This window comes from Rhineura floridana, chromosome 11 (assembly GCF_030035675.1).
Source record: "Rhineura floridana isolate rRhiFlo1 chromosome 11, rRhiFlo1.hap2, whole genome shotgun sequence".
Lineage (NCBI taxonomy): Eukaryota > Metazoa > Chordata > Lepidosauria > Squamata > Rhineuridae > Rhineura > Rhineura floridana.
Window position 1 is genome coordinate 17,941,551 of NC_084490.1, and position 281,759 is coordinate 18,223,309.

Genomic DNA, 281,759 nt, shown 5'->3' on the forward strand with positions numbered 1-281,759 from the left:
GATGGAGGCGCTGTGGGTCGGTGATTCCTGAGTTCAGATAATTGGTCAGTTGCCTGATTTGGATGGGGTCATACTCCTGCTGCAAGAGCAGGTTCATAGTCTGGGATGCTCCTGGATCCATCTTTGTCGCTAGAGGCCCAGGTGACCTTAGTGGCTAGGAATGCCTTTTACCAGCTTTGACTGGTAAGACAGCTGCGGCCATTTCTGAACTGGGATAGCCTGACCACTGTTGTCCATGCAGTGGCAATCTCCAGGCTAGATTACTGTAATGCACTCTGTGTGGGGCTGCCCTTGAAGTTTGTCCGTAAGCTGTAGCTGGTGCAAAATGCAGCAGCATGACTGCTCACGGGGGCAGAGTATCGCCAACATGTCACCCCAGTGCTGAAATAATTGCACTGGTTGCCCATGACCTACCGGGTCAAGTTCAAGGTTCCAGTTTTGGTGTACAAAGCCCTATACAGCTTGGGACCAGGATACCTGAAAGATCATCTTACCCCTTATATACCCAGTCAATCCCTGCACTATACAGGTAAGGGCCTCCTGCAGATACCATCTTATCAGGAGGTCCATTCTGCACAACATAAGAAGTGGACCTTTAGTGTTGTGGTACCTACCCTTTGGAATTCCCTCCCCTTAGATATTAGACAGGCACCATCTCTGTTATCTTTTCGGCGCTTACTAAAGACCTTCCTATTTCAACAAGTCTGTTAAGTAGAGACTATCCCAGTCTGTGTTGGAATTGCTTTTTAAGATGTTTTGAAAGCTTTTTTTAAAAATGCTTTTAAAGATGTTTTGTTTTAATGTATTTTAAAGTCTGTTTTTAAGATGTTTAGAGTGTTTTTAACATTTTGTTTGCCACCCTGGGCTCCTTCTGGGAGGAAGGGCAGGATGAAATGAAATTAATCTTTATTGCTCAAAGCCATAGGCTACCACAATCATCACATGTAAAAGGGGAAAAATATTAAAATACAAGTCATATTTCAACAAACACAGTTCAGCAGTATACAGTAAAGGGACAACAGCACTAAATTTCAATTTTTCCTCTCCTGAGCGAAAGGTACACTGACCCACCCCATGATTTAATGAATATATTACAGCCATAATGGCCCCAGGGCACAACCCACTCACCCCACAAGGTTTTTTTGGTATCTAGCTCTTAGTTTCCCTGCAGCTAAAGCAAATTTTGCCACCTGGGTAGTTATAAATATATTGTTGCCTGCTAGCAGAATGCACATCTGCTCCAGGGAAGATCTATTTGATGAGCAAAGGATGTAGGAAAGAAATTTAAGACTTGGGGACTTGTATAGGGGGCAGCTTAGTAAATGATGTACAATGTCCTCAACTTCACCAGATTCACAGATACAAACTCTTTGACAAGTTGGAATGTTAGAAAATCCCCCATCCAAAAAAGCAGAGGGCATAGTCTAAAGTCATAAAGCTGTGAATGATTTTCTCAAAGGCGCTGCTGTCAGAAGTGTGAAGTATTGCTCCATGCCAAATGTTTCATATAGTGGGTACCAAATAGAAAATGACATTTGAGTAACTGAGTAGAGATCCCACCGTTTAGAATAAAGATGGGTTCTTTCTTTGAATAGCTGTTTAACTCTAATGGAAGAGAAGGTAGGTAAAACGTCCATGTTGATCCCATAAGCGGAAAGAGTAGATTTAACAGAATTTACCCAACAGCTTTGGGTTGGAGTTTGCAGTTGCTCTAGAAAGCATTTATTTGGTAGGCGCAAATCATTCATACAAGCCAACTTCTGCCAATATAAGGCGAGTGCAGCATGAGCAGAGGATTCTATAGAATATAGCCCTGTTTCTACCCTTAAAGGAAATGCAGGTGTGCCTTGAGGGGCAGCTAGCAGGGATCTCATGAAGGAATTCTGTGCTACCTCGAGAGTAGAGATATTTGTATACCCCCAAAGCTCTGGGCCATACAGCAGTTGTGGGACTATCTTCTTCTGAAACACCTCAACTGCTGGTACAGCCAAGCTCCCCACCTTGGAACTTAGAAAAACGCATCCATAATTGTATGGAATGGGAGGATTTCAACTTGACTGAATCCAAATGTGACTTCCATGAAAGGTGGGCATTAAACCCAAGTCCCAAGTATCTGAAATTACATTGTTGTTCAATGGGTTTATCATCCAGCTTCCATGTTGTTGTTATTATGTGCTTCAAGTTGATTACGACTTATGGCAACCCTATGAATCAGTGACCTCCAAGAGCATCTGTCATGAATGACCCTGTTCAGATCTTGTAAGTTCAGGTCTGTGGCTTCCTTGATGGAGTCAATCCATCTCTTGGTTGGCCTTCCTCTTTTTCTACTCCCTTCTGTTTTTCCCAGCATTATTGTCTTTTCTAGTGAATCATGTCTTCTCATTATGTGTCCAAAGTATGATAACCTCAGTTTCATCATTTTAGCTTCTCGTGACAGTTCTGGTTTAATTTGTTCTAACACCCAATTATTTGTCTTTTTCGCAGTCCATGGTATGCAAAGCTCTCCTCCAACACCACATTTCAAATGAGTTGATTTTTCTCTTATCCACTTTTTTCACTGTCCAACCTTCACATCCATACATAGAGATTGGGAATACCATGGTCTGAATGATCCTGACTTTAGTGTTCAGTGATACATCCTTGCATTTGAGGACCTTTTCTAGTTCTCTCATAGCTGCCCTGCCTAGTCCTAGCCTTCTGTTTCCTTGACTCAGCTTCCATACATGGGGTTTTTTCTTCCTCCCAAAAACTACCACTTTTGTTTTGGCATGATTGATAGGTGCTCCTTTGAACCAAAAGTACTCTAACCTCTTAATAACCTTAGCATCCCAATTAATGTGGTGGAAATCATAGCTATGCCATCTGCATACAAGAGAACAGAGAGCTTGGCATCTAGGACTGAAACTGGAAAATATTTCAAACCACTGAATTCACGAACAATGCCATTGATATAAAAATTAAAAAGGAAGTGTGCCAAGAGACATCCCTGGTGTACTCCTCTGTTGGCTGGTATATTTTCTGATAGTAATCCATTTGCCCCAAGCCTTACCCTGAGAGAAGTATTAGAGTGCAACATTTGTATTAAATACAATAACCTTTTGTTTGTATTAGTGGCAGATAACTTTTGCCACAAATGACCTCTGTCAATGAGATCAAAGGCAGAAGTAAAATCCACAAAGGCACCAAAAAGCTCTTTTCTATCATTCTAGGAGTATTTCTGGATCAGGTGATGAAGAATAAAACACTGGTCTATTGTGGACTTTCCCTTTATAAACCCTGCCTGCTCTTCAGCTACGACTGAGTTCTCAGTAGCCAAAGATTCCAATTTGCATAACAAGTATTTAGAATACAATTTAGCAACGACACTGAGCAGGCTAAGTGGTCCAAAAATTTTTGGATCTGCCTTAGAACCTCTTTTATGGATGGGGACAACTATACTTACTCCCCAACCCTGAGGGATTTTCCCATGATGGTTAATATATGTAAACATAGTAGCAAAAACTGGGCACCACCAGGCAGGATTTGATCTAAACAATTCTGCAGGAAGCATATCTTCCCCGGGAGCTTTTTTTGCAGGTGGAGAGTTAATCAAGATATATATTTCATCTGGGGTTGCAGGGTCCCATTAAGGCAAGAGGAGAGCAGTAAAGAATCTATATTATGAGGAGTACCTAAAGGTACCCTGATGATAGAGTGACTAAAAAGGGAGGAAAAATGTATGTACCATTGTGATGAAGTAATTTGGTCGTCAGTGGAGCCTATACCTCCTTTTGTCCCTGTTGTCACCAAGGTCCAAAGTCTAGCTGAATTTTTTTCCTAGGTTGCCAAACCTAACTCCATCCACAACTGGCCTATGTGCTTATCCTTTTTAGCATGCAGCAAATTTGTATACTCTCTGCGTAGTTGTATGTAGGAATTAAAATTTTCTAAGGAATCCACTTTCCTTAATTTCCTTATAGCTCTTGCTAGGATTCATTTGTGGGCAGCGCACTGCTCATCAAACCAACCTTGGTTTGGTTGCCTAACTGAGTGGGCGGCTTTGGAGCTAATCATAAGAGGTCTAATTTCTTTTGCTATTTTATCAAATTTTCTAAGGGCTCTGAAAAGGACAAAAGCTGATCCCTTAAAGTTAATACCCTAGGGGACATTAAAAATAGATTTATTCCTTCTTGTACCTTCCCACTCCAGCAGACCCTTTTGTCACCTTGGACTGTCAGGTTTTCTGGCACTGAAGGGATAAATCTGACTGGAAAGGAAGAAAGAGATTGGATTGGCATATGATCACTCTCGGGCCTTGCAAGAACTTTAAAGGTAAGGAACAAGTGGTTGAGACAGGATCATAAAATCTATAACGCTCTTACCCCTTGGACCACTATATGTGTATAACTCCGATTCTAGGCTTTTTTTTGTCTGTCCCATTACATATATACAGATGAAACTTGAAGACAAGAGCAAGAAGGGATTGGCCTCTGTGTTGATACCTAGGTCTTTTGAATTCCTAATAGGAAAAGAGGTTAAGTCTTCTGGTGTTACACCCACTTTCTCTCCTATTTTAAAATTATTCAATCCTATCCTGGCATTCATGTAGCCTGATATTAAAATTAGAGGATGTAGATTGGACTGGTATAAGGAGGTAAGAACCTGATCTAGATCAGTCCAAACTGAAATACCCTCATACTTTGAATTCTGAGGGGGACAATACACATTTATCAGGAAAAAATTTAAACCTGAGGGCCAGACGATTTGGAGAGTTAAGATATTGCTACTAAGAACCCAGATCAATTTCTGTGATATTCAGATTATAATCGACCAAAATTAATATTGCCAGACCACCTGGAGACCGTCCTCTACTGTCTGATTGCTGATAAGGTATAAACTGCATACCCAGGGAGGGAGGGAAAGGTTGTTGAAGCAGCCCAGGTTTCTTGAATAAGAAGCATTTGAAACTGGGCACAAAAATCTTTGAAATTTTCATCTGCTAGCTTACAGAGCCATCCTGCTATATTCCATGACAGGATCTTAAAAGGTAGAATACCATTGGAACGTGGGACAATGGGTAGTCAACACTGGTCTTTTTTAAGTGAACCACAAATAGATCTGGGAACCAAAGTTCCTTGATAACAAACTCCTTTGCCCTTATTTCTGTCATTCCCATACATTTAAAGGGCCCTGATCGTGTGGATACAGGGGATGTTCACCGGTATGGTCTAGTTCTACCTGAAGTTCCTCCACAACTATAATTTGAGACTGCATGGGATACGATTTGCACCTCTGACTGGGGTATGGCCTTATTCCTCAGGGCTGGTATAGAAGGGGAGGGTAATAAATTGATTTCTACTATGACGTTTTGAACCTTGTTTTGAAAATAGCCCAACTGGATTAAATCCAATTCTTTTACAGAAAAGGAGATTAAGGGATCTGCAGGGTGTAAGGAGGGGGACAGCTCAAGAGATTTCTCCTGAATAGATGATGTAATTACTAGATGTTTGTTGACAAAATTTTCCTTAGAAGGATTAAGAATAGTAGGTCTCAAATAGTCTTTTAGATTTGGGAATAAAACCTTAGTAGACTCTGGGCGAAAGTTCTGGCAAGTATTGTTATCAACTGACTTGGGCTCCTTCTGGGAGGAAGGGTGGGATATAAATTTAACAAACAAATAAATAAAATAAATAAGATAAGCTAGCGAGTGGCAAATGGTCAATACAAGTAAATATAAGTTCTTCCCAGATTCCCAAGTTGTGCCATTCTGAGCGGATAGCTACTTTTAAGAAAACTAAGTATTGAGCCAGAAAAGATTGCAATCTCTTAAAGGGCCTGGCCTGGTAGACTCTCATAGAGAGTCAGGCATGAAGGAACAATTGACACATAACATTCTATCTCCTTGATACAATAGTTTTCCGGCAAATTTCCCGTACACGCCCACAGCCAATAAATCCCTCAATGTGAATCTGTGTTCCAGAAGAGAGAGAGAGAAAACGCATCAAGGACTAAGAGAGCAGTGCAATTAAAAATATAATCATGGTTACAAAGAAAAGCAACTAGGAAAAAAGTCCCCCAAGGTTATGTGTGTGTGCATGCGTGCGCATTTAAGAAACACTGAGATAATTTAAAATGACAGAAAACTGGAAAGCTTGTGTGATGCCACATCATTCTCAGAAACAAAAATCAAATATGGATTTTCCTTTCAGCTTCTTAACAACAGAATATTAATGAAAGATTAATGTTTTGAAAAGGGAAAGGGAACATTAGACTTTGCTGGTGTAGAAGGAGTGAGGTTTAAGCCTTTCCTTCCAGTTAATGGATGTGTGCCATAGGAGCCAAGAGAGGGAGGAAAGAGGTGATAAGCCAAGCTCTTAGTGACATTCGGCAAATCTAATGCTCCCATGCCTTCAGGCTAATTGTAAAGGCTCTGAATTGTGGGATATGGCCCTTATCCTAACCATGAGACTTCACTTTTAACAGAAAAACCTGCTTCCCTGGGAATCCCCTGGTGTGTAGAGAATGTGCCTGGGCCAAATTCCAAAATAAATAAAACTGTCCTGACACTTGGCCAGTTTCCAATGCTACAGGGTGATACAGAAAGTGGGCAAATCCAAGAATGGGATCAGAAGGGATCAGAATCCAGCTCAGAACATGGAGCAGTGTGTGTGAGAACTAAACTGAATTTCTTTCCCATTGCACACCACAAAACAACACATACCTATTGATTACATGCACCCATTCAAAACAACGAGCCCAATAGCACAAATCCATTCCTTTTTCTTGGATTCAAAAGAGCAGAAAAAGAGAGCCTCAATTTTATGAACAGACTCAATGTCTTCTCTTTGTAAGCTTATTATGTAGATGAGCGAGGGCAATTATAGCCAAGGAGAATGCCCAAGTGCCAAAGCCAGAGAAAAAATGCAGCTTCCACAGTTTATCTTACTTCAGTTCAAGACCATTAGGACGGAAGGGAATACAGACATTAAGGTTGCTTCCAGATGAACTGTTTATGGGGCACTCATCCTTATTTGTTTGCAGATAAGGGCTCATCTGCACAGTGGTTTACTGTGTGTTTGATGCTACTCACATCTCCTTTTAATTCACATGGTTCACATGACGTTACCGGCAAACAGAAGATGCCGTGCAGTTTTACCCCTGTAAATCCATACTAACCCAATCCACTGATAATATGAAAAGTGGAAGAAAAACCATCTCCACTGCGCTGCGCTCCTTCTTGCAGATGCTTTGCTCTGATGCTTTTAGGTGAGTATGTCAATCGTTCCCCTCTCCACGCACACTACCTCCTCCTCCCTTTTTTCATTTCATTTCCTGTGGGCTGACAAGCAACTTCTGGCTGCTGGCCTTTTTTATGATGCTGCAAATCATGCCTTTTTCTTTGTCCTCTAACTTGTGCCCAAAAGCATAATACTTCTCAAACAAAGATTTGTATTTCAGCTGTATCATACCAGTGAAAATACAAATAATTGCACTTCCAGGTTGTTGTTTTAATGGAACCTACTGCAGCTGGTAAAACAAACTGAGCATGCTCGGTTGCCAAGTAACCAGAGAGAGTGGAAATGTTAAATTAGAGGATGTGGTCATTAGGAAACTGCATGATTGATCCTTCTTCTCAGTGTGAATAGAATACACATGTTTGCAGCTGGCATTGAGCCCTTACTGTGGATGGTGCAAATAGAAAATGGAGGTAAAAACAGTGTCTTTACCACGAAGTAATGCTCCCACGTGGATAAGTCCTAAGTTAAGATGTAGCTCTTTAATGAGAATTTGTTCTGATTTATTTGTGAGGAGATCCGACAAGGTTGAATCAAGCAAGTGTTCTCCCACACTTTCCATTGCATTTCCTTGTCGCTTTCCTTATCACAAAAATTGAATCTTTTGGGGAAATGGGACCTCCCAATCATCTTTAATTATGCAACCTGAATTTGCTGGAATGTGATTGAATTCGACCAGAAAACAGCAACAGTCTGGAAGTGCCCGAAGAATGCTAAGTTGCTTTGCTGGATCAACTGAGCTGGAATTTGCTGCCTCAAGACAGTGATGCCACCAACTTCGATGGGTTAAAAAGGGATGGGACAAATTTGTGGAGAGACTGGATATGTTTTAATACATTGCCTCCAGTATCAGACACGGTATGCCTCTGAATATCAGTCGCTTGGAAACACGTGGGAAGAGTGCAACTGCGCTCATGTCCTGCTTGAGGGTTTTCTGGTCGGCTACTGTGAAACCGGAAGCACTCTTTGCCTGTCTCTTTTCCCATGTTAAAAAATAACGTAAAATAAAATTCCTAAGCTCAAAAGAAGAAAATAACCGTGGAACGACTGCTGTGAGACCAGCAGGACACAACCCATGCAAGGGTACTGACCCACCAGTTGAAAACCAGTACTTGAAAGAAAACCTCCATTTTGGTCGCTGAAATAAACACATATTCTTCTGCTGTTTATCCCTGCCTCCAACATTTCCCACCTCTGTTGGTTTCTCTGTGCTGAATTACAGATTGCAGGGACCTCTCCTCTTGTACACTATAAAACACCATGTACGCAGAGGCTGTAACAACAACAACGTACCTGCAACAGAAAGTGGCAATATATTCTCTCCTCAAACAGGAGTGCTCCCATTCAAGGGAGCTTCAGGCAGCCATGCCTTCCTTTGAGTCACTATAAGCTTAGGAGATCACAAGCAAGCTAATTCCCACGCATCCGCATTTTCCTGCTTTTCTTCTCCAAATAAAACTCAACGTTTGCTGAGTATACTTGGTCCTTATTACAATGGCTTGAGAAAGTTTTGCCCCCTGTGCTATTTTTTAAAAGATGTTTTTGTCTCTCCGGCTTCCCTGAGCATAGTGAAACCTCTCCCATATTTGTCAGTGGCTCCATTGCTGTTGGCACAATGGGGGGGGGATAGGCAAGAAAAGGGTGGAACAGCAGCCCTCCTCAACTTGAAGCCACCTTGGGCTGTTTTTGCATTTAAAAAAAAAAAAGCCAGGGGAAAAAAACCAAACACAGAAACATTTAAAGCCGGATTTATAAAAGTCACACTTCCCAAAGAAATATGAGAGCCGAAACACAGCCATCCTTCAAAATGTGCACTTCTCTGAATTTTTGTGATGCAGTTTGCCAACCAAGCAACATTTCCAAAAATGTACATATAAGGAGAAAGTGTGGACAAAATGAATATATTGGTGAAAATGACATACAAAAATGCATTATAACGGGATAAACTGCTTGCAGAAATGTGTGCATTAGTTACAACTGCATACAAAAATGTATTTATTAGGAGAAATTTGCATTAAAATGCTGAAGAATTTTCATGAGGATTTTTTTAAAAGCAAATTGCTGCGGAAATGTGGAGAACTGCCATTGACAGATCCTCCCTCCCTCCCTCCCTCTCTCTCTCGTGTGTGTATTTAGCACTGCTTCCCAAACGTTTTCCCCACAGACCACTTGAAAATTGCCAACGGTCTTGGCGGACCACTTAATGATTTTCCTGCCTGTGATAGCAGTTGTAGTGCACTGGGCTAGGTACTGAATGATTTTTAATAAAATACAATATCAGATATAAAAGAAGCAATAAAATTAAACATCAGGATGAATATTTAAGGCAGGCATGCCACAGACCACCTGAATGAAGCTTGTGGACCACTGGTGGTCCATGGACCACAGTTTGGGAACCCCTGGTATACATGGCTGTCCATCAGCGTGAAGACACTCGACCGCAAGAGGCATTCTCTTCTTTATTAATACTTTGTGACTTGGCATTGAAAACACACTCTGGTAAGCGCAAATACACTTTTGCAGACCTTTGATATGTGTATACTGAGCATTTAAAAAAATGTCTATTAAAAAGCAATGTTAAAGTATATGATTTGAATAGTTTGGACACCGAAAGTTGGAAACAGAGCAATTTCTGACCTCAACATGGCCATCCTAAGACTCCAAAGGAAATTCACTTGACAAAACTAATTAACACCCCTAGCAGAGACTTACCTGAAGGCCTGTTAAGTTATTACAGTTGGACAGTGGTAGCTGGTGCCTATTGGAATTGGTAGGGGAGGCAAAGAGACCAGCAATAGGTGAAACCAGAGCCAGTGACAGGCAGAGAGATGCCTTGACTGGTTGTAAATAAGAAGACAGGCAGGGGACTGGCTGAGGCCAGACTGAAGTTAGTGGGGCAGTGCCCCATTTACTTTAATGGACAAGTTCTAATTACAGTTCTTTCCTTGCAGGACTTGGTCTCCAGGCCTCATTGTCGTTATTGTTCTTCTCTGGACGTGTTCCAGTTTGCTGATATCTGAAGCAGGAAAAGGCACCTTAAAGACACATGCGATTTTTTGTGGCATCAACTTTTGTGGACTGGAGTCCACTTTGTATAAATCCACAAGACTCTTGCGTGTTTGGAGCACAAAAGGCTAACATGGTTACCTCTGAAACTTGCCTAAAACTGAATACATTCTTAAAAATTGGGACCACTCAAAATAAGAGGCCCCGTGTAGAGTACTGTACACACACAGTGATAAGACAGTGTGATGTAGTGGTCAGAGTGTTGGGCTGGGACTTAGGAGACCAGGGCTCAAACCCTATCTCAGCTATGAACCTCACTGGGTTACCTTGGGACAGTCATTGTCTCTCAGCATAACCTACCTCACAGGGTTGTTGTGAGGATAAAATGGAGAAGGCAAGATCCTTGAGACCCTTGGAGGAAAGGTGGGATATGTTTTATTATTCTTATTGTTATCATTACAGTTCTTTTCTTTGCCTTTCTGCTTTGAAGCCTTGATTCCATGTGGCTTCAATTTAGTTGGGGGTCTGAGACCCCGGATTTTGCTTTACATGCAACAGGGCCCAGGACAGAGAAATGTCAAGTGGACAGGAAAGGAGAGAGCCTCTCAGAGGTTGTGGAGAGTGCCTTTCCTCCCCCCCCCCCCCAGTTACAAAAGTCCGGCTGTCTCCTCATATATCGAATTAGGAGGATAGGCCCCTGACATCTCTCTTACTTCCCTACCTAATTCATTCATTCAGCACAACAAGGAATTTAATGATTTAATTGATGCACATTATTTGTTTTTATCACATTGTTTTTATTGAATGTTCCTATTTTTAATCTGGAAGTTGGTTTGGGGAACCTTTTGGGGTAGAAAGTTTCTAAAATAAAATAAAATTAAGCACTTCCTACTCTTCCCAACCTGAATGTGTACACTGCCTCTCAAAACCACTAAGCCCTACTCCTTTCCAGAACCCCCAGGGATCTTGGCTGCCAGCCTTCTGATTTAGCACATGTTATTCTTCAGCATTTATTACTTAGAAGTTTTCATCCATTTGAAAAAAAATCCTACGTGCAGAACTCTTTGTTTTTGTCAGCATCTGCCAATATTTCTTTTGCCCCTGAGGTAACCCAACTGTTTAGACAAGCGCCCCTCATCCGAGATCAATATGCTGTTGCTGAGATCGGAGGAAGGGAATCAGAGGTGGATGGATGGATAGATTCTTTATCACCAGGTTTCCAAAGATATCTGCACATTTATTTCCAGCAGCAATTTACCAGAGAATTTATTGATGGAAATAATTCTAGACAAACCTATATTGCTGTAGACGTCACTCATTTGACCAACAGTACTTTGGCATTAAATTACTGCTGGTAGATCCAGCAGTAGCAGTTTACCACTGTTCCCCCTGGGTAGTTGAAAGAGAGGACAGAGGTAGCTCTGGAAGAGAGTATAACTCCATGTATAACTCCTTCAGTCCTCCCTGGCACAGAAATAGGTGGATGAAATAACCTTTTCAAATGCAGCATTCTTCATGGCTGATTCAAGAGATCATGGCCCAGCTCCATTCCATTTCTCCTCCTTTCCAGGTTTTCTGCTCCCACTCCCAACAGTCAACTTCCTGTGGCCACTAAGTATGCTCAGTACTCTCTGGGCTGCTGGGGCAGGGGGGGGGTCCTTCCTCCTCACTTGTTCCCCCCCCCTTAACTTTTCTTGTACTTCTGCTAAACTTGAAATTCCTCCAAGCCTGTGGATGCCTCCTCTTGTGCATGGGTAGTGCTATTTTGGCTACATAAGTATTTTATTGTTGTTATTGTTTATTAATCTCAACAATAACAACTTGTTAGCCTCTTATTACCCAAAGGTCTCCACGTGATTTACAACACTGTTTATATATATATATATATATTATACCATAAAACAGAAACAAAACAGGCCCCCAGACAGCCATGGGAAGCTTTGGCAGCACACTCATAACAAGTAACATCATCTTAGTCTGTCATAAACCACGGGGGAGGCTGAAAATATTACTATGAAAATGCCAGGTGGACGTTGCTGGGGAGTGCATTTGACAGATATGGAAGCTGAACTAAGCTTGAACATCAGAAACAGAAGGAAATGATAGAACCTCCACCTACAGAAGCAGTATTCTTTTAAGTGTCCACTTTAGCCTCTGGCTCACCCACTTTTTGCCTCTGGCCCCCTTCATCACTGCCATGTGTTCCCTCGGAAAGCCACCCGTGAGGGAATGCGGCCCTCAGATTGAACAACGTTCCTCACTCATAGTCTAGGGCAAGTCACAGGGTTTTTAATCTCGGTTTTCTTGTCTGTAAAACTGGGGAAATGGCAGCCTTCTCAAAGGTCTGCTTCCATGATTCATAAATATTAGAAACGATTCTGCAAGTTCAAAAATGCTACAAAATGATAAAACCCCACAGCGATAACACAAGCTTAGTTAAAACCAAGCACACCTGGTTATTGCCTTACACGCACAGATTCCTGCATTCTCAGGGGAGGGGAATCATACTGATGCATAGAAAAATAATTATAATGTTCACAGGCAAGCTATGAAACCATCCTCACAGAAAGAACTATGCTAACATCTCAAAATACATTGTTACTACCATCCACAAGCTCACACACAGACAGAGATGTTGCTCTTGAACAGTCACACTCCCCCAAGCAGAAATTGTCAGCCCCTGCCTTTCCCCTCTTCTCTCACTCACACACAGACCAAAAACCACAAGAACCTCAAAACACTCATGGCTCACAGAAACACATTGACAAATGGTCATCTAGGGTGTCAGCGCAGATATAGATCAAAATCTTTCTATCCAGACAAAAATGTGTAGAAAGGAGGTATGCAAAAGCACAGTTAAGCCTCACACACAAAAAGGGAAAGGAATGATATAAGACATGCAGCAATCACTGCGCATACAGAGATGCACACATCCTCAGATATTGCCATAGGATACATTGAAAGGGAAGGAATCTTACGGAACGCAATAATTATCCCAAAGGATGCATAAACATTCAGAAATAATCACACACAAACTTCACATTCAAGTCCCCTCACAAAAACATACAAACAAGGATCCTCAGAGAAAATGTGTGTATGTGTGTGTAGGGTATATAAGAAATAAAGAGACAAGGGATAGATAGATTAGATAAAATAGATTAGATAGACAGATAGATAAGGTGAGCAAGTAAGTAGGTTGGCTGGATGTGGGGTGTGAAAGCCGCGGGGGAGACACAGAAAGCCAAAGATGACTTATAATTAAAGTCAGAGGATAAAAGGCATCTCAGGTAGAGACTGCGGCAGCCAGACAAAGAGTCGAGAAAGGTTAGAGACGGAGGTGTCTGCAGCTTGGTGCTGACTGAGGGATCCCTTTACAAAGCACCACCTCCGCCCCCATCTGTGGCTGTATTGCAGAAGTGGGTGAGGGATCTCCATTCTTCTATGAACAGTAGCCACACACACACACAAAGTATCACAGCCTTGGGAGGAGAGGGTTGGGGGTCAGGGATCCTCGGTATACAGGGGCAAGCCTACTGTTAGGCAGAGTGAGGCAGCTGGCTCATGCTGCTAATTTTGGGTGTCATGAAAGTGCAGCAAAATGTGAGTTATTTCATTTACTTGTACAGTACTTGTAGTCCCAGGGAAGGGAAGCACTTGTGAGGTTTTCTGCTTCAGGTGCCAAAAGAACTTGGCTGGCCTTGGGTACTATGCATCCTGCCTTGGAGGTGGAGGGACCATTATCTGGTCTGTCTCAGGTGGCAAAATGTATTGGGCTGGCTCCGTATGCCTTTCAGAGGCGTGTCAGCCCCAGAGAGAGCATCCCTATACAAAAAGCCACCCATGTCTAGCTTCCATTATATAGGACTGGTACTGGGCCAACTAGCAGTTTAAGGAGAGAGCAAGCTTTCAGGTATCACAGCACTTTCCATCAGCATGAGTATTCAGAAATATTCCTGCATGCCCTTTTTGTATTTTATTCCATATCTATATCATTATATGGATATGCACACACATATACACACCCAGCCTCCTGAAATGAGGCTGAACGTTTTATCATCAGGTTGGCGAGCATTACAACAAAGAGTTTTGGGAAGCAGAGGTTTAGACCAGAGTGGTCATTGATCGAAGAACAGATTGAGACAGGGAAGGAAACCAAAGGAGAGGGATAGGATGACTAATTGGGCCAGCATGAAGCCAGCAAACGAGACTATGGATTTAAAGGTTAAGAGAATCTCCTCAGCTCTCAATAAAATCCCCCCACTGCCTGTCAAATGGCCGCCCCCATTGGGATATAATTAAGAAATGGGGCCCAGCTGGTGAGGTGAGACAAAAATGACAGGTGTCACTCCAGAGAATGAGGCCTCAGCTGGTAAAGGATGAAGAGATTGAATTAGTTGCTTTAAAAAAAAGTATCAGGGAGTGTGAAGAGAAAGAGACTTTCCTCTCTTTCGGAGGGCTTTGGCGCCAATCCAGAAGAGGTTGGCATTGGACAGGGGGTGGCAGGGGGGACAAAGAGAAATGCGTCAGCCTCCGCGGAGGAGGGGGGGGTTAACAAGGAGATGTTTTAGGATCTCATTAGCACAGTGTGACTTGCTGTCTCACCACGGAACCTGCCACTTAATTACGTCTCTGCTGGGACACAGACAACCAGATGCGTCACTCATTACTTCCATGTCTCTGCTTTATGACAGGACTCCTGGGTTTTGTAGGAGGAGAGTAGGGCCTAATGGGACTCAGTAAAAAAGGCAGAGGAGCAGGAATCCTCTCAAGGGAAAACGGGGTTGCTCATGTTTAGAGGTAGAGGGCACCAGAAGCTAGGCAGATGTTTGAAGAGAGGTTGAAGGCTCTGATGGGCAGAGTGGAAGCCCACCTAAGAGACAGCTATCCCAAACTCATTGGATTGGCTTTGGCAATCAAGCTCTTGTGTCTTGGTCTCAGTCATTCCCATCTGTAAAATGGGTAATGGCCTGTCTCACAAAGTTGTTGTAAGAAGGGAGAAGTAACAAGAAATGGAAAGGAAAAAAACCTTAGGGTGGCCAGGTGAAACAGAGAACAGGTGCTCCTGCACCTTTATCATGCAAGTTACAGCTGTTGAAATTCCCTCTTCTTGACAATTATTAAAGGTGCAGGTGGCCACCCTAAGAAACCTCCAGGTATATGTGAAACATGAGCTATGTGTTTGCCGCCCTGGGCTCCTGCCAGGAGGAAGGGTGGGATATAAATCAAATCATAAATAAATAAATACACATGTTTCAAACTCAGTTCTTCCTCAGAAGCACTCTTATTCAAGCCTAGCCTCTTCACACTATAGCAAAATGACTAAAACGGGACTGCATCTGGTTGCTTAGAAAAAGTACTTGGTTCAAAATGCTCCGGGATCCATAATAACCATAAAAATTCTTTTGCATAAAGATTTCTTTCTTTCCTTTTCCTGTGGTCATTCCTAACCTAATCTAAAACCAATCAGCTGATTTGGAAAGATTTATTTCCTCCCTTGCGGCTATCTTCCAAGCACATTCCCTGTTATCTTCTGAACCCACTTCTAGAACTCTCCAAATGTGTGCTTTTCTAGAGGGCTTTCTAGATCAAGTTTGGAAAAGTGCTTGATTAATTTGCTGGACAATTTATAACCATGTTTGGCTGTGTCTAATGATTTCTTGAATCTACTTTGAGGCATTTTCTCCCAGCTGTTTTGGAGCAATTTCTAGATTGTATCTGAACTCAATCCTAGAGCCCATCCCAAAACAGGTTCTATGTCCTGCCCAAACTCAACTGAGCCTAGATACTTTCCAGACCTCATTTCAGATGTGATCTTCCTGTCATCTCCCAAAAAAGAATCCAGTTTGGCATTAACTACATTCCTGTCTTTTGCAGTTTATATTGACCCCCGGATGACAGACATACTGCAATGCCAGGGATGCCTTTTTTCTCTCTCTAAAGAACAAGAGGGGAAAGGAACCAGCCTTTTCCATTACCAACAGACACATCGACCCGCCTGTTAATAACTTACCCTGACATAAAAGGAGGCCCATGTTGTTATAAATCAACCCCTGAAAGTGAAACTGTCTGTTACAAAAGAGGGTAGAGAATGAGTGGGGCTAGATTAAGGAAGGCCACCTCCATGATCAGCAAACCATATTGGGTATGTGTCCATTTACCTGTGACCCATAAATCATATTTTTATCTTTCTGCCAACATTGACATGATTTGGCAAGCCTAAACAACAGATGCCTCTGCTTTGCTGCAAGGGCTAATGATCCCCTCCATCTCTATGGTCTCTAATAACTGGGGCTGGAATAACCATTATGCTGAAAAAGCTATAGAAGAGAACCATGCAGCCCTCAGTGCAAAGACTGTGTACACACCACACATTTACAGGCAGACAGACATGCACACATGCATACGCACACCTCTCAAGTCATCTCCTGTCTCCGAAATGTTCTGTGTCACCGAGAGATTTCTGCCAAGCAACGAGAGGTTACCATGCACACCTTCTGCATCTGTAGGGAAGTGGTAGCAGGATTACCTGAGGCTCTGGACAGTTACTGCTATCTACTCAAGGTTTTAGCAGGCTCTGGCTAGACAGATCGCTGGCCTGACTCCAAATCAGTCAGCATACTTTACATTTTCCTTCAACTTGGAACGTAGCCATCAAGCACCCAGTGGAGAGGCGAAGAAAACTGCAGAGGAGTGTAAGGAGCTTGGTGGGAAGAAAATCAAGGCCCTTGCTCAGGCAGCAGGGCAGTTTACCAGGATGGCAGGTGACAGGTCACTGTCCCGTAGGGCCAGATCCCATGTTCCTGCAGTTCACATACAGAAGTGACTTTTATACAGGAATGAATGAGGACCACACACATGGATTGGCATGTGTGATGATCCTACTGAGTATTCAACATGTGTTTAATTTTTGTCTTAACTTTTGTATAATTAATTTATTTTAATTGATGATATGTGGTTTTTAATTGTATGTTACTGGTTTTGTCTGTTGTGAACCGCCCAGAGAGCTTCGGCTATGGGGCGGTATATAAATTTAATAAAATAAATAAATAAATAAATAAATAAATATTCACACACAGAGAGAGAAAACAAGCACATAGGCTGCAAAGATGCAATTGGCCAAGTCTTCTGAAGACTGTATACGACCGTACGTTTAGCACGTTATTTCCGGGAAAAAATCCTGGGAACTCTAGTTTACCCTTCACAGAGCTGAAATTCCCAGCACCCTTAACAAACTACAGTTCCCAGGATTCTTTGGGGAAATAATGTGCTTTAAATGTATGATGTGCACACAGTCTTTGCACTGAGGGCTGCATGGTTCTCCTCTGTAGCTTTTTCAGCATAATGGTTTTTCCAGCCCCAGTTATTAGGGACCATAGAGATGGAGGGGACTGTTAGCCCTTGCAGCAAAGGAGAGGCATCCAGTCATCACCAGCCCCACTCACCAATCAATCTACACAACTGATATATTAAGCATCAAAACCCAACAACCACACCCAAAAATGAGAGGAAAGGGTCCAGCATAATAAGAGGGCCAAAAGAACCCCAAGGTTTGGGTCATAGTGGCACCCTGGATTTCTGGAAGGATCAAGTATTGCAGATCAGAGTTGCAGGGTGGGATTTTGGACGAGGTCCTGGCAGAAATTCAAGCTTCATACTCTCGCCTTTGTTCAGTTCCCTCGACGCCTCCAGAGACAGGTGTCATCGCCCAGATCCTCAAACCAAAATATCACACGCACACACATACATACGTGTAAACAGAAGCGTCTGTGCAAGATGCTCCCCACCGCTACCACCACCAGTCCTCCTCCCCCCCAATAAACAAGCCCTGGAGGCGGGTGTGAAAATGCTTCCAGGAATAGCAGCTGAAGACAGAAACGTGCCAAGCAAAATCTGGACAGGCTGTGCTAAGAAGATCAGGGGGCTTGGAAGGAGGGGGAACAGACTTATGGCAGGGGCTGGGAGTGGAATCAGCAGTTTGGAGATGTTCCTCTCCTGCTTCTCACCACCACCACCACCCCCGCCCCATCAACCTCACCACTCTATATTTTCCAAATGCCAGGTATGGCATGTACAGCGGCTGGGACAGGAACAAAATGTCAGCCGCCAGTTCGACTGCCACCGCATTATAATCAGGCAGCCAATTAATAAGAAAGAGATATATCAAACAACACTATTATAATTCCTCTTCCCCCCCCCCTTCCAATTCACAGTGGGATGCCTGGGGCTGAGTTTCAGGTGGTGATGAGAAGTTGGGGTCGAGGGCGATTGGCAAAACGGGTCCATCCCACCCCCTGCTGTTTATCTGCTTAATTAAACTCTCTGTTCTCCCGTCCCTCAGCCCCTCTTGCTTCAGAATGTGACAGATAGCGGAGAAAATTAATGGCTGGAAAGGGAATTAAACTGATCCTTTTTCTCATTCTGGTTCAGAGGAAAATAAACCCATGAAGGCCAGACACTGGTGCCTGTGATGTTAACTGCACTGCAACCACCTCCAAGCAGATTGTCCAGGAATAAGATCCAGTGCCCCCTAGAGGGGAAAGACCCCCCTCCCCAAATCCTAGTTTCTCATGGCATTTTTGCACATCACTTGAACACCTTTTGTGCCAGTCTGTGTGAATGTGGTTAATGCAAGATGGAAAGGGGGGGGACAGATTGCAAATGTACATTCTAGTCATTCAAGTACATTCACATAAAAAGAGGCAGGAAAGAGGCGTTTAGTGTCATGTGAAAACATCACGATGTAGCCACTTTAAAAAAAAAAATAGTCAAAACTGTGAAAATAATATGCTCCTAGCGTAGGGCCAATGAATTTGACTGCAGAATCAATTAAATCTACATACACTTACATACTGCAGCATCACACTAAAGGAACATTCTGGTGAATGAAAATTACAGTTTTTCCAATATGACTATTAAAAAAAGAAAAGAAATGCTTCCGCTCATTTTCAGAGAACAGAAAGCCACATTTATTCTACATGACAGATTTGTGACCGCTCTGACTTTCTTTGAGTTATGAATTTAACTGGTGAGTTCAGAGATAACAAAGCTAACACGGTAGATGTTCTTCCAATAAATCAGAGGTTTGGGGCTCAGATTGTTAAACCCCAGCAGAAGCAAGAAATATGTATAGTTCTTGTCCACAATGGCAGCAATGCCGAACACTTAATCCAAGGCACAAATGTGGCTGCAAAACATACTGATTTTTGTTTAACCCATGTTTCATGGTCCTTTGGCCAATCTAAAGTCATTTATGGAGCACAAAAAAGAATTTTGTTTCCCAAGGTTAGTTTGTTTAGTTAATTGGTGTACTTTTAAAAATCTCTGATTAAAATTCCAATTGATGAATTGCCCTGGTTAATTGATTTCCCGGCTTGCAACCCTCATGTTATAAGGAGGCCAGGTCTGTTAATTAAGGAGTAAGGACATCTACACCTCTCAGACAATCCAGGAGTTCTGGCTCCTATTTTTTTCTGCTCTGCCATTCCAAACCTATGGGGCTTAAAAAAAAAAAAAAAGGCACTCTACGCATGTACATTTTAGGCCACACCAGCCATCCTTTCTATTGCCCATTCACATATGCTGCGGATGCTATTGGGGCAGCAGCAGTCATACATAATCATCCTGTTTTCAATATTATTTGTATGTGCAAACATTTTGCGGCGGTCATATAGCTTTATTTCCAATCAGTGCATATCCTGTGATTTCCTGCTGAAATTGTGTAACTTCTCGTACCGCATATGTTTGTGGGGAGAACTCCCTACTATTGTGGTGCTACAGCCCCTCTGGACAGCAATAATGTGCTGTCACTGAGAAAAGACTGCTGCACAAACTTAAGCAGAATAAATCCACCACTAACGCACTATTATTGTGTCAAGAACACGTTGCAGAATACACCCACAATAAAACATCAGTCTGGAGGGGCCTTTATTCTGTTTCAAATATTCCAGGCAGGCCCTGGGCTGGAAGCCTCACATGCCGTGATTCTGATTAAGCCCCACTTACTAAGGAACTCAAGACTTCTGGCCAGGCTCCCTTGCCTGGTCCAAACCCAGGTTTATCTATTTGGCTAACACTTAATGTCGTTCAACAGCATATGCAGTATCACAAATATTTCCTGGTCTGGAGTAGGTCCAGGACAGGGTTGCCATAGTAACAGAGGGGAGGGAGGGGGGAAGAGTGAAAAACTTCAGTCCCCCAAAACTCAAGGGATATAATCGCCACACAGCTTCAGGAATTTTAACTATCCTCAGGGCCATGTTGGGAACCTCAAGGCGCAACCCACACAAAATGGAGATGGCGTGGCAAGCTGGGTAGAATTTAAGACCGTCTTGTGTTGGGGACCCCCTAGCCTAAGGAAGCGGGGGAATGCCCTGTGGGATGAGATGGCAGGAGCATAGTCCAAAGCAACATGTTCTGTGCTATTTCGTCTTTGGAAAACCCACATACTGTGTGATAAAACATCCTGGGGTCATCTAATTGTTTCCATACACATCCTGCAACGACTTCCTGTCACTACCTTGCCAATGCACCTGTTCCACCTGCTTGTCTCTTGCCCAACTCTTGGCACCCTTTTTTCAATGCCAAGGCTCAAAGCCCCACCACCACTGACTAACTACAGACTGCCCAACACTATTTGAAAGGGCTTCAAGACCTATTGCTGCTCCAGTGACCGCTCTCCTCCCTTAATAAAGTTAAGCCAATGACTTCTCACCCATGTACTTCTGCCCCAAACCCCTTTGCCTATCTTCCCCTAAAATCATCCTCTCCAAGCCTCTCTGAACATTTTTTCTAGCATTTCCACCTCTATACTTTTTCTTTACTTTCCCCTATACAGTCTCTGGTTGGGGGTGGAGGGGTCACGTCCCTTTCCTTTACACCCAACTTGCAAATCCTCTTCTCCTTTTTCCTAGTCTCTAGGAATTGTATTTTGTAAATTGTATTTTCCATGCAGCTTCACAACCATTTTTTCTTCATTAAAAAAAATACACCACCACCCTCCTAAGACTAAGGGATATGGTGAGAATAGTAAAAAACAAACAAAAAACATGCTCAGTTTTGTACTTTGTCATCTCTCCGCTATTCACTATGTCCAGACACAGAGACAGATTAAGATACATATATTGCTTTCTACCTAAATATTGCAGAACAGAATTCCTTTATTATCCACTATACCTATTTTATCATCTCCAATCTTTACATCTGATTATCAGTTGCCAGTATCAAATCACTCTCTTCTCTCTCTGCATGTGCAAATACTTACATAGACACACAGGCACACAAATGATCAGTCCTATCCTTTATCATCTATCTAATCTAATCTATGTATTGCATATCAGAACTCTGCCCCCTCCACCTCCCTTTCCCTTTTCTCTATTGTCTCCACCTCCCTGCCTGCAACCACCCCCCTTCCCTTGCGCTGGCTCTCTCGCTTTCTCTCTCTCTCCAAGTCTGTGGGATCCCCCAATCGACCGTCTCTCATTCGTTGCGCTGTCCCCCTCCCCATCGTTACCTGTTGGCAGCAGCAGCACCCAGGTAGGATGGGGGCAGCGGGTGGTGGGGTCCCATGGGTGTCAGGATAAGGTGGAGGCAGTACTTTGGAGATTTTAGGGAAATAGGAAGGCAGTTGTGGGGAGCACGTTGGAGGAGAGAGAAAAATGTGGGGCCAGGTTCTGGCAGAGTTTCTGAAGAAGAGAGGGATTGTTAGAAGAGTTGCTTTAGAGATCTAATTGTGTATTGCGGGGGGGGGAGGCCAGAGCAATTTGGGGGAGATTGCTGGGGGCGTAGGAGTTTCTGGAGGCAGTTGTGGGAATGTGGGGCTGATAGGAGTAAAGATTAGGGTAATGACAAGGAAAGGGGAAATTCAGTTATCCTTCTTGAAATGAGGGGGGTTCAAGGATGTCTTTGGGGAGTATAGTGTAAATGATGGGGGAAGTGATGGGATAATTTTTTTAGAAGTGGGATAAATGGGGGAGATCAAGTAGATGTTAGGTAATTACAGGAGATTATCTACATTTATTCCTATGTGTGGGGCAGATGCTGGGCGGGAAGAGGGGCAACATTTAAGACTGGAGGGCAATTCTGAGAGTGGGTGAAAGTGATGGAGAGCTGACTAACTGAAGCAACATTTAAAAAAGGGAAAAAAGATCTTCACACAGGTCTAAAAAAAATAAAAAGACAACTCAATTTAGCAAACTCATTCTATTAATATTGGTTAATAATTCAATACCAATTAATTAAGAATAACCCTCTCAGGAATGCTGGTCTCTAAAGAAACTGTCATATCAAAATGTCATTATGCTTTCGACAGTGCAATTTCCTTATTCAATTATAATCAGCTCACTACCACACACACACACAGATACACAAAACTCAGTATAGTAAATGAACTTCGTTATTCAGTTATAATCCTCTCCCTCCCTCCCTCCCTCCCTCCCTCCCTCTCTCTCTCTCTCTCTCTCTCTCTCACACACACACACACACACACACAGCCCAGCATAGTAAATGAATTCTGCATGTTCTGCCTGTCTATCTAGAGTTGTAAATCTTGCTGTGTGGCCCATTGACATTCCATCGATTTGTGAATGCTTCATTTAATGCCGCTTCTGTTCCTAACAATGAACAGATAGTGGTGATGGTGGTTTAAAAAAAACCTGAAGTCACTCAGTGCAATCATATATTGTCTACTCAGGAGTAAGACCCACTAAGTCAATGAGACTTACTCCCAGGTAAGTGCATGTAGGATTGCAGCCTTGGTGCATTAATAAACCTCTGAGTAGCTCAATTCTGATGTTCCAGAGAGAGAAAAGGAGATACCAGTTTTGCCCGGTGCACTTAACTCCAGAACTTTTGACTTGTAAAATGTAAAACTCGTTGTTAAAAAGATGGACAGAAGAGGTCAGATTTCTTGCATAACATGAACAGATGCAATTGAAAGTTATTTCTTGGTGATTTTTAACAGAAGAGTGAGAGATCAGGGGAAATCCACCATTTAGTGGTGGATTCAATTGTAATTTGATTTAGCAGGGAAAGTGTCCCTTCTTCAACAAATGGGGAAACAGAAGAAAATGGGCACCAGCACAAATATTTGTGTGGCTCAAGAGTTGATTCATGCAGATGATCACAAACACCTGTCATGTGTGAAGGTTAGATATGTGCATGTACAAACAAACATTGGACTCAGGAATCAATTGTGGCTGTGCAAGTGATCAAGGGATTGGAACTGCTTCCTGATGGGAAAAAGCTAATACATTTGGGGGCTTTCTTTTAGGAAAATGATCATTTGTGGGGATCACAACAAAGGAGTTTAAATTGACACTCAGTGAGGATAGATATAAATTTTGTTCCTCTCCCATAACACTAGAATCTGGGATTATCCCAGGAAACGGATGCTTAGCAGCAGGTCAGGCCAGAGAAAACAACATATTTCTTAATGCAATGTGTAATTAATTTATGCAGTTTGCTGACACAGTGTCGTGGCGGTGGTCATGAGCTCAGATGGCTTTAAAAGGGGATGAGAAAATTTCATGGAGGATATGTCTATCACTTCCTCTGACAGTTACATCAGAGGATTATAGCCAAAACAGAACACAGAATCAAGGTAGATGCTTGCAGAAGTACAATTTTTTATGTGTGGACAACCCTAAAGGAGGGAGAGGAGGACCCAAAACAGTCCAATAAGGACTGAGGATGCTCAGTAGCCATGGAATTGTATGTGTTAATATGAGAAGAAAATCAGGGCATGGGATGGAGTATCCTGGTGGAAGGAGTACTCTTGCTAGGAGGTGAGCATGCACTGCAACATTTTGTTGCATCTCCTAGTAGTTAATGGCTATTAGCCAAGATGACCTAAATCAGGTGTGGGGAACTTTAGCCCTCCAGATGTAACTATAACTCCTATCCACCCCAGCAAGCATAGCCAATGGCTAGAGATGATCTGAGTACAGTAATTATTTATTATTTACTAAATTTACATCCTGCCCTTCTTCCCAAAGGAGGCCAGGGTGGAAAACAACAAGCAATAAATCATTAAAACATCTCAAAAACCATTCCAATACAGATGTAGACTGGGATAAAGGTCTCTACTTCAAAGGCTTGTTCAAAGTATGCACAGAAAAAACAAGAGAGACGGCACCTGTGTAATATTTAAGAGGAGGGAATTCCAAAGGGTAGGTGCTACAACACTAGTCCCGATTCCTATATTGTGCAGAATGGACCTCCTGATAAGGGAGTATCTGCAGGAGGCCCTCACCTGCAGAGCACAGTGATCAGCTGGGTATACAATGATAAGACAATATTTCAGGTATCCTGTTCCCAAGCTGTATATGGCTTTATACACCAAAACTTGAACTTAGCCCAGTAGCTAATGCGCAGCCAGTGCAATTCTTTCAGAAGTCAGATAACATGTTGGTGACACTGTGCATTTTGGACCAGCAGCATCTTCTGGACCAAAGTCAAGGGCAGTCCCACATAGTGCCGCCCTGGGCTCCTACTGAGAGAAAGGGCAGGATATAAATCAAATCAATAAATAATAGGGCACGTTGTAGTAACCCAGCCTAGAGATTGCCAGTGCGGGCTATCCCAGTCTGGAAATGGCTACAGTTGTCTTAGCAGCTGAAGCAGATAAAAGACACTCCTATCTATTGCAGTTACCTGATTCTCTAGCAATAGAGATGGATCCAGGAATACTGCCAGACTATGAACCGGCTCTTTCAGGGGGAGTACAACCCCATTCAAAGCAGGCATCTAGACTTAGGAACCACTTAGCCACAGTGGCTCCATCTTGTGAGGATTCAGAGTCAGTTTGTTGGCTCTCATCCAACCCACCACCAAGTCCAGGCACCAATCTAGGGCTTCCATGGCCTCTCCTGATTTGGGTGTTAACATAAAAACAGAGCTGGGTATCATCAGCTTACTACTGATACCTTCTAATGACTGCTTCCAATGGTTTCATATAGATGTTAAGCAGCATTGGGGACAAGATGGTACCCTGTGGCACCCCACAACACAACTGCCAGGGGGCCAAAAGACAATAACTCAATGCTATCCTCTGAAACCAACCCCAAAGATAAGATCGGAACCACTGTAAAACAGTGCCTTCAATACCTGTCTCATTCAGTCTGCTCAAAAGGAAACCATGATCAGTGGTGTCAAAAGTCTCTGACAAATCACATAAGAATAACAGGCTTGCACTCCTGTCTTTCTCCCAATAAAGGTCATCCATCAGGATGACCAAGGACGATTCAGTCTCACAGCTAGGCCTGGCCCTGGACCCAGACTGAAATGGGTCAAGATAATCTGTTTCATCTAAGAGTACTTGCAATTGTTGCTCCACAATCCTCTTTATCACCTTCCCTAAAAAGGGGGTAATTGCCACAGGGCAGTAGTTGTCACAAACCAATGGGTCCAGGGTGAGCTTTTTCAGGAGTGACTGGATCACCGCTTCTTTCAGAATGGCCAGGACAACTCCCTTCCACAAGCATGCATTGACCACACCCTGGAATGGATCCACTTGATCCAGGCAAGCTTGATTTAGCAAGCTTTAATAAGCCAAGAGGGGTAAGGGTCAGGGACACATGTTGCTGGCCACATCATCACAAGGCCACATTGACTGAAACTGATCCCAAGAAGTTGCAGTAGACTTTGAACTGAACACCTCACTGGAAATTGCAGTGAGTATGGATGTGGTGTCAAGATTGCTATGATTGCAAGCAACTTTATCCTCGAAGTGTCTTGCAATCAATTCACAGTGGGCTTCCGAAGGGTCTAAAACTCCTTTCCCTAGAGCAGATGTTAATAGACCCTGGACAATATGAGAAAGCTCCACTGGATGGCCATTTGAGGCTGCGATGGAGGCCAAGAAGTGGGCCTTCCTCACCTTCTTGTAGTTGAGCAACATCTGGAGGGCCAAAGGTTCCCCACACCCGGGCTAAATGGAACCTCCATGTTCAGAGGAGGCTATATGCCACTGAGTACTACCTGCTAGGAGCTATGGGGTGGGATGGCTGTTGCCTTCATGGATTGCAAGGGGGCTGCTGTAGGGAACAGAATGCTAGAGTAGATGGGGTGAGCCTGGAACCTATGTATACAAAGTATGTGTTCCACCACTGAAATGTAGCCCTCCCCCCCCCAAGCATGAAAGTAAGGAGTGAACTCTTAAACATACTTTTCCTCATCTGGACGCTTCAGTGACATGTCCTGGCAATTCTATTGTGTGCTTCTGAATTCAAGAGGGTAACCTCAGAAATGGCCACACAACATCCTTATGAAGTGAATAGTCTAAATGGGACAATTCCCCATGCTTTATTCCACAAGTCATTACTCAAGATAGCAGTGGTCAAAGGAAGGACATTTCCCACTAAGAAAATATGAACTTTTCTACCAAAGCAATGACAAACTTCTTCATAAAATCTGGATGAGATTTCCTGCAAAAAATAATGACATTTTCAACCTAGAGATGATATTTCTACACATACGACACTTCAATATATTTTTCTTACCTAATAGAAGTTGTATTTTATCATCTGAAATAGCCTCACTTTCATCATAAAGGAATTGTTATTGTTGTTAAAAGGAAAGGCAATTTCCATTCAAAACTTTTTTTTCTGAGAAGAAGATTTTGCTAGGATCTAGCAAAGAATTCAGCTGAAAAGAACTGCTGGTGTTTCTGTTAAATGTAAATGTACTGCCTACAAGTCGATTCCGGCTTATGGTGACCCTATGAATAGGGTTTTCAGGAGGCTGAGAGGCAGTGACTGGCCCAAGGTCACCCAGTTTATTTAAATTTAAGGGGCAAATTGTCAAAGGTTTAGACAAGCCTGGTGCCAGTGGGCAGCTAAGTCAGGCACTGGCCAAGGGCCCCTGTGGCTCAGAAGGGCCCCCGAAGGGCTCCTCTTTAGACTGGGAGGGTGAAACGCCCACTCCACAATTTCTGCCAGTTTTGGGTCATGGGCCCAGCGACCCGACGCTGTCATGGTTTGCAGAGAAGGCGCTCTACCCTTCCAGGAAACACCCCCCCATGCAGGCAGTGTGGGCTTTAATGGGCCCACCTGCTACCTCCTGTGTTGCTGAGTCAGCGCGCAGGTACACATACCTGCCATCACCCAAGATGGCAGCAGAAGTGCTCCTAAGGGGTTGATGCTCCCGCTGCTATCTTGGGTGATGGTAGGCATGCGCACGCAGTGCACTGATGTGGCGTCACAGGAGGTAGGGGGCAGGTCTGTTTAAGCCTGTGCCGCCTGCATCGGGCAGGGGGTGTTGGGGGGCATGACAACGTGGGCCTGGGGTAGTCTGGTGCCCAAGGGCCCTGTCATGGAATCATAGAATAGTAGAGTTGGAAGGGGCATACAGGGCCATCGAGTCCAACCTCCTTGCTCAGTGCAGGAATCATGCCTGATGCCAGCCCTGGGTTCAGATATGTCATCCCAAACACTGTGCTGCATCAGGGCCAACCAATGATCAGGCAGAGAGTGAAGTGGCCACCTCAGATGGCAGTTGCTGGGGGGACAGTGGCAGCAGCTCCCTGGCAGCTGCTCCTCCTGAACCCCTTGGCCATCGCCTTCTGTTGGAGGGCAGAGCTGCGTGTGGCCTACTCTGTACCCATCTATACGAGCTTACTTCCCTCTGCTGCGGTGGAGGATGCTTTCTCCTCTTCAGTGCTGAAGTATGATTTAGCCAGTCCACTTGACTTCTGTATGTGGGGAAAGGGGCACCATCTTGCCCTTTACCTCAGGTAACAAAATGTCACTCTTGGGCCAGCCCTGGGGTTGCATGCAAAGTGGCGTTTCTCACTAGGGAAGGGCCAGAGCTCAGTGATAAGCATGCAGAAGGCCCCAAGCGGAAGCCCAGAATCTCCAGACAGGGCTGGGAGAGACTCCTGCCTGCAATCTTGGAGAGTTGCTGCCAGTCAGTGTAGACATTACTGAGCTAGATGGACAAATGGTCTGACTCAGTATAAGGCAGCTTCCTCTGTTCCTAACCTTTTTTTAACCCATGCTAACATAAAAATCCCACCCCATCCTCCAAACCTGGCACTCCTGATTATTTAATTTTCAAAAGGATTTAAATATCAGGACTTTTAATTTTAAATAAAATGTTGGCTTGCTAATAAAAACAAATCAAAGTACTTATATATTTAAGGGAGAACTTTTGGATTTACTCTCTGGACACATTGGCACCACATGGCCTGAACCTGGAGGACAGTACCACCACTACTTAGCTTCTGCAAATGAAGCCCCTCTGAGCATTCCATCCTCAAAGCTCTATAACTGCCACTTTGGTAACAGCATTTGTATGTTGGCAGCTGATGAAGGCGGAAGCTGAAACGTTTTGTTAATATAATAAAAACCTCTGTTTGGTTAATCACAATTTCGTTCATATATATATATGGATATATATATATATATATATTCAGATTTTACTTATGTTGTACATATTTATTGGAAACCCTCCCCCAAAATCCTCACAAGCTCCCCTGGATAAATAGATAAATACTAGTCCAATGGTTCCCTTCTTCCCTTGGAGAAGGAGAGGAACCTCTGAATGCAATCCGTTAAGACTGCAGTCCTTCACACACTGACTTGAGAGTAAGGCCCTATGAACTCAGTGGGACTTCTTTCTGAGTAAATATGCATAGGATTGTGTTGCACAGCAGCCTACCGCTGGGGTGGGAGAAATCATGAATCGCAATAACCACCTCTTTTCTTCCACCACAGTTGCCTGCACATCCAATGACCGTCCGGCGTGGAGATCGTGCTGCAGTCCCTATCCGGGAGCACATGGCCATTGATGTGTCCCCAGGACCAATCCGACCCATTGCCCAAATCTCTGCTTATTTTCCACACCCTGGGTTAGAGGGCGTACTGGCAGCACGGGACAGAATGAGCGGGCAAGGGCCAGCAACCATGCCACCTGGAACAGGAGAAGGAGAGTCTGCTGATGGATATGATTCTGATGAGAATAGTGAGTGATTCCAACCTTGCATGCCTTTGGAGGGGAGAGGGTCACGGCTGATCCAGATCAAACCATCTGTTCCTCACAGAGGCGGGGGTGGGGGGAGGAACTTTAGAGGCCTGCACATATTTCATACATGGATGTTCACACATACAGACTCACTCTCTCACTCACTGGCTGTCATCTTACACACCTGTTCTCTTTCCTTTAGCCATTTTTACATGGAGCCAAACCACACAGTCCCTACACACAGAGGCACACGAGAGGGTATCTTTGTCTTACATGCGCATGCACACAGAAGAGCAGGGCATTTTTTTAAGGAATTGTTAGTGGGTGTCAATTTTTTCATTCAAATGGCTTTCAAGTGGAAGCCTCTCTACCATGTACAAGTCCTGATATTTGGATTGAGATGAAAGTGGTTCATACTAAAAAAAAGGGGGGGGAGTGAATACAGCCTTGCAAATGCATTTACACAAATTATTAGCCAAGTACAAATCCTACTAGCCTGCCCACTCACCAGTAAATAATTAAAAAGCAAATTAAAATTAAAAACTGCTGCTTATGATCCATGCCCTGCTGCAGCAGAATTCTTATGGAAAAAAGAATGAAGATACAGAGAACCAGATGTCACAGTTTACAGGGAGAGAGATTCTGTTAAGAATTTTTTTTAGAAAGACTGGTGGTTTGTAATAACCATAATAATTATTGTGTAATGTGCCCCTACGTTCTGCTGTTTCTGTTCAGTTTCACTGCTACGTCATACCTCTAGTCAGTGTTTCAGTGGCTTCTGATCTGAATTTGTGTTCTTGGTTCATTGATAGAATTTTGTCCAAAAATTGTCCAAAAGCTAGGACTGGGTGTCCATTTGAACACACAATGATTACTTAAAAACTGCCTGGCAGAAGATTCTTATAGTTACAAGCTGAAGCAAAACATGCACACACACATCAAGACATTTTCACACATATACATTTCATGTATTGTCATCCAGAGGTCCACTGCGAAAGCTCCACCCCCTCCCCACCCCCTGCTTATACATATCAGCCACGGACACACTTGCAGTTGTACTGGTTTCAGTGCATCTCCACCTCTGTGTTGTGAATCCTGGGACACACGCCTTCAGCCAAATTCTGCCCCTTTTTTCTCAAAATCTGGGATTTTTGAGATTGGATGCATTTTCCATTTAAACCAGCTTCACAACGACTTCAAACTGTTTGGCGGTCATCACCCTGCTCCACCCACTAGGGTGTACACAGAGTCAATACAATAAAAAATGAATCAAACAATAAAGATGTATACAGCTGGGTGCAGATTCATTTCAAACTGTTCCCAGACAAAATGAACTTGCTGCTTTTTAAGGAGCTAGTGTGCAGTGCATGTAGCCATATTCTCTCTCCCCCCCCTTACACGTATACTTCTTTAGGCCCTATCTCTCACCCACATCTGGGCATAGAATACTTACATGTTTTGTCATGTGTTTTATGCAGTAGTTTTCAGAAACCTCAAGTCTTATGGATTATCTGTACTTCCCGCCCCTCTCTTATCGCAAGCACACATTCACCTACTCTTTGCATATACATTCTGAATCAGAAGTGGTGGTCACAAGAGCCCCCTTCACATAGTCAATGCACAGTGTATAGTCAATGCACTGAGAAGTTCTTGTGAACAGATCTATTTTCACCACACACAGACCCAGCAACAGCATCCTTTTTAGAAAAAATTATCTCTCACGATCACACAGACAATCTTACACAGAAACAATCATTCTACCTCCTTTCCTCCCTGTACACAACACATCAAGGCAATCCTACACACACTTATCTGAGAGTAAGCCCCACTGACCTTACTTCTGCACTTATTTCTGAGTAAGTTGGATTGGATTCTGCTGCACATTTCTTACCTCAACAATGCAAGTTGCACACCAAGAATACTCAGTTGGAAGGAAGTACAATAATTGAGGTCAATTGTACTTACTTAAGAGTCAACCTGTTTAGAATCAGGGTTTAAGAACCGTTGATGCCTTTACTCATATAGGGACTCTCAGCCACCCACCTGTGCTCTTTTTTCATATGCAGGTTTTCTCTCTCTCTCTCTCTCTCTCTCTCTCTCTCTCTTATGTACACTGGAGACTGGTGGCTCCAGTGTCAGTGGGGCAGTGAATCTGCTCCAGGTTTTAGTCTGAACTTTCTAGAAAAGCATGTTGGACAGCTCCTTGAAAGTTCAGACTAAAACCTGGAGTGGATTCAATGCCCCACTGATATTGGAGCCACCAGTTTCCATTGCACACACATACACCTGGTTCTCACAGACAATTCTTCTTGGTTCACACACAGGCAAAGACTGTCAAACATTTGCCATAATCCTGTTATAGGGTTAGGAGTCCCTTTCATCTCAATGATTCCATGGTGGTATGGTTGTGTTCTGTGGATGATACAAGGAATGTCACAGGTGGGGAATCTTTTCCAGCCTGAGAGCCATATTCCCTTAAAGGGAACCTTCCAGGGGCCACTTGCCAATGAGTGTTGCCAGAGGCAACAGATGTGATGTATCTTTTGACAGTAGACTACATTCCAGTCACACAACACTACACACATATATTTCCATCCAGGCACATGAGGCATATATCACAGTTCAAGGACACCTTCCGGCCAGGCAAACGCACCTGAGGCGAGTGCAAAGCAGGAGCGGTGAAGGGTGTGGTCCGGGAAGACAGGGCTTAGTCCACAGTGCAGACACAGCAGCCTGGAGGACCACATTTGGCCCCCAAGCCTGAGGTTCCCCACCCCTGGCTTAAGTGTTCAAATCTACCCGACAAGTCTGGCTTTCTTAGATAAAATAGTTGGCCAAGTACAGGTGATCTGTTGCCGTAGGAACTAGTAGCTGGAGAGCCTTCTGAATCTTTGAAAGGACACTTAGTGTGTAACCCTCCTCCTTAGAAATCTGATGGGGGAGCAATCTGGGGTTGTGTTAAATTTATGAATTGTGAGCCATAAACCATAGGGCAAATCTTGGTTACAGGTTAGAGACCTAAACCACGTGGCTGGGTTGAGATGACATGCTAAGCCATGCCACGGCTTAGCTCAGTGCAACGTAGCAGCAGAAGGACCATGGAGACTCTCCCCTCCCAGATCCTGCATGCTCATATGTTTGCACAAAACCATGATTCGGCTTAGCGCGACTGCAAACCAGGCCACTGAGTTACATGTACCACCACAACAGAAGTCATCAAGAAGCACATTAGTGCTGAAAGCACAAGATTTGCACTCACATATGGTGCCAATTCATCAGAGATACGCACAAAGAAGCATAAAGGAACACAGTCACACACTTCTGGGGACAAACTCACACATACAAATGCTCACTCAGCTGCCTCCTCTAACGAAAGCAAACCCACACAAACCCACAGCCTCACTGACACAAAAGCCTGCCACAAGAGAGAAACAATGTCATATTCTCTTCTACACAAACACACACACACATTGTGTAAGCAAGCTTGTGTGTGTGTGTGTGTGTGTGTGCGCGCGTGTGTGTTGAAGGAGAGGGGTGGGTAGATGGATGGGTAGAGAAGACACAGAAGGACAGAAAGGTAAATGTCCACGCAAGAGGATAGATGAATGTGAATGGACAGAAAGCAATTTAGAAACCAATCCAAGTTAACATGTGTCCAGATGGAAGGAGGCAGCGATAGATAGATTAAAGCATCCTGTAGGTGGACTGACACATAAGCCCATTTCACATGGTCTTCCAACCGTGCAAGCAGGCTGCATGCATGGAGGGGGATCGCACTATTCCCCATTCCTGATCTCCGTGTGTTCACCAACTCTGCACACACCGAGCCTACAACTTGTGTACACACAGGCTGTCTCCATGCAGTTGCGGATGCTGCTTTTCTCAGACTGCATGGAGAACACCTGTGTGCATGCAGAGTCATACAGCATGTATGACAGCAACTGATGTGGGCTCTTCTGTGTACCTAAAACTGATGAACGGACAGTGGTTGGGACAGAAACACGGTTCACTTCCCCTTCCACACGCTCGGTCTTCATGGGTAGAGGACAGTGTGTGTGAAAGTGATCAATAGCTATAGACACATGTATATGTAAGTTGCATGTAGTAGGCAGATCTACCAGGGATTATAAAATGTGATGAAGGATTCAGCCCAAGAAGCTTTTTACCACGCTAGGTTTCTTTCTGCCCTAGAATATACGGAGCAATAACAGTGCCTTTGAGCATGTGCAGAGCACAGAATAGCTTCTTCTCTTCCTTGAGTATTCCCCCTACATTACTGAGATTAGGGGGCAGCCCCTCCAAGTTTAGAGGATGTGGTCCTGTGACTTGTAGGCAAGATCTAGCTCTGGGACCTTTGCTTGATTTTATTTATTTATTTATTATTTTATTTATATTTTATATTCATTTATATTTTAATGAATGGAACCCTGAAACAGACAAAAGATACACGTTAATTCAGATGGGAGCGAGTTGGTTGATTAACTGCTGGAAGGTCTGCCCTTTGGGATTTGAGGACCCTCTGAAATCATCTGGTTCTCCAACCATAGGAAGATACAGAAACACACAGAGAGCTATACTGTTTTGCACAAGAGTAGTACTGGGTGCAGGGGACACAGAACTGTGTTTTGAATGCAAAACCCTGCATCCTAAAAACCTTCATTTGCTGTAAAAACAAACCAAACAATAACACACACACGTTTCCTGGACCTTATGGTTGTAAAGACAGAACCATATGAATGATACCTCATAATATCTCCAAACTTGAGGGGGGGAGTTCAGCAGGATTTACAGTGCTCAGGACATGGAGCTGTGGTGCACTGTTCTGCCCATTTGATTTCCCCCCATGAGCAGAAGTAAAATAAAATATGAATACTTAAGCAAATTTGCCTAATTGGCATGATTTATGCAGGCCACAGCATAACATCCCGTTTTTATTAGTGTCTAAATTGGGTTATCTAGTAGAGGAGGGATTTTGATTGTTGTTATTTTTTTAAATCTCAGAGAGAACAGCTATATCTATATGCCAGTTGACTGATAATGTCTACACAGACCCATATCGTGGAAGAGAGGTAGAAGGGTACAGACAGGTAATATAGGTAGATGAATGCAGTTAAATATGAAGGCAGATAGTGAGTATGATGACTAGGAAGAGAGTGGAAAAGAAAATTCAGATAACTGACTGATTGATTCATTTTTTCATTCTGCTTGACATCTGAACCTTTTCTAGCCTCCCTTGGGACCCTTGAATTTGACATTCTTTATGATCCTGAAAGCTGCACCCTCAACTGCACCATCCTACGGGCCAAGGTAATGATGGTAATCTGAAAAGTGCCCAGAAAACATGCTCTCTCCTGCTGTCCCCAGAATAGATTATGCTTTTTGATTCCGACCCGCAGCCTTTTTGCATTGTGGGTCTCTTTTTCACAACAGAGGGACATGATTTAATAAAAGAGGCCATACGAGGAGGGAAAATCTCATTATGGAACCAGCAGTGCTCATTCTCAGTCTGTTTCTTTTTTCTTGTCTGCATTTCAACCCATTTCTTTTCCTCCAAGCCTGTGGAAGGCTGAGAGGCTCACTCAAAGGCCCATCTCTCACGCAAACCCCTATGGACTTCAGCTGGCTGTGTTTGCGTAACCCTTGCCCTCACATACATGCCAACAAACACAAGCCCCCTCTCCCTTGCCAGCTGGTGGTCTTGCAGCATCTTCAAGTAACTTGGCGATGCACCAGGCAACCGGGTATCCGCAGGCATCTGGGGTTGCCATGGCAACAGAGGAGGGATGGGGGAGCTAGGGAAACAATGCGGCAGTTCAGAAGCACAGGAAAAGTAATGCTCGCCCTCCATCATCGTTATCCACAGCCACCACACTTCTATCACCTCAGGTTCCCTTTCCCCACACTGCTGAGGACCGTTAATCCCAACTCAAAGACCTTTCTCTTTGCTCTTTGCTCCCCTAAGCTCCGCGGCTTCTTCACAAACTATTTAGGGTGTGTTTACATGATGTGTTTTTTGGTTTTTTTATATCACTGGAAGTGCCTTTTTCCCCTACGGCAATTCTTCAAGGAAACCAATTTAACTAGATGTTTCAGCAGCGGCTCTGAATGGTGTTTAAGAAATCATAGCACGAACAGTTCCAAGATTCAGAATAATTTATTTTGGCCACAAGTGGCATAAGTCTGTGTTCTCATCAACAAAGGCAAACCAGCACTTTTGTATGGATTATTCAAGAGGGCATCTGCCCAAACACTGACTATGTACAACAAATCCCCACATATTCTGCAATATGTATGAGGCTATTCCCAGAGTACTCCTCTGTTTCTTATGCCCTATATACAACTTCATTCTAATTCTGGCTTAATACACAGAACAACATGGAGCTGCTTTTGAAAAGTGTCTAGAACAGTGGTTCTTAACCTTTTTTGGGTCATGAACCACTTTGAGAATCTGATGAAAGCTATGGACTCCCTCGCCAGAAAGATGCACATAAACACAAAACTGTGCATATAATTTATTTTATTGCATTGAAAATTGTTTTATTTGGCCCTGGTTCACAGACTCTCTGAAGCCCATCCATGGACCTCCTAGGCATTCATGGACCACTGGTTAAGAATTCCTGATCTAGAACCTTTAATTGGTCCAGAATGCAGTGGTTAGGTCATTATCTAGGCTAGGGCAAGGTTTTTGTTGTTGTTATGTGCCTTCAAGTTGATTACGATTTATGGCGACAGAGCGTATTACACCAGCGCTGTATCACTATCGCTAGCTCCCAGGTCACTTCCAGATACCAAGTGCTGGTGTTAGCCTTTAAGCCCCTATACCAGAGGTGAGGAACCTGTGGCCCTCTAGATGTTGTTTGACTCCAATCCCCATCAGCCCTAGCCAGCATGGCCAGTGGTCAGGGACAGCGTCTGGAGGATAGCAGGTCCTCCATCTCTGCCATAAACAGTCTGCAATTGGGGGGCCCTTCTTCCTTTGGAACCTGCTTGTATGTGCTACTCAGCAGCTGAAGCCCTGATCTCTGTCCTCTGTTCTGACATCTAAAATACAGCAGGCAAGAAGGAGCACTAGGCAGAGCTATGTTGTGGGATGCCTATCAGACCACTTCACCGCTTGCTTTTAGTCAAGCAGCAAAGACCTGACTTTTTAAGCATTCATATGGAATGGGATAATCCTTTGCATTACTGATTTGGCTTGTGCTTGAGGGCTTAGCTATTCATTTATTTTTAATATACCTGCAGACTTGCTTTGCTGTTAGCTGTTTTAATTGTTTTGTTATGATTGATTGTATTTCTTCATTAGGTTAACCCACTCAAGGGGCATGAAATTCAAAACAGTTTGTCCCCTTTATAACACACACAGTAAAACACTGTGTGTAAGGTCAAGACATGAGGATTTATTTATGCACAAAGGGTCACACTGTTTTCAATTTCTGTGTAGGAATTTTGTGATGTGCACACAGCAGCCTTCAGACACAGACACGTTAACAAGGAGTGTGGGCCAGGGAACGTGTGAAACATCCCCTTGCGGGAAGTGCATAAGGACAATCTTTTGTTTAAAGGGGAACTGACTGCTGTCTTCCTGTTCTCAGGGACTGAAGCCGATGGATTTCAATGGCCTGGCTGACCCCTATGTCAAACTACATCTCCTGCCAGGGGCCTGCAAGGTAAGCATAACTTCAGATTCGCCTCTCCCTCATCTTCCTGAGCTGAGCACCATCTAATATATGTGTGCAGAACCCCCAACCCCACCCTGCCAAGTGCCATCCAGAGAAAGACTACACATGTACCCAGGTTGGAGAAATCACATCCCCCATAGGACAGGAGCAGGGCAGGGTTTCTGAAGAAGAAGGATTGGGCTTTTCCCATGTGTAATACTTATTAACAATAATAAATAATCTCTGAAGAACTGGATGGTGGTTCAGATTTTGATTGGAGCAGCTTGGGCAGCCGGTGTTTTATCTCTTCCCCTCTGTGTTGTATTCCCAATCTAGATCCTTCCATATATCCCAGAGCTGCTATTAGCCCTACTGAGGGAAAATACAGGGACAATACAGGTGCCTACCATCTTATTCTTTCCTCAATTTGTTTAATAGTAGCTTTGGAATATGTGTGTGATACTTAGAGTGGGGAAAATGGCTTAAGGGAGAGAGTAGGTAGACACTCACCCCTCCCAGTGCCATTGCTCTAACAAAAATCAGAGCCCCCTGAAGCTACTTTAAACGTTAAAGTTTACTCTCAACAACATCAAGGAGATCTAATCAGGATCTCCTGCACCTACTCCACTTTGGCTTTCCAGCTGAGGATGAAATACTATTTATTTATTATTTGATATATATCCCTCCCTTCCTCCCAGCAGGAGGAATATCTCATGGAGGTGTAGGTTTCAAAGGGGTGACAGTAAATGGGGTGAGAAGTGGCAAGCCAGGCCGGTACACTCAGTGACTGCCAGCAGATTCAGGACGCCATTAGGAGAAGAGTTCCCATTCTATTCTGCGCTGCTCAGGCTGCATCGGAAGTAGTGTCCAGTTCTGGGTACCACAATTTATTGACCAGCTGAAGCTTATTCAGAAGAGAGCGACCAGGATGGTCTCTCAAGTCCTATGAGAAATGCAGTGGTGGCTGGTGACTGTTGGGACTGGTGGGGCAGAGGGAAAAGCAACTGCTGGTAGGCAGAGTCGGGGTGGGAACACAGGAAGCTGCTTTATACTGTGTCAGACCATTAGTATTGTCAGCACTGACTGGCAGTGGGTCTCCAGGGTGTCAGGCAGGAGTCTCTCCCAGCCCTACGTGAAGATGCCAAGGATTGAACTCGGGACTGTCTATATGTAAGGCAGAGGCTCTACCAATGATGGAGCCAACTAATTATGGTTCCCCTCCCCATTCCCCTCTATTGCAAAGACACTACAGACTGAGGATAAGGCTGCAATCCTCTGTATGCTCACTTAGGAGTAAGCCTCATTCAATTCAGGGAGACGTACTTTAGTCTAAGTAGACTACTACTGTATAGGATTGTTATCCCCCCCCCAAGATGAATGAAAGGCCACAGTGATGCAGACTCCAAGCAAGGCGACAGAGAGAGCAGAGAGTGAATTATAGTGTGGAAGAATTTGCAAGGATGCATGGGCTCAAGTTCTGGGCTCTGTCGCGATTCTGGAGAACACTGCCCCAATTGCCAATAGCAAAAAGCCTTCCCTGGAGGAATGGTTGAAAGAGCTGCATATGCTTACCCTGGAGAAGATTAAGGGTGATATAATAGTCATCTTCCAATATTGTTCTCTATTGCTCCAGAGGACAGTACGAGAACCAACAGATAGAAACTGCAGCGAAGCAGATTTCGGCTAAACATTAGGAGAAACCTAATGGTACAAGCAGTTCAGTGGTGGAACAGACTGCCTCAGGAGGTAGTTCTTCATTGCTGGACATATTTAAGCAGAGGCTGGATGGCCATCTGTCAGGGATGCTTTAGTTGCTTCCTGCACTGTAGATCCTGCATTGAGCAGGGGGCTGGACTAGATGACACAGGAAGCTGCCTTATACTGTGTCGGGCCATTGATCCATCAAGCTCAGTATTGTCCACATTGGCTGGCAGTGGCCCTTCAAGGTTTCAGGCAGGGCGTCCTTTCCAGACCTACCTGAAGATGCTGGTGATTGAACCTGGGACATTCTGCATGCAAAGCAGATGCTCTGCCCCTGAGCTATGGCCCTCCTCCCCTGCAAAAAAAAAAATCTTCCAACTTTATGATTATATCTATGACATTCACTCCAACAAGATGTGGTGGTGACTCTAGCAAGGATGCCTTTAAGAAAGCATTAGACAAATGTATGGTGGAGGATAGGTCTATCAACACCTACGATATCTGGAGAGAACCCATTTCTTCAGAGGATGCATCCCTTGTGGGTACCAGATGCTGGGGGCAAGCAACAGATGTTGGGTTGCCTGTTGCTTTCACTACATCCTGCTTACGAGCCTCCCAGAGCAATCTGGTTGGCCATCAAAGTAGAGACTGAGCGGAGGACTATGCCTGCCTTCAGTCTGATTCATCAAGGCAATGGTTATCTTCCTGATGTTGTTTCTAGCCTAGGTGTGCACAGAAGATCTGATACACTGAAAGAGATATAAATTCATAAAACATACACATGGATAAGTAAAATAAAAGTAATGTGGCAAGACTGAATTTGCAAATGAGCACTGGAGAGCATTGTCTGTCTAATAATCTCTTTGCATGTGGGGCTTGGGGTAAAGTACTTTTCTCAGGCTTGGAGATGTAAAGGCTCAGAAAAAATAGGGGGGAACTGTTTCCCCCCATTTTTCTAGGGTTTGGGGGGGCTTCACCCCTCTGCTCAGGCTTTCATGCCCTCAGCACTCAGGTCAACACTCAGCAGTGCAAGGGAAGTTAATAAACAGCTTCCCCTACTTGTAGCTAACCAGAGTAGCTTGTGCAGCTTTCTCCTTACTCCAGCATTCAGAGAGAGGGAGATGGAGCAAACCAGAGCATGCACTCCATGGGACTAAACCACAACGGGCAAATAGAAGAGGAGAAACTGGATTCTTCTATTACAGGTCCATTAAGATCACAGTTTGGAAAAGCAGGGACTGGGAGATTATCAGTAATTATCAGGAGAGGGGAAAAAACCAAATACATTGATAATTCCATGCCACTGTTTCCCTGTTCCCAGCCTGGGGGGAAAAGCAAGTTGTAGGGCTGGGTCTTGGCTCAAACCTCTGGTTTTATTAGGATGTTCTGCTCTTCCATTCCAATTCCTCCCCTTCCCCGGCCCCACTGTACCCTATCCTCTCCAGGCAAACAAACTGAAAACACGAACCCAGCACAACACTCTGAACCCTGTGTGGAATGAGGCCCTGACCTACAATGGGATAACGGCTGAGGATATGGCCCGGAAAACTCTGCGGTGAGATGTGACCCCCCCCCACACACACACATTTAAAAACCCAAATTTACAGCACCCCCCAACACACCAATGCTCCCTTTGCCCTAACACACTTCAATCCTTTTTCTGTCTTTCTACTTCCCAGAATCTCTGTCTGTGATGAGGACAAACTGACCCACAACGAGTTCATTGGAGAGACCCGGGTGCCCCTGAGACGACTCCGGCCTGGCCAGAAGAGACACTTCAACCTGTGTTTGGAACGGCAACAACCGGTGAGAATCGAGCATAAGGGAGTCATATACCCCAACATGAGTCAGGATCTGTTGTTTTATTTTAGGAATTAATAAGTATCCTTGGACACATCCTCTAGCTGCCTGGTTGCCCATTCATTTGTCCTTCTATTCTTATCCCCACTAAAAGCTCACAAGCTCTTCGATCCCTGGGCCCTGTATGAGGTTCTCTCCATCTCTGTCAAACCAATATTATGCTGTCATCATGGAGTTTATCATCATCATTCTGCAACTGATGCCTCTTTGTCAGCAGTTAGAATGGTTGTGAACATTCCATGACATAATAGGCCAGCTAATGGGCAAGAGGCTTGCAGGCAGCAACCTATTTGTAACATATTTATGCAAATGATTATTTTGTTCTACTCAACTTCAGTTTATAAGAAAGTGTGCAGGATGTGTTGTCAAATCTCATAATATTGTTGGAGAATAAATTGTAATTTATTGTTAGCTCAGGATTTTAAATGGTGGGAGGAGGTCTCCATGTTCCTCTCCAATGACCATGGGAAGCAAAATATTTATCTATTATTAAATTTATTTATTAAATATATATATTAAATGTATATATTAAAAATATGTCGCTATACTAATGAGTATGTGCTTACTCTATGCTGCTCACAGATTCAGAATAACATAGCTTTGTCTTGTCATTGATTTCTTTTCCCCCACGCACAGAATATATTGTGTTTTGGCTCTATTGGGTTAATCCCTTATGGTATGCCTATCATCATACTTGTGTACCAATCTGTATTTCTCCTCATCCTCTGTTCACTTACTCATTCAATCTGTCCCTTGACTCCTCCAACTTTGCTAGTATTTATGTTCAGAAAAGCAGGGAAAACAGATTTTAATTTCTCACTTCCCTTAACAGCTGGCATCCCCTTCTTCCATGACGGCAGCTCTGCGCGGCATCTCCTGCTATCTGAGAGAGGTAAGGGAGGATTTCCCCCCACATCTGGGATTATAGAACCTGTAGTTCAGGGATGAGGACCCCTTTTCATCCCAAGGGCCACATTCTCTTCTAGGCAACGATCCAGGGGGCCACTTGCCAATAGTTGGCTGGATCTGAGGCAAAAGTGGACAGAGCAACAAATGTGATTGTTACCTATGTACAGTATCGGCACACACTCACACCCGTCCTTCCTTCCTCAATCCAAGCAAGCAGGAACCATTATCAGAGTTCAAGAACTAATCCCAGCAAGGCAAAAACACCTAAGTGGTGGTGCAAAGCAGGGCCAGTGTGGCCTAGAGACAGCCCCTGGGCCCAGATACAAAAGCCTGAAGGGACACATTTGACCTCCGGGCTTGAGGCTCCCCATCCCTGCTCTAGCTTCTCTCACATGCCAAAGGCAGGACTTACCATCGATAGCCAAAGGAAATAATTAATACATCCAGTTAAAAAAGTATGATCAATCAGCACTTACCAGAATAGCCCAAGTATTAGCAGTAATATCCACTAAGGACCAGTTAGATCCCAGCTGTAGCAGTTATCCCTATGGGAAGTATTTCTTGGCACTCTTTATTTAGCTACGGTCCAATCTGGCCATAGAAACCCTTCCCCAAAATATTATTCATTAGCAAAGGAAAACCTCTGTGGTCAGAAAGCCACTATGGTTGGCCTAAGGGTGGGGAGACCCACGTTTGAATCCCAGTTCAGCCATGAAAAAAGTGATCATGAGAAGATTTTGGTCCAGTCACCACCATATGTAACCACTTACCATATGTAAGCCTCTTTGGGTTTCTATGATGAAAAGAAAGGTGGGGTATAAATAATAAAGTGAGAGGAAGGACAGGATAGAATTTTCTTAGCTTATCTTTAACTTAACATTTTGCAGAGTTGAGTCAGAAATAGATTGCAGGGCTGAAATTTCAGTTGGCGAGGTTGATAGGGAGCCTAGCAGTATATAGGACTGAGAAGCGGGATAGTAGACAATATGCCAATGAAAGGCCAGAAGAGAGAACTGTCTGGCAAGGGTGGGTGAAGGAGGCCCCACTGGCTGCTGGCCAGCCACTAGGCCCAAGATGAGGGCTGCGGAGGAGCTGCAAGGCTCAGGAATCTCAGAAGCCTGAAGCTGAGAGGCCTTCTACATATTTCATCTGGGGTGTCAAAAGGTCCCAGGCCAGCCCTGGGAGTTAGGTTGCCAAGGTTTGTTTTGGGAGGCTGCTGGGTGGATGCTTCACACAAAAACACTCCATGTTCTTTCCTTCTCCCCACTCCATAGCTAGAACCCCCAGCTGGCTGGGCCCTGGAAGAAAGGGGCCGCATCCTGCTTGCCCTCACATACATCTCCGAACGGCATGGACTGCTGGTGTCTATTCTTCGCTGCGCCCACTTAGCTGCCATGGACGTGTGTGGCTACTCAGACCCTTACGTAAAAACGTGAGGAATTATGTTTACACTTGACTCTAGAGGCCTACCTTTGTTCTAGCCTGCAGGCATTCAGAAGACAATTTTTTTTAAAGTCCCATTTAGGAAAGCTTTCAAGGATTGTTTTTAATGACCCTGGAATTCATTTCCTTAAGATGTCATATTGTGTAGTCATTTTGTATTGTCTGCATATTGCCAGTGTTTTAAGTTGATGATATATATATATTGTTCAGTTGTATACCATGGTGCTTGAGTACTGGTATGTAGAATTTTAAGAACTGCTAGCTGCCTTTTAAGGAGACAGAAAGGGAGACGGCAAACAGTCTAGACAGACAGGCTCACTCCCTGTTACTGTTGTCTTGGCAGGTACCTGAAGCCAGACGTAGAGAAGAAGTCAAAACATAAAACAACTGTGAAGAAGAAGACACTGAACCCAGAATATAATGAGGTGAAGAAAAGAGAACAAGTGAAGTAACTGCATGTTCTGGGACTTGGGAGGCACAGCCAAGGCTTGAGGGGTAGAGGGTGGGTTGAGGAGCCAACATGCCTGGATTCTAACTTTAGCTCTTCCCTGCCCCACTACAGGACTTTTTCTACGAGATTGAACAGTCAGATCTGGGTCAGAAATCCCTGGAGATAACAGTTTGGGATTACGACATTGGGAAATCTAACGACTTCATTGGTGAGAAGAGACAGGGAGTGGCTGGCCGGGTTACAAAACATGGCTGAGGGACCTACACCACATGACAGATTTAAACTGGTTGAATAGTCATTCCATCTCTCCCAGGGGACTATAGGAACTGTTATTTCCTGTGGGCAGCTAAGAGTCTCTGCCACAGGATTCATGGCTGTTTCACTAAATTACACCTCCCAAGATTCTTTGCTAGGGAAGCCATGATACCCACACTGATATAAAATGGATAGAAATATAGGTATTCCCACTACAGGAAAGATGTCTCACGAGGGGGTCATTGTGCTTCAGGGAGGAAAAGGGAAGCTCATTAGAAGGCACCGTTTGGAAACCTCTTTGCCTTCCCTTTGCAGGTGGGGTGACCCTTGGTCTAGGGGCCCCTGGAGAATGTCGACAGCACTGGCTCTCATGCCTTCAGACCCCTGACTGCCGCCTGGAGCACTGGCACACGCTCACCAACGAGCTCCCAGAATCCTCCACTTTCGGTCCCTGAAGTGCCATCTTGACTGCCTATAGAAATGCATCCTCCCGCCCTGCCTGCCTGCCAAAAAAAAGGGAGGGATACAGCACCAGGGGCCCCTCCTTTGCACGAGGACATTTGCACGTTTTGAAAATTACTTGTTGTTGGTGTCCATTTATATTACGCTCTAGGGAAGGGCTTAAATGGAAGCCACCCCCTCTTCTGGTTTCGTTTGCTAAGGCAATGGGAAGGTGGTGGTGGTGCTGGGGTCACAGCAGAGTAATAGAGCTAAGAAAGAATAGGAGGAACCCATTAAGCAGAATTGTGATTGCCAATTACACAAAAAGAATTTAAATCATCCAAAGTCACAAGAAACTCTCCTCCTTCTCTCCTTGAACATCAGTCTTTCCAAGATGACCAGCATTCTGAAATACCACTACTTTAAATCAAGATTTTGCTAGGATTTTAAAGGACATTTGCTGGCCCACAAAACCTCTTAGCATAGGTTTTTTAAATCGTTTAACGCACATTAAAAATCCACATCCCATTACATAATTTCTTTCAACATTTTTCTTTTCACGCCAGCTCCTTTTCCTGCTCAACTTAACTTTAAAGTGTCATACAGTATACAATCCTGAATCACTGGGGAGAAAAAACATTGTTCATTGTCTCTAAAATGTCCTGCATGGATTAAAGGGGTTTTCATCTGGCGCACTTTTTCCTTCTTCTGTAACTCATTGTTGAGTTCTGCCAGGATAACTGTTCGACCCTTACGGAAAAAAGAAACTCTCCAAGGTCACTTTTGCTACAAGCAATATTTACCCCCACCCGACCCTACGGTTTTTAAAACAGGGTCCCAGGAAAATATTGTGCCGTTAATGAGATGCACATTTTTATCAGAAATGCCAACGTTTTAACTTTTTTTAAAAAACAGACAAGTTTAAAATTTTATGGAATTGTGGTGTTGGAGCTTGCAGGACCATTTAGTCCAAACCTCACTCAGTGCAGAAAATCTAGAGTGAGAGCATCCCTAACAGATTTATGGTTTATTTATTATTTCGTACATTTATATCCTGCCTTTCTTTCATCATAGAACCTAAGGCAGCATGCATGTGGTTCCTATGCAGGCACTGATCAGACCCAGACCTGCTTAGCTTCAGCAAGTTGGTGGCCTCATGTGCCTTCAGACCATAGCCTGGGACTATGACTGCCCAGTCTCTGCTTGAAGACCTCCAGTGAGAGAGAGCGCTCCCTCACATCCCTCCATGCAATTGGTACATTGTTGAACTGCTCTGTCCATTAAGGAGCTTCTCCTAATGTTCAACAAAAATCTGTCCCTGTAACTTAAACCCATTACTTCTAGTCCTGCCAGAGAACAGGTCTTCTTCTGCATGAGAGCTCTTCAGGTATTTGAAGAGTGGTATCATGCCCCTGCCCGAGTCATCTTCTTCTCCAGGCTAAACATACCCAGTTCCTTCAACCTCATAGGACTTGTTTTCCATACTCCTGACCATTTTCACTGCCCTTCTCTGAAGCCATCCCAGTTCATCTATATCCTCCTTAAAGTGCAGCATCCAGAACTAGATGAGGTATGCCAGATGAGATCCAAATAGTGCAGAATGAAGTGGAACTATTACTTCTCATGTCTTGAACGCTATGGCTGTATTAATGCAGCCTAAAAATTGCATTCGTCTTTTTTGCAGCCACATTACACTGTCTCAATGTTCAGCTTGTGATCAATGACAGTCCCAAGATCCTTTCCTTATGTACTGCTGCCAAGCCAGATATCCCCCACCCTAAGCCTGTGCATTCGATTATGACCATAATTATTTTGCCCAGATGCAAAACTTTGCATTTATCTTTGTTGGATTTCATCTTTGTTTCAGCCCAGTTTCCCATTCCATCAAGGCCATTTTTAATTTCCTCCCTGTCTTCTGAGGGATTAGCCATCCCTCCCAGTTTCATGTCATCTGCAAAACTGAAAAGGATTCCCCCTGTCTCTTCATCTAAGTAATTGATAATATTGAAGAGTACCAGGTTCAGGACAGAGCCCCGTGGCTCCCTACTCAAAAACTCCCTCCATGGAACCATTGACAGCACACTGCGAGTATGGTTCTCCACCCAGCTGTGAATCCACCCAATGATATTATCATCTAGCCTGCATTTAATCAGCTTGCTAATCAAAATATTATGGGGGACTTTTGTCAATTGTTTTGCTGAAACCAAGATAAATTACATTCACAGCAGTCCCACAATCCACTAAACTAAATAAACAAACTAGTAACTTGATTAAAAAAGAAAGATAAGATTAGTCTGGCAGGATTTATTCTTTATAATTCCATGATGGCTTCTACTAACCACTGCATTGTTATCAAGATACTTACAAACCGACTCCTTTTAAATCTGTTTTAGCATCTTCCCTGTTATTGAAGTCAGACAGACCAGTCTGTAGTTTCACAGATTCCCCCCTTTCCTCTCTTTTTGAAGATTTGGGATAACATTTGCTTGTGTTCAGTCATGTAGCACTTCACCTTTCTCCAGGATTTCTTCATGATGGTTTTGAGAGTACACCAGCAAGTTCCTCTTTGTATCTCTTAAGATGCAATTCATCTAGCCCCAAAGACTTGACTTAATTTAAGGAAGTTAGGCATTTCTTGATGAATTCCTAACCAATCTTGAACTGCAGTCCTGACCACACTACTCATGTCCTGACTATACTACTAATGCAAGGTTGCACACAATTCTCTTTTTCCTCTTCCTTTCAACACACCTGAGAAAAATACATTTTTATTGTTCTTGGTATCCCTCAACTCACTGAGCTTTAGCTTTCCCAACAAGTCATTTGCAGTACCCCTTGTTGACCTGCCCTTCCTTCTTATACATTTTTTAAAAATCTTCAGCTCATCCCTAAGCTTTTTCTGCAGCTACACTGTTTATTTTTTTAAATGTCTCCCATTTTATTTCTTCATTGGAACGGTGCCTTTAGTATCTCCTCCTTCAGGAGTTTATCCTGGTAAATGCTGCAAATTCTGATGGTTCTGAAGTCATGGTTTAAACACATGAGAACAGGCGGTGAACATAAGCCAGGGAGACTTGTGTGTCCATCACATGTTTACAGATCAGGCCTGGCCTAGCCCGGCCATACTTTTAGACAGGCTGAGGAGGCCTGCCACAGGCAACAGAGTTTCTGGTACTATTAAGGACAGCAAATCGTCCTACATTTAGGGGTGGTTGTTTTCTTTTTACCAATATGTGTGAGTGAGGGAGATGCACCATTTGACCTTTCTGCATCAGCAACAAAACCATATTGGTCCATCTGAGAAACATTCCGTTCCCCTTCAAGCATTATAGTTGCTCACCAGAAGACATACTGTATCCAAGTGACAAACCCATTTGCTGTATAAAATGTGAATCAGCTCTTACAGACGCAGTGTCTTCCATCTACGTTTACAAGCAATTGTTTGCAGCCATGCAAAAAATTGGTTTCTCTTAAAGCTACTTTTACCCAGGCATGAATCATGACATTCTCTTTTTGTCCAGTTTCTAAAGATTTTGTGTGTGTGTGTGTGTGTGTGTGTGCACGCGCGCGCACGAGTGTGTGTGTGCGCTTACATTTGTAACCACAGGATGGTTTTTTGTAGACATCCTACCACCACTTAAAAATATCTGTAGCAAAAATAATAATAAAAACACCGCAGCAAGTAGCAACATTTGGGTGCCTACTAGAAATCATCTAGTAAAAGATATATTTAAAAATACTGGGAATCTTTCCATTTTATATAAAATAAACCTCATGTGGGTTTTGAAGGATAAACTTCTCCACAGAATTTTTTGGAAGCAGATTGACTTCAAATGTTTACATGTGCAGTGAAAAACTCTTTCCTGGTTCTTAAAAAGGTTTTCCCTTCTCTCCCCCCCCCCCGGAGATTTCAAGTACTTTCTCAGAGTTCCCTGCCTTTAAAGGGATTTTTTCTTCTCTAATAATAAAAGATTCATCCCACCTCGTAAAGGGATGTACTTTTTCACATAGATTTTTCTTTATCAATACAATTTGTACATGTGAGCACCTGATCGTAAAGAATTAAGAAACCTCTGGCCTCAGTAGGCAAATTCTTGTAAGGGCTCATGGGGTTTAAGAGAAGAGGAAAGTTTGCAAGTGGGGGTGGGAGAAGGGTATGTGTAGAAACTGCAACTGAATTTTTTTATATATAAAAAATCCCATTTATTGACTGGTTTGCATGTTTTTTGGAGTCTGTAAACAAAAAAATAAAATTTGTGTGGGCACAAACCCCACGCACACCACTGAGAGGCCTGTGTCCTTTGAAGAGGGTGCGCAGCTCGCCAACGTCACTCAGGAATGTCAATTACCAATTCATCGTCTCCATCCAAGGGGTCTTCACCGCTTCCCTCCCCTGTATCACTGAACATCTGATGGGGCACTGTGCTGAGGATGGTAGGCGGCGGCAGCTTGGGGGTCCCACGGGGTGAAGGAAAGGGTAACCCCACTACTACAGATGAACAGTCAGAGTGGGAGGTGGGGGGCAGCGGGAGCTGCAGTGGGGAAAAAACAAAATGTGGGTGGGAAAGTGAGCCGTCTGCCATCCAAGTTCCCCCTCATCCCTGCATTCTTCACATAAAATGAAGTAACACACATTGATAATACCATCTCCCATGTGAAATATCATACTGTGTCGAGATTCCTTCCTTCCACACAGAGTAACACTGCACTTATATCGGCCCACCAAAACCCATAACAATTCAACTGAATTCTTGTCTAGAACTTTCCATGTTTGCAACCAAGAGCCTGGTATATATCCAGGTAGTGTCAGAACTGGATGAGCAAGTCTTCCAGTAACTTACAAGGTGGGCCTGCAACATCATATTACTATGATCACAACATATTACTATGATCACTACGCTCCACTCAAGAGCACCCCATCCTTTTCCCATGCCCCACAACAATTTTTTCTTCCCAAAATGCCCATGTGACTTTTGGTTAAAATGGCACCATATGGATGGGGTCAAACAATTCCCCAGGACAACAAAAGAATTGTTTAGTTCTATGAGGACAGGTGAAATTTCCTAATGCAACAATCATAAAAACAAACACATACATACACACACACACAACTCCCAGGGAGCTGGGCAAACTGGGGAGAAGCCACAATAGCACAGAAGTTCAAAATCAGTTTTAAGTTTGTAGCATTGATGCATCTTCACTGTTCTTCTATGTTGCTGTGCCCTACTGGTTCAACAAAATTAAATCCACATGGGCACAGAAAACATCACCATGTACATAATGTATATTTAATGAAATACATCCAAATTAAATGCTCATCTCCCCCTGCCAATATTGTAGTACAGTATTTGGCCATTTAAATGTGCCCACAAATTTAATTCAGTACCACACATTCAGATTTCAGCATGCCTACAAAGCACACAGCATTTTCTGAAACGAAGACATCTTTCTCCCAACCACCCCACCAACACAATCTTGATGGTACCTTGAGTTTGCGGGGCCTTGGGGGCCGCCTGGCAGAACGGCCAGCGTTGGCATCAGGTTGGGGAGGGCCAGTCTCAGGCCCTAGCGCCAAGTAGTCAGAGGGGAAGGGAGCATAAGGGGGTGAGGCCAGCTGGGTGGGAAAAGGATGGGGGTGGTGGAAATGGAATAAGAAATCAAAGTATGAATGATGAGCAAGGGAGCCCCCAGAAAAGGGTTCCGAGTAAGAAGCCATACACATATAATATGAAATCTATGCCTGTACAGACTTGAACTGGTAACTGTCTGAGCTCAAACACCACCTGCCATCTGAAGAACAAGCACTGCTGGATCAAACCAGAGGGCCACACAATCCATCATGGCAAAGTAGCCTTTGCTAGACCTATCCTCCACAGATTTGTCTAACCCCCTTTTAAAGCCATCTAAGCTACCTGCCATCACATCCTGCGGCTGTGAATTCCATATGTAACTGCATAATCTGTGAAGTAGTATTTTGTCTGTGCTGAATCTTCTACTCCTCAGTTTCACTGGGTGAACCCAAGTTCTAGTATTGAAGCGGTGCTGGTGGGAAATCTCTATCCGCTTCCTCTGCACCTTTCATTGTTTTGTAAATCTCTTATAGCAGCCTTCACTAAACTGACCTCCTCCAAATGTTTTGGATAATAACTCCCATTAGCCCCACTTACTTCTGACAAGACATGTATTAGGTTTACACTGCTAGCCATTTCTACCCCCAGCAAGAAAAACTAAAAAGCCTGAAATTTAAGCCCTTCCCTGGTAGAGAAAGTGTTCCAATTCCTTGATCATTTTGGTTGCCCTTATCAACTAAATATCAAGTCTTTGATGAAATGCTGCCCCCCAAAAAACAGTCTTCTGCTCTTTGAAGAGGCCAACGGGAAATAGAAAACATGACTAACTACCCAAACGTACACATCAGGCCCCAACACTCTGCATGCGTGTGCACTGTTATACTAATGTAGGCAACTAACAATTGCCTCAGGTTTAATGGAATCACTTTTCCCAACCCATTACACTATCTCTGACCAAGAGAGAGAGGGGGGCTCAATCACATGTTTACATAGCATGTTAACAACTACAAATAAATGCTGCAACAGAAAATGATGAAGCAAAATGGAGGTGATATGATAAGGAGGCTAAAAAGGAGAGGGTGGGGAGTAGTCAAGGGCATCATGACATAAATAACCAGTGTCAGTTCTGCTCTTGAAATTAAGGCAGCCATTGCGAGATAAGGGCACAGAAGACTCGTGCCCATAATGGAACATGTTGGCGGGACCAGAATACAGCTACCAACCAAGTTGTGGAGCTTATTTGTCACCCTTTCAAAACTTGGCAGCTCTATCAAAGACACCAGATGACCATTTTGAATGCTGGCAAAGAAACTTAGTCAAAGAAGGCGACTGCATTCCAGCACTCATCAGCACAGCCATATCAAGGAGTATGCAGGATAAGCACTTTTGTTTCACATATGGCATCTTGGCTTAGGAAAGGGAAGGAAACTTATCCATTATGGCAGAGAATATCCACTGCCATTCCAATCCCTGGCAGCATTGCTTCATCTCTTTGGCAAGTTTTGTTAAAGGTCTGGTTAGCTTAACTTACATCTCTGATATTGGAAGTGACGGGCAGCAGGTGGTGTGATGGGGCAGAGGTGCTTAACGGTCCTGACAAGTGAGTCATTACTGTATACTGGGAAGGCGAGGCAGCAGCAAGGCTGGCACAGCGCAAACAGCTGAGCCATTCTGGCACTCCTCCCGGTGCATGTGCACCATGCCACCCTCCCTGCTGCCTGGCCTCCCAGTATACAGCAGCAACTCACTTGCTGGGAGGTCAGTTAGGCATATCCGGCCCATCAAAACATCCACTGCTGGAAGAGACCTATGCAAGTCTTTTCCTGCCTAATAGCACTTAAAGGCACCCAGCCCTATTACCCATACAGAAACGAATTACTCACAGAGGTCAAGTAAGGGGATGGTGCCCCTGAAGCTGGGAGCCCAAAACCAGAGGTTGGCTGGAGGGAAAGGCCTGAAGATGAAGGGGACGAGGCACTGCCAAGCTGGGGACTTTGTTTTCTGTGGACAGAAAGTTGTATGAAAATTTGCCATGACTGCAAGCCACAAAGCCAGGGCAACTATCAGCATGATCTATACAGATTTACCCATGGCGGCAAAAAATTCATATTGAATAGTGGGGAGCAAAGGAGGGGTGATTTGCTCATGCACAGTAAACTGTGGTTTATGGCTTACCATTTATTTATTTAAAATTTAAAATATTTCTATCCCACCCTTCTACCCCACAATAGGGCACTCAGGAAGGCTAGCATGACATGCAATGGACGATAGGCAAAGCAGCCATCTTTGCTTCCGATATAGATTACCCCTTATAGCACATACCTAAAAAAGGTCATGTAGGAAAACAACGTAAGGTCCTTTTTGCTTCCTAAACAAAGAAATCATTTTGAAAGCAGGCTGAAATTGGCCAAACAGAAAGATTCTGGCCGTAGCAGGAGTCAAACAGACAGCACAGACATCTTAGTGGCAGCCATCCTGGACGTTGGTACTTACTTACCCTCCACCTTGGAGCCCAAGGCTCACACACTCACCTCTTTAGCGACTGTGGCTCTGTCCCCTTCGGCATCTCCCCATCACTATTGTCAGAGGAGGCTGTTGCCTCAGAGTCTGAAACAGAAAATTAGTTTTAGTCAGATTTGAATACCAACTTTCCGCTAAGGAGCTTAGCACAGAGCATACGTGGGTGTCATTTCATCCACACAAAATGCCTGAGAGGTAGGTTAGTCTGAGAAACACAATTTGGCCAGCGATCCTCTCCAGTGATCTTCAGGGCTGAGTGGTGATTTGAACTCAAGTCCTCCTGGTCCAAGCTTGCTCCACTTCACCACACTGACTCACATGTCCAACCCTTACGACAACAGTTCTTGCACCATATACTGGTGTTAAGGATGAAGCTATAATGCCCCTTCAAAATGCTTTTAGCTGCTATTCTTTCTACGACCTCATTTATTAAATGATACACTATCATGGCATGCCTGGACTAAACAAGTACTTCAACACATAAATCTTTATTTATTTACAGCCTGCAGCATTCTGAATGGTCAAAGTGGGTTTCAGAAATCACATTTCATCAAGTTTATCTTCATACCCTTTTTCTGCAATTACTGCACTCAAACAAGATACATCATCATAACAAGTTCATTACAAAAATGAGTAAGTCATCAAAACAATTTCTATAATCAATACTAAACTCCTTACACAAAAGCAATTGACAAGACTAACAGCAGTTTTAATAAAAAGTCAACAGTTCATTTACTCATCCTAGCAAAAACCACCAACAGAACTAGGCAACAAATAAAGATGCCCATATCAAACGTGAAAAAATGATGTTAAAATCCACAGCTTAAAACTCACAAAGCAAACTGATATTTTAAAAAGCAACAGTAGCCAAATACAAAACGCGATATAGATGTTAACGTTCTAAGCCAGAGCTAGATGATAAAAAAAAAACTGCAGATATTAACAAATAATCAGCAGCCAGTTCTACAAGAGTGCCAATACAGAAGACAGTGGTCTGTTTTTTTTAATGAGCACCAATACATAAACTGCTAGGTAGTTACCAGAAATAAATCTCTGTTAAGAATAGCAGAACAGCCATAGGCATCAAGTTGAAGCACACAGTAATAGTAACAGATGCTAATGGAGGTCTGTGAGGCATTCTTCCCTGGCTCTCCCTGTCAGGTTCCTACCTGCTCGTGGTTACTGCCTGTCTCTAGGCACCACCAGGGACTCCACCAGTCCGGACCGCTCTCTCTTATGTTTTCTCTCCCCCCTCTAGCACAGATCTCAACAGATCCCCCTGCTAGGCAACCACCAGTAACGTCCCAATACTATTATTTCCAGAGACTCTGAATACTGGTATTGTTATTCTCTTCACCGCTGCCACCATTTGTTACAGTTCCCCTTCAGCCTTGGTCATTACCTTACCCTCCCTTCTGGTCTGTGAAACCCCAGCCAAGGATCAGGCCTTTGGTAAACCAAATTAAGTATTTATTACAGATAACAAAGCTAACAAGATTAACAAGATTTCTTCTTAAGGCACATAAGCATATGGTTTTACTCAATACTAATCCGAACTCCACCTCCCTCCTTCTTCACGCTCTCCTGGCAAAAAACTCTCTCAAACCCCACCAAGCAATCCACTCTTTCTCTTCTCCCCCCAGATTCCACAATTCACCACCTCACATTCACCAGATTTACCTGTCATCCTTTCATTTATACTGTCAGCCATTTTAAACATTCAGCCAATCATCAAGCATTCTATTGCCCATTCACTCCCCCTCCTCTTTCACTACTTACCATGTATACTCTAAACAACCAGCACTTACCATATATACACTAATATATAGGAACATCACAAGGTCACTGATTCATAGGGTCACCATAAGTCATAATCGACTTGAACACACATAACACACATACAATAATAATAATAAGCCAGACAAAGAACTTTTAATCTCTTTCAACATTTTTCCTCATCCACTTTCCTGAGTTAACCCCAACTCCCAAAAGCTAAGATCAAGCAGGCCTTGCGGATAAGCACATAAAAGTTATTGGCCCAAACACATTATATGGTGATATGTTTGTTACCTGTCCAAACAAGTCTGTGCTATTTATAACACACTAAAGAATCAATTCTAATCCAGTTTACCAATATTTCCTTCCCTGATCGCCTGAAAACAATTTTCACTTGTCACAGGCAAACAGGCACGCAGATAGATTCAAGCCTGGTTAATAAGTCACGATATAATAGCCATCGCCACTCTAGATAACAACACAGCAGGAAATCCTTCAGCATCTCTGTTTCCATATACAATCTTCTTCCAGTCAGGAAACTATTGTTCAAAGGGAGAAGCCCCAAAGCAGAACAATCCATTTCCTAGAGAAGAGGTGGAGAACCTGAGGCCTGCAGGCCGAATGAGGCCCTTGAGACCTCTCTGTCTGGCCCTTGGGACTCTCCCCAGGCCATGCCCCTCGCCGGTCCTGCTCCGTTCCCTCCTGAAGTGCTTCTGCTTGAGTAGAATGTCCCTGAATGAGGAAAAGGCCTCTTGCTCATCTAGATATATATGCCTGCACGACACGTTTGATTTTTGCATGGCAGGAATATAGCCTACTGTACAAAGGGAGTCACATGCATTGCCTAACCCACTTCTTGTATTTGGCCCACCCACCAGGGCCGGATTAAGCTGAGGAGGACCCCTAGGCTGATTCTGAGACGCCCGCCGTGCAATCCCATCCCGTCCCATCCCCCCTGCTTCACCTACCTTTCTGCTTTTTTTGTGGCTGCGCACACTGTGCACACAGGTTTGCCATCAATCAAGATGGCGGCCAAGGTTTCCCTAAGCGGCTGAAGCCTCTGCCACCATCTTGGTTGCTGGCAGCAATGCGCACATGCGTGCCATCAACCAAGATGGCGGCAGAGGCTTCAGCTCCTTAGGGAAACCTTGGCCGCCATCTTGATTGATGGCAAACTGCAAAACAGAGAAAAAGGTAAGTGAAGCGGGGGGATGGCGGGCGGTTTGGAAGCTCTTGTCCCACAATCCGCAGCTCCTGTCCTGCTTCTGCAGGTTGCGGGCCCCAAGAGCTCCGGGCCCCCTAGGCTTCAGCCTACTAAGCCTAATGGATAATCCAGCCCTGCCACCCACCACTGGCACGCAAGCCCACTGAAGGCTGCCCACGAGGGAATGGGGGCCTTCGGTTGAACAGGTTCAGAGGAGGGCAACAAGGATGATCAGGGGACTAGAAACTAAGCCCTGTGAGGAGAGACTGAAAGAACTGGGCATGTTTAGTCTTGGGAAGAGAAGACTGAAGGGAGATATGATAGCACTCTTCAAGTACATGAAAGGTTTTCACACAGAGGAGGGCCGGGATCTCTTCTCAATCATCCCAGAGTGCAGGACATGGAATAATGGGCTCAAGTTGCAGGAAGCCAGATTTCGACTGGACATCAGGAAAAACTTCCTAACTGTTAGAGCCATACGACAATGGAACCAATTACCTAGAGAGGTAGTGGGCTCTCCGACACTGGAGGCATTCAAGAGGCAGCTGGACAGACATCTGTCGGGAATGCCTTGATGCATTGAGCAGGGAGTTGGACTTGATGGCCTTATAGGCCCCTGCCAACTCTACTATTCTATGATAAGATTTCCCAGCCCCTGCCCTAGAGATAACAATCTTTTGTACAGGGCAGGAACACTGGTCTAATACGCAAAAAATATTAGCAAGTAAAAAAGTAGATATTTTTCCACTATTCCAGTGGAAGAAGATAACAAAAATGGAGAGATGTGTCTTGGGTGGGCTCCTGACGTACTAAGATGTCATGGAGGTGTGGGGCTGATTCTATACTTTTTGGACCAATGTTCATGTTCTGGTTTTCTTTCAGTTCTTTGGATAATAATTTTGGGCCATGTTGTTACTGCTGCTGCTGACAGAAAACACTGTATTTCTTTTAACTCTTTTTCACATTTCTATATATAAGACTGTGGGGCCATCACTACGCTCTTCCTGAAGCACAGTCAGAAGGAAGCTGTGAGCCTCGAATTACCTGATGATTCTTCATCCACATTCTCATACTGGAGCAGGCGGTCAAGTAGAAAACTGGAAACAGGAAACAGAATGAGAGGAAGTGACAATCTCAAATCTAGCACTTAATTTCTAAAAAAGAGAATGTCTGAGGCGTCAAGCCTTCCCCAGCACTGTGCCATCTGCCTTGAAAGTCCTGCTCTTTACACCTAATTACACAGAAACTGCCCAAATTAACTTAGTGGCAAGAGAAAGGCACTCTGCACTGGTCTTTATTGTTACTTCTCATAGCATTGGATTCTAGCCTGGTATTGATAACAAATTCTGGGTCTGAGCATTTAGTAGCCATGGCACAAATTGAGTCCTGTTGCTCTCTCAGATGCACAGTACCTGCTCCCTCCTCCCTCTCCAGTTATTAAGCTGCCATCTTTTGAGGCCAAAGCTTCTCTATAGTTATTAATTTTTCAGACAGAAACCAAACAGGTGCAGCTTTCCCTAGCATGAGATGCAATGAGGGAAAGCCTGGCCTGTTGAATTTCTCCTTGTCATGTAGTTTTTAAGGACCCAGAAGCCCTGCTAGAAAAAGATGGCAACCCTCTCCTACTACGTATTTGTTTGCTTGTAAAATTTATATCCCACCCTTCACCTTTAAACAATCTCAGCTCTCCCACACCAAGGCCATAAGTATCTCTCAATGTCAGCTTGAAAGCCTCCCTACGGTTTCCCATTTTGTACCCCCTTCTCTGTCTCATCAGCTCACCTTTTATCCCGTGAAACTTTTAAGAGTTTTCTTTGAGCTTTTCTCAGCTCTTCCTGGAAACATTCTTGTTCCTGAGAAATGGCAAGAGAGATCTCATAAGAGTCAGGGAGCCATGCCACTGGGCTACCACTCTTGACTAGTTTTTTCTCTCCTCTCCAGACAACCCTTGAGGTAGATTCCCTCCCTCCCTCAGGTAGCAGATTCTGAGAGCCCTTAAAGGGCAGCAAATTGCCAAGTCAGTTAACCAATTGTTATTTCTTTACTGGGAGGAGGAGTGCCCTTTCGATTTCTGCCTCAAGTGGCAAAACCTCTTGGACCAGCTCTGTTCCCCTATCACAAAAATCATCACCACCTATATAGCAGAAGGTTTTGGACTCTAAGCCTTTTACTCTGCTGTTTCGTGTAGATTCTTTGTTGTTCTGCTGGTCATACAATTATTTTATTGAATGTACTGTAATTGTTTTAACTGTTGCAAACTGATCTTCAGATTGAACAGCAGGATTTTAAATGTCTGTAAGAAAGAAAGCTCTTCCCATGCAATTATCTTATTGTAATGCTTACAACAACCCTGTAAAGTAGGTTAGTATTATAATCCCCCATATTGTCCATACTTAGCTGAGGCTGCCTATCAAGTTCATAGTAGCAATATGATTCAAATCAGGGATTCAGGAATCAAACAACCACTACTCTGCACCCTAGCAGCCAATTCCCTGCCCCCCATTTCCCCAGAAGAATCTCCAAAACCTAGCATGGATTCCCCACATCATACTTCCAGGGAAGAAATCAGTGGCCCTTCAGTCACACGCTCAGCTCCTTTACAGGTCACCAGGCTATCCAGTCTCAGACCAGTCCCTCCCAAAAAAGGTTTTAAGCTCAACTCACAATACCATCCTACCTACAGTCAAAACTGAACGTGCAACATCCTTAACTGAATAAATATTACCAACAATCCTTTCAAAAATCCCTCTGGAAGAACCAGCACCCCTCACCTCCCCACAAAACAAAGCGCGGGTTGATTAAATGTTTCTTAATCCAGACGCCACGCGTGCTCCATTGCATCCCATACCGCCCAGAATGCCCCCAATGTTTTAGGCACGGGAGATCAGAAACATTTTAACCCAGCGTAACCCCTTCCCCCACTCCCATAGTTTTTTGCCCGTGTATAATTCATCCCGGCCACCCCACCCCACCCCACCCCAAAACATAAACATCTCCCCATATCCTTCTAAAACATTACTCGCTCCTCCAGTTGCTCTTCCCTCCAATGCTACCCCTCTCTCCCCACAACTCTGCACCCCTGTTCCCCTCCCCACTCCTCGCCTCCTCACATAGATCAGGAACTTGAGCCTCCTCTTCAAGGCTCTGTAGCGTCTCTTGTAGCCCCCGCTGCCAGGATCAGGCTCTCCTGCCCCGTTCATGCCCAGCTGGGGGAGCAACTTGACACAAGAACTGAGGCACGGGGGAGAAGGGGGAGGGACCTGGAGTGGAAGAACTACGTCTCCCAGCGTACCGCGGAAAGGAGAAGGAAATAGGCAGGAGGTTCAAAACCACAACTCCCAGCATGCCACAGGAAATAAGGGGCTGGTACTTCAGCTGATGGCACTGCCTCTTTCCCATCTAAATCCCTTCTCAAAACTTTGGTTTTCTCGCGTGGCGTTCGGTTAATCTCTTCTAAAATATCCACATTTTAACTATGTGTGAACTTAAGAAGAGTCCTTCTGGATCAGGCCTAAAGCCCATCTTAGCCCAGCGTCCGACTCTCACAGTGGCCAACCCGTCATGGGAAGCCCTCAAACATGACGAAGGGAACGGCAACTCTCCCCACTTGTGATTCCCAGCAACTGGTATTCAGAGGTATACTGCCTCCTAACAGTAGAGGAAGAACGAGTACCCAAAACGAAAAGAGATCGGGAGGGAGGAGGAAGAAAAAGCAAACTCTGGCACTAGTTCTTCGACACAAAGTTCATATAAATGTTGTTTCTGATGCAGTTCTGTGTGGCATTGTCAGCACGCACACTGATGGTGCAATATAGGCAAGTAAGTAATAGTCTGATAGACCAAACCTACACAACGTTTGATCCACCAAGCTGAATTTAGCCCACCATGCATAGCAAACCCATCAAGAGCTTGATAAATCTCCTGATCATAGTGTCTGTCTGAAACTGCAACAGCAAAATCCAGGGAGATTGACATATGAGAGCCAGTGTGGTCACTGTAGTGTAATAGGCAGAGGGTTGGATTAGGGCCTCGGAGACAAGCGTTCAAATCCCCATTCAGTCATGAAGCTCATTTGAAGACCTTGGGCTAGTCACTATCTCTCAGACTATAACCCCAGGGTTGATGTTAGGATACAATGGGGATGGGGAGAGCCATCTAGATCACTTTGCGCTCCATGGAGGAAAAGTGGGGCATAACTATTGCAAGTATTATAAGCAATTATTATAATGAAAGCAGCATTATAAATATTATAAGTAAATTAATGTACCTGGCAAGACAGACCCTGTGGCTAGTGGCCTATGTCTGTCTTTGTAGGACCATATGCAAGCCTGGCATAGCAAAACAAATATTTTTAAAAAATAATAATAAAACCAGTCAGTGAAATGCTCTTTCTTTGGAGCATTTCATATTTTTTTTATTTGTATGTATTGTTCAAATACACCATGCGAGCTTTTGAGTGGCACAGAATTCTTCCTCGGGTTTCAAGGTCAGGAAATTAAACTAATTAACCAGAGATGTTAGGGCGAGTGTGTTAAGAAAGCCTTGTATTTAAGCGCCCACTGGTCCAGGCGGGTGAGCAGGCGGGTGGCACCTGGATGGAGCGCTCCCTTCCTCTTCTTCTGTACGGAAAGCAAGTGAGCTGCACGAGGAATGGAAGAGGAACAGAACTCTTCGTCCCTCCTCTGCCAACTCTCTCTAGAAAAGTTCAGTCTTTAAAATGGAAAAGTTTAAAGGAAAGACAACCAAATCCCAGCAAATGGAAGTATAATACAAGCACAACAGATCCACATTGGATGCACGTGTCTAAAGAATTCCTAGCAGCAGCAATAACTTCATCTTGCTACCCTCATAAGGACTTAGGAGCTCATTTCCTATGAGGTCCGGCGGGCCATGCATTCCTCTTCCATCGGCTCGCTCACCAACTCTAACTGCCTACGGCTTCCGTGAGGCCTCACGGAATGGAACTACATTTCCCATCATGCACTGCGTCGCGCAACGATTCTTCTTTTTTTCTCTTCCCCCCCTTATAGTTTCTTTGGTCTATATTTCCCATGGAGCCTTGCAGAACGCAGGACTACGTTGGCTCGGAGGAGTCAGTTGGCGGGAAACGATGGCCGCGGGTGTTACAGAGCAGCAAGATATGCAAGGGTTTGTCAAGGGTCTTTTCCAAGGAAGCCCTGATCTCAGGTGGGACTGCGGACTGGGTGCAACCGGTAAATGCTAAGAGCCAAAGCATCTGGGCGTTCTGCAAGGCTAATTTGCAGCATGCAGCGGTGTTTCACCACGGTTTGGCCTCCATGTCTTTTTTCAGTACCAGAGCTTATGGGATGCGAGTCGTCAATAAGTTACAAAGACGGGAATGCCCCTGAACATGTGGAGAGTGTGTTTGACTTACCACTGAAAGGCTCCAAACAACAAGGCCCCTCGCATCAAGGATGACGGTGGGGAAATCCTTTCAGATCAAAGGGGTGTGACTTCCAAGGCAAGCTTGAACCTCCTGCCCCTTTTGAAATGAAGAACTAGCTTCCCTGGCAGAGGGGTAACGGTTGACTTGCCTTCCTGAAGGGGGGGGTGGGAGACTCATAGTCTGCCTCCCAAGATGGTATGCAATGGGAAGGATTCCTGAACCCTTTGGACAATGGTTTGTAACCTTTGTGGGGTCACTGACCCCTTTGAAAATCTGATGAAAGCTATGGACCCCCATAAATAAATAAATACAATTTATTTTCTTGTATTGGAAATTGATTTTTCTGCCTCTGGTTCATGGACTCCTTAGGGGTCCATGAACCACAGGTTAAGAACTGTGATTTTCCAGGTGACAGGGCTGGTGGTTCTGTTCAGGTCTTGGTCTCGCTATGGAACAGTCAGATCAACCCAAATGCTCTTGCATGTTCTTTTCAACAGTGTGGAGCTTGGGTAGCTCCCTGGTATACCGAAGAGCTCTAGGTGATGAGGCAAGTCAGATAAAGGCTTACGCCCAGCTGGTGTAAATCTCACAATGGAGACAAACAGGTGTGATGTGCTAGAGGCTACCATGTGGCGATGGTCAGTAAAAAGGGGTGGGTTTTGCCACTTCCACTGCAACCTCGAGTAGTTGTTCAGCTGAGTTGTTCTGTATAGTTTGGGGGTTGTTGTCAGTGTCAGGGATACTGAAACCCCAGGACACTGGCTACAAGCATTTTGCTTAGGTACTTACAGGGATAAAATCACTTGTCTCTGTGCTGAATGGGACAAAGTAGTTGTAAATCCTAGCAAAGTGCCCATTGAACTGTCTGGTCTACTTTTGTGGGATGAATTTCAGTTTTTAAAGTCTGAGGATATGGACAAGACACTTGAAGCTCCTCAACATGCCACCTTGACCCTTGCCCATCTTGTCTGTTTTAAGCAAATTGGATGGGATTAACAGGGTGAGTCCTATGTGTGGTCACTGCATTCTCATGGGAGGCACAGGTGCCTGGTGGCCTTAAGGAGGCAGTTGTGTGCCCGCTTGAATATAGAAGTTTATGATAACTATTGCCCAGTCACAGATATCCCATTCCTGGGGAAAGGTGCTGGAGAGGGTGGTGGCCATTCAGCTTTAGGCACTGTTGGGGGAAATCAAAATGCAGACAGGTTCCAGTCTCACTTCAGGCCTGGTTATGGGATGGAATCAGTTTTGGTTGCCTTTATCAAGAGAGGGACAGTGGGAGTCCAACCCTCTTGATCCTCCTTAATCTTTCTGCAGCTTGTGGTCTCGCTGAGGCCTTCAGGCTGTTTCTAGGAAAATATCATTAGGTGACTAGGCCTTGACCCGATGGGAATTGTGATGTGGAGTGCTGCAGGGTTCTATTCTGTCCCCAGATGCATTTAGCATGTAAAGAAAACCATTAGGGGTGGTCATGAGGTGATTTGGATTAAAGTATTGCCAGCAGATATATTTCTTTTGTTTCATCTGAGTCAGTAAAAGCCATGGGTTCCTTAATCAGTGTCTGGGTGCAATGGTGGGCTGGATGAGGGCTAGTTAACTGACAATCCTGACAAGGTGGCGATACTGTGAGTTGTTAGTTCCCATGTCTATGAATTGGGCAGGTTGCCTCTTCTGCATTCCCTTAGAAGGAAGAGGTGCATACTCTGGAGGTACTCTGAGATCTATCATTGTTGATGCAGGCATAAGCGGCTTCCAGGACAAGGAGTTTCTTCTATCAGCTTTGGCTGATATGTCACCTATGGCAATTCTTGAACATAGATAGTTTGGCCACAGTGATCCATGCACTGGTAACCTCATGTCTGGATTATTGCATTGTGCTCTATGTTGGGCTGCCTTTGGGCATGGTTTGGAAGCTGCAGGTAGCGCAGAATGCTGTGGCTGAGCTGTTAGCCATGACATCCTAACGAAAACATATTACACCAGTTTTGAAGGAGCTGCACTGGCTGTTGGTTTGTTACCAAGCTAAGTTCAGGGTGCTTGTTCTCATGTATAAAGTCCTACATGGCTTGGGGCCTACATACCCTCTGGCAGGTTTGGGGAAACTTTGGCCCTCCAGATGTTGCTGAACTACAATTCCAACAAAAACACGGCCAATGACCAGGAATGATGGGAGTTGTTGTCCAGCAACATCTGGAGGGCCAAAAGTTTCCAGCACCTGCTCTGTGGATTGCCTGCTTCCATATACAATATGTTTATTGTATTGTTGATTGTATTTTAATATTATTTTGTTATTCATTGTATTTTTATACTATTTTATGTTCACCGCCCAGAGAGCTATCGCTAGTCGGGCGGTATATAAATTTAATAAATAAATAAAATAAAATAAATAATAAATACACCTGTCCATTTGTTGCAATCTTGTGGGAACACCCTCTTAACTGTGTTGCGCTTATCCAGCGTTCGTTATATGGCAATACGTGAGAGGGCATTTTCAATACTGGCACCCAATTATGGAGTGCCCTCCTCTCTCACATTCAACTGGTGCCAACCCTGGTGGCTTTTTTGCTCCAGTTAAAACCAAATTTATTCACCCAGGCTTTTGTTCAATCTGTTCATTGATGGTGAAGACGAGCATGTTTGCCCTGCTGAATCCATGTGATCTGGTTGTTGATGTTTTATTATTTTGTCAGCTTTATATAAATCATGGCTGATTATGCTTATTGCGCCCTGCTCTGGGGCTATTTTAACAAACAGCAAGCTAGAAATCTTGGAATAAATAAAGATGATGTGGCAATTAAGTACCTCCTTTCTCACCATTATCACTGTCTCTTGCAGCATCCTCACCCATGCCATAGTCCGGAAGAAATATCTTGCCCGCATTGGGCAGGAGAGTCTGACTAAAGAGGAGAAGGAGCAACTCAAACAGCTGGTGGAGGAAGAGCTGGTCCAGATGCAGGTACAAGCAATACTAAGGGGGAGGGTCAGCTAGAGGAGAGCAAAGGCATGTTTTGCCATTGGGAGCAGCGAGAAGGATCTAAACTGTTAAAGCTGAAAACATTTTTTGTTCATTTTTATATCATCACAGGTTGACTATTCCCCAAGTGGTGTTGAGTTAGTGACAGATGTTCAGGCTTCTATCAAATCTGGGAACAAGAAGAGATCCCGTTGCAGCTCTGACACCTCTGATGATGATGTCAAAATCCAACAGCTCAAGAAGCAACGAACTGGAAAGCAACTGGGTAAGCGACGTAGCTGCAAAATGCAATCTTGTACAAAAATACTCCCTGAGGTAGTTTTAGTCTCTGACTTGGGAAAGGGTCTCTCGTAAGGCTGGTTTTCAGAATTATTTGTAAATGGCAGACAAGCTTCTTCGGAAAGATGACTTCCCCACCTTTGGCAGCCTTGCTTTGCAATATGCAGCTGCAGGAGAGTATCTAGGACTCTGCGTGTATGTCCTTGTCCTGAGGAGTTCCATGATTATGTAAGGCAATTATACAGTATGCAAACAAGTGCCTTTTGTCTGTCCAGTATGTACTGTTATCAGTTCAATTGGATGACCTTGCTTTCTAACTTTGCGCCCAACCATTTCTGTCAAAAGGTAGCAGATGGGTTGCTTTCTGGCAGGAAACTGCTGGAGCCTTCCTCTGAAGGACATGTAGCTTAGAAAAGTGAGGCTTGCTGCAGTTAGCTGAAATCAGAGTATCTCTATTTTTTAAAAAGTTTTTTATATTTTATTTATATCCTACAATGGAGGCCTTCCATCCAGCGTTGATCAGATCCAGACTTGCTTAGCGTCACCAAGATTGCTGCATGTAATAACCTGGGGGCCCTATTCAATCAGATCTCACTCCCAACAGATTCTAGGATTATTGAGACGAAGCCAAGCCACTTGTGTAAAAAAGACAATAATGCAGTGTACTGAATACAATAGTTTGGAATATGGATGTAGGTAAATGTACAGTGGATGGAAAGAAAGCTTATATGTTGCTCAGGTGGTGGACCAGGATTTCCTCAACTGCTCTTGCATGGTTCCACAGGCCTTAAGCTCCAAGCAGATGGGCCCCTCCTTCTCTCAGAATGAGAACAAAGAAGCAACCAGCCTGCCAGGATTATACAGGCTTCTGTCTAAAACAGCCTTTCCCAACCAGTGTGCCTCCAGATGTTGTTGGACCACAATTCCCATCTTTCCTGACCATTGGCAATGCTGGCTGAGGCTGATGGGAGTTGTGGTCCAACAACATCTGGAGGCACACTGGTTGGGAAAGGCTGGTCTAGAAGGTATCATGAGAAATGCAGGCAATGGTCAACTTGCCCCCCCCCAAGGAACGGGGTGAAGGAGGTGCTTGCATACATGGCCAGCTCCCACAGGCGAGTAAAGAACATCTCTATCTAAAGAGTGAGAGTAAGCTCAGAGGAAGAAGCTCTACAGTTGCGAGAATTTTTACATGTTCAAGCGCTACTGTGCCAAGCACCAGTTTAAACTAGGTTGAAAAAGGCTAATCTGCTCCAGGCAGATTCCACCTCTACAATGGAGCCCATACAAGGCTATACATATCATATATTTCTGTGCACTTTAGACTGCCGGGTATGTGGCTGTGAAGGTTCAACTAACTACTAACTCCTCGCCATTTTCCGGTCAATTTCAGTACACTGTCACACCCGGTGTATTTATCTGGGGCTGTCCTTATTCAGATTAACCATCTATAAATAAGAAAAAACTTATTGTTACCTTGTAACAAGTGGGTTTTGCTAGTCATATTGAAAGCTACCTCCATGAGGACACTGAACTTGTCAAGGATTATCAATATCTCAGCACAGTCATTAACCAAAATGGACACAATAGTCAAGAAATCAGAAGAAGGCTAGGACTGGGTAGGGCAGCTCTGAGAGAACTAGAAAAGGTCCTCAAATGCAAAGATGTATCACTGAACACCAAAGTCAGGATCATTCAGACCATGGAATTCCCGATCTCTATGTATGGATGTGAAAGTTGGACAGTGAAAAAAGCAGATAAGAGAAAAATCAACTCATTTGAAATGTGGTGTTGGAGGGGAGCTTTGCACATACCATGGACTGCGAAAAAGACAAATAATTGGGTGCTAGAACAAATTAAACCAGAGCTGTCACTAGAAGCTAAAATGGTGAAACTGAAGTTATCATACTTTGGACACATCGTGAGAAGACATGATTCACTAGAAAAGACAATAATGGTGGGGAAAACAGGAGTAGAAAAAGAGGAAGGCCAAACAAGAGATGGATTGATTCCATCAAGGAAGCCACAGACCTGAACTTACAAGATCTGAGCAGAGTGGTTCATGACAGATGCCTCTTGGAGGTCGCTGATTCATAGGGTCACCATAAGTCGTAATCGACTTGAAGGCACATAACAACAACAACCACCTTCATTTTTATGCATAAAAGGGCTAGTCTAGATTTTCACACTGTACCTTTTGTGAAAGTCTAGACCAGCCTTTCTAGGGTGTCTGCCACTTTTCGAACACATGTTTAAATGTACCATGAAAAACTGTCTGCCCATGGAAAGCTAGTATGTCTTTTCTCTAATAATCTAAATGCAAGGAGGTTTTTGATGCAAGGGGGAGTGTTCATATATGCAGTCCCCTCATTTGCATTCTAAAGTGCCTCTCCCACACATTACACACACTACCATCACTATCCTCCTTTCGTGGGTGGATCCCTGTCCTGGTTTGAGACTAGCAACATGGATGGGAGATGTAGGAGAGGCCACAAAGGAAGTGCCCCATCTTCTGAGTGTAGATGTTGGTGATCTGAGATGGTGGGACACCCTCATCAGGAATATTTGCTCAGAGCCCTCACTGCTGAGTTTTGAAGGTTAGGTCAAAACTATTTAGTTGCCCAAACTTTTAGTAAACACTCATATTTGGCGTTGTTATTACTGCTGCTCTTAATGATATTTTAGGTTTGTAATTTTTTTCTGTTGTGATTTTTATCAGTTTGTTGATGTTTTTGTTGGAAGTTGCCTCAAACATTTATTTATTTATTTATTTTTAAGAAATGGGATAGAAATAATTTGATTAAATAGAAGGGAAAGTCAGACCAGTGCACAACGTTCGTAGTGGGTTGTTCAGTGTTACAGGTCAGCACTATGGATGCTATGTATGTGATTGGATTGGCTATGCCATTCTGACAGTATTAGGAGTGCCTGGTTGTCTCCTGATAACTGTTACTTGCCACAGGTGACCAGACAAATTGCAGACCTGGTAGATCAATAGGTGCCCCCTTCCAATAGCTGTCATGTTTTTCTGTTTTTCTTTTATCTGCCAGAAGTCAGCTCTGATGAAGAGGATTCTGGAATTGATTCTAAGAAGATACCGCTCTGTGGTGGCCCAGAGCATTCTGGGATTGGGAAATTCTCATGCTCCTCTGACCAAGGAGACTCCGGAGCAGAAGGTCACACGGATGGTTCTGAGAGCGATGGGCAAAGTGCAAAGAACAAAAGGAAGACACCAGTCCCCAAGGCAAGCAGAGAGAGGGGGAAAGGCAGAAAATCAACCAAGGGGCAGTGGAGTAGGAGACAGAGACACAGATCACGGAGTGAGTCAGAGGAGACAACAGAAGGGCAACAGAGTGATCTTGAAGAGATCCGAGAACACAGGAAGGCAACAAAAGGCCAAAGAACAGAGTCGGAGAATGACTCTGAGCAGGAGCTGAGCAACTATGAGCTTCAGGAAAAGAAAGGGTTTGGCAAAGAATGGAAACGAACTGATACAGCAGGTAAAGGAAAGACCAGAAAGATGGAAGAGCAGAGGAGAGAAAAGGAGGATGAGTCGGGAGAGGAAACTGAGCTGTGCAAGGTGGGAAAAATACTTGGGAGGGGAGGAGTTGACTGGAGTGAGAGTGAAGAGGAGGAGAAGGGCAGTGGTGGCGGCCACCGCAAAAAGGCTCAAACCAGGCCAAGACAAAGAACTCTGAAGGCTCCAGAGGGAAGTGAGACTGAGGATGAATCAGGGAGTGATTCAGAGGATAAGAAGCCCAGCATGCAAAAAAAGATGACAAATAGGAAAGGTGTGAGTGTAGAGGGACTGGGGAGAAATTCAGACAACACTGGGGGCAAAGGCCAGGTGAAGAAGGAAAGGAACAAAGCAGTTAGAAGGAGGGCAAGCGAAGAGAAGTGGAGCTGTCAGTCGGAGACTAATTTGGAAGACAAGGAGTTTAAACAAGGAAGAATGAAAAAGACACAGAAGGGGAACCTGACCAAGAAGGAACTGGAGGAGAAGAAGCAGGGAACGCACAAGCTCAAGAGAAGACGCATGAGCAGCGAAGAATCGGAAACTGAGACAGAGGAGCATAAGGGACTGAAGCAAAAAGGTAAAAAGAGTAGGAAGCCCAGTAGTAGTGAAGGTGAATCGCAGAGTGAGGCAGAGGGGATGGAAAAGGGTGGACGCAAATCCAGTGCCAGATCGGAGGATGGATCAGAAGAGTGTGACAGTAGGAATCGGGGAAAGAAAAGAGCGCTTAAGAAGAAGAGCAAGGATGTGTCTGAGAGTGGATCTAGCCAAGAGGAAGAGAAGCTGAAAAAGAAAGGGGGAGGGAAGTCCTGGGGAAAGAATGTCAGTGAAATGGAACTGGAGATGGATTCCGAGGGCTCTGGGAGTGAACAGGTGGGAAGGAACAAAAGTGAAGGCCTGCAGAAGACAGGGACACAGAAACCCAGAAGGAAAAGTAAGAGCAAGGAAGAATCGGGGAATGAATCGGTTAAGGGAGAAGAATGTTCAAGCTCCGGTGATGAAGATCACCCCAGTTCTTCCAAACAGCAGCATCAAGGAAAGGTAAGGTAATATTGGCTTGGCAATTCCAAACATTTTTGTTTCAGTACAGTTCACAGCCACAGTTTGCCCTTCACCCCACCCCACCGCCAAAGCGTGTGTCACGATTTCCCCAGGATTTAGATTTACAAAAGTCTTTGCATTTTCAGGTAAGAATTCCAGAACAATAACATGCTAGTATAAATTCAGAATGGCCACAGGGTGTAGTTTGGGATTAGCTTTGTTCATGAAAGTAATCCACATCACCTGAAATGCTGGAGAGCCAGCTGGCCCACAGGGGTTGCGTGAAGATTAAAATCTGGCCCACCGGAGCAAAACTGTTCCCTACCCCTGGTGTAAGTGAATGCTTGTCGGCTACCTGGTCTCCCTGTCTTTGCCAGTCTTCTGTATGCTCCCTATTATTCTGCCCTAGAGGAGCTGAATTGGGGCTGATTCTCATGGTGCAGGGGGAGGGAGACGCTTATTTCTGAACTGATACAGACTTCCTTTTTTCCCATCCCCTCCTAGAACACATGGGCAGCTCTTGGGCTGCATGGGGCCCTTGTCCTCTGCTGGATCAGGCACGAGGTCCATCCAGTCAAGAATCCTTGGCAGGCAGATGCCTCCAGGAAGCCACAGGAGGCAACATCCCTCCCTTGCTGCTGGTCCTCAGCAACTGGTGTTCATTCCCTTTGACCCTGGAGGTGCCATATTGCCATCATAACTAGCAGCCTTTGGATAGAACCCCCTCTGTGAATTTGTCTAATCTTCTTCTAAAGCCACCTAAACATGTGGGGAGCAGCAAAGTCCTCCTAATTAAGTGCACATGCTGTGTGAAGTCCTTCCTTTTGTCTGCCTGGAATCTCCCACCATTCTTTCTGGCCATTTTCTCCACGACAGTGACATGGGAAACAACCCTTGCAGCTGCCCGGTTACTGAGAGACTGCAGGGATTGAACATACCAACATTTGGTTGGCCCCACGCATGGCTTGACCGTGAGTGCTGACCAGCTATGAGTTAGGTAGATGCCAGCAGAGGGGAGAGTGAGAAAGTGATGGGACACCTCAGCTGCTTCTTGTCTCCCCCCTCCTGTGTAACACAGGAATATTGCAAGGCCGCAGCAACCAAATAGCACGAATGATGCAGGGTGTGTCATTGCTTCAGTTTTGTGACACAGTAAGGCATGGTGTGGGGAACCTCAGGCCTAGGGGCCAAATATAGCCCTCTAACTTCTCTCTGTAGCCCTTGGGATTCTCTTCAGACCTCAGTTTCCCTCCCAAGGTCCTCTCACCAGCCTTGCTTCACATCCTCCTTGAGTGTTTTTGCCTGACTGGGATGTGTCCTTGTATTCTTACAATAACTCTTGCTTGCCCAAGCGGAGGATAGAGAGGGATGGGTGAGTGCGTGTAGAAACTACCCTACTGTACAAAGTTAAGTTTACGTTCCTTGCTCTGCTCCATTTACCTCTGGTCCCATCCACCACTGGCATGTGATCCCCAGAAGGGGGGAATGCAGTCCTCTGGCGGCAAAAGGTTCCCCTACCCCTGCAATTAGACATTAATGCTGGAAAAACAGAAGGGAGTAGAAAAAGAGGAAGGCCAAACAAGAGATGCATTGATTCCATAAAGGAAGCCACAGGCCTGAACTTACAAGATCTGAACAGGGTGGTTCACGACAGATGCTCTCGGAGGTCATTGATTCATAGGGTCGCCATAAGTCGTAATCGACTTGTAGGCACATAACAACAAAGATGTGCTGAAAACACACCTCTTCACTCTGGCTTTCAACACTTGAGATATGTATTTTTAGGACCCTCTCTAGCTGTGGATGTAATTTGTTTTAAACACTTTTTTGTAATGTATTTTATTTATATATACTTTATTATTTGATTTATATCCCGCCCTTCCTCCCAGCAGGAGCCCAGGGCGGCAAACAGAAGCGCTAAAAACACTTTAAAAAGGTAAAGGTGTCCCTGCACTTATAGTGCAAGTTGTTTCCGACTCTTAGGGTGACGTCTTGCGATGTTTGCTAGGCAGACCATATATATGGGGTGGGATTGCCAGTTCCTCCCCCGGCCTTTCTTTACCCCCCAGCATATGCCGGGTACTCATTTTATCGACCACGGATGGATGGAAGGCTGAGTGGATCTCGACCCCTTTTACTGGAGATTCGACTTCCTCCTTCCTTTGGAATCGAACTCCGGCCGTGAGCAGAGCTTCGGCTGCATTACCACCGCTTACATTGCCTTTGATGTTGTTGTGACCTGCCCTGGGATCTACTGGTGAAGGACGGATAAGATATTTAATAATAATAATGATATAATAATAATGTAATATTTTAAAAGGCTTTTTGAAAACATGGCATTTTTATGGACATTTGTGTCACATTTTGTGGTCTTTTCCCCATTCCCTGCCTGCTGCAGGACAAAGAGCACCATTCTGGGAAGAACGAGGAGCATCCTTCAATCCGACGCCTGAAGCGCTATATCCGAGAATGTGGCGTGCACAGGAATTACAAGAAACTACTTGTGGGTTGCCGCTCCCGCAAAGCTCAGGTGGAAGTGCTCAAACAAGAGCTGGAAAACCTCGGCCTGAAAGGTAGGCGATGGTTGGAGGAATCGGGCAGAAACCAAGATGGGCAGGGCAAGTCTCTTTCGGCAGGGAGCTGAGAGAGGGAGATTGGGGGTGGGGATGGATCTAGAGGCTAAGAGTTAGCATCAGTGTGTGAACTCAGTGCCTTCCCCTTCCAAACTCCACATTCAGACTCAAGAAGATGTGAATTCCGCAACCAGCCTGTAGGAGTTATGCACACATAGGAAACGTTCTATATTTTTTTTCAAGATCAGTGGCTGATTTTGTGCTAATTCTTGAAAGATTATGAAAAGGGCTACGGAGGGTACTGTGACCATTTTACCACTGGAAATCCTGCTCGGGGTCTCACGATTCAGACATTTTGCCAGTTGTTTCCTGAGCCTATCTTTACAGCCTCAAGGCCTATATGCCTGCTTTTTAAACAATTGGAAAAATCCAGAAATCCCTCAGAAGAGCCTGGGAAGTGGCCTTGCCATTGTTGCTTCTGGCTCAGTATTGTCTATACTGGTTGGCTGCAGTTCTCCAATGTTTCAGACAGGGGATTCGATCCCTAGCTGGAGGTGCCAGGGATTGAACCTGGGACCTTCTGCATGCAAAGCATATGCTCTGCCTCTGAGCTACAGCCCTGCTCCCGTTTCTCCCATTCCTCAGGGTAAGGAACGGGCTTCTTTGGTTTGCAGGGCATGAATGTGGTACAAACTCATGATCTTTGTTTTATGAGACTGAAGAGCTGCTTTTTTCATCACTACATCTCCATGCCAGAGACAAGCTGCCCCTGTTGAATTTCTACCTGCCACACAGCTTTTAAAGGCACTGTACCTCTCAGAGAAAGTTGTGGCAATCCTGTTTCCAGAATGTGGCTGTTTCTGGGTCTTAGAATTCTGGGCATGGGGGGAAACACTTGTCCATGTGCCTCACTTCCTGGCCTGCATTCCTCCCCTCCCTTTCCATAGGGACACCATCTCTAGCCAAGTGCAAAGCCCTGAAGCAGAAGCGTGAAGAAGCAGCTGAGGTGGCTTCACTTGATCTCAGCAACATTATCACCACAGAAGGTAGAGGGGTCATGGTGGGAGGAGCCAAAGAGAAGGGGGTGTGGCTCGTGATGTAAGAGTTCAGGAGGACAAACCTGGAAACTTCCAGAAACAATTTTTCCTTGTTTTCTGCTTTAGTTTTGTGCTTTTGAGCCTACCTCCCTTCTCCCTCACATTGGATAATATTCAGCTAAGAATCACAGTGGAGCAGACCAATTGAAATCAATGGATTTAAATTACTTTAAGCCCTTTGAGTTCCATGGTTCTCCTCCAAGTACAACTAACACTGGTGGGAAAAACTGGAAATCAAAGATATGGTTTGTGGTATCCTTCCAGTCTGAATACATTATTTTCTAACTCCTTGTTATTTATTTTCCATGCTAGTATCTGGGCACGTCTTGTTTTTGCATCTTTTTTTCTGACCAAAGGATGCAAATCAACCATTTCTTTTAATAATAAAATAAATACTATAGACATTCCAGTCTCAAATTTCCCTTTTTTTTTTTTTTACACGGGGATGGGGGGAAAGGACAAAAGGTATGGCTATAAAAAGAATGATGGTAGCCTTTTAGGATTGCATATGTGTGTATGTGTGTGGTCTAGATGGGAGGTGGACTGAATAGTGTGAGAGGAATGGAGTGGGTGTGACGTAAACTGAGCTCTGGGTTTGCTTTGAAGGCATGAGCTTCACACTTTGTGGCTGAGGGCACAAGAAGTGGCTTTGATCCATAGTGCCCACAAAATAGAGCCACGGTTGTTACATGTTCATGAAACTCTCTCTGCGACCTCCCTTTCCCCTCATACAGGCCGCCCAAGGCGTCGAAATGTCTGGAGTCTCTACAGCAAGCCTGAGGAGCCTCCCAGCTCCCCGGAGAAGTCACCCATCCACCGCCCTATTAGAGATTGGTCCCGTCTTCGAGGGGTCATCAGTTCAGATGGGGACAGCAATTGACTCTGGAACTTGAGGGAGGCTAGGCATTTATGAGGTTTCATTTCCCTAGTTTTGAGGGGAAATGCGAGTTGGACTGGTCTGACAACCAGGAAGGGGCGTCAGCCAGTCCTCCCCCTGCAACTCAATATGCAAGAAGATGAAGAAAAGATATATTTAAAAGATATATAATTTTTGTTGCTGTTTCCCCATATCGGAGAGGGGAGAATGCAAACGCTTCTGAGGGCAAAGGTTTGTCCCTTCCTGAAAATATATCTACTCCTCGTGGAGATGGGCAGAAAGGGAGTGTTCCTTCATGTACTCCAATGATGCTTGTATTTTTGTCACCTTCCCCTAGAATACTCTTCTGTCCAAGAGTGAACATTCATTCATAAACAAGAATGCTTGCAAGTATGTATTGGAAGAAGGTACGGGATGTCATTTAACACATATTCTGGTATCCTGACTCTTTCCATATTCTGCGCCATTCCCCCCACCACCACCTTTTTTCCGTTGGCACATCCTAAAGGAGAATGAATCTAATTCTACAATAGATGACACTGAGTTGGAAAGGGACAGCTGTGCCTTTGTAACGTGGACCACATTGAACATTTGTTGTAAATGTTTTGTGTTCTGGATTTGTAATGGCTGAAATGTCAATGTTTTATATTTGTTAATAAAAACATTCTGGACTTTCTAGTGAGACTCAGTACCCCATCTGTGCCACCATGTTTTTTCTGAACACTCATTTCACAAAAGTGTAGGCTGAGTAATTCACCATAATCCGGTGACTGACATGGAATCTGGATCCCTCAAAATGTAATAATTCTTGAAGCTTTTCTTAAAAGGACAAGCTTCTAGATCTTGTGGAACAGTGTACAGGGAATGCTGCATGGCTACAGCTGTTTTCCTGTAGCATGACTGCACTGCAGGGCAGTATATGTACTGTAGGCAGCATGACCATGGGGTTGGACACTCCCCCTACAGTGTGAGATCACACCACAGGGAAATTGCTCCAACTTGTGTTCCCCATGCCAGATGCACTAACTTGCACTAACTTACCCTTACTTACCCAGACTTCCTTGTTCAGTCACTACAGTATACTTTCTACCTACTATCTTTGAGTATATTAAAAAAAAAAGCGGGAGGGACTTCATAATTGGAGAGCAAGGTTGAGATTTCTTGGAACAGCAAGTGGTTAACTTTTGGTGCCTTGTGCAAAGTCAGATGATTGGCCATCTAATCTAGAACTGATTATTTTGACCAGCAGCCCACCAGACTCTCCTTCCTATTTCCTCATCCATGCCTCATAGGAAGCTGCTTTATTAGTACATTTGGCCCAGGATTGGCACTTAGGCAGAGGTCTTGCCTGTCGCCTGCTACTTGATAATTGGCAATTGCCAAGGATTGAACCTGGGACCTTTTGCATGCAAAGCTAGGCTACCACTGAATTGCAGTCCCTCCCCCTACTTTTGTCTTTCACACACACGCAAAAAACATTATTTTAGAAAGCTCTAAAACTAAGAGGCAGTAACACTGCAGGAAACAGCTCATTTACATTTTTATATTTATTAAGATATTTTGTCATTGAACTGAAGCGATAAGAAACCCTAACTTTAATTAATATAGATATTTTTCTTTCAATCCGTATGTACAAAGTATACAGAACTGCAGAGGTTTTATATACATAAACACCATTTGAAAGGAAGACCAGCTTATACTCCAACCTCTGTAACAAGTTCCTCCTTAGATAAAGTTCTGCTTATGAGCCCAACCCAGAGATATTTGGGGAGGGCAGTTTGTTATATGTCTCTTACATTAACCAGGGCAATATTTAGGCTTAAAAGATTTGTCTCTTGTGTGTGTTAATTCGCATATTGACAGCAATTTGGCGAGATTTAAAGGCGCTCTAATTTGGGATGTTCTGTGTCTAATCTGAAGAATGCATATGTATGAGTACCAATTCCTGCTATTTCCAGACATCACTTCCAGCCTCGAATCGTTCCTCTCACTCAATATCCTTAGAGCTTTTCCCTACTTAGACCTATCTTTAAGCTTTGTATATTTTCAAGCATAGGCGTTAGAGTGAGGGACACTTCTGGAGAATTTTGTTCAAAAAGTGCATCGTTTTTCCTCAGCTGCTATTAGTCCCTTCATTAGATTAATGTTCTAATGAAGGAAGTTTTGACATAGGAAATCAATAGGGTTAGTGTACAAGAGCAAGACTAATATATCCTATAAATATTTGTTTTTTGGTCAAGAAATCACATTTCTATATTTTCATAACACTGTCTATAACAGATGACACTTTTGCCCCAAACAAATGTATTACCCACTTCCGTTTATTCATGGCGAGTATGGTATGGGCAGGGGGAAGGTATCTACCTTCAAATATGGGAGATGGACCTGAATTGCTTACAGTTTATTTTACTCTTCAAGAAATCTTAATTCTGGGAGCAAAAAATTTTCTGTGAGAACAAAGGAATTCAAAAACCTGCCTCATACCCATGCAATTTTTAAATTAGCCCTGGAGTATTTGGCCAACAAATGATTATTTTCTCAGAAACCATATTGGGCTACCAACTAATTGTAGCTATAAGCTTCTAGAACTTTCTAGCCAGGTTTGACAAAGGCAAGAGGTTCTCGTAGGAAATTGTTATGAAACCTCCAAATGTGAGGATGCAATGTGTTCTTTGTTCTGGAAAGAAACTGTTGTGGTAGTGCTAGTAAACAACTCCTTTTATAATAATAGAAAGCAGTATTAACAGAAATGGCCATGTTTATAAAATGGGCTTACAAAAAAAAAAGAGAGAGATTGGCAAGTTAATAGTTAAGCCCCTCCAACAGAAATGTCACTACAGAAACTTGTTTACAACAGGGGTCTCTCTTAATTTGAAACTTCCTTAATAGGTGAGGATTTAAAATACCGAAAACCATGCATTTCTGCAATTTCTTCAAATCACTCTGAAAGCTGTGCCCCCAAAGTTTAATTTATCCGCCAAAATATCCCCTCTAGCTTCCAAAACCTGTCCCGTTTGGGATAATTTACTCCCTTTCCCTTCAACTCTTTGGTGCAGCCTGAGTAACTAGGTCTTGAACATCCTGAGCTGTCCACTTTAATTTGAAATACACTGGCTGCATTTTAACTGAAAATTTGCTTGACTCTGTCAGCCTTCCTCTCACACTGTGGTATTGTCAGACAATCTTCAAATGGAAACTAGCTCCCCTTCAAATTGTAAAATTTTGCCCTGCGCTAACATACTTAACTGCAGATCTGTGTCCTCGGACATTACATTCATCCCCAAAACTAATGTTAGTTGATAGTTCTTTTGTTCTTCACTCTGTAGTGTTTCAAGCTTTTAAAAAACAAAATACAGTAAACGGAGTTTTTGTATGGAAAATGTTGCTCTTCTGTAAGGTGATTAGAAAATTGCCTTGCCCTTCCCCACATTTTGCCAAAATCCCACCATAATGTACTTTATTCCTGAGGAAGCGAGATAATGTGACAGGGATTGGTTTTTGATGCTAAACTGTAATTTCCCTGTGTCAGAAATAGATGTACTTGGACTTTGCCCCCTTTCCAGTTAAAAATCTACCTTGCTTTGTGCTATTTGCTCTCCACAGCTTTGAGTTAGCCCCGTACTGAAGTAATATTAAAATTTCTTCTCTGTTCCCCACGAGTTTGGATTTTCTTGGCTTGGAGAGTATACTAAAAAGGTAGTATTCATGACACCCATGGACTGGATTGTCACCTGCTCAGTGAAAATTATTGTATTAAAGGCTCTCTCTGCCTTCTGGAGCCGAAATCTTCCATCTGTCCTTGGAAGTTCTGGCATCTTCTGCTTCTTGATTTCTGTCTCCTTATTGGCAAAGCAGTCTTTAAATAATGTGCCTTTGGAGCAATGTTAACATCAATGCCTGTCACCTTACTGCTTAGATATCACTCCCTGAGGGGGAAATGTATTGTGTTTATTAAAAATAAAGCAAACCCAAGCACTATTGCTGGGAAGTAGTTATGAGGCTCTGTCCTCAAAATATTATTTTTTTCCTTTCCTCCTCACAAAGGGAGGGTCAATTTAATAAGATCTTGAAGCTCTGGATATAAATCTTTACTGCCTATACTCTGTTTTTAACCATATTCTCAGAATACAACCAAAAATTTGAGTTCTTAGCAATGTTTGACATGGTAGAACCAAGCATCAAAGTCTACCATACTGAGTCCAACCAGCTCAAGGCTTTTCCATGATCTAATCATATTGCAAGGTCTCACAAAAAGTCTATCATAACACCATTTTCTTACCGAGGTCCACCATGTCAAAAGGTCTTACAAGAGGTCCTAACATGGTGGAATATTTTGACCCTCAATCCAAGCAGCCCACCACCCACCCATATTCCCAAAGTTGCCCACTGTCTATCTTATGTTCCACAGGGGGACCAGCCCACGGGTCTCCTTTTCATAGACATCTGGGACCAACCCAATGGGCGAGGGCACCATCTTGACGGTGTTCTTTCCAAACAGCTTACGTTCATACTCAATGAGTTGTCTCCAGAAACCTACGTTGGGCCTTACAACAGGTCGCCTGCTCTTCACCCACTCATGGGCATCCAAGAGGCTCAGCCGGTGGTATTTCATTAAATAGGCAATGCAGAGGGAGGCAGATCGACTTACACCTGCCACACAGTGGACAAGGGTTTTTCCATTCTTCTTCCCGGTCTGGTGTATCCTGTCAGCCACGGAGTCAAAATATAAGGACAGTGGAGCGTGGGGGAGGTCTGGAACAGGCACCTTGACATAATCAATATCTGGCCAGTTGGCATTGGGGATTTCCATGGTGGCATTCACTACACAAGTCACTGCCCTGGAGTAGACCATATGTCTGTTGGATGCAGCATTGCCAGAACAGAGGTAGAGGCACGGGGAGATCTGAGCGATGCCTCCTAGGACGGACAGAGTGTTCCCAGCAGTGGGGGATGGTTTGGCCACAGAAGGAGGTGGAGAACGGCGGAAGAAGCCGTGGTTCCGGAAATTCATGGTGGATGGTTCAGCGTACATAACAGCTATGAGGGAAGGAAAGAGATAAAAGTCCTAAGAACTGGTGCACTTAAAAAAAAAGAGTGAAGGGGATATGATTCTAGTCTTTCACTTGAGCAACTGGTACTTAGAATTTGGCTTGTTCCAGAAACCAAACATCTCTGTTCTCTGATTCCATCCCCTTTTCCTCCTATCCTCCTATTCTAACAAATGCAGGATGAAAGTCAAATGAGTAGGGGGCTTGGGGAGATATGGGGTGAGGTAGGGGTGGGAACTGAAAAATAATTTTTAGAGTAGACAGGTGGATAGGTTATTTGTGATACTGTGAAACAGTGGAGACCACGGCAGATGGGTGAGTAGACAGAGCAAAGTGTGGTTATAGATGAATGAGTAAGTAAATGGATGCAAAGATGGATGCAAGTGGATATATCAAGATAGATTAGTTCTGTGCAAAGCCAAATGTCTCCAATATCCTACCTCGGTCATCCCCTTGGAGCTCTGTAGCAGCTGCTCTCATGTGAGGACTCCCTGCTTCTGAGGGTTAGGTTGCCGGAAGGGAGAAAGGGAAGGAGCTGGAAACTGTGATGCTGCAGGAACGATGCAGACGATGGGAAAATGGAGGAAGAGAGGGAGGGAGAGGACAGCTTCTTAAAGGGGCAGCTCACTCTTTACTAGCCTGGGCTTGACCCACCCCACCCTTCCAATGCCCATTCCTACCTTCACACCACCCTCTTTGCCATCATAGCCATGGGCTCAAAATGGGGCAAGGGAAGCTCTGATGCTGATTTGTGACTCATAGTTCATGATTATTGATGCACAGGAAGGGAGACAGTTTTGCATCAGGTTCTCCCTCCTCTGTACGAGGGGGGCCCATGTTTGCATGCGTTTCCTACAGTTTTCATTCAACAATCTGACTACATCTCACCTCCACAACAAACACCATCAAGTTCCACTAAAAGACCCCTTAGTAAAAAGCAGTGCATTGTTGTCCAATCCAGATGTTACTGGTTTGTCCTGAAATTTGAGGTATGCCAGCATCATATAATTGACATCAATGGATCTACCAGGCTGCGCGTATACAAAAAGATTAATTGTACAAAGATTGTGGGTCTAACTGGAATGTGATGCCACTCATTAGGATATACTACATCTTGGAGAACAATGCTGGGTCTTATTGGGGCACTCAAGAATGTATTGCTATTTAGTTTTATTATCTTAGTAACAGGGCTCAATACAGAGTTGGCTGAGATATGCCACCCAGTACAATTATAACTTGTCACCCCAATTTACCTTAAACCCACACTCACGCACCAAGCTTCTAATTCTGTTTCATTTCCTTACCCAAGCAGGGGATCATACAACCCCTCTTGGGGAGTGCTTTCAGATGCAACTACCCTTAAGCACCAGGTGTGGATACAGGGAGAGCATATATTCAAGATCAGCTGACACAGATCAGTTAGCTCCCATGCATGGAACCACTCTTTTGTGGCCACAAGCAAGATAATTCCTGGGTTATTCCACATTCCACCTGTCCCCCATGTACACTTTCATCTTAGGTAGCAGATCTAGCATCTGTGAATGCTGAGGAATAACGGTTAGATGTTCTGAATTAACAGACTGAGTTAAGCGAGAGTGATATGTGGATACATGTCCTAAAAGTCCTCCATTTATCTCAAGTTGTGTGTTCCTCCTCCCACAACATGCTTTGCCCCATGTTCTGAAGTAACAGAAGTATGAATGGCTCTTGAGCAATCCTCACGACTTATACCTCCACCTATGTAATCTTCATCCTACGAGGTCCCACTGACCTCACAATCTTTAATTCTCAAACTCTTTTGGCTTTAGACACGACTGTGATGTTGAACCAGATCCCTTTCAAACTTCAAAATAATAAGCATTCAGCCTTCCCTCTGTGGCATGTCACCTACAAATGCATACTCTTAGCCTTAACCTTCAGCTCTGCACCCCAGAAAGATGAATAATTTCAACATGCATATCTATTCTCTATGCCCTGTGTTTAAGACAGACACAGATGGCTTTACTACTAACAAACCTCCTTTCTCCCCCATCCTTTGTGATATGTACCATCTAAACTGAGTAACTTCTGGAGAATTCGAAAGCTAGCATACTATTTTGTGATTATTTTTTATTTATTTATTTTGCTAGCCTAATAAAGGTATTCCCCTAACATGGATTTTGCAATTAAACATCCCAGTGTCTAACCTCAGTTATGCCCATACCTTCCCCCCAAATGTTAGTCCTTAATGCAGCCCCACCCTCCTGTGTGACTCCCAAATAGAGGCCCTCAAACTCCTCCCTTTAACCTCAACTTTGTGGGCAACCATTCCTCTTCCATAGATCCTCAAATCTGTCCAAAATCAATTCATTTTCTATCACTCATGAATCCTCCAATCACATCTTCATATCCTCCGTCTTCATATTCTAAGCTAAACTGCCTGGAAATAATCCCCTTTGCTCCAAAATTTACATACTCAAAACTTAACCTCTCTCTGTTAGGCATGGTAACAAAACGATGGGAATTGGGCAATTTGCCCTTGTTTGTATTTTTGTGTGTGTGGAGCCATGGCTCTGATAAGGGTGTGGTAGTTAATGTGGATTCTTGAAATAAAGAGAGGTGATCTTGCACTTATCTGCCTCCCATATGGTCACCAAATCTGATCCCATGTGCTCTTCCTCCCAGCACCCCAAATTATTTGCCTCAAAATCCAAACTCACTCCCAACTATTCAAACCATCACACCTCCAAGAGTATGTCCTGCCAACCAACCCCCCAGTTTTTCCCAAGGCCTTCTCTCTCCCCAGTCAAACTCAGGAATCATAACCCTTGCCAGCAAATAAATAACAATGCCAAAATCTGCTATCCACTCTTCTCCAAACCACCCAAACTTTTATTATTATTGTTTGGCTACTTATATACTGTGTATATTTATATTTCTTTGTTGTATTATTTCTCTGTTGTACACCGCCCAGAGAGCTATGCTAGTCGGGCGGTATAGAAATTTAACAAATAAATAAATAAAAATAAGTTTTTAATTACCAGTCAGTGCTGTCTTCTGATGGAGGCTCTGAGAACAGCTCTCAAAACTCCTCTGCAAAGAAACCCCCTTTGGCCCACTTCTTTGAGGAAGAAAAGCTAAAGGTGAAAAGACGGCTGAATATCTCCGTTTCCGATACGGTGCAGTTATCCCTTTCTTCTCTGCTTCCAAACAGAGCTTCCTTTATATGTGCATATATAACCTATAATAATAAATATAATAATAAACATATATTCTTTCTTTCTTTTTCTTTCTGTCCTAGCTTCTCTTTCCTTCTTCCTTCTGGGTGGGGATCTAGAGTTTCCTTCCCTGGCTTCCCCCAACCCCCAGCATTGCCTATATACCACCCTTGCCAGCCCCCTCCCCTAGTGGACCACTCGAGCGTTGGAGGTAACAAAAGGTTGCTATGGCGACGGGATGCGGGGGAGGATGCTGTCGTCAGAGGCAGTGACACAAACCAGGGCTCGCGAAGGAGGCGGCGGCGGCGGGGGAGGGCCTGAAAAACTACGGAGTTCCCCCTCCCGCCTCCGCTTCCGGGGCCCATTCTCCCTCGGCCGCAAGCGTGTGTTTGACCTATCCAGGCGCTGTCTTGGAGACTTCGGTGCTACAAAATTCACCCCACGCAAAAAAAAAAAAAAACTATCAAAAGGACTCCGCTCCAGAAAGTAAGAGGAAGGCAAAATTCTCCCACCACCGCCACCTCTAATTTATGTGCATGGAAAGTATTAAAGTAGGACGGGGCACTGTTTTCTCCTTAACACCGCAACAATCACGTTTCTGTGACCTGCACACATATGCAGAGAGATACCAACTGAGGACTCCTCTTCTGGCCACCGATTTGGGAAAGCTCACGCCACTGCAGAGTCTCCCCCTATTCCCCCCACCAGCTAAATGCGTCACAATCGCAGCCCATCGTCCTCCTCCCCCCACTCTCACGCTTCCTCTGAGCGAGGAAGGTGCGAGGAACACTCGTGAGTCACAAGAAATGAGCCAAGATTCCAGTCCCTGGAGGGTTAGCTATCCCGAAGGTATAAGGAAAAGGGAGAACAGGCGTTTGGAGGTTCATTAAGGGTGCGGATTCCAGAGGTGGGACAGGAAAGCAGGCGGGTGTGTGTGTGTGTAAGAAAAGGCTACAAAATTAGAATCTAGAGAGGCATTTTAGGACGTGGCAGTAAATTAATTAACTGTAGGTGAGGAAAGGGTATGGAAAGACAGCTCCCTAAAATTCATATCTTCCAGTCCCATCCACTTGTTTTCCCTCACCTGGAGGAAAGAGACGGTCTTTTAAATCCATGATGGCTAAATGGAAGCTCCATGTTCAGAGGCAGTGTATCTGCAAATTCCAGTTGCTGGAAGGGGGCAACAGCAATAGAGAGCGTTTGCCTTCATACCTTGCTTGTAGGTTTCCGGGAGACTTCTGACCTGCCACTGTAGGGCAACAGGAGCTGAACTAGATGGACTTTGCTCTGATCCAGCAGGGTTGTTTTGATATTCAGCTGGGTTTCTCTTTTTATGCCCCGCCTCCTCCAGGCACACTGCCATGAAAGGAAGCCAGTTTGTCCCTGCTTAACGATATGCAAGTGGTTGGTTCAGTTGCCTTAACCCCCAAAAGCCAGTGCATTTTAGGCATGTTCACATTCAGACCTCTGTCACTGGATAGGAATTTCTTGTATTTATTTAATAAATTTATAAACTGCCTTTCAAGAGAAAACTCTTCAGAAAGCTGTGCGTATTTATACAAATAAATTTGTACCAAAATATTTGTATTTATAAAAATACAAATTTAAATAATCAAACAGTAGTAAACATATTTAAACTTTTTATTACATTACATTTATATTCCACCTTTCCTCCAAAAAGCTTCAGCTGGCATACATAGTTCTCCCCCTCCCCATTTTATCCTCACAACAACCCTATGAGGTAGGTTAGGTTGAGAGATAGTGACTGGACCAAGGTTACCCAGCCAGATGAGTGGGGACTTGAACGCTGGTCTCCCAGGTCCTAGTCCAACATTCTAACCACTACACCACACTGGTGTACTTTCAGAACTTCTAAAATTCATAATAATCTTAAAATATTAATAGTGGCCCACCTGCAGTTCTGTTATGTGCCCCAAAGTCATGTATAGTAAACCTAAAGTTGCACTGCCAGCTTTAGTGAACACATGGGAAACTGCCCATATGGAGTAAATTAATATGCACTTGTATCTAGCTTAGTACGGTAAGTGTGACTCAGCATATCTCTTTCTTCATCTCACCTCCTATGAGGAAAGAGTTACTGTATTTTGTGGGTTTAAGTTTGTCTCGCCTTAAAACAATAGCGCACATTAGTGTAATTGCTGGGCTGAGTTGTGCCACTTTGTACTCAACCTATAAGATGCTGCCATAGTAAAAGATTTAAAAAATTGCCAGATGCAGTGGAGTAAAGAGATCCCCTGGAGATATGAAAACACTACCATAATTGCTGGTGTGTATAACACCATGTAAAAGGATATTCAATATTTAATGGTGTAATAAAATACATATATAAAACACAGACATTCTAAATGTTTCTCCAGGCTGCTGGTTTTTTGAGGGTGTATTCTGCAACATGTCATTCACACAATAATAGTGCATTAGGAGTGGATTTATACTAGAGCAGCCTTTCCCAACCAGTGTGCCTCCAGATGTTGTTGGACCACAACTCCCATCTTTCCTGACCATTGGCAATGCTGGCTGAGGCTGATGGGAGTTGTGGTCCAACAACATCTGGAGGCACACTGGTTGGGAAAGGCTGTACTAGACTGTCCACACAATATTCTGCTTTATTAGTTGTTCTGTGATGCATCCCCAGTGGCATTGCATTATTGCTATCTGAAGGTTCACTCTTGCGCTATAGTGCAACAAACGTGTGTGTGTTTGGGGAAATAAACTGGAACATTTGTGATATAAAAAGCTGCAGGGTTTCAGCAGGAAGTTATGGGACATATACTAATTGGAAACAAAGCAATATGTCCTCCTGAAACAAACTTTTGCAGGCGCGAACAGTATTGAAATCAGGATCACATATAACCTCAGTGCAGAATAGAATCTGAAGGGGACTTTAGTGAGACAAACAGCATCTTCAGGAAAAGGTATTTAAATACTAAGGACTCACCAGAGTAAAAAAAATGAGATGAAACAGAGGGGGACAGCATCTGTACCTTTTAATAGTTGTGTAGATAGGCTAGCTCGAGGCATTTTGCAGCCTGAGGTGAAGGATAACACCCCTCCCTCCCATTTCATGTATAGAAGCAGTCTAGACTGACAGCTGAATCTTACTTGCTAGCAACTAAATAACTGATACACTTGAGGCCAACAGGCTACCTTAGGGGGCACAGGGCAGGCTGCCTGTCATACACAGCTCTGTTCTCCAACCGAGGACAGTGAAGGAGGGAAAGGAAGAACAGCCAAGGGGTGCCACTTCTGTTTGTATGGCCACACAAGCCCAGCACCCACCCACCTTCCTCTGCCTAGTGGGAGGAACCCCGCCTATGTGTAGACAAGGCTGCTTCAGCAAGTCTGGCTTTTCTCACCTCTGCATGACTAACTGCACCTGCGTGCTAAAATGCCCTTTTACACAACTGCTCAGGATACATCTGCTCTATAACCTTATATTGAGTTTATACCAATAAACTCATGTCCCTGTTTCTCTCTCTCACACACACACACCCTCTCACCCAAGAATTCTGGGAAATGTCGTTTGATTAGAGCAGTGGTTCTCAAACTTTTTTGGTTCATGGCGCACTGTAAAACATATAAAAAATTTCTGGCACACTTTGTGTAGAAATTTAAAAATATATTAATATATTTTAAACTATGAATAAAAATAACTATACAAATGGGTTTCTTCTCATTTTTAAAATATACTTTCATAATATTCACGGCACACCTAGTCACCTCTTGCGGCGCAACAGTGTGCCACTGCACACTGTTTGAGAATCACTGGATTAGAGGACTGCTGGTGATGCCTAAGCTTCCTTGCAGAACTGCAGTTCTCAAAAGTTTCCTGAGCAAAGGGATGGGCGATTCAACTAATTAATGCATGCTATGCATAGGGATAGGAGCCTGGCTGGCTTCTTCTGTAAAACCACAGAGCAAAACCACAGAAATTGTGAATTCCCCATTTCTCAGTGCGGTGGTTGTTTAAAAAATGTCAGTAATGATGAGAAAATAGATTTGACCATGTATAGAAGGCATGTTCCTTCAACACTACCATTACCACAGCCCATTCTCATATATCTCAGATTAGGAGCACAGTTTGAGCCCAAGCATTTGTTTGTTTGGAAATGCAGACTATCATAACTCCAGATCTCCTGGAGCGGACAAGCTTAGTTGTCATAGCAGCAAGAAGCTGCCCTTCCAGTCTAGTTAACCCGCTTGCTGTTTCCCAATAGTGAAGGATTATGGCTGTCAGTGTTTTGTCCGGGACACCAGTGCTTTCAACAGAACCAGCAAAACAAGTGACTCTTTTCCTGGCATAAAGTAAGGGGGGGGGAATCACCCATTAATACTTCCTGCCTATCATGCAGTCAACAACCCAACACCCAAGATGACAAAGGGACAAAACACTGGCTTAAATCCATCCCTCCTCAGTTATAAACACCACCATTGTTTATGCAGCTCTCATATTTCAAATTCTTCCACACACATTGTACAGCATGTGCTTTGGAAATAATGGAATCTAGTTTACTTGAGTTAAATGTGCCTGGAATTAACATGGGTTGTATAAGTCTGAATAAAGGCCTCTGAATGTAAAATAGGACCCCATTTGTTAGCTTAATCATGTAAATACTGGATTTTTAAGATAACACTCAACAAAATATTAATTAGCACACTAGAAACAGTCTTTCCCCTCCCACGAAGGCAGCATTTCTGCAGTATGAGGTGGTGGTAGGGTTGCCAGGTTCATGGCTTGAGACTGATCCTGTATCTTTAGGAGGAAAGTCAGCCAAGTGCAGGTGTTCTTGCAACCCTGTAATGGGAAAATCCACAAGGTGGAATTCTCCCTTCCCCCTGCACAACTTTTAAAGATACAGAAGACCTCTTGGAGGCCGGGCCTGGCAACCAAGAGGTCTTCTGTATCTTTAAAAGGTGTGCAGGGGGGAGAATTCCACCTTGTGGTTTTTCCCATTACAGGGTTGCAAGAACACCTGCACTTGGCTGACTTTCTCTTCTCCTAAAGAGACAGGATCAGTCTCAGGCCATGAACCTGGCAACCCTAGGTGGTGATGGTGAGAGAGTATATCTGTCTTGGTGATGGAGCAGGCCACCAGTGTGATTGCCAATATGTTTTGAGGCAGGGCTCCTGTGCCTTTAACAACTAGCTGACAAACAAATATTTTGCAAGAACTTTCCTTGGCATGGAGATGTAATGGTGAGAAAAGCTTCCCCTGCTAAATCTCTGCTTTTCAGGCCTTTGTTAAAGGTGCAGGAGCTCTGCTGGGAAGTGAGAGGCAAATGGCACCTATAGACGCTGAAGTGTCTGTGAACAATTTTGTAACAAGCTTATAGAACGTCAAGGATTACCAAAGTGTAGGCAGGGATCTCTATGCAATCAATGAATGAGAGGAAGGAGGTTGTAAGGTCATGTGCATTTAATACCTAATATCAGGCTGGATGTTCAGAGATGTGTTGTAGGAGCCAGGGAGAGGCAAGTAGTGCAGAAGCTTGTAAGAACTGGGCAAGTACACCCAATCTGGATTGCTGACATTTGAAGTGTTCCCTATAGCTGCCCCTCTAACAGCATTTTTATCTACATTAATCAGCAGGTGATCCAAGTTTTGAAAAGGCTGACTGGCCTCTGTAAAAGGATCAGGAGTAGGGCAATCAGCTTTGGTTCTGACCAGCTGGCAGCTCTGTACCCAATGCCATTTCGGAGGTGAGTAGGTGGAGCAGAAATCAAGTTATAGGAAGCCAGATTTCAATTGAACATCAGGAAAAACTTCCTGTTACAGCAGTATGACAATGAACCAGTGACCTAGGGAGGTGGTGGGCTCTCCAACACTGGAGGCATTCAAGAGGCAGGTGGACAGCCACCTGTCGGGGATGCTTTAATTTGGATTCCTGCATTGAGCAGGGGGTTGGACTCAATGGCATTATAGGCCCCTGCCAACTCTGTGATTCTATGATACTCTGAGCCCTGCTGAGAATGTCTGAGAAACCCTGCTAGAGGGGCACTCATGCTCAAACAGTGGATACTTCCACACTTAGTACCCTTGTGGGCTACCCAGTCAAGTACTGTTCTGCAGTCAGCTGAAGGTAGAATCCTAAGGGTGGTTCCACAAGGCAGTGGATATTGCACTGTTTTGCCCGTGAACATACTGCAATGCTCATTCACACAAGCAGGAACAACACTATTGGTGGATGTATCCAGTGCAATGCAAGTGACCACTATGTACCTGTGTGCACTTTTTTCGCTGGGTTGGATGGCAAAGCTATATCCAACTCCCAATACACACACACACACACACACATCCCTTCCTTTTGCAGCATAGAAGCACAGACTCCACGGCTTTTACAAATGGTGCATTTTATTTATTGCTCCAAAATAAAAGCAAATGAGGGAGGGGGAATACCTAAGGGCTGAAAAACAGGGGTGTGAGGGGTATGGGGGGTATGGATGCAAAGGAAAGCATTCCCCAGAAATTCCATCTACCTTGGGATGTATCTTCCCTGGCTCTTCCTCCAACATGAATGGAACTATCAGGGGAACCATGTTGTCCACAGACAGGGGGAAACGGGGGTAATTTGTCCCTTTGCCCTTTTCCAAAATGCAAGAGAACGGCCACAGGGTGCAGGGTCAATCTGACAAATTATTTTGATAACACAAGGAATGAGAAATGAACAGATGGGGAGGCAATATACCTATATCCAGCCCCATATTGGAGGTAGGTAGGTGGATGTAGTTCTTAATGGAGGGAACCCACACACACCCTTGGGGCCTTTAGATTTCTTTCCCCCCAGGGTGGGTGATATCGCATTCCATCAGGATTCTTCCATATACTTGTGGAGAATGTCTTAAAGAGGATGAGGTTTTTCAACACTTGCTTTCTTAAATATTATTTTCACATATTGTGGCACTGTGGATCTTGTTTTAAAAATATTATTTTTACTACATTTATATCCCACCTTTCCTCCAAGTGGCACAAGGTGGCATACAAACATGGTTCTCCCTCTCCCGATTTTATCTTCACAACAACCCTGTGAGGTAGGTTAGGCTGAGAGACAGTGACTAGCCCAAGGTCACCCAGTGAGCTTCATGGCTGAGTGGGGATTTGAACCCTGGTCTCCCAGGTCATAGCCCAGCACACAAAATGCCTTCTCAGCATCCATAAAGGGGACATCAAGTGAAAAGTAATGACTTCCTAGTCTCATAATTAAAGGGAAGTTGTCAATAAAAACCTCTCTCCTGCGTTTGTATCCTAAAAGAGTAAGTGCCCTTCTATCCAGAAAGAAGAATGCTACCACCTAGTGCACATGTAATTTTCCTGGTAAACAGATATGGTGCCTTTTAAAAGAAAGCCAGCCTTTAAAAGGATAAATATATTTTTTTCAGAAGTAAATATCCTGTGTTTTATCATTCAAGGGATACTCTGAACAACAGGAGGCTAGAAAGCCTCCATTATTTTTATTATTTTTATAAGCATACTAGAGAAACTGAGAAATATAACTACTTTTTATCTTAAAAGGTGACAAACTAAAATAAATAATACTGGCACAATTGTTTTTAAAACCAGGTATGAAATTATTAATGGCTTTCAATTATATATTATTATTGAAAGAGTAATAAAAATATCTGCCTATATTTTATCCTTAGAAAGTCTTCTGTTCCTTAATCATTATGGCCCAATGTTTTGTAATTAAAGGAACTTGCTCACTAATGAAATGGCCACCCCTCCTGCATTTTAATGCAGGAATGAAGAAAACTAGTAAAATTCCTATGATCTGACATCAAATACTTAGGTGCCAAAAAGCTGGGAAGCTTATGTTAAGGTCATCCAACCCAGTGGGAAGTTCTCCTGTGTGAGCGCCACTGAACCAAAGAGGATCTGCACATGAGTGAGTCAATCAATGGAGCTTATTCAAGACAACCTCCCAGTAGCTCCCTATAATCCAATTTTAAGGGTATCAGCAACTAATGAAGACTCTGGAAAAATTTTTCCAGTGGGATAATTATTCAGAAATGCTAGAGTATGGCCTTTATTTTTATATAGGGGCAGAGACAACCCAAAACATTTTCATACCTCAGACAGAAAATCAAAACGATTTCCTCCCAGGCTGGTAAAAATGTGATGTTAAACAAAATCATTGATAATCTGCTGCCGGGGGCTGGCCACCTCACCATGCCAACGAGAGTGATATTCTCAAGCAAGCATCTTATTGTGAGATCTATATTATGTGGAACCTTTTTGAGGTGTGGGGAGGGACATTTTCTTGCTTTCAGAGAAGGGGGAAGTTAGAGGAAGAATGGCAGAAGTGTAATCAGAAAGCCCTTAGTAGGCAGCGCTCATTGACAGTAAGGCTGCAGTCCGGTGCATGCTTACCTAGAAGTAAGCCGCATGGAACACAGTGGGGTTTCATTCCAAGTAAATATACATAGGGTTGAACTATAAAGCTGCTCTTATAGTGCCTTCTTTTTGCAGGATCTTTCAAGAACCCCACTGTATTTTACCTTATGGTTCATTAAAGGAGGGGTTGGTGTCCATTACATATATTATTGTGATTATTGATTTATATACCACTTAATTGCCAAGGTGACTTCTAAGCAGTACCAGATTATGCTACCATAGCATCTCTACACACTCCTTAAAGTTAGATTTTCTTTCTTGTAGGGCAACTTAGGTTCACTGTGTGGGACCTTTGCAAACCCCAGATTATCTATGGTTATGGTCAAGTGAAAGTACAATGTTCTGTGGCCCTGCTGTTCTCCCTCTCAAATTACAGGTACTGGCTTTCTATAAGAGGATCTAATTTGTTATTCTTAGTGGAAGTATGTGCTGCTGAACTCAACAGGACTTGATCCCATGTAAAGGGTTAAGAATTAGGGGTACACATCTGGTTTCTTTATATAGAAGTGGTGGCTAACCCCTGGCCTAGGAACCTAATGTGGCTCCCCAATAATTTTTTCTTGCCTCCCCCAAGAACCCACTGATTTTGGCAGTGGTGGCGGCAAATTATTTACACATATATACATAAAACACACACACATATATAGTAGATATGGCGCTAGGCTGGGCAGAGAGGTTTCAACCTCTCTGGCCAGCCTAGCATCCTGATGGGAATGCAAACTATCTCCTCCCAGGTCATCAGACTGATCATTCGATGAGTGCAGAGGGGTAGATCTCCCCCTTTCCTCAGCTGTTCTGCACAGATCAGTTAAGGAGGAGGGGTATGTGCATGCATGCATTCTATGTGTGTGTATGTGAGAGTGTGAAGTGGCCACACCCACTACTGGCATGTGGCCCCCAGAGGATGAATGCGGCCCTCGAGCCAAAAAAAAGGTTAGCCACCCCTGATTTATAACATCTACCTGTTTTTATATGTCTCTTCTTATCAGTTGTTTTATCCCTGTAGGTACTTATATGCCATTTATTTTAGGATCAAATGCAGTTTGCTTAAGGCAAGGTTTCCCACAAGCCCCATATGCTGGTTTTTAGTGATGTTATTGTACAATCTACTTTCCAAATATTTTATTTAAATGGCAGCACCTAAAACTGATATCCACCTCCTTAGAAAAGGTGTGGGTGTGTGTGGGGGGGACAAGACAAGGAAGAAAGGGATGAGATATAACCCCTCCTTTCTCAACCACTAAGGAAATAATAAACAATAGGAGGGGAGGAGGAAAGTGAATTAATAAACAAACAGAGAAATAAATTAAACTGAATAAACAGATAAAGCAGAAAAACTGTGTGTTCACACATGTGTGTTTGTGTGTGAGAAACGTGTTTGGCACATTGAAAAGGGTATTTACAAGGAGTGGGGAAGTGGACGGTGTCCAAAGCTGGGAGAGTGGACAGTGAGGCAGCAACAGGGAGAGGAAGGGAGAAAGCTAAATCTGTGGGCAGAGAGGAGAAACTCCCTCTCTTCCCTCCATTTCCCCTAAGCTCTCCCGAAACCACCTTCCACTATTCCCTCCTTAAATAGGAATCATTCTCAGTCGCTTCTCCTCAAACCCGCTCAGGCTGGGGAAAGAATGCAGATCCTCTAACATCTTCTAGATGGAAACTTCGTATTCTCTGGTGTCCTGCCAGTGGAGGGAAGTTGAAAGAAAAGAGGTCATATTATCATCTGAACGGAGGTCTTGCTAACACATCCCCCTCACCTACTTCTCTCCCAAACCACCCCACATGTCAGAGGACTTCAGCAGCTAGAAAGCTAATGCTGTTTTGTTTACAAAATACATCTGTAGAGCCACGTTAGTCTGAGGCATGGCTCAGGACTCAAACACAAGATGTAAAAATGTGTCATTGAATTTAACATGCAGGACTTTAGAAATCACTCACCTGAAAATTGCATATGCATTGGGAAGAACCTCCCCCCAATGGAACTATTGTATTTTAAAAAACATTAAGAGCACAAAAAAAGTCCTGCTGGATCAGGCCAAAGGTCCATCTAGTCCATCTTCCTGTTCTCACAGTGGCCAACCAGATGCCTATGGAAAGCCCACAAGCAGGACCTGAGCTCAGCAGCGACTCTCCCAACTTGTCTTTCTCAGCAACTGCTACTCAGACACATATTGCCTCCAACAGCAGATGGAGAGCATAGCCAGCGTGGCTAGTAGCCACTGATAGCCTTATAATTCATGGATTTCTCTTATCCTCTTTTAAAGCCATCCAAATTGGTGGCCATCACCACATCTTGTGGGAGCAAATTCCATAGTTTAACTATGCGCTGCACAAAGAAGTACTTGCTTTTGTCTGTCCTGAATCTTCCAGCATTCAGCTTCACTGGATGTTGACAAGTTTTAGTATTATGAGAAGTTTTTCTTCCTAACAACTTTCTCCATGCCATGCATAATTGTATACATAATTCTATCATGCCACCATTACTTGTCTGTCTAAAATAAACATTATATGTTTAACATCACATTTAACATATAACATTGTGTGTTTTGCTTTCAGGGCTCAAGTCAGAGGCGCCCAAAGGTGGCCGTTTCTTGGCAACTGTTTGCAGAAGGTTACAGGGTAGTGAGAAATTATTTGGCTGAAGCTGAGGGGACCAGAGGCTGAGTACGGTAGATTTCATAAAGCCACCCCTCCGTCTTTCTCCCTAAAATTCATGCATGGATCCTGTTTGACATCTGAGTGAAACACAAGTTTGAAACTAATTTTAATAGAGCAGTGATGAGGAACCTCAGGTCCTCTCTGTCTGGCCTTTAAGACTCTCCCTAGCTCACACACCTTCCCAAGCCACCCCCTTCATCAACACCCTCCACCTCCCAGTCCTTTGCAATCAACAAGCATACCTTGGCAGACAAACTTGGGTATGGGAAGCTGCATTATGCCAGAACAGACCATTTCTCCACCTAGCCCAGTACTATCTACTCTGACTGGCAACATCTCTCTACGGACTCAGGCAGAGAGGCCCTTCTCATTACCTCCTCCTATGAATGTACAATGAATGGGTGCTATTGCTGTGCTTTTTCTTTACTATGTTGCTTAACTGAAATCCTGGATTAGAGAGAGTGTGTGCTAATGTCTCTTCCTGACTGTGAATGCTTCTGAATGGGCAAGTCACTTGCAAGGGGGATGGGGTCTGAGGCCAATACGTGGCAGATTCGATGAGCAGAAAACAGCAGACAGAGATGGAGACAGCTGAACACAGAGTAGGCTGAAGGTCCTTTAGAAGCACAGGGCCTTTCTCTCTGGGGATATGATGTAGGGTAGCAGATCTGCCTCTACTTATACGCGCATGAAGGAAATACTACAAAAACCAGTTTGCAGGGCTTTTTATCATCCCAAAGGAAACAAAACCCAAGAGCACAGTTCCTGGAACTTCTCACTACTCAACAAGTGCAATAAGATGTATTGGATTCAAATCTCCCTGACATTCTTTTTTTTCTTTTTTTTTTAAACCATAGAGAGCAGGAATAGGGGGATCTCAGGCCTGAGGTCCAAATGTGGCCCTCCAGGCCTCTTTAACTGGCCCTCAGCCTACTGTACAAACTGTCCTACTGTATAAAGGGAAGAGTCACATCCGTTGCTCTGCTCACTTCTGCCTCTGGCCTCGCCCACCACTAGCATGTGCTAGTGCAGCCTTTCCCAACTACTGGGCCACCAGATGTTGTTGGACCACAATTGCCATCTTCCCTGACCATTGGCAATGCTGGCTGAGGCTGATGGGAGTTGTGGTCCAACAACATCTGGTGGCCCAGTAGTTGGGAAAGGCTGTGCTAGTGGGTGCCCACAAGGGAATGTGGCCCTTGGGTTGAAAAATGTCCTTCACCCCAGATGCAGAGCAATGGCTGTCAGGCACTGGGCAGAGGGACAACCAAGTGGTTGGCGTGCAACTCACCCCAGCCTCGTATAGAGGATTGTTAAAGTCAGACTCCACAGTGATGGGGCTGTAGCTGTGGGAGCTGGAGAAGGAGAAGCCAAAAAGGGTCTTTCCTTGGAACCTGTGAGTGGGGAAAAGAAGGGAAAGAGAAGATGGATCTAAACAGCTGGGTGAGCAAACTAGGACTTCCCCTTTAAGATTCTTATAGTATGATCCCATGCATGTCTACTCATGATAACATCTCGACTCCTAAAAAACCATTCTGCCCCTTTGAAACAGATTGCCTTCTCATGATTATCCGTGTCCTCTCCCAACTAAACTCCTATGGGCTCTTTGGATCTTTCCAGCCCCTCCTACTAAACCAGGGGTGAGCAACCTTTGGCCCTTGGGATGTTGTTGGACTACAACATAATCCCTGATCATCAGCTATGCTGGCCGGGGCTGATGGGAGTTGGAATCCAACAACATCTGGGGGCCACAGGTTAGCCACTATTGTACTAAACCAGCATTGTCCTTTTATGGTTCTTTCATTTCCAAGAAAGGCTCTTGTTGCTTCAACAGCTGCATAATAGCCAGAAAAAACACCACCACCATAAACTTCTACCTTCATCCGGCAGCCTAACTTGCTGCATCACCAATGACTGCATCCAGAGACACTCTTTCCACCCATTGGCTGAGGCCCAACTCTCAACCCCACAAATCAATGGAAGCTTTTCTCACTTGGTGTAGTAGACATAGATGCCACCAATCAGGAGGATAACAAGGAGGATGGGGAGGAAGATGGCCAGGGCAATGTTGCCACCTTCCATCTGGTGGGAAGGGTCCGTCGTTTGGGTGACTGCAAAACAAAACAAAACAAAACAATCTGAGTGGGAATGTGTGGGCAGCATCACAGGCACATCCTGAAGCAGAGTCTTTTCTCCACCCTCTGCCCAGTATCTCGTCCCACTTTCCCCATCCCACTCCTACCCACCATCCTCACCTTCTAGTTTCCGGCCGTCCAGTAACTCCTCATAGGCCACTGGTGGGGGGAAAGAGAGCAAGGGGAGGGCGTTTAGAGAATGGCAAAGAGGCAAGTGTGACAGGGGGGTGGGATGGGGAGTGGATGGGCCACACGTAGCGACTGGGGCAAGAACACCATACCTTTGCACAAAGGTGGCTGGCTAGTCCACTGGGATGGATGCCCCGGTATGCAGGTGATCGTCACTTCACCTATGAGCTCAAAGCCCTCATAGCAGAAAAAACGCAGGGACTCTCCCGCCTGGTAGTGATGCTTGTAAAGTGTTTGGTACCCATTCTCCGGGACACCAGGGTTCAGGCAGGGCTCATATTTCACTGCAAGAGAGACCAGGGGCCTTCAGTTCCAACCCAGAATGCCAACTCTGGGACACCACCACAATACAGTTGCTACCTCTTGCCCTGCACACGCTCCCTTAAAAAATAGAAGCAACTATGGCTCCCTTCCTCTGGTTAACCTTTCACTGTTCTGTTTTCTGCCTCCCTCCCTGGCCTGTTGTGTCAAGCCGGTTTCCAGGTGGGCTAGCAGAGCACTAGCACTAGCAGAGTGCGTGTGTGCGTGTGTAAAAGAGAGAGATACAACAAGACAGGGAAGCAAATGGATGTGAGTTTCCATAGCTTCTTTCTCTCCTACTGCACTGACTTGGGAGGTTTACAGAATGGGTCCAGGGTACTATACTGCATCTGAGACTGCAACATCCTCTCCTATCGGTAGTTGTTCTACGGAGAATGTGCTATTGGTCATTGCTTTCTACTAATGGAATATTTATCATTATTTTGCAATCAAATCTACATGATAAAAACTGGCCAGCTAAAAGCCTTTACTGAAATTGGAAAATTCAGCAGAAATTATAGACTGACCCAGAACTTGTAGGAATCAGTTACCAGTTGAATATCCTGACCTGTATTGCCATTTAAGGCTATGATAAAATCTTTTTCATTGTAAAGTGACACTTTCAGGCATCTTTCAAACATACCCATCTTATAGTTTCTAACCAGATACAGAGATTGCAACCCATGGACAACCCTAAATCTGGCTGGATCTACTTACAATTACACAGGTGTCCAGCTTCTATTTTCTGATAGGGCATAAACCAAATTAGTAAATTATTTGTTGTGTAATTGTGTGAATCTTATAGATTATTGGGGGCCTCAGAATCTCAGACTGTCAACATCAGATGGAGAGACCTCAATGTCAGGGGTAGGAGGTATGACACCACATCATCACTTTCAGAAAGTGACGTTTTAACTCTGGTAATTATATTTGCAATATTTTAACAGTTTTAATAAACAAAGCTCTTCTGCTTATCAGTATGTTAACTGTGTCCTGAATGTGCACATGAGCACCGTTTCCGCTGCAAGGGTGACAGTTCCAATTTTTCAGTAGCAGGATAGGGGTGGGAAGGAGGAAGAGAATAACTAGCAGTAAAGTGAAGCAAGAAGCAGTCTTCTCAAGAATGAGTTCTGCAGGAAAGGCAGAGGCAAAGGAGCCATTCAACTCCTCAGCAATCTCCCAGTCCTCTCCACCAATCCTTTCATACCTCAGTGGTTTGACCTCCTCCCAAGACAGGCTTTCAGCTATAAATAAATCTGTATTGTTTGTCTTAAGCAAAATGTGCTAACTGAAGTGAGCCAGCCACACCACGTATTAATAATCAAGAAAGAGTGGCAGGATCATGAGTCAATCCTGCTGGAAGCTTTCTTCGGAGTTCCAAACGCTGCCAAAAGTTACTCCCTTGCATAAGAACACAACAGCCCTGCTGGATCAGGCCTGTGGCCCATCTACTCCAGCATCCTGCTCTCAGTGGCCAACCAGATGCCCAAGGGAAGCCTGAAAGCAGGAACTGAGTGCAAGAGCAAATGTCCTCTCCTGTGTTTTCCAGCAACTGGTATTCAGAGACATATTGTCTCTAACAGTGGAGGTAGAACATAGTCATCAGGGTTATGTTCTACCTCTTCCTACTTTTTCAGCTTTGGGGTTCCCCATAAACATGACTGCCTCCCTTCCACTGGCAGCTGTGGCTCCATGTCAGTGAGGCAGTAGAATCCACTCCAGGTTTTAGTCTGGACTTTCAAGGAGTTGCCCAAGGTGAACTCTTTGAAATTTCAGACTAAAGCCCAGAGCAGATCTGACTGCACCACTGACATGGAGCCACCAGCTGCCACTGCTCCTTCACCACCACCACTACCCACTTTTGACTCACAGACACACTTGGGTACTCGGTCGCTCCACTTGGGGGTGCCTGTGTCCCGGTTGTAGCAAGTCAGCGTGCTGCTCCCTTCCACCACATAGCCCTCGTGGCAGAAATATTGAACATGGGAGCCAATGGAGAAACGCTGATCTGAGACGCTGCGTTTGCCGTTGCTGATCTCCCCGGGATCAGCGCAGTTCACAACTTTGGGAAGAAGAGCAGGGAGAGAAAGAAAAACGGGCTTGAGAAGAGTGCACTGTGTATCCCCATCTTACTCTCTGCTGAGGGTGTCACGCCTCAAACGTGGGAGCTAATATATTCTTTCCGCTACTGTGTGGAAAGTTGACGCATTCGAGTCGTTTGACTTCCAGTCCTTAAGAAGGTGACTTCATAGGTCAATAGTATGGACTTATTCTATGGTCAAGAACGAGTGAAAGTAGGAGCTCAACACCAAATCCACAAGAACTTTCATGGAGAAACTTAACATGTTGAGATAGGACAATGCATTGCTCTTCACATTCTCTTCATATAGTACAAAAATAGGAATGATGACACAAATGGTAGGATTGTATACCAGACAAGGCTAAACAAAAATGACTTCTACTTATTGCATTTATTTTCACGTCATATATGAAATGTGAAAAAAACAAACCTTGATCATTCTCAAGTGACGTTTGTGAAGCTTCTAGCACTTAATGTTGTGGACAAAACCCTGTGCAGGCTTATGTCTGCTTGAAAGCTCAGAAACTAAACAGGATCTTGAGCAAGGTTTTCAGTGCTGAAGGGTGACTTCATGACTCCCAGTGGGTCCCCAGTTCTGTCCCTCAGGATGCAAGTTCTTGGTTTCTGCACTCCAATACCCCCCCTCCCCGGTTTTGCCTACGTTCCTTCTTCACCCTTCTGCTCTCCAAATCCCTGCTGATATATTCTGAATCCAAAAAGGCAGGGCAAGAAGATGGCATTCCTGGAATAAAAACCACACTGGTGTTGTTGGCACTAGGAAGACTTACTCTTCTGGCAAGTGGGAGGGCTGTTGCTCCATGACAAGTCCCACTGGCAGGTGAGGATGTCGGATCCCACTATGTCATAGCCTGGCTCGCACTGGTACGTCACCACTGTGCCACGGATGACTGCCGCATGAGAAGCTGTGCGCCAGCCAAACTCCACCTCGGGCAGCTCGGGGCAAGTGTCATTTCGTGGAACCTCTGCCAGAGTAGGGAGGAGAGGAAGGAGTTAAGGACTGCCTTCCCTCAGGCCCTGTTCCCCACCAGCACAACCTATGCTTTCCTTTCTCCCAATTCCACATTGTGTGTGTGTGTGTGGGGGGGGGGTTCTACAGGCTCATCTGTGCAAGTGGTTATCCTAAGAAAATAGTGAGATGGCAGTGAGCTGAAGTAAAGTCCCAGATCAAGGGACCATGTAAGAAACACTGTAGAGGTTTTCTCTCTGGTGAATGGAGTCCACAGTTCCATAGGCCAATATAGTGACTCATCATCGACAGCAAGGGGTGTGTGTGTGGTGAAAACACTCTAGAATGTCTTGTTCCTGGACTTCCGGGAAGGGTGACTTAGCCTGTGCCTGCTTTTGAGACGGGCTCCTGCCTCAAAAGAAGCTTATTCAGATATATCAGTCAGTTTTTTCTTTTTTTTTTGACTGATTAAACTTCTCCCGGGTAGGGAGAAACGAAGAGATTAACCTCAAAGCCTATTTTTGTTGGGACGACCAGATCTCATTAATTTATGGGACGAGGTCCAGCCGACGAAGGTGGGACGGATTTTCAACAGCAAGCTCTATCTGTTAAAGCGAACGTTCATCTTATCTTCTAAGAGAGAACGCACTAACAGGCAAGCACCCTTCTTTCTATATTTTTCTTTTACTTGACTTAAATTGTTGCTGTTTAAAAGAGATTTGCCAGATTGATCAGTTTTTGACATCTCACTGGGGAGCCATAACTTCTCTCTGCTACGTACTAATTAATAGCTTATCTCTGTTTTTGTTGCAAAAAGCTGTCCTGGATTTGCATTCTAAAGATATACACAGAAGAGGGATTTCTATTCCAGATTTTTATTTTGAAAAATATTATACTGTTTTGAGACTACTCTCTTTTTGGTCTATTTTATTTTGACGAATCTGTTTCTTGACGATTGCCATTAATTGTTTCGATCCTGGGAACTGCATTTTGTTTACTTAACTATTGGAGAGATAAGGCTGTCTGCTCTGTTTATACTGTGATGTCACCAAGTTTGGAGTATTAACCCAATTGTTGCTGAAATAAGAAGTGGTTTTCCTATATTTTTCTTTTAAAATGGCAATTAAGAAAGTGGCTGAAAATCTGGAAATAACTATGTTTCAGAAAATAATGGATGAGATTGAGATAATGAAAATTGAATTGAGTAAAATGAAGCAGGAGATTAAAGATATAAGGGTCCCTGTGAGAGAGGTGACCCTGGAAGGGGTCCCTGTGAGAGAGGAGACCCCGGAGATTGGAACAGGGGTCCCTGTGAGAGAGGAGACCCTGGAGACTGGAATAGGGGTCCCTGTGAGAGAGGAGATCCCGGAGATTGGAACCAACGTGGAACAGGAACAAGATTTGGAGTCTATGGACTTTAGAAATAAAATCTATTGTTTGGAACTCAATGTTATCTCTGAAGAAATGAATGAAGATTCTAGAGATAAAGTTATCAATGGCATGGATAATCTTCTGGACTGGAATGATGTGATGGAGCCCAATATAGAGAAAATCTATGGAATTAACTGCAGCCATGTGACAATGGAAAAACTTTTAAGAGATGACCCAGTGTATTTTGAAAAAAAGAACAGAGATATGATTTTACAGCAGTATTTCAGCAACTTATTCAGAATGGATGGCAAGAAAATATTTGGGATAGAGGTAATTCCCATCAGACTCTTACTATATGACTATGGCTTTGACAGCAAGATTATTATGGAATACTGATAATGGAAGATTGGATATTGAAATTACTGGACTTAACAAGACTACTGAAGATGGAAGATGGAAAATGGAACTAATAGAGATAATAGAACAATGGCTACTGAAATTATTGAACCTAACAGATTCTGATGTGATGGATTAATTGAAATGTTTATTTTGACTATGGTTATGACAATAAGATTATCATAATTAGTAATGAGATGGATTAATCGATATGCTTATCTGGAAAAAAAAATTGATAGATATATTTCTTAAAGAATTGAAACCTCTCTTTGACTTTTTGTGGAAAGAATAAAGTAATGTTTATGAGATTTGATGATTAAGTAAGATAACTACTGGAGGAAAGTGATTTTATAATATGACTTAAGAGACAGGATTGTTATATATTATAGACTTATAACTGATTTGATCTTTGACAAATGGGAAGTCAATATTTTACTCTTTATTTTTTATTTTTGTTTTTTCTTTTCTTTTTTTCTTTTTGTTTAACTATTTTTGATTTTGTTTTTTGTCTTTGAATGTTTTATGATTTTGACTTGTATGTTTTATGAAAATCTGAATAAAAATTATTGAAAAAAAAAAATAGAATGTCTTGTTCCTGTAAATAAGGATTGATATTATGACATTATGGTATTTTATGTAAACAGCTTAGGGATTTTGCATATGAAGCAGTATATAGATATTATTAATGGAAAAAAATGAAGAATGAATCTCCAGGTAAGAACCCATGCAAAAACACTGCTGAAATAACAAACTTTGAATCTACATGGTGTACTTGAAACCTATGTAGTGTTCCAGGCTGGAATGGAAGGAGAACTAGTTCTGTTAGTGGGATAACCATGTTTCTGCAATCTAAAAAAGGTAAAGGTGTCCCCGCATTTGTAGTGCGAGTAGTTTTCGATTCTTAGGGTGACATCTTGCAACGTTTACTAGGCAGACCATATATATGGGGTGGGATTGCCAGTTCCTCCCCCGGCCTTTCTTTACCCCCCAGCATATGCCAGGTACTCATTTTACCGACCACGGATGGATGGAAGGCTGAGTGGACCTCGACCCCTTTTACCAGAGATTCGACTTCCTCCTTCCATTGGAATCGAACTCTGGCCGTGAGCAGAGCTTCGGCTGCGTTACCGCTGCTTACCACTCTGCGCCATGGAGGATCTTTCTGCAATCTACCTCTGGCCAAACCTAAAGACAGGCGCCAACAGTCTGTTGATTCTTCTTCCCTGTGCTCTTCTGCTCCCTCCACTCAGTGTGTTCATTTTGCCCTCCTTTCTTTTTGAGTGGGAAATCTCAGACAATCAGAGCATATGAGACACACACACCCATCCCCTATGATGCCATGCAACTTCCAAATGGCTTCTGTCCCTTTGGCATCCTCCTGCTTTTTTTGGTCAGGCCTCATAGATAACCTTCGCAGAATGTGTCAGCAATGTCAGTTTCCATCCAGTTTTCCTCATTGCCCACTCATCCCTCAGGAGTTCTTTCTCATACCTTTGTACCGCACCAGGAATCCCTGGCTGAGGCCGAAAAGGGGGTCCCCAGGATCCGACTGAAACTGGAGAGTGACCGCTGGGCCTGAAGAGTAAAGGCTGAAGCGGGGGTGGGGCCCCAAGTACTGGCCAAGGATCCGAGCCGTCAAATCCCCCCCATCGAAGATGGTCAGCACATCTGATTTGCGGATGTTGAGGCTAGGAGGAGAATTGGGGGTGGGGAGGGAGAGAAAGACACGCACAAACAGGAACCTCCATTAAAAGGGAAAGAGAAAGAGCCAAGGGGGGAGGATCAGTTCACCTTCCTCTGCTCCAGCACTTCTCTCATCCAGACTAATGGAAGGGTGTACGGACAGATGACTAAATGAATGGATGGATGGAAAGGGGATCACAGGCTTTCTAGAATCAGTAACAAAAGTGAGGTTCTTTAAGGAAAGGTTGCTTTTAGCATGCAGAGAAACAGAGGCATGCTATACAATGTGGAGTTGTTCAATTTGGTAAATGCAGAGAGAGTGCATGGGAGTGCATTTGCAAAATCTGTGGAGCAACCATCAGGCTGGGGGATGGCAGAATCTGGGAATGTAGATGGGTATTCCATTTTTTTGATGAAAGGATTACTTCACTGTGATTTCTACCTGTCCAGAGGGAGTGTTCAAACTATTGTTGAGTTTTGTTTTTTTAGAATGGGTTTACAGAGTTATTTCATTATTATGTGACTGTAGACATATGGGTGTTGTTGGGTTTTTTTCTTTTTTTGTGGAGAGAGGGCGTTGGCTAATTTGCGCAGGCCTCCAGATTTTTTAGGTGGGTTTGGAGAGAAAGATGGGATAAAAGAAAAGAAGGAAGGAAAGAAGAAAGAATGCTCCATCCGTGTTACATTTAAATCAAGCTATTTCCTCTCTCATCATTTTAGTCCCATATATCTTAATTTTGACTGTGATGTCCATGGGGCAGAGATTATGGCTGCAATCCAATACATACTTACCTGGGAGTAAGTCCCATTGAACCCAATGGAGCTTACTTCTGACTAGACATGTACTGGATTGCACTGTGTGTCATTTCAGTGTTCTGTACAAGTCCTAGTACAGTGTCATTAGCAATAAAAACAATAAGTAGTAGCACAATAATTATTGCTTAAACATACTTGTTCCCTGCTAGTGCCAATGATTCAGAATACTCTGTGCCCCCTGAAATTTAAAAACTTTCTCCTAAAGATATCAGGAACTTGCCATACAGGCTGATTTGAGAAGGCATCGCCTGAGTTACAAAAGGTATCCTATTTGTCAGATGAGACTTATATAAGGACCTTACCATATTTAAAGGATGAGATGAATGACTTCAACAGTCAATCTAATGATGGATGGTGGTTTCAGAAGACCATGGGAGGACAAGGTGGGATGTCAATGCCTGATTCATGAGGATCCTCCCCAACCAAAGGGGTGGTGCTGATGGTGGCAGCAGCAGTGTACCTACATCTCAATGTCCAGCAGCACTCGCTTCTCCTCCTGCACCTGGATGCCCCAGACACAGTCCTGGCCTTTCCCGTAGGACTGGGGCCAATCAGGGGAAAGTACAACGCCTGTTGACTCAGAAAGTTCCCCCCCGCATAGTGCTGGAAGGGGGGAAAATACATAGTCAGGAAGAGGGTACATGTTGAACCAGAATGTGCATCTACACTACTGACCTAAGCCAGTTTTAAATCGGATTCTTCTGCAGAATTGTTGGAAAACAAATCCATGCCCTAGTCCTCATTGTCCTGAGGATTCACGCCGCTCCATCAAGGCTTTGCCTGCCCCTGCGATAGCTGTCTTTCATCAGTCCTGCAGCTCACCATTTCCTTCCTTTCCTCCTTGCCACCACCCCCACTTCTGACTCTATGGCCACGTTATAAAGACCCAATGGCAGGCTGCCATACCAACCAGATGTGCAAAAATCAACTGTCTACAGGCTGAAATTACACCTCCCAGCCCCCAGTCCTGAAGATGCTTACTTTCAATGGCACTTACTGACCGATAAGTGCATTTAGGATTAGAACTAAAGATATTGGCCAAGTTACTTTAATTGGAAAATATATTGTGTTCTCCTGGGCCAGGGCAACCACCTGTAGGATAGGAAGGTTCGATGTGGAGATGTTTATGAAATTCTCTCTGTCTAAATATCTGATTGTGGGGTTCCAAATTACTTGGCCTTGCGGCATCAAAACCTGAGGAAGCTGCTTTTCTCCCATTTTAATTGTCATTCTTCATAGAGACCACTGCACATACATAAGCTGTCACAACTTTAATTTCCTTCCTATCATTCTTGCCTTTTCCCCTTCTGCCAAGCCCATGTGCATGAGCCTGATAAAACAATGCAGAAAATGGAAGGAAATGGAAGTTGCACAGCAGAGTCTAGCTGAGAGGGGTGTGGGAGTTGATTACCTTTGCAGGTGGGCTCACTCTCATTCCAGCGGGGGTCTCGTGAATCAATGCACTCAATGGCAGAAGGCCCCTGTTCAAGCATGTATCCAGCACTACAGGCAAATTCAACCACAGTCCCCATACGATACAGTGGATCTGATGTGCTGAAATTTCCATGGGCCAGGAACGGTTCATAACACCGGTCTTCATCGAAAGCTGCCAGGAGGGGGAGCAAGAGAATCAGAAAAGCTTCCCCAGGTGTGGTACCAACTTCTGGCCTCTCCCACAGCAGTATCACTGCTGGCCAGAAGGTGGGAGTAGTGATACACCCATTGCTGACTAAAAATCTGCAAGCAAAGAACCGGTTGGTGGTTAATTCAAATCAGCATGTGACATTCAGCCATGCCAGCAGCACCATGGCTGTTTGGTTCTGGTTGTCTCTCTAGGGTTGCTAGATCACAGTGCTACAATGAGAGTTAAGTCAAGAACAGGAGATATATATCTATATGGTATCTGCTTGGCTCTCTCTTGTGCCTAATTATTTAATACCTGATAACAAAAAACAAATAGGAGTCTTATGGCACCTTAAAGACTAACACATTATTTATTTATTATAACAATGACTAATATATAAATAAAACTTTACTTTGTGCTATCTATCATTTATTGATTGAATCAGCACAATGAATTTTTATCACACATGTGCTGATTGGCTTACTGATGCCAGGATGTCTGTGTCATCCATACATCTGTTAAATAATGTAATTATCACCACCTATACTTTTCTGAATTTTATTTCCTTCTGAACTCACTATTTACAATCCCTCCATTATATTTCTGCAATTCAGGATAACACTTCATGCGTCTGATGAAGTGAACTGTAGTTCACAAACGCTTATGCCACAACAAATTTGTTAGTCTTTAAGATGCCACAAGACTTTATTGTTTTTGCTGCAAGAGACTTACATGACTACCACTCTCAAATTCTTGACAATAGTGTACATTTTCTCCAACTCTGTGGCTCCACCAACCATAACTTCCTCCGGCTGCTGTTTGTCAGTCACCGCCTACTTTTAACAACATTACTGTTTACCCAGGCATTTGATGGCTGAGATATACTGGCCATGGCAGCTGTGAAATTACAAAGGTATGTGAAGGCATGTGGCAGTTTTTAAATGTTTGTACATGTTCTTAATGTTCTAAACTGTTTTTTAAATTATTTTTAAATGTTTTAAATATGTTCTTATTTGATTTTAAATTGTACTGTTTTAGAATTTGCTGTTTGCTGCCCTGGACTCTGTTGGGAGGAAGGGCAGGATACAAATTTAACAAATAAATAAATTATAAATGCTTTGTCCCACTTCTTTTAGCCACCATGTAATCTCTTGATCAGTCTCCCTCGCGCTTCTTTCTCCTCCAAGACAGTCATTTCTAGAGTGTTAATTATGTATCCCAAAATGCCACACATGATCATACTTGCTGGGTTTAATAGGTTACCCAGAATTACAAAGCAGAAACAGCAATGGTTACATTTCCATTTCAGTGCTTCCCAGCCTCTGCCGTTTTTTGAGGGGCAAGATGCTCTCACCTTCATAGCGCAGACTAAGGATGAGGGGCGTGGCAGGGCCCTCGCTGGTGAGCTCCACAATGAGAGACTGAGCATCACTCAGCAGCCCCCGTTCTGGGACATCATCCATATCGGAGTCATAGATGATAGGGGAAAAAGCACTGCTCCCACTGCGGATCATCAGTCTGGGGAGGAGAAAGAACCTGCATGACTGGGTCGGTTCCCTTTCACAGCACGCGCACACACACACACCACATGGTGCTCCTTCCCCACCACAGCTAATGAGAGCTTCAGTCGAACTTCAGAGGGTTACCCCATCCTCTGCCTCCCACCCCTTTTCCCTTTCGAGCCTTAGAGATCAACTGCTTCCATCAACCCCTCTTCCTTTTATTCCTTCCACCGACCTCTTCCATGACTGGCTTACCTTCTCCAGCTTTCCTTTCCTCCCATGTCTTCTTTCCTTGCCAATGTCATCTTATGCCTTCCCTTATGCCATCTTATGCCTGCCCCATTCTTACCTCCAACTACCTCCTTCTTCCCCTCTCCACTGCCTCAACCAGTAGAGACTGGAGGCTCCGAGGTCAGCGGGGCAGTGAATCCGCTCCGGGTTTTACTCTGAACTTTCAGGGAGCTGTCCAAGGTGTGAACCCCACTGGCATCAGAGCCACCAGCCTCCACTGGCCTCAACCCTTCCTTCTGCAGCATTCTTTTCAATATCCCGCTTCCTCCTCACTTGTCGTTATCTTCATCCAGGGCTACTCGCTCAAAGTGCAGGTGCAGCCTCTGGCCTTCGGGTGCCTCCACCAACCAACGGCATGTGAGGTTCCGGCCCTGAGGCCCGCCTGGTGCCTCGGGAGCCACAATGCGCCCACGAGTGGCATTGTGAACTGTCCCTCCACAGGAAGCTAGTGGGGAGCAAGGCCAGATATTATTACTATTAATAGTTTATTTATTTATTTTATTTATTTAAAACATTTCTATGCCGCTCTATCTTCGAAGAAGCTCAGAGCGGCGAACAATTCCGTGATAAAAATACAATGTAAAAACAACAGTAGCAGCTAAGAATACCCATTTAAAACAACGTTAGATAGTAAGCCCTATACAATAAAATGATCCTAATCATCTCATAGGTAAAAGATTTCCTAATCCTTAATCCGGGTTAAAAGCAAGACGAAAAAGATATGTTTTAACCTGGCGACGAAATGCAGGGAGTGAGGAGGTTAACTGTGCCTCTATAGGCAGGGAGTTCCAGAGTCTCAGGGCGATAACTGAGAACGCCCTGTCTCTGGTTCCTACCAGATGAACTTGGGTGGAAGAGGGTATCTTAAGGAGGGAGTTATCGGAGGACCTAAGAAAACGGGGAGGGTTATAAAAAGACAGCCAGTCGGATAGATAGACAGGGCCCAAGCCATAAAGGGCTTTAAATGTCAACATCAGCACCTTGAATTGAGTCCGGAAGCAGATCAGCAACCAATGCAGATGTTGCAACAGAGGAGTTGTGTGAACACGAATATCGGCTCCTGTTAGCATTCTTACAGCTGCATGTTGGACCAGTTTAAGCTTCCGAACTGTCTTCAAAGGCAGCCCCACGTAGAGTGCGTTGCAGTAGTCGAGCCGGGATGTAACTAAGGCATGAGTTACCCTCGTCAAATCAGATAACTCTAAAAACGGGCACAGTTGGCGGACCAGTCTTAGCTGGGCAAAAGCGCTCCTGGACACAGCAGCAACCTGTGCTTCCAGGTTCAAAGCCGAGTCCAGAAGCACACCCAAACTGCGGACTTGGGTCTTCAGGGGGAGTGTAACCCCGTCTAACACAGGTACGTTCCACGTTTCCAGGTTAGCCTTGCGACTGACAAGGAGCATTTCTGTCTTGTCTGGATTTAATTTCAACTTGTTCTTCTTCATCCAATCCGTCACTGAGGACAGACACTGGTTTAGGGGACGAACGGCTTCCTTGGCTTCAGGGGAAAAGGAGAAGTAAAGCTGAGTATCATCAGCGTATTGGTGGTAACGAACTCCAAACCTCCGGATGACCTCACCTAGTGGCTTCATATAAATGTTAAATAACAACGGAGACAGGATAGAACCCTGTGGAACACCACAGGTCAGCGGCCAGGGGGCTGAACAAGAGTCTCCAATTAATACCTTTTGAGATCAACCTTCCAGGAATGAACGGAGCCAGCAAAGCACAGTACCCCCAAGCCCCATCCCCGAGAGGCGATTAATAAGGATACCATGGTCGATGGTGTCAAATGCCGCTGAGAGATCCAGGAGAATCAACAGGGACACACTCCCCCTGTCTAACTCCCTTCGAAGGTCATCCACCAAGGCGACCAAAGCCGTTTCGGTCCCGTGGCCAGGTCTGAACCCAGATTGGAATGGGTCAAGGTAATCCGTTTCCATTAGGAAGCGCTGAAGTTGACTAGACACCACCCGTTCCACGATTTTACTTAGAAAAGGTAAGTTGGATACTGGTCGATAATTGCCCAAGCATGATGGGTCTAAGGAGGATTTCTTCAAGAGCGGTCTCACGATGGCCTCTTTCAGACATCCCGGTAGGGAGCCTTGTTGGAGTAAGGCGTTAACTACTCCACAGACCCATTGAGCCAGACCTCCTTTGGCTTGTTTAATAATCCATGAAGGGCAAGGGTCAAGTGGGCAGGTGGTAGGTCTCATTCCTCCAAGGAGGTTGTCTATATCTTCAGGTTGAACAAGTTGAAAGGAATCCATTTTAATTGGACAGACAGAGGCCGAAGGTACATCCATAGAGACTGCATTGAAATTGGCTTCTAAGTCGGAGCGGATCTGATCGATCTTATTCGCAAAATAAAAGGCAAACTCTTGACAGCGATTTGGGGAAAAATCCCTGTTATCCCCAGGGTCAGCTGGGTTAAGCAAGTTTCTAACCACACAGAATAATTCAGCCGGCTGGTTAATGGCTGATGAGATGGAAGCTGTAAAAAAGGCCTTTTGAGTAGATCGTCTAATAGTTGAATAAATTTTTGAAAATTCTTTAACGACAAGTCGATCAGATTCGCTTTGAGTTTTCCGCCAACGTCGCTCTAGCCCCCGACGAGTGCGTTTCATCACCATCAGTTCATTTGAGAACCATAAGGCTGGTTTTCTTCTGGAACGCATGAGGGGACACTCGGGAGCGATTGTGTCAATCGCCCTGGTCAGAGAACTGTTCCAGAGATTGACCAGAGTATCGACAGAATCGTTTACTTGGGAGACGGGGAATTCCCCAAGGGCTGATAGGAAACCATCAGGATCCATCAGTCTCCTGGGGCGGACCATTTTAATAGGTCTCTTCTCCCCCCGGTGGGTATGAGTCGCAGTTAGCCTAAAACTGACTAGGTGATGGTCTGTCCATGACAACGGAGTTATCAAGGGATCTACCACTCCTAGAACCTTGTCATCCTGTCCCGCATAAAAAACAAGATCGAGGGTGTGACCCGCTGTATGAGTAGGGCCTGTTATTAGTTGAAATAGGCCCATAGTAGACATTGCTGCTATAAAGTCTCGGGCCTCTCCATGAAGTGAAGACTCTGCGTGGATGTTGAAATCACCCAGAATCAACATCCTAGTTCCCACAATAGTGTTGGTATTCCAAATGCTTTTCAGTCTTCTCTCCGAACATCCTCACAATCTTGTGAAAGGGGTCATTCCTATCCCTATTTTAGAGAGGAGGAACTGAGGCTTGTCCAAGACACATCACTGGACCTGTGGCTGAACAGCCCTCCCATGCCCCCACTGAACCCTCTCATCTAGAGTTCAGGGATACTTCACAAAAGAGGGGCAATGTTGATCTAGGCCTTTACATATGTCCTGGAAAACCTTTCAAAACCAGACTACGTTAAACTGTGGGTCTGGCCCCCATTGGAGAATTTACAGCTGCTTAATCATGCCAAAGTCACAGCGAATAGTCAGCCTTGGTGGAAGGTCCATTTTGCCCTGTGCTCTCCTTTGAACAAGGGCTAAGTAGATGCTCCTGGGAAATTCACAAGCAGGGTTCCTTGAAGAGGTATAATGGAGCTTTCATTCTTAAGGCAAAATTAGCCATTGGTGGATGTGTCCCCCATGAGTTTGTCTATTGCTTTTAGGCAGGGATGGGGAGCCATTTTTCATCCTGAAGGACACATTTCCTAATGGAGACGCTTCTGAGGGCCACATGCAAATGATGGGTGAGGCCAGAGGTAAAAGTGGGTGGGGCAACAAATGTAAATTTTACCTTTGTACAGTAGTCTAATTTCTATAGACACTCCTCTCTATCTTCTATCCAGACCAGCAAGAGACATTATCAGAGTTCAAGCACCCATTCCAGCCAGGCAAAAACACTTTTGGTATGAAGCAGGGCCAGAGAGGGATGCGGCCTGGAGAGAGTGCCAAGGGCCAGGTAGAGAGGCCTGGAGGGCCACAATTGACCGCTGCTTTAAGGCCATCTGTTAGTGATCATTTTCAAACCTTATGGCAATGAATTCCCTAAGCTAGTTTTGTATTGTACAAAGAAAAACTTCCATTTGATTTATTCTCAACATATTGACAATCAATTCATTGAACAATCCTGACTTCTGGTGATTTGAGAAAGTGGGAATCTTTTCTATTTATTTCCTCTCTACATCACTCACAATTTTATAAACTCTTATCATTGTGCCTTTGCAGCATTAAACAGTTTTGAGATTCTTCCCCCAGGGTTATGAATTACAAGAAACAGGAAGGAGTGCCTCACTTGAACATGTCCCCCATTTGGCCAAAGGCCTTTAGTCATTATTCTACACCACTTTGGCCTTTTGTTCCACTGCTTTGTCCACTCACTCACCCACACATGCAGGGCTTGTACCACTCCAGCGAGGGCGGCTGACGTTGAGGCAGATGAGCGTCTCTTCGCCTCGCAGATGGAAGCCCGACTCACACTTAAAAGTGGCAGAACCACCTGGGTGGAGGTCAGTAACCATGACATCACCATTCTCGGGTCGACTGGGGAAGCCGCAGCTGAGCAGAAAAGCTAGAATTGGAAAACAGGATGGGGAGGGTAAAGGAAAGACGGCCCAAAAAGCACATGTGTCAGGAGGCCCAAAACAATTAGAACTGGGAAGAACGGGCAACCACAGCATCTCTGCCAGGAAAAAAATGAAGCTACTTTAAGTAGAGCCAATGTGGTGTAGTGGTTAGAGTGTTGGACTAGGACCTGGGAGATCAGGGTTCAAATCCCCACTTAGCCGTGAAGCTCACTGGGTGACCTTGGGCCAGTCACTGTCTCTCAGCATAAACTACCTCAGAGGGTTGTTGTGAGAATCAAATAGAGAGTGAGGGGAGCCATGTATGCCACCTTGAGCTCCTTGGAGGAAAGGTGGGATACAAATGTAATAAATAAATAAATAAAGTATGAGGGACTTTGCTTCAGGGACCTACAGAGACAGCCCAAATAAAAGGCGATATTCACTTTAGGTCCTCTGTGTTGTGACCCAGGTCGCAAAGATCTTTCTGTTTGTGGCTCCTCAAACTCACTCCAAGCTAGGACCATCTACTCTCTCTGGGATCTCTCTCAGATTGTGTAGAGCCTGTCTGACCCTGCTTCTGTTAGTTGTATATTCCAGATGTGTTATCTGCTAACAAGGATCAAACTAGATCCAAATGGCAAAATCACACCCATTTGTTTAAACCCGAGCCTGCCCCAATCCCACATTATTTTATTTAATTAATATTTTACTGTACAGTATATAAAAATAAAAACATCACAATACTAATGCCATAAAACAAATCATGTCACAAACTTATTACATATAAAAGTGTTCTCACAGCATATTAATAAATGAGCTGTATCTGTAGAAAAATTGTTGTCAAATGGTTTCCAAACCCAACATCTTTCTTTCACTCTTACATAATTTTGTCATATTTCTTTCACTGTTACATAATTACAGAGCAATGCATCTCATTGGAGGCTGTCGGGAGCGCAGCCAGCAGAGGCGGAGCTGGCGGAAGGGGCCTCCCCATCCAGAATACCTTCAGGAGCCTCTGGGAGGGGAGGACGCCGGCTGCACTAACACGGCATGGCAGAAGGAAGCGAAATACATGTTTCCTTCCACCATTCCTTTTCCTAGCATACTGGCTGCTGAGACAGAAGGTCACAACAGGGAGCACAATGGGACCAGGATTTAGCGTTAAGTCCCTCCCCTTGGCCCCTCCCTGATACCCACCCCCAGAATGCCCCTCTTTAGGGCCTTCTGCTGGCTTCCAACAGCTCCCCTTATGCCAGGCTGGGCTTCTCCGGAGGATCTATGATTCTATGATCACTAGCTGAGCCGGGATAAGGGACTTATGCCGGTGTAGGCCAGCTGAGCTGGGATCCAGCTGGCTCAGCCAGCTGTAGGCCAGCTGAGCTGGGATCCAGCTGGCTCAGCCAGAGATCCACCATATCCAACTGCACTTGGCCTCCACTCAGCCGTAAATAGCAGCTGGATTGCGTCCTTAGTCAGTTTAGACTTAACAGCATCCTTATATACCTTATTTTCCCATTCATCGTCAGCAGGCACTGATGCTATTCTCCACTTTGCTCCAATTACATATTAAAAAGTGTGCATCAATTTTTAAAGCAAAAAGGGGGCACAGGTGAGGGATGCTGAACTCCAATTGTTTTTGCTGCTTGTAGTCTGTTGTAGCCTCAATCCCCAAGTGCTTTTCTCCCAGCTAACATCACTTCTACTATCAAAACTTGGTGAAGGGGGAAGAAAGAATGTAGATGAAATGTCCAGGACCCCTCAACCACATGCACCTTTTGCTCTAAAAAATCAGACCTGCATCTCACTTTATGTCATTAGGGCAGACCTGACTTTAAACAAACAGGATTTATATGTGATTTGGATAGACCTACATTTAGACAAACAGATCTATCCCAATCACATATAAACCTCATTTGTTGTCATGCCACATATAAATCATCTTCATGATGTAACACCCAATGTGGTCCTGAGGATTTCCAGCTGAGGATCAGTTCCCAACAGGTCTGATTTTATGCCTTACAACTCATAGTCCAGTCCAAACAGATCACTTCAAAACCTCATGACACCACTGACTTTAACACTGAAACTCTCATATTAAAGGACTATCTGTCACTGCTTAATATGTGGGTGGGAAACTGTCACATATTTTAAGGGGTCTGCAAAACATCCATTTCTTACCTTGATAGTGAAATTTGAAGATTCCAGGAGTGGTGGTGTGGTAGCTCTGAAAGTGAATCAATACCTGATTGGTTGGGCTGCGGATCACTTGCCCCTCAACCATCAACGACTCATTGGCCAAGACAACAGGCTTCTCTCCTCCCAGACCCTCCACTGTCAGTGAATCCTCCTTGGAGAGGTTCAGACTCTGCACCTAGTGGCAGAAGACAAAGTCAAGTAGAGAAAGAATGGAGCAGAGAAGGAAGAAATATCTTCTCTCTCTCTCTCTCTCTGACAAAAAATGAGAACAAATTATTTACAAGGACACATGCACCCTTACCCTTATGTACATAGAAGCATGATTTTTTTGTGTAAGAATTAAAAATTAAGAAGACCAATATTTTTCTCTAAGATCTGAAAAGCAATGTTTTGACTGGGGGTCATAACATGTGAAAGTATTCATGAGAAGGACAGTAACACAAAAAGTCAGTATTTCTCTGAAGGGGGCAAAGATGTTTAAATCACAGCCAGCCTTCCTATGTCAAAAGAAGGTATGTTCAAGTTTCAAGCTGATTTTTCTTTTTGTGTTGAAGACATAAAAAATGAGATAAATATGAAGGACAAAAACCAAAGGTAACAGAAAAGGGCTATTATGCTATCTGCCATCTGTTTCTTTTAAACTTCTTTTTTAAAAAAAACCCATTACAATAATGACCAGTAACACTACTTATCTTCAGACTAGCCAGTTCATGTAGCTTACCTGTATTTCTATGCCATAGCCCATGTAAACAGAAATAGTGTAGGTGCAGTCCAGGCCCCCATAGAAAGTAGCACCTGCATAATCTGGAGATTCAACATAGCCTTCCACATCGGTAATATTGTTGTTGCAAAGAACTTGGGGAGGGAGACACAAACAATGAAAATTAAAATCACTTTGTACTGCATAAGGAAGCGCTTTTTAAAGCAAACCCACCAATTCTACAATCTTCCCACACACCACATTTTAATCATTTGAAGGGCCATAGCTCAGTGGTAAACCTCATGCTTTGCGTGCAGGTCCCTGGTCCAATCTCCGGCATCTCCATGTTGAGCTGGGAGAGACCCCTGTCTGAAATCCTGGAGAGCTGCCGCCAGTCAGTGTAGACAGTACTGAGCTAGATGGACCAACAGAATGATTCCACCTAAGGCAGCTTCCTATGTTCAACTTACCAGGTGTGTGGACTGTAGTTATAGTCGTCGTAGTGATAAGTGTGGTAGTGGTTTCCTCATCTCCTTCGGGGATGAAGGCTGTCGTGGTGGCAGAGATGTGTTGGCTTGCAGACCCTGTCTCATCTGGGGGAGGCGGGAGGCGGGGGGGAGCAGCAGCTGTCGAAGGTGGGGGGGTCGTGAGAAGGAAGCCAGTGGGAGGCGCTGCAGTGGTCAAAGGGGAAGGACCAGTGGCTGCAGCTTCTGAGGCCTCAGGGACCATCCCGCCATCCAGGTGCTGGATAGGAGGATGGAATGGGGGCAGCATGGAAGGGCTACCTCCTAGGACAGTATGGTGATGGTGAGAGAGAAGCAAAGAAGAGGGGAAGGGGGATCAGAGAAGAAAACACATATCCATTTGTACCACCCCCACCCCCCAAAAAAGCCACTGTCCCAAATGTATGCTGCTTTTCTGGCTGAAAATCAACAAATACCTATATGAAATATTTATGCAACGGTGGCTGGTGCTCAATGGGACTGGAAGGGTGGGTGGCAGGGAGACCAGTAGTAGGTGGACCCAGAGCCAATGAAAGGCAGAGCCACTCCCTGACTGGTTGTAAGTAAGGAGGCAGGCAGGTAGGGGCTGGCTGAGGTTGGTGGGACTATGCCCCACTCACCCTAATGGACCAACCTCTACTGTATTGATTATCAATATTAACAAAATTAGAAACACTGAATCCCACTAATAACTGGACTTCCCTTACAACAGTACTCCAACCAACCACATCTGCCACTCCATTTTGCTAAAATTGTGCCCACACTGAGAGTAACACTGCCTCATCCTTCCTTTCCCACCCCATCCAACTCAGTCTCTCCCCCCCACACCCGGGTTCCTCTTTCTCTTCTCACCAGGAATAGGCTCCTCCATCAATTCGCCCCCTAGAAACTCCTTCCTCAGCAGTGCCCCCTGCAGAAACTCAGAGAGGCCTTCGGGACTGGGGGGCAAGGAGCCCCTCACCTCAGCTGAGACCCCTAATTCCTCCTCCTTGGGTCCACCCATGGCCTCTGACGACAGGGCCTCCAGCTGCGGGGAGGGGGTACCAGGGATCACGTCGTCATTCTCCCAGAGGGGCAGGCCTGCCGGGAACAAAGGGTTAACCTATCAGTCTTGTTCCACTTTGAGCTTCCTCAGGGGAAGCATAAGCCTGGGCACACGCCATACATTTAAAGCACATTTACAGCACATTCCCCTTCCCCACCCCCAAAGAATCCTGGGAATGGTAGTTTGCCCCACACAGAGCTACAATTCCCAGACCCTTAACAAACTACAGTTCTGAGGATTCTTCAGGAGAGAAATGTGCTTTATATGAATGGTGTATACGCAGGTAAAGTTTGGGGTGTACATGTAACAAATGAAGTCAACAAATGAAGTCAACAGATAATACCTCCCTCCACCCCGTCCACCACAACCCAGATCTTGCATTGCCCTCTTTAAGTCCCTCAGCACAGAACAGAACAAACCTTACCAGGCGAGCAGCCTTCGTCTGACCACTCTAGACACTGGTCCCATCCTGCACCTGCACATGACCCTGCTCTTCACCTTATACTGGCCCCTTCTTCCCTCTCCCTGCCATGACACATTACTATAAGACAGTGCCTCTTAACCTTCTTGGAGTCATAGACCTCTGCGAATCTGATGAAAAATATGGACCCCATAAATAAATAAAATGTATTTTATTGCTTTGGGTGTTTTGTTTTTGCGCCCAGTTCATGGACCCCAGGTGATAAACCCCTGCTATAAGAGAAAAGGGAACTGAATTCTACCCAAAAAGGAGGTGGGATGGCCTGGCTACATACATGCCTTGGCAGCACTTGTGGACTGTTGCTAGGCCTCGACATTTCAGCTAGGTCTGCTGGGTGGAATATACAAATAGTCATAGTAGGCTTCATGGCATCACAGACCGAGGCCCAGCAATCAGCCTCTGTTCAAAATCATGCCTCAGACACAGGTTGTCATCTAGGGAGGAGGAGAAGGTGGATATGAATGGGCACAAGGTAAGCAAAGGGCAAAGGAGTCACCATTGCCACTCATCTGTGGTGATGGAAGCCCAGCTGTATCCCACCCCTAAAGTATGGCCTCAACTAACACAAAACAAAAGCACGTTAACGTCGAACTCTTGTTCTGCAACTTCTGCTAATGTTTGGCCATCTCAGGGCTTGAATTAGAGGGGAAAGAGGTTCCCCTGGTCGTCTTAGCTTTTGTGACTACCCTTTTTGCTACTACTTTTTTTTTTTTTTAAGAAAGCTAAAGGAGGAGGATGCTTTGGCTAAAACTGAGGTGGGGCTTATGGATTGCACAGGGCTCTCACCAGCCACCTCCCCTCCATCCCATAATTGGAGCACTGGGCCATGTGCCTTCTCCCTGCCCCAACAACTGGATATAAATTCCAGCCTTTGGGGGTCCCAGGCATCTATTTTTGATAGAGGTCTTTGTACCCCCTTCCCAATCCTGGAAATATTTTTGAACCCTTTGTTCTGTATGACAGCAGGACCCTAAAAATTTGCTACTGGCCCATAAAAATGTAAAATATTTCTATCAGTCCAGCCTCCCTTGTCTCCCATGGACCATCTTGCTTTCCCAGGTGTTAATTAATCCAAACAAACAAAAAGTGTTGCATGCAGTAATTAACATACAGTTAAATGTGACTTACTCCCTAACTAGAAAATTGATCTAGGATTGCAGAATATTTTTCTTGACAATCACAATTAGGGGTGCTAGAAAAGGATACATTTTTCCCTCAGCGATTCAATATATGTTTTCATAATCCTATGCTGACCTGTGTGTTTAATTCAAGAAGTAACCAGGGCTGTTTTCACAACCATTAAAGAGGACCCAAATCTACTCCCTAAACCTTTAATGGAAAAAACCAACACCTTTCTCTTTTATCCACACTGGCTGGATGAACAAACTGAATGGTGAGAGAATGCGAAGAGGGCATTCATTAGAAGTTAAGTGATCTTGTGAACAAAATGGGTGATTAAAATGTGTTTAAGGTGGAGTAATTAATCCATTTTAAGTGATCTTGTCAGCAAACTGTGAAGCTAAAGTGTGATAAGAGGGAAGTGATTTGTAGTTACATGACCTTGTGGGTAAAATGGGTAGCTAAAATGCACAGTGGGAAGTAACTAATGTGGGTTAAGTGATCTTGTGAACGCCTGCGTGCCTCCTCCCGTTTTACTGCAGAAGGCTGCGTCATTTAGCTCCATATTTTACACATTAAGCTTGGCCTTGGTGCTGGGAAAATAGAAGGGGGTGAGTGGGTTGGAAAAGAGCCTGTGGCTAGGACGCAGGGTACTGATAGAAGGGTGTTGACAGGCACTAAGAGGCAGCTCAGGGATGGGATAGCAGGGGAGTCTGTGGATCACAGACTGAAGGGCCTTGAATGATGAGCCCCACACATCACTCTTGCTGCCTTGATGTGACAAGTTCAGCAGTGACAGTCGTAGCCGCCGCAGGCGTCTGACAGGATGTAAGATCCTGGCAGCTGCTGGCGAGCCATTAATTGCTTTGAACTCGCTCCATTAAGAAGGCCAGCTGCCTGGCAGGCCTTGTGGGCCCAGTGGTTCACCAACCCACTGTAAAGTGGCAGACACCCTACAGAATGGAAAGGCTTGGCTTGCCTATCCCGTTTAGGAATCCACCAACCACCCCCATCCACCCACTCGCTCAACCAGCCATCAAAAATCAAAAGCAGCTGCCTCGGGTGGCACAGAATGGTTGCTAAACAGTAAAAGAGAACAATCTTCTGTGAAAGATTACATTATTATAGTGTCACATCACATACTCAGCATCTCATACTCAGCATGAGTGAGCGTGTGATCATGTATAATCTCCCCCAAATCAACAAGGGTGGATTGCATTTGTAATTTCAGGATAGTATACCGGAGAACACAGTTAACTGGAATCCAGAGAAATCTCTTGTCCTCCCACCCAAATGGAAAAATCTGTTTCCTAAATCTTTAGTTCCCGCAACAATAGTAACCCTCAACCTTCATGGAGCCCTGGGCCTGCATCTTTCATCGTTCTGCCCTACAATACTTCTGCCTTTCCACAACTAGCTTCCTTGCTACCATGGCACTTCATGGCCTTGACAATGAAGCCCCTGTTACCCAGGTGAGCACCCCAAATGTATCCAGCAGCACTGTAGTTCTCCCTTTAACTGCATTGCAAAGCTGCATGAGTGCTGAACCCGTTTAGAAATGCATCACCCAAATAAGCTCCCCCTTTCCATTATTTCTATAGAGTAGCCCCAAATCTCTTCAGTAGTTTAGAACTGTACATGCTATACTCCCCAGAACTATATGACAATGGATAACCACCACAATTCCTACATTCAGGCATCCCTTTTCTGATATTGGAAAAAGCTCCATTTTTATTAAGGGGCACCTAGACATCTGTTTTGCTTCCATGTCGCATGAAAAACTGTGCCTCCTCTTGGCAATGCATGAATCCTGAATTTTTGCAGCATTGCATGTAAGACCCCACTTTTCTGCTTTTTGTATGTGTGGCATAGATCTACCCATCAAAATTTCTTTGTACCCCAATTCTTTGACCTCCATGTTGCAAAATTCAGCTCAGCTCCCAATCCCAAATGTCCTATCTGTACTCAGATTAGTAGCCCCCCTTCAATTAAGGATCAACCCCAAATTTCTGCTTCACTTGCAGTGTTCTGCAATCACCTGATACCCTCTCCTATTATTAATAATCTGTCCCCTTGAAGTCTACCTTCCCCTTTACAAGGTTGCATGGGGGCATACTAAAAATCAAAATCAAAGGCAGCCTCTAGACCTCTCTCTACTGTTTTTGTAGTCTTTTTAAACTGAATATTCCCCCCTCCATTTCCCCAAGAGCACCCCTGATTACCATTACTTCGCTACTGATGCATGCTGCTCGTCAGGTCTCTATATTCCAAACAGGAGCACCCCCTTTTCTGCAGGGAGGCACAGAACCTCTCAGCTCTGTGTACCACATTTCCCATCCTCTCCTTTCATTTGCAATCACTTCTAACCCTGATAGCCTTCTTTTATCCTCCCATCACAATCTAATTTCCAAAGCTGTTTTAATAACCATTGCAAAGAAGAAAAATCTTTTCAGATTTTTTTTTAAAAAGGTGCATTTAGAAATACTGTTCATATGCCTGCAACACCGTGTTCACAACATAGCCACCTGCCATTTGTACCCTGGGGGTGGTCGGGATGATGAGGATGTATTTCCAATCCCCTTCTGTTTAGAACAAAACAGTGTCAAAATGCAACAAGCCCATTCCATGTTGGTATACCCCCCCAACCCCCTCTCCCGGCAAAGTCTGCCCCTTACCTTGTAGAAGTGGCACCGAAGTAAGCAGCAGAAGGAACAGCATTTTGGATGCTGCTTTTTCTGAATAGCCCATTTTGGATTTCTTCAGACCTGCAGAATACCTAGTCTAGCTATTTCCTTCTCCTACCAGGCAAGGGAGCCGTGGAGCCAGGAGCCTGCTTAGCAAATGAAAATGCAGTAGATTCCCTTGCAATGGCTATTCCCGTATTATTTCTCTCTCTCTCTCTCTCTCTCTCTTTCTTCCCCCCGTTCAAAAGCAATCTAGGATATATATTTTAGAAATGTGCATTTGGCTATTTCTGAAGTCTCTTTCCATTCACAATATATTGATTGTTCGGCAAACCTAGAACGCTGATATTTTTTAAAGAGAGAAACGGTATAGATATCTTCCTGTAGATAAAAATGTTTTTAAGATGAAGCGGCAAAACATCTTTTCATGTTCGATCCCAGGCCTCTTTGGCAAATGATGTCTCTCTCTGTCTCTCTTGTTTGCCAAAAGAATACAGCAGCCACCTAAGCTCACTTTAACAGAGAAAATGCAGGAAGTAGAGATGGATTTCTTTGCATATGAAAAGGCATTGGGTCCCTGGTTTTTGGCAAGATGAATAAACTGGATGGTCCTGTTCTTCCACAAAACCATATGATACCTAGAGACTCTTCAGCAAAACCTGTGAACAAGCCCATCTACACACCTATTTGAAAAGTCGCGTATAGATTCCTGTTGTTTCAGGGACTTCACATTTATTGCCGATGGCATGCAGTCCACCCCTCTCCTTCCCAATCTTGCCAAAGCAATTCAGATTCTGTTGCCAAAAAAGAGATCAGATGGATGTAGTTAATTGCCTTTAAAAAAAATAGTAATAATTGTAAAATGTAAAACCTTGGGTACCTATCAGTTTGTTTGGCAAACCAAGTAGCTCTCTCTCCAGTTCTCTCTCTGTCCTTGACAATGAAACGCAATTGATGCCAGCCTCTGCATTTGCAAAAGAAACGCAGCTGGTAGCCACAGATTATTCTGGGTCTCGGGTAGTCTTTTGCAGAATGTAGAATATGGATCCCCCAGCCCAGCCCTAGTGGATGCTATAGGTATATATGGCTTACAAATACAATGAAGTAAAAATAATTACCTGACCTTTAAATAAAAAAACCCTGAAAATACAATGCCTGCTCTCATGCAGAACAGAGGCCTCATATAAAATACAGCCTTTTGATCTGCAAAAGAATAACTACAGATAAATAGACCTCTCTTTCTCTTTGACAGATTCACTCAGGAAGGGGAACTGCAAAAGCAAAACTGTATGGTTCTCTGATATGCAGCCCCATTGGGCTGGAATTTTAGAAGAAAACAAAGACAGTAAATTACCTATCCAAAACATCTGCTAAACACAGAGAACATTCAGATATTTCCTTTTGACATAATTCAGATGGTATCAAACACAGCACAACAAAGTGCCTAGGTAGCTTGGTCCATTTCTCCAAAAGAAGAACAGAAAGGTAGCCTACAGGACTTCATGCAGCTGTTCCTGCAGATTCAACTCAGGTATCCAGGCAAAGGCATTGGATTTGAGCTTATTCAGTGCAAGCTTCTGCATCCTACTTCACTATGGGTTATTGTAAACTGCAGGCCTCAGATTTCTCACAAATATAGGTCTCTTCAAATCCCTATATACCTTATCACGCTGTATTGTGCAATGTTCCCGTAATCTGCTTTCCTTTCTCTTTTTGCAAACAACCAGATTTCTGGGGGTGGGGATATAGTTCCAATATTCCTCTCTGTCCTTTAGTAAGCTATTCCTTCTGTCTCCCTTTCTCCAATAATTAGGTGTCACTTTTTTGCAACTTCCTGCATCCATGTCAGTCCCCCCACCCCAAAAAACCCTCTGCAATCAAATATAACACTCCCATAAGCCTCTTCCTCACTGAGGCAAATCACCACCACCACCCTGTTCCCTTTAATCAGAGACTGCTGGGGAGAGAATCAAGGTGTATGGGGAAGTTCCTGAAAGAAATGGATGGGGGAGAGAATGGCTTGTGCACTGCTGGGGGGGGGGTCAGGTCGGATGGACTGACATAGGGATAGGATGGCTATTTGGGGAAACAGCAGAAACGAGGGGAATCTCCTTTGCTTTGCTTCTTCAACTTAATCTTCCCTCCCAGCGGTTGCTATGGGAGTTGCTGTGGGAAAGGGGTTGCTAAGGGAGGCACTGTGGCTGCCAGGCAGTTGCTAAGATAAGCACCAGAGGCGGGTAGGGAAGTTGCTAAGGGCAATTCACAGGGAGATTGCTATTACCAGGGGTGGTTGGTGTGCAGTTTCAGAGCTTGGTTGCAATGTGAGAGGCATGTGTGTGAGTGTGTGTGATAGCGAAAGGAGGGTGGAAAGAGAGAGAAATCAAGGTGTCTTATTCCACTCATTTTTAGACTGTGTTCTGGAAACCCCTAGGATGCCTCACTGAGAAAATCAGTAATGACAGACAAGCTTCTTTGAAAATCCTGTTGCCCATCAAACCTCCCACTTGCACTATGCAACCAAAAGGGTTGAATTCTAGGCTTCAGAATTGAACCCTAGATATGTATAACTGAACTAAATGCATATTTTTCCTCTTTGGCTGTATATATGCCATACATTTAAAGTACATTTCTCCCCAAAAGAACCATGTGAACTATAGTTTGCTAAGGGTGCTGGGAATTATAGATCTGTGAGGGATAAGCTACAGTTCCCAGAATTCTTTGGGGGAACATTATGTGGTTTTTAATGTGATTTAAATGTATGGCATGTATTGTATGTACCCATAATCTCCATCTTCCTCCCTTCCCTCTCTTGTCTCCCACCCCTGGATGTCAAGTTTAAGACTGTAAGCTCCTCATTGTAGGGACCTGCATTCATGTACTTTGTAAAAGTGCTGTGTGTGTTGAATAATAATAATAATAATAATAATAATAGTTGTTGTATAGGGCAGGTTGTATGTTCATCATGTGGGGCAGTAGTGCACATCCTAGAACACCCCCCACCCCCCAATCCTTTGCAATCTACTAGAGTTCCTTGGCAACCAAATTTAAGTACAGGAAACTGTATTATACCAGAACAGATATTTCCCCCATCTAGCCCAGTACTGCCTACACTGACTGGCAACAGCTGTCCAGAGGCTCAGACAGAAAAGTCCTCCTCATCACCTCCTCCTAGATATTTTTCTACCCTGAGCTCCCTTACAAGGAAGGGTGGAGTAAAAAAAAAGGTAATAAATAAAATAAACATTTACAAGGATTTCAAGGGTGATGATGATTATGAACTACAACAGGGATGGAGAACCTCAGGCTTGGGGACTTAATGTGGCCTTCTAGGCTTTCTGTCCAGCCCCTGGGATTCTCTCCAGGATGCACCCTCTCTCCTCAGCCACATTCCTCACCTGCTGTTTTACACTCTCCTTGAGTGTTTTTATCTGGTGGAAATGTGTCCTCGAACTCTGATAATGCCACTTGCTTCGCTGGATGGAGGACAGAGAAGGGTGTGAGTGTGTAAAAACTCACTGATTGTACAAAGCTAAAATTCACATTTGTTGCTCTTCCAACTTTTGCCTCTGGCCCTGGAAAGTTGCCCAGATGGGAATGTGGCCCTCAGGCTAAAAATAGTTCCCCAACCCTGAAATAGAAGTGAAGGGTTGGGTTGTTGTTGTTTTTTGCTGAAGTTGATTGTGGCAGGGTGTACCAAAGATCTTGGATAAACCATGGGGGGGGGAGTTAAGTATTGCTCTTAAAGATATACATTATGGCAGATACTCAGCACCAGGTACTCCAAGAGGGAGGCCAAATATATTTTTGGGGCAGAGGTTTCTAGCAGTGCTGCCTGGCCCTACATTTAGGCAGCATGAGGTGTCCACCTCAGGCAGCTGATTTTGGGTGTCATGAAAAGGCACAAATTGTTACTGTTGCATTTTATTTTATTCTTTTACTCCCAGGAACAGGCACTTGTGGGATTTTCTGCCTCAGGTGCCAAAATAATTTCTGCCTCAGGTGGATATTCTGCCTCAGGTGCCTTGGGTACTATGCACACTGTCTTTTGGGTGTGTGTGTTGCTTTTACCTTAGGGAGCAGAATAACCCCAGAAATCACATGAACCACCAACTCAGAACAGACCACCACCCTCGAAATCCTTTTTCCAGTTGCAGGTGATGAGAAGGAGCGATCCCTGAGATCCTGGAGAGCCATTGCCAGGAACAGGAGATGCCAGTGGGGCTGTCTTCAGCCAGCTTTGATTTCTAGAGCTGGGTGATTCATTAAATTTCCTTGGGGATTGGTTGCCATGGGAACTGCTAAGGAAGTAGCTGCCAGGGAGGGGCTAAACAAGGTGCCTTCCAATGGAGTGGAGCTGGGATGGAGAACCTGTGGCCTTCCTGATAGCATTGGACTCCATCTCCCATCAGCCCCAGCCAGTGTGGCCAGTGGTCAGGGATGATGGGATCTGGGAGTCCCAACAACATCTGGAGGGCCACAGGTTCCCACCTCTGCTGCAGAAGATTGGTGAGGAGCAGTGACAGCTGGTGTCCATTGGGACTAGTGGAGCAGAAGGCAGGGAGGCCAACAGCAGTGGAGCCAATGACAGGCAGAACCAAGTAATTTTGCCTCCCTCCTCCTGCCTGATGATTTCTGTAAGGGCAGCACTGACAGCCAATGTGGTATAGTGGTTAGCGTGTTGGACTATGGCCTGGGACACCAGGGTTCAAATCCCCGCATGGCCATGAAGCTCACGGGGTGGCCTTGGGCCAGTCACTGGCTCTCAGCCTAACCTACCTCACAGGGTTATTGTGAGGATAAAATTAGGAGGGGGACAACCATGATTGTATGCCACCTTGAGCTCCTTGGAGGAAAGGTGGGATAAAAGTGTAATAGTAAAATAAATAAGGAGTAGGAAGCTGACAAAGCAGTGCCACGCCACCCCCGGCTGGCTGTAAGTAAAGAAGCATCTGTGAAAACAGGATGCTGGACTAGATGGGCAACTGGCCTGATCCAGCAGGCTCTTCTTATGTTCTTAGGGAGGCAAGTGGGGGCTGGCTGAGGGCAGACTGACATTGGTGATTTGCTGTAATGGACAGTAGTGTAGTGGCAAAATCAGACATTCAGAGTCTCTTCAAGATAGTCACAGCCACCCCCACCTTTTATTTGCTCTTGGGTTGAGAATGAGATCTTGTTAATGCCTTCTCTCACAACCACAGTTGTCCCTAGGAGCACTGAGAGTTTTCTCAGTGGCTGACCTGCCTTCTTTTACTCTGATTGGCTCCAAACAGCTGGAAAGGGCAAGGAAGCATGTTAGAAGACTCTTATCAGTGGCTAATGTGCTCCCTTTTCATGCTGACTGGCTCACAGGATGCTGGAGACATAGGGACCCTGCTGGGACCTTACTTCCAAAAAAGGGATCAAAGACCCCTGGGACCCTGGACAACTACACCCCTGCTAATGGACAAGCCTCCAGCGGCTTGGGATGGTTCATTGGTGGGTGGGGAAGGGAGCTAGAGAGAGACAGCGACAGAGAAGGGCCTGAGAAAATGCTGGGATAATCAACGGAGGCAGAAATTTCAAGGTGACTGAGAAGAGCTGTCGGTAGATGCAAGGCTGCTGGTGAGTTGCTAAGAAAGGGGATTGGGGGGATGAGAGGCCGCCGGGAATTAGCTCCTAGACGGGTGGAAGGGGTGGAGCTGCTGGGCGAGCCCCCATGCTGCAGCTGGGGGAGGCGGGGAGCTGGCCCCAGGCAGGCCCCGCTCTCCCCTGACTGCAAACCTGTGGCTAGCCGGACGCATTCTGCAGTCCATGCGCCCACCGTTGAAGTGAAAAGGCAAACCGAAGGCTCCTTGCTCTCTGCCCTTTGCTGACGAGGGCCATCCCTCCAGACTGTAACTGATGCGATCCCTTCTGGGCTGGGGGCAGCTCTTCAGAGAGGGGCTCCTCGCCCAGTGCCGAGACGCAGCAGCCACCCCCTCCAGCGCGGGGGTGGCTCTGTACGTCACGACGTCTGGCCTGGTGCCGATTCGAGGAAGGAGAAAGAGAGAGACGTCAAAGGGAGGGATGCATCCAGCGGAGCGCCCGGGTGTGTTTGCTGGGGCGGGGGAGGCAGGGCGCCCTCATCTTTTCCGGCAGCGTATGTGCGTGACAAGGAATTAGGAAAACGGCATTAGAGGAGCCTTAACGGGGACCAGGATGAGGCAGAGGGATAATCGGTAGTAGTGAACAGAGTGATGGAAAGAAACTAGGGAGGAGACAGGGAAGAGCACAGCAGAAGATGGACTGACTACAACCAGGTAGAGAGAGAAACCAGGGGTCATGTAATGAGAGAGAGAGGGCCGGAGGGAGGGAACGAAAGTCTGGGTGGAAGAAGGTATGGTCTGGGTTGGTGGAGGAAACGGCACAGGTCATGTCTAACGGGGACAGAAGAAGAAGGGATGAGGACGGTGGGTGTGTGGGGGGCGGAATTCACTGATGGAGATAGATGCCTAGAGATATTGAGGGCGCACTGAGGCAGTTTCGTGACAGAGAACACAGCAACATGGAGTGAAGATCCTAATTTTGCGAGGGAGGGGAGGAAATGAGGAGCGTAGCTGGGAAGATGGCTGAGTCCACGGGGCTTGAAGCCAGCCAGCCACCCTCCGAAACAAAGCAAAGTGGCAGAGGTGTGCGTTGGAGCCATCCGTGCGGCGGTGGCCGAGCGAAATACTGACTGAACAGCGCCAAATCCAGAGCAAGGGGTGAAAAGGGCACCAGGCGAATAGGGCAGGGGTCAGGCGAGGCAGAATGGGAGTGCTGGGAAGGCCAGCCTGTGCTCATAGGATGGGCTGATCCCACCTGAAGATGCCCTGTATCATGGCCGATTGGGGACTCCATGGCCTTCTCTCACCACTCCTCCCTGACACCTCCTCTTGGCGCCCTCAGCCAGAGCCCACCATAGCTGTGCTGGGTTTCCTGACCCTGCTCTTCATCTGGTACTGCTACCGTGTGGGGATTGGGCAGGCAGCCCACACGTCTCATCAACAAGGGGTGCCTACAGAGGAGCGATGCCCTCGCCGTGCCCTCGAGAGCGACACGGTAAATCAGCACTTGTATCGCAGCTTGCGAGATTATGCCAAGCGCTATTCGTGGTCAGGCATGAACCGGCTGCACAAAGGCATCCGGGACCAGACCCATTACCAGCTGGGTGAGCGCCTGGTGATTCAGAAGCCCAGGACCTTCTACCTCCCTGACTTGCCTTCCGCCCCGTACTTTCCCCGTGAGTCCCAACGCCACGACGTGGAGATCCTCGAACTCAGCTTCCCAGCCATCTTGCGAGAATTCGAGGGCATTGCATGGGACTTTGTACCTGGAGCACCAGTGCCCCGAGGATGGACAGCCAACACCAACCCTGGCTGCCATAGCTATTACCTCTACCGGCAAGGGGAGTGCATAGGGCAGAACTGTCGGAGCTGCCCATGGACATACCGGGCACTCAGTGCGCTACGCACCTTCATCAGTGCCAACCGCTTTGGAAATGCTTGCTTCAGTGTCTTGCAGCCTGGAACTGTGCTACCCGGGACCTATGGGCCAACCAACACCAGGGTGCGATGCCACTTAGGTGAGCAAATGCTGGAACAGTAGCGAGGCAGGGAAGATGACAGCCAACACCTTGGCAGCGAGGGGGCATCAGTGCGTGGAGGATGTTTGCAATGCCAGAGCCTTACTTCATCCATGTATGTCAGAGGTGAGGAACATTTGGCTCTCCAGATGTTGCTGAACAACAACTTCCATCAGCCCTTGCAAGCATGGTCAATGGCCAGGGATGATGGGAGTTGTAGTTTAGCAACATCTGAAGGGCCAAAGGTTCCCTACACCTCAAGTATGTGTTTACCAGTTGTAGAACTTCTCAGGTCCCTGAAAAGGAGAGGGGACTTCTGTTGTTTACATATAAACAGCAGAAATAGGCACACCGCAGGGATTATTTGTAGGGCAGTAATGTACAGTTGATTAATCAGTCAGCCTAATTCAATAAGGTCTTGACTGACTGAAAAGTGCCCCAGATGAACTAGCCAGCAAACTGGAAACATCTGTTAATTATTCTTTATTCAAGTATTTACCAAAAAACCCCCTGCAGTTTTGGCATTTATTTACCAAAAAACCTGGCAAGTAGCATCTTAGAAGATATAGGCCATGCTATGAGACACACGTCTGAAAAAACAAAGAATGATTTCTTTCCCTTTAGAATGATTGCTTTTATATGTAGATTTAATATGCAGAAATGTACGCTTCCAAATTCCAGTTACTGGAAACCGCAGGAGGGGAGAGTGCTCTTTGTACTCAGTTCCAGCTTGTGGGTTTCCCATGGGCAACTGGTTGGATGAACAGAATGCGAGACTAGATGGGTCATTGGCCTGATCCCCCAGGCTCTTCCTATATTATGGAGATTTAGCCATTGATTATTATAAAGCACGCAGTAGTAGATTGGCTGGATATATGGGAATGGAATATCAGTAGACCTGGTTTTGCCCTCTGCAATTCAAGAAAAGGTCACGCTATCACCCAGAGTGTTCTGTTTTTAAAAAGCAAGTTTCTGGCCCTCAGGTACATTTGCAAACATGTAGTATCTACAAAGGGCTCCTGTATGCACAAGGCACGTTCCTATGCCATGCATTAATACCTGTTCCACCCTTCCTGATCTCTGATAATGGCTTGGTCTGCCCATCATAGGCACAACCATGCTGGCTCCCATAGAGGAGCTCACACCCGCTGTGCTCTTCCCCAGGCCTTTCAGGTCATTCGCGACAACAGGATAGCAAAGCCAACATTTGTGTTAGCATCTCGTCCAAACCTGGGATTGTGGTTAAGGCCTCTTCTCTTTAACTGCGGCCTGTAACCATGAGACAAACTTTGGCTACAGATTGTAGTGGAGGAGGCTAGCTTTTAACCACACTACTGTACTGGGTTCAGATGGCACACTAAGCCAAACCTTGGCTTAGCTGCCATGTCACAGCAGCCTAAAAATCCTAGGAAGGAGCAAAGTGACTGTGATCTTCTCCTCAGGAGCCAGCTATGTTTTGGCTTAGGGTGATGTGTGAACACAGCCTGTGCTTCCCTCCTCCATCATCTTCTATTATGCCTCGCCCACATAAGTTCCGTCTTGCTCTGTCATTTGCAAGTAAAATAAGGCAGACAACACCATCAATTTTCAGCAAAGACACTCACCTTATTGAGCAAGATAATAAAAATTACATACATTAATTGTTTTGGCTCCCATTCTTTCTGTTGAGCAGGGTAGGTTTTCTCTCAAACAGAAATCCACACGCCATGGAATCCTTTCTACAACAAGCTCTGTACACAAGCGTTTAATCCACACCATTCAGGATTGCGTTGGGGTGAGACAGAAGCAGCATTTCCTACTGGGAAGGGAGGCAGGCAGGCAGGCAGAGACATATGAACATAGGAAGCTGCCTTATACTGACTCAGACCATTGGTCCATCTAGCTCAGTATTGTCAATACTGATAGTAGTGGCTCTCCAGGGTTTCAGGCAAGAGCATTTTTTCACAGCTCTACCTGGAGATGCTGGGTATTGAACCTGGGACCTTCTGCACACAAGGCAGATGCTCTACCACCGAGCTACAGCCCCTCTCCAAAGACAACATGAGGGCCTGCTTCAACTGGACCATCCCTTTCCTGACCCCCAGCAACAGCCCTGTGGGAAGGAACATCTGATGCCAGCTTCTGCTCCAATATGTTTTTTTAAAAACATATGGTTATGGGTGTATCTTTTGTCAGTGGAAACTGGTGGCTCAGATGTCACTGGGACAGTGAACCCACTCAGGGTTTTAGTCTGAACTTTCAAGGAGCTGCCCAAGGTGCAAAGCTGGAGTGGATTCACTGCGCTGCTGACATCGGAGCCACTAGTCTCCACTGTCTTTTGTGTTTCTTAAAATTTTGTTCAGCATTTTGAGGACACTAGTCAAAAAGTGGGATATAAATCTACTAAATAAATATGCAAGTCCACAGCCACCTCTTTCTTCCACTTCTAGGACTGAAGATACCTCCTGGTTGCGAGTTGGTGGTGGGTGGTGAGCCTCAGTGCTGGTCTGAAGGATACTGCCTCCTTGTAGATGACTCCTTCCTGCATACCACAGCTCACAATGGTAAGAGGGCAGACAACTGGCTTTGCAGGGTGAGGGTAAGGCCGCCTTTTCATCCTGATGCCTTCTAGCTCTTTTGGACGACAACTCCCGTCAGCTCCAGCTAGCACGGCCAATGATGGGAGTTGCAGTCCAAAATTTCTGGAGACAGCCTGGGCTAGCAGCCAACCGAGTTCAAAAATCCCAATTTTAAAATGATAACAGGATGTGGCCCTAGGCAAATTTAACTCTCAGTTCTCCCATATGTAAAATGGGAAGGAGGCACATTCAGCTGACTGCAGACTTGGCAATCATTTGTCTGGGGGTGGTTGTCTTACCTGTGTGATTTCTCTTAAAGAGATATAGCCTCTTTAAAGCTAGGAGGCTGATCCATTTCCACAGTTGATTTGGCCTTTTTGTTTGACACATTGATGTAGGAGAGGAGAACATTTGGCCCTCCAGATGCTGCTGAACTACAACTCCCATCATCTCTGGCCACCAGCCATGCTTGCGGGGCTGCTAGGAATTGTGGTTGAGCAATAGCTGGAGGGCCAAAGCTGATGGATGGTCAGTAGTGGTCACTACTTGCCATGGTCAACCAGGGGAATGTGAATGTATACAGTTGATCTGTCTACCCAGGATTTTGTGAAGCGATCACAAGATAAAGCATCTCAAATACAACAATGTTTGTTGCAGGTTCCTCCACTGATGGCCCGCGGGTGATTTTTATTGTTGATTTCTGGCATCCCAACGTGGCAGGACCTGAGCGACAGGCACTAGACTATATCTTTGCCCCTGGTCGGTAGGTGCCTACCCAGGATCAGCTCGTGTAGCCAAGAGGGGGGAAAAAACCATAATTACACCATTAGTGTTTGCTGCTCTTCACAATCATCAAAGCCTCCTACAAAATTGCCTTGGAATGGAGATGCTTATTTTTACAATTGTGCAGACTGAGCTGGGGGAAATCCCACCTCCCAACCTTGGAGTGCTCTATCGGATCCAAAAACCTACACAGGGATGTAATCACAGATGGGGTGGTATCTTTTTCCTCAAGGGGATGCTGTGACCTAAAACACTTCTCCTATAGACCTTTGTGACATGGCATATGTTGGTTCCTCTTCTTGGTGTTCTCTTGGTGGTAGACACAGATCTGGGCAGGTCCTTGTGGCCTGTTTTTTTCTCTTGTAGTTCTGGGGTTGTTCAGATGGAGACGCAGCTGTTTACAGTGCAGGGCCGGGTGGCCTTCAAAGTCTACTGAAGTTCAAAAATCTTGATTTTAGTAGTATGGACATCTCCAGGTGGTTTTTTTTTTTAAAGAGGTGGGGTGTGGTGGGGAAAGAGAAACAAGCAATGGGTGAGCACTTTTCCCACCTGTCTGTGATCATTTCTTAATTCCCACCCTGTGTCTGTTACTGCAAAATTTGTGTGATGGGATTTCATCCTACAAATCCTTGCTAATTAACCTGGACCCCAATAAAATCATTAGAATCCTCTGACTCTTGTCTCAATTCTTCTCTACTGGAAAAAAAATCAGAATCCTTTTGGTCAATAGCTAAATGTGAGTTGTTTTACAGGAGCTGAGCCACAGGCCATCATATAAACAAATCACGACCAAAAGGCCTGCTACCAACCCAATGTTTTAAAAAAAATCATCAGACTGAGGCATTGCAACTCAGAAACTGACAAACTACAGTCTGAGGAAAGGCTGCTAATTGGATCAAAAAGTTCAATAGCTTCAGGGACCAATATATCACTAGAGATCTCCATGAGAGTTATTAACATAATTGATACGACTGAATGCATGGGAGGGGCGGAGTCAGAATTATCAGCACAGGCCTGGGCCATGACCAGAATACTGATACACAAAAGCAGACAAGTCCTTCTGCCTGCCTTTTATATCCATGTTTTGCCTGCATCTTTATTTTGCTGGCTGCAAATAGGAATTAGGCTTGACAACTTAAAACCCACTGATTCAGACTCTGAGGCTATAACCTCAAACAGACTTAGGCTGCAATCCTAACCATGCTTACTCAAAATTAAGTCTCTCTGAATTCAGTGGGGCTTATTCCTTGGTAAGTAGGGTTAGGATTGCAACCTTACACATTGAGCAAAGTGAGTCTTGTTTCTGAATAAATATATGTAGGATTGACTGCAAGGCACTTGCGTGCACCTAACAAATTATTATTATTTATTAATTTATATCCTGCCCCTCCTCCCAGAAGGAGCCCAGGGCGACTTGTTAAGAGTTCAACACCAGCTTCTAATTCTTTTTTAAAAAAATCCTTTCTATCCTTCCTAAGACAGGTTTTTAAAATACAATGACAAAAATCTGCTATACGATTAGAAAGAACAGCCATATGGAGACCATCTGTCAAACCTGACATAGCCAGTTTCTTTCCTGCTCCTCCTAAACAAGCTTTTTCTCTGCCTCTCAGAAACATCCAAGGTGGACATTTGCTTCTCAGTACACACAGTTCCAGGAGCTTCACTGTGTCCTTGCGTGCTGTAGGAGGTGGGAAGAAGAACAGTCTGCATGCTCTACCCACACACAGAGACACCCTGCCTGTTCATGCTGCTTTCATGGGTCCACAAATTTTGGCTGGTCTTGATAGCCAGTCATGATTTGCAGTTACAAGGATCACACCCTTCAGGTCTCTGATCTGATACTGCTGTCCATGACCTCACACTCCTAAAGTCAACATAAGGTCAGGGACAATCCCCTTTGAAACGCCAAGCTTGGGGACGGAGAAGAGAGGGGTACAGGATCATTATAGCAGTTGCACTGTACTTGTGGAAGGCCTCCCAAAGCACAGCACAACTGTGGGGAATATTCCCCACACCTTCTCCAACTCCAAGGTCAGAAGACTGGGCTCATCACTCTTACCAGAGGGTGGTGCGACAATTGCCATTAAGAGCGTGGTGAGTGGAATTGTGGTTCCCAATATTGTCCCTCTCTCTCCAACTTCCAACTTCCCCCCATTACCGTAAGAACAAAAACGTGAGAGTTCAGCAAGTAAAAAACAATCTCACAGAGTTTTACTACACTCAAATAACCCAACGCAAGTGCTTCCTGCAGCCAGTGCAAAATGTGAGCCAAAGTACATTGCCTGACCCAATGAGTCAGTCCAGTAATTTCCTTCCCCTTACACTGGGACCTAGCAGCCCGTGGTTCCATTTGGCCTGAAAGAATTCAAAAGGCCTATATTATGCTCTGCAGTCAGTATTTGCGCTGGCGCAAGAAGAGACCCGGTGGCCGTTTTGGAGTGGGCACGTCATCCGAGTCAAGGTCAAAGAGGTCTCGGCCGGTCTTCATAATCTGTTCTTCTAAGACTTTGTGGCGCTTCATGTCTGACAGCACTTTGTCCAGGCGGGCCTCTCTCTTCTGGCTCTTAGCCAAGGTCCCTGAACGTAAAACACTAATTAGGATTTGTACACTCAATGGGAAGAGTAAGCTGACATACAGTCAATGTTTTTTAAATGACAGGCAGGCCTCAAGTGCAAGGTGCTGCTAGAAAACACATGTTCCTCCCTAGCTATATTCAAATCTATGCTGTTTCAGCGGAGGTAAGGGGATCTCTGCCTTCCATCTTGTGCATCCCTACATTTTGAGTAGGTTTGACGTTTCCCAATCCCTTTGAGGAATTGAAAGCATGCCACATAGGCCCACATGGCATACCCTCCTCCCTTTCCCAGGTTTCTGTCTACACTTGATCTTAGCCATAAGGCCAAGAAGTAGTTGGTTTCTGTCTAGAGCAGAGGTAAGGAAAACCCAGCTCCCAGGGCAAACCTGACTTGCTAGGCCTCCCCATTTGTCCACAAGGCCATTTTCCCTAAACCACACCCACCTGCCCGGCACCTGACTTCATATTCCCTACAGACCCTCTCAGGTGTTGAGATCGGCAGAAGGGACCCTCCTGACCATTCTACCACTCTCAGAAGGATGGAGTGGGTGTGGCTCGGGAGAGGGCCTTCTCTGTGGCAGCCCCTAAGTTGTGGAATTGCTACCCCACAGAGATCTGCACTTTCACTGTACAGCTTTAGTTGTACACACCTCTTCACCCTGGCTTTTGACACTTGATATATATTTTAGGACCCTCTCTAGTTATTAATGTAATTGGTTTTAAATTGGTTTTAATAAGTATTTTATATTGTTGTGACCCGTCCTTGGGCCTACTGGTGAATGGTGGGTAACAAGTTTAATAAGAAGGCGAAGCAAAACTAGGTACGGTGCAGGTACAAAGTAACAATCGGAAGCTTAAAGTGAGCTTCCAATTGTTCCTTTCCTGAAGCAAGGCACACTCCCACTACCCATCAGTAGATGGGTAGGGGGAGCATACCTTGCTCCAAGAGCACCAAGTGGTTTCCATTGAAACGACTGCTAAAAGAGAGTTATCTCCCCTCCATTTCAGACATGGTTTCACTGCAAGCTGCTTGGTGCTACAGGAGCAGCAAAGCTCCTCGGGCTGTGGTTCCCAAGCACCGGACAATGAGCTGGCTGTCGGGTGCTTGGGAAGCACCATGTAGCAGACTTTGACAGGTGGATTATCCCACCTACCTTCCAAAGTTGGTCTGCAGGGTGGGGGCCCCACCAAGCCAAAAAGGTTCCCCACTCCTGGGTGAGACAGCTGGAAACTCTGCCAGACACTTTGTTTTAGCAGGGATGTCTCACATGTTAACTTCTATTACAGAGAGGAGGGACGCTCTGCAGCACTCCTGAATCCTGGGATTTAAATAAGTGAGACCAGGGGTGGAAGATCTAAAGCTTTCCCTTATCAGGTGAGATGCTGCCCTCGTGTCTGAGAAGAGGCACTTTTGAAAGCGCAGGTCAGGCCAGCTGACAGCCAGCCCAATCCATAAAGGTGGAAGCCCTGATCAAGTCAGCTGTCCCCCTTTCTAAGTTCTGTAGGCAGGAGTGCTTATACATGTTTGCAGCCCCTAATGTTTTGGAGAGGAAATGGTCCCCAATAGAGAAAAGGTTCCATACCATTGTGTTAGAGAGATGAGTGTTAGTATTGTGGGACAAGTCAGCTAGGACAGAGTGAATTCAAGCATGATCTAAATCCTTAGGTTGGAAATGGGGGCCTGTCGGAAGAGGGCAAGAGCAATCAAGCATGACTCCAGGATCTCGGGAGAGTGTGTGTGTGCATGTGAGAGAGAGAGAGAGAAATCCAATAGTTCCAGTGCAGGGGAGTCAGGCTTTTCAACATACCTGGGGTTCTTCGACGATCAATCAAGGAGCTCTTCGGGGAGGAAGGCTCATCATCAAAGTCAAACTCCGTTGCAATATGGGGCCTGGAGCAGACAGAGAAAATGAGAATCAACACACCACCGCAGCCTGCAGTCCTTTCCTCCTCTTCCCCCACCCCCATTTATTTATTTGTTGCATTTCTTCATAAAAATGAACCCAAAGCAACATACAATAAAAAGATTTAAACCAATAAAAAACTAACACATATAAAAAAGTTAAAAAACACAATACAAGGATAAGATGGTGGAACAACCCAGCCCCTAAAAGAAGCTGCAACATCAAAAGCCCTCCAACCCCCCCCCCAAATTAAGAGCCGAATGCCTGGGAGAAGGGCAATTTTTTTGCCGGCGCCTACTGTTAGATAGAAAAGATAGGCGTGTCTCTCCAGGGACAGCGTTCCATAAGTGGGGGGCCACCACTGAGAAGGCCCATTCTCATGTCATCACCCTCCACACCACCCTCAGAAAAGGCACACAAAGAAGGGCCTCAAATGTTGAACGCAGGGCTTGGGTTGGTTCATATGGTTGGTTCAGACCTTGAATCCTTACCCCAAACTCCTTTCCAATTTGTATTCACAATTTGTATACACCCTCTGCTCCCTGCAAAAAACAAAACCTCATGCACTCTCACTTCTCTTCCTCCTCCTCTTCCTGGTTCTCAGGCTCCCCTTCAAATTTATCTTCATCTTCACTGTCAGGCTCTGGCGTAGGGTTGCGCCTTGGTAGGATATCCGCCTGGATCTCCAGGGTCCCCTGGGCAGCAATGAGCTCATAGAGACGTCGGATCTCCTTGGGGGGAGGCATCCAGCTGTCTGGGGAGTCCAGTTCCTCGTCACTGCAGGGCACACACCAATCTTCCTCAGCAGATTCGTCTCCCTTCCTAGACTGCTCCCCCTCTCTCTCCTCTGGTGCCTCATCTTCTTCCTCAGCACCAGGAGCTAGCTCTGAGGCAGGCCCATCTTCTACTGCCAAGGACTGCATTCCTGAGGTCACTTCCCCTTCCTCCGCAGTGCTGGCCTCCTCCATGGTTGCAGGCGAGACAGAGACCACAGAACTGAAAGAGATAGGGCAAATAGTGAGCCTTCTGGGCCCTAACACAATGAGCCAAGGACTTGCCCAGTCCAAGACAACAGCCATTTTGGAAAACACCTACAGCCCTCTAGATGTTGCTGAACTACAATTCCCATCATCTCTGGCCACTGGCCATGCTTGCTGGGGAGGCTGTGGTTCAGCAACATCAAGAGGCCAAAGAGTTCCCACCTGTGGTGTAGCAGTTAAAGAGTGTTGAACCTCGGGACTGGTTAGATCTGGGTTCAGAATTCCCCATTCAGTCAAGAAACAAGCTGGGATCAGTCACTATCTTCCAAAACCAACCTACTTCACAGGATTGTTGTGAGGATAAAATGGGGCAGCTGGGAAATACCACATGTGCTTCCCAGAGGCATCTGGTTGGCCACTGTGAGAACACAACGCTGGACTAGATGGGCCACTGGCCTCAACCAGCAGGGCTCTTCTTACATTCTTATGTGCCATCCCAAGTTCTTTGGAAAAAGGATAGGATGCAAATGTCATGACTATTTGTTTAGAGCCATGTTGAGATCCTAAAGTAATATGGGGTGGAAAGTAGACCAGGTGTCACAGTGGCAGTCTCATTGTGAGGAGGAAAGTTGGCCACCAGCAGCTGCTTCAACCTGGTAGTCATGATTTGATCTCAACAACTTCCAGCCTAACTTCCAATGCATTTGTCATTTGGATAAATGCCTCATGCTATCCACACCAACCTGGAATTATTATCCCACCTTCCCTTCAAGCAGTTCAAAGTGGCATACAAACATGGTTCTCCCCCTTGTGATTTTATCCTCACAACCACCCTGTGAGGTAGATTAGGCTGAGAGACAGCGATAGGCCCAAGGTCACCCAGTGAGCTTTATGGACAAGCAGGGATATGAACCCTGGTCTCCCAGTTCCCAGCCTGACACTCTAACTACTACAGCATGGTGGCTTTTGGGTACCATCCTTTGTTCTGGCCCAGAGCAGCAGGGTTTTGTATCACATACCAACCTAGTGGCTATTTTTAAACTTCACTTTCATGCCATTGAGGTAAATCCAAGCATGAATCCGGCACCATCCACCCAAACAGCAGAAAAATGGAATGTTCCCTCTCAAACTTGTTACCCCCTGAAAATAGCACCAAAATCCATGCCACCCCCATCTAGTCTTTCACATCCCCATCTTCAAGCCAACTCCCAGTGTATCAAAACCATCTTCTTGCCTATGCTACAGAAAGGTGAGTCACAGCTTTAGCCCAGGCAGGTGTCAGGTTTAGCCAGCACCTAAAACTAGGACCAGGTAAGGCCTCCTCATTAGAGGAGGGCAACTCCCACAGGTCCTACTGCATTCCAAGACCAGAGAAAGTCAGGAAATCATGATGGAGCAACCCTCATCCCTTCAGGGAAGGGGAGACACTCAGAGAGCACTCCATCCAGGGAACCTCAGAATCAGGGGATCTCAGGCTCCCTGACAGGATTCACTCTCAGATCTGGACTCCCTGCCCCCGTGATCTCAACAGCAGAGGCAGCAGCAAGCCCAAGACTAGAAGCTCCAGTGCTCATCTGGCAGCATGAGGCAGTCCAGGTCAGGGCTCTACTGAGAAGGAGGCATCCTTACCCAAAGCACGGTCAGGATCAGGGCCCCAGTAGTCCACCAGGAAGGGCGGGGCAGCTAGAAAATGGAAATGGACTGCATTCAAGTCGATCCCAACTTATGGCGACCCTATGAATAGGATTTTCATGGTAAGTGGTATTGCCTTCCTGAGAGGCAGTGATTGGTCCAAGGTCACCCAGTGAACTTCCTGGCTGTGTGGAGATTTGAGCCCTTGTCTCCCAGGTTGTAGTCCAACACCTTAACCACCACACCACACTGGCAGCTAGGCTGACTGGGGAAAAAAAACCACCTTCAGTTGTTGGATGGAAACTCCTAGTGCAACATCCCTGTGAGTCAGCTGCTAGCTTCTCATCCCAACAAACTCCTGTTTAGCTCTTCTGCTGTTTAGCATCAGTCTTCTGACTTTCGATAACTCTTCATGGCAACACTAGCCAGCTCCCCCCTGCTGTTTAATACACTGGATGTCAAGCCTCCAACTCCCCACAGACCTTGCTAGACTGCTCTTCTGCCAAGCCAAGGAGACCGGGAAGAGGACAGCAGCCCAAGAACAGCTGTCTTGCCAGGAAACTCATTTTTCTTCTTCCCCTCAGTATGCGCATATTCAGGGAGCCTCTCTCACCGCACTTGGACAATCAATATTATCCAGCAAGTTCCACCACTGCAGGAAACCTATTATTCTTCAAAACATTAGATCTTGGGCCTGTTCCTCTAAACTAATGTTCTTAACCCCATCACCTGGTGGCTGAAGTTCTTATGCATAAGGCACTTGTGTACAACCCAAAGCTGCTCATAAGGACCTCCATGTTGTTTGTTGCGATGGCCAAGCAGATCTCAAAATCATATTGGTGGCAAAAATAAACCCTTTTGTTAGAAGCCCAAGCAGTGGCAAAGATCAGCAGGGAGGCCCTGCTGAAAATCTCTCCTACTGAAGAAAGGGAAAGCCATATACAGAGAAGCAAGGCCTTCACAGCTGTGGCTTCCTAAAAAAGGATAGCCTCAGTTGAAACCTACAGCGGTTTAGAAGGGAAAATATTACTTTTCACAAAAGCCCCTGAAGAAAGCTTATAGGGGAAAACGAATCCTTAGTTCAACTGAGATTACACTATCTACATTCAGTTAGTGAAGTTTGATTTTTTTCCACACAGGTATTGCTGGGTTTTAAATGTAACATTTTAAAACCTGGTGAAGCTCCTAAGAGACAAGGAACACAATCCTATACATGTTTAATACAGAAGTTAACACCCACTGAGTTCACTGGGTCTTACTTCCAGGTACGTATGTATACAACTGCAGTCTAAACTACAAATCAGGCAGTCACCAGTTTGAGTCACCAGTCTGTGAGGTCACTAAGTGGTCACCTACTCTTGCAGGAACATAAGTCGCTGCCTTATACCAAGGCAGACCATTGGTCTATCTACCTCAATACTGTCTACACTGACTGGCAGCAGCTCTCCAGGATTTCAGGCAGGGGTCTCTGCTGGCTCTTCCCTGGAGATGCCAGGGACTGAACCTGCAACCTTCGGCATGCAAAGCAGTTGCTCTGCCACAGAGTTATGGCCCTTCCTCTCTCTCAGCCTCAATCCTTCCCCCCTTCAATATGGGCAAAAAATAATCCTGACTTGCCTTACTGAGCTGCAATAAGGATTGCTATTAGAATAAATAGATAATGTATGTGAAGCACTCTGAACTCTTGAAAGTGTTATATCAATGTTTAAAGTATTATTTAAAGCACAGATGGGGAAGCTGTGGCCCTCCAGATATTGCTGGAGTGCAACTCCCATCATTCCTGACCAGTAGCTCTGCTGGCTGTAGCTGATGGAGTCCAACATCATCTAGAGCAGGGGTACCGAAACTGTAGTCCGTGGAACCCCTGCTGTAATATAAACTGAATACGAAACAAAACATAAAGTAAATATTCTTGAAAACACAGCAAGAAAATAAAACTACAAAGAAATTATTCTCAAGTTGGACATTCAAGAAAAGTTACTAATGAGAAGTTCCATGGGCAACTGCTCCCTAGTCCTGTCTTCCTTTTGAAGAAAAGATTGGTGGAGACTGATGCTGTTTTGTAATATTTGGTTTATTTATAAAACTACAAGTAGAGAACAGGAGATGGAGGCAAACTACATCACCATTCCTGCCAAACAACTACTTTAAATCAGTTGCTCAGCAAGAAGCAGCCTTCACACCACAGTTCTCTCTCATTGATCTCAGAAAGCTGCTGTCATGCGGTCTCCCACACCAGCCTCACAAGCCTCCAACTAGAGGCTGCCAAGGCTTCCACAAAGGCTTAAGTTTTCTTATTGGAAGCTATTGAGAGCCAGTGTGGTGTAGAGGGTTGAGTGTCACAGTGGGATCTGGGAAACCAGGGTTCAAATCCCCACTTGATCATAAAGCTCACTGGGTGACCTTGGGCCAGTCACAGCCTCTCAGTCTAACCTACTTCACAGGGTTGTTGTGAGGATAAAATCAGGTGGGGGAGAACCATGTTTGTATGCCATCTTGTGCCCCTTGGAGAACAGGTGATATAAAAGTAATAAAGAAATAAAAGTTGAGAGAAGAGTTCTCCTAACCACCTACTTCCAATAAGAAACCTTTTACCAATCATTCTGGACTACCAACATACCTTTCCAAAAGGTACATCCCTGACAGCCACCATAACATTAGACTATCCTCACTTTCTTTTTTTCAGTCCAGCCAAGAGTAAGCAGGGCCTGGTATGCTAAGAAATAATTCATTTAAAAACCAAAGGTAATTGTCTTGACCATTCACCCTAAAGAAGAGTTGTGCAACCAACTCTTAATTTAGACACTTCTTTTAGTTAACTGTGAGCGTGAGTTAAGCATTTCTTTAAGGTCACCGATTTCACTGGAGGAATAAACCACGAACACTTACCGGTGAGTAAAGCTCTCCGTTGATCACAGGGTCTTATATCCCTTTAGGAGGGGGAAAGGTGTTGGATCAGGTTCTATGTTCATTCTACGAGACTTCTAAAGTGTTTAACTTTGGCTGGATTATGCTCATTGCTTTAGGCTCCCATTTTTTAAAAAGCACTCTACACATGCTCAGGGACACATCACATTACTTGTACCGGGGCTCAGCACTAAGCACAAATAATTATCGTTAACTAAGTCTTGGGGGCTCCATCCCACCAGGTGGCCTGCAAGGGACGGTGCGGGAATCAGCAGCTTATTCACCCATCCGGTGCCGTAACAAAGTCTATCCGGATGTCACAGCTCGCGCGCTCTTCCTCCTATATCTTTTTCATTCCCCACCCCACCCCACCCCACCCCACCCCATAAGCAAAAGTTGAACTCAGCACAATGGATCGCTTCAGCCAACTAACTAGACTGCAATAGTCGAACCTAGCACAATCGATCATATCTTAAAGAGGAGGATCTAAAACGCCCTCAAGCTTCGCAATAGCGCATGCGCCATTTTCAAAAAAAGCCGCAAGCGCACCACCGCATTCCTTTTCTTACATCTCACGGCCAGAGACTTGAGAAACTGTTATACGCGCACGCGCAGTGACCAACCGATGTTTCTCTTCCCTCTCTCCGATTGGTCTGTTTCTCTTTACGGGTGGGCTTAGCGCCAAATACAAACGAAGGCCGGGAGCTGCTTTAACGCGTCTTGGTGTTGTGCGTATTAAGAACCGACTCGGAAGTATAGAAGCGGGGTAAGTGGAATGGGTGGTTATGTTCTACCTCCAGTTTCGGAGAAAGTATGCCTCTGAATGTCAGTTGGTGGGAATCGCAGGTGGGGAGCGTTGCTGTTGTGCTCTGGTCCTGCTTGCGGGCTTCCCATTAGGGCACCTGGTTGGCCACTGTGAGAACCCGATGGTGGACTAGATGGGCCACTAGCGTGGTCCAACAGGCTCTTCCTGTGTTCTGATGACCCGTTAGGACACCTGGTCAGCTACTGTGAGAGCAGGACGCTGGACTAGCTCTAGCTGGGCCTGATGCAGAAGGGCTCTTATGTAGCTGAGGCTGTGATCTTAGGTGCCGGTGGTTGGAAGTTATGGACTGCAATGCAGCCTTCGTTCCTCAGCCATCTTACTTGGAAGCAAGCCTTTGGAATCAGAGGGGCTTACTTCTGAATAAGCACTTTTAAGCAGACCTGGAGCTTGAGGCAGGACTATCCGTTAGGAGATTTAGAATATTTTATTTAACTCAACTAACTTCTGCACCCATACTCTTGGTGGCTGTAGAAAAGTGGCAAGGGGGAATTTACTACCATGCATGTGCTGTTTCAAAATATGCTTATAATTGTGAAGTGATTCCAGTTCTTGTTAGTGATTATGGTACTACGAAACAGTTGCCATTTGGGAATAAAAACATTTATAAAAACAATTTGTATTGTCTCTCAAAGTTGTACAATAACTTATCCTGTAAAATATGTGAACCTATGAATTTGACTTTACCTGAGTGTGATCTTCTCTACATTTTCTTGGTATGATTTTAATGCTGATTTTATTGGGAAGGGATGTAATGTGAACTGCCTTGAGGGCTTTTTGGTGAGAATAGATGGGGTTAAAAAGCAAAAATTGGGAAAGCAGACTATGTGCATATGTTTGTGTATTGATATGAATAGTAAAATATGATGGCTTATTTCTTCAGGTAATAGTATTGGTTACTGTACATATCTCATGTCAGTCTGAGAGGTTGGAATCTCCTGATTAGAAGATCAAGTGACCTGAAAATAGGTTTAGAAATGTACACCATGAATGTATTTTATTTATTTATTTAAAGTATTTTTAAACTGCTCCTCATCTACACAGGTACCAGCATGGTATACAAAAAGCATGCAATAAAATGAATCATGCTGAGAATGCATTACAGTAAAATAAAAAACATCATCCTTGAAAGCAAATAGAAGCAGCATAAAATCAAATGGAGCAAAGTAGGGTTGCAATCCAACTCGCCTTTCTGCCAGGCTGGGGTGAATTGCGGGGCCCAAGCTCCTGGCTGAGCCAAGGAGCTGCTAGTGCTGCTGGGAGTCTGTCAAGGATGGCCAGGACAGAGGGCTGGCGGAAGCCCTGAAAAAGGGGTGTTCCATGGGCATGGTGGGAAAGGAGCTGGGGGGGCTTATGCAAGTTCCTCCTGGCATTCAGACCCCCTCCCCTGGGTCCTGACCCCCCCACAAACTCCACCAGCCAAAAGGCCAGTGTGTAAAATAATTTTAAATATTCCCTATTGCGGCCTATGGGGAACACTTATTCCCCAGAAGGCCTGTTTGTGCGGTCATCTGGGCTAGCGGCCCCTGAGCGGGAGGAAAATCCCACAGAGTTTTCTGCCAGCTCCCTGATATTTGGATTGCTCTGCCCAGGTGTAACCACTTTGAAATGCCTGGGTAAATATGTTAAGTTTTGACCAGGTGCTGAAATGATTGTAACATTAGTGCCAATTGTATTCCTACAGGGAAGGTATTCCATAGATGTGGGGCCACCTCAGAAAAAGCTCTCTGTATGACCCAGTTAACATGAGGCTAGAGCAGTTGTTTATCATCCTAGCATCTCTCTGTGTATTCCTGAATGATAGAGCTACAAAGCTCCAACAGTAACTGGATTAGGGAATGTGTAAGAATGTGAAGGGAATATCCTCTAAAACAGCCTTCCCTAACTTGGTGCTCTCCAGATGTTTGGACAACAGCTCCCACTGGCAGCAGCTCTGTGCCCCAGCAGCTGTGTTGGCTAGGACTGGTGGGGGTTGCCGTCCAAAATATTTGGATGACACCAGGTTGAGGAAGATGGCTCTAAAAGGACTGCAAGGCTGATATGGATAGGCAGTGCCAAAATAACTTCTAGTCTAATAGGAATGTAGAGATCACCACTGAACTCCTGGCAACTGTTTCTCAGTGTATGCAGATATGCTAGCAGTCACCTTGATTTTATTTTAATGCATCCGTATGCCACCTCTCTGTAAATATCCTCAGGACAACTTACATCAACATAGTCTGCATGTGTCTTGGAACTGTTTTTAGATTTTTTTAGAAAAATATCTTTTGTTTTTAATATTTTTAGTGTTTTTGTTTGCTGCCCTGGGCTCCTTCTATGAGGAAGAGTGGGATATAAATTTAATTAACAATAATAATAATAATGATAATAATAATACAGTAAAGCATACAACAAATATCACTGCATTAAAGTGGCAGATGAAACTAGCAGCCTGAACTCCACCCCATGAAAGTTAAAAGCATGGAAAGATAAAAAAAGTCTTCACCTGCCACCAAAAAGACAATAAAGTAGGAATCTGGTTAGCTAACCTGGAGAGAGAGACTTCCCTAGACATCTAAGAAGCCTCTTTCCCTGGTTACCACCTACCTTACTTCTGATGGGGGAAGAACCGCCAGAAGGGCCTTCATTGATCTTTGTTCACAGATAAGCTGATGTAGAGTTAGGTGTTCCTTCAACTACTTGTATCTCACCCATCATTTTTTCTCTTCTTAGATATTGATGACGGCTCATCAACACATAAGCCAGAATGAATTCCGGCGAGCTCGTGCTAATACCCCGGCTCGGGTTCGGGTTTGTGTGCGATTGCGCCCTGGAATGGGAACCGGACAGGGTCAGGATGCCCCTTGTGTACGAGGCGTGGACTCCCACTCTTTGGAGATCCTCAACTGGAGAAATGAGATGGAGACAATGAAGTACAAGTGAGTTGGGCTGAGAACTGGGAAGAGCAAGTCTCCTAAGTTGTAGCCCTATAGTACCCCGGTTGCTCATTTTTAATGGGGACACTAATGAGCCGGATCTGGAGCAACTGCAGCCTCTCTCTTCAGTATTGGAAGCAACAGAGACCTTGCTCTGGGCTCCTCGCTGCTCACTACCATTTGTCTCTGTCTTTGAATGCATAACAGGAAAGAGCATCTGAGAGAGGTAAGGCAGAAATGCTCACAGAGCCCCTGTTTAGGCTACAGGAGTAGGTATAAAAGAGCCCTTGGACTCTGACTCCACTTAGGAAAAAGTGGCTAAGATGCATAATAATCCGTACATAGGGTTTTCTTGAGATCAGCAGATAGATCTATCATGGAGCAAATTTGCACGCTTTTAGCTGGCCTGGACCCATACATAACCCTCCAAGTAGCTAAATTTGCCCTAGCAGCGGGCAAAATCAGAGCGAGAACACAAAAACAATTATCCTAATCTTGATATTGCAAATTTTGTAAATGATTTTAGGCTGAAGGTTTGAATTTTTTTAAGATTAATTAATATTAATTGTTTTTAAGTTTTTAAATTCATGTTTTCTATACATATCATGTTCTTTGTTATATGTTTATTTCGGGTACTTATTTTTATGTATTGTGGCAGCCAATGGCTATGAACAATAAACACTTTTCACTCTCCCCACATCAGATTTGACGCTTTTTATGGTGAGACGGCCACTCAACGTGATGTCTACATGGAGTCTGTTCAGCCTGTCTTGCGCCATCTGCTGGAAGGGCAGAATGCCAGCATCTTGGCTTATGGACCTACTGGAGCAGGTGACGAATAAAACACTACACATGGATGAAACCAGCCTAGAGGAGCTGGGGTCAGTGGGTGGATTGGGGCTTGGAATCGGGCTCATGAGGGGAGATGATGTTGCTTCTCTCTTCATATATGTATTTTTCCCTCTCACCAAAACGATAGGTAAGACACATACCATGCTGGGGAGTCCAGAGCAGCCAGGCGTGATACCACGAGCAGTTCAGAATGTCTTGCAAATGACAAGGGATGCTTCAGGAGATGAGTGGAAGTACTCGGTCTCTATGTCGTACCTTGAAATCTACCAAGAGAAGGTAATGGATGATGGGCAAAACTGCATGAGAGGGAAAACTGAGTCTAGCAAATTCAGTAGTTAAGAATGGTGGGATCTTTGGGGAAGGCAGCTTAGAATGAGATGGGGCTCAGGAGCCAGATGTATTGGGGAGAGATGACCTACTAGACTATAGCAAGGGAATACTGGTGATGGATTTGCACATTGTGTTTAAGACTGCCAGTGCTTTAAGTCCCAGAAAGTTTGTTGATGTGACCAGCTGGTCTCTAGGGGATTAGTTGGTCAGTTCATGTCAGCTGTTGCTGGGCTAGTCCGGAGAGGGTCCTGGCCACAGTGCTTACTGATGATGTCATGTGTGAACCCTGGGTCAGCCTGACATTTGGTGAACAACTGAAGTGTGGCTGGTGGGAAGAGGGAAAGAATGGGAAGCTGGCTCAAAAGCAAGCCAGAACGGCTGCCAAAGGGGAGAGAAAAAAGAAAAGAGCCAAAGGAGGGCAGGCAAGATGGATGTAGCAAGTCAGGCATGGGGAACCTGCAGCTGTCCAGATGTTGCTGGACTACAGCTTGCATCGTCCCTCACTATTGGCCATGCTGGTTCAGACTGATGGGAGTTGAAGTACAACAATATCTGTGGGGCCATAGGTTCCTTATCCTTTGAGTAAGTATATACCCAGTATATCCCTTATCTACCCAGTCGATCACTGTGCTCTGCAGGTGAGGGCCTTCTGCAGACACCACCTTATCAGGAAGTCCATTCTGCATAACATAGGAAACAGACCTTTAGTGTGGCAGCACCTACCCTGTGGAATTCCCTCCCTTTAAATATTAGACAGGCGCCATCTCTTATCTTTTCAGCGCTGTTGCAGGTGCCAAAATATGGCCTATACCTGCCAGGTCCGATCCTGGGAGGCCCTAATCAAATACTCTCAAGATCAAGGATTGGCACTTTAATTAGATTCTTTTATTAATTACAAGCTATTGCTTGGGGAACCACACTCAGATAGTCTCAGTGTAAGCCCCCCGAATGACTCTACACAGGGAGTACATATACCCTTATAATGACGTAAATTGATTTCACAACTGTTACATGGTTAAACAAAGAAAGTATACACCAACAATTTTATATCCAAACATACTCATGTCAAAACAACTTGTTTGTTCCTTTCCCACAAAGTGACCAGTTCCCCAAATACCTATACCCTATTTCCTAACTGCATCTTGGCAAGCACAGCAGTTTCTCCCACTTCCTCTGTAGGCCTTGCAGAAGCAGTTTCAGCAGTCCTATTAATAATTTTGCTACTTGTTAAAACCAGCGGCCTGTTCAGTTCTTGGAGCTCACAGAAGCCTGAACCAAAGATTTCACCAACAGCGCCTATTGAAGACCTTCCTCTTTCAACAAGCCTTCTAAGTTGAGACCTTATCCCTGTCTGTGTCTGTGTTGGAATTGCTTTTTAATAAGTTTTTAAACCTTCTTTTTAAAAAATGTTTTTAATCTTAGACAATGTTTTCAAAGCTTTTTTTGAGAAATATTTTTAAAGAATTATTTTTTTATCATTAATTTTTATTCAAAGTTTCAAAAAGCAAAACAGAACAAAACAAAACAAAAACAAATTAATAACTAATACAATAAAATAAAATGTTGACTTCCGATTTGTCGCAGATCAGTTATAGATCTATAATATATAACAAACCTGTCTCTTAATATATTACAAAATCACTTTCCTCCAGTAGTTATCTTAATTAATCATCAAATCTCATTGACATTACTTTATTCTTTCCGCAAAAAGTCAAAGAGAGGCTTCCACTCCTTGAGAAATATATCCATCGATTTTTCTCCAAATAAACATGTCAATTAATCCACCTCATCAAGTCTGCTAGGTCCAGTAGTTTCAATAGCCATTCTCAGTGTTAATTCCATCTTCCATCTCCATCCTTGCACCCATAATAATCTTGCTGTCATAGTCATATAATAAAAGTCTGATAGGAATTTCTTTCATCACAAATATTTCCTTGCCATCAATTCCGAATGTACCACTAAAATGTTGTTGTAAAGCTGCATCTCTGCTCCTCCTTTCCACAGAATGCACCATCACATCTCCCGAGAGTTTTTCCATTGTCACACATCTGGAATTAATTCTGTAAACTTTCTCCATTTCAAGTTCCATCAAATCCTTCCAATCCAGGAATTTTTTTGAACCGTTGATATCTTTATCTCTAATCTCTTCACCAATTCCTTCAAAGACAGCGCTGAATTCCAAACAGTGATATTTGTCTCCAAGATCCATCACAGCCATAAAATCCAAATCTTTTTCCAAGTCCATATTTGATATATCTATTCCAATCTCCAGGGCTTGAACCTTTCCTTTAATTTTTCTTTCATCTCCTTTTATTTGTCCAGCCATATCTTTGGTCTCATCCACCTCCCCTCTCACAGAATCCTGAATTTCCTTCAGCTCCTGTCTCATTTTGCCAAATTCACTTTTCATCTCTTGTCTGCTCTGTCTCAGCTCCTGTCTCACCAGCTTAATCTCATTCATTATTTTCTGAAACATATCTAGATAGAGAACCCCTTCCTGTACATCCAGGGTCTCAGCCACCTTCTTGATTGTCATTTTTAACTATTCCCAAGCAAAGAACAGTTTATTTTTTTTTCCAGTCACAAAGGAGTTAATCCTCCAAGCCTGCTAACATCACCCTCTAGACAGCACAAACCGCCTTATCTCTTATGTGTCCAAAAATGCAAAACAAATTTAGTTCACAGCATCCAAGAAATTAGTGGCATAAAAAGTAAGCAGATTCGTCAAAAAAAAAAAAAGTAGATCAGAAAAAATAGTCTCAAATGTCATAAAATCAGATTTCCTCTTTAGATTAGTTGCCCCTCATCCGTTTATATCTTTAAAATGCTCAATTCCATGCCAGCTTTTTGCAATAAAAAACAAAGATAGGCTATTTTGCTTTTCTTCCTCCTTAATTCCGTGTATATGAGAGAAAGTTATAACTCACCCAGGGATTCTTCGTTGCCGATCCTTTAACAAATCTCTTTTACTATAACGATAACAAAATGATAAGAGTAGATAGAAGAATGCTTGCCTGTTAGAATAAGTTTTTCTTTAAAGAAAAAAAAAGTCTTGCTTAATCAGTTTGAGCTTGCTTGAAATTCCCTGGCTCCGTCTGACGTTGTTGGCAGGTCCTTCGTTCCTAATGAATTCAAGTCCCCCAACAAACACAACGAAGCTTGTGGATAATCTCTTCGTTTCTCCCTTGCCTGGGAGAAAGTTTTTACCAGTCAAAAAAAACCCTTTTGGCTGGTTTTAAAACTGAAAAAGCTTCCTCTGAGACGAGAGCTCGCCTCAGAGGCAGGCACAAGCTAAGCAATCCTTCCCGGAAGTCAAAGAAGTTTTGTTTTAATGTGTTTTAAAGTTTGTTTTTATGATGTTTTGAAGTTTTTAGTGCTTTTGTTTGCCGCCCTGGACTCCTGCTGAGAGGAAAGGCGGGATATAAATCAAATAATTAATAGATAGATGGACAGAGGGAAAGAAGGAGGGAGAAGAATGGTGGAGAAAGGACAGCGAGGGGAAGGGGGCGATTTGGAGGAGTGGACATTGCAAGGTGTGGCGGTGAGCTGAAGGGGCGACTAAAGATGGTGAGCCAGGAGAAAGGAGGCCTCCCTTGGGGTTGTGGAGGAAGGCAGAGGAAAAAGAGTGCTAGAAAGCTCATCCAGGGGCTGAAACTGGGGAAAGCTGAGAAAGTCTTGAACTGACTCTGGGGCATACAGCACCAGAAGGAAGATCAAGAGGAGTCTGAAACAGACCTGCATAGTGGCATCTAAGCAGCATGCCATGGTGTGTCCCCTTCACTGGCTCTCTGCTTTATCCATTGTCAAGCGGCCTGGGGCAAAATGCTGGACTTGATCAAACTAAGCCATTTGTTCCAGGAAATTATCTCTGGTCTCCATGTGTTATTGAGAAGCAAGGGGGATTGAAGGGGTGGGGTTTGAGGTGCCACTTCCGCCTGGGCCGACAGTAGTTTGTCTGTCTCACAGGTTTTGGACCTCCTAGACCCCTCCCTCCGTGACCTGCCCATCCGGGAAGATCGCCACCACCGCATTCTGGTGCCCGGCCTGACACAGAGAGAGATCACTAGCTTCTTGGACTTTGAAAGCCATTTCTTGCCAGCCAGCAGCAATCGGACAGTGGCATCCACGCAGCTGAATCATCGCTCAAGTCGCAGTCATGCTGTCCTGCTGGTACACGTGAGCCAGACCCAGGGCTGGCCACCATATGCCCGGCGGGCTGCCAAGCTGTGCCTCATCGACTTAGCTGGCTCGGAGGACAACCGGCGGACGGGCAACCAAGGCCTCCGTCTGAAGGAGAGTGGGGCCATCAACACGTCGCTCTTTGTGCTTAGCAAGGTGGTCGATGCCCTCAACCAGGGACTCCCTCGGGTGCCTTACAGAGACAGCAAACTTACCCGTCTACTGCAGGTACTTGGGTTGTCTGGAGAGTCAGCGGGTTTTCGAATTGCTGAGCTCAGCATTTTGCTAAATATCTGTCTCCTTCCCTCAAGGATTCTCTGGGTGGTAGTGCTCACAGCGTGATCATTGCAAATATTGCCCCTGAGAAGAAATGCTACTTTGACACCCTCACAAGCCTCAACTTTGCTGCCAAATCGAAGCAAGTGGTGAACAAACCCTTCACACAGGAAACCCTGCCAGACATCTGTAAGGAAGGGAGCTGGGCTGGAGTTGACATGCAGAAGTGGGGCGTGACCATTTTGCAAGGTGGGGGGGAGAGAAGTGATGGGGAGGGCAGGCCTACCCAGAGGGGTTCAATGTACAGCTCTCAAGTTTCTGTATCATAGCCTCAATCAAAGTGTACACTAGAACCTTTCATGGTACACCCTTTTCATCAGTGACCACCTACTGCTGCTCCTTTATGAACCAGTCTGTGCCTTGAGGTCATCCGGGGAGAAGGCTCTGCTTTGGATTCCCCTGCCTATAGCGGCTAGGAGGGTCTGGGCCTCTTCAGTGGTGGCATCCAGATTTTGGAACACCTTCCCCAGTTCCATGGTTTAGATGCTGTTGAGCCCCAGTTCTCTTGCGAGGGCCTGGAGCAGGGGAGATATGAGTTTCAGGCTTCTCAGCTGTCAGAGGGCAAGGATGGCCCAGAAGTTGAGACTCCGCCAGACCTTGAGTGAGGGAGTAAGGAGGATTTCAGGCCAGTTCCCACAGATGGTGCTGTCCCAGCCAGGGAGAGTGCGCCGCCCCCAGACATGTCAGAGGAGCAGCTGGATGCTGAGCCGGAGCGGGTGTTAACTCCCCCTTTACCCGGTGACTCGCAGGATGAGTCCAACCCTTCGCCCGCCCCCCGCCCTTGAATCTCTGGCTAAGGAGCAGGTTCCTTCAGACAAGGTGTTGGAAGCATGCCCCCCTTCACCACGCTCTCGACACAGGGAGAAACCGACAGGTCAAAGGCAAGAATTGCACAGGCGCCAGAGAGTACGCTCCAAGACCCTGTCTATTTAAGACTGCCGCTTCCGGGTTAGAGCTGCTGAGTCAACTTTCTTTCAACGTTGCAGAGCATGCCTAGAGTGCAGTTAGAGAATTCTAGTGAGATAGCTCAGGGGTTGCTATGAAGCGCACTGCTTTTGATGTATCCATTACTTTAATAAAACACGATTTAATTGCACCCGCATCTCCGTCTCGTGCATCCCGCTCAGAACAGAACAGATGCCAAGTAAAAACATTTTTGCCCTTGCTGTTTTTATCTGGACATATTTATATGACAGTCATGTTTTTAGGGCTGTTTTGTGATTGTTTCATTTTTATTTTCTAGTGGATGGGTGGGTTTTTAAAAACATTTTAATAGCAATTGTGTTTTGATATGTGGCTTGTATGCTGGCTTGAAATGATTTTGATAAGGCAGGATATTTATTTATAATAATTATTGAAACCCCACTGTTCAGGGTACAAATGATTCCAAGGTAGTTTACAAGTGTCCTCAAAATATATTAGGAAGATTGCAGTGAACAATACCGAAATATAATAGGATACTTTTCCACAAGCCACTTGGCGGTAAATGGCCCTTTTGGGGTGGGGGAGGCAGCTCAGCTGGAGCAGGCTCTGAGATCTAATAAATACATCAAATAAAGTAAAATGCCCTCCCCTTCTCCTGGCAGCATCCAAGAGACCCTGCCCAGGTTCCAGTGATGCAGGTCCCGAAGCCAAGAGACTTTGCCCAGAGGAGGAACAGCCAAGCATGGTTGAGCAAAAGCCACTCAGGTGAGGCACCAAATATTTTCTAGTATATATTTTCTAGCTGTGCCTTTGTGGTGCAGTCAAATTAAGAACATAAGAAGAGCGCTGCTGGATCAGACCAAAGGCCCAGCATCCTGTTCTTACAGTGACCAAGCAGATGCTTTTGGGAAGCTGGCAAGCAGGACCTGAGTGAAAGAGCACTCTCCCTTCCTGCGCTTTCCAGCAACTGGTATTCTGAAGCATGCTGCCCCCGACTGCCAAGTTCTTTCACACCACTTCAGGAGGGTGACCACTCCACCCTTGAAACGCTGAACAGGCCCTCTGGCTGGCTTGTCAGAACAGCTTGGTGGAACCTGGTCCATAATTTCTGTCTGTTTCCCTCCAGTTCCTTGTTGCCTCTGGAGAATCTTGAGCCAGCCGTGGCTGAACGGCTGCTGCACTTAGAGTCCTTGGAAAAACAGCAGGCTGGGGCAGGAAGTTGCGTGTTTCCCCTCCTCAACACACCGCGCAGGGAGCGGCTGGGACTTCTGAAGCTGCTGGATGAGACTCGGCGGGAAGTGAAGGTTAAGGGTTTTGTTCATTAGTGTACCCAAACTCTTTATGTCCCATAAGGATCCCTCAAAAACATTGTGCATGTGATATTAATATATATGTATGTTTTAGGTCTGTGATTAGTATATTGACCAGATTAATTTTTAAAACTTTTTTTTAAAAAAGCTGCCGCTGATTTGGCAGGCAATAGACTGGCAAAAATTGGTGAAAAAATAAATTTAAATGTGCAGGTGATCAGTGCCATCTTAGCAGAGACAGTCCTTTTACTTTCACACAGGAGGGTATGCTTCTTTGAAGATGCCTGCCATGGGCCAAAAAGAGTGTGTGCCCCCTTTCAAAGCCAATGTTTGACTCATAGACAGCTGTATTTGACAGAAAGTCATGATCAGTTAATCAACAAAGATTCCTTTATTTTGAGTGACAGCCTCTCTCTTTCTCTCTGCTACATGCAAGGAAAGCAGCGAGCCATGCTATCAGAGGGGAGGAGCCTGAGTGGCTATTGGTCCTAGCAGTCAATGGAAGGCATCCAACTGTCTTGCATGTACTGCATCTTGCTGGCCATAAATGCACTTCTTGGAGAGCAGAGCCCTTTTTGATCTGCGCCCTTTTCTGACTCTAAAGGCACATGGAGAGGTCTTTGAGTGACTGTGCCACAATTGTGAGACTTCTTCCTTGGAAGCCTACCAGAGCTTCCAGAGATGTTTTTGAGGTGGTTGGGTTCTTTTGTGCCTTGGTTTAAATTTGGAAGGACCTATGGTTTTAGCATCTATTCTGATGTTATCAGCTGTGTACATTTTAAATCCTATTTGTTTTCAAGCCCTGTAAAATGACTGCTGAATCTGCATGTAATCACATACAAGGGTGCAAGTTTGTAACATGGCACTATCCATACTCATCACCTGAGAGAAATGTAAGCAAGGAGATGGGTGTTTTAAAATTAAAGTTTTGATAGGGGAGCAGATGGGAAGGACAGAGGAAGAATATGCACAAATATACCCATACATAGCCTGTGTTTCAACTATGGAGGACAGCTGAGTGATTAAGCCAACTGTAGCGCCATAAAGGACAGATCTGAAGGACAATAGAGAGGTACTGTTGGAAGGGGTTCTGCTATAAATTGTACGGTCTTACGCCTTGCACTGGGGACTGCCTCATAACAGTGGGGGCCATATGGCAATGGCATGTTACATAGTGAGCACCTCAGTATGATCCTGGTGGGGCTGGGAACCGAATGGGAGGCCCATACGTTCCTGGAGGCCCCCAAATGCAGCCCTGCCTCCCTCCATTTGAATTGTCCCCTCATTCTGCTCTCCCTTTCTCTGGCTCCCTGCAGAGTCTTAAGGAGAAGCAGCTGGAGATGGAAGCCAAGGTTCTGCAGGACAAAGATCGCCCACGGGTTCCTGCCAGACCCCAGAAACAGGCTGTGGTATTGCCCCTCCAACAAGGTAAGAGGGCTTGAGGTTTGGAAGCCAGGGCTCCCTTCTTGAGCTCCTACCTCCTATGAGATTGCAGCTTCTGCTCTTTTCCTCTCCAGTGCAGAAACCTGGGAACACTCAGGCGCAAGATGGTATTATCATTGTAAAACTGAAGAAGGGAGGCCGAAAGAAGAAGGTGCGTAAGGGCACTTGGGGTCTGCCTTGGTGAACCTGGGGCTGGTGACTGCAAGCAGAGTTATTTTGTTTAGCAGATTTCTATGCCACTTTAGATCTTCGAGGCGGTTTTCAAATATGTTTGAATGAAGTTCTTTATGCTCTTGGCAGGGGCAGGCTTTCCTCTGTAGATCTTCTGTCCTAGAGCAAAGGAACAGATTCCCTCACTTGGTGCCTGATGTCTATTTGTGTTCAGGTTGTCTCGGCCTTAGCGGTGGGACAAAGAGCAAGCCCTCTCCAGAAGCGCATATACACCCACACGTGCGCCCTCCCAGGCCAAATTTGGGAGTGGAGCAGGTAGCAGTATCCAGATCAGGAGAATCTGGGCTTCCTGTCTGGCACTTCCTTTTTCCCACCTTCCCCATTTTAAGCAAGTTTGAATTCTTAAGGGTGAGGTTGGTGGGGAGAATTCCAGAATGGTTTCTTATGGGGTCAGAAAGGAAGTGGCTTTGCAGATGTCTGACCAAGACAGATCAAAGCTCTGGACTTGTCATCTCAGACTAGCAGCCTCTCCTTAGGTTATTGTGACCAGAGAGTGTCCTGCCAAGCTACCTAACTCGAGACTGAACTTGGCGTCTTGTGCATTTGTTGCATGGGCTGAGCTGGTGGTTTTCAAGCTCTCCATGTTGCCATGTCTGCCACGGAACATCTACCTGTGCCAGGATGCTGGAGGATGGGCTAGAGCAGGAATGGGGAATCGGTGACCCTCTAGATGTTGGATTACAACTCCCTAGATATGCTGGCTGGGGTTGTTGGGGAGCTAACAACTGGAGGACTACAGGTTTCTTACCTTTGGTCTGCAGCACAGTCTACTTCATGCAGTGCACTAGCCAGCCCTATAGGGCTTCACCATTTGCCTCTGCAAATACCATGGAACACAGTTTGGCAACATAGTCTGAGCTACAGGTTCTGGACTTGGTGCTGGTAAGAGGTGAGGTAAATGAAAGGATATGGGTTAAATGGCAAAGTGGGTCAGTCAAGAAATGGTCCAAAGAGACTGGCGCAACATCAAACCACTATTTTTTTGGTACGTTATCCAGGCTTCGGCCCTTGACTCTGAAAATGAGGCTCCCCCGGAGTGGGAGGTGGAGGTACGGCCTGATCTGCTGGCCCGCAGCAAGGGGAACATCCTGGCCCTCCTGAACACAGGCTGTGTGAAGGATCTCATGGCCCTGCACCGGATCGGCAAGAAGAAGGCTCAGCTCATTGTGGCCTGGAGACACAAACATGGGTCGTTTGAAAAGGTGAGTGGACTCTCGAAGGCATCATTTGAGATGCACTCAGATGCAGCTACTTCTCTTGCATAGGAAATATTACCTTCAGGTGGAAAGCAATCTGTGCAGAGCTTTAACATGTGCTCTAGGCCTGACTTGTGCCCATAGTGTTGGGGTCTAGTAGGCAAAGGATTAAGTCAGATGAATCCCACTTCAACTGTTAGCTCACTGGGCAGCTTTGAGTTTGGAATGCTGGCTCATCCTCGACTCTGGGTCAGGAAGGGAGGAGCTACCTATTAAGAACATAAGATCCCTGCTGGATCCGGCTAAAGGTCCATCTAATCCAACATCCTATGTTTAATGGTAAGCTAGATGCTTCTGGGAAGCCCACCAGCATGATATTAAAACAATATTGGGGGCATATTCCCTTTGAACAATTTTTGGAATTGTGGGGGCATATTGCCTTTGAACATGGAGGTTTCATTTGGCCACTGTTGCCAATAGATATTGATAGACCCATCCGCCATCTCAGCTAGTGCCCAATGCCACATCTTACGAACAAGCACTGCTTTATTCCAAGTCAGTCCATTAGTCTTTCTAGCTCAGTTTTGTTTACATCCACCTTTCACCTGATGCCCTGCAGGAGTTGTTGGACTGTATCTCCTCTCAGCCCCCCTCAACATGGCCAATGGTCAAGGGTGATGAGTTATAGCCCACCATCATCTGGAGGGCACCAGATGGGGGGGAAGGCTGGTGTAGACCAAACTGAGCTGGATGGACCAATGGCCTGATTTAGGAACAGAGGAAGGGGCTGTATTCCATCACCCTTGATGGGAATTTTAGTCTGGAAGACCCCAGGTTGGGAAGACTGAGCACTGACATGACTGGCAATCAGTCTCTAGGACTTCAAACAAGGCACTTTCCCAACCCTGTCTGGAGAGGCCAGGGATCAAACCTGTAATCTTTTGCCACTGAAATCCATAAATTATGCTTTGTGTGAAGTACTTCATTATTTTTTTACCTGAATCAACAGCCGCTGAATTTTATTGGGTGACCCTGAGTTGTAGTTCTAACACAATGCATAATTTTATTCTTCTCCATTGAGTTAAGAAGTTGTTCAACTGGAAAGCCACCTACTTCTATTAGATCCTAGAAAGGCCACAGCTGCCTGCCAGCCCGCAGTGTTTGTCTCTTGTACATCTGGTCTAGTAATACTGTATCAAGCCCTGTTCATCCAACTGGACTACCTTCTTGGTCTGCATCATTTTTCATGGTTCTTGTCCTTTTTTCCAAAGCTTCCTTGATACAGAGGTATACCACTGGTCCATCTAGGTGAATATTGTCTGCACTGACTGGCAGAGGCTTTTCAGGGATTCAGACGGAACATCCCCAGCTCTGCTTAGAGATGTCAGGGATTGAACCTAGGACACTCTGCATGCAAAGCAAATGAACTATGGCCCTTCCCTCATATCTTTGTGATTGTGCAACTGTGTGGTACTAACACATTGTCTCCTTCCTTCTTTCCCCCAAGGTAGAGGACCTTGGAAAAGTTGATGGCATCTCAGCCAAGCAAGCAGCTTCTTTTCTGAAGGTGTGTATTCAGTTCAGTTTGCATTAGGGGTAATGAAAAGAGACTATAGTTTATTTTTGGAGTGGGTATAACATGAAGATCTGTTCCTCGTACGTTAGAGTTACAGCAGATCCAAACGAGTTCTGTGGTAACTTTTTAAAAAAAACTATCAAAGTTACTGTTGCATAAGGTCATAAGCTGTTCTGGAGTAGAGCTCTTTACATTAGATGGATGAAATGTTATCCTCAATTGGCAGATGTATAGATATAGAGGGAAAAATTGTAAGCAGAAAAGCCAAATGGTCATGAAATACAAGAGGCATGGTAGCCTTGTATCTAGGCTAGGACAGAAGTTACTAGCCTGAAGTTTTTTATTTGCCTTTTGGCAGGCTAGTTAAAAAAAAATCTGCCTCCTAACAAGCTGAGTGGCAGGTGGGGGATCAATCTCTCTCCCTCACAGCTGCCACTTGCTGCATTTCCCTGTTGGCCACAGAGGCATTTCCTTCCCTGAGGGCCAGCCCAGAAATCAAGTGGGCTGGTGGAGGAGAGAGAGCTTACTCTGCCCCTCCCCCTACTTGATTTCCATGCTGGCAGTGGGAGAAGGCAAGCGCATTCCTCTGCCACCAGCATGGAATACTGTAGGCTGGCAGATCTGTCCCTTCTCCACCAGCCCCCTCGGTCGCCTGAATAAAATTCCTCATGAGTTGTTAAAATGCAAGAGAGGCAGTCTGAGATAATTCTGGGTAAAGCTTAAATGTATACAATGTAATCTTGTATGCACTGGATTGGATCCAGAGGATTTTAAAAGTACTAACGGTACAAACAGTGTAATAGCCGTTAATATGCTTGCTCTTCTATCCCTTGCTACTTTCTAGGTGAATATCCTGAGCACACTTGGAACTCCTCAGTAACTGGACCGACTTGGGGAAGCTGCTTCCTCTGTGTGTTTTTATGAACAAAGACTTGGGTTTTTAATATCATTTTAGCTTTAATGCATTTAAATGTATTAAATATATGAAAGAAACGTAGAATCCCTTTACAGCATCTCAAATGATTTATACTGCCTCTATCAAACCTCTTGCTGATTTACCTTGTACCTACACTACTGGCTCTGGCAAAGGCCCATCTAACGCAGCATCCCATTGTCACAGTGGACCAGAAGATGCCTATACGAAGCCTGCAAGCAGGACCTGAGAGCAACAGCAACTCTCCCCCCATGTGATTCCTAGCGACTGGCATTCAGAGGCATATTGCCCCTGACAGTGGAGGGAGGACACAGTCATCATGGCTCGTAGCCACTTGATACTCTTATTCTTCATGAATTAATCCACTTTTTAAACCATCCGAGCTGGTGGCTTTCCCTGCATCCTGGTGGGAGCCAATTCCATAGTTTTAACTACACTGTGTGAAGAAAAACTTCCTGTGTGGAATCACTACAGCACTTACTACAGATGCTATTTTCAACATTAAGTGGGGGGGGAAGCCTACAATGGGGAAATATATTAGGATGAAGGAAAAGAGATGAGGATGGAGGTATTTGCATTTAAGTCTTATTCTCAAGCACCTGCTAGGTGAGGTATATTTTCCCTCTGAATTAAAAGTATAGTAGTAGTACAGTTAATATACCACTTTTGGCCAAAAGGCCCCCAAAGTAGTGAACAAAATATTATAAAGGATATTACAAAAAAAATTACATAAGAAATAACCAGTAAAAATATACAGTAAAAATACAATGCAACAAAAACAATGCCACGAAAGCAAAGGAAAACAAATTTGCAACACAAACAATGTTTTGAAATGATGCACACAATTACAGCAGCAGATGTGGTCTTAGGAGAGGCATTCCTTCTTTTCTTGGAGGCGCATAATGTCATTAGACAAGTCCCTCTCCACCTCCACTCAGCCCTTGTTGGTGAGCTGGTCCACCTGCCCAGGCTGTGGGGAGGATGTCCATCTCAATTTCATCCTGGCTGAAGTGCTCTGAGAGGCAGGCGCCTGAGCCTGGGATCCACAGTTTCCTGGATCCTGGTTCAATGCGATTCACAGCCAACATCCACTTCTTCCTCAGCTCGTGGGCTTTGGGGAAGCTTGCGGCCCAGCCGGAGGATGGAGACATGTCCCTCTCTCGAGTGCTTGACTTTCCGCCGGAAAGGAGAAACCTACCTATTAAGCCTACCCACAATGGTTTGCTTCTATGAAAAGCTCAGCCCACCAAGTCTGAGGCACTGTTTGCAGCATACCATCTCACCGAAAGGAGACAAAGCCATTTAGTGACTGAGGCAGAGATGCAGTCCTGCTTTGTACCAGGAGTGCCTTAACTGATCTTTGCACCAACTGAAGAGAGACAGTACATTGCTTTCTTTGTGCAAAGGCTTATTGCAGGATTTGCTCCTGGCATGTGCCTGGGTGTTTGGGTTCACAGGAGCCTTGAGCAATTTCCTTACTTTTATTGAGAAACTATTTAACCACCTAGTTCCATGTAGAATGCTGTCAACAAGGTCATTTCTCTTTAATTGTCAAAGCACAGAGATATGACCACTGAACATAAGTGTTTTTAAACGATTAGCTGAGAGTGACATTTTAAAGAAATAGATCCAAAAGAACAATGGAAAAGATGAACAGCAGCCATAGTGAGAGACAGACTAATGGGTTGTGGCCAAATGCTAGTCCTACTCAATGTAGACCCATTGAAACTAATGGACATGATTAACAGGTGCATTAATTTCAATGGGTCTACTCTGAGTAGAACTTGTACACTCCCTTGTTCTAGGTTTTTTTATGCAAGTGGTTTTATAAATATTTAAATAAGTAAAATGTGATGGAAGAAGGAGGTGTGTGGAGCTCGATAAAGTCAAACAACTACATATATATAAAATCTGTCTAGTATATATAATGATTTAGAATAATGGAGGGGAAATAACCACTCTGGTGAGCAGATAGACAGATGAAGAGGGGGGAGAAGCACAGCATGCAAGCCAGGCAAGAGTCAATCCCACTGATAAAGAAGACTGGAGGGACAATAATGAATAAGCTTTCTTCAGGTTTGCAAACCTAAACTTTTTAAATATGCAAAAAACTAGGAAATGGCCACCTCAGGCACAAAATACATCCAGTTAAAGCTATTTTATTGCTTGGATTTCAGGACTTTACACTCAAAGTCTTCCCCCCTCAAAATAAAATCCCACCCAAAGTTCCTTCCCCCCACCTTGAAAATAAATCTAGTTCTAGCCAGGACAAGAGAAATCCCAAACGCATCTCTTCTCCTGAAGCAGCTGCTGCCACCTCCTCACATAGAGAGATGATGCCTCGGGGGGGGGGGGGGGGAGGGGCTGGCTAATTGGCAGCATGCCAGGTGCCAGAGCCCAGTGGCTCACGGGATGTTAATTCTGGAGAAGATGCATGTGCAAACAGTTCCAGAAGAACTATGTCCCACCTCAGAAGAGAGGGAGAAAGGGGGGGGGGATTGAGTGTTCCAATTAACAGGCTTGTGCTCCTTCAGCCCAAAGTTATCAATGCCCAAGTGACTATATTGGCATCAACGTTACCAGCAAGATTTCCCCCCCACCAGATCAACACTCCAAATCCACTAGATACTGTGTCTGATAACATTTTTGCATTATTGTGAAACACTGTTATGAGGAATTGCTTAACAAGATGGATAATAGAATTTAAAAAGTTCAAAAATGCTCCGTGTGTTGTGTTTAAGTTTGGAATTGCCAATATAAAAATGTGTGTGTGTCTTTTATATCTGAGAAAAGTATGGAGGTCTTGTATTCCTTTTTTTTTTTAGGTTTAAAAAATGCTCTGTGTATGTGGCTGGCTAATCTGAGAACAGGATGATAGCCTAGATGGGCCTTTGGCCTGATCCAGCAGGCTCTTCCTATGATGACTATTAAGTTGTACTGTTTATACAAAGGGTACCTGTTGTGAAATCACCTTATTTAAACACAAATTGAGGTTCCTCATTGGTGAGACAAGTGTGCTCTGTGCACGCTCATGCCATTTATTTCTGATGCTTATAGTTCCTAATCATATCTTCTCTGCTTAACTCTGGGAGCAGACTGTGGTTTGAGTTGTTGGAACTGAGTCTGCATCACACTTTGGGTAGACTATGGCCTGCACATTTTCCTTCTCAGTAAGCCAACTGGCAAGAACCTCCTTGTCTTTATACCCTTAAAAAACAAGCATACCAGAGGATCTGGAGATTTAACTTAGAAATCCTCCTCTGTTACCAGTGCATTGTGTGGTGTTGGGTACATTACTCTGGTATCCTTTCCATGAAAGAGGTAGCCAACTAGCCATAGCTTACAGCAGAAATGAAACAAGAATCAAGTAGCACTTTAGAGACTATACTGTACATAGGAACTGAAATACAAAGAAAAATACAAGAAAATGTCCTAAAGTACAATTTTTTAAAAAAAGTCTAGATTTTGGCTAACCAGTTTCATGAAATAATGTCATAAGAGGAAAAAAATGATGAAATTGAAGTATTTGTAAAAACCACCAGATTCTCACCAAAAAGTTTGCTATCCACCGGATTTTCCACTAGACAGGAAAATTTGCCACCAGACACGTGCCTAAAAACACTAGATTTAGAGGGGAAAATCGCTAAATTGGCAACAGAGATTGGCATTAAGGAAGGAGCATAATACGCTTTAACCTCCCTTATCCGCCCTGGAGGAACCACGTTTGCGTCAACTGCTGCGCGCGCGTCTAACGACTTCTAATGTCTAACGAGCATTTTTTTAACCGCGCGTGAGCGCAAGATGACGACGCGACTTGTTCTCACCTAACCTCGGTCGGCGCGGTTCAGTGCTGCTTTATGCGCATGCGCTCCCTCAACCGAGCCTTGCGCGCTCTCTCTGCATTCCATCCCTCTCTTGTCTCAGATCCTTGTCTGCAGCATCGACTTCGCCTTCTGCGCAGGCGCAGCTCTATGCTCACCCTGTGACGGAAGCTCTGTCCCGGGTCTGTCTTGCTTCATGTGGGTGGGTACCCGGATGCAGATGCTAACTACTCTCCTGCCAGGCGGAGTGATACAGACGAGAGGGGGTTTGAGGTGCATGCGCGGTTATTGCGTTCCCCTTTCTCTCGAGCTCAGACGTCTTGCCTGGTCGCTGTGCCCTGAGTCCAGGCGGGGCTGAAGGGGAGGGGCCTGGGTTGAGCCCACCCCACTCCCCCTGGGGAGGTGAGTGACTTTGGTGGTGGAAGGGACGGGGGTCACAGGCCAGTCAGAGACAAGCCATGAATGAAGGGAGGCGGGAGATCGTGTTGTGGTAGAGGGCCAAAGCGGGGAAGAGCCAGGTTCAAAGGGAAGGAATGTTGAAGCCTGGCTGGGCGAGGGACTGAGGGGAAGGCCGAAGAGGAGATGAACGTTTCTTTGTGGATTTCATATGTTTAGGTCCTGCTGTTCAATCTCTCAAGGCTTCCCAAAACAAAAATCAAAACCATTTGAGCAACAAAAGATTGGAGGTGGGCAGGGAGGAAGATGGGGAAACATCATTGGCAAATCACTGTTGAGGCACAAGGAAAGTGCTGTGGGTAGTTAGGGTGGAGTGAGCAGCAGAGGGAAATGATAGCCTGCGGGAGGTTTGTTGGGCCAAAGGCCAGCAGGCATAAACCCTGGGTACTATCTTTATTATTTCCTGCTAATGTCACCTATGTGCCGGTGCTGTATAGAACATGGAGCTAATTTTATTTATATATTCATACAAAAGAGAGCCAGTGTGGTGTAGTGGTTAAGGTGCCGGACTACGACCTGGGAGACCAGGGTTCGAATCCCCACACAGCCACGAAGCTCACTGGGTGACCTTGGGCCAGTCACTGCCTCTCAGGCAATGGTAAACCCCCTCTGGATACCTCTTACCATGAAAACCCTATTCGTAGGGTCTCCATAAGTTGAGATCGACTTGAAGGCAGTCCATTTCTATTTTTTTTCCCATTCATACAAAAATTTGCATCCTGCTCTAACAACAAATAGAGCCATCATAAAATATAATAAACTCCCCCTCATATAATAAAAGACAGGTATTGGTTAAAGACTTATCCATCCGATAAAGGAAGTACCTGAGTAAACAATAATGTTTTTGCCATATGGGAAAACAGTATAAGAGAGTGGGCCGACTAAGCCATCCTGGGGCAAACAGTTCCACAATTTAGGTGCTGCCACAGAATAGGCTCTTCCTTTAATACCCATGAGCTGAGCCTCAACTGTGGTTGAGCCATAAAGAATATGCAGTGCCTTGCAAACGTAATCAGACCCCTGACCAATGCTCTCATATTACTGAATTACAAATGGTACATTGTAATTTCATTCTGTCTGAAATTTTATTTTGAAACACTGAAACTCAAAATCAATTACTGTAAGGTGACATTGGTTTTATGTTGGGAAATGTTTGTAAGAATCATAAAAACCGGAAACATATTGCTTGCATAAGAATTGAACCCCCACACATTAATATTTAGTAGAGCCACCTTTCGCTTCAATAACAGCTTTAAGTCTTTTGGGGTAGGTATGTACCAGCTTTCCACACAGTGTTGGAGGGATTTTGGCCCATTTTTCTTGCCAGATTCACTCCAGGTTGTTCAGTTTGGTTGGACGTCGCCTGTAGACCACAATTTTCAAATAGCACCACAGATTCTCAATGGGATTGAGATCAGGACTTTGACTGGGCCACTGTAGGACATTCGCCTTTTTGTTCTTGAGCCACTCCAGTGTGCTTTAGCCTTGTGCTTGGGATCATTGTCTTGCTGAAAAGTGAATTTCCTCCCAAGCCTCAGTTTTTTAGTGGACTGAAACAGGTTCTCTTGCATTATTTCCCTGTATTTTGCTCCATCCATTCTTCCTTCAGTTTTAACAAGATGCCCAGTCCCTGCTGATGAGAAGCATTCCCCACAGCATGATGCTGCCACCATCATACTTCACTGTAGGGATGGTGTGTCTCGAGGCATGGGCAGTGTTAGGTTTGCACCACACATAGTGCTTTGAGTTTTGGCCAAAAAGCTCTATCTTGATCTCATCTGAGCACAAAACCTTTTCCCACATGGCAGCCAGGGGCACTCTCATGCTTTCTGGCAAACTCCAGATGTGCTTTCAGATGGTACTTTTTGAGTCACGGTTTCTTTCTTACCACCCTCCCATACAGGCCAGTGTTATGCAGAGTTCGATATGGTTGACTGATGCACCATTATTCCACTCCCAGCTGCTGAACTCTGTAGTTCCTTCAAAGTGATTGTTGGCCTCTCTGTGGCTTCTCTCACAAGTTTCCTTCTTGTTTGAGCGCTAAGTTTTGAGGGACAGCCTTTTCTTGGCAGTGCCTGGGTAGTGTGATGTAGCTTCCACTTCCTGATTATTGATCCAACTGTGCTCACTGGGATATCCAAACACTTGGATATTATTTTGTACCCTTTTCCTAATCTATGCATTTGTATTACATTAGCTCTCACTTCTGTAGAATGCTCTTTGGTCTTCATTTTCCTTCAGATCCACAGCCTGATCAATGATCCTTCAACAGTGGGGTTTTTATCCTGACAGTGTGACAGCAACTTTAATGGTTCACAGGTGGAGGCCAATAGTAAGGTAATTGTGTCCTCGATAGGGCAATTTCTTTCATCTGTGTAAACTGGGAGCTTCCAGAGCACAGGAGTTGAATACTTATGCAAGCAACATGTTTCAGTTTTTTTATGTTTCTTACACACATTTCCCAACATAAAAGCAATGTCACCTTACAATAATTGATTTTGAGTTTCAGTGTTTCAAAATGACATACAGAATGAAATTACAATGTACCATTTGTAATTCAGTAATATGAGAGCATTGGTCAGGGGTCTGATTACTTTTGCAAGGCACTATAGTTTATTCCCAAAGAGCTGACAAAAAATAGGTAAGACTGGGATGGGGTGAGAAGATAGTGAGTAGTGGAGGGGTGGGGAGAGGTGTGAGTCAAACAGTACCAGTGAGACAGGAGAGTTCAAAACTGCCCTGAAATGTTTTTACAGGATTGTGCAGTGCAGCCTTCACCAACCTGGTGCCCTGCAGATGTTCTGAATCACCACTCCCAACAGTCTCAGCCAGCATGGCCATTGAGAGTTGTAGTTGAGAACATGTGGTGGGTATCAGGTTGGCAAAGGCTAGTGCACTATCTGTGTTCTGCTACAACAATTAGAACTCTGCATGTGTAGGGGTGAGACAAAAGGCTCCAGAGGCCCTCCTCCATCTAATCCAAGCCCCTTTGCAGGAAACCTGGTTTTGGAAGGCCTCCCTGCTCAATTTCCTCTTCCTGCAGGTGGTTATGTCAGCTGAAGCCACGGCAGACCAGGTCCCACCCCTGGAGAATTGTGCCCCACTTGTCCCAACTCAGCAGCGACGGGATGGTGGCGGAGGGGTAGCTGGTGTGACCTTTGATCTTAAACCCCTGAACCCCAGCAGCAAGTATGTCAAGCTGAATGTGGGAGGGTCCCTGCATTACACCACGGTGCAAACCCTCACCAAACAAGACACCATGCTCAAGGCTATGTTCAGTGGTAGAATGGAGGTGCTCACAGACAGCGAAGGTAAGTGCCATTGCATTGCACACTCTGTCTCCCCAATCTCCCAGACCAGGATTTCAGGTTTCTCTGCTTGATGGAGATTAAGTTTATATGGTATAGTTATAGTTTGTTTATATACCTGTTTTTGGCTCAGAACCCCAATATGGCACTAATATATATTACAAAATAAATACAGTAAAAGTGCAGTGCATACAATAGATTAGTTATCAATAGGTGCAGCACATTGGAGGTGACAGAAAGCTGCCATTCCACCTGGCTTTTTTGCAAAAGCAAGAAAGTAATCAGAACCAGAGGTGTGAAGGCTTAGGAAAAAAATGGCAAAATGGGTGGGGAGGATTTTTTCTGTTTTTTTTTAATGGGGAAAAAAAACCACCCAGTTTCCCCCCTGAATTTTCCCATTTTTGTCCAGGCCTTTACATCACTAATCGGAACCACCTCATACCTGCTTCTGATCCAATAAATAGTGGATTTCTGGGGGGGGGGAATCAGGTTCCCATTTTAAAAAGAGATGAACAGTTTTGTAGTTGAAGGCAATGTCTGGTAACTAGGTAGAGGCCAAGGTAAGGAATTTTGTGTTGTAGGTTGATATAAAAAGGCTCTGGACAGCTTTTTGTGGATATTTGCAGTTTTATATTTTAAAATGCTTTTATTAAGGCTTTCACTTTTCAGGTGATGCTCTGTTCTAGATTTCTTCTAACCAAGAAGAGCTATGAAGATACAGAACAGGGCCTTCTATTTATAGTGCCTCAACAGTAGAACTGTGCCTAAGCTGAACACTCCAGGCACTTGGAGGAAGAAGGGGTTGTATCAAATGCTACTCAGAGTAGAACCATTAAAAGCAATGGCCCTAAGTCAGTTATGTTCATTCACTTCAATGGGTCTACTCTGGGTAGGACTAGCATTGAATGCAGCCCTGATGACTTTTTGTTACAGGCAGGAGTTGGGTATTTGGTCCTTAAAGCAGTGATGAGGAACTTCTGGCCCTTCTGGGAGTTGCACCATCCCTGACTGTTAGCTATGATGGCCAGGGCTGATGGGAGTTGGAATCCAACAACATCTGGAGGGCCAGAGGTGTCTTCCTGCTTTAAGAGTTTGACTTGATCACTGATGAAATATTTTAGTGGACAGTATTGTTTTAGTGAAGAGTGAGCTGTTTTTAAGAAGTGCACTATGTAAAGAGGTTTAATATGTCAAGAAAAAAGAGTCAGAAGTAGAATTTTTCTGAAATATTCGCAAATGGCCTCAAAAGAAATAATAGTACCTTTTCAGCAGCAACTCGAAAAACAACTGGCCATTTCAGTGGACTTATTGCTGTGGGTGGGTGGGTGGGTGGGTGGGTGTTCTTGCAATCCTCTGGCCACTGACGGGCAAAGCTGATCTTCCCTTTTCCAGAAGGGAATCGGAAGATGCTCAGTGTCCACTCCCTAGCCTACCCAAGTCTGATGGTGGTTTCTTGTTTGTATATGGTGCATTATTTAAATGATTTTTTTTAATGGGTTGGGTCCTGTCCCAAGGAGTTTACAACCCCACCCTTCTTCAAAATCTGTCTGCATTTTGTGTTTTGATACCTAATATTTTGTCCCTGAATTTTGAAATCTTTTAAAAAAGCAACTGTTTCTCTTACCAGTCAGCCATTCTTTGTCACAGGTTTGGCCTTCTTCTGTAGTATGGATACATACAAAAAAAAGATCTAGGATTGACATAAACTGAGCAAAAAAAAAGGTTATCCATCTTGGTTCATCATGGTTGCTCTACCCTGTGCATTAACCCATTATGGCCACAGTGCTGAGTGTGCAGGGGGACCAGTAGGAACCAAACTAACAGCAGCTAAGTTGCTTCCATTTTATTTGTGAGATAAAATACATAACTTCTCCCAAACTAATTTTTGCAGCTTCATAAGCAAAATAAACTCCATGAGTTGGTGAGGCTTATCTGACATCAACATGAAACTGGAATCCTCTTCCAATAGAGATTTAGCGGGTGTCTTCTATATTAACCTTTACATGTTTGCTGAAAACTTTTCTATACTGCCAGGCTTATGCAGACAATTAAGAAAAACATTTTCTGTAATAGTTCGCTGGTGATTTGTAATTTTTTTTATTGTGTATACATAGTCGTAAACCACTTTGATTTTTAATGAAATTGCAGTACACAAGTATTCTTAAAATATTTTTTATTGATTTATTGATTCACAACATTTGCATCCTTCTCTAAATGTTTTGCAGTCTTCTCCAGAACTGAGCTTTTAAATTTTTTTAAAGTATAATAGACGCTTCCCTTTTGGTAGCTGCTTCCACCCCTGAGAGGTCCTTTTGTTTGGGGACTAAAAAACAGTTCTGTCTTTCCAGGTTGGATCTTGATTGACCGAAGCGGGCGCCATTTTGGGACCATTCTGAACTACTTGCGTGATGGCTCTGTGTCCCTCCCTGAATCCCAGCGGGAGCTAGAGGAGGTGCTGTCCGAGGCTCGGTACTACCTGATCCAAGGCTTGGTTGAAGACTGTCAGCTTGCACTGCAGGTGAGCTGGTCCCTGATGAGAAACTAGGAGACATGCAGGCTCCTCAGAGCCTCAATCTGTTTAAAGGAAGTGGAGTATCTGAGGGAGAGGTGAGATAGCAAGGCCCACTCCATCAGCCTGATTTGGACCAACAGCCGTTTGGCCCTCCCAGAACTTTCCCTTGGTGACTGTTCCACATGGTGGTTGTAACATTCACGCAACGTTATGCGGTATGAATTGGTTTCCCGATTAGCTTATATTTCTCTTTCTTCCCCATCCTTCTGTTTCTTTTTGTATTATACCTGTTAGATCGTATGCCATTTATTTTAATTTGTAAATTCTTACATGTGCACTGGTAGCAAGGCAGAATAGACATAGAATAGGTAAATAAAATATGGCAAGTTCTGGGGTATCTAATAAGGCTGTAGTATATTTGGGTGTGTGTCTCTCTCTTTCTGCCCAGCAAAAGAGCGAAGCCTACGACCCCCTCTGCCACATCCCCATGGTGACATCTCCCAAGGAGGAGCAGCAGATCATCTCAAGCTGTTCCAAGGTAAAGAGATTTGCTTGAGGCTGAGCTTCAAGAAGGTCATTTGGATCAGGCCATTTTAGGTGTCTTGGCTACATGTCCATTTGAATATGTAGGAGCATATTCATGAATGCAGATGGCATAGAAGGCTGTTCCATATACTTTGGGGCCTGGTCTGGAGGCTCCAGTCTGTTGGTGGGGACAGACTATCACCAGCACATCACTCCAGTGCTCAAAAGCTTGCACTGGTTGCCCATATGCTACCAGGCCAGATTCAAGATTCTTGTATTAATTTACTAGGCCTTTAACAACTTGAGCCCAGCATACCTAAGTGAACACCTAATAATCCCTTATATCCCTGCCCAATCACTGGGATCTTGGGGGAGTTACTGTTAATGATCCCCAGGGACTTAGATGCATGGCTTATATCCACCAGGAGTTGTGTGTTCAGTATTGTGAACCCAATTTTATGGATCTCCCAGTTGAGGTCAGACAGGCCTCCTCCCTGTTGAATGTCCAGCGCTTATGGAAGACTTTTTTATTCCAGCAGGCTTTTTAACTGAATTCTGATTTTTATAGTTTTCTCTCATTTTTAGCCATTGAATTGAGTCTTGGGTACCCCTCTTAGAGACAACTATGATTAAGTGCCGTATAAATTGTAAAAAAAATAATTAAAATCAATAAATATACACTTCTATCTGCCACTAATAGTGAAGTCATAGGCTGCTAAGATTCTCCACCTTTTGGCTAAGATCAAGTGTTGACTACTGCAAGATGTGGATTGGAGCTCCAGTCTTGTGATCCAGTCACATCTCAAACATGTAGACTTGAATGTTAGCCGAAAATAAATGTCAAATTAGGAATCTGCACCAATTATCTGTCTGATAATTGTATCTTCGTAGCACACAAAACCCTCAGCACACACTCTTGTTGCTAAACCGGGGAGTCTGTGACCCTCCAGATGATGTAGGAGTCCAACTCCCATCAGCCCCAGTCAGCATGGACACATGAAGACAAGCTGTAGGGTGGCATTTGATGAACATAATAAGCCACTGCATGTGAAGGCTTGCCACATAGTACAGCTGCCACATGGGTTTTTTTAGCATATTCTACATGTGGGCACATACTGCAAAACACTTCTGATCTGTAGTAGTAGTAGTAGTAGTATTTATTAGATTTATATCCTGCCCTTCCTCCCAGTAGGAGCCCAGGGCGGCAATGTATGTGAACATTCACATAGAATGTATGTGAACATTCCATGAGATCACTGCAGCTCAGCCAATGGCAAAGAAAGACAAGTAGTTCCAGGTGACAGCCAGTTTGTCTTGCTCTGGTTAAAAAGATGGCAGTAGTAGGGTGAAGAGAACTAAGTCACCCTCACTTTTTCTGTATCCATCATATTTATCTATGTCTTTCCCTCCTTTTTTAGCCTGTGGTGAAATTGCTGCATAACAGAAGTAATAACAAGTATTCATATACAAGGTAAGAAGCATCACCTCATTGCTGGGGCATAGCTCGGCTTTATTTCTTGACTCCATGCCACTTGGCCAGAGCAAATACTCCCACCTGCTACTCCCACACCACCACTTTTCTCTCTTCCTCCCCTCCCCATCCAGTAACTCTGATGACAACTTACTGAAGAATATTGAACTATTTGACAAATTAGCTTTGCGGTTCAATGGACGGGTACTCTTCATCAAAGATGTCCTCGGGGATGAGATCTGCTGCTGGTCGTTTTATGGACAGGGCCGCAAAATTGCTGAAGTCTGTTGTACCTCCATTGTATATGCCACTGAGAAAAAGCAGACCAAGGTAAGATGTGCAGACCTCTGAGTTTCAGATAGGAGTCTTCCACTTCTTAATATATTGTGTGTACAACTTTGGCCCAGTTGGGATGTACCAAGAACAATCTTGCCTTATCAAGTTGGCACTTCTTATGAGAGTGGGAAACACTCTCCCACTGACACCCTCCCTTTTACGTCACTTGGTACATACCAAACTTCATGTGCACTGTACAGAAGAAAACATATATCTCTGTTGTCTTCTACCATTTTAAAATTGGTTTTAATGAATTTACAGTTTTTTAATACACCCTGTTCTTCAGCCAAAATAGTCTCTCAAAGTGGCTTACAGTGAAAATGTACACCATGAGTGGGCAATTGAATCTAAGTGGCAACCCAAATCCTTATCTCTCCCACCCCACATCCCCTATGGGCACATTTGACACATGGGCAGGGTCACCTCTCTGTCAGTCCCAACATCACAATGTCTGGTTACATGCTTTTGCCTGTGCAGACAATTGACTTATAATTGGGCCTTGCTGTGTGCTGCATGTGGAACTATGTGCATGGGGCTCTGCAGGTGCCTGACTGTCGGTGCCTGCAAACCCCTCATGCTGTGTCTCTACTGCCCCGCACCTGACGACAGGAGTAGGGCAGGTGGCCATGGCTTGGCCAAAATGGCCTCACTAGCTCATTAGGTCCAACCCTGTTGTACACAAAGTTGCAATTATAGTGGGGGAATGTATAGCAGCGTCTTGTGTCCCCTTGCAGCTAATAACATAGTTCAGGTTCCAGGCTCTTCCGTTCAGATGGAGGGGGCAAAAAGGAGACGCAGGTAGGCATAAGGGCTGAATGATACACTCACAACTATTTGGCATTTTGTGGGGCCTGTTGAATTGATCGCTTCCCATTCCTGACATTTGGTACAGTCCACTTTTTTCTTCTTTTCCTGTCTTGCCTCCTTGCAGTATGCGAGTGTGCATGATGATAACTTTTCCACTTTCCAACACAATTAGAATTGTTTGTTTTTTCCTCTTAATAAAGCTCAGGTTAGATGTTTCTTCATTTTTGAAATAAGACCACTATCATTCTCATTTCACTTTTTAAAATGATATTTATATAATGCTTTTCAGGCAAATCTTACATAAAAAAAATAAAACTATGTAAATTGAAACTATGTGATAAAGCAATAAAGACTGAAGCACAGGGAACAAAGCTTTTTGAAAGTGAGATTTCTCTTCCCCTCAAGGCAAGTGGCCCTTAGGTAGCCATGAGGTGGCAGTTGAGGGAGCGAGACAGCACCTTGACTGGAGGCACATGTGGGGAACTGAGCCAGAGAGGAAGAGGTTTTCAGTGTCTGAAAAACTGGATAAGGTGCTACTTAAGCTCAGCTTTCCTAGTTTCAGTTCTTCCCACCTAGCAAAATTAGTGCTCTGCTTACACTTTTATCCTTCAAGAAGAAGTTCAGATGAGCAGTTGAGTTTCATCCTTGCACCACATGAGGGAGGTTAAACTAAGAAAAGATAAGAAGCTCACCAAGCAAGGATTTAAACTTGGGATTCCACATTGAAGCCAAACACTTGCACCACAATGGTGGACAAAATTGGAATTGCTCAATATGACCTTGCTTTCCCCATGTGCACAGGTGGAGTTCCCAGAGGCGCGGATCTTTGAGGAAACCCTGAACATCCTAATCTATGAGACACCACGAGTGCCAGACAAGGCCCTCCTGGAGGCAACAGGTGGGGTGGCAGGTGGGGGTGGAGGTCCTCTCCGTGCAGGTGATGATGAAGATGGTCGTGAGCACCGTGTCCGACGTATTCATGTCCGTAGGCACATCATGCATGATGAACGTCCTCACGGCCACCAAGCTGTTTTCAAAGACTGATCTTGTCCCACTGTCCTTATTATTCCATCTATTTAGTGCCAAAGGAGGACCTGTTTTCTCCTTTTGACCTTTCACCCCAAGGTCTTCTCGTTGGTGTTTGCATCCTTTTTTAAGCTATCTCTCCTTTGGGGCTGCTTTGCTGCCTTCTCACTATTCCTTGACTTCATAAGCCCACGTTTTATTGTGATAATTGACACCTTGGTCCATCCCTTCATTTTACTGGCATGCTGTTTCCAGCTGTTGATTTCCCTTAATGTTTGAGTCTTAATCTTCAAAACCTGACCTTCCACTACCCACCCTTGGTCTCCACCTGCCTCATAATCTTCAAGACACCACTGAAACATAGGTTGTGGTCCTTTCTTTATAACCTCTTGACCCAGAACCTTCCCATCCTGAGACCACCTGATTCTTAACTGTTTTCTAAACTAAGGATCCATGGAACAGCAGCATTAATACCAAGATAGCTGTACGTAAGCAAACTGTATGACTTGGGAGGAGCTTACATTCCCCCTCAACCGAATACTGGGCCTTTGGTGATTTCCATTTTGGAACACTGTTATTGACCTTTTTCAGAGGTCGAGGACAAGGTGCTACCTAGATAGGTGTGTAAAATATAATTACACACACAACTCTAATATCTCTGTTCTGGAGTCTCCTGGATTCTTTGACTTCTGTGTTTTACCTCATAGTAGATCTTGTTTTTAACTCCCACACACACACCTGGCCCTTTCTTTCTGTTCACCTGGTTTTAACTTTGCTGTGTGGAAGAAACTGCCCAGATTTAAGATAAGGCAGAAATTATTCAGACAGAACTGTGGCTACACTGTTTTCATGTTATTGGAATAACAAGGATTGTAAAACGTATTCTATTTGTGATTTTTTTTTCTGGATTATTTTAAACTAGATTTAGTCTCCTGTGAGCAAAGGAGACTAAATCCAGTTTTAATTATCCATAAAGAATTTTCATGCAGACAAACTAGTGCATTTAACCTATGCATTAGAGCAGGGGGTAACATCCCTGAAACTGGGTCCCTTGCCTATTGTCCTGGTGAGGAAGTTGTTGATCAGATAACAGGTGCTATTCCCCCCTCCGCGTCAAAACAATAGTTTGACAGTCTTCTTAAGTGTTGTTGCCTGACTCCATCTGAACTCTTCCATCCCACTTACTCAAAATACAAGGTAGCACTGCTTCAAAATTATGTAATGCTTTAGTCCTGCAATTTCTAGGCATCTACACATTACCTAACAGAACATAGTCAAAGGACTCTTCTCAGACATAATTCAGTGCAAGATTTAGGTACAGAAGTCTAAATTCCCTATTTGTCTCCATCTTCCAACAGACAATTTGAGTACTTTCATCTCATGCCCCCAGAATGTTTTCACTCCCCTTTGCTTTCTATAGGGTAGGGGTAGGAGACCTGTGACCCTCCAGATTACATTGTCCTCCCATCAGCCTCAGCCAGCATAGCAGTGGTCAGGTTTGATGAGACTTGTAGTCCATCAACATCTGGAGGACTACAGCTTCTCTCTCCACCATAGGGAATATGGGACATTCCAGCAGCCCTTTAAGCCAATTGTTTGATGGAACAGGGTTTGGATATCCTTAATGATTGTGGGCAGAGGAGTTGAGATTGCATTCTGTAAAATGCAGACTGGTGAAGGTAGTTTTACTGGGGAGGTGTTCTTTTCCTCCAACCCTCTTTTTCCCCTGTATATCCTCCCCTCCCTGGAGGAGGTAACTTTCTCGAATTAATTATTGTAATTTTTTCTATTTGTATAATTTATTTTAAAAATGTTTTTTTTCTATTAAATTATTGTAATAAAAGTTATTGCTTAAAAAATAAATTTGGGGTAATTTCCTGTTTTTTGTATTCAGTAAGCATCTGTATCGCCATGGTTTTCCCATGCCTAGACAGGCGTCCACCCCATCTCAAGAATATTAGCAGTTTTAGTGAGCTATATCATTGATCCACCTAGCCCAAGGAGTTATGTCTGTGAGACAATTACAAATGCTAGCGAGGAAGTGGTTTTGCTATGGTTGGCAGTGCATGAGTGAAATGTTATCTGCGTTCTGAATTTTTATGATTTTTTTTTTGCTAGTTAGCAAGTTTTCTACGGTTCTCCCCCTCTGGATTACAGCAGCAGAGAGCAATAGAACACTCTGGATGCCTTGGATTTTGTGGGCAGGGCAATTTTATTAGAAGGGTGATCTCTATGTTGAGTGTCTTGGGCAAGAGGAAACTGAGGATTTACTGTCTTGGTAGATGATTAAAACTGGTGTTATCCACACTGTTGGCATTTAATTGTAGAACATTATAGTATGTGTTCCTATAGTAATATGCCTTTCAAAAAGTCTTTGATTCATTAATGGCAGAAAGTAGGTCCTGTGGGTCAAGTATAAGTGGGAGCTTTCTTGTTCTAGACAGAAAGGGGAGTTCACTTGGCAGCTGTTCCTTTAAGTGTGGACTTGGAAAAGAAACAGAAAGGAATTCCTAGAACACAGGTTGGATGATCGAGAGTTGGATGAATGTATGGTTCTTAATTTTACTATCCCTGCTCCCGTGTCTTGGGAGTTTCCAACCCTGTCTTGAACCCAGGGAAGAAAAGTCAGGCTAGAGGCATATTGCTATAGTATAGATTCTCATGCAAAGGTTGGACATAGCCTTCTGCACAGCTGGGGCACAATCCATCCACACTTGCTGTCATTTACAATGTATCTCAATCTGAAATAGGAGTTTTTGCATTTTATTGCATCAGACCTTACTTTGCATCACCCTCATGTGCAAGAGCACCTTTTTACTTAGCCAGCTTTCTTCCTGTGTGGTTGATTCTTCCAAATATAAGCAGTCATGATATACAAATTCTAATTTCATCCTTAATCATGAACTGCACCTTGCAAGGCTTAATCATGAACTGCACCTTAAGGGTTGTGGTAGCAAACCATACTGGCCTTGAGGGAATGAAATTAACAAACCTTAAAGAAAATTAACAAGTTTCCAGTTAGTCTTCCATCAGCAGCAATTAGGCTGTGTTTAGGTTTTTTAACACAAATTGCCTTGCAGGATCAAAACTGAAACTAGGTTTACAAAATGACCTGGTGCTACCTACTAGTGCTGCATAGTATCTGCATGCAGTTATATATAAACACCTAATGCCTAATGTTGCAATAAGTGATGACAAATTTGAAACCTTATGTATACATTATAATTGATTCTATGCATTTTTTTTGCAAAAGTGAGCTCTGTATGAATCATTGCCAAGTAAACATAGTTTTATTTTTTTAAAGTATTTTTACTGTACCATTCTGTTGGCAAAGGCATCCAGCACTGTTCACAATAAATAAAGATGATCCCCTTCCTTCATGCTTACATTTATTTATTTACTTACTTAAATTTATATCCCACCTTTCTTTCAGTGGTTGATCTAAGGGTGACATACATACATACATACATACATTTATATACTGCCCCATACCCGAAGCTCTCTGGGTGGTTTACAGCAATTAAAAACAAATATACAAATTTAAACACATTTTTAAAAAAACAATTTAAAAACACATGCTAAAATGTTTGGGAGAAGAGGCATTCTCTGTGGTTCCCAGGTGGTCTCTCATCCAGACATTGACGAGACCCAGACATGCTTAGTTTCAACAAGACAGTGGCTCCATACCCAATCTAAAACGCCTGACACAAAAGGAAAAAAGACTGGATTAGGAAAAAAGCAAACTACCCCTAAGGCAGCAATCCTGACCTAGGAGTAAGGCCCACTAAATTTAATGGGACTTACTGCTGAGTAGGCACGTTTAGGATTGCAGTGTTAGGGTAGTATCCAATGCTAGTCCTACTAGTATTTTCAATAATTTCAATGGGTCTACTCTGAGTAGAGCTAGCACTGGCTACAACCCTTACTTACAAAGTTCGTTCTAGGACGGAGAGAGAGCGAAGCAAGATCCCTGCAACTACTCCGATGGCCTATGGAAGGGGCCAGGTTCTTCGGCGGAAGCATGGGAAACAACCTATATATGAAAAATTATATAAGAAATTATATAAAATGACACGAGAAATGATTTTTTTCTTAAAAAAATAAAATCACCCCGCGCCTAACGCTGAAACTCAACTACAAGAAGAAAAATGCAATCAAACGAATTCCACGAAGGGGGGGGGAATTCGTCGTATGATCACATGATAGACGAAGCAGTCACAGGATACAGGCTGGGTCTCGTGACACGGCCACCTCCCCGGAAGCTACGGCGCTTCGGAGGTCAGGTGATCAGAGGAGGCCAAAGGGGGAAACCGGTCACGTGGCGGGGGCTGGCTGGGTGAATGTGCCGGGCGGGCTTGGGTGAATCGCCTGGGCCTCGGGAAGGTGAAGGGAGGAGAGAGAGATTGGAGCGCAAGGGGGGGGCGCATTGTAGTTGGGAGGCAGCCGGCCAGAGGCAAAAGGGGCAGTCGGATCTTGGGCAAAAGGTCGGGGGTTCCCCTATTCAAGCCCTTCCTTGGGAGGTTTAAAATATATATTTAACGGGAGGTCTTGGCTGTGATTTTGAGAGCGGAAGGCTGGGCCTAAAGATAGCTGAGCTCTCACAAAAGAAGGGCCCAAATTTACGGAACTGGGAAAGAAGGGCCTAAGGGGCTGAAAAAGACTGAAGAGGAAGTTTGCGACCCCAAAAAGGGGGGGCTAGATCTAGGTTGGTTGGGTTTTTTTAAAAAAACACTCTAGAGGGCAGTAAAGCCGCTAACAAAGGGTGCGGGGTGTAAACAAGGAAGGTGTTCGTGGGAAGCAGCTTTCCGTTGGCGTTTCGTTGTGCGTAAAGAAGGAAAGCTATTACAGTTTTGGAAAGGTGACGAGTTTTGGACAGGGCCTTTGGGCTTTTTAGCAGAGAAGCACTAACTGGGGGGTGGGATATAGCAGGGCACACAGGCAACTAAAACAGAAAATTGGGGTGGGGGCAACTTTTCCAAAAAATCTTTATACAGGAGTTTGTATAAGGTTTCTTATTTGTGGGTTAGCTTAGGTTGTTTAAGTGTAAAATACAACAGGGGATAAGGAAGGGTTGGCATAAATACTAGATATCCCCTTTTACCCTTTAAGCTGTGGTAACACTTCAGAATTTTGGAGAGCGCTGCAGGGTATCTGGCACCTTTAAGTCTCTGCAATTTAGGGTGACTTTTGCTGTTGTGGAGGAGTAAATAGTCTTGTCCCTTTCAGGAACAGGCTACTAATTTGTAGTGCAGAAAAACAGAGGAAGAGTAGCCGCTGGGAAGCCTGTGTTGCTGTGTTTTAAAAGGAGACTTGGAGCAGGACTGTACTCAGAACTGGTGTTTAAGAATATCTTCCACATCCTTGGGGCTCTGTTGTTGTTGTGATCCGAATCCCAGACATCCCAAAGGCCATGCAGAAGGAGGAACTGGGCATGGATGAAAATCGCAACCCAGAGGAGGAGCTGCGTCTCCTTGGGGGCAAGAAGGAAAAATGTCACAATCTCAGCAACCGCATCCGGACAGGTAACTTAAATGGCATCCAGGATTTGATATTCTAATCTAAGTCCTCCAGATGATGTTGGACTCCAGGTCCCATGAGCACTATCCAGCATGCCTATTGGTCAGGGATGATGGGAGTTGAAACCCAGCAACATCTGGAACCACAAGTTCCCTATCCCTACATTACAGCCTGCTTAAGGACTAGTAGAAACCCAGATTCCAGACCCTCCCAAACAGGCTTGCTCTTACCCATCGTCAACCCTCCCCCCCAAAAAACAACAACCTTGCATGTATCCTTTATCCATTTAGTCCAAGAGTCCTGGGACAAGCAAGCTTTGTTCACCACTAGAGTGCACTCATATCTCCGTTTTCCTTGCCTCAGCCACATAGTGTCTACTGGATTTGTGGAGTCTCTCTTGCCCCAAGATGCCTGCTCCCTCTTAATAGAATTGGACAACCCATGTTGGGAAATTTTCCCACAAACTACCAGCTCCCACATCTCTCCATAGAATCATGGAATTCTGTCCCCTCCCTGGTAAATTTCAACCTACTGGATCGCACTCCATCCCCAGAGTTTCAGTTTCTTGTTCCTCAACAGGGCGGGCCCTACTTAGTTCAGTGGCTCTGTTTTGGTAATTGCCTTTTGTAACATGCCTTGAAGTTCAAGCTATTCTTAATGCCTCTAAATGTTGAAAATAAAACCTTCTTTCTGTTATGCAGGGGGTGGAGCAGAGCTGGGCTACAGGCCAAGCCAGGTCTCCAGAGAAGGTGTGTTGTACTGAATTGGGACTGAGTTTTCCCCTTGTCCTTTCTGTCATATTTTCTGCGTATGTTTCTGTTTCAGAGGTGTGTGAACCTCAGTGCTGGGTGAGATACATTCATCCTGAGAACCTAGAGTCCTGAATATTGACATTATATGTGCCCCATCTTCACTTATCTGTTGAAAAGATGTAGAAGATGTGATTATCTGCCACTTTTGCTTCTTTACTAGATACACATTTGACAAAAGAAGCAAGATCTTCATATTTTCCTCTTCCTGTCACACTCCTGGGAAGGATTATGGTAATTTAGGAGAGGAATAGAGCCCTACAACTAGGGAAAAATGTCTCCTGAATTCTTTGCAACAGTTTTTCTTCCTTTGGCTCCTCATTGTAGAGAGAAGCATGGAAACCTGTAGAGAGAAGCATGGAAACCTGAAGTCAGAATATTTTGAATGTTAAATAACCAGAAAAAAAGGAGGGGGTTAAAACAACTTCAGAAGTTGTATTTTCAGATCTTAGATCATATAATTTCTTAATCCATATCAGAGGACACAAGGAATTCTTTATTCCTCCCTGTCTCCAAAGGATCATTGATTTGGAATTTACGGAGTGAGTTAGCAGCGCTGAGAATTTTTTATTAGCTATTAATATGAAGATTTTAACCACCTGCTCACTCCAGCGAAATGACTTCAAGGGTATTACAATCTCATGAGCCTCTACTACTTGCTTATCTATGACATGTTTATCTCTAGTTGGAAAAAAATGTCTGTATTCTGCAGAAACAAAAACCAGAAAGATACTCAAATATGTAGATGCCATGTTTAGGCACCTACTAATTCCCCAACTTTCTTATCAGATCTCCAAATACTGACTGAGCAGTCTGCCATATTTTGTTGTGGTTAGAGAATAAAGTGTGGCATTAAGTGCACCTCCAACAAACACGGTGCCTTAGCAGAGCTAACAAGTCCTCCCTCCCTCAGAAACAAATGGGTCCCTGCTCTGAGCAGCTTAACAGTCTAAATGTCGTTAATGAGAGGATGACAAAGGGAAGTAAGGCAGGCATGGCATTCTTACTTGGGAGGCCTCCTACAAAGTTACTGGAAGATTGCTGTTTGTTCTGCAGTCCATGAGTGATCAGGCATTTCCTTCATCCTTGCTATTTTTCCCTTTCAGGTTCATGGGAGTCCAATGGGTATACTGCTCCCTCTGAGATAGCTGACGAGCCCAGTGTTCCCCTGAGCCCTTCCAACAGCCTTAACATCCGCAATCTCCAGTTGTCTGAGCCGGATCCTCCAGTTACCCACCACCCCCACCGCTACCCTCATCGCTTCTACCATGCTCGGCCCTTCCATGCAAATGCATATCGCAAGACCTACCGAGGCAGCCCCTCAGACCGCAAGGAATGGGGACCTAGCACAAACGGCCACCACTGTGCTCCAGAGAGCGTTTCCAACGGCCGATGGCAGCACCGGCGCCGCGGATATTCTGACCCACCTTCCCCATCATCATCTCCTGAATCGGAACGAGACAGCACTGTCAAAGCCAGTGAGAAGCCTGCTGCTACATCTAATGCCACCAACTCAGCCACCGAGGATTCCGGAAAGGAAACATGGTCACTCTTCCGGCCTCTTCCTGCTTTCCCAGTCGATAGCAGCAGTGCCCGGATCATCCCCAAGATCTCTTATGCCAGCAAGCTGAAAGAGAACTTGGATCAACCAGGGAAAGCCTGCCATGTTCCTGCCTCAGCCGTCCGCACCACCAATAGCCTCCCCAATTGTGTCTTGGCGCCACCCCCAAGCAGCCCCCCACCGTCTGACAGCAGTCGGCGACAGCACCTGGGAGCCATCTTTCAGAATGAGTGGGGCCTTTCCTTTATCAACGAGCCAGGAGCAGGGCATGGAGGGGGTGGTGGGATAGCGCCAGACAAGGATGTACAAGATGCAGACGCTGGAGCATCTTGGGAGGAAATGGAAGCCATTGACTGGCAGTCTGCAAGAAATTACCACCTGGAAGGTAAGATGGTGGGAGGAGCCCAGTGCTTCATTGGACATGAGGGAAGGGGAGGAGAGCTGATGTGTATATGTTGAGGCTTGGGAGCTGTCACATAGATAATTGAACACATTTGAGAGAGAAGGGATGAAGGAAATGAGGAAATGTTTCACCTGTAAATTTAGGGATGTATGTGGAGATGGTGAGTGAGCAGGAAGTCGCAGAGCACAAAGAACATTTGCAGTTCATGGAAGGAGTGAGAGTAGGATAGTATTTGTGGTCTGCGAGAAAATAAAGTATAACCGTTTCACTGCTTACTACATAAAAGGCATGTTGAATTCCACCTTTTCCCTTTGTTTCCCCAGACAAGGGCATGAACTACTCAGGGTAGAAGGAGGTCAAAGGGAGGCTCCCCCCCCCCCAGTTTTCTGGTGGCTCCCTTACCTATTGTTTTTAGAAGGCTAAGGGGGGTCATGATTTGGCTAAAGAGGGAGCATGTGGGTTTCATTTAGCCCCCTCTGCCTTTAGTGAACAGCGATGGGTATGTGACATCTGTTCCCTTGGACCCCAATTTTTCTCAGTGTGGGTGAAATTTAGGGACTTGAGCCGTATTGGAGGGTCTTGAAGCACTGGAACGTGCTTTGGAACAGTGCTTGGCTTCTAATTACCCTTTCCCCCCTCTTCTCCTGATACAGAGTGGAGTCATATATGGGAGCTACACAGTCAAGGTAAGCAAATGGAGATGACTGGGCACTATTCTGTCTTGATAAAAATTTCATGTAGGCCTTGTAATTCAGTGATTGGCTGTATAGCTTCCATTAGAGGTATTCTTAAGATTTGAGTAATGTACAGTTGTGTGACTTGGATGGGTACTGGGGAATCCTAGGACAGGGATTTGACTCTAGGGTTGGGATCTGCTTGATGTTATCTTTCAGTTGCATTCCATTGAAACTGACAGCTTTCTTTCCATATTTATTTATCACGATCTTGTGCTGTTCCTAGTTTGTTTTTTCTCTCTCAAATTATTATTAATATAATATATTATTACATTAAGGAAAGGAAAACAGCTGCCTGCCCACCTACCCCCCCATCTCCTTTGATTGAGAGCACTTGTACAAACACAAATACACATGGATGGAGAGAGATGGGGGGGGAAGAGACTACGTTCTCAGCAAACCTTTGCCAAAGCAGCATCACTTCCTCCCCCCATGCCCCAAACACACACAGAACCCCAAAACCCTCCCTGCCAATAACAACTTGTGGAAAAGGAGAGAGGAGTCTAACCAAGCTGCAATTATGCTCATTTACTTGGGGAAAGGAAGACTTAGGGAGAGGTTGTTATGTGTTTTTTTAAAAAAAGCTTACTGTGGAGATGAGCTTGCTGCTTGGGTAAAAACAACAATATGGGTGATTGTGTGAAGCACTTTTTTGGTCGAGGAGGGGGGAGGAAATGTTTTTATGCTCTTGAAAAAAAAGGAGCTGCATCAAATGTGCATGGAAGCGGGGTAGTGGTGTGAGAGAGGCTGCAGCCTGCTAGTTGCTATTTCTGTTTTTGGAAGTTTTGTGAAGGGGAGCAGTGCAGGGGGAGGGGAGCAAATCCAGTGTCATGGAAAAGCTGCTGCCTGCATTTGCATCAACCATGCTGGCTCCACAGCACAGAGCAAGCATATGAACTATATAAAATTCGGCTAAAAATCCAAAGTGGGTAGAATTCTCACCTATCCATATGTGACTTCAAGAGTTGTGGTTGTGTAATCCATATTTTCCCATTCCTTACCATATAACCAGTTGCATCTCCCTTTTGTTGTGCCCTCCAAGCCAGGAAACACAATTTTATCCGGCTGCTGGTATTTTGAAAAATGTTTTGGCCTTTTTGTGAAGATTGCTTTCAGAAGTTGAAGGGTGCTGATTTGTACATTTTAATGTTACATCTTCTTTTGGCTCTCTTTTTAATGTCATGTCCCAGCTGTGCTTGACTGCATGTGCTCCATAGCTTTGAAGCCCAAATTGCAAGGTGACGCTGGATTTTGACTATTTAATACAAGTTTCAAATTATGCTTTCAAAATACTTCCACTCCCAGATCATTGCCTGGAGAACTCTCAAGGCAGTGAAACTTGCAAGTAGACACAGTCCATAACTAATCTAAGCCCATGAGCCAGGCAGCCCAAGGCTTTCTGTCCATGTAGTAGCAGACATAGGGATTCAGGAGCAGGTAGGTACTGTCTGAGAAACTGGGCTGATTGGTTCTGTGCAGTATGAGGTGGCATATATACTGTACTGTATGAGACAGAGCCCCATGAGATGGGCAGAGGGGTTGGGGAAGAGAAATAGAGCTGCTGAAGGCCACAACTATTTGGTTTTGGATGTGGGGCTGCCTTACACAGTTCAGCCAAAGCACCAGATAACTGTAAATATGGGAGCAGATTGTTAGGGGGCTGTTCTTTGACCAGCAATTTAGTACAGCAGGAGAGTGGAAGGCATTGTTCATTTCACCATCACTTTGTGTTTGCTTTTTCCATTTAGATCCTAGCAGAGTGATGGTCTACACAGACACCTTGGATGGGAAGGGTTAACTTCAAGAATTCCGAGGGGAAGCACCGCTAAGACATGGGGGGTACATGGGGACAGGCGAGGTGCCCACCCCCCCTTGAAGACTGGAGAAGCCCAAGCATCTTGAAAGGGGAAGCATTGCCACCTGCCTCCCTCCCTCCCTTTGCTGTTATAATAGCCCAAATTGTCCAGATGAGGCTAACACCTCACCTTTCTCTCTCTCTTTCTCTCTCTCTGATTTAATGCTCTGGTTTTTAATTTCTTCATATGGTTTTTAATTTCTCTGGATTCCCCTGAAAATAAAGTCAAAAAAAGAATTTATTTAAATTCACTTCTCTTGCCTTGTCAGTGTCTCCTTATTCAGTGCAACACAGGAATGAATGAAAAGTTTGACTACCAGCACAGGGAAAACAGTGGTGAGGGTGGTGGTGTTGGGCCTCAGCTCCTCTGCGGGGGCCAGGAAGGGGGAAGGCATGAGTTTCAGGGTCCCCAGCTGTCAGAAGGAGTGGTAGACCCAGGAGTTGTTGAGTCTCCGCAGGACGGGATGTGGGAGTGAGTTGGAGCCAGGGTCAGTTCCCACGGATGGCGTGCTCTCTGAAGAAGAGTGTGCCCCTCCCCCTCTGCCTAGCGGTTCTTGGGAGGCACCAGGAGAGCAACCTCCTCCTGACATTGAGCCTGTTGCCGAGGCCCTTTTGGACGAGCCATTGGACGCCTGCCCCCCGTCAGCCCGCGCTTGGCGTAGCGAGAAACGGACGGGTCAGAGGCAGGGCTTGAGAAGGAGTCAGAGATTAAGATCAAGGACTTTCCCTACTTAAACCTGCGGCTCCAGGGGAGAAGCTGCTGAGTCAACTTTCTTTATACGTTGCAGAGCATGTCCAGAGTGCAGCTAGGGAATTCTAGTGAGTTAGTTTAGTGCTCTCTATGAAACACTGCTTTTGATGTATCTATTCCTCTAATAAAACAAGAATTAATTACACCTGCGTCTCAGCCTCGTGGATCCCACTGAACGGGATAGGTGGTACTGAAAAGGGTTGGGGGGAAATTATTTTAAGGGTGAAGATGAAAAACTTAAAAGAATTTATGAAAGGACAAGGGAGAATCTTTGGAAGTTTTACCACAAGGAACCAATAACATGGCTGAGAAATTATGCAATTAGAACATCTTGATTAAATAGAAATCAAGAATTTGCTGAGTGTGCCTTGTGCCAGTGCAATGACAGGAGAGTCTGCTTAACACAACTTTCCTTCTGGGCATCTTTTAGGGGAACAGTGTTGGTTTAGTGAAATATTAATGATGAGGCACTTATTTCCATTCTCATTTTTGAAGCATCTGGGCTAGTTATTACTGTTATGAAAGCCCCTCATCTTTAAAAATACAAATTTTCTATTTTAATAAAAGCCAATGAACTGATGTAGCCAATCATTACTATAATGATGGCAGTTAACTGGGACCGTGTCTCAAGTAAGTATCCTTACTATATCCTAAGAGTAGAACCCTTTAGCACAATGGGACTTGCTTCTGAATAACAATGCTTAGGACTGCAGCATTAATGAGCAAGCGTGTGAAAGAAATCCCTGGCTGCTATTACCACAACTGATCATAAAAGCCAGGAGAAAGCAGCCATCTCTGTCCTTTTGGATAAGAGGGTGGTGGCGGCGGCGGCGGCGGCGGCAGCACCCTTCATAGTGGCGGGCTGTTTCTTGGTGGTCTTCATAGAAATGTACAGCTGTGATCCTAAGTATTATTCCAGGGACTGAAATTGTATGTTTCAATGGCATAGGTCCAAATAAATACTGAAATAGTTTTCAGTCTGAATTGTTGCCTTGTTTGTCTGTGGATCTCCATAACACAAACCTGAGCCTTGTTCGTTTTACCATTACTGTACTCGGTCATGTGATGATTTCTGGTTTTAAGCAAACAAATAGTCGCTTAGAGTAGAGAAGACAACCCACATAACCTACGGTTGTTGACCAGTCCAGGGGAAGGAGGGGGAAAGGACAGAAGACTATGTGAGAGCGTGTTCTTTGGAGGCGTACAACTTTAAACTGGTGAACATTGATAACAATCGACCTAAATTGAGCTGAAATCGGTTTTTGACGATACTCTGATATTAAATGATGCATAAATAAGTACTTTTTGCCCTTAAACAAAATGGCTCTCAAAACTTCCAATTGGGGTAAGTCTATACTCCTGGAAGTCTTTCTCTATGGTTCTGAGGAGCCATTAAACAGGAAAGCGGGCAACCTCTTCCTGTCAGCAACGTAAACCTAAGTGGATGACGCGGCTTGTCTGCAAGAAGGGCAGCATTTCTATGGAGAAAAACAGCGTGGGCGCACGCGCATAATTACGTCACTCCAAAGCGCCCCTTCACCTGCGAGTTGCCGCCGGAGCATCTAGTTTGCGCCTGCGCAGGAGTGTAATACCCGATAGGGTTGCTTTGCGAGAGTAAGGAAATGGGTGTGCGCGGCTGCTTCTTAAAGGGATAGAATCCTGGATAGAGGGAGCCTGAGTAAAGGAAGAAGTCGCCTGAACTGCAACCTGGAGGGTAACAGAGGAGAGAATAGGACGGAGGTAAGATAAGTCTGCTCTTTTCTTAACTAGACCATTCCTGGATTCTTTCCCCAAACTGCTCCCAATTCTCACAATCCTCTTCTCGCTATTATGATTCTCATCGAAATTCCTATTTTCGTAATATCCCTTTTGTTCAAATATAGGCTGATTTTTGGAACAAAATACTCAAGGATTTAGGTTTGGAAGAATATAGCCCCCTAGGGTAAAATAATTATTTGATTTGCAGCCTTACGCTAAGTTAGCCGGTTGGTCCATCTCGTATTGTCTACTCTGACTGGTAGCATCTCTAGGGTCTCAGGAGGAGGACTTTCTCAATTTGAGATCCTTTTAGTTGCATGGCCAGAGATTGAATCTGGCTCTTCTGAGTGCAAAGCATGTGCTTTCCAACTGAACAGTGGTCCATCCCAATCAATGAAATATTACAGTTGGCATCTGATGTACACTGCAATCCTTTGCATCAGAAATGAGTCCCACTGTATCGGCGAGGCTTACTCCTTGGTAAGTGTGCATAGACTTACAACCTTGTATGCCCTTATTTAGAGAGATGAAGACACACTCATGTTTCTGGAGCTTAGGAAGGACTATTTAGAAGTGTATGGATTATTTTTTTTAGGGCGCAGCTGACAAAGAGGTGATGTGTATACCTCCATGTGAAATATTGCATCCATCTACCTCCCTTTCTGCCCCCCCAATTATCATTAATTATTCCTAAAGCCCTTATCAGCAAACAATCTGGTTTATAGTTTTCTTCTTGTCACTATGGAAGTCAATTAGCCAAGTCATAATTTCTCACCATACTTGAGATACTTCTGCAACTGAAAATGAGTTTGAACCTGGATCTCCTAAGCCCGACGCATATGGGGGAGCAGGTAATGTGCAGGACTTGGACTGGGGAGACCGAGCTTCAATGTCCCCCCCCCAGCTATGACGTTCACGTGGATGACAGAGCCCCATTCCCTATCTTTCAGTCTAATCTACCCCACAGGGTTGTTGTGAAAATAAAATGCGGGAAGGGATGTCTGTGCATACCTCTTTGAGCTCCTTGGAGGAAAGCTGAGATATCATGTAATAAATGAATAAGGAAACACTCTGCGGTACCACACTAACCATCTGTATCAGGAATGGGAACTCTTGGTCCTCCAGATGAGGCTGAACTACAACTCCCATCAGCCCCGCAAGCATGGCCAGGGATGATAGGAGTTGTAGTTCAGCAACAGCTGGATGGCCAAAGATTCCCCACACTTGATCTACACATATGCTTACCCATATTTCTCTATTCCTAAAGCTTATATTGAGCTGGGAGCTTAACCTGCCAGGAACTTGTTTTGAATGCTAAACCACCCAGAGAGCTTCGGCTATGGGGTGGTATACAAATGTAATTAATAACAACAACAACAACAATAATAATGCTAACAATGAACATGAAATAAACAGTATAGTAAGGAAAGGAGGGTTTCTGAGTCCCTGATTCTGCAAGAAACCATAGCTAGCCTTGTGCATGTCTAGGAGTATCTTGGTGAGAGTGCAGTTTCTGGGTAGATGACATAGCCTTTCAATATTTTAGGGGGCATGTTTGTAAACACCACTGTTCTCATAGCACTGATCAGATCATGTACCACACCCTTCCACTATTATTTGTATTTACTTGTATGTTTATTTATGGGATAGCCAATATGGTGCCCTCCAGATGTTGTTGGACTACAGCCCTTATTAGCCCAAGCGAGCATGGCCAATGGCCAGAGATAATGGAAACAGAAGTCCTATTGCATCTGGAAGGCACCACATTGCCTACCCTGTTTTTATTAGAATATTTATGTACCATTTTTCCAGGAAGTTCAGTGTGGCTTACCAAATTATAGTTTGAAACCAACCATATAATATCATACGACAACACAGAGACAGCCACAGAAAACAATACTGAAAGCAGCGTTGACTATCAAAAGGTTTATGCTCCTTCTGAAAAAAACCAAAAAGCTGCTTGTTTCACTTCCCACAAATATGGAGCAATTGCTGTAAAGATACAGGCCTGATTTCTACCATCCAGATCTGCTGCAAATATGTCACCAACAGTAAGACCTGATAAGTAGTCCTCAGCTGGCAAGTGGGCTCCCTTTGCACATTTCATGCTGCCTTTTAGCATGCCTATATTTATTCTACAATAGCCTACCCTCCACCAATTCAATATCTCAGACGGCAGTTTTGCTAAAGATTAGTTCTTTGAAACTGTAATTGTCCTACAGGCTTTTATCAGGAAGAAGCTGGTGTAGTGTAGTGGCTGAGCTATGAATCAAGAACTCCCTGGTTTGAATCTTACCCCTGCCCTCAACTCACAAGGTGCTTTGGGTAAGTGATTCTCCATCAGCCCCCCCCCCCACACACACACACAGACTGCAAAATGGGGGATAATACTGACTTACAGGTTTGCTGTAAGGAATGCAACTAAATAATGCACACGAACAGTTGTGAACACTTGAAAGCAGTATACAAATGTTAACTGCTGTTTTTACCCACAGTTCAAATTATACCTCTGCAGCTGCTGTATGTGAAGCGCAGGTTGAGCGCTAAATGGGCACCTTGGTGTTCATATGCAGGCATTTGCAGGCATGTGCACTTAAGACAAGATACACCCACCTACAGATTGAACTTCTAGTGACCCCGGTGCCCTCCAGATGTTGCTGGACTAGAGCCTCTATTAGCCCAAGCAAGCATGGCCAATGGTCAGAGATAATGGAAACAGGAGTGTGATGAATCCTGGAGAGCTCTAGCACAGGGGTTCCCAAACTGTGGTCTGCAAACTTTGTTCAGGTGGTCTGTGGCAGGCCCATATTGAATATTCATATTGTTTTTAATTATATTTGTATTGCTTCTTTTTATTGTATTGTAATACAATACGTATTCTGAAATATAAGAAAGCAATAAAAATACAATTAAAAATCATTCAGCAGATAGCACAGGGCATTACAGTGGCTGTAACAGGCAGAAAACTCACTAAATGGTCCGCCAGGATCCTCAGCAATTTTCAAGTGGTCCCTGGGAGCGCAGGGGGAAGCATGGGAACCACTGCTCTAGCAGGTAATACTAACACACTTAATCAGGAATCCCCCAAAGCAGGGACAGATATGCAAAATACAGACAGTGGGAGTGTATGTGGAGATCCCCAGCGTTCCCCTTGTTGGAGTTTAAAGCACTTTCTGTCTCCAGACTTTCTGTCTTTTCCATCCCACTGTCTCAGCCCTTCTAACCGCATTGTGCCCTCTCTCTCTCACTCCCGGGCCTCGCCAAACTCTCTTCCCTTTGATGGTTTTGGTAAGGGAGTAGGGGATGATTGTCAGATTAAATGAGAACAGGGTTCTTGTACCTTTTAAATAAATATTCAGAAGCTACAATGTCTTCTACAGAACTGTGCAAGAACCCCAGGCCTCCACTGAAGTGGTGGGGAGGTCCCAAAGCCCTCAGTCTGTCTATGTGGCTTACATACAGTCCTAACCATGTTATTACTCAAAAGTTAGTACCTCTGAGTTCAGTGGGATTTGCTTCCAAGCAAGGATGCGTAGGGTTGCAGCCCTAATGGATTGAGGACATATGGGAAATTGTGATGTATGGGGAAAAGAAATAGTGACTGTGGAACAGGGAGGGGGGTTGTAGAAGAAAACACGTGGATCGGTTCTAGATGTTTTTAATTGTTTTGATAGTAAGTCAAGGGGTGGTGGAAGAGAAGAGGCATTAAATTATTTCTGGATGTGTAGCTAAGGATGGTGAAAGAGCAATTGAACTGAATTATTTGGGTTAGTAGGTCAACAGAACTGCTCTGATTCTGTGGGCTTTAACTGTTTAAAATACAGTAGCATTTTGCTCATTTCGCAGAATAAAAGGATTTAAAACTTCTCGTTTGGCTGTAGTCATGGTTCACATTGAATGTTTGCAGGGGAATGAAGTACAGAGTCTAGAAATCTTGCTGCGTCCTTACCTCAAACAGGGATGGAGCTTAGGAAAACTGGTAAGATTTTAAATTGAGCCAGGATTTACCTCGGAACATAGGAAACTTGCCTTATTCTGAATCAGGCCACTAGTCCATCAAGCTCAGTATTGTCTGCATTGTCTGAGAGCAGCTCTGTAGGATTTCAGACAAGGTTCTTTCCCAGCCCTACCTAGAGATGCTGGGGATTGAACTGTGGACCTTTTGCATGCAAAGCAGATGCTCTACCACTGAGCTACAGTCCTTACCCTGTTTTTAATGACCAAATTCAGCTGTAAGTGTCTCTGAGCATATGTAGAGTACTTTCCCCACACTACAAAGTAATTTTAGTTGGCCAGGGTACACCGGATATGAGCAAGGATGCTGAACCCCTGAAGCTATTATGTTACAAATCAAGGGTTAGGTGGTTGACCAGTTTTGAGATAATGGGACTTTAAAGTTGTAGCTTCAGAAAATTGATGATTACTGGAGATGGGTGTGGAATGATGCAAGATGAACACTATGGGAATAATAAAGTTATGTGTCTTAAGGGTGGTCAGTTGGAAGAATGTTTATGGGTGTGGGGAGGGAAGCTAGGATGGGGATGACAGAATAGAATCGTATATAACCCTCTGAAAGGTTAAGAATTTAGAAATGGAGAATAGGCAATGGTTGGACATTCCTCTAAGTGTGGTGGAATAATACTCCTTTGCTCAGTCTGGTTTTTGTTGTTGTTTTAAGAAAAGCCTTCACAACTGAAATATAAATATGATTCAGTTACAATATATTGCCCTTCAGTTCAACAGCGCCTTTCCGGTTGAAGCACAAGGACTGGTTATATCTCGTCCCTGCCTGGTGAGATCATCCCTGCTTTGGCTAATGGTGTAGCAAGGGGAAGGGTTTTGTCTCGCAGCACACTAACGTCACCACCTTCACTGAACTTCAAGAGTGGCTGAATAAATGGAGCAGGAGTGCCTGGCTCTTGTTGCTGCCTGTGTTCAAACCTCTCAGTTGCTAGTGCAACAATGGATGCTCAACAGGCGCAGTGTGATTTTTGCAATAGCGAGGATTTTGCAGCGGAGGCGTTTCCGCAGATCAGCTGCAGTGCTGAGACGTATCCTCTCGGCTAGCGTTCGGCGGAAGAGAGCCCTTCTGCGCCTTCACCGAAATGCTATCGTCTCTGTAGTCACTATGGTGTACTCGTCTTCTCCTGCACTCCACTACGAGCACGAGCTGATGGCCTTGTCTGAGCGGTCACACTGGATGCTTCCACGGTGCAGTGAATGGTGGGAGCGGATGATAAATTCCGAGCAGGATGACAAGTGTTGGATTTCCTTGTTCAGAATGTCACGATCTACGCTGATGTACATTGCCGAGGAGCTGCGCCCTGCCCTGCAGCGTCGAGACACTGGCATGCGGTCACACATCCCTGTTGAAAAAAGAGTTGCCATGACCATCTGGAAGCTAGCTCACCACGACAGCTACAAGACCGTCTCGGAGCTCTTTGGGGTGGGAATTTCATCAGCTTGCTCAATATTTGAAGAGGTGTGCGAGGAAATAAACAGCAGGCTGCTGGCCCAAACAATTAAGCTGGGAGACCCGCAGGAGATCATGGAGGGCTTCAAGGAGATGGGTTTCCCCAATTGCCTTGGCGCAATTGATGCAATACACATCTCCATTCTTTGCCCCCCATTCTCTGCCGACTCCTATATTAATTGCAAGGGCTTCTATTCTATGGTGTTGCAGGCACTGGTGGACAGCAAGTCCCGTTTCACTGATATCTATGTTGGCTTTCCTGAGCGATCCCATGACTCCCGCATCTTGCACAACTCTCCTTTTTTCAACAGCATGGACGAGGGTACTTTTGGGCCACAAACTCCAACAGTGCTAGAAGGTGTTTCAATGACCCCTGTCATAATTGGGGATCCTGCGTACCCGCTTCGCCCCTGGCTCATGAAGCCGTATCCAGCGCCCAAAACTGGCGCCCAGGAGAAATTCAATGAGAGACTTGCCAAGTGCCGAGCGTGCGTGGAGAGAGCTTTTGGGGTCCTGAGAGCACGCTGGAGATGTTTGCAGATGAGGCTAGATGTGAGGGAGAAGCTCATTCCTGTGGTCATTGCCACATGCTGCATCCTGCACAATGTCTGTGAGATCAAAGGGGACGAGTTGCTGGAGCCATTGGAAAGTCCTGCAGCTGCTGAAACCCAGAATGCTTCAGCCAGGCCAAGGGTGCCGTTATCAGAAGCTGGACTGACCAAGAGAGCTTGCCAGATTAGAGCTGCTTATTGCTCATATTTTGAAAAGAACCCTCTGTAAAAAAAAAAAAAAAGTGGGGGGGGGCTCATTTGTCGATGTAACTTCAGTGGTATGTTTGTCCTCGTAGTATGGAGACTGTGTTTTATACACGTCAAGTAAAAAGTTGTGATTTTGAATAACCTATTGCTTTATCTTCTGACAAATGGTTTTTTTAAGGTAATGGCTATAGTGGAACTAGAACCACTGATGGTGTAAAATGGAAAGGGTCAGAGAGCAATTTTTCTGAGAGTTGTGGCAATATAAATCCTCTTTGTCTCTAAAATATTAACAAAAAGACACAGCACACTTGCCTAATAGCTCCAGCAAATGAAAGTGTATTGATTCATTCTTTACCCTGTTAGAAAGCACACTATGACTGCAATCCTATGCACACTTACCTGGGAATAAGTCTTACTAAACTCAGTGGGACTTTCTTGCAGCAGCATTCTATCATGTTTACCCAGAAGTATCTCAAAATATTTGGGTTGGCCAGTCCCATATCCAGATTTTGGGGGTGGGGGGGAATCCACAAAGATTCTGAAAATGCAGGCCACTCAAGTCTCTCTAATCATAAATGCAGCTTTTATGCTACTTTGCTACATGAAGTTAGCATCTTCTGGGTGTCATCCAGAAGTTGTTTGAGTGCTGGAGTTCATTTAGTCACCTAGGGTCTTTTGAGGTAAGATGAATGAATTTCATGGGGAATGGCTGGCATATGATTTATTTGAACAGGTAACCAGGAACCCACATAAAGAACCAGTTTGGGCAGTCATATCTTAGCTTATTTAGCCAAGATATAAGCAAGACTTTTGCTCACACCAAAACCAGGAATCCTCTAATTAATCATAATTTCCAAGTTTGGTCAAAACAAGAAACTGTGGTTACTAATAGGCTTAACTAGAGCGTGTACCAAAGGAAGGAGCAAAAGGACTATGTGCAGAGGCAAAGGGCTTCTATCTATTTCAGCCTAATAAACCAAAATACAACTGTCCAAATACAGCTGATAACTCTTACTTCCTATGTCTGGGCAGACATGGTTTTATTCCAGCTTGCAAATCAGAAATGTAGGCAACACTTAAATCGTGGTTTCTCAGTTCGGATGTTGAGCAAAACTGATTTAACAAACCAGGCACATGGGAAGAGATAAGGGAGGAAAGTCCCATCCTCATTGCTTGTTCCTCCTCTTAAAAAAACCAACAACCTTTTTTGGAGTAGCAGTGTTAATGTCTGAAGTGCACCATTTCAAGAAAGGAAACAAGAAAAACACTTTTCCTTGCTTCCGTAATGAAGATTGTTCTAGGACAGCTTATTTTTCAATTGATAGGGAAACCGAACACAGAACGAATGCATTCAAGATGGCTGCTATTGCACTAATGCCCTGCTTGGTATCTAATTGCTAAGGAATGGCCAACTTCGAGGGGAGCATTCTCAAGCTCCAGTGGAAAGCACTAATGGGTGTGACTTGGTGGCACGTGCTCGGCAAATCCTTTCACAAGCCAATGTTGTGCAGACACACAGAATGTGTTGAAAAATAGTTTGACTTTGATACGCTATTTGTCACAACTAGAACATTGGGCAGCTGGTGGGGTCATTTTAACAATGGTTTTAAACAAAATTGTGGCGTGTCCCTCTACTTAATATACTGTATATATTAAATAAATTATAGTGGTGTGTGGGAAATCAACAAGAACCAAATGGCATTCATAGCTTCAGTATTCCTTAGTTGTCTGACATTCTCCTTTTTAAATTGTGTATTTGATTCCTGCTTTTTATTTATATATATACACACACACACAATTTGTTGTATTTGCATCCTTTCTCAGACAGCACCTTTCTTAGTGGCCAGGATTTAAGTTGCAGCAGAGCTCACCTAGGCTTCGCTATAGAGCACAGACGTTCTCTGAGAGAGTCTCTGGATTGTCTCCAATTAAATTCTACTCGAGCAGACCCAATGAAATTAATGAAACTAAGTTAGTTGTGTCTCATTAATTTCAGTAGATCTGCTCTGAGTATGACTAACATTGGATACAACACTCTCTCACAATTGAGGGCTACTTCCAATATTACAAGTGCTGGCTATGCACAACCTACCTTAGAAGATCGTGGGCAATGACCACACATGTAGAATTTTTGCTGCATATACATGTTGTGAAGACCACCCTGTGTGTACTTGTTACATATGATAATCTACATGTGCTTACCACGTTGTTTCCTACAGGGGAGTACCTCCTGCGTGATGTTTGAAACAATCTAGAATTACCACAACTATCCCACCCCCAACACAAATACATACGCATCTGCGATCAGGGCTTCCAGGCAGTCTTAACCTCCTCTCTCCTGATGCATCTTTATTTTAGCAATCAAATGGTGATTTGGGAGAAGGATGCTGGAGGATGGATATGAAACAGGAAAGGTGGCAGGGGGAAGGAGGCAATACATGGATTGTCTTAGCCATTTGAGGATATGGTGGTTGCTGTGTGAGTTAGAGTGGTGTGTGGGAAATCAGTGAGAACCAAATGGCATTCATAATTTCAATATCCTTTAGTTGTCTGATATTCTGTTTGAAATTGTGTATTTGATTCCTGCTTACATACATTCTGCTGTATTACATTAAGAGCATTTAGAAGGGTGTTGAGAAAACTGATTGAGGAGGACCTGGCAAAATGGCATTAGCAGAACTTTCTGTGTTGGAGAAGATGAGAGCAGCCTTGCTGAATCAGGCCAAAGGTCCATCTAGTCCAGTATTGTTTCCCACAGAGGTCAACTAGATGCTTCTGGGAAGCCCATAAACAGGGCATTGAAACAATAGCTATTACCAGCTATTGCTCCCCAGTGACTAGGCTCTGAGGCATGCTACCTTTAAGCCTAGAGGTTGGTTATAGCCATCCCTTACTAATAGCAAAGTTATTCTCCAAGTGGGGATGCTTGTGTAGCCAATACTGTGCCATGAATGCACATGAGAGAGGTACTATCAGGCTTGGGGAAACATAAAGGTTAACAAAAGAGCCAATAAGGGCTGGACATGCTCAGCGGCTATAGAATGTTGGCTCCTCATTGGGGGAAGAACAGGGAGGGAAAACAGAATGTAAAAGGGCTGGCTGGACTTCTGAATAGGAGCCTCCATTCTGCAACATTTTGTTGCAGGTTCCACTTGTCTTGATCAATAGCCATTGGTATTGCCATGAATGTGTGTGTAAATCCATCTAAGCTTGTGGCCATCACCATATCTTGTAGCTGCAAGGAAACACTGGTGGACTTAAAAAGTGCTCATAATGATAGTGGGGACTGAGCAAAGGGCCAGTCTGTATGTTAAGAACATAAGAAGAGTTGGCCATCCAGCTTTCTGCCCTCAGAGTGGCCAGCCAGATGCCTACGGGAAGCCCGCAAGGAGGACCTGAGCACAACAGCACTATACACGTTTGTGATTCCCACCAGCTGGCATTCAGAGGCATCCTGCCTTTGACAGTGGAGATACAGGAAATCGCATGTTGTACAGTGATCTTGCTAGTAGCATGCTGAAGTAATTGTTAGTAAGTTACTTGTGTGACATAAAACACACAAACATGTATGGTATATCTATATCGCAAAACAAGTCTGTGCCATGGAACTGCACACACACGTTATTCTCAAAAAAGACAGGGAGAAATTGCCTCACAGGGCCGGAAGGATCAAAGGAGAGAAGCCTCACATGACAAATGCTGGGAATAAAATATAAGAAATCAAATAAATGTAGTGTTTAATTTCCCACATTATATGCTGTTACTCATTTTGTGAGCCTTCTCGGTTGGTGAATTTTGAGGCCAGACACAAAGATCAGCATTCCTATATTCTTTTTTAAAATAACTGTGTATTTAAACAAATGGGGGGGAGCAATTTTATAAACAGCAGTGCATCATGTGGTACATTATACTTCTGGATGTGACAAAAAATGCATTAAAAATTACATCCATGTAAAGCTTTTTTCTTCCTCACCCCAACAGATCATGGCATAGTGTGCCATATGTGGAGGGTGGTGTTACAGTATCATTTGGTCTTTTCATCCACAGAAAGCATTCCCACATTCTAAGACAGGACTTTGCAGTAATGAGATTGCTATATTGGGTGAAACATAGGAAATAATTCACTGTTGCAAATGCCCAACTCTTACCCATAATTCCAGATGTTCCTTTCCAATTTCATTGTGTTGAGATTTGCCACTTTTATTAGCAACATAGAAAATGCAGGGAACCTGTCAAATATGAAAACCTCACCTGTGTTAGCTTCAGTGGCAAGTTTTCTCTTACAAGCAGAGTCATCCAACCAACTAGGCTGATGAAGAATCTTGCTGTTGCTAACTTCAGACATTCGCAAGTCTAAGTTAGTTTTTCAAAATGGATAGATTTAGAGCTAATTTAGGCATGTAGTACCATCTTTTCTGAGAGCTACACTACCTCAGCATGCACATGGAGGGGTCTAAAAAACCCGACTATCAAAATTTATTTCTTAATTTATGAATTGTCTTTCACATGTGTCTCAAGGCAAATTACCAACATGCAATAAAAACAGTACAAAATAAAAACTAAGAAACCCTTTTATCCAGCAACAGCAACTCCTGTTTTGTTCTTTTGTTTATGTTCCAGAAAGGAGATAAGAGTTAGGGTCCTCCAGATGGATAGGCTTGATTACCTTTACCTGTGATGCTCTGACTGACTTCCTTCCGTTGCTAGACTGATATGTCTTAGGGAAGTTTATCTGCCCCTCCTCCTTCCGCCCGTTCCTTTTCTTCTTCGACTGTCTGAGAAAGAGGAGACCCCTTTGTCTGTCCTCTCTCTCTCCTAGCCATGAGGGCAAAGTCCCAAGCCTGGGTGTTGTGCCTCCAACTTAGTTAGTTAGAACTAGGTATGCCGTTCTATCTACTATGTATTTCTATAAATAAAGTAGCTTTTCTTATTTTACTAAGTCTCAAGTCTCAGTGATCTCAATGCAGGGTAAAGACCTGCTTTCTTAGGTAAATGCACACACTGGCACACACGCATTTCAGACCACTGTCATTCTGTGCTTAACAAATATACAAATTTACACAACAGTTTTTGGAAAGTACAAAAAATGCATGTGAAAAGTGAATGGGTAAACTTTCTATTTACATGGAGATCTTGATGCAGAGTTACTCTCCAGTGAGCAAATTCCCATTAAATGTTCAGGGGGTACAATTATACACCCACATGTCTGAGAAATTATGAGACCAAATGAATATATTTTGGTATTAGTTCCATTCACATTTCTGGGTCTCTTAAACACTTTTTGATTTTTTTTAAAAAAAGAAGCTATCATGCTTGCGGTTGTACCATACAAAGCGCAAAGGAGATTGGGACCCATGGCCAGCCTTTTCCATCGTTTCTGGCTGTTCCAGCAGAAGTTTCAGCTTCTTCTAGTGCTGGGATGACACTACAACCTTCTTACCCTCACTCTTAGGGCTGATCATGGTCATCTGCTCCCTGCTGGGCTCCCTACGTGTCTGCCTGGAGCGACACCCACCTCTGGTCACCTTCTTCTTTTGCCTCCTTTCGTTGGCTGTTGCCTTTGTCGGTTTTGCTGCCTACATCCAGTCACATGATGTTCAGAACCCTGATGTCAAAAAGGTGAGCTAGAGATGAGCACCCTAAGTAGAAAATCATACCAAAGTGCTTGGGATGGAATTGGGTTGTCTGGTCATAAGAATGGGAGACTTCAGGAAGCAGTGGTGGAGATTCCACCTTCCTCCTTGGTCTCTTGCCAAGTGCTCCACCAACGGAGGGATTGAGCTGTCATTCTATTGAAACTTTCAGGCTGATTGGCTGTCTACCAAGATGGAATTTCATTTTCTGAGAGCTACACTAATTAATTCTCTCTCAAGAATAACACTGCCTGTGTTGGCTGTTATTACCATGCCATTGTGTCCCAACTTAAACATTTGTGAATTACAGAAGTGTTGTGGGGTTGTTGCTTTTTTATATATAAAGGTGCTATAGGAAATTGTTCTTGAATGTTCTATCATTTGGAGAAGGGAGGAGCAAAAGGAATATGAACTTCAAAAATACAAACCTTTATATTTGTGGTTGTAACTACTTTCTGTAATATTCAAAGATCCAGATGCTCTGACACTTTTTAATCATAATTTTTAATATAGTGGCCATCTTTCAGTTTTTAAGCTGTTAAGAACAAAAGGGAATTTTAAGAGGCAAGGTCATGTGAAACTGGAAAAGTATTTTAAAAGGCAGGAGCAAAGGAAAAAAAGCAGCAGTAAAAGAGAACTGAATCAACTAAGAGTCAATTCTCATCCCTTTTTCCTTCCTCATCTCTAAGGACTGGAATACTCTGCTAAAGTCTCTGGCACACTTAATGTTCTGTACCCCAAATACGACGCAGGAAAATGCCTTGACATCATCTCCCTCCACAATCACTGCTGCGACCCGTACAACAATCTCTGTCACGGTTGGCCTGACTTTTGTCCTCCACAATGGGACAGATCCTCCCAATGGTACACTCCTAGGACTGACAGTCAGTGGGGAAAAATTGGGTCTCAAAGGTGAGTGGTTCCCCGCACCTGACCAATAGAAACATCCTCTCAAAGATTTTAGGAACTCCTGGTTCTGTGTGTCTCTCCCCTTGACTTTTCCTTCCAACTACAGGTCCAGATGCCCAGGAGTCAATCCATCTTTTGGTCATCATCATGAACTCAATCTCCCATGAGAGCTGCCTTAGCATCACTGCACCATCATCCCTTCTCCCCACAACCAGGTGAGCCAAGAACTTTAGCTGCAAGGACTTCTTAACTCATTAATGCAATACTCCCATCTTGTCCCCAGACAACCACCTACATGTGTGATAGAGGAACAGGACATGCATCAAGAAGAGACACGGATTTGTTATCAGTCACATTACCAGGCTAATCCTGCCCTGTCCAGCATGTTGGATCAGGTAAGACGTGGGCGCTGGCAGTAGCTGGACCTTGGGATTCTGGGTTTCTTCAGGATGCAAGCTGATTATAAGGGGAGGAGCATTTACTGTTGCACTCCTTTTACTCTCAGGCGGATCGTGCCCTCTGCAGCCAGCGTCTCCTGATGACAAGTGCTTTCCTTCTCTGCCTTTGTGTCATGATATGTTGTGCAGCTGGCCTGTGCTATCCTAACCCCAGAGACAAGTGGGGGCAAATCTAAGTGGCTCCAGCAAATGGCACATCTTCATTCTGTACTCCAGAGAACCCAGGTGGCCTGCCCCTTTGCCCTCCTTTCTTTAAGCACCCGGATCCCACAATGCTCACTGTGTTTCAGAACTAAGTTAGCCCATGTACTGTTACAGTGACTGAGGCATGAACAGAATTTGACTTGCTGTCTTGGTTCACTGTGGTGGGGTGACTATATGAACCCCTGTGAAAGCAGATGAAATAATAAATTAGATATAAATGATAGGGGTATTTGGGTGTGTGTTTTTGTATTGTAAAAGACTGTAACACAAATTGAATCATATATTTTTCAACTAGTTACTCGGGGAGTGTGCCATGTGGTAAGGACTACCATAGCATTATTCTAAATGGTATTATCTTTCATTTGTCAGTAAATATTCTATTAAAATTAGGAGCTTTGGTTACAGGTTCTTACCATAATTTCATTAGCTGTTCCCACTTCAAGGGTGAATAATATAAATGGCGTCACAAAATGTGATAAGAAACTCAATGTTATTTTTTTGCTGAAGTGAAGTATTTCATGATTTGCTTGTTTATTGTTTATATTTTATGTATATATCCACATTTTAATCAAAAGATATAAAAAGCACCTTACAACGATTTTAAAATACATAAGACAAGAATCTATAATAAATCTTATCACAACCATAATAAAAGCAGAAAGTTTCAAACCAGCAGGTAGATCAAAAGCAGAAATTAGAATAGAAATTACATATTAAAAACTTGCTGGATTTTTTTTTACAAATGCTTAAGTGTTAAAAGGAGCCTGGCAGATCTCAACAGCAAGGGCATTCTACAATTATGGTTTCACCACTGAGAAGGCTTTGTCTCCAGTACCCACCTACTTGACTTTACCTCAGAGTAAGATCAAGAGCAGAGCTTCTGAAGGTGACAAATAGCCTAACCTATCCCAAGGACTATGGCTATTTGCAAATTATTGTACCCTCTATCCCCATCTCTCGCCACCAAGACGTTTTTAAAAAAACATCTTGCATCACTTCCAGAAAAGCCACAGGAACTTTGGTGAGTCATGGGGTAGGAGAGGATCCTTGTTCATAACCTCACTAATTTAAGGTGGATGAGAGCCTGGACCCTTTAAATGTGTACAAATGTGCATCCTACTTCCTAACTGGTGTTGATTTATTGGCTTGAATGGGATTAACAACCCTTATTCCATTGAGCTGGAAGTATTCATCCTGAACCTGCATTTGGCAGAAAAGGGAATGTGCCTCAGTGATGCTAGCAAAGTGCTGGATACACCTTCCTCTTGAGATGAGTCATTCATTGGAAAGGAATGGGATCTTCCAAAGCATTCCTTTCTCCCAAAACAGTAATCTCTCACTGATCTGAATGGGATCACCAGATGCCACCCTTTTGTATATAAAACCATAATTTTCATGACACTGATTTCAACTTGATAGGTAACCTGACCTAGGTTTCTGCTGAACTGATATTAATGTGCCTAGCAGAATCAGTTAACAAATGCCTGCAACAAAAACTGGCTAGCAATGTCAAATTAATATATGAAATTTAATCATACCACCATCACTGCTAGTTGGTCTTTGGGTCCACCCCACCACCACAGTCTTAATGATGCAGTGACAGCAGAAGCCATAACTGGTAGAGTATCCCCATCTAGACTCTGCAACCCTATACCCTCTTAGCTGCCCACTTCCTTCCTGTGTAATGTACCCAGACTCTCCCATCCTACAAGCCTCCTTTCTCCAACTCCCTATCTCGACCATCCTTTGCTTCCTCAGGTTACTGCCCAGTTTGTTCCACTTCCCTTCTCAATTATGTTTCTAGATTATTCTTCCTAGCTCTCTTCCCATCTGCCACATAATACCCTACTCATCTTCAAAGCTTTAATTTCTCCTTGCTGACCATTCTTGCCTCAATTCCCCCCTCTAACCCTACCTTCAGATTCTGCTTTCTTAGTGCATTTGCCCACTTTATTCCCTTCCTCCAGCTTCTCTCCCTCTCAGGCTGTCAAAGTCCTCAGCCATCCCCCTCTTATGTTTTAATCCCAACCGACCACTGAATCCCACCGATCTCTTTTCCTCACTGAAGGTGGACTGCAAGCTGCTCTCAACAATTCAAGCCATCGCATTAGCTCAGCCAATCAGTGCCAGAGACGTCACCATGATTAACAATGTAATATAGACTGCTGTATTAGCATCAGTGGAGTCAACAAGCGAGGTCAATTCACATGACATTGTGGGGAAGAGGTTGTTTCAAACCAGGTAGATCCTCTCGTCTTTGTCAACATTTTTGGAGAGTTCTTATTTGCTGACTTTTCATTGGCTTGATAGGGATTTGAAACTCACGGTCAAAAGGACGCGCGATTCACCTCCCCACCCCCATTTTGATAGGAGAGGAAAGATGGTTATATCTTACATTAATCTGAATTAGGCAAGTGGTGGTGATATTTCCATTTGAGGCGAGGGAAAGCTCACACACTAGGAAGACCAGACGGCACCTGAACATTTCATTGGGTGATTCTGACTCCGCCCTCCTCAAGAGGGTTCGAGAGAGCGCTCATTCTGCGCCCTTGCCGTGACGGTTTAACGGTCGCCCACAACCCCCTTTATCCAACTCCCCACCCCTCGTCCTCTCCCTCTTCTCCTCAACAGCTGTCTCCCTTTCCCCGCTTTCCATGCGCGCGCGCGCGCCACTTCTTTCGGAATCCTGCCCCGTAACAGCTGAGCGTTGGAAGCTCCACCCGTAACAATGCCAGCCTACCAATCACACTCGGCCTCTAACGTACTGTCCCAATCAAAACCCGCTCGAGGGCATGTGCGGTCCCAATCTGACTCCTTTCATTGGACAGGTCTTTTCTCCCTCAGCCAACCAGGACGCCGACCTCCTTGTTTGCACTCGCCCTTCCGGAAGCCCCTCCTTTAAGCTCAGCCCGACTTCCCTATGCCTGGTCTGATTTCTCTCACGCACAAATATACCCAGCCCTTTTCGTATTGTCAAGTACAACAATCCCGCCCATCGACGCTTACAACAACCCAATGAACTCAGGACTCTCGCGAGCGATTTGGTTCCGTCCCTTTTCTTAGTGCGCGTGCGCTGTGTTTCATTCAGTAGCATCTCCCTGTTTCTACACAACTCATGCGCATTTTAAGGCCCTTCTTGTCTCCCTCTCCAAAACGCCCTAACCCGTGGCGCATGCGTACAATATATCTCTAGGTTGTACGCATGCGGCCGTTCTTTGGCTTCGGGAGAGTCTGCGGCGCGTGTCCAGTCTGCGGCGCATGCGGCTTTCTTCTGCTTCCTCCCCGGTTCATTGCGCGTGCGTTCCCTTCCCCATCGCTCCCCTCCGTCTCTACGCATGCGCCCGGGGTTCTCTCTGCCTTGGTTCCGGTCTGGCTCCTGCCTTGGGCGCCATCTTGGATTTGGGGACAACTGGAGTGAGTGAGTGAGAGAAGGCAGAGGAGCCCGAGGAGGCAAGCGAGGGGAGGGGGGGCCGGATAGAGCCAGGCCCCCCATCCCCACAGTACTCCACATAACCCTCTTCCCTGCTGTAGAGGGGTTCCCTCCCTATTCCTGTTCTTCTCCCCGTCGGGCTCCCTGGATGTTATAGATTTTCTTTGGCTCCTATAGGACCATCCCACCCACCCCACCCAGTTCCCTCCTGCCCCCCATCCCAGTTTCCCGTAAGGACCGTTGTGCATTTTGCTTTAGGGGTACCAGACAGGATCCCCACCCCATCACCATCCATTATCTGTGGGTTCTTTACAGCTTACCCCACTTAAAATTTATAGTAGGGGCTGCAACGTCCCGCTTAGCCCTCGTCTTCTTCCCTTTATAGCTTCCCCCTTGGTTTCTAGTCATCTATCTGTAGGGCTTCTTGGTTGATATAGGTTTTTTTCCCCCGCCCCCAATTTGGGATTCTCCTCTCTTTCCCCGGATAAAGAGCCTCCGTAGAACTGTATCTGCCTGGAGACTCCTCTTTCTCCTTTTTAAAGGGATGCCCCAATCTCCTGTCCCTTCGGTGGAGCCCCCTGCACGTCTTCGCTTCTGCAGATCCTTTCTCTTCTAGCCAAGCAAGAGAGGGAGAGACTCTAGATGCCCTATGTCTCCTACGCAGAGGCCTTCCTCATCCAGGGGAGCTAGTGACAGTTCCCTCTGAACCCTCTTCCTTGATTGGAGTTGGGGAAGAGGAGGAGGTCGGGGGTGTACTCCCCACCCCCAATATCCTGGAGCTGGAGCCGCAAGGGGAACAGTATCAAGGCAGCTGCCGAGACTTACAGGTGAGACCTAAGCATACGGGTAAAGGGGAGAGGGAAATTGATTTTTTTTGATGTTGGTCGGGAGACTGGAGAAGGTAACAGAAGGTGAGTGTTTGCAGAACAAAGAGGCTGTATGCACCAATTTTATGAAAATCTGACTTTTTTTTATCTGCTCCCCTCCCAACCCCCCCTCAACAAGACAGAAATCATGCCTCCTGTGTTGAGAAACACATGCCCTTCCCCCCTGGAACTCATTTTCTTCTGCTTAAGGCTTAATGAAGGAGTAGCGACTTGCAGCTTTCCCCTACTGGGGCCCACTTTGAGAGAACCCAGGAGTTCTGCTCCCCAGAACTTGGGTCTTGGGCCTAATATCCGCTTGCAGAAAGATCATAGATCCTGGGCCTCCATTCTACCATCCCAAATCCTTGTACCCTCTTCCTTAAGAATTAGGAAGGCTTGACATCTGCACTGCCTCCCTCCTGCCCACTCAAAAAAACTGGTTGGCCCCCAGCTCCCTCTCCTTTGCAACATAGGAATTAGATCTCACTTGGTCTGCTAGACTCCATTTCTTCCCTAAGCAACTCAGGGGTCCTGGCTTCTAGACCATGCTTCTTTCCATTAGATCTTCTGCTTCTAAGGAAACCTAGAGTCCTGTATTTATGCCCTTAAATATGTGATAGCAGAGTTTGGGAGGCTAGTGTTAATAAGCAGGCTAGAATGATGGACTACTGTTGGGTTCCTTAGGAATTATCATTCAGGCTGGAACTTTGTTATAAATATTGGCCCTATCACCAGGCGTGCATTTGAGGAAGATGGGATGGGTGCCCCTGGCTTGGAGTCTGGGGTTGGATTTTAGTAACATAGTGTGCTATCAAAAGGTTTGTGTGGTTGCTTTTGGTGGGAGAGAGGAAGTGATGGTGGAACTGTATTTGGTCAGAGGGGAGAATCATACTGATACTGCAGAGTAATGAGATTTGACATGACCGCTTGGAGGGAAAAGAGGATGAATGGCTTGTTTGGAAGGTCTCATAGTGTTGGATTTGACATCCTTTTAGCTTCAAGACCCACTTCCCATTGAGCTTGCCATGGCTAAGGTGGCTCTGATTATAAGCCTCTTCATATTCTGAGGTGCAACAAGGGCAAAATGTAATATCAAAGAAACCTCCATTCCACAGAAGGAAAATCAAGTTTGATATTCAGTATAACATTGTATAGACAATTCAAATTGGTTTACTTTCAGGAGTTTCCATCTTCATGTTTAATTCAGAGTTTTAGTTAAATTGTGCATTATTTGGCACTTCGTGGGGTGAAGGTGCTGTTAAGAGGGAGTATTTATGAGCAGTGATGTGTGAGAGAACCAGTTGTTCCTTGAGCAATAGCAGGTGTCCATTTGTAGACACTTGAGTATTTTCAAATATCTCTCTAGACTAGAACATGATGCTAGTACCTTGAAAGAGGAGATCTTCAACAGACTTCTTGTGTAATTGAATACATATAGTATCTCTGAAGGTGGATTAATGAACAATGGCATTTTTATCAAGACCATTGACACGCAGCACACAGATTTCAGGGCTTCCACGTTCATGGATCTTATTGTTAGATCTGGTTCAAGGGAAGGGACTTGGAATGTTACCACCTCAAAGGTTCACACACTGCTCTGGGACATGCCAGCTCAAGGCAGGAATTGCACAAGAGTCCAATAAAATAGGTTTTCTGTTGTGGTATGCACCTAACAATATTCATCTTAGCTTCAGTGTTATTTGTGAAGGTTTTAGGAAAGGTTTTATGTGTTGTGCCTCTCTGTCAAGGAGGAGTAAAGTCCTTGAGAGCTATGTTGTTTTGGGGGCTCCTCCATCTGTTTGTTGTCCACCTGTGTCATCATACAGGATGGGGCACGCTGTCTACTTGGTTGCTCTTTGACAAAGGACTTTCTGTAATATTTTCAGGAAGGCTCTCCTGAAGTGCTTCGCCACCAAGATAATGGAATAAATTGGTTTTCTTTTGTCAATGAGTGCTTCTCAGACTTTTAGTCCTGTTGACTCTCACTTGTGACCAGTAACTCTTGTCTTTTTTTACTCTGTTTTGTTGTGTGCAGCCTTGCAAGTGAATGCCCCAAAGTTACTAGCCTGCCTGTCTGTATATGATGATTTAGTAATTTCTGTTACATCAACACCCCCAAAGAAGCAAAAGGAACCAACACTTTTCCCAGTTTCACAGACTTACATCATAGTTCTGACCAGTCCTGTACTCTGAGGTATGCCTTATTGAGGTCATGGAGTTTATTCCCATGTAAGTGAGGTTAGGATTGTAGCCTTAGGCTAGGCTGCAATCCAATATACACTTACCTAGAGTAACTCCCATTGAACTCAAAGGAGCTTACTTCTGAGTAGACATGTATTGGATTGCAGCCTAGAGGTGATTCTTAACACAGGCAAGTAGCTATTTACAAGCCTGCTTCTGCCCCTCTTGTTACAATGTGTGTCGCTTCTCAATGAGCATTTCATTTTTTCCTGTGCTGATTTTCTCCCACCTACTTTCTTGTAATAAGCTTCTTTCTCTCTTTCAGTAATGTAAAACAGACGTATAAGGCTCTTTTTAGCTGGACGAATCATCATGAGAGAGGTTTTCTCCTGGAACATCGGGGGGGGGGGAATGAAGATGTAGCAAAAGTGTTCTTTTGAGCCAAAGGGCCGCATACAAGCCAAGAAACAAAGTCATTTTTCCTCTCTTGGTGGTGGTGGGGGGGGGGAGGAGATGTCATTACCACATTTGTGGCTGCTGATTCTGTTAAGACCCTGCCTCTGTTTTGCACATCTCACCACGGTGTGGCATAAGATAGTGGTCGGTAACACTGTTTGGTCAGACAGATTTAACAGCCCAAAGTTTTTTATTTTGATCTTGTCCTTTGTCAGAGCAGACGTTGTCAGCAAGAGCTGACAAGTGAAGGGGTGAGTGAATGACTCACACCAACCATAATGTCTGAAAGGACACTTGTGGAAGCTTGAGATACAGATATAACTTCCCTCTCATTCACACACACACACACAGCGCATAAAGAAGTTGCCTTTTAGACACTGGAGGATTTATGAAAAGTGGAAGTGCTTTCTTATAGCATTCAAAGCCAATTTTGGTTTCTGCTTTTAGTTTTCAGTTGAATCTGGTTTTCGTGAGGTCCTGTCTTATGTCCTTGTCATAAGTGCAGCTCTTCCCATGTTCTTATCACATGTGACAGGGCATGCAAAAACCCAAACTGCTTTGCTAGTATAGGCAAATAGATATTTCTTTTGGTCAGTGAAGGATATTTGTTAAGATAACTGAGATCCTTCCAATTCTTTCTTAAAATAGTTTTCTAATGGTTGCAGCAAAATCTCTGTAAATGACTGCAGTGTGTTCTGAAAGCATTCTTTTTCTCTCATGCTGTTGTGGTAGAATGCAACCCCATGGGGTTGTTTCTGAGTTCCCTACAGGTTACTCAGTAAGCCCTGTATTCTTACAGCCCAGAAGGGCTCAGGGAGTGCGGGGGAGAAGACCCGAGGAAGGAAAGCTTCCTAGAACCTCTGAAATGAAAGAGGCCAGTGCAGAGTACTTCAGAAGAATTGGGAGAGAGATGTTAAGGCTGCAATCCACTTACCTGGGAGTAAGCCCTATTGAAAATTAGTGATGCTTATGTCTGAGTAGACATGTATAGGATTTGCAAATTCTGTATGCTTAGCTTGAGGTAAACCCCACTGAACACTGTGGGAGTTACTTCTGAGTAGGCATACATAGAGTTGTGCTGCACAGGAAGGCAAAAGAAGGAAATGTTAACACAGGATAGAGATATGCTTCTGCAAATCCATGATGCAGTATCAAGCGAAGCAGTTCTGAGTCTGGTTAGTGCCTGGGAACTTAGGGAGATTGTCTTGAGGTCCATGTTGGAAAAAAGCAGGATATAAATCTAATAAATACTTACAGAAATTGCTCTCCTCAAAACATTTTTTTTAAAAAAAAATAAGTTCCTAGCCCTTGTGGTTGCAATGGAAAGTCTGCAGATATGGAAGGTAGCAACTGGTGAAGGCAGAAGACTGGTTAGCTCTTCCGCTGTTTTGTGGCTGGACCTTTAATATCTTGCCCAGCTTTCTATCAAGAGGGTTTTCAAATGGTCCATGTGTGAATATTTTGGAGGCTTAAGGATTGAGAAGAGTCACTTTGTGGAAGTGCAGCTGCCTCCCTTGAGTAAGTTCAACAGAGTAAGTTTGTTCTTTCTGCAATGGTTTTTTATTACTCAGTGGTGTCATTTGGCAAGATGTTGTCTAAAAGAATTTACCAGGCCAGAAAAAAAATCACACAATTTGCTTGTCTGCCAGTACCACAAAGGATGGGGGATAACATTTGGAGATTGGGAGCAGTCCAAACATTTTGATTTCCAGTGTTGTGCTTTTGGCGGCAGACTGGTGGTTTTTAGGCCTCCTGATTTTGCAAGTGTCAAAGAGTCTATATGTGCCACAGCCATAGCACATTTCCACTTTGAACTATCTGGAGCCCAACAGTGGAGATTGGTGACTCTGCCCCTTCCTTTCTAGGTTCAGATGGCTCACTCTTCCTCCATATTTCCACCTCTGAAGTGGTCAGGTGTGAGTTTTGCATTGGGAAGAGCCTGATGGAGATTTTGTGTCCTCTTCTTTTTTTACTAGGACTTCAGGAGCTTAATGCTGCTTTCCCTTAGTGTATCTGTTTTCACATGAGATTTAATGACCTTTTGTTTAGGGAGAGTCTGCCTTATGATTGTACATTTCACTCCTGCCAAGTGTCTACTGTCATAAGCCAGCTAGCTTTACTAGCTAAGTTAGACCTGGGGTCTCATGATCACTTCTCCTAAGACTTTCCTCTAACCTGCTTTTTATGTTATATTGTTTCAGTGACTGAAGAATGAATTTGTCAAAGTGAGGGAAATAGCCCCAGAACAATCAGGGTGCCCTTTTAGTTCTTCTGCCTTCTTTAATTTTAGTGCTAACATGCAGTGTAAACAATTCAACACTCAGTATGTTTCAGATGGTAAAATAGGGTAGAGGCAGCCTCACCGATGTTGACTTGGCAGGAACACAAAACAACCGCAGCACCTTTCATGGGAAACCCATTAGTACATGGGGTTCCGTGGCAATCACCTGGGGAGTACACAAGTATACTATGTAATACATTTTTTCTTCCTTTGCCCTGCACATTTGGGCCTGCCATTGACAATGTATTTGGCATATTGGGGTCCCCAGCTCAATCAATAAGTTTGTTACCACTCTCTGTCAGAAATCCAGCCACCCTCTTTCTCTTTGCCATTCAGGCACTTCTGGTGTACTTGCTTTAGGAGATTCTTGAGTAACTCCCTCAATTTGTGAAAATGGACCAAAGGATTCAAGATCACCATCTGCAGTTCTTAACATTGGTGCAGCTGGAAAGCCACTAATGTCCATGGTCCAACTTTCTGCCTGAGGACAAACCCTTCATTTCTTGCAACCCACCCAGTAAGAATCCCCTTGACCAATAACATTCTGATTGTAGTAGAGGTCCTTTATCAGAACTGCCTGTGTAATTCAAGGCATAGTTTTGACAACTCACCATAGATGTATTAAGGAAGCAAGCCAAAGCATATGCTATAGAAAAAGCAACATCCATGGTTTGTTCTGAAGGGAAAACTCCTTTCCAAATGTGCCCATCAGTTATACTTTGGGGGGGGGGAGCTTTAACCAGGCCTTCTAAAGTGTTCTTGCTCCTGTAGCACAGATATTTTAATTGTTATATATTATATATTTAAAGATTGTATACTTCTTTTGTGTTGGATGCATTTTATGTATTGATCTCACCATCATGAACTCAACATACCGAAGCAGTGTCAAAATATGACTGGTAAATGTTAACTCCAGTTTCCTGTGTCTAATCATAGCTTCCTTAATGCTTCAGCAACAGCAGCAAAACCTTTTATGACTCCTAAGAGCCACAGACAAATAAACTTTCTTCTGGCTCTCCGCTTTTATTCTGCAAATCTTGGCTCAAGTACCAGCCAGCTCTGTTGCCAGCCAGAAAGCAGGTCCACTAGCCCAGGGGCTCCCAAACTGTAGTCTGTGAGCTTCATTCAGGTGGTCTGCGATATGTCTGTGGATTTGTGGCTGAAGATGGGAGACGGCACATCCATCCCATTAAATATTCATATTGATTTTAATTGTATTTTTATTGCTTCTTTTATTTCTTGTATTGTATTTCATTGTATTAAAATCTGAGTTCTGTAGAATTACAATTGCTACAACTGACCAAAAAATCATTAAAAGGTCTGTCAAAACCCTCAGCAATTTTCAAGTGCTCTTGGAGGGGCTGGGGCAAGTTTGGAAATCACTGCACTAGACTATGTCGGGTGAGAGCCTGATCTACTTTTGCACACTGCAGTGTTACAGCTTATGCTACAGAGTTTTTGTTGTCTTTCTGTGTAAGGGATAGTCCTAGGTATCTGTGATTTCATTGAATATCTCTGGCCCCTTGCTTCTAGTCTGGAACATCGAAACCAAACTTGGGCTCTTAAGTTCTGTGCACCTTAGTGAAGTAAGGTTTTATCAACTCACACAGCAGAAGGCTGCCTTCCCCCCAGCTTTACTGCTGCCAGGCTGGCCTTGTGATTTGCCTTTTAGCTTTGGATTGTTCCCTGGGAAGCAACCGAACAATGCAAGGATTTCCTCTTGCTGACACGGCCTGCCTGGAGGCTCTTGATTTTCTTGTTTTTCCGTTCATTGGGTGGAGGAGGGGAGTCAGTTCAGTGGTCACTGGCCATCCCAGAGGGTGACAAGTACCCCAAGTAACTTGTTTCAGCTAATGGGGTTTAGATGTAGTTTGGTGCCCCCTTGAAAGGCAAGGGCCCTGGGTCTTATTTTTCTGATGTTCATCTGAGCACAGTCTGGCCTGACTAGAGCTGCTGACCCATCTCTACAGGGAAAATACTCCAGGGTGTCACATCCAGCTGGCCTTAATTTGAAGGGCTGGGAGTGGATCCACACAATCCAGATATACCGCATGTTTCAGGCTGTCTTAATATCCTCTTGGTTCATTCAGCTGATGGGCATCTGCATAGATTCACTGTGGGGCTTGCAGCCTACAGAGGCAATGTCCTGATGAAAGGTACCTGCCTTCCCATGGGATGTTTCTTGTATGCTCTTGTTTGCATGCTGCAGTGCACAGCCAGGAGTGAAGTAAACTACTCTTTTGGTTAACAATGATTTCTAAGTTCCTCACACTCCAAACTCACGGGTGCCATCTTTGGAGGCCTCTTCCCTGAGTTTTGTGTTGAGCAAAGATGAAGGATGCCCAGCCTGCCTGGGTGTACTAAAGTCAGATTAAGGAGGAAGAAGTAACCCATATCGTGGAGCTTATTATCCTGGGGCATTAAGCCTTTATTTCAAAATTGTGAGGTGGACGTCCCTGGGAAAGCAGGGATGGTCTCCAGGGAACCCGTGTTGAGAGTGTCTTGCTTGGGCCAGAATAGGAGAGAGCATGGCAGCCCACTTCCCTTCCCATTTAATGCAGGGCCCTAGGCTGCAGCTCTAGCCATCAGGAAGCCCATTCTCCTGCTGAAGGATCCTTCCCAAGGACCTTAGGTTGGGGCTTATGAAGTGTCTGAGGTGTTTGCCAGAGGGTGAAGAGCAAGAGTGCAATCTGCCTAGATTTGCCACTGTTTCCTTTTAGAAGCTTCACCCTACTGTTTCCTAGGGCAGGGTTCATTATGATGCTTCATCGAGAAGTGTGGTCATCATCTTGTGTTTGAACAATGTATTTCTGTGTTTTTGACTTTTGTCCCACCCTATCACAAGAGCTCATTTTTACATGTATACCTGGGCCCTTGAACCTTATTTCTTTATTACATTTATATCCCACCCTTCCTCCCAAAGGAGTCCAGGCAGCCTTAAAGGCCTGGATTAAAAATAAATTCCATAGATTTAGGAAGTTTTTGTTGGGCCCAGTGCAGGGAAAACATCTTTAACATATTAAATGTTAAAAACAATTATCTTGTTCATGAAGAATAATCAAATCCTCTGGATGTGAGAAGGAGGACACCTGGTGGGGCAGCTCACACCTGACCTAGGTTGAATGTTTGCATGCTTTTCTCTCCCAGCTCTCTCTGTCACAGTACAGTTGGTGTTACATAGTGATGTACAGCTATTTCCCATGCAGCTTCAGTAGCCTTAACATAAAATTATACAACGGAGGCAACTTGTTTGCAATTGTGAGCCACCTCTTTGTAGACTACAGTATTCAGGAGTAAGCAAATTTTGTACTGTTCATGCTTCCCGCATACAGGAGTACTGGGCCCCAAATATCTGAAACACTGGCTCCATCCTTACCAACCTTCTTAGGTGTTTACATCTGCAGAGGGAACTCTCTTGGTAGTTCTGCCATCTGGGTTTTCTCTGTGGCAGCCCCTAAATTGTAGAAAGGGGCATCTAGCATCTTCATTATACAACTTTTGCCATACTCTGAAGACGCACCTCTTTACCCAATTAAAGTATTTTGTTTTGTGGGACCCTTCTCTTTTGTTGAATGTATATTGTTCCGTTCCATTTGTTCTGTTTTACTTGTTTCGTCATTATAACAGTTTAATAACTGTACATTATATTGTTGCAATCCACCCTGGGACCTTATGGTGAAGGGCAGGTAAGAAATCAAGTAAATAAATGAATTACATGGTCCATGTCTCTTTTACTAAGCCCAGTGAAATCCCAGGCAAGCCTTTCAGAAATCTCCTTTGCTGTGTTTTCCCATGATTCCCTCCAGTCCCTCATAGCCAACCTCCCCAGTTTAGACAAGAACAGAGGTGGGGAACCTGTGGCCCTCCAGATGACGATGGACTACAGCTCCTATCATTTCTGGCCATTAGCTATGCCAGCTGGGGCTAATGAGAGTTGGAGTCTCAAGTTGCAACATCTGGAGGGCCACAGTTTCCCCATCCCAGCTCTAAAATGTGTTGTTAAGGAAAGTGACAGAGGCAACATTGGAAGGGCTGGACTTGATAACTTCTTTTTTTTTAATTGTCAGGAGTAATAATCTTTAAAGAAGCACTTGTTATTTTCTTCTCCCTCTCTAACTCAGTTTTCAACAGGAACAGAAGAGAAACTAAAGCAAGAAAGATTTAGTAAGCTGAAGGAGCTCTTTGTGAGACCATAGCCACTGTGCATATAAGGCTTTGCCCATTACAAGGTGAATGTGGCACTGTGCATGCAAGTACATGAAACTGAAGCATGTTCAGTTGTTCCACATTGAAGGTGGGGGGAACTAGCGAGAATCTTAGTCCTGTAATTGAAGGAGCAAATCATGAAGGGGATTTTAATTGGGAGAGCAGCAGGGACAAGTGTACTGTGAGTCAGAATGCTTTGTGTCTCTGAAAGGGGAGGGAAGCAATGTCTGGACTCCTCAATTTTCTTAGAATTGGAGACTATTTTATTTTTTAAAAAGATATTTGTATTCCTATTGTTACATTTAGCACATGGACGTTGGCAAATAGAAATAAAAGAGTACGGTGCACACAGTTCCCACTTGAATACATTTTCCGTTCCCAGTTGACAGGAGCACATGAAGGGGAGAAGCAGTTCTGTATCTCTATGAAGTCTTGCCTCATTTGCAGACAGGGGTGTCTACCCCACTTCAAATGTCTCCTATTGGTTACCATTCTACACCACTTCTGTTATTTTGGGTGTGTGTGTGTTGGACTCCTAGATTCTCTGTGAAGAAAGCCCTGTCTGAACACTGACAGGGTTGGATGTGGAAAGGTCCCCCATCCTGGCTTTTTGGGGAAAAGAATGGGCCTGTTATAGGGAGTCTAATACATATTTTACATCCTCTCTTTCTTCCCCTAACGAACTCAAGACAACGTACATGAAGTTCTTAATTGGCCTCCCATCCAGGCACTGACCAGGCCTAGATCTGCTTAGCTTCAGCGAGGTGGCTTCATCATGTGTCAGACCATACTTTTCTCAAATTTGTACACTCTGCGAGCTTGCTAACATCTGTTTCCCCTCCTTAGGAGAAGGGCGAAGGTGAGGCCCAGCCCCCTCCACGGCCGCCATGCCGTCTAATGCCCGGGCTGGCAGCTTGAAGGACCCTGAGGTGGCTGAACTCTTCTTCAAGGATGACCCCGAAAAGCTCTTTGTTGACCTGCGGGAGATCGGTCATGGCAGCTTTGGAGCTGTCTACTTTGTGAGTATGGAAGGAGTGGAGGGGATGTCGGAAAGCTCACTTAAAGCATCTCCTCCAGGTTATCCCAGTCCCACTGTCCCTGTGGAGGCTATCTGCACCCTCCAGGTTCAGGGGCTGTATGCCACCAAATGCCAGCTGCTGGGGAACAACAATGGGATTGGGCAGTTGCCTTCCTGTCCTGCTTGTGGACCTCTCGGATGCACCTGGCTGGCCACTGGGAAACAGAATCTGGAGCAAATTGACTCTTGTTCACATCCAGCAGGGCTTTCCTTTTGTTCTCATGGCTGGCATTGGGTTCCTGTCACTCCCATCATATCTCTGACTGGTAGGCATCTCTACTCCATTCTCACTGGCTCTGAGAAGGCCCTGTTAACCACAAACAACATATAATGCTTGATCTGCATTATCTTTTTCCAGGCACAGGAACAAGCCACTACCCAACCTTGGAATCCTGGCCATTGCTTTCTCCTCCCTTGGCTTACTTACACACTGTTCCTTTCACAGGCCCGAGACATACGCAACAATGAAGTGGTGGCCATCAAGAAAATGTCCTACAGTGGGAAACAGTCTAACGAGGTTAGTGCTTCACCCTTCTTCTTATGACACTGGTCATGGCTGGCCTACCAGTGGACCAGGCTGGTCCAGTTCCCCTGGTCTCTAGGCCTACTGAAGGTCCCCTGGGTCCCCTAGACCTGAAGTCTTGTTCTCTCCCTCACTTGGAATTCCGGATTCTCCGTGCTTAGGCTCCCTTTGTGTATCTTCCAGAAATGGCAGGATATTATCAAGGAGGTGAAGTTTCTGCAAAAGCTGCGGCACCCAAACACTATTGAATACAAGGGCTGCTATCTACGGGAACATACAGCATGGGTAAGATGAGAGGGAAGTGGCTTGCACTAATCTTTGGGGACGAAACACTGCAGGCAAATTTTCTGATCTTCAAATGATGGAGGCTTTGAGAAAGTGCAGGTGAACAGGTTTTGGATTGTTGGGGGGGGAGGGGTTGGAATGGTAGCTGAGTTTCCTGCTTAGGTTAAGGAGCGTGTAAACACCACACCAGAGAGAGAACTTTCTTTTGACAAAGTGTAATTCATTTATGGAAGTGTTGTGGTTGTGGCTGCTGCCTTAAGATGGCTTTAGAAAGGGAGAGGGAGGGAGCCAAATTCATGGAGGATAAGACTATCAGTGGTCATTATCCATGAAAGCTGAGTGGAACCTCCTTGTGTAGAGAGAGTATACTTCTGCATGCCAGTTGCTGGGAGGCCAGCAGCATGGGAGGGAAGTTTGCCTTCCGCCCTTCTTATGGGTTTCCTGGAGGCATCTGGTTGGCTTCTGTGGGAAATGGGATGCTGGACTAAATGGACCTTTGGTCTGATTTAGCAGGGGCTCTTCTTATGTTCTTAAGTGAATCAGGAGTACCAGGTAAGGAATGGTTTTTGCGGGGGGACTGGGCTCCAGGGGGCTGTTTGGGACTGGATGGCAGGGGTTCAGAGGGATATTCTGCCCTGTGCTAACTTCCCTCCCTGCCTTCTTACCCCATCAGCTGGTGATGGAATACTGCCTAGGCTCAGCCTCAGACTTGCTGGAAGGTGAGTATCCAAGGCCATGTGAGATGGGTAGATATTCTGCATCTCTTTTTCCTACACTTACATGCAATGCTCTTTCCTTCCTCCCATGTTTCCTAGTGCACAAGAAACCACTGCAGGAAGTAGAGATTGCAGCCATAACACATGGTGCCCTGCAGGGGCTTGCATATCTGCATTCGCACAACATGATCCACAGGTGAGATGAGCTGCCCTGCCTTGTGTGGCCAATCTTCCCATGCTGTCTTTAGGCATAGTCCACAGGAATCTGTTGTCTGTTTGCTGACAGAAACAAAGCTTTATGCATGAACTGAACGCAAATTAAGAGACACCTGCTTAAAACATCATCTAGTATAAAAGCGCAATATGGCCTAGATGTTGCTGCACTATAAAATCTGTATATGTTCACATATAAACGTTAAGCCAAGGTTTGTTTCTCCAAAGCTTGCTTTGTTTTTCAGGTGATCTTGCCTTATGCCTCTGTAGTTTAGCGAACATCTAGGGTGAGGTGGTCAAACAAACCTTGGTTGAGCAAGGCTGTTAAGTTTGAACCATAGTTAAAACTATCCACGGTATGTAAGCCATCAACAAACCGTGGCTTCACATTGTGGTTTGTTGCCAGAAAATAAGCCATAGTTAGTCTGCTGGTCTTGAAGCAAACTACACATTTTGGCTAAACAAACAAAGGCTTAGTGTTGTTTGTGAACCAGGTCTCTGTGACTCACATTTTTCTATCACAAAGCCCCAACTTTGTGGTGTTTCTCCCTGTACTTGCTCTTTGTATGGTCCACAGACAGAATGACAACCCCCCACACAGTATAATTCACAAGACTCTTTACTCAGCTTCAACAGATGTTATGGTCTACATGAATGCAATTGCATATACTAGGAGAGTGGGACCCTGCATGCCCTTCTGTCGCACCTCTGATGCCCCATCCTTGCCACATTTATTTTAATTTTATTTATTTTTATTACATTTATTTCCTATTTTTCATCCAAGGAGCTCAAGGTGACATACGTGGTTTCTCCCCTCCCCATATTATCCCCACAACTTCCTTGTGAGGTAGATTAGGCTGATGACACTGACTGACCAAAGTGAACCCGTGAGCATCATGACTGAGTGGGAATTTGAACCCCGTTCTCCCAAGTCCTAGTTCAACACTCTAACCTCTATAGCTCATAGGCTCTGTGTTAGGGCTGAAGCAGGGAGCCCATTATCAACATGTAGGCTCCCTGTATGATTTAGAACTGTGTACAAGCAGGGTTGTTAATTGTGTAAGAGGCTGGGTACTTAAATAGGGCTAAGCAGCCCACCCTAACCATCTCCCTTAGTCCCTACAGATGTAGTTTCTAAGGGACACAGATGTTTCTGTGACTCCATCCTCCTGCTTTCCTCAGCTTCTCACTCTGTGTTCCTTCTCCACCCATCTTCCAGTCCCCCGTCATCTCTGCTTCTATATGCAGTTCTTAACAGCTGAGTCTCGTCTTTTCCAGAGATGTGAAAGCTGGGAATATCCTGCTGACTGAGCCAGGCCAAGTAAAGCTGGGAGATTTTGGCTCGGCCTCCATCATTGCTCCTGCTAACTCCTTTGTTGGCACCCCTTACTGGTAAGATGGCAAGGCCAAGATGCTTGTGTGGCCTGGGAGGCAAACAGGGAGATCCACAGTAAGGAGCAATTGTGGACCTCATGCCCGAGTCCTAGCCATTAGGAGGAGAACGAGGTTTGGTTTAAAATGTGGCAGAGGGAATGGTGGGGGTTGGGTGGATGTGGGATTTGGGCTCCTTGGTTTCTTGAGCAGCAAAGAGAATTTACTGGGTCTGATAATTAGAGGGGTGGGTCCTAGGTTTTCTGGAGAGAAGAGTTAGGGACGTTCTTGAGGAGCAGAAAAGCAAAGTGACACTGAATGGAAGTGTAGGGTTGCCCTTTTTGCAATGAAAGGATTGGGGGCTGTAGATCAGGGTGGCCATCCTGCAGCTGTGTAGATGTCGCTGGTCTCCAACTCCGTCGTCCCTGACCATTGTCCATGCTGTAGTCCCACAGCATCTAGGGGGCGCCACTTTGAGCTGTAGATTCTTAATAGGTGATGAGTCACAGTCTTAGGCCACTTTGCACTGGGCTCTTTCCAGGATGGCTCCCGAGGTGATCCTAGCCATGGACGAGGGGCAATACGACGGCAAGGTGGATGTCTGGTCACTTGGCATCACATGCATCGAACTTGGTATGGGATGAGCACAGGGACAGAGATGGTGGCATGCTCCAAGAACTTCCTTGCCCTGACAAGCTTGGAGCCACCTGGGGAATGCTGAGGTGGGGCAGAGGGGAGGCAAGAGGGGTTCTCCAAGGGAAAGTAAATGTCGCTGCTAACGCCAGTGTCCCTGTATCCCCAGCGGAGCGCAAACCACCTCTGTTTAATATGAATGCTATGAGTGCCTTATACCACATCGCCCAGAATGATTCTCCGCTGCTCCAGTCCAGTCACTGGTAAGGAAAGCCCCACCTACTGGTGTTTATGAAAATGAGGGGCGTTCTAGGAGCACGGAACTAGGGATTAATGGATTTAAAGCTAGGAGAATGAAGAAGGCAAGCCTCATGGATTTCTCTTCTTTGCTTCCTCCAGGTCTGAATATTTCCGGAACTTTGTGGATTCATGCCTGCAGAAGATCCCCCAGGACCGCCCCACCTCTGACGTGCTGCTCAAGGTACTGCTTGACCCAGCTGCACCCCTGAATAGTGGTGCTCTGTGTCATCCACCCCTAGTCCAGGATGCACCTGACTTTGGAAGTTGTAATTACAGTACAGTCCTCTATGAGACATTGAAAGTGAGGTTAAAGGTAGAAGAAGAAAGCTGTTTTTAATGAGAAAATGTGTTGAGAGGAAAACAGTTGGCAAGAGCGGCTTAAAATTTGAAATGAGTTAGGTAACCAAGACAAAAATGTAAATGGAAAGTTGTGGTGTGGAGTCAGCCCTCATAATCTTCAACATTGTTCTCCAGGTAACAACTATGCATAATAAATCCTCCCTTTGTTTTTCATTGTTAAAAACTTCTGAAAGTTTTATCAAAGCACTTGAGTTTTTATCCTATTTTATTTATTTATTTATTATTTGATTTATACCCCGCCCTTCCTCCCAGCAGGAGCCCAGGGCGGCAAACAAAATCACTAAAAACACTTTAAAGCATCATAAAAACAGAAATTAAAACAAAACAACTTTAAAAACATTTTTTTAAAAAAGCTTTGAAGACATCTTAAAAAAAAAATTAAAAAACATTATTAAAAAAAAAGGTTTAAAAACATATTAAAAAGAAATTCCAACACAGAAGCAGACTGGGATAAGGTCTCAACTTAAAAGGCTTGTTGAAAGAGGAAGGTCTTCAATAGGCACCGAAAAGATAACAGAGATGGTGCCTGTCTAATATTTAAGGGGAAGGAGTTCCACAGGATAGGTGCCACCACACTAAAGGTCTGTTTCCTATGTTGCACGGAACGGACCTCCTGATAAGATGGTATCTGCCCTCACCTCAGGAGGCCCTCACCTGCAGAGCGCAGTGATCAACTGGATATATAAAGGATAAGATGGTCTTTCAGGTATCCTGGTCCCAAGCTGTATAGGGCTTTGCACACCAAAACTAGAACCTTGAATATGGCCCGGTATTTTCCAAAATAGTTGCAGTTCCTCTTGGTTGTAATTCACCTCCCAAATTGTGCACTGTGTGTTTCAGTGAAAGAGAACTAGTCCAATTGTAAATTAAAGGAGAATCTCTGAATAACTTCCTTTGGAGACTGTTTTCAACCAATCTCATGCTTGTGATTCCTCTGGCCCCACAGCATCGCTTCCTCCTGAGGGAGCGGCCCCAGACGGTTATCATGGACCTGATTCAGCGAACCAAGGATGCTGTGAGGGAGCTGGACAACCTGCAGTACCGCAAGATGAAAAAAATCCTCTTCCAGGAGGCACAGAATGGCCCAAATGCAGAGGCGCCAGAAGAGGAGGAGGTTGACATTTCCATCTTCTTTGCCTCTGCCTTTTTCAAGACGGCTTCCTCTCTGTCCCAGAGGCAGCTGCTGTTTCTTACCCTGTCTGTGTTTCTCTAGGAGGTGGAGCAGTTTCTCCACCGGACAGGCACCATCAACAGCATGGAGAGCAGCCATTCGGTCCCCAGCATGTCCATCAGTGCCAGCAGCCAGAGCAGCAGCGTCAACAGCCTGGCAGATGCCTCAGATGATGACGACGGGGCCGAGATTGCCATGATGCAGGAAGGCGAGCACACGGTCACCTCCAACAGCTCCGTCATCCATCGCCTCCCGGTACAGGACTTGTGTGCTTCAGAAATGGGGGTCCGAATGATAATAACAGGAGGGAGCAGGATTGGGTGGGGTTGGTGGTACATGAGGGCATCTGATGAGAGTTGAAGGAAGCTTGAAGCCTCGCACTCTGAGCTGCAGCAAGGGGCTAAATTTAAGGAGTGGAACAGGTGGTGTAGGTAACATCAGCTCCTTGGCCCTTCCCAAAGCTCTCCCATACTTGTGGGTGATGGTAAACAGTGATGAAAATGTGGGAATCCTAAGTTGGTCCTGCCTGGGTGGGTCAATTGTGGGAGGGGCCCACATCTGAACATGGGTTGCACCCACACATAGCAGGGTGGTGGAGGAAAGGGAGTGGTCTTGGGGGGGATGTAGTGGGGGGGAGGGAGAAAACTGTTGATCTGATCAAAGTTGGCATTCTATGGCTACAACATCCTTACCTTTGGAAACCTGCTAGGCCTTTTGCCTCACAGTTAAACTCCTCTTAAGCTTAGATTTTTCTTGCTTGCCCCAGACTGCTAAGAAACAAAAGATTTTAAAGGACACCCAGGGATGTGGGCTTTCTGAAAACCTTTGGATTGGGAAATTTTCCAGAAAATTTTCCTGCACAGATTAAGCTGATTTGCATAGGCTCATTTTCTGTTGGAAATTTTTCCATTTGCATTTGGAAATGATCTGATACTGTAGAGAGTGATGTCATTTAAAAGAGTTTATTTTACTTGTATTTTGTAAACAAAGCCTAAAAACTTTGGAACTGCAAGGCTTGTTTTTATAATTGGCATCCATTCATTGTTGCTAATGAACTTATGAAACAGAGTTTTTCTGCTGAAAAATAAAATGCTGGAAAAATTTCCACTCCTCATCACTGACTATATCAAGGCACATTTAAGCTCAGTGTTACCATTTCTCCCCTCATTGAATTGGCTAATGAAATCCCTCCCCCTTCCTGACAGTGCTGTGAATCTTCTGAAAACTGTCTACTGCTCTTTCCTTCCCCCTTTTGCTCTCCACATTTCTTCGGTTTAGTCTTGTTATCCTGGCAGCTGTCTTCTGGTTCCTGTCCGGCTGCTCACAGCATCTTGCTGTGGTGCCCAAAACCAAAAGTAGTACTCCAGCTGAAGCCTTAACCAATGTGACGCTCTGGGCTCCCTTTGAGAGGAAGGGCAGGATATAAATTTAATAAATAATAATTACCAGTGTAATACTATTTAATTTCCCGAATCTTGGAGACCATGTTCATTTTTAGTATTGCCTAACATTGGACGTGGGCCTTTTTCTGTCAGAAGCTCACACTTGTTGCTGTGTTCTCTCATGGCCTAGTTCACTCGCCCTAAAGAGAAGCGAGGCAAAGAGATGTTGGAAACGAAAATGTTAAATTTCTCGTGGGCCTGTTTTGGTGCTCCCCAGGGCCATGACAACCTGTATGATGACCCGTACCAACCTGAGATGGAACCCCAGAGCTCATCATCAGCTGCTCGACGCCGTGCCTACTGCCGCAACCGAGACCACTTTGCCACCATTCGTACGGCTTCTCTGGTGAGTGGCCGGTGGCACCATGTTTAAACAAAACAGTATTTCAAACCAGGTTCAACCTTTTCAGTGTTTTAGCCCCAGCACCTTCTTCTGCTATGGAGATTTCAGAAACTGCAGGGCTTGAGAGCTACTTTTTGAGTAGTAGGTACTGCTGCCTCCTGAATCCTCCTTTCTCAAGATGATGTGAGATTTCTGCTAGAGTAGAGTGTGAAGATTCTGGGTTGGAATCTGCAGGATTGCAGCTTTATAGCAAAGGAGCATTAATGTCGGGAAGAAATATTACAGGCTCAGAATACAAGATTTTTAGCCTAGAGCAGCTTTCCCCAACCTGGCATCCTCCAGATGTTTTAGGCAACAACTCTCACCCTGCCTCAGCCAGCACTTCTAGAGGGTGCAAAGATGGGAAATGTTGGCCCAGAGTGACCCATGTAGAAAAGGATTGGACAGATTCATAGGGAACAGATTTGTTATTGGCCATTACATCTGTTGTTCTCAGCCTATCATTGCGAGTCTATTCAAGCAGGGTTGGTATAGCTTCCTCTTGTAAAGCCAAAGGAAAGAACAAGGGATAAGTGTGGAGGCCTAGAAGTCTACATTCAAGACTTGTCTTCTAATGCATTGTGGGCATTTTTCTTCATTGTAACCAAGAGAGGCTAGAAGTGTTCTTTTGAAAAATGAAAGCTGTTTTTCTGTGTTAAGCTGCTAAAACTCATGCAGTTAATTGATTCTTTAATCAATTAATAAAACTTCTTATGAATTAAAAAAGGGAGCTCTAGAGAGCAGCACCTTTTTAAATTGATGAATGTACTTCATGCATCCAGCACCATATTTGAAGTGAAAGTCCCAGATTAGAAGAATGCAGCTTTCCCAGGCAAGCTTGCTGAATCTAAATAGGGCCGTCTGTGGTCCCTGACTGGTTAGGAGGCTGGGAGCCTCTGATTATGTTACCTTGAAAGATGGAATATTAATATATAGTAAAAAAATATGGTGTCTGCTGCCTGCAACTTTGTAAATACCTGTAATAATAATAAAAAAGGATCCCAATTTAGTAATGGACACTGTTCCCATTTATAAAAATTAATTGGCTAGCTTTGTGGGCAGGATGTTGAGGATAGCCCAGGAAAGGGGGTTGCCAAGGTTTTTTTCTCTCTTCTTACAGAATACAAATCAAATTCAAATACAAATGCACATGGGCAATGGGATCTGCATATTGTAATTCAGGATGGTTTGAGTTTCCTCTTTCTCTCTTCCTCTACTCCCTCCTTTCCTCTGCCCACCCCCCCAGGTGACTCGCCAGATCCAGGAGCATGAGCAAGATTCAGCGCTGAGGGATCAGATGAGCGGCTACAAGCGGATGCGGCGCCAGCATCAGAAGCAGTTGCTGGCTCTGGAGAACAAGCTCCGGGCAGAGCTGGATGAGCATCAGCTGCGGCTTGACAAGGAGCTTGAGGCCCATCGTAACAACTTCTCCGCTGAAGCTGAGAAACTGGCCAAGAAGCACCAGGCTATTTTTGAGAAGGAGGTGAGAGAGGGAATTGTGCAAAAGGGAGGTCAATTTGCCATAGATAAGGATGGATAAGTTCTTCAAGGGATGAGGGAAGAACTAACCAAAAGTGAACAACAGTCCCCCTCCAAGTTCTGACACAATTGCTCTGTGGGTGGTCCAGGTTTGGTGAGAAGTGTCTGTTCGTTGACTCCTACTATCGCTGTGGTTCCCTTTTTCTTCTGCCAGGGCAGCTTTGACCTTGTCACTTAGTGCTTTGGGAGTAATTGCAGATAGCTGTTGCAGAGGTGCCTGTGGATCATTTTGTCCTCTTGATACAGAGGATGCCCAAGTCTGGCAATAGCCAGGCCTGTGTGTACTCTGTGCTAAACTCTGCTCCTCACCCCCCATCCAATTGCATTAAAAATGCAATCATGTATAAACTACACATTGAGCAAATTTGCATATTTCTGTTAGTCATAGGCAGGGCCAAGTAGTTACACATTAAAGAGTACGGCCTCAATGTGAATCCCATTCAGTTCCCTCGCCTGACTTTGGACATTCTGCCAGGCATTGCCCACATGCCAATCTTCATCCCCATAATGGCAAGAAACATTTTTTTCACTCTTAAATAATTTCCTGTGCTCACAGTGGAGTTTCACTACACGTGGCCAAATTGTCTTGAACAGTTCTTTCCCTCCTGGGGAATTCTTTCTCACCTACCCCTTTACAGGCAAAGGCAGCCCTGGCTGAGGAGAAGAAATTTCAGCAACATATCTTGGGCCAGCAGAAAAAAGAGCTGGGTAACTTGCTGGAGTCACAAAAGCGCCAATATAAGCTACGCAAGGAGCAGCTTAAAGAGGTACCTGCTTCGAAGAAGAGTAAAACATGCAGGGGGAGGGAGGGGCTCCTTTGTTGTCATGCGCCGGGGTGGCAGCCTCCTCTTGAGAAGTTTGTTGCCAGGCACCACAGCCTCCATTCTTTTTCTCTTCCATTCTATTCAAACTCCATCAGCAGCTAGGAATCCTATCGGGGTGGGTGTAGGATGTGCAGCCTCAACCTGGAAGGCTGGCACTGCTAATTTTTGGTCCTCCTTTTTCAGTCTGTTGTGCTACTGTCTGATCATTCCAGTGATTTAAAATAGAGTCCTTGAAGGAGCGTAGCCAGGGGCAGGTCTCCTGCAGTCTTGGGGGATACATAGAAAATACAAATTTAAACATGTCAGGGAGTTCCCTGACACAGGGTGGGGCATACTGAATACTCCAAGAGTGGTCTTACGCTGAGAACTCTCCCCATTCCTCCTTGCAAGCTGTCTTTCTCTTTACAAAGAGGGAGCTAATGCTGTAGAGTTGTCTCCCTGAGGCTGAATGAGCGGCCATTCTTTTTCTTTGGTAGCCAGAGACCCACTATGGGAAATGTATGGCAAGGGCTTGGCTTCCAGCAATGTCTGCACTCGTTATTCAATGAGAACAAGAGGAATAACAGTTAGTAAAAGTGGGTAACAGGCACATTTTGCAGATGTTCCCTTGGGACTCTGTACCTGGCTACTCACCCTCCATCTAGCCACCAGCTGTACCCCTGAGCCTTAGACCTTTTCCCAGTTCTGTGCAGGGGGGTAGGGCAGCAGTGGGGAACCCGCAGCTTGTGGCCTGTACTAAGCCCAGCCGGAGTGCTGGTCCATGAGGCCATTCTCCCCAAACCACAGCCACCTGTCCCACATCAGATGCCAAGTGCGGGGCATGTAAAGATGTTGCTGCAAAGGAACAATTGGGAAAGGAACAATTAAAGTACACTCCCAGCGGTCCCTTGACAAGCGGGGGCTTGCATTTGGTGCTCCTGAGTTCAGTTGATCCTTCCCAAGAGCAAGAGTTGCAATTTCTGAGATTGTTTGCATTCTGGAGTTCCCATTCAGGAGCCACCTAGTGCAGCTGATTCCTGCAGGGAGAGTTGCAGTCGGCACCCATCAGTTGATGGGTATGAATCCTGTTCGGATTGGCTGCAAGGACCTGTCTTTGTAGCCCAGCTTAAGGAACTTTTTTTTTTCCTTTGCAGTGATAGCTTGAATTCACGCTGGCCTACAAAGAAAGGAAAGAATCAGGAGTATGCTTAATGTGATCTTCTAATTCTTTTCTTTGCATTTGGGTTACCTGATGTCATCAGGGGGTTGACAGGTGGGCAGCCCTGTCCAAGGGGCTGGGAGGGGCGGCCTCAGGATCCAGCCAGCCAGCCAGATCTCGTTCCTTACCCCTGGAATGGGGGTAACACACCTTCATACTTTCCATGGTTCCACTTTGCATGACGAACCTTTTGTTTTTGTTCCTCTTGCAGGAGCTGCAGGAGAACCAGAGTACACCCAAGCGCGAGAAGCAGGAATGGCTGCTGAGACAGAAGGAGAACATGCAGCATTACCAAGCGGAGGAAGAGGCCAACCTCCTGCGCCGCCAGCGGCAGTATTTTGAGCTGCAGTGCCGCCAGTACAAGCGCAAGATGCTGCTGGCACGCCACAACTTGGATCAGGACCTCTTGCGGGAGGTGAGGACCTTCTGACCAGAATCTGGTACGGGCAGTGTCCAGCGGGAAAGCGAGTATTAGCTGTGGTTGAACAGCTGAGGCTGCAGGAGGGGTGATCTGGAGGTACGGGATGTTGAGCGGGCAAGAATCATGTTGTCACTTTGGGGTGGCGCTATGGTAGCCCCAGTAGAACAGGCATCGACAACGGTTGTCTGGGTTTTTGCCCCAGGGAGCCAGCAAGGCATGAGGGAGTGCAGTGTGGGACTGGCATGACAGCAGGAGTTGTGGTTAAGGCAGTGGCCTCTGCTGAAATAGGTTGGCAGGAGATTGGTCTCTTCCCTGCATGAAAACATACAATTCTGTATGAAGCAATAGTAATTCTATGTACACACAAATTCGGCAACCTTCGGAAATTATACCCTAATATATAAACTGTTATGAACAATTTATTTCCCTGATTTGCTTATTAACATCTCCTGTTTATGCTAGTAACTGAGTTGGGCTCTAAAGGCCCCACCCTAACCACTGGGAATCCTGTTCATGCCCCTATGTCTTTCCTGATTCTGGCACCAAGCATCATCTGGAAGCGTTCCTAGGAACCAGTGTTTTAAAAAGAAGAAAGCTGATTGTTTCTCAGGATGCCAGCTTTTGCATCCAATCCCAAATTCTGTGCTTGTGAAGACCTGCTGAGAGCGCACACAGCCCTGACAATAGAGCAAGGGGCGCTGCGGACGTTGCCGTTCTCAGGCCCTTGGGGGAAAAAATGTAACCATTGGAAGCATGGACCAAAGAAGGACGCTGCGCCTTTTAAGAACTTTGATGCCAGGAAGAAGCAAGTCTTTATGGAACATGAAGCTCAAATACCTTTCCCTTCTTGCTTCCCCCCCAGGAGCTGAACAAAAAACAGACACAGAAGGATCTGGAGTGCGCCATGCTTCTGCGCCAGCATGAATCTACACAGGAACTGGAGTTCAGACACCTGCACACCGTCCAGCGCACCCGCACCGAGCTCACCCGCCTGCAGCACCAGACAGAGCTCTCGAACCAGCTGGAGTACAACAAGCGCCGTGAGCAGGAGCTGCGCCAGAAACACGCCATGGAGGTCCGGCAGCAGCCTAAGAGCCTCAAAGTAGGTGCTACCTACACCCCGCCTTGCTGCCAGTGGTGCCCTGAAGGGCAGGATGAAAGGGTTCTGGAGCCAGGGCAGGGGCACCCAGGGGTTGTAGAAATGGACACACATGAGGACGGAAGTCTAGAGTCTGTACAGGACCACTCAGGTGGGCCTGGTCCCTGTGACTGTGCAGCTGGGGTCCAGAAATGCCTGGCAGATGCAGAATCTAAATGCGCACACATGGGGCCACTAGACCCAAGAGGACATGAATCGGCTGTTTTGGAGTCAGGCCGTCCTTGTCACAGTGATCTAGGCCGATGCAAACATATCGGAGAGTTTTTGGAGCCAACTGGTGGCGGTGTAGACGCAGGAATAAAATGTCCAAACCTTTTAGGGAAGTGTACCCATGAAATAGGGATTCTGGAGCCAGAGCTAGACTGTCATGGGCACATGGTTCTAGAGCATGGCCATGAGGAGGAGGAGGAAGAGGCTCTAGAGCTGGAAGCAGTGTGTATCGGGGCTCTTATACAGGACTGGTCACAAAAGGGAGTTGGAGATCTTCATGAGTGTTCTGGGGATGTAAAGCCAGATTGGCAATGCCTGGCAAGTGTAATTCCAGACAGACAGGAAGCTACAGCTCTAGAGCAGAGGCTTGGGCTGGATGGGAAGGACAATGAAGTCCTAGATCCAGATAGAAAAGAAGATCAGATTCTAGATTTCAGTGGAGCAAGCTTGAAACAGAAAGAGCTTTATGAAGAGGGAGCTGCTGATCTAGAACTACACCAGAAGTTTCTTGGCTTGCAGGATCACTTTGGAGAGAGTTCTGGGGTTCTGCTACCTGTCCGGGGGCGCTCAGATGTTCCAGAGCCTGATGGGCAAGAGGCTGATAAGCTAGACCCATTTGCATGTGAAGATCATTTGTATCCTCATTCCTTACCCCCTGTCTTAGAGGAGGGAGCCCTGCGAGACCCAGGGGATGGCTGCCCAGCCCCTGAAGACCCGTACAGTCAGCAGGCCAGCAGCAAAACCCGCCCTGTCCCACCTCCAGTGGCAGCCATTTTGCCTCATGCTCTCTGTGTGGTCTTGGCATTGCTAGTCTCTGCCTATCCATGTGCCCCAACTCTCTTGCTGCTCCTTGCAGCACTGTGGGCGCAGGGTGGAGGGTTTCAGGATATCCTCCTGGCCCTTGAAGGGGCACTGGTGGGCCTGGGGGTGACATACACCTTGTTGCACTCTGTCTTCCTCCTCTCTGGAGCATCCTTCCTCCTTCTGGCCAAGATGGCAGGAGTGGTGGGTGTGGTGGGGCTGAGTGCCAGCAGGGGTCGCCTGTATGTTCCAGTCATCCTCCTGGCTTCCTACCTTTTAGCTTCTCCCTGGCTTTTCCTGCCCCTTTACCTCTTGGGGGCCATTGCAAGGCACAACCTGAAGGGACTCCCCCGCCGTGCCCGCCGTTTTTGGCTCCTGGTTCTCCTGCGTCTCCCACGCCCAGCTTTCCGAATCCTCCAGCGCTTGGGGCTGGTTACCGAGCAGGGGCTATTCCACCTCTTCCCCAAAACCAACAAAGGTGGCTTCCGTAGCCGCATCCCAGTGCTGTCACGGCAGCCCCAGCCAGCCCTACCCTGGCACCGCAAGGCTGCAGCCCTTCTCGCTAAGCCAATTTGCAACATCAACAGGCTCCTCACTGAGGTGATTTGTGCTCAGCTGCCTCCTTCAGCCCTGCATTGCCTCAAGGGGCTGCATGTCCTGCGGGAGGAAAGGCCTAGCCGCATCCCCCATCTGACAGCCAGGCCCAGAGGGCATTCCATTGGGTCAGCAAGGCGGAGTAGTAGAAGTCATCGTGGGCAAGGAAGCCAGCCTGTCAGGAAACCCTGGAGATAAACAACCCTGTGTTTGCTCAGAAGGGGGCTGCCCTGATCTGAGTTTTCTGCACCCTATTCTAAAATTGTGAAATAGTCTATTCCAGTGGAATTCTGGCATCCTGGTCCTCTGTCTCAGACACAGAATTCTGCGAGATGACCCAGGCAGAGCCACTTAACAGTATTTACTCTGAAAACCACTTCTCTCCATCTGGCGTGTGTTGTTGGTATAGAGAGTCCAGTGGCATGGGGGGATAATTTGATGTCTTAATGCCAGGGAGCCCTGGGCCTTTGATAAAAGGAGGTTTGAGTTGTGGGAGGTTCAGAAGTTTGTGCCAGCTCCTTATTTGTTTACACATTGGGGGAGGGGCGTTGTTGTGTGTTCATTATCCCAACGAGGAAAGAATCGCCTGACGCCCTTTTGAGCTGGCTGTTTGGGTGGGTTGAATATTTTTTGGTGCCCATACAAACTGGCTGGGAGAAGATGGGGAGATGTTGGGATGCAGGTGAAGCTGAAGGGATCCAAGCCCCTTAAACCTGAGGTGTGAGATGCAGGTGTGCTAGTGTATTTGCAGAGTCAAGGTTGACAAATCCTGATTCAGTGCACCCCAATGAAAAGAGTAGTTTGATAAGGGGGCAGGGGCTGCAGGTTTGCAGACTGCTCCACTCCTACAAACACTTTTTAGTCTCCCCCCCTTTTTTTTTTTAGGTTCAGGCACTGTTTTTCCCATTTTAAACGTACTTTGAACAATGAGGGGACACCTGTGGTCCTCCATTTTCTGCCAACATAGAAGCCCCAAAGAAGTTATAGGGTGTTGGGGCTCAATGCTACACTCATCAAAATAAATGGGGTTCTGTTCATGATCAACTCCTGAAAAGTTCAGGATCCAAATCCCTTGAAATATTACCGTTCTCTCCCACTGAACCTTATTTCAATTGACCTGGAAACTTATGAAACTTAAAGGGGTGTACATATTTCAAGAAATCAGACTCTTCCCAGCTCCTGCGGGCTTAACTAATTTTAGGTGATTCTTTCGCCGTTAATATATATATTTCCACCGTTTTATAAATATATATATTTATCATTTTCCACCCTATTTGTAACATCCCCTTCACTTCATTTTTTTTTGTTTTGACTTGAATGTATATATTTCAAGGTGACTTTTAATTTTATGTTTGTGTATGTTCATGATTTTTTGCTAAGTTTTATATAAAACCAGTCTTTGTGGGGAGGGAGAAAAAGGAGATAATGTGAGATTTTAAAAAATATATAATTTGACTGAAAACGGGAGAAATTTGCAAAGAAAAGAAAAGCCAGCATTTTTCATTTGAAAGCACAATGGGCCAGTCAGTAACCTCTTTTTTTGTGTGCTTTTTTAAAAAAAAAATGTGACTGGAAATGAGAAATGTTCAAACACCACATCCTGGGACTTTGAAATAATGGCTAGGGCTTTAACCAATTTGCTTTAGTGTAGGCAGTTGCTATGTTAGTCAAACAAAACAAAGGAGATAAAACATCATGTACCTTTACTGAATTAATGTCTGTGCAAATATGGGCATATGCAAGCTTTAAAAAATGTATAGAAAAGAAAAGCAAATCCCTAAATATTGGGACTGTTGGGCGTTTTCCAGACAGTGAACCAGCCTTCTATATAAGTGAGAATTTAGACCATCTCCATTCTGTGCAACTTGTTGAATCACAGATGCAGCTGTAGGGATAACAGTGATGCCTAAACCCAGCCTTTCCCAACCAGTGTGCCTCCAGATGTTGTTGGAGCACAACTCCCCATTACCAACGGCTGAGGCTGATGGGAGTTGTGGTCCAACAACATCTGGAGGCACACCGGTTGGGAAAGGCTGCCTTAACCTCTCCCCTTTCCCGGGGAACCAGCTGTGGCACCTTCCCTACCCCAGAATCTGGTAAAGTAAAAGCAACAGAATTCTGGACAACCGAAAAGCTCCTTTAGTCTTACACTGATTATACTCACGGCATTAAAAAGAATTACCTTTCCAGTTTAACTCTCTAACCCAGCCCTTCTCCAACCTTGTGCCCTCCAGATGTTTTGGACTACAACTCCAGACAGTGCTGACTGGGTTGTTGGAAGTTGTAGTTCAAAACATTTGGGGGGCACAAGGTTGGGGAAGGCTACTCTAACCAGGTAGGCTCCAAAACACTGCAAAGTATCAGTAGAGTTCATATGAAGAGCTTTGCTCCTAGATTTTATTTTATTTTTATTTTGTTTTTAGGAAATAAAAGCGGGTCCATATAAAAGCTGATCTATGAACACACTAATAGTCAAATAGGCACAACATTTCCAGTTATTTTTTAACCCAAATTGGGATGGTTGAGCTTGAATATTTTTAATTTTCTTGACCACAAAGAGAGTAATCCCAGACACACCAACTTTGAAAGTAAATCCCATTTATTTCAGTGGTTTTTACGTCAAATAAATTTGATTAGATTCACGGACAGAGCTAGGATTTTTCACATTTCTGTCGTATGCCATGTTTTGTGCTGTTAAATCATTTTGGAACTAATGGCCTACATTTCCGGTTTAGTTGGTGATTAATTTTTAAATTGTTTCCTTTATGCATTTTTATATATATTTTCCCCACCTTGTAGTAATCCGATTATGTTGCTACAACTTTTTTTAGCCAGTCTGAGATTATCTCTAACTTTGTTTTAATTCTCCATTGAACTATCTGATTTTGGTCACGTTTGTGCGTTAATCATTTGCCCTGCATTTCTCCCTTTTTTGGTTCACCTGTCCTCTTTTTATTTATTTCCAGTTTTGCTTAAGCTGTGGATTAATTTTTTTATCATTCCTCAATATATTTTTGGCCAAACTTATTCTCATTCATCCAGATTCTGTTTTGACCATTTTAATAGTGTATTTGTATTTCTTCCCATTTTTGTGTGTGTGTGTTTGAGCTGTGGTTGTTTTTCCTTTTACCCTCCTTGCATATTTTTTTATTTCTGTGTTAAATATTTTTAATTTATTTCTCCTATTTTGTGGGGGAAGGTATTCATCTGTGGTTTATTTATTTCTCCCTTCCCTGTTGTGGATGCATGTGAAACTTTGAAGGAAAATAATAAAAATAATTCTGCACCACACCTCACCATCTCTGTATTGTGAGTTTTGAGTTTGTTTTGATTTCTTTCTCACATTTTTAATAAAATGAGGCACTTTAAGCTTAGGAGCTGGGCTATGAGTCTGTTTTCACACCTCTGTCCCCCCAAAAAAACTACTATATAAGCCTCCCCCTCCTTCAAATCATGCCCCCTATGATTTAAAAAGTCTAGACCAGCCTTTCCAACCTTTGGGTCCCCAAGTGGGTTTTTTTTGGGGGGGGGCTACAGCTCCCATCAGCCCCAGCCAGCATGGCCAATGACCAAGAATGATGGGAATTGTAGTCTAGGCACCCAAGGTTTAGGAAAGGGTGGTTAAGAATATTATTCAGAACCTAAATCAGAGGAGATCTATGCATTTCCCCTCTGTGTTACCCCACTATTGCCTTAATTCTCACTAACTTTGAGAAGCTGCAACTATCCATAACTTTCTACACTCCAGGTGGTGAGAATGTTCTATAAAATTATTTGAAATACTCGAGGAAAAAAATAGAATCCACACAGTTTTAGTAGCTTCCCTGTCTTAGGTTATTTGCTTGCTATATGTTCAGAATTATCTTGGCAACTTTTGAGGGCTAGTGATCCAGCAACCCCTGAAATGAACAGTAGCCCAATTAGCTTGGTAGCTGACCCAGTTGTTTCCAAAGGAGGTTGAGAACATGAAAGCAACACATTTTTGTCATGAAAAGATTCATCTTGCTGAAGCAGCTGCCTCAGGCAAGTGGATTTTGGGTGCCATTTAGGTGTCTGAGTGGAAGACAGCTTTTATACATGCGGCACATTCCACCAGGAATATCTCTGGGAGGATCACCGAAGTCTTTCCTGGTGGATTGTGCCCTGTGTGAATTAATGGGGGGGGGTTGGCTTGTGCCAGCCTTTCATCTCTGCAAAACCGGGCACTGGTTACGAGCAGTATTAACACATGTTATTTCCAAAATAAACACAGACCAACATCAAGTTTTGTGATGGTCATTAAACAGGATTCCTGCCACATATCCTGACAAAAGTACCATCTCCCAGAGGCTTCCCAGGGGCCAGCCATGGTAATGGCAAAGGTGTACATGTTCTGCCTGCCTACTACGCTGGTCTCAGTTCAAAAAAGCGTCCTTCTGTTTAAAGTATTTTCCTCCCTGACCATGAAGAACTATAAACCTTCTGGCAGCCCAGTTGTGGAGCTCAGTTTTCTTCCAGAGGCACAAGAATTGCCTGCCATCTTCCACTATGCCACTGTCTGTCTATTCCTGGTGTCAGTGTGAGGCTTCTGCCCTTGCTTATCCCTTTTGTAACACAAGGGGCTTGGGTCTTAGCTCCGTGTGTTTGATGATGCCCTTTTTCAGACCAGCCTGCAGCCTAGCCAGGAAATGGCACAGAAGGAGAAACTTGGTTTTTTCCCCCAACCCGTGGCTCCAATTTGCAAGTTTTAAATATTTGTGGTGCACCCTATATACTCTCCCTCCTCCTTCCTTCGAGTGCTTCTTACAGAAACCTGAATGCTGTTTAGATCAGGAGAGGGCAGAGAAGAGTGACTTTTTTAAAAGGGGCAGAGGGTTTGGGGTCCTTTTACTCATTTGACTGTGGGTAACCAGATGACCTCCGGAGGAGAATATCAGATAAAAGACAGCTGTGAAAAGTGTTGCCTGGTGTACAGGAAGGAGGAAGTTCAGCAAAACTAAATGCTGGAGACAGCGGGAGTGGGTGGTGATAATGTCACACATGCCCTATTTTTAGCACGGGTTAGCTTAAATTATTTTTTTTTACTGCCTTTCAATTAACCCTTTGCCATTTTATTAATTTATTTTTTAAAATTAATATCCCACCCGTCCTCCAAAAAGAAGCCCAGGGCTTGGTAGCAGGGCCAAACCTTATGCAGGATGCATTTGTGACTTTTTAGTACAGGAATAGGCTACCGGGGTGTGTGTTGATCTGACCCCTGGTGTAGCCACAGTCCTGGGGAACACACACACTGTCCAAGGCACACCTCCACCTTGCCTTGAGTAACAGCAGTGGAGGTGCTGTTTAAACTTCTTTCCCCTTAAGCATCTCAGTTCTTTTGACTCATGGGGATGAGCCCAAGACACACGCAACTAGGAACCAGCACTTGAAGTTCACAAAGGGAGAATTTGAACATCGTCGCTGCTGTTCGTACTTGGGGGGAGAGTTTTTCAAAAGCCCTTCTTCGCCTACAGTCCAAGCTCGTGCTGGAATGGGAGTGAATGGAGTCAAGTTGCTGGGCCCTTCAGCCGGTTGTCAGTTCACAGTATGGTCCTATTTGAAAATGAGTTGCCATTAGGGCTACTGCTTTGTTGTTGTCATTATGATTCCATTTATATTCTGCCTTTCTCCCACAATGAATATACGAAGCTGCCCATTATTAAGGCAAGCCAGCCCAGTCCTGCATGCTCTTCACCGGCAGTAGCTCTCCAGGATCCTCAGGCAGAGAGAGGTCTTTCCTGGCCTTGTTATGTACATAGATCTTTTAACGGGAGATTCCAGAGATTGAACCTGGGACCTTCTGTGCACAAGCTCCCCATCTGAGCTATAGTCCCTTCCCTTGGTGGAACTCAGAAGCAGCACCCTCTGAATATCATGAAGATGCTCTTTTCTGTGTAGGAAATATGTCATATTTAAGTGGCTTTGACTTCAGAGGGAATTGTAGCATGGGTTGCAGGGTCTTCCCACCCAAGCCCTCCTGGTGGGAGTTGTTTGTCTAACACATGCTCCTGTCTCTCTTTCTCCCTCTTCTTTCTGCCCCCCCTTTTTTGCGCTCTTATCCTTTGTTCATTCTCCCCCCCCCCGGTTGCTTGGGCTGTCCTTCTCCCCCCCCCTGCATTTTTCTCCTCTCTTCTCCTACCCCAGTCCAAGGAGCTGCAAATTAAAAAGCAGTTCCAGGACACCTGCAAGATCCAGACAAGGCAATACAAGGCCCTTCGCAACCACCTCTTGGAGACCACCCCGAAGAGTGAGCACAAAGGGATCCTCAAGCGCCTGAAGGATGAGCAGACCCGCAAACTGGCCATCCTAGCTGAGCAGTACGACCACAGCATCAACGAAATGCTCTCCACCCAGGCCGTAGGTACCCCACTATGACCCCACCCCAGGGAGAAGGGAATGGGCTCATTTCTCCACCAGTGGGGGAGAGTGTTTTCTGATTATGTTCTAAAAGTCAAGCAACAAAACTTTTTCCTCAGTTTTGTGCCCTTCGAGTGATAGCAGCCTCCTTTCCTGTTCCCCTCATTACAGTCAGCAGAAGTATTTTTGCAAATTGAGCCATTCTAATTCTGTGGAGGGGACAGGATTTGGGCTGCCTTAGTGCAGAATGTATGTAGCTCTAGTAAGTAGTAGTACAGTAGGGTCCCACTCATACGGCGGGTTACGTTCCGGACCCCCACTGAAAAGCAGAACTCATTGAATAGAATGGCGCGTGATGCCCGAAAACTGTAAAAGCAGAACAAGCGCCGTATGAGTGGGGCTTTAGTCTAATTGTGCCTAATTGAGACCACTGCATTAGAAAAGTGCTGTAAAGCAAAGCGCCGTAAAGCGGGGCCCTACTGTATGTGGGCCCATCTATGCTAAAAGGGTTGTATTGGTTTTATGCCACTAACTGTTATGCCTTCCACCACCACCACCCCAAAGAATTCTGGGAAAGAGTTCAGTGAGGATGCTGAGAGTGCTCTGATGGAGACCTCCAGCTTCCCCCTTGCCAAACTACACTTCCCAGGGTTCCATAGGAAGAGAGATGGCTAGTTCAATCACAGTGTTCATAGAGCAGATGTGACCTGGGTGGCAGAGTGATCCTTAAAGGTGCTTTACTATGTCATATTTCCTCTGCACTCAGAGTGTTCTCCTGTTGATCAAAGTTGTTTTCCTGTTTACTGAGGCTAATGGAGACCCACTTACCCAGAGCTACCTGTGGCCGAGACCGAGATGAGGTTTGATCTCTTGACTCCAAAGGCCAAGTCTCAGTACCACCTATTATGCAATAATAAGGTGAATCCCCTTTTTCTAGGTAGGTCTCATGTAACTTTCACACCTGATGGGCAGAAATTCCACAGGTGTGCTTTTCCTTTAAAAGAGGTGCTTCACCTGTTGATTTTTTCCTGTTCTGTACATCCCAGTGACAGTATCACAAAGCAGAGCTCAGTGGAGAATTTTTTTGAAAAACTGTTCAGGGACGCTCCTGTAACCCTGGGGGACCTTGTGCCTGTGCTGGGTGGACAGTGTCTGCCTTTTCCTGTAGAAATGGCCATCCTCTCCTTAGTCAGCCCTGTGGTTACTGCCCCTCCCAACCTTATCTCTTCCTTTCCCCCCCCCCCTCTCCCAGCTACGGTTGGATGAGACGCAAGAAGCTGAGTACCAGGTCCTGCGGATGCAACTGCAGCAGGAGCTGGAGCTGCTGAATGCCTATCAGAGCAAAATCAAGATCCACACTGAGGCACAGCATGAGCGTGAGATCAAGGAGCTTGAGCAGCGGGTGTCAATCCGCCGGGCACTGCTAGAGCAAAGGGTACGTAAGTCCACAGTTGTGGTTCCTTAATGTTATGGCACTAACCACTTAGACCTACAGCCCTCTCCTATTTATCCTGCCCAGATGTGAGAAGCATTAATTTCCCCCAACCTTTCTGAGAATCCAAGCTCCTAACTTTGTACTAATCTACGATCCCTCTGAGGCTGTGTGTGCACCAAAACTTTATAAAACTTTCATGACTGCCTCTGCCTTCTCTCTCCATTCCCCCCCCCCCAAAAAAAAAACAAAGAGCCGTAGTTTTTGTGTAAACAATGCTGGGCTTTATTCATGGAATTCTCAGGGCCTTCATAAAACTGTGAAGAGAGAGCTTGATGGCTTAAACAGGCTTTCATATTGATTGTAGTGCAGGCCAGCCTTCCTTAAAAGCTTGGGGGAAAGTGTGGCCTTGATGGGTTTGCTGTAAGGTGGATTGGATAACGGGGATGGATTGAGAGCTGCAATCAAAAGCCCATTGCAGGCTCATTAGGAAGAAAGGAGGGATTTTAATTCTAGGTGTCTCATAGGCTCTTCTGCAAGGATGGGGAACCGTAGCCCTCCAGATGCTGTCCGACTCCCAGCTTGCATCAGCCCCAACCAGCACGGTCAAAGGTCAAGGGTTGGAGTTGAAGTCCAGCAACATCTGGAGGGCCACAAGGTCTCCATCCCTGCTCTGCAATATTTCTCATATTGTAAGTGTTGAGAGAGGAAGGGAACCTTCTTTAATCAAGGAGTTGATGGGGTGCAGTGGATAAAAGTGAGAGCTCCATGGCATGGAGACAGTGAACAGGGAGAAGCTTCTCCCCCTCTCGGAATGTGAACCCTTCAGGGTCGCCCAATGGAACTGATGAGCAGGAGAAGCGAAGAAAAGTGTTTCTTCACACAGCACATAGTTAATTGCGGGGATTCGTGGCCAGAGGACGTGGTGATGGCCACTGCCTTTGTTTCAAAGGGGATTAGGTAAATTCGTGGAGAAGCTATATCAGTGTTATTTAGCCGCGATGGCTGTGTTGAGAGCCTACACACACACAATTTGTTGGAGGTGGGGGGGAGGAGGAGAAGGCTGTTGCCTTCATGCCCTTGTTCTGGGCAGCATTTAGTTAGCATCGCTGAGATGCAGGATGCTGGACTTGATGGACCGTTGTTCTGATCCACCAGGGTTGCTCCCACATTCTTAGCTGGGAGTCAGAAGATCTCTTCTCCCAATCTCAGATCACCTGTAAATTTGCTAGGTGGCTTTAGGCATCACTTTTTCTCAGCCATCCCACGAATCGTACAAAGATGGTAATATTAGCTGAACTTACGAGGGTTTTTTCATGATGATTGTCAGTTGAGGTACTCTGAATAAGAAAAGCACTTTAGGACTTCTTATCATAATTATCATCATCATTATTATCATCATCTTTCAGCCACGTCATCATTGCCCAGTTGAGTTAGCCCCATACAGCTTTCCATTCATCAGTTCAGATGCTTCCACAGCCAACACTTATATGAAATTGCCTTTTTTAAAACTGTTTTGAGCAGGGGTGGGGGAACCTTTTTTCAGTCTAAGTGCCATATGTCCTTCTGGGCAAACTTTCAAGGGCCGCATGCCAATGGTGGACAGGGCCAGAGGCAAAAGTGGGTTGGGCCACGAAGGTGAATTTTATCTTTGTCCAGTAGGCTCCTTTCTACACATGCTCAGCATTCCCCTCTATTATTCCATCCAGGCAAAACCTCTCAGGGTGCAAAGGGGGGGCAGTGGGAGGCATGGCCTGGGGAGAGTTCCAGACGCCATATAAAGAGGCCTGAAGGGTTGCATCTGTGTGTCCCGCCGCTCCCCCCCCCAGGCCTGAGATATCCCACCCCTGGTTTTGTGGCACAGTTTGTCCATCCCAGGTTTATGCCTTCTTCCATCTTAGCCAACCCAGGTGCCCTTGCTGTTTCTCCGCTAAGCCTTAGCAGCCAGCCACTGTTTTCTACTAGCCAACTGTGAAGTCCATTACCACTGTCATAACCACAACAATATTTACATGCTTTTTTTTTAAAGGGTGTAATCCAATTATGGCACTTCCTAACTCCCAGTGATTTCTGGCAGAAGATGTGAAGGCCCAGGAAAAAACTGGGATTTTTTTTTCTTAAAAACCACAGGTGGTAGTGGTTGTTGTTTTCAATTTTTGGGGGGAGGGGGGAACAGAGGGGAGTTCCTAATTTTTCCAATTTTTTTCCAGGCCTTCACATCTCTGTTCTTGACCACAAACATAGACTTTCTTGCCAGTCTTCTAAGGGTGTAACCCTGTACATATTTACCTGAGAGAAAACTCTCTTGAACTCAGTGAGACTTAACTTCAGACAAAGTATCGGCTGTGCACATGCTGAACATTTCTTTAACAAAAGCTTTTCTGCCAGCTGTCATGCAACCTTTCCCTTTCTAATGACATCTGTAAAATCTTCCAAAAAGAATTTCCCACAATGCTTGCTCTTTCTTAAGTGGTTAGCATGAGCTAGGCGACCTGTCACAAAAAGGAAGGGTAACATCTCCCTCTCGTGCCTTCCGTGATTGTTTTCCAGTCAGTTCTAAGGCTACAAACTGCTTACCTGAGATGTGAGGAACTGAATACCACACACACACACAGATAGAAGCTCAACCCAACATAGCCCGTCCCTTTTGTTTTTAGTCTAGAATTCCTGCTCACTCTGATAAGCTGCATATAGGAGAGCTGGTGTGTCTTTCTGCCCCCTCCGCACCTTTTACAGTTAGCTCTTCTTGGAAGCCTGTCTGAGCCTGCACTCATGAACTCCTGTCGAGGAGATGCACTTTCCAGAATCTGGAAGGCCATGATGTCCCAGGCTAGTGCAATTGTAGAGACTTCCAGATGTTGTTAAAACTCCAGCTCCCGTCAGCCCCAGCCAGGACCGCCAATGGTCAGGGATAACGGAAGCTGCAGTCCACCAATGCCTAGAGGGCCCACGGTGTGTGCACCTTTGTGCTTCATGCTTTGTCTTTGTCTTTATCTCCAGATCGAGGAGGAGATGTTGGCCTTACAGAATGAGCGGTCTGATCGCATCCGGAGCCTCTTGGAGCGCCAGGCCCGGGAGATCGAGGCCTTCGACTCTGAGAGCATGCGCCTGGGATTCAGCAACATGGCACTCACAGGCATTCCGGCTGAAGCCTTCAACCAAGGCTACACCGCCCCCCCTCAGCCCTGGCCCTCCCGCCCCGTTCCTCGCAGCGGCTCCCATTGGAGCCATGGCGTCCAGAACACAGCTGGTGCCCCCCACGCATGGCGGCAGCCCCCCATGCTAGCCCCACCCCCTTCAGCCTGGCTTCATCCTCCTTCCTCTTCTCCCTCCTCCTCATCTTCCTCCTCGTCATCTGCCCCGGGGGGCCGCTCTAATGTGGTCATGCTGAGGAACAGCCCCCAGCCGCTGCGGCGCACAGCTTCTGGCGGCCAGTCGGACCAGGGCATCAGTCGTTCAGCCAGCGTCACCTCTCATATCCTCAATGGATCGCACTTTTCCTACTCGTGAGGTGATTGGGAGAGAACAGGGAAACTTTGCTGGAGGGAGATGGGGGATTGGCTGGTGGAAAGGGGATTGAAGGCAGGGGCATGTTTGCCAGGGCTCAGCAAGCTAAAAATGGGAGATGCTGTGAAAACTGAACCACAGTGGAAGGCTCCTCAGTCGTCATCTGTGGCCTTTGACTTGCCACCATCTTGCAAGCACAGAGACACAGAGGATTGGACTGTGAAATGGAAGGTTGCATTCATGCCCTCTGGAGCATGGCTGGTGCCTCCTCCTCAGATCGTGGTTTCCTATCCCCCGCCAAATGGAGGGAGACACCGAAGCTGTGGACATGACGTGGGCAATCAGGTTTTGCATCTCTGGTGGTTGTCGGTTGCTCCCGTCAGCATTGCCACAATCTGTAGAGACAGAGAACAGTGGCCCAGCAGTGGAGACTAAATTATGTCTTCAGGATGTGGCTGAATATTCCCAGGATGGGGGGGGGGGGAGAGAGAGAGAGAGAGAAAGGGCCCACATCGCAACAGATCCAGAATTCTTGATTGTGCATCCATAGTTTCCCTGTGTGCTGTGATCCAGAGCTGCTTGTGCTTGGAGAACCTGTTCTGTGTCTCCTGCGTCATGGTTCCTTTAAAATCAGTTCTGGTAGCGGAAGAGAAATTAAATGAATGGGCATGGATTTGGGGAGAATCCTGAATTGCCATTGGTGGTGGCCAATCTGTGCATGCATAGAATTATCAGATTGACAGTGAAGAATTGCATCCTTCCTAAGGTGTGGACAGTAGCTTATGATCCTGCTCAGATTCACAGACTAGAGATAACAATTCAATCGCTTCTGGACCATTCTCCGCTTCCAGAACCTTCCTTACCTTACCACAGTCAGTGGATGGAGAAAGAATTGTAAATTGCAAACTGTGCTGGACTCTTACCTTCTTTGCCCCATTTCTCACAGATGTGGCCTCCTCCAGTTCTTGAGACTGTCTTGGCACCATGCTGGTCCCACTTGCTGGGGGCGGGGGGGAGCGGGAATGGGTCCTAAACCAGTCCTCACATTCCTGTCACTAACCAGAATGTAGATTTTAAACCATACCCTGTGCCCCATATGTCTGTTTTGAGACGTGGATCTAAGCCCATGGCAGCCTAGGGATCTTTTTGTGTTAATGGTCACCACCTACCCAGATGGATTGTCTCTTCCCTGCCCCTCTTATGGAGAGACCACCTCACCTCTCTGGTGACCTAAAGGGGCTTTGAATTGCAGACCTTCCTCTATTACCACCCAGTCCTAAGCATTGAATTTAGTTTTCCGACACAGCCTAAACCTCTGGAAGGTCAGGCGCTCTCTGTGGCCAAGGACAGCGGATTGCCACTTGCTTCTGCCGTTCCTCCCTTAAACCTCCTCCTATAACCTTTTGTCATTCTCATTGTCCTCCAGCCCTTCCTCAGCATCACTCACATGCACCACACCAAATTTAGTCTCCCTGGATCTGCAGCCCGAAGGTCATATTTGCATGCAAGAGATCAGTTGCAGAATCTGAATGCCCAGCAGAGTTAACAGCACTTGTTTCAAAACTCTCATACTGAACATCCTCTTCATCCTATCTCCTTGCTCTGTGCCTCCTTGTTACCTTACATTCACCACCACCATCATCCACACATGCACCCCTGGATAAAGTTATAGAATACCCAGTATGAACAAACCCCAAGGCCAGCTTCCCAGGGTTTGGGATCAGGGTCAGCTTGTCACAATAAACAAATGATATCAACAGCCAGTTGTCCTCTCCTCCTCTTGTCAAAAGTTTTCTCTACTTAAAAATCAAACCTCTTCTCTGATGGAAAAACACTTCCTCCCCTGACCTTGAACTTATGTGGGTCAGACCCACCAGCCACTAGCAAACAGTTCATGAGCCGGCATCCTCTCTGCCCAGCTAAGAGGAGGGGAGTTTCAAAGTGGCCTTTCAGCTCTGGCTGTTCAAAGGAGAATCTTGAAAAACCTTTTCCATGCTCAAAATTTGTTCAGAGTTGTGGCCCAAATGCACAATTGCAGGAAGGGAAAGTACCATCCAGAAAACGTCTGATAGCTCTGTTGTGAGACATCCACTTGGAGAGATTGGCGTCTTGTTCTGCACCATCCCTAAACATTTCCACCACGTAGGGAGGAATGCCAAGTTCACACCATCAGCAGGCGAAGAGGTAAAGCTGTGAGTGAACTAACATTTGAATCCATATTTTTAAAATTTCCTCTTTACAGGAAAACTGGAGGTTGGGGAGATGATCTCTAGACTAGCCTTCTGGTACACTGTAATGTGGAGGGAAATGTGGTGCAATCTTAAGACATTGTGTTTGTTAGATCCCCCCCCCATATTTGGGCAGGGAGCTTTGAAACAATCATTTTTCCATTATAAAGCAGCTAAAGTCTGTTCCCCCACAACCCCATAAATTCCCCTTCCTCACCAAATAACCCCGTCTGCGCCTGTCCTACACACACCCCAACCCAAGGGCACTGGTTTGGCCTCATCCATCACATGTTCTCATTGAAACTTCTTAGACTTCTGATGAAACAAAGTTCTCCCAGAACTCTCTTCAAATTTCTCAAGTTAATTTTCTGATTGAACAAGGCCACTCTTTTAAGCAGGAGGGGTGGGTGGGAAGGGAGAACTGAATGGAATCTTTTGTTACTTCAAGGTGTTCAGTTAGTGATTTCTGCCTGCCTGGGATTGGGAAATGGGGTTATGGGAGGGATGGGGCTGGAGGGGCTTGATGTATTATAATAATCCTTTTGCTTAAAAAAACCTATTTCTGTTTTTGGTGCCATAACTCCCCCCATGTACAGTTTTCCCTCTTCCTGGCTCCCTTTTTTTTTTCTTCCCCTCCCTTTTTCCTCCTCCCATTTTTTTCGTGTCTCCCTCTGTGTGGGTGATTAAAAACTAATGTGAGTGTGTGTATGTATGTGTGTATGTCTTTTTTTATATATGAAGAAAAAATGTTGGGGGGGAAACTTAGACATATGTGTCCTATGGAATGTATTAGAAAATAAAACACTTTTTAAAAACAAACGGATGGGGTGGGGGGACTTGAATCTTACTTGGGAGAGCAAAAAATGGAAAGAGAGCGCAAAGATGGAAGTGGTTGCTGTCTAGAGGGCTACCTGTGGGAGAGATCTTGGGGTGGGGTGAGAAATCTTTTAATAAAAATGTTGAATATTTAAAAACAAAGCATTCTGTCTCTTTGGGTTTGGAGAGGGAATGGGGCCAAGGTAGCGAAATCTGTCCAAGTTCCTATAGGGCAGGATCCTGACGTTCATATGTCAAGATAATAGTTGAACATGTGTCAGTTGCCCCATTTTATACCTATACAATGAGGTTAAAGGATTTCCACTTTCTCTTTCAAGGTGTGTTTTACATGTGGAATGGAGACCCTGAAACATGAAGTAACTGTGTGTACGCAGACAGGAGTATAGCTCTCAATTGATTTAATCTGGAATAACAAATAGTTTTGTCTGTATGCATCCTACCGAATTGAATGTAAGGTGCTCGAATTCCCTCAATTGAGTTCTCAGGACTTAGAAGAAAGGATGCTTGGTCTCAGAAGCAAGTTGAATTCAAGTGACCCCTTGTCTTATCTCTAAATAGGTATTTTCAGTGATTCGATGTTAACACGATGGTGCTGGTTAGACGTTCCATGCCTAAGCTTTCATTCATCGCTGTTTTCCTCTTCCTTCTGAAACACCTCTCTTTTTCCCTACTCGCACCCACAGTTGTATACTGTATGTGCTCCATCTCGGGCTCTGCAGGTCTGCCCTGTTACAGCTCTCAAAACATTCAACTCCCTTGCATTACAAGGAATTCCATCACCTAGCAACTGGGCTCTGGAAGCATTCCCATGGCAACTGCATCCCTGGCAGTTGGCTACCAAGTGAAGAAGCTTCTTGGTTACATCCTACCCCCACAGGGCAGGCCTTGACAGGGAAGGGGGTGACGGTTTGTATCTAAGGAAGCCAGAGGGCCTTGTTTACAACTAAGGTAGGAGGGGTTGGTGTGAGGTCTCCTTAATGGCAGGAGCATGCCCGGAAAGCCACGTATGCATCCTCATTACCCCATTTCCAGACAGTCACTGTTCTGTATTGTCAGGGTCCTGACTTTCCCTTAAGTGTGGGTCAAAGGGGCATTGCTAGAGGGTCCCCTTCCCCATGAATCTGTCCTTCCCCCTTTTTAAAAAACTTTGTATACGGGGCAGCCGAGCATACTGCAAAGTGCAGTCCTGGTAAAACTCCAGCCCTCTTTAATTTATCCATATTAATTTGCATATGCAGATTTGTGTCATGGGACTGTAAGTGGTGGAGCAGCAGTTTTGCATGCAAAAAATCCCAGATTCAATTCATGGCATTTCAAGGTAAAACTGGGAAAGTGTCCATGGCTGAAACTCTGGAGAGAGACTGCCAGTCAGTGTGGACAGTACAGAGCTAGATGGACCAATGGTCTGACTCTGTATAAAGCAGCTCCATAAGTCAGAACCTAGCAACACCCTTGGTGGGTCAAACTCCCCTTTAAGGTTGGATAAGAGGAATTAGCTGACTAACAGCGCTGGTTTATATGTTGGTTAGAATTACCTGGTTTGTGTAAGTCTGTAGTGTGTGGAAGCTATCTTTCCCACTTGAATAGTGGAACCCACTGTTGTTCCACCCCTTGTCTAGCTAACTATATATAATTTGGCTCAGGCATGTGCAGAGTGCCTCCTCTCATCATGTCCCAGGCTCAGCATCTGAATTCATAGGGCTACTTGTGAGCTAGAGTACTGTGTGATTTGAAAACAACAATTGCCCCTAAGAAAGCCAGCATTCTGTAACTTGTAGAAATACGGGGGAATGTGTTGATATTCCCAACCAATACTAACTACGCGAGTTGTGGATACATGTCCTAAGTTTGGAGTCATGTGCTCTGGCAATTCAGTGATGAGAGAAAGACACTCTATGCTCAGGATAATCTTCCATCCAACCCAAAAGAGAAAAATGGCTTCAGTTGATGCTTCATATGGAAGATTCAAGCTCCATGGCCTGACAGCTGCTTCTGAAATACATTCTTTCATCCACCATCTACTCCAGCATTTTTTGAAATTGCCATTGCTCTTTCCATTCTATGTCCAGATCTCTCTCTCTCTCTCTCTCAGATCTAAAATGGAAGAGAGCTCTGAAACTCCCAAGGACAGCCCTTCTCAGGACGATAAGGCTGCCCCGGCAGGCTTTGCACCCAGAATATCAGAAGCTATGGCTGAGTACTTGGTGAACACCATTACTGGCACTGCCAAAATGGTCCAGGCTTCTGTTGAAGCACAAAAGTCTGCTCAGGTATCTCCCTGCAGAACTTGGGGCAAAGTCTAGTGATAAATAATACTGGAGAGACTCAGTTAGATAAATTACTCTCTTGCTCCAAAACCCTGATCATTTTCCAACATATGCACACAGGTGTCGTTATCTGGGGTCTCGGGGGGGGCTTTAGACCCCCCCTTTTTTTGGAGCAGGATACCAGTAGGGTCCCTGTTTCCCCAGCATCCTACAAGCCAATCAGTGGGAAAGGGTAGGGTGTTAACCACTGAAAAGAGTCCTTGTCCATTTGTGACTGGAGCCAATCAGAGTGAAAGGAGGTGAGTCAGCCACTGAGAAGATTCTTCTCAGTAGCTAACACATCTCCCTTTCATGCTGATTGGCTCCTTGGGATATACGTTGTTGTGGGAGAAGGCATTAACAAGGACTTCATTCTCAACCCAGCAGCAAAAGTAGGGGCGATGGCTGTGACTATCTTGAAGGGACCCTGCATTTCTGAATTTGCCACTATAATGCTGTATGCATGGAACATCATACATACTAACAGCGACCTCAATTGTCTGAGTGTCACTCCTTATGTAGTCAAAATGGCACCAAGAGCATGCTCAGAGGAACCTTAAGGTTTGGAACCCAAAAAATAGCCAATGAAGACTGAGCATGCTCAGAGGCCACAGAAAGCTGACCAGCTGTTGGGAGGAAAAACAGAAATCCAGGTAAGAGGGGTGAATGGAATAGTATATCCTGGAGGGAGGGCATAGCTAGCTGGCTGGCTGGCTGGCACACTGAAACAGAAGTACTCCACAAGGCATTATTTTGTCCCACTTGTGAAGAATTCTAAAAGAAATGAAGCTTTCCCCCACCTGACCTAGTTTCTCAATGAATTGGTGAATGTGTGTCTGGACAGTAGCATTTGAGACTGTGGATGGGAGCTTACATGACTGAATGTTCCTCTGTGCAAAATAAATTTTAAACGAAATTTTAAAATTTCTCCGTATCAATACTAAGGAGAAGGCTAAGCTTAGGACGGCGGCTTCTGCATCACCAAAAAAGAAAAATGCCCCATCGAAAAAGCAGGCTTACACCTGCATAAAATTTGCATATGATAATATATATGTATAGAGTCCTGTTACTTCCAAACAGTAATTATTTCCACTGTAATATAAACAGAAATATATCTAACCATAGCAAGGGAGACTGTGACCAGACCTGTGTGTCTGCTCAGTTGTGCTGCCCCTGTGCTCACTGTTGATGGTCAATTTCAAGACCCCCCCCCTTCTTAGGGTTCCTTATCTTTAAATTGGACTAGACTGGTCAGCTTTTCAAACGGAGCACTGTCTTCTGTAAAGCAGGGCACAAGTCTGCCCCAGCTAGGACAGAACCATTCTCAATCATGTTTTCTAATGGGAGGGAATGGTTTTGTACCAAGGAGCAAACCTGCAGTTTTAAATGATACAGCCAGTGGCCAAACCAGATGTAGTGTTAAATGCATGTTTGTGAATGAATGAATGAAACTTTATTTTTACCCCGCCCTCTTTCCAAACTGGAACTCAGGGCAGCTTACAAAATGTTTGTATTTAACATACAGTTTTTAAAAAATGCAAAACAGCATCAGCTGATGGGGGGCTGATGATTATTACAACTGGAGCAGGTGTGGAGGGGGAGATATAACTCTTCTCCACTTCACTCTTAAGGAAAAGCCATCCTCTGAAGCCGATGTTTACCACATCAATATGGCTTTCCAGATCTCCTGAGGCTCAACTCTGACACTCAGGGGATGCAACCTAAGAGATCACAGGTCGTACCTGTCAGAGCAGGAGATGGAGCCTGTTGGCACTTAGCGTTTGTCTCTTAAGCAGGCATCTTAAGCCTTTCGTTCTAGCTGATTTTTTTTCAAGTGCGGAGTGACTGGCTTCTTCCCCAAGTCCTTTCAAAGAGATTTATTGTGCCCTTGTACTAGTGTCCACCTCTCAGTCGCTCTTCCCCAGAGAAAGAGACTGGGCTCCTACTGGGAGGAAGGGTGGGATATAAATCTAATCAATCAATAAATAAATATTGAGGAAACTGTGCTGGGAAAAGAGGATTGTTTAAATGTTAGAATGAGGAGAGGGCCTGGAATAAGAGATGTGGCAAACAATTTCCTCACTTGCTTTTCACCCTAAGAGTTTACTCCTTCCACTGGAGACCACAGAAAACAAGCTAAGCCTGCAATCCAATACATGTCTACTCAGAAGTAAGCTCCATTGGGTTCAATGGGACTAGATCCAAGGCTGCAATCCTATACCCATGTACCTGTAAACAGGGCCAGCCTAAAAGATTTTGCTGCTGGAAGCAAAGCCCAAGGTGGCACTCCCCCCCACCGACCCCCATCCCATGTACAAAAGCTGATCAGACTTGCAGCTGAATTTCACTTCATCACTGGCAATGGGACAGTGTTCTTTACTGCACCTGAGGGCAGTGGGTAAGCTTTAGAGTGCAAAGCAGGTCACACTGCAGCACATGCAGTTTAGTGCTTTATTTATGTACGTATTTATAATAAGAAAGTATCAAGGCGGGATACAACATATAAAAATAAAATAGGTAAAAACTATGAAAACATTGCTTAAAACATCACACATCAATAAATATAGATTGGTGAACAAGAGACAATTCAAACTGCAAAGGCCTGGCTAAACAATATAGGTTTCAAAAGACTATTCTCTGCTGCATAAGGCGGCCACCTCACTCTGACTAATGGGTGGGCCCGGCCCTGACAGTAAATTTTGGGTGAAATTCTGAGACCGGGCAACTGCTATTTATTGCGCTCATATCCCATCTTTCTTCCAAGAAGCTCAGAGCAAGAGTATACCTTTTGCCCTCACAATAACTCTGTGAGGTGGGTTAGGTTGAGAGATAGCGACTGCACCGTTGGCTGCATGGGGATTCGAACCCAAATCTCCCCGGTCTCATACCATGCTTGCTAGGCTTTATTAGTCGCTTTTTTTCAACAGTAGAACTCAAAGTGACTTACAAGAAAAAACACACTAATTTAAATAATAACAAGAGCAAACAATTGCAAAACAATTGCAAACAAAATAATACAACAATAATAATAAAAATAGCAAATATTACAACAATACAAGAATTAATACCACTCTATAAATATAATATAACATATAATAAAAGGCCACGTTACACATCCAGTCAGTACTGCAAAAGTAGAAAAAGAATTAAAGCAGCTTCAACTTAGCCTCCACCAGAATACTGTATTGTGGTTTTGGGTTATATACCTAGAGATTCACTAGGATGGATTTAAGAGAGGATTAGACAAATCCATGGAGGATAAGGCTACCAATGGCTACTAGCCATGATGGCTATGCTTTGCCCCCATGGTCGGAGGCAGTATGATTCTGAGTACCACTTGCTGGAGGAGAGAATGTTCTTGTCCTCAGGTCCTGCTTGTGGGCTTCCCAGAGGCATCTGGCTGGCCACTGTGAGAACAGGATGCTGCACTAGATGGGCCACTGGCCTGATCCAGCAGGGCTCTTAGTTTAATTATCACATGTGCTAAGGGAATACCTGTCCTGGCTCTCAACCAGAGAAGCAGACTCAGGACTCGGAGACTGGGTTTTTTCTGCATAAAGCTTTATTGCAGAAATCAGAACACAGATTTAGCATCTCATGCTAGGCCTAAACCGAGATTCAAACGGGCACCGGCATACTAGGCACTGGAAGCAACAGCAGACAAGTGGTTGCAACAGCAAACACAAGCAGTGCTATTGCTTATAAACAGAAAAAAAGGGCGAGCACTTCACACTATGAATTAATTCAGGCTCTTCCCAGCACGAGCTGCAAGGCGGGGGCTACGAGGGGGTGGGGTGGAGACATGGCAATCTGCACCTCTGGTGAATTGCTTTCAACATTCCAAAGTGTTTGTTAGGGCTTATCTTTTCTACCATTGTGCCTGGCCTTGATGCCAGCAGAAAGTTCCCAGCAGCGAGCCAAGCCGAGGAAAGGCTGGCTGAACCTTTCTCAGCCACTCTAGCAGCTGGCTTTAAGGCTTCTGAAGACCCCCTCTGGAACCCCCTCATTTCCATCATCAGTGCTGGCAATGTTCTCCCCAATGTCTGTACCCCACTTTCCATTCTCCCAACCTTGCCAGGGTTCTCCTTGTGGCCCATGACAATACCTATGGAGAATGTGTAGTTAACTAGCATGCCTGGTTCGTTTCCGAGCAGAACTCAAAAGTGCTGGTTGTCACCTGTAACACCCTACATGGCTTGGGGCCTGGCTGTTTGAAGGACCATCTTCTCCTTATGGGCCTGCCCAAATCCTTTGTTCTTCCTCCATCATTTGAAATTAGGTGGCAGATGACCAGAGAGAGGCCCTTCTCGGTCATCCCTGGGCTCCTTTGGGAAGAAGGACAGAATATAAATTCAATAAATCATCATCATCATCATAGCACCAAAGATATGGAATATCCTCCTTGGAGAACCACACCTGGCATCAACCTTGATATAGCTTTGATTCCAGACAAAGGCCCTATTATTTGCCAAGGCATATTTTAGTTGTTGTTTTGCAGACTTTTACTAGATTTTAGTGGGTTTCACTGCCACTTGTGATTTAAAAAAATGCTTTTAATGTTTATGATTTTATTGTATTAAAATAAAATGTATTTAAAATAATACACTGTCCAGAGAATCATGTTACTGAAAGGCAGCTTATAGATTGACAAAAGTCAGGGTTCCTAGCTGTGGTCCATGGACCACCAAAGTCCGTGAGCTTCATGCAGGTGGTCTGTGGCACATCGGTAGATTTGTGAACAGGAAACAGCGCATCCATGGCATTCAATATTCACATTGATTTTTAATTGTTTAATTGCTTATTTTCTTTTTTATTGTCTTTTAAAGTATTACAACTTGCATTCCATAGAATTCAAACTGTAATGCGATAAAATGCAATGTAAGAAATTAAACAAGCAGTAAAACTACAATTAAAAACCATACAGCATCTAGCACAGCCCATTACAATAGCATGTCAGTATAAACCTTTTTTACAGACAAATACAAACTTTCATTGAATTCAGTTGGCTTACTCCCAAGAAAGTGTGGTAGAGGCCTGCAACCTATGTGTGTTTATTAAGAAGAAAGTCCCATTGAGTTTTGCAGTCATCTGCACACTTACGTGGGAGTAAGTCCCATTGGATTCAATGGCACTTGCTTCCAAGAGTAAGGTGGACTGTCAGTTTGTTACGAGGAGCACTAGGAAAACACACTTGTACTACATTTAAAACTGCTTGTTTGTTTTCAACTGCTGTTGGTTGTGCTTGTTAATTTCTTTTGCAGTTTTTAGGTTTTTTTTAGTTATACTTTTTTTTGTTTTTAGATTCTACTTCGGTCTTATTTTGTACTGTTACTAATTTTGTGTAAGCTGCCTTGTGTACTTTTGTAGAAAGGCAAGGTATGAATTCAATAATAGTAATAGTAATAATTGCAATTGCTGCAAGAGGCAGAAAAGTAATTAAGTAGTCCATCAGTACCCTCGACAATTTACAAGTGGTATGTGTGTGTGTGTGTGTGTGTGTGTGTGTGAACCGCTGGACGACACAGTTTGGGACCAGGTTATCTTTGAGACGGCCTTTTTTGTGTTTTTCACCCAGGTCACTGTGATCTATAGGTAGGGCCCTTCTGCTGAAGCTGGCCAGGATTCAAAAGGGGGGCTTTCCATTGTGGCACCCATTTTGTGGAATGAGCTCCCTATTGAGATCAGGCAAGCACCAGCAATAGGGTGCTTTCACAGACGGCAGTATTCTTATAACTGTCAGCTCTACACTGCAGCAGCAGTGTCGGGGGGGCTGGAAATTCCTGGGTCTCTGGCAGGGAAGGAAAGTCCTTAGCCAGCAGTCGGGTTGTAAATCTGCCAGGCCTATCCAAAGCGTACTTGCCGAGTCCGAAGTCCAGAAGCGAGGTCAGTGGAGGTCCAGGATCAATTGCCAAGGAGGTCAGTCAAAGAGATGCTGCAGGGAAACTAGGTCTACACAAAGCCACGCCTGACGTTGCAGTCAGCAACAAGCTGCAGCCAAGGTGTGCCTTATAAAGAGCAGGATGGACAGCAGGTGTGAGCCCTCAGCGTTTGGGCCTTAAGGAGACAGGCCTGCCTCTCTTCTGCCTGACCTTCTGCTGTCTACGTTCTGCAGGTGAGGGGGGAGTATCCTGTTCACTGTCTGTGTCTGGCTGCAGGGACTCTGCTGTATCTGGGGTGCTCTGCAGCTGAGGGGGAGAAGGAGCTGGATTCTCAGGAGGCTCCTCCGTGTCTCCTTCTGAGTCTGCTGCTCCTGGGTCTGCTGCTGTTACTCCCGAGTCGTCCTCATCTGAGGAGTCCTTTGACGGGGCCATGACAATAACATTCACTCACACCTACTGTGTAGTAGTATTTGCAGAAAATAATTTCTAGGGACTACCTGATCTCAGAAGAAAGATGCATCCTGATTGTTAGGAGGAAAAGGAAGGGAAAACTGTGGAGATTCAAAGGACTAGAAAAAAGGACAGAAGCAGAAAAACTGCATTACAAGGAAAGGGAAAACAGCAGCTTTTTAGGAACCCAGCAATTCCTATTGCCTGGTATCCTAAAATTGACTTATCAATCACAGCTTTGACTTTGCTCATTGACTAAAAACACTGATAGGCGGGAGCAGCCAGACTGGCTCATTTAATAGAAATAACTTAGAAGGGTACCTGCAAGTTTTGCTTCATAACTTTCTTTCTATGAGGGCTAGAAACTTACTTTTTTTAAAAATGAAAGCTCAAAGGCTGGGGCATCTGCTGGGGGCACCACTGAAGGCCTTTGGGGGTGCCATTGCACCCATGGGTGCTAGGTTGATGACCCCTGATATATATTGTGAACTACTTTGAGATTTATAAATAAAATGCAGTATGTATATATATATATTTTTTAATGAAATAAATAAAGTTGGTGTAGTTTATAGAAACCCGATGGGACTGTTATGGGGATAAAAAGGTGTTGTTTTTACAGCAGATTTATACAGTATAGAAATGCTTTATATCTGGGGGTGGCATGATCTGCATGGCCATGACCTCTCCCCCCCCCTTCTCTTCAGCTGGCTTGTTTCCATGCGGAGCAGTCCCTGGCTCAAGCCCGGCTGAGCTATGTGGCGGCACGGGGCTTGTCTGAGCGACTTTTGGGATTCTTGAGCCCTCCTGACTACCAAGGGCTCTTCCAGCTCCTGCCACAGCCCCCCATACCATATTCCGAATTCTGCACCATCATCCGACGTACAGAAAATGGTCAGTACAGATGCCTGTTGCGATGCCCCCTTCTCTGGGATAGGACTTTGGTTTTCTGCCTGGCCGAATCGCCCCAGTCACTGTCCATCTGGGCCCCACCCAGTAGTAGTCCCACCTGTTCTCATGGGGCCATACCCACCCAGAACCTCTCTTCCCAAACTGTGGTTGGTGGTGGCTGGTGACTGGAGAGACAGAGCCTTTTCAGTGGTGGCTGCCCACCTCTGCTCCACAGGAGGGCCTGCCTTGAGCCCTTGATACTACTAGAATCATAGAATAGTTGAGCTGGAAGGGGCCTATAACGCCACTGGGTCTAAACCCCTGCCCAATGCAGGAATCCAAGTTAGTGCTTAGTAGTACTTTGTAGTCACTACTACTACTACTACACTACTGCTACTATTCATGAGATTTCTTACTCACCTTTCAAGCATGAGGTCCCGGGATGGGTTACAACATGAAAAAAAAATAATATTAAAATCAGTTAAAATAAAGCACAGTCAAGAGACTAGGGTGGGTCCTATAGGATAGGTGCAAACCAGGCTATGGTCTGAAGGCACATGAGGCCAACTCCCTGCTGAACCTAAACAGGGCCAGGTCTGGTCAGTGCCTGGATGGGAGACTGCCCGGGAACCATATGTAAACCGCCTTGGGTTTCTGTCATGAAAAGAAAGGTGGGGCATAAATACATAAAGTGTTTCTGCTTTCCCAGACTATTTAAGAACTGGTAATGTTAGTATTTTTAATTTAAAGCAATTTGATTTTCCTCTGTGCTTGAATGGACTGCTGATTTTTTTAGTTGGTCATGACAGTTTGTGCGTTTTCATATTATATTATTATTATTATTATTATTATTAACAATAATAATGTTGATGATTATAACAATAATAATAATTATAACAATGTTGATAATAATAATGATAATAACAATGATGATAATAATAATAATTGGTCTTAACCTTTAAATCCCTATACGGTCTCGGCCCAGTTTACCTGAAGGAGCACCTCCAGTACCACCAACTAAGCCGCCCGACCAGATCAGCCACACAGGGCCTTCTCTCCGTCCCACCAACGAAAACAGCTAGGTTGGTGGGGACTAGAGAGAGGGCATCCTCAGTGGCGGCGGCCCCCACTCTCTGGAACTCCCTCCCGTTCGATCTTCGCCATGCCCCTTCCCTAGATACATTTCGCCGAGCCTTAAAAACATGGCTCTTTGGACAGGCCTTTGGGGTCCCCGGGGTGGGCTAATTTCTTTATATTGTTTTAAAATTGTCTATTGATGGCCCTGTACTGCCGCTTTTTAAAATGGTTATTGTTGACTGCGCTGTATTTTATTATGTATTGTATTATTATGTATTGTTGAATTTAATGTTGTACGTCGCCTAGAGTGGTTTCGGCCAGATAGGCGACTCAAAAATTAAATTTATTATAATTTATTTATTATAATAAATTTTATTTTGGCTTCTTGCTACCTTGATAACTTCCCTGCAAATGTAAATTTATGTTGAAGGTGCAGGATATAAACCCTTAAACAAAGTTCTTCTCCTCTTGCACTGCAGTGCTTCTGCACCCGGTTCTCAAGTGCAAGCCGGGATTTCCAGCCCGAAGGGAACCCAGCCCAGGCTCTGACTTCACCTGTCCGTGAGTGACCTTGTGGGACGGGCAAGTGGGAGGGGCTTTTGGGGCAAATTAATTTCCATACCCTTTACACACGCTCCCATTTTATATACGATCCTTTTTCCAGACCAGACATTGCAGATGATGGCCTTCAAGGGGGGATTCATGATCTCCGGTGCTTTAGATCCTCTTGTGTCAATGAAATGGTAAGTAAAACACTCCCCATGGGCCTTCAACCTAGAGGTTTTGCCCTCTAATATATGAAGTGCAGGGTCTGGTTGTAATTAGCCCTCTGATGAGAGGAAGGCATTATGCCCCTGCTCTCAGTCACTACATTTTCAGAGCTGAGGGTCTCACGCTACGTTAACTGTGTGGCTTGCAGCTACGACAGGAGATTTTTCAAATGTAATCCTAGGAGGGGGTAGGATTTCCATTGGAACAACAGTATATGGGGAAGGCACATTTAACCCTTTGCTCCTCAACTGTGATCCTGATGGAAACTCCCCCGCCCCCCGCACTACAATTCGTGATAGAAAGCAAGCTCCCATTGTTGCCAGTGGGAATTTTTTAAATTGCTAATTGCAGTGTGGAGGGCAATTTCCATCAGGACTGTGGCTCGGGAAAGGACGTTAAAGTTTAGATGTCCCTTCTCTGCATGCTGCAGTCTTAAAGACAATCTGGGGACCCCACGCCTAGGCTTACAGCTTTTAAATCCCCTGATGTGGGGATTGCAAACCACACAGTTAATATAATAAGTAGTTAAGTCTTGGTACAGAAATCTAGTTGAGAGGAAAAGGCATTTTGTGCATGCCTCAGGAGAGGCACTCTGTTGCTTGAGGAGTGATCCCTGCTTCAAACTGAGCTCTGGGTGTAATTGTACCTGGACAAGTGGCCGCAACTTGAATTACACCCAGCACGTGGCAGAAGTTGCCCACATAACTCCTTCACTCCCTTTGAAAGAAATGAGCGCTTGCCTGGCTTCATATTTGTATCCCACCCTTCCTCTAAGGAGCTCAAGGTGGCTTATGTAGTTGGGACTAATGGGGTGTGTGTGGAGTTGGTTCCTACTCTTATGGCTTCTCACCCACTAAAGGTAGCAATAGCTCCATCCTCCATAGCGAGGTTTGCATTATGCATTCAGAACAGTGGGCCAATATGATTGGCAGGGTTAATTCCAGGTTTCCAAAGTGCCCTATGGAGCCGGACCTCTTCTACGTCAGTAGCAGGCAGCAGCAGCACAGCACTGGGTGGACAATAGCCGCCATTTTAATTCCCGCAATGCCCCTGAAGTGTTGTTATCATTCTCATCACCACCACCACTACCACCCCACCTTTTAGGATACAAATCCCTCCAAGGAAGCTTACATTAAAATACATGTTTCAAATCAACTGAACCAATATCTCAGACTAATCTACCTCACAGGGTTGTTGTGAGGATAAATCGGAGAGGTGGGAACCATGTACTCTGCCTTGAGTGGGATACAAATGTAGTAAGTATGTAAGTAGTTAAATGTCCGGCAGCTTCTCTGACTGAGCTGGCGGAGGCCATCTTGGCTGTGGTATTGGAGAAGCCCAGAACAATAGTCCTGGGTGACAATAGTCAATGTCCATGCGGCTGCCTCTAGTGTTCTGGCTCGGGACTTCATAGCCTCCATGACGACCATGGAGCTGTCCCAAGTTGTCACCACCCCGATGCATAGGGCAGGGTACACCCTCGACTTGGGTTTTGCTCCAGATGGAGGAAGGGGTGGTCTGGAGACAGGGGGAGTGGGTGTCACCCTATTGTCATGGTCAGACCACTTCCTGGTGAAGTTTAGACTTATGGCTCTGATCCTCCTCTGCAGGGGTGGTGGACAGATTAAGATGATCCACCCCCAGAGACTAATGGAATCTGTCGGATTCCTGAGTGCCCTGAGGGAGTTCACAGTAGATAGAGCAGGTGACCCTGTTGAAGCCCTTGTCACGCTGTGAAACAGCAAGGTGCATTGGGCTCTTGACATGGTTGCCCCCGAGCACTCTCTCTGACACTGTGGAGCCTGGTTTGCACCTTGGTACACCAGTGAGCTAAGGGCAATGAAACAGGTTGGAGAATGGCTAGAGCGCACGTGGCGAAAGATGTGCTGTGAGGCTGATTGGGCACTAGTAAAACATCATAACCGTGCCTACTGTGTGGCGGTGAGGGCGGCGAAGAAGGCCCACTTCTCTGCCACCATTGCATCCTCAAGTACCAATCCAGTGGAGCTTTTCCGTATTGTCAGGGGTCTGTTGACATCAACTCCAGGAAATGGAGTTTTAGACTCTTCAGAGGCCCATTGTGAATTGTTTGCAAGGCACATTGAGGGTAAAGTTGCTCACCTCCGTAGCAGTCTTGATGCCCTATCAACATCTACTGTAGTCCCTAGTGAGGTGTCCAGTGCAACGTCTGCTGTAACTTCTTGGGAACGGTTTCAGTTGCTGCTGCCTGATGACGTGGACAAGGTGCTTGCAATGATGCAGCCAGCAACATGTCCTATTGATTTTGCCTGTCTTTGCTTACTAAAGCTTTGCTTATTAAAGCAGTCAGAGTGGATCCAGGGTGTGGTCAATGCAATGTTGTGGGAGGGAGTGGTTCCAGCCGCCCTGAAAGAGGCGGTGATCCAACTGCTCCTGAAAAAGCCCACCCTGGACCCGTTGGTCTGTGACAATTACTGATCAGTCGCAAATACCCCCTTTTTAGGGATGGTGATTGAGTGGGTTGTAGTGCAGCAATTGCAAGTATTATTGGATGAAACAGATTATCTTGACCCATTCCAATCTGGGTTCAGGTCTGGTTATGGGACTGAAATGGTCTTGGTCTCCAAGATGGATGACCTTTATCGGGAGAAGGACAGGGGCAGTGTGATCCTGTTACTCTTACTTGATCTCTCAGCAGCTTTTGATACCATTGACCACGGTATCCTTCTGGGCCCACTTGATGAGATGGGTATTGGAGGCACTGTTTTACAATGGTTCCAATCCTATCTCCGAGATCATTTTCAGATAATAGCATTGGGTGATTGCCTTTCGGGGCTCTGGCAGTTGTGCTGTGAGGTGCCACAGGGTACCATCTTGTCCCACATGCTCTTTAACATCTATATGAAGCCCTTGGGAGCGGTCATCCGGAGCTTTGGGGCTAGGTGTCAGCAGTACACTGATTTCTCTGTAACATCTCAATTAGGAGAGGCTGTGAAAGCCCTGGACCACTGCCTGGACTTGGTGGTGGGCTGGATGAGGGCCAATAAACTGAGTCTGAATCCTAGCAAGACAGAGACACTGTGGGTTGGTGGTTCCCAAGTTCAGATAATTGGTCAGTTGCCTGCTTTGGATGGGGTCGCACTCCCTCTGAAAGAGCAGGTGCGTAGTCTGGGGGTGCTCCTGGATCTATCTTTTTCGCTAGAGGCCCAGGTGACCTCAGAGTCTAGGAGTGCCTTTTACCTGCTTCGGCTGGTAAGACAGCTGCTGCCATTTCTGGACTGGGATAGCCTAACCACTGTTGTCCATGTAGTGGTAACCTCCAGCCTGGATTACTGTAATGTGCTCTATGTGGGGCTGCCCTTGAGGTTGGTCTGGAAGCTGCAGCTGGTGCAAAATGCGGCGGCAAGACTGCTCACTGGGGCAGGGTATTGCCAACATGTCACCCCGCTACTGAAAGAATTGCACTGGTTACCTATTAGCTACTGGGCTAAGTTCAAGGTTCTAGTTTTGGTGTACAAAGCCCTATACAGCTTGGGACCAGGATACCTGAAAAACTGTCTTATCCTTTATATACCCCATCGATCACTGTGCTCTGCAGGTGAGGGCCTCCTGCAGATACCATCTTATCAGGAGGTCTGTTCTGCACAACGTAGGAAGCGGACCTTTATTGTAGTGGCACCTACCCTTTGAAATTTCCTCTCCTTAAATATTAGGCAGGCGCCATCTTTGTTATCTTTTTAGTGCCTATTGAAGACCTTCCTCTTTCAACAAGCCTTTTAAGTTGAGACCTTATCCCAGTCTACGTCTGTTGGAAGTGGTTTTTAATATGTTTTTAAACCTTTTTTTAAAGATGTTTTTAAAACTTTTTTAAAGATGTTTTTAAAGCTTTTTTAAAAATGTTTTTAAAGATGTTTTGTTTTAATATATTTTAAAGTCTGTTTTTATGATGCTTTAGAGTGCTTTTAGTGCTTTTGTTTGCCACTCTGGGCTCCTGCTGGGAGGAAAGGCGGGATATAAATAAATAAATAAAATTAGGATCCTTCCCACAGAGCAGCTGTTGTTGTTTTTTTTCAATTAATTTTTATTCAAATTTTCAAAACCAAAACAATACAAAAAGAAAAAACACAAATCAATAACTAATACAATAAAAAAAGAAAAAAAATATTTACTTCCGATTTGTCGTAGTTCAGCTATAAGTCTATAATATATAACAAGCCTGTCTCTTAATAGATTATAAAATCACCTTCCTCCAGCGGTTATCTTAGTTGGTATCAAATCTCATTAACATCATATCATTTTATTCTTCCACAAAAAGTCAAAGAGAAGTTTCCAATCCTTGAGATATATGTCCATCAATTTTTTTCTAGATAAAAATGTCAATTAATCCAACTCATCAAGTCTACTAAGTCCAGTAATTTCAAATCGCTCTTCTTCCATTATCCGCGTTGGTTCCATCTTCCATCTTCCATCTTTACGCACCCAATAATCTTGCTGTCATAATCATATAATAAGAGTCTGATAGGAATTTCCTTTATCACAGATATTTCCTTGCCATCAATTTCGAACGTATCACTGAAGTATTGTTGCAAAGCCGCATCTCTGTTCCTCTTTTTTACAGAATACACTAGCACATCTCTTGAAGGTTTTTCCATTGACACAAAACAGGGATTAATTCTGTTAACTTTCTCCATTTCAAGTTCCATCAAATCCTTCCAGTCCAGGAATTTTTTCGAACCGATAATATCTTTATCTCCAATCTCTTCCTCAATTCCTTCAGGGACAGCGCTGAGTTCCAAACCGTAATATTTGTCTCCAGGATCCATCACAGCCAGGAAATCCAAATCTTTTTCCAAGTCCATATTTAATCCAATCTCCATAGTTTGAACCTTGCCTTTAATTTTTCTTTCATCCTTTTTTGGTTTTCCAGATCTATCTTTATTCTCCTTTCTCATAGAATCCTGAATTTCTTTCAGCTTCTGTCTCATTTCGTCAAATTCAATTCTCAATGCTTGTCTATTATGTCTCAGTTCTTGTTTTATTGACTTAATCCCATTCATTATTTTCTGAAACATATCTAAAGATAAAGTCCCTTCTTGTACATCCATGATCTTCTTAATTGTCATTCTTAAAACCAAAGGAACAAAACTCCTTCAATTTTCAATGTCCCAAGCAAAGAGCAGTTTATTTCTTTATCCAGTTACAAAGGAGTTAATCTTTCAAACCAACTGACGTCACACTCTAGACAGCACGGATTTCCTTATCTCTTATATGCCCAGAAGTGCAAAAACAGCTTTAGTTCACAGCATCCAAATAACTAGTAGCAGAAAGAATGAGCAGATTCGTCAAAAAAAAAAGTAGACTAGAAAAAATAGTCCCAGACATATATTACACAAAAGTCTCTTCCAATCAGTTGTAATCTTTATAATGCTAATTTCCATGCCAGCTTTTTGCAATAAAAAAAAAGATAGGCTATTTTTATTTTCTTCCCCCTTAGTTCCGTGAGTAAAAGAGAAGGTTTTGACTCACCCAGGTTTTCTTAATTGCTGGTTCTTTGACAAATCTCTTTACCTGTATAGATAACAAAATAATGAGCGTAGACAGGAGAATGCTTGCCTGTTAATCCATTTTTCTTTGAAGAAAAAAAAACGGCTCACTTATTCAGCTGAGCTAGCTAGAAATCCTAGCTCCGTCCGAGCTGCTGGAAGACCTTCTTTCACAGACAATTCTAATGAATTCCAGTCTCCAACAAACACAACAAAGCTGTGTGGGAAATCTCACGTTTCTTCCTTATCCGGAAGAAATTATCCCCAGTCAAAAAAAACCCTTCTGACTGGATTTAAAACTGAAAAAGTTTCATCCAAGACGGGAGCCCGTCTCAGAGGCAGCACAGGCGGAGGGATCCTCCTGGGAAGTCCCCCACAGGGCAGCTGTTGGTAGATGGCTCTGTAGGTGGAACAGGAGCAAGCTTATGAGTTGTGTGTGTGAGAGAGACATATGTGTTTGCCTCCCTTACTCTCCTGGAACCTTCCACACAAAGCAGTTGGTGGTGGCATCACTTTGGGGCAGAATTAAAATGTCAGTGTCCAGTTCCAGCTGCCCAGAAAAGTAAAATGAAACAGGGACCCAAGGAAGGTGTCAGCAGTAGACCGTGCGAGGGCACAATGGCCCTGACATCTGCCTGCTGACGTCAGGCCTGAGGGCTGAGTTCAGGCAAGGGAATGAGGCTAAATCAGAAGTAGGAGGGGCTAAATGGAAACAAAAACCAACGGGAAGCACTACTGAGATGCTATGGAATAGTGAGGAGAGGCACAATATGAGGAGAAGATAGGCAGGGGGTTGCCTCTGTGTCACTGGCTCCACCCTTCCCTTGTTCTGTAGCAGGATGAGGACGGGACAGATGAAGAGGAGAGTCGGTCTCTGCAGATTCGAGGACGAAACCCCTCACGCCATAAGCAAGTAGGTGCCCTCAAGCTGTTGTTTAATTTCCAGACAAGAAGCTGCTGGAGTTTTGGCCTGGATGCCCTTTTTCCTAATGCCTCGATGATTTGGCACTTGGGAGGCTGTCTGTGGGTACTCATTTATGTGAGTGAGAGCCTCCGCACATGCTCAGTGGCACTGTTCTTCTGTTGCTACTGCTAAAGGACCGAAGGGTCTGAAGACTAAAGACTGATTGTGGTGTATGCTTTCGTGGGCTAGAAGAACCCACTTGTATATCCTTAGTAGGCAGATAGAGATATACTGGGACAACATGACAGGCTATACCTCTTCCATTGGGTGGTTTTTTGATCCGACTAAATACAGGGCTGTTGTTGTTTTCTCCTCTGTACCTATGTGCATCTATCTAGTCTTTTTTTAAAGATTGACTTTTTTTTTTTGCAAATGTATTAAAGGAAAAACAAAAAAGAGAGAAATATATAAATAAGGGCACCAGCAAAACAAAACAGCAAACAGAACAAATAAGCAAAACCCGTCAGGTCACATTAAGGATATAATAACCATCAATCTGTCCACCTTAGTTTGCACATATACCTCGATATATCCCATCCAAATAGATATCTAAGCGAGATTGGCATTTATAAAACATAGGTCTAATCTGCCAACTGAGGATAGCACTTCCTACATCTGATGAACTCAGCTCTAGTCTTTGAAAACTGATGCCACACTAGGTCCACTAATCTTCAATGTGCTACTGCCATTGTTGCTTTTGCTGCAACCCTAATATGGGTCCTCTCTGGGATTTGTTACTACTAGTACTAGTACATTTGTTGGAAGGATGGGCCTTGGCTCCCGGTAGTAAATAATAGTTTTGGGGGCTGCTTCTTGCACTTTCTCTAAAGTTCCCAAGACTTTTCCTCTGTCCTGTTGTCTTCCTTCCCCTTCCAGGTGGAGACTGTGCTTCTGGAGGATCAGATGGGGGGCACATTTGTGACCCAGCGTCACCGTTCACCCCGGAGGTCCCCCTCAGCTGGCGTGGAGGGACTTTCTCCACTAGTATCTGAGCAGGAGCTCAACAGCATTCAGGTATTGTTGACTCTCTAGGCAGAAGGCATTTCTGCTTTTCCTGGCACTGGCATTGCAATGCACTGATGGGAACCTTGTCACCGGTTGATTTTTGCTTTTCTGAGCAAACTACAAGAGACAGGATAGGAGGCCAAGGTGGAATGAGGAAAGAAGGGAGGAGAACCTACAAGGTCCCATCCAGGACTTGTAACTCCCAACTCCAGACAAGAGGAGCAGGAAGCTCCTAGAGGGATGCGTGAATTCTGCCACAAAACAAGCAAACTGCAACTGGCTGCTCAATTCAGCAAGCTTGTAGTCCTTAAAGCCATGAAGAACTGCTTGAAAGTATGGAGGGCAATGCATAGTGACATCTCGGAAGTCCCGAGAGGAGGGCTAAGCAAGAGGTCCAGTGGTCAATGGATCATTCTGCAAGCTGCAAAATGTTGCATTTCACCATTTTATCCTCACAATGACCTTGCGAAGTAGACTGTGCTGAGAGCGAGTGTTACTGGCCTGTAGGTCACCCAACAAGCTTCATGCCTCTCTGTGGTTTTGGACCCAGGTCACACTTCAGTTACATGAAAGCAAGAATTTTAGCAGATATGCTGTTTGCACACCTGCAAGCCACAGCTGCCACAATCCCTTCTACTGTGAAGCCTCCCCACCTTTTTTTTTGGCTTGTCATCCCACCTGCACAGAATGCATCAAAGTATCAACGGTGACTACTGCCCAGATTTCAGGACAGAGACGGGAAAGGACTTCCCTCATGGGGGATATGGAACACTCTTATTTTCAGAAACTCTGAAAAATTTAGAGTTTCCACTCCAGTCACTGGTGTTCCTACTCCCATGGCCAGGAGGGTGGGGTTTTGCCAGCTTTTGCAGGAATTGTGTTGTCAGGGATGGGGGATGAAGTATGTTGTTATTATTGTTTACGGCATTTATATCCTGCTTAATCGTTAGCATTTCTAAGCATAATAATAAACCTTACAGATAATAATAAAAATTCATCATAAAACTGAACATAAACCCAAACACTACCTTAAAATGCCTGCTGGGAGAAAAAAGTATTTGTCCTGTGCCTGACGTTCACCAAGGACCTGTCTAATCTCAGTTGGAAAGGAGTCCCACAGGCTTGGGCCCGCAACATTGAGTGCACTGAATTTTAAATTTGGATACATTGACATGAACGAACACGTGTAAAAGAGCAAGGGCTATTTCCGTCACCCCACCCCTCTGACTCTGGGAGAGGTGACAACCTGAACACCACCCTTCTGGCAGGGACCTACCTTTGGACTTAATCCAACCCATTATTGACACTCAATGGCATTTCAAACACCATCCTTGGTATACATAGCAACATTCTACGCCAAGCAGGAAACAAGAGTTTTTCAGTGTCTGGGCAGGGTGGGAGTACTTGGAAACTGTGTATTACTTCTCATTTCCTCCCCTCCCTATACTACAGCCTCTGATCTGTTGCCCCTCCCGCCAGGGTGGATCAGGCAAGTTCCTGAGCAAAGTGACCCGACGCAAGGATCAGCCTCAGCGAGAGAATTCGGACAGTGACACTGACCAGTCAGAGACTTCGGCTAAGGATACCTGATCAACCTAGCTCCAGACCCAATGTATTGACAAGAGACAATAATAAACGCACAGCTTGAACACCGCTCCCAATTCCCTCCAGGATCTGGAGGGGAACAGGACTATGCATCGCTCACCCATCTGATCAGAGGTAGCCAACATGGTGCCCTCCAGCTGTTGGTAGACTACAGCTGCCATCATCCCTGGCCATTGGCCATGTTGTCTGGGGCTGTTGGGAGTTGTAATCCAACGACATCTGAAAGGCACCATGTTGGCAACCCCTGCATGTAATGTTCTGACATAATCACAGCAAGTGGGAGAAGGGAGGGCTGTTGCACAGCATATTGGGTTAATTACCAAAAGATGCATCCTGGGTAAAAATTAGGTCCCATCCATCAAGAGATGGAAGAACCACTCAAGCCACTCAGGATGCCACCTCTTCCATAAAATTATCTAAATAAAAATGCAAATGAAAGAAATGAACAAAGAAACAAACCCCCTGGCCGTGGCTCTTTTGCATATATGAGTGCATTCATATACACAGCTAGCATCTTTGTTTACAGCTCAAGTGGCAACCCTTTCGTTGTTATTATGTGCCTTCAAGTTGATTATGACTTATGGCGACTCTATGAATTAGCAACCTCCAATACCATCAGTTATAAATCACCCTGTTCAGATCTTGTAAGTTCAGGTCTGTGGCTTCCTTTATGGAATCAATCCATCTCTTGTTTGGTCTTCCTCTTTTTCTACTCCCTTCTGTTTTTCCCAGCTTTATTGTCTTTTCTAGTGAATCATGTCTTCTCATTTTGTCTCCAAAGTACGATAACCTCAGTTTCATCAGTGCTCGTTTCAAATCATTACTGGTTTCTGCTAGTAGTATGGTATCATCTACATATCTTAAATAATACGGGCTCCTGCTGGGAGGAAGGGCGGGATGTAAATCAAATAATAAATAAATAAATATTGATATTTCTCCCTCTAATTTTCACACCTTCATCTTGGTCCAATCCCACCTTCCTATGATGTGTTTTGCATCTAGATTAAACAAATTGGGTGATAAAATACACCCCTGTCTCACACCCTTTCTGATTGGGAACCAATTGGTTTCTCCATATTCTGTCCTTACAGTAGCCTCTTGTCCAGAGTATAGGTTGCGCATCAAGACAATCAAATGTGGTGGCACCCCCATTTATTTCAAAACATTCCATAGTTTTTCATGATCTACACAATCAAAGGCTTTGCTGTAATCTATAAAGCACAGGGTGATTTTCTTCTGAAATTCCCTGGTCCGTTCCATTATCCAACGTATGTTTGCGATATGTTCTCTGGTACCTCTTTTAAATCCAGCTTGGACATCAGGCATTTCTGCTCCATATATGGTAAGAGCCTTTGTTGTAGAATATTAAGCATTACTCTACTTGCATGGGATATTAAGGCAATAGTTCAATAATTACTGCATTCCTTGGGTACCCCTTTCTTTGGAATTGGGATATATATTAAATGCTTCCAGTCTGTGGGCCATTGTTTAGTTTTCCATATTTGTTGACAAATTGCCAAAATTTGGCAGATTTATTTATTTATTTATTATTCCTCCCAGCAGTCTCAGTAACTTGTAGCAACTCTATTGGCAACCCTATCAGCAACATGAAATGGCAGCAAATTCACTAGCTAGAGGCATACTTGGTAATTACACTGACCCAACAGATTATCTTCCTCCCCCAATTCCATTTGTAATATTTATTTCCTTTGAGGGACTGGATAGAGTTACAGATCCAGAGCCTTCAGAAGGCTATTGTAGAAAATGAAACTCGACCAATTGATCCGAGGAACACTTTCACAAGAAAAGTTACACTTGCTGAAATATTTAGTTCTGTATATAATGTTTGTGTACCCTGTCCCAGCCCATTTCACTTTTGTTTTGTATCCAAAACTGGAAAACATTACAGTGTTGTCTCCAGGTATTATAGACACATTCTAAATCATAATTATTTTTAAATAACATAAAGGAAGTAAGAGATGGTGTGGTACAATGGACTAAGTGCTGGACCTGGCCAAGAAGGCCTGAGTTCAAATCCTAGCTGTACCCATGTTTGTGATTTTAAAAAATATATAGTGCCATCAATGGGCATGGTACCTTATACTATTTTTCTATAAACTACTAAATCTATACACAGCCTAGGTGAAGGGTCAACACACTAATATAAATACAACTATACTGAAGCATGCCATAAGCCAGTATTACTCCATAGAAGGAAAAACTCTGAAATTTTAGAATTAGTTTATTTTGTGATTTTTTTACTCCTACTGCGCCAATGTCAATCACCCAGTTTATAATTAAATCTCTGTCATAAAAAAGAAAAGAATGGTTAGAAAGCCTACCCTGATTCAAATAACATTTTCCACATTTATTTCATACTCCATTAAGAAATATTATTTTGCAAAAACGGGGGGAAAATCAACTCTCAAGCTTATCTTTTTGTATTAAATCTCAGGTAGCCACCTCCTTGCTAAATAAAAGTTGAGTAATAACACATTTATAGACTTTGCATACAGTAGTATCAATGATACACCAAAGACTGAAGATCTGGTACTCCTTTAGCGTGGGAAATATAGTTTTCTTGCCATAGCTTCTGATTGGCTAATAGGATTAATCTGATTGGTTAATAAGAAAATAGGTGGATCCAAAATGGCCGCAACAGCGAAGGTTATCAATTTTTAAAATTCAGCCTCCATGCCGTATACTGTGCAGGGCAAACCTCTTTTGCTAAATAGACTTTTTCTGACCTTAATCTTCCGAGTGCTCTAAGAGAAGGTTAACCATAAATCAGAGGAGGAAAGGGGGGAAGTGTCCTCTCTAGCCTAAGTTATTGTTGGTCGGACTAAACCAAAGCGGAAAACGGGGGTGTACGGGAAGACATTTACTTCCGGACAGGTCTTCTGGGGAGCGGCGGAGTGCAAGAGACAGTTTTAAAGAGACAGGCTGACATTTTACTTTCTGAACCTGAAGACTAGTTGACGGTTGCAGAAACCGGAAAAAGCTGGTGCATTGTGCAAAAGAAAAGAACTGGGAGTCTTCAGTCCCTTGTGAGGACAGCGGGGTTAGTTGAAAAGGGGGACGGGCAGGAGCTGGGCTCCTGCGTTCCTTGGGGAGGGGTGGGTAGGTGGGTGGCTATTGCATGGTCTAAATCTTGTGCTGGATCTTGGGGGGGGCTAAGCAAGATTTGCAGGGAGGCTCCGGTCACCACAGAGGAACAACTCACAACAAGATGACGCAAGAAAACATTTTCCTCTTCGTCCCCAACATCATTGGTATGTCCTGGGGTGCTGGGGGATAGCCTGGGTGAGTTGGTGGGGGAAGGTGTGTTGCAATTGCAAATAATTGAAATGAAGGCTGCAATCGTAAAACACGTTGGTTGTATTCCACTGAGTAATACTCAAGAGTAGACCTATTGAAATCAATGGAGCTGAGCTAGTCACGGCCATTAATTTCAATGGGTCTACTGTGTAGGCTCTGCTGACTTTGGACCCATTACCTTGGGGAAGGGGGCAAGCCCCACTGAACACACCATGCGGCTTGCTTCTGTGTAAACATGCTGAGGATTGTGCTGTAATGATCTTCTGGGGGAAGGGAGGCCTGGCCCTAGATTTGGGGACATTTTCTAGGGCTGGTCCTTTCAAGATGTTCCACATTCACAGGCAGTATAGCTCTGAATACTAGGTGCTGGGAGACAAACATGAGGGTGGAGGCTCCTGCCTTTGTAGACTTTGTTCATAGACTTTGCAAAAGCATCAGAATGGCCACTGTGGAAAACAGGCTGCCAGCCTAAATGGACCTTTGGTCTGATCCAGCAGGGTTGCTCTAATGTCCCTAATAGCTGTGAAGTGTATCATGCTATGGCCTCCTCTCTCCTCCCCCTCTTGCATCTTGCCTTCCAGCCTTCTGCATCAGCACTTACCTCTTTCCAAGTGTTAATGCTGCTGCTAAAGGCAGCAGCCTCTGGAATGTCAGCAGCCTGTGGCAGGCAGACAAGGGACCCACCTGTCTGTTGTGTGCCCAGCTTGGGCATGTGTGTGTGTGGTGGTGGTGTTTTGCAATAGCTTTCTATGCCAAGAATGAAGGGGGAATGGGTGATCCTAAAATTTGGAGTCTGTTCCTCCTCCTCCTCAGCACACATGAAGGAAATGTTACATACTGGAGAGTTTCAGGGCTGTGGGTGACTCTTGCCTAGAAAACTGGGGAGGTGCAGCTGTGAGTAGCAGTCAAGGGGAACCAGCTGAAACTTGGGTGTGTAGGAGACCACAGCCCCATCTCCCTATTTTTCTGTGGGCTGCAGGGCTTGGGGGTAGAAGATTCAAAGATAGTGTCTTATTTTCCTTCCCTTCCCTTTGCAGGTTACGCCCGTATAATATTTGCTTTTATTGCTTTCTATTTTATGCCAACCTACCATGTGGCAGCCTCATTTTTTTACCTGCTTAGTGGTTTCCTTGATGCCTTTGATGGCTATGCAGCTCGGGCCCTAAACCAAGGTAAGGCTCAGCCTGCACTACTTCCGGTTTGTGCCGAAAGGCAGAGGGTTACAGTGTCTGATATAGATGAAATTGTTGTGTTGTAAAGGAATCAGTCTGAAAAGACTTTAAAAAAAAAGCAGAGAGGAAGAGCACATAAAAGAGCAGATAAACCTGCCCTACACAGAGCTAGATCATTGGCTCATCTAGTGTTGTCTGCTCTGAATGGCAGCAGCAGCTCTCCACAGTCCCAGGTGGAGAACTTTTCCATCATTTGCTACCTGATCCTGTTTTCACTGATCCTGCTAGAGTTTGAACCTGGGATCTTCTGTATGTAAAGCATGTGTTTCACCACTGAGCTACATCCCTAGATAGAAGCCTGGGGTGGTGGGTAAGAGAATGAATCACAAAGTCCCTGGCTCAAGTCAGTTCTGAGCTTGCTGGGTGGCAGCAGGCAAGGGACTGTCACTCACCCTTACCCATCTGCATATCTGTAAATTGGTGATGATAATCCTAAACTACTTTATAGGGCTATTTGATCACTTAAGAAAATTACATGTGAGAGCTATTTCTAATACGCTACATGTGAGCAGTATAAATTTCAGTACGTTTGCTCATTTAATTTATTTACATTTTATGCCAGTTTTAACCAACACAGTGCAAACATTAAACCTGGGCATTGGGGGGCGATCCCCAATAGTTCTGCCTAGAATCTGGTACCTAAAGCAAATCTGGATGCTGACATTTCAGAGGTTATATCTTTTTTGTTTGAGTTAAGATTCTAGATCAAACAGTTCTGGAGATGCATTTAAAAGCATGTCACCAAAACACTCTTATTCTGTGGGAGGGGAAAAGTTTTGCACTTGCCTTCCGTGGTCCCTCTCTCCTGTGATCTCCATTAATTTCTCCATCCCAGCCCCTCACTTAATTCATCCTTCCCCTCTTGCCACAATACTGTGCTTTGCCAAACCCTCCCCTCCAAAGAATCAGCAGAAACCCACAGATGTGTGGCTCAGAATAAAACTTGAAAATCTGCAACTTTAAGCAAAAGCATGTCCAAATAGATCGAGCTGCCTAATTTTCTTATCAAAACAGGAAGAGTTTCCAAAGTTTTTATTGCGTTACTTCTTTATAAGATATAGACCAAAATGTTGCTTTTCTCCCAGTGTGTCTGGACTACTGGAAGTCAACAGCAACTCAACAGCCATTTATGCCAACCAACTGTTGGGGACTAAAGGAGTTGCCTACCTGGGACAGCAAAATCTTGCCGATCATGTAGCAAGCCACAATATATGGCTGTTGAATCACATCCAACTTGAAGGATCATGCGGCTGCAATATATACTCTGCTCATAGCTCCCTCCCCACTGTTGTATTCTTCTAGTGCACATACAGTACCCTTCCCTTCCTAACGTATGACGTTCCTCCCAGGCACCCGCTTCGGCGCCATGCTGGACATGTTGACTGACCGCTGTGCCACCATGTGCCTGTTGGTGAACCTGGCTATGCTCTATCCTGAATCTGCCCTCTTGTTCCAACTCAGCATGAGCCTTGATGTTGCCTCCCATTGGCTCCATCTCCACAGGTATCAGCTGGAAAAAGAAGCACGCAACACAATATGGCAACATCACAATCTGCCTTATTGCCACATCAGACTGTGGGTCTGTTTAACCCAGTGATGTCTGCTGTGACTGGCAGTGACTCTTGTGGGACGCAGGCACAGGTCTTTCATATCACCTTCTGCCTGTTTCTTTTAACTGGAGGTGCCAGGGATTGAACCTCTGACCTTCTGCTTACAGCCAGGTGCTCTGATCCTCAGCTATGGTCCTCTGTTGCAACAGAGCAAAGTGTAAGGCATTAAGAAGGGATTGGATAGCCACCTCTCAAAGGTACTGCGTTAATGGATTTCCTGCAGCAGCTGGGGGATGGAATTGATGACCCCTGAGGTCCCTTCCAACTCTTATACTATTCCTCTCACATATCTTTGTTGTCAGGGGTTCTTCCTAAACTGAAACAAATCCCGTAGTCTTATACATGCTTACCAGGGAATATGTCTTGTTGAATTTGGTAGAACTTACTTCTGAGTAGACACAGGTACAATTTGCACTGCACATTTTCATGCTGACCCTTGTTAGCCTTGCAGTGCCCATGACTGCAACTGGAACTGGTTCATGCAGAAGAAAAAACATATGGTAAAGTCCTCTCCAGATTATACCATTTCAGACTGCAAATGGGGGGATTGCATATTTGAATTCTGCCCCACAGACACCTGATACATAGTGACTAAGGCTGCAATCCTGTCCACCAGAGATTGCTAACCTGCGGCCCTCCTGATATTGCTGGACCACATCACTGACCTTGTTGGCTGAGGCTGATGGGAGTTGTGAGACAAACATTATCTGGAGGGCCACCAACTTCCCATTCCTGCAGTATGACTTACAACTTAGTAGTGCATAGGATTGCCCTGTAAGAATCTGGGCTATGAATCAGGAAATCCCTAGTATCTCATCTCTGCCAAGAATTTCCAAGGATCTTAGACGTTGCTTTCTCTTTCAGCCTCAGTTAATTTACCTGGAAAATGGGGATAATAATACTGGGTTTTGTGATGGTTATGATGTGATAATGTACACAAGGTATGGGGAAGCTTTGACCTTCCAGATGTTGTTAGGCTACAACTCCCATCAGCCCCAGCAAGCATGGCCAATTGCCAGCTGTGATGGGAGCTGTAGTTCAATAACTTTTGGAGGGCTAAAGCCTCCCTGCACCTGAAGTAATCTGTAGTACGTGTAGAATGTTCAGAGTGCCAAAATTGTTATTGTTTAGGAAGTTGTTGGGGACAAACATTGCCAAGTTTCGTGTGGGTTTTTTTGGTGAAGAATTTAGTTGTTTTTAACGCACACATTGGCCTGATAGGTGAGGTCTGAAGAGAAGGGCTTACTGTGAAGCAGAGAAGGATTTTCCCAGTAAAACCAAGAAAGGAAAGATCTTGGACAGTATTAGGGGAGGCAGAAGGAACGAGGATTGCTTGAGTTTGGGTATATGATTGGGAAGAAAGGCTGGAGGCTCTTAGTTCCCAATTTAACACTCTTCTCTGCTCCCTCCAGCACAGTGGTGAAAGGTGGAGAGAGCCACAAGAGCATCGATTTATCAGGCAACCGGATCCTGCGGGTCTATTACAGCTCTCGGGTAAGTGGTATTTTTTTAGAACTCTCTCTTTGGAGAGATGTGGTCGGAACAGTTCCATCTCTTCTCCTTTGGCACCCTCCCTTGCTAACCTATTTCTTCAAAAGCAAAATACGGCTCCAATCGTTTCCTCTACCACTAGAGTGTCTAGCAATCTGCATTGCGATATCCCCTTATTCTCTTAGCCCCCCGCTTCAAATACTATATTTAGAAACCATCTTGGAAAGCAGGAACAAGAAGGATTCTGCCATTCCCCCTGCTTTAAGAAATACACTGTAGTGCTCAATTAACCATGGAAGATTTCGTTTCCACTCGCATTGAATTCTGCCTTCTGGAAGTGGGTGGCCTCACCCTTGGCCATTCTGTGATAGAAATTTTCATAGAAGATTCCCGTCAGTTTGGAAGGGGTTGTTTCATATTTTCACTTCTGCAACAGTTTCATTGGCTTCCACTTAGTTTCAAGGCTTGATTTGTAAAGCCCTAAGTGATCTGGGCACAGGGTAACTTCCTTTGTTTGTTAATGGAAATGGACTGCCTTCAAGTCGATCCCAAATACGGTTTTCATGGTAAGTGATATTCAGAGGGGGTTTACCATGGCCTCCCTCTGAGGCTAGTCCTCCCCAGCTGGCTAGGGCCTGCTGAGCTTGCCACAGCTGCACAAGCCAGCCCCTTCCTTGTCCACAACTGCCAGCTGGGGGGCAACTGGGTCCTTGGGACTATGCAGCTTGTCCACGGCTGCACAGGTGGCAGGGCATGTAACCCCTGAGCCACTCCCTGTGGGAGTGGTCTTTAGCTGGCCCTTGACACCCAGGAGACACGAACGGGGATTTGAACTCACAGACTCTGGACTCCCAGCAAGGCTCTCCTCCCCACTGTCCTATACCAGCTGTTGTTTGTTTATAACCTGCCCTATATCAAATGATCTCAGGGCAGGTTACACAAATCATTAAAACAATTTCAGTTACAAATCAAGAGTGGGTGATATATTTTAATTGTTATAAATTTTGTTACATGTTGTAACAGACTGAATTATGTAATTTTTTATGTTGTAAGCTGCCTTGAGCATGAACTAGGGGGTATACAAATAGATGATGATGAATAAAAACACTAAATTAAAAACACAAGTGCCAGTTGCTACAATCTTAAATTGTTAAGGTTAACAATTCCAAAAAGCTTGAGCAAATATCCAGGGCTTAACCTGGTGCCAAAGCAAAAGCAAAATTGTCACGCAGGTGGATTGTGGAGGGGATGGCATTCCATAAGTGGGGGGTGCCACTGCAGAGAAGTTACCACACAATGTGTAACTCTCAAAGATGGGACTCTGAGAAGGGCCTCCTCAGGATATCTTGATACTCAAGGCAAGGCAGGACGGAGAGGTGCTCCTTCAGGTATCTAGGTCCCAAATTATGCAGGGATATGTAACTCATCATGATCACATTGAATTCTAACTGGAAGCACATTGGCAGTCAGTGAAGTCCCTTAAGAACTGGTGTTATGTGTCTAGGTGGCTGTTTCTTTCAACAGCCTAGTAGCTGCAGTATACATCAATTGTGGTTTCTGAATTGTCTTCAAGGGCAGCCCCACCTAGAGTGCATTGTAGTAATCCAATCGCAAGGTTACTAGAGCATGGGTTACTTTAGCCAGGCTATCACTATCCAGGAATGACTGCAGCTGACAAACCACCTGAAGTTAGCCAAGGCTATTTGAATCCCAAAGCCAGGCTCGAAACCAAACTGGAAAGTGTCTAAATAATCTGTTTCATCTAAGAGTGTCTGAAGCTGCCTGCCCACCACTCTCTTGAGCACCTTGCCCAGAAAGGGGATATTTGCCGCTGGGCAGTAGTTGTCATATACCCCCAGATCCAGCTAGGGCTTAAGGACAGCTTCATCACATACAAGCCTACCTTTATCTTAAGATCCTCCTCAGAGGCCCTGTTCTTTGAGCTCCCATTGTCTGAAATGGGGCTCAGGGTCTTCTCCGTGATGGCACAAAAGTTGTTGAACTCCCTTCCTAGAGAAACCACCTCACTACTTTGTTGTTGGCCTTCAGATGGCAGACCAAGGCTGCCCTTCTCCCGAAAGCCCTTGGGAAATCTGACTGCTGGGATAACTTGACTGCTCCTTATATTAACTTTATTGCCCTCTTGGATTGTATTGATATTAATCATCACCATTTTTATTTTTACATGATGTTACGATGCGGTATTGTGTGCTTGGAAGCTGCTTTGTGGAGGGGGATGTATCAAAAGGCAGTCTACACGTGTTTTAATAAACTAACAATCAATTACAATTGATTTTGTTGTTATGTGCAAATAAATAAATAAATACACATGTGGATTCCTAACTCATATAGCTTCTCTTTGCTGTCTTTTCTTGGCTTGCTTTGCCTGATGTAGTTTCTTATCCCTCTGCCTTCAGGCTGTCCTCTTCATTATGTGTGCTGGTAACGAGCTCTTTTACTGTATGCTGTATTTGCTGTGTTTTGGTGAAGGCCCAGAAAGTGAGTATGCAGAGCTGGAGGGATTGTGGGGTGATGGGGAGGGATTGTTAGGGCAGGGCGGAAGACTCCTTCCTTATTTTGCCTCTTCCCCCCCCTTTTTTTCTTTTTACCTTCCAGTCCTACCAGGGCAGGTCGGTCTCTACCACCTTATACTTTGGGTTTCTGCCCCCATCGCCATCACCAAGAGTCTCATCAGCCTAGTCCACTTGGTCTGTGCCTCGTGCAATATGGCAGCTTTGGATGCTGCTGAACGTGTAAAGAGGGAGTAGCGTTTAAAGGCTGTGACGGGGAGGGGCAGGAGCATCACTTCCCCTTCTCGCTTCCAGCGGGGACCAACTACCAGCCCTCACCATGATGGGATTAGCCACTCCCACTTGTGCAGTTCTTGCTTGATGTGATGACTCCACCTTCCCATGAATGTACAGGATGATGGGATTGGTTAAGTCCTGTTCCTCCTGGCTTCCTCCTTCATTCCCATGATTCTTTGCACTTAGGAGAAAATTGGCTGGTAGGGAGGATTTACCTCACACGTAGACTGAAAGGGAGGTGTTGGATTGACTGTTTTGAAGGCAAATAGACGATCATTTGGGGTTTTTATAGTTCTGTGCCTCCTAACTGTTGCTGTATATCTGGTTGCAGGGGAATGACATTCAGCCATGATAAAAGCCCTGTTCTAACTTCTTGTTTTCCAAAACTTCACAGGGGTCTTGCTTTTGATTGGGAGGGTATATCCTTCCCAGAATTCTCAAGTGTATCTGGGCTCTGTGAGGGGGTGAATCAGCCATTTGGAAGCCATTTAGTTTGGACTGTGCTAAAAATATATATATTTGAAAATGAATATCCTGTCTTTAGGAAAGAAGCACTATTAAGGCTTAAGGTCTCATGGTCCATATCCTCCTGTGTGCAGTATTATCCCCCTTGGAATTCTCTGTGGCTCTTCAGTTTAAACTTGTGCTGATGGGCCAGGTTGTCCAGAAAAACTTGACCATAGAGGGCCACTTGGAATAGTGTTCCCAGATTCCTTTCTCGCCACAATGCTTTGCTTTCAGAGCATCTGTATGACTTGTTCTGCCTTCAATCAGCTGTGTTTTCTACATAGCGCTGTCAGATACTGAATACTCTGGGGAAGCCGAGGGGATAGAGGAGCCCTTTTGTAGGAGCCTTCATGGTCATTGCTGCTGAACATGATCTTAATGGGTTGTTTCTTCAACCAGCCTTTCCCATATTTTTTGCACACATTTTCATAATGATGGTATTTGAGATCTGCTGTTCTTTTCCCTTCAATCATGCATTTGCACTTGTGAAAGACTGCAGTAGAACTCTAATGTGAGGTAAATGGTGACCAACTTTAGTATCTGTCTTGCCTTCCTGACTCCTCCATTCTTTCTTCCACTGAGGCCAGAGTGATTATTTGTGCTTTCCTCCTTCTGAGCTCTTGATAGTTCCCTGGGATAATCTGGTTCCTGGTCTTGCACAACTGTAGTCTTCTTCTCCGCTTTCCTCAATCATTTGTGCATTTGTAAAGTTGCCATATTACATCACAGTTCTGTTTTCTCCACATGATTTTTGTTGTTGTTAGTGCTGGCTGGGTTTACAGCAACACGGTGGCCATATTAGACTTGTCTATTCTTCAAAGCTCCCTTCTCTTACCTCCCCACAAAAAGCCAGTACTTCATTTTAGCAAGAGGAGGTAGAGATGGCAGAAGAAGGGGATGTCAGCAGTGGGATTTGGCAGCCATCTTAGAAGAACTACATTTAGGACCTGTAGCACTCGAGACGTGGTAGCTGTATTGGGCGAACTGACTTCATATATTGAGACAAACTAGATACGTTTTGCTGGAATTTTTCCTCATCTAAATGGGCACACATGCACATATTAAAATAATTGCTTGCTTCTGTGGAATGTCCCATGTGGTCTCCTGAGGACAGGGATCAGTGTTATCTTGACAGGCCCTCTCCTGTCTTCACAGTGCCACACCCTTACAACCCCCAATTGCGTGTCATTTGTATGTAGATTTTACAAAAATTAAGATTTGGTGCAAAAAGAGTCTCCTCTCTCAACAGAGTGGGAGTTGCTACAATAAAGACAACTATGTAACCATCTGATTGTGCGTGTTTTAATTTGGCTGGCTTTACATAAGGATCTTGAGGAATAGCCAGGATATGTGTGTGTGGGCTGGGGGGTGCCCAGCTACAGTTCCCAGCTCAGAATTTAACTGCAATCTGAAATTGTCAAGACAGACAATATGGTCAAGTGGGGGCATTCACGGTACTATATAAGTGTAGAGAGATTTGGTCCTGCATGCTAACCCTCATGCATGCCATGGGGAGCCTTGATCAAACAACACACTCTGAGTAATCCATTTGAATACATTGAACATTCTTTGAATATGTTGGCCTCTTCAGTTTAGATGACATAAATGGGGGTGGTGAGGGAGTGGTCCTGGCCTGTACCACTTATAATCTAGGTGGGTGATGGTATTGTTGAGTACATCTCCATATTTTTTCCCTCAACTCCCTTCATAGAAAAACAACAACCTAGAGATCAGGAAGAAGAATTATAGCTTATCATTCTCCCCTGCTGTTTTAGTTTTGTAGATGCAGATACTTTTTTTTTCAGCCAACCATATGTATTTTTCTTCCTCATCTGCCCTTAAGTGGTATAGTCTAGGGATAGTTTCACCATATCTCTGACAATTTGTGCAAACTAGTTTTCTCTGTCCCAAAAGGAGTTGAGTTGGGAGACCAAGTCATCAACCTCTGCTAAGATCAGGATCTCTTTCCTGGCTTTCTCTTTTATTCTCAAATGATTATGAAGGTTCACAAAAGCATAAGTTTGTTAATCTTTGTTATATTACAAGACTCTTTGTTGTGTTTTCCTAAAGGAACCCCGTGAGTTGAGAATAGTCCAAGAGTGTAAGCTAAGGCAACCTGTGGCCTTCCAGATGTTGTTGGACAAGTCATGCCAGCACTGCCAATTGTGAGGGATGATGGGAGCTGAGAGTTTAAGGAACATTTGGAGGGCCACAGGTACCCCATCCTTCCTAGAAACAAAGGGGCAGATGTGATTCTACTGTACAAATGTTACTCTTAAGAGCTGCTGCTGCAGAGACAGATCTGACCCACTGAGTGAAATCCTCTGGGATGTTTACTACTAGGGAAGCTTGTGGAATTTGTTCTTTGCCAATTACAATACAAAGTTACCTGGTCTGCCCTTTGTAGACCACTGTGCAGCTTGAATGTAGCCATCCACTGGCTTCTACACTTCTCCCAATAGTTCAGTGCAGTTCTTAGTGGTTTAAACTATCAAAATAGGATGTTTTTGAGAGAAGGCATACATTTGAATACATATTAAAATGTGTATTTGAATAATATTTTGGGAGGGATTTTAAAAATCTAACAGATTAATGCAAAAACAGAACAGAATTAGGCAGAAAATCATGCTGAAGTGCCACAGACTGGAAAAAGACAGATTCGTCCATTCCAGCCTGGATAAACCTCACTAACAAGAATGGGACCAGTGCACGGGAGGACGAAATTTCCTGTTGAATTGCCTCATAAGAGTTTTCCTGTCTGAGCTCTATAGAGGAGAGCAAGCTTTATCAACCAGCACTGGAGCTGCAGCTTCTACTTAGGTGCCATTAGGCCGTTACTGGAAGCATCGTACAAAACCCTCGCTTATATCTTGGCTTTGCTTGGGCTGAGAAATTGACCTCCTGGAGAAACAGCTTTCTAATTCATGCAGGTGTTATTATTGTTATTATCACTACTTAAGGCTGAAGTCTTACCTCAGAGTAAGTGCTATTAAATTCAACAGGGCTCGCTTCTGAGAAGACATAGCTACATTGTACACAATATAATAGGGACTATAACACATGCTGTCGCTTGAATCATTTTTGTTGTGCTTTAATTCTTTGTGTCTAAAACTCAGAGAGATTCTTCCACACACACCTGAATTAAATTTAGGAGCAATTGCAGTAATGAGCATTCTGTTTGTGGTACGCTTGACACAATTGCAGAATCTGGTAGTATGACACAGAATTTAGTGGTATGAAGATTTCTGTATTCATTTTTTATAAATCAAGGTTCTGGTCAAATGGCTGTAACCATAACTTGAAAAGGGTCGGAAGCCAGAATGGGTTAGCATCATAATCCTTTTCTGTAGCTAGTAGAAGCAGGATAAGTAAACATATGAGCGCACATTTGTTTTGGCTAATTGGCTTGTAGAACTTGGTTTGCCTTGTTGTGGGTTTACTTGATGGGCACAGAATTTACAAAGCCTGGCTTGACAAAACAGTGGAGAGCCCCTGAGATAAAGCTTTCCTGGAAAGATTGACAGACACCATCTTCATGCATCTGAGTTTATTTACTCGATTCATGCATTGATACAAAAATCTGTAACAGTTTATAATTTGACCATCTCCCATCCCCCATCACCATTTTATACAAACCGATAATAGGATTTGTAATATTTAATGAAACTTACTCTCCCCTCCCCCCCAAAAAAAATCAGAATTCTGAATCTCACAAAATGTTTTGATTGGTCCCAGGCTCAGGAAGACCCCACCCTTTCCTGTTTTGAGTGTAATCATTTTCATTAATAGGCAAAAAATAATGCAGAACTGAGCAGAAAATGAACGGTAACAAATATGTTACAAAATAAGCAAATATAGTGAATAAAAGTGTTTGCCCATTTTTGCTCAAAACTAGGTATGTTTTTGAGTTTTGTATTTAGATAGAAATGAACTGTGCTTTGTTTTTTGAATGATGGCATGATTGAAATTGGTTCTGTCAGCAGACAGAACCTCCCATCAGGAAAGATGGTGAGAATGTGTATTTCTAATAAGACAGCATTGCAGAGGGACAGGAAGCCATAAGGGTTCTGGTGCTTCCTGTTCAGTCCTCAAGGCTACACCTAGGGTCCAAGGTGAAAAACTAAACTACATCTCAAAAGTGAGGGTAAAGGAAATAAAAAATAAAATCTCCCTCTTGTTTCACCCCCCCTTAAAAACCTCATTTCCCAATCACGCCCAAAATAGTATAGTAATAAAGCAAACTTTATTCTTCGGCATCCAAAATTTTACTCCGCCCCAAATATGAAAACATCTATCAAGCATCATGTCAAAGATATAGGTTATTATGTGGTTTTCATTCAGTAGCTGATATGTGTAAATGTAAAACCCCTCTTCCCCAACAATGATCTCTTCCATTTCATGGATCATTCCATGGCTTGCCTTCTAAAATTCTGCTCTTAACCTCCTTTTGGTTCCTCACCCTCTCCAGTCCCCTGGTCTGCTCGTTGCTTACAGCACTATTATGAGGGTAAAACTGAAAGCAACAAGATTATTTTGCAGACCTGGGGCAGGGGTAAAGAAGCTTGGAGACAACACTTAGCACTTTTCTCCCTTTAGATGACATATTGATCTTAAGTCCCCGATCAGCAGGGAAAGCTCCTTTTACTTAGTCGGTCACTTTGAGCCAGCCAGGGTACAGGAGGGTAGGATGCAAAATAATAAACCTCCCCTCCAAGCGGACTGTTGGTAAATCCACTACGCTTCTTGGCAACTGGAGGGCTGGATACCTCCCTGACAATGGGCTGGCTTTGACCCAGCAGGCCCCGGTTACTTGAATCCTGTGAGAAGTCCTCTAATTCTTCCCTCTATATTAAACTGCTATCAATCCCAAAGCAATTCCTTGTCTCTGAATCCCCCAGTCTACATTTGAACCCCAGTCTAGATTTGGGTTAGCCTTGAATCCTCTGAACCCACCTTACCTTCCGTTTCCCTCCTGTGGTATTCCCTAACACCCTTCTCTTCCACCAAACAACCCCATGTTCCCTTCTGAGTGACCATAATTCACCCGCCAACCCCTTCCAGCGGCCCTTGGCCAATTTCCTGTCTCTTTAACCCTGAAAGCCCCTTTCTAATGAATCTCACACCACAGTGTTCTCTGAACTCTCTTCCTTTCCAAGTTTCTGATTCACCCCTTGACTTTCCCTCCCCACCCCAAATATAATCATATAAAAACATGCAGATAGAATACTTGCATTTCAACATCAAAATACAACAGCCTGCCCCTGCCATCCCTTTTCCACCTAGAGATTTACAGTCCCCAGGATGGTTGTGTGGGGAAAAAAACAACAAAATCGCCCTACCTTCTACCCCATGCACCCATCAAAGGGAGAGCAAAATTATTGTTTTTTTTTTTTTGAGGGATGGTTGAGGGAAGGTCAGAGGTTAATAATTCGTGCAGATTGGGGTTAAGAGGGGGAGAGGTTTAAAGTCACTCGTCGCTCTAAATAAAGCCCTGTGCCCTCCTCCAAGCACAGATTTTAAAGGAGGAGGTCAACATGAGATCGTTCCCATCCACCCCCATATTCCCTCCCTCCCTCCCTCCCTCCCTCCCAAGGCCCTTGTATAACAGTCTGTGAAAGAAAGAAAAAAATTAGTCACATTGTGCCAGGTGTAAATTCATGTCTGACACACACATTTCTTTGCTGGTGCCCTTCCCCCCACCCAGTTGTTTCTGTCCAGTGGCTTACACAGTTGTCCATCAGGCCCTTTTAAAGTATTTTTTGTTGTTTGGTATGGAGTGTATGCTCTCGCTCTCTCACGTATTTCTCCATCAGTGAAGTACAGTGCGACACTCCTCTACCACTGCCCTTTTATATCCTGTGGTTCTGCTTACAAATGTGCTCTTACACTGTTCTCCAGCCTTTCACACCAAAAGATAAGCCTTCTCCTGTATGAACTGTCCAAGGTTCACTTTAGGTGCTTCTCTTTGGAGGACACCAACACACGTTCCTCCTCCAGCGGTTTTTAATTAGCCTGGTGCACCATTTTCACATCATTTCACTCCAGAAGGAGTTTGTAGCCTTTGGTATTGTCTTCTCCCAGCTGGTGTCCTATGCTCTTTTTATAAGTTGGCTTCTGAATATTGTATGATGTTGTCTAGCATTAGTAACCCTCCGTTGAGAATGAGGTGTTGCTGCATTCTGTAATTCTGTGGGTAGACAGATGTATAGCTTCCTCCAGCCAGCATTTTTAGCCTGTTGTTTTTGGGTGTGTGGGGGGGGGATGTTTAACACACACTGCTCTATCACATCTTTCACACATGCACATTTCCACTTTAAAGCTACCTTTCTGGCTTTGATGTTTTCTCACAGACTCTTTCCTTAGTCCTCGCTCTATTTCTTCTGCAGTCTGTGTGCTTACTGATCTTCCCCCTTAGCACCCTTTCTGCCTTTCAAAAATGGGCCTTTGCTGAAATTGAACAAATAGGTTCAGAATTCATAGCATGGCCAGCTACCATAAAGACAAAACAGTTGTTGTTGAACTGCAGCTCCCAATGTCCCTGGCCAATGGCCATGTTTCCTGGGTTTGATGGGAGTTGTAGTTCAACATCAAGAGAGCCAAAGGATCCCCACACTTGGCATAAACAGACATTGACTTCCTTTACCCCCGTAACTCCACAGTCTCTTGTGTGCTCCACAGTTTCCCCTGAAACTGCCTTAAATTCATTCCACACCAACATCCCAGCTGCTCCCCATCTCTGCCTGATGCCTTCATTTTTTCTATGTTCAGCTAACTAGTGTCCTAATATGTTAACATGTAAAAACACCAAAAAACCTCATGCCACCTTAAAGACTAACAAGTGTGTTATGGTATAAACATAGCCTATGAAAGTTTAAGCCATAATAAATTTGATGGTCTTTAAGGTGACACAAGACTCTTAGTATTTTGAAGGAAAAACAACAAAACAGCTTCTTTATATTGCTTTTTCTTCTGTTATCACATTAAGTTGGGATCAAGAAGAAACACATTAAATTACAGTGTTTTTTTGTTTGTAAAGCAGGATGCCCTTTGCATAAGGGTGACATCATGAGGACAACACAAAAAATATGCACACATGGGGTGCATCACATGCACTTTAAAATTCAGTGTGTTCACACCCCTCCTCCTCCTCTGAAAATGAAAAAACAACAGGTGTTTGTCACCTTCAAGACTCACCAACTCATTGTGGCATAAGCTGTTATAGACTAGAGTCTATCTTATCAGATGAATGGTGCTATACCAAGTTTGCAGGGAGGATAGTAAGGAGTAAGATCAGAGGGAAATGTGATGCAAAGCATACAGATTGTGATAACTGTAAAAGTTTAAATGTATGCACAATAGTTATCAAAGCAGTGCTGTTGATAACACAGACATCCTGGCATAGTTAGGCTATGTTCATTAGCCATTACATTTGTGTTGTCCTCAACACTACTTAGTCAATACTAGCTTGTTAACTATTCTGCATACATTTAGATTTTGTTGTAATTGTGTATGTTTTGCATGACATTTCCCTGTGACCTCATTTCTCACCATTCCTCTCCCCACCATATGACATATGCCTGCAAACTTAAGTCAACACTTCATTCATCTGTATATGAAAGCCTATGTCACAATACATGGTTACTTTTTAAAGTGTCACAGAACTCTTTCGTTGTTTATTCTGCAGTTGACTAAAAAGGCTGTCTCATTGGAAACTGCTAACATGTTGGCTTTTTCTACTTGCATTTCAGTCCAGTTCAGATTTCCTTTTCCCTAACTGTTGAAGAATCTTGTGCAACCCAACAGCTTGTTGGCCCTACTCTAATAGCTACAACTGGTCCTCTGGGGGGGGGGGGAGCCATTTTAGCACATGTCCCATTAATGCTGTTCTCCATCGTTCCCAGTTTTATTAATTCCAACAACCGTCTCATGTAAAAATGTAGCAGCGCCAGTTTTATTCCTTCATGACTGGTGGTTTTTCTTTCCTCTGTTGGCTCGTATGCAGTTCCTTCAACTTCTTGAACTGTCATATTCTTCCTGTTGTGCTTGTTCATTTCACTCGAGGGTTAATGTAATCCGTTTCAGAAAACGCACCACCATTCTTACCAGTCGGTTCCCTTTTTTGCAGGGCCCTCAGGTTATTCTTTCTCCTCCATTGCCTCTTCCACATTCTCACTTTTACGCTTCAACTTCCACCAGTCTCATTTGTTAAAATTGTTTTGCTGGAAGCTGTATTCATTCCCTTGACATTGATTTTATTCCTTCCTCCAGCCAATAACATAAATCTCACTGTCATTCTCTTTCCTGTTGACTGGCTGGGTGATTTGGTTATATAAGCCAACCTTTACGCCTTATGGGTTTGCAACCAAATCCATGTTGCCATAGCCTCCTTGTTAGCACATCTCCTGATGCAATAGTTCACTCACTACAAACTCCTACCTACAAAACATTCAACGCTCTGGTCCCTTTCCTGCTCATTCCTGCTTGTTGTCTTTGTAAACATGATGAGAGCAGGAGATCTAAGAAGTGTCTCTTCTCTTTCTGCCGCTGGTTCTGTCCATTTGTTCCCAGCAAACATGTAAACATGCTCCCCACCTCCTTTCTAGGGGATGGGGAAAAAGAGCTTTTCTCCGGCAGATTATTGTAAACATGGAATATCGAAAGAGTTTTATTTGCTGTTGAAATTTGGCAGTGGATGGAAGATGGGCAGATGGGTCATTGGTTGAATAGATGACTGGATGGATGGAAGGAGAATGAGAGAGAGACAGGTGGGGAAAGAGAAAACATGGAAAGGGATTCTTATTTCCTCTTTTCCCTCCACCATCTGATTTGCCCCCCCCCTTCATTTTACCTTTTTTGGTTAGCTAACATCCCTAGAAGGATGGGACACATACAAGCATAACAAGATGTTGTTTCTCTCAATTTCACCCCCCTCTCTCTCTCTACTGTCTCCATTCTTGTGCTCCTGTTTTGCATGGTTCAGAGATGGATGGGGACATGGGATGGATGTACTGTACTCATGCTGGCTCCTAGCTCCAAAGATGGATATTTTGGTGCTAGGGATGAAGTGGCAGCCAAGTGCCACCTTCACTGGAACACTGGGGTGGGGGGAAGAGAGAGATTTAGGGGCGGGGAAAACAGGCAAGGGGGTTTGGGGTGGGGTGGGGAATAAGAACACAGGGAAGGAGAACAGAAAAAGGATTTTTTTACTATCTGGAAACAAACATGAGGGGAAAACATTTTCACATATGCCCAATTCAACCTCCCCACACCTGGCTTCCACTGGAATCTGTGGGAATTTCAGCAGGTCATTAGGGAAACAGAATGTGGAAGTTGATGAGTCAACATCAGGGGAAGATAAGGGGGGGTTGCACTTCTTTTCTCCTTTTTTGTTTTGCCTGCTTTAGCCTATGCTGGCAGTAGGAAGTGGGGGAGTTAAAGATGAAAAAGCATTCCAAGGAGAAGTTGTTGGTTACAAAAATGGCCTACTACACTGAATTAGGGTCAAGGTTAGGATTGAAGGCCGAAGCCAACA

The 281,759-nt window shown here is 44.7% G+C and overlaps 15 protein-coding genes and 1 long non-coding RNA gene across 40 annotated transcripts in view; 10 read left to right on the forward strand and 6 right to left on the reverse strand.

The window, feature by feature from the left end:
* The first annotated feature begins 21,781 nt into the window (after positions 1-21,781).
* DOC2A (double C2 domain alpha) lies at positions 21,782-44,220 on the forward strand. Its single transcript, XM_061589197.1, has 11 exons — positions 21,782-21,812; positions 28,991-29,237; positions 34,465-34,544; positions 36,830-36,904; positions 40,042-40,151; positions 40,276-40,402; positions 41,289-41,348; positions 42,640-42,797; positions 43,152-43,233; positions 43,371-43,467; positions 43,830-44,220. Exons 2-11 carry the CDS (start codon positions 29,006-29,008, stop codon positions 43,967-43,969), a joined length of 1,161 nt encoding a protein of 386 aa, XP_061445181.1. The 5' UTR covers positions 21,782-21,812; positions 28,991-29,005; the 3' UTR covers positions 43,970-44,220.
* A 3,936-nt stretch (positions 44,221-48,156) lies between these two features.
* On the reverse strand, positions 48,157-58,388 carry INO80E (INO80 complex subunit E). 2 transcript variants are annotated; one of them, XM_061588722.1, is made up of 7 exons: positions 58,136-58,376; positions 56,808-56,878; positions 56,070-56,122; positions 52,057-52,132; positions 51,409-51,526; positions 49,441-49,569; positions 48,157-48,487 (listed from the first exon to the last, which is right to left on the reverse strand). In XM_061588722.1, the coding sequence occupies exons 1-7, from the start codon at positions 58,223-58,225 to the stop codon at positions 48,284-48,286; spliced, it is 741 nt and encodes a 246-aa protein (XP_061444706.1). In that variant the 5' UTR covers positions 58,226-58,376; the 3' UTR covers positions 48,157-48,283. The 2 variants fall into 2 exon arrangements, with proteins under 2 accessions (XP_061444706.1, XP_061444707.1); XM_061588723.1 differs by lacking the exon at positions 49,441-49,569 and having other exon boundaries at positions 58,136-58,388.
* A 1,666-nt stretch (positions 58,389-60,054) lies between these two features.
* Positions 60,055-73,450, forward strand: HIRIP3 (HIRA interacting protein 3). Of its 2 annotated transcripts, none has more exons than XM_061590068.1 (7): positions 60,055-60,212; positions 63,268-63,388; positions 63,518-63,671; positions 66,736-68,240; positions 70,639-70,813; positions 71,761-71,859; positions 72,645-73,449. In XM_061590068.1, exons 1-7 carry the CDS (start codon positions 60,136-60,138, stop codon positions 72,788-72,790), a joined length of 2,277 nt encoding a protein of 758 aa, XP_061446052.1. In that variant the 5' UTR covers positions 60,055-60,135; the 3' UTR covers positions 72,791-73,449. The 2 variants fall into 2 exon arrangements, with proteins under 2 accessions (XP_061446052.1, XP_061446054.1); XM_061590070.1 differs by lacking the exon at positions 60,055-60,212 and adding an exon at positions 60,381-60,466 and having other exon boundaries at positions 72,645-73,450.
* An 869-nt stretch (positions 73,451-74,319) lies between these two features.
* LOC133366458 (dual specificity protein phosphatase 14-like) lies at positions 74,320-82,386 on the reverse strand. Of its 4 annotated transcripts, none has more exons than XM_061589582.1 (4): positions 82,245-82,385; positions 80,856-81,055; positions 78,276-78,385; positions 74,320-77,824 (listed from the first exon to the last, which is right to left on the reverse strand). In XM_061589582.1, exons 3-4 carry the CDS (start codon positions 78,313-78,315, stop codon positions 77,178-77,180), a joined length of 687 nt encoding a protein of 228 aa, XP_061445566.1. In that variant the 5' UTR covers positions 78,316-78,385; positions 80,856-81,055; positions 82,245-82,385; the 3' UTR covers positions 74,320-77,177. The 4 variants fall into 4 exon arrangements, with proteins under 4 accessions (XP_061445566.1, XP_061445565.1, XP_061445568.1 ...); XM_061589581.1 differs by having other exon boundaries at positions 82,117-82,385; XM_061589584.1 differs by lacking the exon at positions 78,276-78,385 and having other exon boundaries at positions 82,117-82,384.
* Positions 82,387-91,086: 8,700 nt separating this feature from the next.
* On the reverse strand, positions 91,087-118,781 carry SEZ6L2 (seizure related 6 homolog like 2). The gene is made up of 18 exons (XM_061588675.1): positions 118,709-118,781; positions 114,241-114,468; positions 113,356-113,673; positions 112,907-113,040; positions 112,168-112,360; positions 109,809-109,994; positions 105,723-105,894; positions 105,011-105,174; positions 103,444-103,638; positions 102,497-102,635; positions 101,025-101,221; positions 97,588-97,782; positions 96,590-96,781; positions 94,512-94,703; positions 94,351-94,389; positions 94,089-94,206; positions 93,387-93,489; positions 91,087-91,116 (listed from the first exon to the last, which is right to left on the reverse strand). Exons 1-18 carry the CDS (start codon positions 118,779-118,781, stop codon positions 91,087-91,089), a joined length of 2,868 nt encoding a protein of 955 aa, XP_061444659.1.
* Positions 118,782-124,787: 6,006 nt separating this feature from the next.
* On the forward strand, positions 124,788-130,303 carry ASPHD1 (aspartate beta-hydroxylase domain containing 1). Its single transcript, XM_061588873.1, has 3 exons — positions 124,788-126,299; positions 128,729-128,842; positions 129,515-130,303. Exons 1-3 carry the CDS (start codon positions 125,543-125,545, stop codon positions 129,622-129,624), a joined length of 981 nt encoding a protein of 326 aa, XP_061444857.1. The 5' UTR covers positions 124,788-125,542; the 3' UTR covers positions 129,625-130,303.
* Positions 130,304-131,832: 1,529 nt separating this feature from the next.
* PAGR1 (PAXIP1 associated glutamate rich protein 1) lies at positions 131,833-140,009 on the reverse strand. Its single transcript, XM_061590654.1, has 4 exons — positions 139,625-140,009; positions 134,697-135,119; positions 134,028-134,110; positions 131,833-132,220 (listed from the first exon to the last, which is right to left on the reverse strand). Exons 2-4 carry the CDS (start codon positions 135,089-135,091, stop codon positions 132,036-132,038), a joined length of 663 nt encoding a protein of 220 aa, XP_061446638.1. The 5' UTR covers positions 135,092-135,119; positions 139,625-140,009; the 3' UTR covers positions 131,833-132,035.
* Positions 140,010-140,186: 177 nt separating this feature from the next.
* KIF22 (kinesin family member 22) lies at positions 140,187-156,757 on the forward strand. Of its 3 annotated transcripts, none has more exons than XM_061590643.1 (13): positions 140,187-140,408; positions 143,178-143,383; positions 144,084-144,211; positions 144,360-144,508; positions 148,529-148,969; positions 149,053-149,266; positions 150,664-150,766; positions 151,128-151,305; positions 152,628-152,739; positions 152,829-152,905; positions 153,984-154,187; positions 155,689-155,748; positions 156,602-156,757. In XM_061590643.1, the coding sequence occupies exons 2-13, from the start codon at positions 143,184-143,186 to the stop codon at positions 156,635-156,637; spliced, it is 1,902 nt and encodes a 633-aa protein (XP_061446627.1). In that variant the 5' UTR covers positions 140,187-140,408; positions 143,178-143,183; the 3' UTR covers positions 156,638-156,757. The 3 variants fall into 3 exon arrangements, with proteins under 3 accessions (XP_061446627.1, XP_061446626.1, XP_061446628.1); XM_061590642.1 differs by lacking the exon at positions 140,187-140,408 and adding an exon at positions 140,422-140,488; XM_061590644.1 differs by lacking the exon at positions 140,187-140,408 and adding an exon at positions 140,422-140,488 and having other exon boundaries at positions 149,053-149,206.
* A 3,809-nt stretch (positions 156,758-160,566) lies between these two features.
* On the forward strand, positions 160,567-172,835 carry KCTD13 (potassium channel tetramerization domain containing 13). 2 transcript variants are annotated; one of them, XM_061590653.1, is made up of 8 exons: positions 160,567-160,914; positions 163,210-163,305; positions 164,012-164,279; positions 166,625-166,794; positions 167,237-167,326; positions 168,732-168,784; positions 168,919-169,114; positions 170,729-172,835. In XM_061590653.1, exons 3-8 carry the CDS (start codon positions 164,018-164,020, stop codon positions 170,969-170,971), a joined length of 1,014 nt encoding a protein of 337 aa, XP_061446637.1. In that variant the 5' UTR covers positions 160,567-160,914; positions 163,210-163,305; positions 164,012-164,017; the 3' UTR covers positions 170,972-172,835. The 2 variants fall into 2 exon arrangements, with proteins under 2 accessions (XP_061446637.1, XP_061446635.1); XM_061590651.1 differs by lacking the exon at positions 163,210-163,305 and having other exon boundaries at positions 160,572-160,914.
* A 1,406-nt stretch (positions 172,836-174,241) lies between these two features.
* LOC133367026 (uncharacterized) lies at positions 174,242-175,200 on the reverse strand. Its single transcript, XR_009758500.1, has 2 exons — positions 174,884-175,200; positions 174,242-174,654 (listed from the first exon to the last, which is right to left on the reverse strand). It is a non-coding gene; the product is annotated as an uncharacterized LOC133367026 (long non-coding RNA).
* On the forward strand, positions 175,137-182,083 carry LOC133367022 (uncharacterized). 6 transcript variants are annotated; one of them, XM_061590648.1, is made up of 6 exons: positions 175,137-175,231; positions 176,180-176,475; positions 177,172-177,219; positions 178,386-179,225; positions 179,897-179,929; positions 181,726-182,083. In XM_061590648.1, exons 2-6 carry the CDS (start codon positions 176,364-176,366, stop codon positions 181,773-181,775), a joined length of 1,083 nt encoding a protein of 360 aa, XP_061446632.1. In that variant the 5' UTR covers positions 175,137-175,231; positions 176,180-176,363; the 3' UTR covers positions 181,776-182,083. The 6 variants fall into 6 exon arrangements, with proteins under 6 accessions (XP_061446632.1, XP_061446629.1, XP_061446630.1 ...); XM_061590645.1 differs by lacking the exon at positions 175,137-175,231 and adding an exon at positions 175,251-175,811; XM_061590646.1 differs by lacking the exon at positions 175,137-175,231 and adding an exon at positions 175,251-175,658.
* A 1,792-nt stretch (positions 182,084-183,875) lies between these two features.
* On the forward strand, positions 183,876-197,997 carry TMEM219 (transmembrane protein 219). 6 transcript variants are annotated; one of them, XM_061590145.1, is made up of 7 exons: positions 184,053-184,323; positions 186,564-186,666; positions 196,025-196,191; positions 196,895-197,117; positions 197,221-197,329; positions 197,398-197,509; positions 197,620-197,997. In XM_061590145.1, exons 2-7 carry the CDS (start codon positions 186,606-186,608, stop codon positions 197,746-197,748), a joined length of 801 nt encoding a protein of 266 aa, XP_061446129.1. In that variant the 5' UTR covers positions 184,053-184,323; positions 186,564-186,605; the 3' UTR covers positions 197,749-197,997. The 6 variants fall into 6 exon arrangements, with proteins under 6 accessions (XP_061446125.1, XP_061446129.1, XP_061446130.1 ...); XM_061590146.1 differs by lacking the exon at positions 186,564-186,666 and having other exon boundaries at positions 184,057-184,323; XM_061590143.1 differs by lacking the exons at positions 184,053-184,323; positions 196,025-196,191; positions 196,895-197,117; ... (1 more) ...; positions 197,398-197,509; positions 197,620-197,997 and adding exons at positions 188,249-188,320; positions 189,077-192,597 and having other exon boundaries at positions 186,578-186,666.
* A 2,742-nt stretch (positions 197,998-200,739) lies between these two features.
* Positions 200,740-240,912, forward strand: TAOK2 (TAO kinase 2). 2 transcript variants are annotated; one of them, XM_061591301.1, is made up of 20 exons: positions 200,939-202,033; positions 212,043-212,215; positions 212,720-212,791; positions 212,981-213,082; positions 213,756-213,801; positions 213,898-213,994; positions 215,290-215,403; positions 215,924-216,015; positions 216,185-216,278; positions 216,415-216,496; positions 217,622-217,789; positions 217,889-218,101; positions 219,506-219,634; positions 220,917-221,153; positions 221,848-221,976; positions 223,443-223,646; positions 224,515-224,754; positions 232,579-232,791; positions 234,044-234,226; positions 237,224-240,912. In XM_061591301.1, exons 2-20 carry the CDS (start codon positions 212,084-212,086, stop codon positions 237,731-237,733), a joined length of 3,057 nt encoding a protein of 1,018 aa, XP_061447285.1. In that variant the 5' UTR covers positions 200,939-202,033; positions 212,043-212,083; the 3' UTR covers positions 237,734-240,912. The 2 variants fall into 2 exon arrangements, with proteins under 2 accessions (XP_061447284.1, XP_061447285.1); XM_061591300.1 differs by lacking the exons at positions 232,579-232,791; positions 234,044-234,226; positions 237,224-240,912 and having other exon boundaries at positions 200,740-202,033; positions 224,515-229,741.
* Positions 240,913-242,042: 1,130 nt separating this feature from the next.
* Positions 242,043-261,703, forward strand: LOC133367504 (uncharacterized). Its single transcript, XM_061591598.1, has 8 exons — positions 242,043-242,050; positions 242,888-243,065; positions 250,135-250,321; positions 251,875-251,956; positions 252,060-252,138; positions 258,527-258,601; positions 259,529-259,666; positions 261,110-261,703. The coding sequence occupies exons 1-8, from the start codon at positions 242,043-242,045 to the stop codon at positions 261,245-261,247; spliced, it is 885 nt and encodes a 294-aa protein (XP_061447582.1). The 3' UTR covers positions 261,248-261,703.
* Positions 261,704-263,906: 2,203 nt separating this feature from the next.
* Positions 263,907-274,163, forward strand: CDIPT (CDP-diacylglycerol--inositol 3-phosphatidyltransferase). 6 transcript variants are annotated; one of them, XM_061589200.1, is made up of 7 exons: positions 263,907-264,323; positions 264,441-264,534; positions 265,618-265,752; positions 267,162-267,315; positions 268,835-268,916; positions 271,331-271,412; positions 271,530-274,162. In XM_061589200.1, exons 2-7 carry the CDS (start codon positions 264,492-264,494, stop codon positions 271,679-271,681), a joined length of 648 nt encoding a protein of 215 aa, XP_061445184.1. In that variant the 5' UTR covers positions 263,907-264,323; positions 264,441-264,491; the 3' UTR covers positions 271,682-274,162. The 6 variants fall into 6 exon arrangements, with proteins under 6 accessions (XP_061445184.1, XP_061445185.1, XP_061445186.1 ...); XM_061589201.1 differs by having other exon boundaries at positions 264,445-264,534; XM_061589202.1 differs by having other exon boundaries at positions 263,907-264,309.
* Positions 274,164-281,311: 7,148 nt separating this feature from the next.
* The window catches only part of PRRT2 (proline rich transmembrane protein 2), a 14,897-nt gene continuing 14,449 nt past the window's right edge, over positions 281,312-281,759 (reverse strand). The window contains exon 4 of the mRNA XM_061591599.1: positions 281,312-281,322. Coding sequence (XP_061447583.1) covers positions 281,312-281,322 — 11 coding nt within the window. The remainder of the gene's footprint in view (positions 281,323-281,759) is intronic.

Excerpts from the sequence above, each read along its gene's own strand:
- SEZ6L2 (XM_061588675.1), bottom strand. The coding sequence starts at position 118,781 with ATGGGCTATTCAGAAAAAGCAGCATCCAAAATGCTGTTCCTTCTGCTG. Across the intron at positions 113,674-114,240 it reads GATGGAGGAGCCTATTCCTG|GAGGTAGCCCTTCCATGCTG; the intron begins GTGAGAAGAGAA and ends ATACTGTCCTAG. Across the intron at positions 91,117-93,386 it reads ATCCTCTATACGAGGCTGGG|GACACCAGAGAATACGAAGT; the intron begins GTGAGTTGCACG and ends CTCCACTGGCAG.
- DOC2A (XM_061589197.1), top strand. The coding sequence starts at position 29,006 with ATGACCGTCCGGCGTGGAGATCGTGCTGCAGTCCCTATCCGGGAGCAC. Across the intron at positions 34,545-36,829 it reads GCACCATCCTACGGGCCAAG|GGACTGAAGCCGATGGATTT; the intron begins GTAATGATGGTA and ends TCCTGTTCTCAG. Across the intron at positions 43,468-43,829 it reads GAAATCTAACGACTTCATTG|GTGGGGTGACCCTTGGTCTA; the intron begins GTGAGAAGAGAC and ends TTCCCTTTGCAG.
- KCTD13 (XM_061590653.1), top strand. The coding sequence starts at position 164,018 with ATGTCAGCTGAAGCCACGGCAGACCAGGTCCCACCCCTGGAGAATTGT. Across the intron at positions 166,795-167,236 it reads ACTGTCAGCTTGCACTGCAG|CAAAAGAGCGAAGCCTACGA; the intron begins GTGAGCTGGTCC and ends CTTTCTGCCCAG. Across the intron at positions 167,327-168,731 it reads TCATCTCAAGCTGTTCCAAG|CCTGTGGTGAAATTGCTGCA; the intron begins GTAAAGAGATTT and ends CTCCTTTTTTAG.
- HIRIP3 (XM_061590068.1), top strand. The coding sequence starts at position 60,136 with ATGGCCGCGGGTGTTACAGAGCAGCAAGATATGCAAGGGTTTGTCAAG. Across the intron at positions 63,389-63,517 it reads AAGAGCTGGTCCAGATGCAG|GTTGACTATTCCCCAAGTGG; the intron begins GTACAAGCAATA and ends ATATCATCACAG. Across the intron at positions 71,860-72,644 it reads CAACATTATCACCACAGAAG|GCCGCCCAAGGCGTCGAAAT; the intron begins GTAGAGGGGTCA and ends CCCCTCATACAG.
- KIF22 (XM_061590642.1), top strand. The coding sequence starts at position 140,456 with ATGCCTCTGAATGTCAGTTGGTGGGAATCGCAG. Across the intron at positions 144,509-148,528 it reads TTGAAATCTACCAAGAGAAG|GTTTTGGACCTCCTAGACCC; the intron begins GTAATGGATGAT and ends TCTGTCTCACAG. Across the intron at positions 151,306-152,627 it reads AGACTCGGCGGGAAGTGAAG|AGTCTTAAGGAGAAGCAGCT; the intron begins GTTAAGGGTTTT and ends GGCTCCCTGCAG.
- LOC133366458 (XM_061589582.1), bottom strand. The coding sequence starts at position 78,315 with ATGAGAGCAGCTGCTACAGAGCTCCAAGGGGATGACCGAG. Across the intron at positions 77,825-78,275 it reads GCTCCAAGGGGATGACCGAG|CTGTTATGTACGCTGAACCA; the intron begins GTAGGATATTGG and ends CTTCCCTCATAG.
- ASPHD1 (XM_061588873.1), top strand. The coding sequence starts at position 125,543 with ATGCCCTGTATCATGGCCGATTGGGGACTCCATGGCCTTCTCTCACCA. Across the intron at positions 126,300-128,728 it reads CAGGGTGCGATGCCACTTAG|GACTGAAGATACCTCCTGGT; the intron begins GTGAGCAAATGC and ends TTCCACTTCTAG. Across the intron at positions 128,843-129,514 it reads GCATACCACAGCTCACAATG|GTTCCTCCACTGATGGCCCG; the intron begins GTAAGAGGGCAG and ends TGTTTGTTGCAG.
- PAGR1 (XM_061590654.1), bottom strand. The coding sequence starts at position 135,091 with ATGGAGGAGGCCAGCACTGCGGAGGAAGGGGAAGTGACCTCAGGAATG. Across the intron at positions 134,111-134,696 it reads GAAGAGGAGGAGGAAGAGAA|GCCCCATATTGCAACGGAGT; the intron begins GTGAGAGTGCAT and ends TGTCTGCTCCAG. Across the intron at positions 132,221-134,027 it reads TGATCGTCGAAGAACCCCAG|GGACCTTGGCTAAGAGCCAG; the intron begins GTATGTTGAAAA and ends TTTTACGTTCAG.
- LOC133367504 (XM_061591598.1), top strand. Across the intron at positions 250,322-251,874 it reads CATCCGACGTACAGAAAATG|TGCTTCTGCACCCGGTTCTC; the intron begins GTCAGTACAGAT and ends CTTGCACTGCAG. Across the intron at positions 258,602-259,528 it reads ACCCCTCACGCCATAAGCAA|GTGGAGACTGTGCTTCTGGA; the intron begins GTAGGTGCCCTC and ends TTCCCCTTCCAG.
- LOC133367022 (XM_061590648.1), top strand. The coding sequence starts at position 176,364 with ATGCAGAAGGAGGAACTGGGCATGGATGAAAATCGCAACCCAGAGGAG. Across the intron at positions 177,220-178,385 it reads AAGCCAGGTCTCCAGAGAAG|GTTCATGGGAGTCCAATGGG; the intron begins GTGTGTTGTACT and ends TTTCCCTTTCAG. Across the intron at positions 179,226-179,896 it reads AAGAAATTACCACCTGGAAG|AGTGGAGTCATATATGGGAG; the intron begins GTAAGATGGTGG and ends CTCCTGATACAG.
- TAOK2 (XM_061591300.1), top strand. The coding sequence starts at position 212,084 with ATGCCGTCTAATGCCCGGGCTGGCAGCTTGAAGGACCCTGAGGTGGCT. Across the intron at positions 216,016-216,184 it reads CATCACATGCATCGAACTTG|CGGAGCGCAAACCACCTCTG; the intron begins GTATGGGATGAG and ends CTGTATCCCCAG. Across the intron at positions 216,279-216,414 it reads CTGCTCCAGTCCAGTCACTG|GTCTGAATATTTCCGGAACT; the intron begins GTAAGGAAAGCC and ends TGCTTCCTCCAG.
- TMEM219 (XM_061590141.1), top strand. The coding sequence starts at position 189,239 with ATGGAGCAGGAGTGCCTGGCTCTTGTTGCTGCCTGTGTTCAAACCTCT.
- CDIPT (XM_061589200.1), top strand. The coding sequence starts at position 264,492 with ATGACGCAAGAAAACATTTTCCTCTTCGTCCCCAACATCATTG. Across the intron at positions 264,535-265,617 it reads CTTCGTCCCCAACATCATTG|GTTACGCCCGTATAATATTT; the intron begins GTATGTCCTGGG and ends TTCCCTTTGCAG. Across the intron at positions 271,413-271,529 it reads TTTTGGTGAAGGCCCAGAAA|TCCTACCAGGGCAGGTCGGT; the intron begins GTGAGTATGCAG and ends TTTACCTTCCAG.
- INO80E (XM_061588722.1), bottom strand. The coding sequence starts at position 58,225 with ATGAACGGGGCAGGAGAGCCTGATCCTGGCAGCGGGGGCTACAAGAGA. Across the intron at positions 56,879-58,135 it reads GGCTCAAGTTCCTGATCTAT|GAACAAGAATGTTTCCAGGA; the intron begins GTGAGGAGGCGA and ends GCCATTTCTCAG. Across the intron at positions 49,570-51,408 it reads CATCCCCTTACTTGACCTCT|CTGGCCTCACCCCCTTATGC; the intron begins GTGAGTAATTCG and ends TTTCCCACCCAG.